The sequence below is a fragment of the Phoenix dactylifera genome, chromosome 1 (genome assembly GCF_009389715.1).
Source record: "Phoenix dactylifera cultivar Barhee BC4 chromosome 1, palm_55x_up_171113_PBpolish2nd_filt_p, whole genome shotgun sequence".
In the NCBI taxonomy this organism is placed as follows: Eukaryota; Viridiplantae; Streptophyta; class Magnoliopsida; order Arecales; family Arecaceae; genus Phoenix; species Phoenix dactylifera.
In genome coordinates, this window is record NC_052392.1 from 30145997 (window position 1) to 30434354 (window position 288358).

The 288358-nt window shown below is 38.6% G+C and overlaps 14 protein-coding genes and 6 long non-coding RNA genes across 30 annotated transcripts; 12 read left to right on the top strand and 8 right to left on the bottom strand.

Annotated features, from left to right (window-relative positions):
• Positions 1–2213: 2213 nt before the first annotated feature.
• Positions 2214–47807, top strand: LOC103719542. 3 transcript variants are annotated; one of them, XM_008808834.3, is made up of 6 exons: positions 2214–2356; positions 24194–25573; positions 42510–42630; positions 45171–45230; positions 45326–46198; positions 46280–47807. In XM_008808834.3, the coding sequence occupies exons 2-6, from the start codon at positions 24255–24257 to the stop codon at positions 47249–47251; spliced, it is 3345 nt and encodes a 1114-aa protein (XP_008807056.2). In that variant the 5' UTR covers positions 2214–2356; positions 24194–24254; the 3' UTR covers positions 47252–47807. The 3 variants fall into 3 exon arrangements, with proteins under 3 accessions (XP_008807056.2, XP_008807055.2, XP_008807057.2); XM_008808833.3 differs by having other exon boundaries at positions 2216–2351; XM_008808835.3 differs by having other exon boundaries at positions 2217–2351; positions 46292–47807.
• Positions 47808–50145: 2338 nt separating this feature from the next.
• On the top strand, positions 50146–82539 carry LOC103719541 (cis-3-alkyl-4-alkyloxetan-2-one decarboxylase). Of its 5 annotated transcripts, none has more exons than XR_003387985.2 (13): positions 50155–50568; positions 53926–54001; positions 59305–59390; positions 63747–63840; positions 63913–63989; positions 65330–65457; positions 66514–66585; positions 74330–74400; positions 79678–79753; positions 80408–80551; positions 80685–80768; positions 81963–82064; positions 82166–82539. XR_003387985.2 is itself a non-coding variant. In XM_008808832.4 (12 exons), exons 1-11 carry the CDS (start codon positions 50263–50265, stop codon positions 80734–80736), a joined length of 1182 nt encoding a protein of 393 aa, XP_008807054.2. In that variant the 5' UTR covers positions 50155–50262; the 3' UTR covers positions 80737–80768; positions 81963–82523. The 5 variants fall into 5 exon arrangements, 3 of the variants coding, with proteins under 3 accessions (XP_026665211.1, XP_026665210.2, XP_008807054.2); XR_605999.4 differs by having other exon boundaries at positions 82183–82539; XM_008808832.4 differs by having other exon boundaries at positions 81963–82523.
• On the bottom strand, positions 54816–57779 carry LOC120112379. The gene is made up of 2 exons (XR_005513875.1): positions 57388–57779; positions 54816–57073 (listed from the first exon to the last, which is right to left on the bottom strand). It is a non-coding gene; the product is annotated as an uncharacterized LOC120112379 (long non-coding RNA).
• LOC113463560 lies at positions 59397–61892 on the top strand. Its single transcript, XR_003387987.2, has 2 exons — positions 59397–60431; positions 60591–61892. It is a non-coding gene; the product is annotated as an uncharacterized LOC113463560 (long non-coding RNA).
• Positions 82540–83711: 1172 nt separating the features above from the next.
• On the bottom strand, positions 83712–96571 carry LOC103719540 (probable inactive ATP-dependent zinc metalloprotease FTSHI 2, chloroplastic). Of its 2 annotated transcripts, none has more exons than XM_008808829.4 (12): positions 94986–96571; positions 91329–91501; positions 90723–90824; positions 90462–90626; positions 89777–89917; positions 88193–88351; positions 87536–87621; positions 87282–87360; positions 85160–85282; positions 85025–85081; positions 84696–84936; positions 83712–84174 (listed from the first exon to the last, which is right to left on the bottom strand). In XM_008808829.4, exons 1-11 carry the CDS (start codon positions 96307–96309, stop codon positions 84721–84723), a joined length of 2625 nt encoding a protein of 874 aa, XP_008807051.1. In that variant the 5' UTR covers positions 96310–96571; the 3' UTR covers positions 83712–84174; positions 84696–84720. The 2 variants fall into 2 exon arrangements, with proteins under 2 accessions (XP_008807051.1, XP_008807052.1); XM_008808830.4 differs by having other exon boundaries at positions 83712–84219.
• A 3204-nt stretch (positions 96572–99775) lies between these two features.
• LOC103719539 (vesicle-associated membrane protein 711-like) lies at positions 99776–107640 on the top strand. Its single transcript, XM_008808828.4, has 4 exons — positions 99776–100180; positions 102888–103078; positions 106129–106292; positions 107317–107640. The coding sequence occupies exons 1-4, from the start codon at positions 99964–99966 to the stop codon at positions 107408–107410; spliced, it is 666 nt and encodes a 221-aa protein (XP_008807050.1). The 5' UTR covers positions 99776–99963; the 3' UTR covers positions 107411–107640.
• Positions 107641–108496: 856 nt separating this feature from the next.
• Positions 108497–108889, top strand: LOC103719538 (14 kDa proline-rich protein DC2.15-like). The gene has a single exon (XM_008808827.3). The coding sequence runs from the start codon at positions 108497–108499 to the stop codon at positions 108887–108889; it is 393 nt and encodes a 130-aa protein (XP_008807049.1).
• Positions 108890–111063: 2174 nt separating this feature from the next.
• LOC103719547 (36.4 kDa proline-rich protein-like) lies at positions 111064–112803 on the bottom strand. The gene is made up of 2 exons (XM_039131563.1): positions 111756–112803; positions 111064–111307 (listed from the first exon to the last, which is right to left on the bottom strand). The coding sequence occupies exon 1, from the start codon at positions 112731–112733 to the stop codon at positions 111762–111764; it is 972 nt and encodes a 323-aa protein (XP_038987491.1). The 5' UTR covers positions 112734–112803; the 3' UTR covers positions 111064–111307; positions 111756–111761.
• Positions 112804–117891: 5088 nt separating this feature from the next.
• Positions 117892–128173, bottom strand: LOC103719537 (CCR4-NOT transcription complex subunit 10). The gene is made up of 6 exons (XM_008808826.3): positions 127598–128173; positions 125039–125125; positions 123828–124010; positions 123628–123714; positions 123470–123541; positions 117892–120259 (listed from the first exon to the last, which is right to left on the bottom strand). The coding sequence occupies exons 1-6, from the start codon at positions 127793–127795 to the stop codon at positions 118334–118336; spliced, it is 2553 nt and encodes an 850-aa protein (XP_008807048.1). The 5' UTR covers positions 127796–128173; the 3' UTR covers positions 117892–118333.
• A 6049-nt stretch (positions 128174–134222) lies between these two features.
• Positions 134223–141909, top strand: LOC103719546. The gene is made up of 10 exons (XM_039131569.1): positions 134223–134445; positions 134568–134635; positions 134722–134783; positions 134874–135023; positions 136855–137031; positions 138101–138316; positions 138415–140201; positions 140339–140404; positions 140522–140591; positions 140771–141909. Exons 1-10 carry the CDS (start codon positions 134252–134254, stop codon positions 141467–141469), a joined length of 3489 nt encoding a protein of 1162 aa, XP_038987497.1. The 5' UTR covers positions 134223–134251; the 3' UTR covers positions 141470–141909.
• A 2113-nt stretch (positions 141910–144022) lies between these two features.
• Positions 144023–145258, top strand: LOC103719536 (ESCRT-related protein CHMP1B). The gene has a single exon (XM_008808825.4). It carries the CDS (start codon positions 144271–144273, stop codon positions 144880–144882), a length of 612 nt encoding a protein of 203 aa, XP_008807047.1. The 5' UTR covers positions 144023–144270; the 3' UTR covers positions 144883–145258.
• Positions 145259–159588: 14330 nt separating this feature from the next.
• Positions 159589–164178, top strand: LOC103719535 (probable galactinol--sucrose galactosyltransferase 6). 2 transcript variants are annotated; one of them, XM_008808824.4, is made up of 8 exons: positions 159598–159933; positions 160024–160078; positions 160824–161080; positions 161297–162379; positions 162503–162712; positions 162839–162973; positions 163115–163424; positions 163530–164178. In XM_008808824.4, exons 1-8 carry the CDS (start codon positions 159755–159757, stop codon positions 163908–163910), a joined length of 2610 nt encoding a protein of 869 aa, XP_008807046.2. In that variant the 5' UTR covers positions 159598–159754; the 3' UTR covers positions 163911–164178. The 2 variants fall into 2 exon arrangements, with proteins under 2 accessions (XP_017701305.1, XP_008807046.2); XM_017845816.3 differs by lacking the exon at positions 160024–160078 and having other exon boundaries at positions 159589–159933; positions 163530–163910.
• Positions 164179–178291: 14113 nt separating this feature from the next.
• On the top strand, positions 178292–179435 carry LOC103719534. The gene is made up of 2 exons (XR_605998.3): positions 178292–178897; positions 179052–179435. It is a non-coding gene; the product is annotated as an uncharacterized LOC103719534 (long non-coding RNA).
• Positions 179436–184917: 5482 nt separating this feature from the next.
• Positions 184918–187819, bottom strand: LOC103719533. Its single transcript, XR_005513886.1, has 2 exons — positions 187328–187819; positions 184918–186870 (listed from the first exon to the last, which is right to left on the bottom strand). It is a non-coding gene; the product is annotated as an uncharacterized LOC103719533 (long non-coding RNA).
• Positions 187820–194006: 6187 nt separating this feature from the next.
• Positions 194007–195131, top strand: LOC103719532. Its single transcript, XR_605996.2, has 2 exons — positions 194007–194281; positions 194379–195131. It is a non-coding gene; the product is annotated as an uncharacterized LOC103719532 (long non-coding RNA).
• Positions 195132–200692: 5561 nt separating this feature from the next.
• On the top strand, positions 200693–210750 carry LOC103719531. Of its 2 annotated transcripts, XR_005513887.1 has the most exons (5): positions 200693–200788; positions 203474–203599; positions 207510–207705; positions 209663–209717; positions 210090–210750. It is a non-coding gene; the product is annotated as an uncharacterized LOC103719531 (long non-coding RNA). The 2 variants fall into 2 exon arrangements; XR_605995.3 differs by lacking the exon at positions 209663–209717.
• Positions 210751–221652: 10902 nt separating this feature from the next.
• Positions 221653–222584, top strand: LOC103719528 (calmodulin-like protein 7). Its single transcript, XM_008808821.3, has one exon. The coding sequence runs from the start codon at positions 221765–221767 to the stop codon at positions 222458–222460; it is 696 nt and encodes a 231-aa protein (XP_008807043.1). The 5' UTR covers positions 221653–221764; the 3' UTR covers positions 222461–222584.
• A 2005-nt stretch (positions 222585–224589) lies between these two features.
• LOC103719527 (chaperone protein DnaJ) lies at positions 224590–244568 on the bottom strand. Its single transcript, XM_008808820.4, has 11 exons — positions 244149–244568; positions 241885–241953; positions 239450–239542; positions 239159–239280; positions 237279–237474; positions 236569–236744; positions 235420–235549; positions 234344–234504; positions 233561–233652; positions 233135–233231; positions 224590–225108 (listed from the first exon to the last, which is right to left on the bottom strand). Exons 1-11 carry the CDS (start codon positions 244461–244463, stop codon positions 225063–225065), a joined length of 1497 nt encoding a protein of 498 aa, XP_008807042.2. The 5' UTR covers positions 244464–244568; the 3' UTR covers positions 224590–225062.
• Positions 244569–252311: 7743 nt separating this feature from the next.
• LOC103699153 (putative disease resistance protein RGA3) lies at positions 252312–255974 on the bottom strand. The gene is made up of 2 exons (XM_039131609.1): positions 252626–255974; positions 252312–252508 (listed from the first exon to the last, which is right to left on the bottom strand). The coding sequence occupies exon 1, from the start codon at positions 255835–255837 to the stop codon at positions 252655–252657; it is 3183 nt and encodes a 1060-aa protein (XP_038987537.1). The 5' UTR covers positions 255838–255974; the 3' UTR covers positions 252312–252508; positions 252626–252654.
• Positions 255975–264867: 8893 nt separating this feature from the next.
• Positions 264868–277176, bottom strand: LOC113461997 (putative disease resistance protein RGA3). Of its 2 annotated transcripts, none has more exons than XM_039131604.1 (5): positions 276753–277176; positions 274156–274325; positions 273541–273744; positions 265179–268504; positions 264868–265061 (listed from the first exon to the last, which is right to left on the bottom strand). In XM_039131604.1, exon 4 carries the CDS (start codon positions 268416–268418, stop codon positions 265194–265196), a length of 3225 nt encoding a protein of 1074 aa, XP_038987532.1. In that variant the 5' UTR covers positions 268419–268504; positions 273541–273744; positions 274156–274325; positions 276753–277176; the 3' UTR covers positions 264868–265061; positions 265179–265193. The 2 variants fall into 2 exon arrangements, with proteins under 2 accessions (XP_038987532.1, XP_038987534.1); XM_039131606.1 differs by having other exon boundaries at positions 265179–268508.
• Between the last annotated feature and the right edge of the window lie 11182 nt (positions 277177–288358).

Consider the following 288358-nt stretch of genomic DNA (forward strand, 5'->3'; position numbering starts at 1 on the left):
AAGGGGGACAGGCTCATACCACGTCTACTCAAAACTGAGCATGTCAGCAACCGCTCCCAAGCCACCTTCTAGAGGAAAAGGGCAACCCTCTGGTGTAGTCCGAACCTCCACACCCAATCACAGTCTAGGCCCGACTGTAAACCCAACTGAAGAACCCGGGAAACCTCGCCGATCCCAGCACTGGCTTGACAGGTAGTGCTCCAAACTCTGACATCTGGACCTGCAGATCCCGAAAGGGGGATCGTTCGTACCCGCTCCACAAGATGCTCCCCAAACAACTGGCCCAGCCTATCACCATTCCACTCTGCCTCCCCCGGCCTGAGCAGGTCAGAGACCCGAAGTCCTGCCCCTGCCTCAACACTGATCGTCGTCGGCCATAGTCTCAGTGGAAGTGCATCCACCCATGGGTCTTCCAACACATCGATGCTCTGTCCGTCACCGATCAGCCACCTCGAATGCGCCAGAGCCATAGGCACATACCTCCCGATCTCTCGCCACATGAAAGATCTCCTCCAAGGAGCTATCACCAGCCTCTCGGGTCCCGCTCGGCCATACCTGGCAATCATGACCTGGCTCCAGTGACCATGCGGCTCCAAAACAAACTGTACCGCCCTTCGTGCCAAAAGAGCCTCGCGTCACACTGACAGTGACTGCACTCCTAGCCCACCCTCACGCAGTGGCTGACACACTCTCTCCCAGGCTAGCAGGTGTATCCCATGCCCCCATAGGAGCCCCAAAGAAAGCTCCGCATAAGCCGCTCTATCCTCTCCAACACGGACTTCGGCACCGCTGTGTGAGCCATCAGATAAATAGGCATGGAGCACAGAACTGACCTGATCAATGTCAATCTCCCCATCATAGAAAGCGACGATGCCCTCCACCCCTCTAGTCTGCTCCGCACCCTCTCCAATAAGGTAGCGCACTCTGCCACCCGTAGTCTCCTCCCTGTGATGGGGACCCCTAGGTAAACCAGGGTCCCCATCTGCTCCTGCATCCCCAAAATCATCCTGATCTCCCGTCGCACCCTCCCCTCAGTGCTGGGACTGAAGAGGATAGCAGACTTTTGTAGATTGACCCTTTGCCCGGACATGGCACAATACTCTGTCAACACTCCCTGAAGGGCTCTGGCATCCGTCGCCCCCGCTCTAGCAAGTAAGAGGCAGTCGTCTGCAAATAACAAATGAGAAATAGGTCAGGCACCCGGGGCTGGACGACAAGGCACCAGCTCCCGGTTCCCACAAGCAGCATGCAAAGAACGGGAAAGTACATCAGAGCAGATGATAAATAAGAACGGGGACAGAGGACATCCCTGGCGATGTCCTTCGCTCTCCACTACATTGGGATTAATCACCTGGTATGAGTATATTCTTGCCTATGGTGGTGCTTTAAGATCCTTGAGCAAGGCATGCTCTGAACTAAGCTTTCACACCCTATTAAGTGCAGTACTTGGAGTAAATGAGGATTTAAAGGCTGAAATCGTTTCTCTCTTAGTCTCTCGATGGATAACCAACACTGAGATGAATCAAGACACCTGTTTATCTTGTTTGAGACGGAGGGCTAGAGTTATTTGAGGTGATATGGGTGGCTGAGAAATATCAATTGATAGTAAAATGACAGTATTAACTAGCATTTAAACTTTGATTTCAATATTTAACAATTAAAAATTCATATTAAAATAGTGTTAAAAAATATTCGATATATTGCAAGGTTTGAAAAAAGCCGTTATAACAATGTTTGGTTATTTGTCTCTAAAAGAAAAAGTAATGGCCATTAAAATGGTATCGGAGGCCCTCTGTAACAACACTTTAGTTAAACAATCAAACCAAACTAATGATTGTTATTTTACATTTTCACTAATTAAAATGAGATAGTATTTTCATGCAACAATACAAACTAGTTTTTTGATTCAATAAACACCGATTAAAGCAAAACAGCTGTTCAATATTATCATTTATTTAGCCAAAAAAATGCCGTTATTTTTCCTATAATTATTAAAAAAAGGGATGTCCGATTTGTTGGCATTATTGAGGCGTTTGGTCCAAAACAGAAAGAAACAAAGAAGGAAAAGAAAAAGAAAACTTCTCTTCAGGGGTGCGCGGCTCTCATGTGGGTTGTGCGGTGCGCGTGTATACATCCTTTTTGTAATATTCTGGCGGAGTAACGTAACTCCACCCCAGCTACAGCAAGCACACGCTCCCCCTTTTTATACGTCTGGCCGCAGGCGGGTCGGGTCACTCGCTGCTCCGGCCGAAGTGGGTCGGGTCACTCGCTTCTCCGCTTTCCCTTCGATCCCATCCCGACGGATACGCCGACGAAGGCCGTGAAAACCTTAGCCAAGAGACGAACAAATAGTAAGGTCCATCCCTCCTCCGCTTTCGAATCCCGGCCTCCCATTTATTTTTTCCTTCGATGAATGCAGTCGTATTGGATTTTTAGCATCTTTGCCTTCAGTTGTTTCTCCTTTTCTGCTTATTTGGGAACGGATCGTAAGAAACAACGAGCTTGGAATTTATCTGTTGGTTAGATTTTCTTAACTATGCTTGACATGTAGTTGATTAGGAACTATCGTTGTTGATTGTTTTTTTTTCTTTTTTGAAATCTTTTCTATGTGGATACCCTAAATTCTCTATCCAGAGTTACGTAGTACCACAATTTCTATTACTTATAGCCATTGCCTTTTATGGGTTTTTGTGGGATTGTTTCTCCACCCCTAAATTTGATGTTGGAATAAAAAATTACAGTAAAAGATATTGCGTTTTTCCCATTCATAATTGTCGGCAAAACCGTATAAATCTTGATCCGGAGTTACCTGTGTCTGAAGTTTTTTAAATTAGCCCCATCACTTTTTACTGGGTTTTAGGGGATCGAATTTTTGCATCCTCAAATATGAGCGTTAAGTCGACGATCAAATTGCAAAAGATTGCAATATGGGTGAAGTCTACTATGGTATAACCATCTAATTGATATTTGAATGGCAGTCCCGCCCTCTGCTGCTTCACATAGCTAGGGTTCAGCCCTGGGCTTTTCACATTGAGAAAGACCATTGACAACTGTCAACCATGGTACTGGACATTGAGCTTGATAACTGACTCTACAAGCATGTAGATGGTTTGATGTGGCAAATGTTTTAAATAAGATTTGAAGTGATTCTTGCATTCATTGAAGTTCGACAAAAAAGATAAACAGATTTTCCATATTTCAATGTAGACAATTCTGAGAAATTGAAGTCACATTGAACTCATGTTGCTTGGCCTCCACGATGTGTAGACAAATAATGTGTTTGTTTGGACTTTGGAATAGTTGTATGCTGATTTCTTACATGGAAATAAGTCATATGATGAGTACAGAATCTGTGAGCAGCAAATACAAAATTTATTTTTCTTGAATCAAATAGAGAGGTACAAGATAGCAACTTGCCGTTCTTAAAGCACAAACAAATAAAAGAACTTATTTTTTTAAATCAAGTTGAGATGTTCAAGATAGAAACTTGCTGCGCATGGGATGCATGCTTAATAAGGGGATATGGAATCATAGAATTTTTTTCTTCTATGACAACTGGTGCCATTTTCCTGAGAAGAGCACGATGAGGTGCTTCTTTAGGCCCACGGATCATCTTCAAAATCTGTATGACCCTAGCAACCATAAAACGATCTCGTGGGTGCTGAATGAGGTTTCAAATTATGAATACTAGATTTTCATGGCAGGATGATCATGGAGGGCTTCTTATATTTGATTTTCAAGCTGCAATGACTTTTTCTCCTTGCATCAACTAGGCAAGGAGGAAGATGCACTTAATTAGAGACAAAATGAAGGATGCCAGTGCCACAGCATATAGCAAAAATTCGTTTGAAAAAATTAGGACGTTATACCCTCTATTTGTCTGGAGATGAGAAAGTATCTTTGAAGCTGATTCTTATTTGTCAACTAGAACTAGTAGCTGCACGTGCACTTCCATTAGCTGCAGAGAAAAGAGAATGATGGCTCACATGATTAGGCTAGAGATCTAAGATAAGTTTCTAGAGTATCCAGGTTCACTGATTGCATACAAATATATGAGAAACCAAGCAGGGGGGATGACTATTTTCCTGCTATTGCTAGATTCAAGTTTGGAGCCAGCACAAACAATTCCTAGGATACTACAAGGACCAACCGAAGGCTGACTGGATGATCTGACTGCATGGTGCTATAAGTGGATTGATTGGACATATCTCAAGTATGTGTCCTCAGAAGCAGGTGATGTTTGTTGAAGGAAATTCAGAATAGGCCAAGTCAGATACAAAAGTAGTTGAAGAAGTGAGAAAGGTGGCAAAAACTTTTTTACATTCATCGAGTAGCACATGCACAGAAGTAACACGTGGGATCTGATTAGCAGAAGACTAACATAGTCAAAACTCCTGTGACTTGCTAGGGATCTTATTTGCGCTGATAATTGGTGGAAGTAATGTTAGAAACTTGTATCTCCGGAACTTGTGGAAGAGCTGATTTGAACATGGGATGGAAAGAACATCGGTACCAGTTGCCCTGGCTGAAAAATTGCAATTGATCTGTTGTGAATCATCAATTATTGATGTGGTTCCATTCAATGTTTGCGATATCCACAGCCCACATCTAATCAAACCTCCCTTGGTTCTACAAAAGGAAGGTCGGATCTGATGCCTTCAACAAGACATACACCTTCCTATATTTTGACAATGCACCAAATGAAGCCAGAAGCATCACTATTAAGGTCTGCATTTAGGGATGATGAAACAGTTGCTACAGATCAGCGATTCAGGGGTTCTGAGTCCATCTAGGCTGGAGCCTGGTGACAACAACTGTGCCCAGCTCAAGGACCACATACAGTGGAAGTGACTGATTGATGTGGATTCTTGAAGAGCTATTATCATAGGCTTTCGGTTTGTATTTCTTTTTTTAGGTATGTTCAGTTTTATCACTTTTTATTTGTGTGATGATGAGATGATCAAATTATAAATTTGGAAGATTTAGAGTAGTCTATGATGTGGCAACATGAATTATTGCCTCGTAATTAGCTTAAGTAAGTTATGTGGCCCTCTTGAAGAGCCAACCAAGAAAGAAGGAAAGGAGATAAATGATGTTCCCTTTTCACTTTGGCATTTATATCACCTCATTTCCCCTTCTTTCCCCGTAACCCTACGTGTTAGCTACTTAAGGGATTCTTAAAAAACTGAAGCTCTTATTATTTTTTTGTTTAATTTGAGGCTCTGTGTGGGACTAATGTTTCAAGTTTAAATGAATTTAGGGTTTTCTCTTCTCTTCTTGAAGCTCTTATGCTTCTTCTCCATCACCCCCTTTCAAATATTTATATGTGGCTCAACTATAGCCCGTCTCTTTCACATGTACAGTTATCCTTCTATAATGTAGCTATTGTTGTTTATAAGAGAAAATCCAGATCAGACCTGTTCTGGATCTATTTCTGCACTTAAAAGTCTTTCCTGCAGCCTCAACAGTAATTGGCTACATCAGAATCTCACCATGTGTCAACTTTATAATCATGCAAGCTTGGAGATGTTCTTTATGTAGGCTGCAGTTTTTTTTTTTTAAAAAAAATTAAGATTAGGGGGGCTAATCCTCACCTTTTCCTTCCTTGTTCCCACTGCACCCCTGAAGAGCAACTCTAACTAGAATTAAACCCTCAACCTCTTGCCCAAGTGGCAAGAGGTGGTACCATGCAAGCTAAAGTGAGGGTCGTAAGATCCACGCTGAGCTTTGTTGAAAAATCCTTTATGCTGTAGTCAATTGTTGGATTTCAAGGATTATAGTAGATAAATTTCTTTGTGATATCTGAAGTTTATTCTAAATTCAATTAACCCATTTATTTCAGAAAATTTAAATTGTAATGTGGTGGCTGAGTGTCATAATTTATATTTTTTGCAAGGAACAAGTACCATGAGTGCCATTAATCATTGCGTGTTAGAATTCTATGCTTGTTTGCACTCATGCAAGCCTCATGCAAAATGGAACATTCCCTTTCATGTTGCCACTTGTAGCACTTTACACATTGTCTATGTACCATCCTGGAGTGAAGCTTATAGTGCACTCTGTTGCACTGCCTGACAAAGTGTGGCTGCAGTTTTGTCTTATAGCTTGATGTGGAAAGGTCATAATCTGCCCTTGTTGAGGACTCAGTATGAGTGTGTTGTTGCATTAGCTTCTTCATACTTGGATCTAGGCATGACTTGGGTGTGTTAACTTGATGTCCATTTACTGAAATGAATTGTACAGATGAAGCATTAGGGAGGGCTTTGGGAGTGTGGCAGACAACTCGGTTGCACATATTGCATCGATGCCCATATGGTGCATTGGTGCTCGTCATGTGAATCTTTGTTCGGGTTCTCATGTATTGTTGCACGACTATGACATGCAAGTACTAGTGTTAGTCTTAAATATTGTTTTTTGCCTGCCTAGGGCAGCATGTATAGTGGCCATGACCTGTATAAGCGATATTGAATGGTTATGAACTTATAAGTGGATTGTGGTTCCTACATGTTCAAATAACTTGAGTGGGCACTAGCATGTGAACCGAGCTGCATATGGGTTCTTTCACAATCTAGCTCATGATATGGCTGCGATTTAAATTGGGCTGAAAAAGGATTGGATATGGATTAGATATCAGTATAATCTAGATGTTTCTGTTTTTATTTAACGAATACAGATATGACTATGGATGCTAAGTGGATGTTAGAATTCATGTCCATATTTATTTAAACAGATATATATACAAATTGGATATTGACATTAGAAATAAATCAGATAGTTAGACTTTATGAACAATGAAATCAAAGATGTCACTACATAGAAGGTAAAATAAGTTTCACTTATTTCACTTTGGAGATCATGAGAGCTATATAAGACTAAATTGGATTGCAAACAGAATTGGTTATTCAGATACAGATTGGATAGTTTCTATCCATGTCCATATCCGATTTTATTTGGCAGATTGGAAACCTCTAATCACAGTCTAGTTACAAATTGTTGATGAGATAGCTTCTTGCAAGTGTTTTGGTATTTATTTGGATAATGGACAATCCAAAGTTTCAAACTATTTTAATCCCTGTTGCAAAATCAATCTATGATAGTTATGTCATCCTCCATCCTCCTATCTCCTTTTTAGAGTTAGGCCCACTAAATTTATATGTTAAAAATTGTTAAAAAAGATGGATATAATGCAAGATAACAAAATTACCATCTGAACCTGAACAAATTAGAAACCAGCATGCTGGCGGAAAGCTTAAGTGATTTTAATATGCTATCCAGAAGTATAGAATGAGTTTTAGAAGCTGTTCTCATTTATCAAGATATAAACGGTAGGACTGCATCATCTTAATGCTGAAGTATTACTTGTCATAATAGGATACACTGAAAGTGAAGGCCAACTCAGTTAAGATGTAGCTTACATGCAAAGATAGATGAATGGGTGACTAGACCGGATCAACTCAAATTATATCAGCATACAATATGAAATTTTATATGAGTTAATTGCAAGATTATCTACCAGTTTCAATACTAAAATCTCCATGGGCAAGTATGAATCACAGGTGTGGCTGTAACTTGGAATGTATGGACAATAATTTACCCCTCAATGATGGAAATTGTCTTCCTCAAATGCACATTTCGGTTCACCATGACAGGACATATAATTAATATGTTTTCTATGTAAAGGTACCATTCAGAAAGCAGACATCCGGTTTTTTAGTTAGTATGCAATCTATGTTCTAAAAGACTACCTAAGCAAATATATAGTTGGTTCAGCTCCTTTTTGATCTCTTCAACTCTAGTATCAGCTGTGTCTGGTCAGAAGAAAACTTTAACATGGAATCCTTTATACCAGCTTATATATCAGGACAATTGCTATATATGGATGCAATGAGAACGTAAAGTACCACTATATGGATAACTTTGACTGAGTAGACACTTTCTATGGAACAATCCACCTCCTTATGCATGGGATTTCATGACTGCAAAAAGAATAAAACTTGTATAAGAATATATGATCTTCTGGAAATAAATATTTCAACAACTTCTCTTGAAAGATGCCAATAAATTGATTGCAGAAAATGAGTGTTCTAGAATTTCCGAGGCACTGAAACCACCTTTAATGACTTCTATTTTTTTAATTCTCGTCATGATTCTTAAAAAAGGGGGGGGGGGGGGGGGAAAGGAAACACAGAGAATGACAGAACCTATATAAGTGATATTTGATTCTGAATACTTAAAATTTCTGCCAACACAATAGCCATCAGGCTGCAATTATGCTTTTAAAATACTTGACCATAGTTTCTTTGACTGTGTTCCCAACAAAACTTGGCCAAGAAATTCTCCATAGGTACGCAAAGCAGTGATCACGGTATAAATTGGATCTGGTGCGCATGGTAGTGGAGAGATGACAGACAAGTCCTATCTGCCAGCAATTTACGTCCCTTAATTTGCAGAACTATGAAGCCTGAAGTCCCTGAACAGCAAAGATATCTGATCTTTTCTACTTTTTTGAACTTAGAATGATTCAAGACTTTTTTTGAATAGGTTGATATTATGAATGAAACTAAAGACAATATAAACTTTTCTGGTGCAATTTTAGGGAATGCTAAACAAATACACTCTTTTAAATACATTCATGTAATTATTTGCCATCTGCCATCTAATTTTTTCTCTATGATTATTTATAGTAAAAAATATGTGGCTCACAGTGTCCAATCTCTCGAAAGGTCACATTATTAAACTCCTCATGTGTGAGGATTGTAATTTTATTCACCAAGGGCCTTTTTGGCAAAATCTTGCTGAATCCGATAAGATAGGTGGGGAGAGAGCAAGGGGGCAGAGAGGAAGGTAGGGAATAAGAGAAGGGAGAGGGATAGAGTGGGGTTTTGTGGCCCAGTCCCTGCATTCCTTCTGCAGTGATCAGGCCCTATGACTGTGCTCCAGCTTCAGCTCCCTCCCTCCCTTTCCTGGCACTCTCACCAGTGAATCCTACCAGGATCCGATAGGATTCACTTACACAGGCCCTAAAATTTGGTAAAAGAATACAAGTTAAGATCTTGTTCTGAATGCTGACTCAGAACTTCAAAATAATAAAGTAGGTAATGAACCAATGACAAGTCACTGGGTCTCAAGAGGCAAGCAATTAAACAAGCCCACTCCAGTTGATGAATGCAGACTTGCTTGAAGGAAGATCAAGATGTTCAATGTAGACATATGAGGAAGCGCTGAAAATTGTGGTATCAATTTTAAAGCAGTAGTACTTGAAAGAGTGATTATTGAAGGATATGCTGCAGATCTTTGATCACCAAACCCACAACAGGCTAGGATCTGCAGTTGTTTTGAAGATTGTGTTATCGACTTAAAGCAGCAGTACCTGAAAGAATGATTATTGAGAGACATGCTGCAGGTCTTTGATCACCAAGCGCATAGAAGGCTTGAATCTGCAATTGTTTCAGATCAGAAATTCTGGATCTGTACCTGAATTATTTTCACATTTTTTAGGATATATTGAATCTGATCTAACAACCTGCACCTCAGGCCCCTTGGTTTGAAAATAGTCAACAAAAAATGATGGATAGAAGATGGGAAAGATGAACAATGAAAGAAAAGAAATGTTAATACATTTCTTTGTCAAGTTTGAAATATCATGGTTAAGGTAAACTTCTAAAATTATGGATTCAGGGTTTCTCGAATGGGAGATATTCTCTTCATCAAAAATTTGACATCCGAACCCACCTTGTAATTGCCTCTTACTCTATTTTTTGTGTCCTGTTCTCCTCTTAGTGTATTATAGAGGCCCTTTGCTGGTTACCTTTACATATATAGGTCATTCAGACTTCAACTCCAATAATCAATATTTGATTTAAACTTAGTTTCAACGAGTTAATGATTTTAATCTAACTTTTGGACTAAATTCGCAATTAAAGAAAGTAAAAAAGAAAGGCAGTTACACCCCTCATTCTGTCAAAACACTTTCAAGCTATTATGATCCTATCAAATCTAGGTTATTTACTTTATCTAACAAATATAAAGATGCATTGTATTTAGGCTCCATAAGTGATCTATGACATCAGTGAAAGAAAAGCTTGGATTTGTAATTACAAGCCTAAAATTATTGATGTTCTTATATTGGAAGATAGGATTAGTACTCAAAATTAAAATTTAAACCTAAGGACTTATCTCATTGTAAGTTACTAATGATGCTACCAACATACGTTGTACCGGCCTGAACCGGACGGTACGAGGTGCACTGTACCGTACTATCTGGTATGAATGGCGTATCGACACTCGATATACCAAAAAAATTTCATACCGTACCGTACCGTACCATATCAATACTATGCTAGTGTGGCACCGGTATGGGGTTCGGTACCGAAATAGCGAACCTTGGACTTTACACCATAAAAGATTCATCAACTATACACATCTTATCCATAGATGATACTTTGACATGCAATCAGCTATTGATCATCGATATCTACCGATGGAGATTGAGAAAAGTTTTCTCATGATTGAATGGTTGTTTGATAATTTGCTACATCTCATTTCGTGAACCACTCAATCCAATGCTCAACAAGATTGATCAAAAGCCCCTTCAAATTAAATGAATGGGGCATAGATATGTGATCGATCAAGATTTATAAGATTTTAGTTTGCAGTTTATTCAGATTTTTATGGAAACGTTTCTATGTTGAATTGAGACTATGATTTGTGGGAATGTTCATGTTTTGAGGTTGATTTCTCAAGCCTCAACTTTGAAATTAGTCTACCAGAATTGATGGGTTGAGGAATGCATCACACCTTGAGACTTGAAGTTAGATGTTGCTCAAGCTGACTACTGTAATTAATCAAACATGTTTATGAACGTGGCAGAACATTAATCCTTTCTTTGAAAATCATAGGATTTTATAGAGCACAACTTTTTGTCATAAAACGAGAGCATAACAAAAGATGGATTATAACTCATAAAGTCTCCGCTTACAAAGTTAAGTATTGCCTTTTATACATAATACGATGCCTCTAGGATATAATCCACAAAAGATAGCTAGTGTGGTTCATTTCTACAATCACTAGATCCATTAATCAACTTCAATACATTAAGTAAGCTACACAGGACTTCTGCCAAAAGAATTCAAGTTTCATTAAAAACAAATGACCTTTAAAAATTGAATGACCACTGGAAAGTTCTACCGAAGGTTCCGTGAAATAATTCTATATTGAAATTCCAAAATCAAAGCCATTAATAATATATGATAAAAGATTCAAAGTTTATAAGTTCTGAAAATGGTTCAAATAATTCACATAAAATATTCGTTCAAAAGTTGAGGTGATGGTTGTTGAAACAATTCAATAATACCAAAATATTGAAATCAAAATCATGAGGAAGAAGACATTGTAAAATGACTAATATCTATGTAACAAAAGCTCTGATATTTTGCATAGTTTTTGCATTTTCTTAAAAATACCCGGGAGGTCATATATATCCTCTATTATAAATCTAATAAAACCATTTGCATCCTTGTTGCTTACGTAGATGAGTTTACTTATATCTTTGAGGCCAACTAATGCCAACTAGCTAGAGATGCACTTATAATCTTTTTATAGTTCTAGTGAGGTCACTCATATACCACCTAGTTACCGGTTCATATATCTCTCAAATAGGTTTTAGGTAGAGATTATATGAAAATTCATATATGCCATTAGAAAGGTTGCAATAAGAAAAACCACTTAAATAGAGATAGATTGAGAACAATATGAAATAAGAATAAAATTTTGAGTTTTTTAAAATCTAAATGAAAAAATCATTTCAAATTATAGGGTCTAAAAATCCCCAAAAATTAATACACAAGAATCCTTATACGAAAATGTAGCCAATTGTGGGGTTGAAAATTGCAGAGTAAACACTAAGTTTTGGAAAAAAAAATAATTAGTTTAAAACTTGAAGAACATTTAGAAAGGACTAAACATTGGGATCTTTTTAACAAATTATAGGTTTTAAATAGTAGTGTTCTAGGTTTTAAAATAACACCGAAGTTTGGAATTTACTTCTACTAAGAACCAAAATGAAATGTAAATTTATAAAATACATGGTAAAGTTCAAGGTTAGCCGAACAGGTATCGGGACCGATACTGGTCGGCTACCCGTTTGGTACAAGATGAAATAAAGGAGGGGGGATGCGTGAACCGGTTCCAACTGGTGCGAACCAAGCGGTTCCAACCAGTTCTGCTACGAACTGCCTAGTTCAGGGTGGTTCAGGGTAGTTCTGTAGGATTTCTTAGAAAATATGGCCAAACTATCTCAGTTCCGGTATGGGGTGAAACAGGCGGTTTGGCCCGGTTTTGCATACCATGGTGAAGTTACTTACAAAAGGAAACTATAGTTTTTTAGAAGGATTACTTTTAAATGTCTTAAACTTTAAACTGATTAATTAGGAAGCGTCATCACATATACATAATACGAATATGACATGATATAAATATGTTAATACGACAAATCTTGAAAATGTAAAATATGATATGATCAACATCAAGGAATGTGAAACCGTCCCAAACCAAACAGTTCCGTCCGTTTTGAGCCGTACTGTTGGCTTACCGGTACGGTTTTGGCTTTGAAAACGGTTTCCAGCCAGAGCTGGAGAAGAAGAGAAAGAGAGTGAGCGGAGGGAGGAGCGGCCGTCCTGTGGCCTCCACCGTCCCCCCGCGGCTCTCTGCAGGTGTCCGCAGTTGGTCCTCCCTCCTCCGATCGCTCTCTCCTTCTCTTCTCCTTCTCTGGCTAGTTTTTTCTCTCAGTACGGGCTCGACATGGCCCGTATCGACTTGTGCTGCCGGACAACCGGTACAGTGCTTGGTGCCGGCACAGTAGACTTTGATCAACATACGATAATGGATATTTTTTATTTATATATAACATTCACAAAGCATGGTAAGCCATCAAAATAACAGTAGTTCATACTTCATAAATTAACATCAATTCCACAAGTTCATCATCTGGCTATTATTCAAATCCATGGACCACTATTCACAATTCGTATATTAATATTGACATCACGACCTCCAAAATTGACTATCTACCTTTAAAAATTTTAGTGTTCGTAAAAAAGGAAAAAAAAAAGACTAAATGCTTCCCTTGTCCCTGGATTTACCCTAGAAGTATCTTGACTTCTTGAGTCTATCTAGGAGGTATTTGGAGATCTTTTTTAATTTTGAAAAATAAGATTTTTAAGAATTAGACATGTATCTGAAGTATCCTTCAAGTATTGGTGTTCGATACATATTCGATAGAGATATGACGTGATTTCAAGTGTCCATGCTTCCTAGGTGACTAGGCGTTAAAAATTAAAAAGCAAATCTTAAAATCTAACAGCGTGGAATCAAGGTTTACTGTCTTGGTACCGGACTCTGTATTGGCGCCACACTAGCATTGTGTTATACCGTCTTCTTGGTATACCGAGTGTCGATACGCTACTTACACCGAGTATCGGTACCGAACCGGTACGCATGGTATGCCCTGTACCACCCGATTCGGGCCAGTACGGCGAACCATGTATGGAACAATCATTTATAGTACGATGAAAATGAAAAGCTTCCTATCTTCTTTTTGTTCTGTAAGACCTACCTGCTTTTTCCTTTTTTATTCCCTTTGCTTACAAGCAATGCCTAATAATCATTGGTATCTAAGCATCTCATTTGCTTTTTATTCTCTTCTTCTTGTCTCCTATCAGTAAGGTCTATCCACTCTTGCTTACTAGCATTGCCTGATATTTATAGGAATCAGGTAAGTTTTCTGTGTAGGCCAGTTTTAATTCTCCAAAACTATGAAAGTTGCTTGATAGATTTGTTGGGACCTTGGACTTAGTAGGCAGGCTAATAAACATAGAGAAACGGGCTAGAACATAGACCCAAAATGCCAAGTAGATGAAATAGTGAGTAAGTGTGTTTCATTTCTCTATCGTTATAGAAAATAACACAAAGCACAACTCTTCCAAGCCAAACAATTGTCATGCCTCTATGAAGTCGTCTTTCACCTATGCTGGCGACCATCTATCTGATCAAGCTCGATCAGGAGATGATGTCCTTAGTTACAGTGGAGTCTCAGTTGACATACCTTAGATAGGGTTCTTTTTATTTCCATTTACTTAAAATATTAAATGTAAATACCAAGTTATGCGTCCATTTGGGTTCAATAAGCATGCTTAAAGATTCAAATTCCTAGAGAGTAAAAAAATTGATTTTCTAGATCTAATGCAGATTCTAGTTTTTTGTGGTTAGGTAAAATGTTGACTTTTAAATGCTATTATATCCAACACTCTACAACCCATAATTTTTGTAAGAAAAGTCAAATATTTTAGTCTCCAAAGATTTCATCGAATATGAGCCTAATTAGAAAATAGTGCTTTAACATAGTGATTCATTATCAATTTTGCACCCATTTTTCTAAGCATAGATTGGGATGTGTCAAATGGAAAAGTGAAAGCAAGGATTCAAGGTTTGGGCACTAGTAGTCATGGTGGTTGCTAGTCAGCACATATATGCACTATGACATGCCCTTGGCATGGCACAGCATGTCTGGCACCAATTGACATGCAACAACATATGTTGGCTGACATGGACTGCCTTGCCTGACCCCTAAATCATTGGGTCAAAGGTCTTAAGGACAAAAGCTTCTTATTTTTCCAATGAGGTTGTATTATCTTGTGGATGACCTTAATCTATATGCTAAACTAAACTTAAGGATAAGAAGGTTTAGACTAAAGATAGCTACATGCCTCACTCTATCAAGGCATTTTCAAACTCTGATAATTTGGTCAAACTGTCAAACTGTCAAAGTATGTTTCTTCGGTGCATTTATCACATCTGATAATTTGATTGGATTAAGGCACTTGAGAAAATTATATAAGACATGGCTAAAACAAATGCTTGAATCAAAATAAAATTATAAACCGAAGAAAGAACCATATGTGACCAAATAGCTTGTTGATGAAGCCAAGGTTGTGAAAAAGACTAGATTGGGCTAGTCGATGGACCCTTGTATAGCCTGGGCAGGTGGTAGGTGATTATGCGGCTGCTTGTCGAGGAAGAAGGCCATGAGGCTCTAAAGAGTACGTGATATGTTTATATTAGTGAATATGATTTTAACTAAACTTTTTCTTGTCATATATGAAACATCAAATCGTTTTTTCATATTAACCTAGTCCATGTATCATCAAATTTCGAAAATGCTAGCAAAACATTGATTGAACAAATTGATAACATGATTCACATTGATAGTAAGATTAACATTGCTCAATATAGACACATAATGTTATAAGTTATAATTACCATGCAAGACAAAATGGAGGATGGTACCACATACCAATGGCCAACACAAAATGAACATGGATTGTAGCCATGATTTCAGAAAGACATAGCCATACTAGTTAGCAAAACACATGCCACAAAATAGGATACAACAAAACAACACAAAATAAAACAAAAAGGTCCAAAATATATAAGTATATAATCAAAACCAAGCTTTCCAAATTGCTGGCTGCATCGCCTGCTGGCAAAAAAAAAAAGGGCCAACAAAAATTATAGTCAGATAGTCTAGCAGGCAGCTAGTATGCAGGAAAGGAAGATTAAGAAGCGGTGACTAGTAGGCAATGTTATTAGTGAACTTGCAGGAAAGGGTATCAATTGACCAAGGAAAAAAAAACAGAGGCAAAATATAGGCAAAGACCCCTGCTAATATAATAAGATAACAAACAATATATTTGATGGGCAGTCGTGCAACAGCACAAGGAGGATCTAGTAGAAAAAGACAGGGGATAAAAAAGCAAAGAATAAAAAGGGGATGGAAAGAAAGGGCACTGGGAGTTGCAGGAAGGAAAAGAATAGGATGCAGAAGAAAAAAGAAAAGAAGGGAAAACATATAATAGGCAGTTACAATTGGTGACTACCATCATTGCCTTTGCCACTTGCTGGTGATCTCCCTCTGGTAATTGCATGGGCTAGCGGCATGCTTTTCTACCTATGTTGGTGTTTGGAGTGGGGAGACAGAGCCAGTAGACAAACAAACCAACAAAGGACATGCATAGTGAGTGTAGTTAGGAAGTGGGTGGGCAGTTCTAAGTAGCTTGGACTTAGGTGGGTGGCCAATTAATGCGTCCAGGCAAGCCTTGTGTACCAATGCTAGTTACTGTACCATTATCTTACTAGTACAACTTGGTATGTTGGGTACAATATCTATAGCTCTTGTTTCAACACGGGACTAGGAGATCCTTTTCTTGCTATGGTCGGTATGGTACTGTTAGCATGCACATGTATGGAGCGGTATAGACTGGTATGGTTGCTTATGCTACATACCAATATAGCTAGTTACGGCATCTCGACATCTATAGCAATGTTGGTTTCGCATCAGAATGGAATGGTACGGTACTGGTCATATTGTTTTATCCTGTCCCTTGGATCCTCTTCGTATTTAAGTCTTGTCTCCTCTCCAAGCTAAGTGGCCAGATTTAGTCAAATCTAATAACCACCACGACAATTGGTCGTGTTCAGTCCCAAAAGAGCCCATGTTGGAATGTTCTTGGTCCATGTGGGTTATGTGATGGGTCCATTGTAATATTATTTGTATCAACTAAAGATCACACCCAAAAAGGCTAACCAAACGGTATTGTTTGGTTTCTTGGCCCTATACCCAGCACACAACTCATGCGGGACTAAACAAATGCTCGCACGGGTCCTCATATATTACCTACATAAATCCTCACATACTTTCTCCATTTAAGCCCTAGCATTGACATCAGGCTAAGAATCCAAATCTAGTCAAATATATAATTATGAACACTGTGATCGGCCTACGGTGAATTCCAAAAGTGCCCAAGCTAAAATGTCCTCTTGTCCTTATTGGCCATAGTTGGGTATGCTCTAATTTTATTTGTAATTATTCGGGACCTCTCCCATAAAGGTTTGCCTAAAGATATCATTTAAGTACCACCTACGTATCTAAGTTTTCCTCATCGCACAATCAATGTGGGATTAAAAACACGCTTGCACAGGTGCTCACATGCTCCCTCGTTGCTTGCACATGTCCTTTCAAAAACTACAATAACTACCATCTAGAATTCATGTTCCAATCATTTTTGAACCTATTTTTCCCCTCATGGAGCATGAAGAACTAATGCTTTCTAAAGTTGTATTTGTACTTGACGCTTTGAGTGATATTTTCACCTCCTTGTACACCTTTTCTTACCATTATCTTCTTTCTTCTGCCTTCTATTTTTCTTTCTACCTCCCTTTCGAGCCATCCATTTTTGAAAAACCTAGGGCCTATTTGGCATCGCTTTTATTTCTTTTTTTTAGTTTTAAAACAAAAACACAAAAACAGGGATAAAAAACACGTTTGGTGTTTTTTTTCTATTTTCTATTTTTCTAAATCATTTTTATTATTTCTAGAAAAATAAAAATAAGAAAATCTTTCAATATTCTCGAAAATAAAAAATTCATGCTGTTTTTACTATTACCAGCACCACTGGTACAACCACCACATCTATTGATCACTGCTGTTGCCTCCACGACCATTGTCATTGTTGCCGCCACACTACCACCTCCATTGTTGTTGCTGTATCAACCACCACTATTGCCTCTTGCACTGCTTTTGCTACATCACCACCATTGTTGCCACCTCCACCACATTGTTGCTACTATTGTCGTTGCCTCTACAACCACCATCATCTTTGCCACACTACCACCACCCCCACCACAAAACCAACACCACCAAATATGCACCTTCACTGCCCCTATCATTGCTGCCTTTATTGTAGCACTATTACCCCTCACCATGGTCTCCACCATCATTGCCACTGGCTCGGCTGCCATGATTTCCACTGCCGCCATGTTTATGTTTTAAAAATAATTGATGATACCAAACATATTTATGTTTTTAAAGATTTAGAAAAAAACAGGAGCAAAATTCCTATATTTTATTTTTGAAAATAGAAAAATGAAAATTATGCCAAACAAAACCCTAATTTGGAAATCCTTCAATCTTAATCCATGGTAGAAACATTTGTAGGCAATATTAATAATCAAAGAGTATTTTTTTTATACTTTCTATATGTTGTTGGACTTACCCTATAACATTATCTTAAAGTCACCAACTTTAGGTCATTGCATGAAGGAAAGGCAAAAAAAAAAAAAGAAATCGAAGGAAGCTTCAGCAATGATCCTTTGATTTCATTTTCAGGAAATAGAATTTAAATTTGGTAGAGGCACCTATAACCCACCTTTTTAAATTTTGACTTTGTTACCTTTAAAAGTGAGAACTTGCTTTATCAAAATAATTGAATAAGACTTAAACCTTAAATGAACAACCTATTCTCTAACAGCTTTGTCGACCAGGTGTCAAGCCTTACTTTATTGAAGTGACAATCAAATAGAATTGTTGAGAAAGCATGCATGATGTTTGGCTTCCAAACTTTGCTTTCATCATGATAGTTCACAAGCATAAATTACGAAGATCACATAGAAGTGCCATTGGAACAAAAATTTCTTCAGACATTTTAACTTTGTAATGCATCCTTATTATTGTAATAATCCCTTGCTTCACACAAAGGTTCTTAATAAGTAGGACTATGCTTGAGAATTGAGATACTCAAGGATTATCACATGGGATATAACAGGGAATGACATGTTAATTTGATATCAATATTTCATGGTTGCCCATCATCCCACCATACTAAGTGGATTGTTAGGGACTCTAAAAATGACTTTATAAGACAATCTTTATTCCTAGTTCCCACTATTGCTGATTTATTATTTATCATTTTGGGAGTTTTAAAGACTAAGAGAACAATCTTATACTTGGTTATCAAGGGGGATTCAGCGAAGGTGCCCGGCTGCATCCACAGTCAGATAGTGTTTGGTGTTGCCCACCCGCTTCTGCTTGCTATCTAGAGGAGTATGAGAGAGTGTGTTTCCTAGGTGGCCAGACATGTCTACTGTGAAGCGGACAGTGCTGCGGACTGGTCGCCTCCTTTGTGACAGAGCACTCTGGAGGGATTTTTTGGACCAACCTTCAGCTGTTCCGACCATGTTGTGCTTTATTTTGTTTTCTGACTTTATTGGATGTATTCATACTAGGCACGTATGACCCATCCGTCTTAAAAAAAAAAAGACTAAGAGAAAAAAAATAAAGCCAAGGGTTGAAATATTGATAGAGAGGATGTTAACAACTTTCCCTGAGAATGGTACATGCCAATCCATACTGTATTGACTCTTGGGATGGTGGTGCATATCAGTACCATACTGGCATTCAAATTTTAGTTTTTTTTGTTTTCTCTTTTGTTTTCAATTTTTTGGGGTTTTGATATGTAATATGGATATTTAGTGAATATATATATATATCAAGGTCCGCTGTACCGGTACCGGTCGGCGTACCGGTGGCCGGCCGGACCGGTACGGTACCGGTCCGGTCCGGTCCCGTACCGGCCGGTACGCGGTGGTTTCAAAAACCACAGCGCGCGGCGCTGTGGTTCTTAAAAAAAAAAATCGTACCGGTGCGAACCGGCCGGTTCGCACCGGTACGAGGCCGGTACCGGCCGGTTCGGATAAAAAACCGGGAAATACCGGTTTTTTATCCGTTCCGGTACCGGTCCACGGCCGGACCGGTACGTACCGGCCGGTACGGCATTCCATGATATATATATATATATATATATTTATGTGCAATTTGGATATTGATTGAATTGAAGTTCATCTGGTTGCCTACTATATTGATCTAATTGGCATTTGTTATCTTGTAGCATAATCAGCCATGAGAGTGAACTGCCTCTAGCATAAGGAATAAATTTTGTCCCTTGGTCCTTATAATTCTTGGTCAAAATTTATAACTATTTGGATAGATGGTTGCAAAGTCTAGGAGGTTTGTGGTTGGGAACTTCAAGAACTAATATTTGATTTATTTAGAGATTTTTGGTCAAATGTATTACAAGTTATCTATTAGGATCAACATTAATTTTCACTGGATTTCCATAGTTTTGTGGCTAAATATTTTTAGCTTGTTTCTTTTCAATATTGACTTGGATAATTCTAATTGTAGTATGATTTTATATATGGTTTATTACCTATGGTTTTATGTTTCACAATTGACTCTAGGTCAGCCCCAATGGTCCTCCACCTTCTTTTAAAACAATTGTTGTCCTGATTGTGATGGGCTTGGTACTGGCCGAGTTGCCCTTGGTATCGGCTTGTACCGGTCAATCTTGATCGAGATAGCTGGTTTGTGTTGTTCTTGTTCTTTAAAAAATTGCTATCTTGATCAAGTTGGGCTTTGTACTGATTCTATTGGCCTTGCACTATTCATTACTAATTGAGATGACAGGTACATCCTAATTTTTGCTTGTTTCGGCGACTTGACACATCCTAGTGCCATTCACATTGGAATAGTATTATTCCATGTTATTGTTCTGTTTCAATGATATTTAGATCAGTCAACAAAGCCATGCAGAATGAACACTTTGCTAGAATTAACATACCATTCAGTTTCCTTTCAAATTTGTAGAATTTGATGACCAAAATTCAGAGCATTATTGGAAACTCGATTTTGGTTTTCATGCGTTGGGGCTTTCTAAGTTTTAGTTTTACTAGATTTGACCCTAGTTTTATAATTTCATTATAAAAAAGAAAATGCAGAAAATGAAAATAATGGTGAATTATGTATAAAAGTTCCTCTTACTTTTCCATTTGCAAAATCGGGTATAATTTTTTTTTAAGTTTATTCCATATTTAGCCTCTCCTAGACCAAATTGCCCCGGCATATAACTAACAATATATTTCCCCGACATGGTGCCCAAAATAAGGTTTAGCTCTATGCAATGTGTGTGTGTGTTGGGGGTGGGGGCATCAGGGAAAGGAGTGGGGTGGTTGTTGGGAAAGATAGGGTGGGGCTCATAGTCAAGAATGGCATCCTATATGGTGGTGGGGTAGAGGGAGGTGGGGTTTTTGATGATGTGAGATACCAAGGAAGAGGGTATGGTCGGTGGTCCAAGAGTAGATGTAGTCAAAGACAAGGTAGTTGGGGGTGGTGCGCCATCCTTAGTCTTGGTGGAGGAACTGTGCATTGATTTTGGAGGACATATTGGTCTGGCCTTTGGCTCTTTATAATGGAATTAAAGAGGCAATTATGAGATCAACACTAAAAGGTAAGTATCCATGTAGAGATAATTGTGTATCAGGAACACATATTCCATACTAGTTAAGTATGCTCTAGAGCAAGGTTGGCAGAACCGTCCCGAATCGGACAGTTCCGGCCGACTCGAGCCGTACCGATGGCTCATTGGTATGGTTCCGGCAATGGAAACAAGACTTGTTATCGGAGCTGGAGGAGAAGAAAAGAGAGAGCGAGTGAAAAAGGGAGAGGGAGAGGTGGCGGAGGGCTGGGGGGGGGCAAAGGCCACGGCAACGAAACAGGGGTACCGGCTGCGGCCTCGCCTGCCGCGGCCACCCCCCCTGGCTTGACAATTGGATTTAGTGCGGCAGAAACATAAGTGCGTATATGTAGCATATACCAAATATTGAGTGTGTATTGAAGTGTCAAAACATAATCTATGAAAAATAAATCAAGTGTTGACAAATGTTTTGAGTGTATGAAATCAAATTATGTATCCCCAAGAAACAAGTCCATAGGACCAGTCTCTTGGTAGGTGAATGACGGGTGTAACAGAAAGATACACCTTGGAAAGATTATGTGCATCATTATATGCTAGGTACTTGTCTTTTATTAAAAGATGTATAACAGTGCAAATGGTATGTCCTCCAATACTCACATCACCTCATGTCTTCTTCATCCCCACCCAGCCCATGGAAACATGCACCCCCTTGTTGATATCCTCCGCCTCTTTGTTGGATGTGATTTGCACTTCACTTATCATCACCCTTGCCCTAATGGCCCCCTTCACCTCACCCTCTCCCACTGCCTTATTCACCTCTCTCTCCCATCAGTTGTGGTTGGCCTTCCCTTGAGTTATGAGAACATTGCTCCTTCAATTGGTCCCCTCCCACCAATTCAATGCCTTCACCGATGCTGTTGCCCTCCTTCGCAACCCTCTTGCTACCCTTTGTGCCCACTGCCTCGACTGCCTCATCTTTAATATCTATGCCTTGAGTGACAACCTCGCCCCCTCCTTTGGCATCGCACTCCTCATTTTTAACCCCACCTGCCTCTTGCTTGTATCTGGGATGCATTCCTCGTCTACAAGTTCCACCATGACTTCCTTGATGATAACGCCGCTCCTTTCCCTAGCAGCCTTCCACATTGGATCGAGCTAAACCGATTTTGGGCATTGTATATGTTTTGGGAACCAGATCGGGTAAATACGATGTTACTTTTATACAAAGGTAGTTTGGTTTAGGGGGAGGCTAAATGTGGACTAAATAACAAAAAAATCATACCAAATTTTCCAAAATCAAGAGCAAGTCGATTTCTTATGCAAAATTTAGAAAAGTATAAGAGAAAATACCAAAAGGCAAAATAAAGATATCACATAATTTTAAGATCTATTTTTTTTTTTTGAAATTTGGTTTCATTCTTTTGACAGTCTCAAATTGATAACCTAGAAATGAAAAATTTATATAATCTTTAAAAAACCAATAAAAATTCTAAAATTTAAATGCTTATATACATTTGATAACTACGAAAATGTTAGAGGCCTAAAAGTTTAATATCTGTAAAAGTGAAATTTACTAACAAAACCATGAACATGATAGCATGGTGTATCAAATATGGGTGTGGAACATATAATTTATAGTCTATAAAATATAAGAGTTCAATTAACTATGCTCATTTAGATGCCTGTAAATCCCTCACAAATTTGACTTCAAATCTTGTGAATTCATTGTTAGTTTTGCTCAATTTTGACCATAAAGTGGCACTTGCAGGTGCTTGCTAGGGCTTGGCATAGTATTTGTAGTTTGAATTGTGTTGTGTCATACTGATACTTGGCATGGAATTGCTTGGAAAGACAATCTTTTGTGCATATTATTCTAGACTAATAATTCTTTTGGAGAGGTTTGAATATGTTCTTAAGAAAAACACTTGATTTTGTACATTTCAATAGAAATTATACAATGTATCTGCTAAATAATTTGATATTTACCATTTTTTTTTTATTGCAACATAGGAAAACAAAGAAAAGAAAAAGTCTACAAATCATCTTAATTGATTTGGAGAAAGCTTATGATAGGGTATCATGAAAAGGTAACTTGGCGGGCTTTAAGAAGAGGATACATAAATGGTACATCGAAAGCTGGAAACAACAATAGAGATGGCTTTAACTAGAAATGATTGGTGAACGGGGATCCCTTAAGCTAACCCAATTGGTTGGGACAAGGGTGGATGACTGTGGTTATTCTAGTGTATGAAATTATCTCCTGCAAGGTTTGCTGTCTTGATACCGACCCTATACCGGTACCATGCTAGCATAATGTCAATACGGTATGGTACATATTTTTTTGGTGTACTGAATATTGGTACGCCATCCGTACCGGATACCGGTACTGAACCGGTATGGTATGATACACCCCATACCGCCTGGTTCGGGGCGTACCTTGATCTTCTGGATATGTTATCTGTTTCATGTATGGTACGCTGTACCGGCCCGAACTGGGCGGTACAGGGCGTACCATACCGTACCGGTTCGGACCGATATCCAGTATGGGTGACGTATCGACACTTGGTATACTAAAAAAATTTCATACCGTACCGACACTGTGCTAGTGTGGTACCGGTACGGGGTCCGGTACCGAGATGGCGAACATTGGTTTCATGTTTGTATATTACGCTTACTTTTATGCATTTCTCATTCTCTGAACTTGATGTCTATCCAATGCTTCTCCTGTTTCTGTTGTATTAAATTTTCTAAATGCATCAACTATCCTTCTAAATATATATCGGCTCAGTGGACTTGGTTAATCATCCTCTTAGTGCCTATGATGTTATTATAGCCTATCCCTCTTTTAGTTAGATCATAGCAATTTAATCATCTAAATTACATTTGTGATTGTTGTGAAGCTTTATGTACTTCATTCCCTGCTATGTCATTAGAATATATGCGAATTAGCAACATTACGCAGATTAGCTTTCTTGGTTTGTTCAATACATGTCAAGGGAGATATTGCTAGACTTAATGGGTTTTAATTGACATTGTTGTTTTTGCTGCAGGTTTGTGGTATAATGAATATCTTTGCTAGCTGATAACCTGAGGATCCAAGCAACCAATAAAATGTGGGATGAGAAACAAAAGAGCATGATATTTCAGGGTGAAAGCATGAATCCTGGTTTTTCTAGTCCTGAAGTGTCGTTTATAAAGAGCATAAAACCCGTACCTTCCAACAATGGTTCTCATATGCACTTTTTGGAGGAAGCCTCTAGAAAAAGAAAAGCGGTGGATTTGGATCAAGGTGGTAATGTTCATAATGGTGCTTCTCTTGGATATATCGGAAATTTCAGAGGCAATCTACATTACCTGCCACCAATAGATTCAAGTATGAAACATGTTATTGCTGCACCACCTATGGTCCATTCTCATGGGAGAACTCCGGAAATTTTTCCCAATCAAAATATGCAGTCTGCTAAACCTATCAGTGTGCAGTCTCAATTAGGAAACTGTCATTTTCACAATACAGATAGTGCATCCATGAGTTTGCCTACAAAAGGTGCACCATTTCAAGAAATTGCAAGTGATAGTTCTAAATCCTGCACTTTCTACCATCAAGAGTCTTTCCAATCATTCAGAACACCCACTGAAGAACTCCCTAAATTAAATGATTCAAAACAAGATGGAGTAGCCACCCAATCAGAATCAAGTAAGGTCCAGTCATATTATAGTCAGGTTGGCAGGTGCATGGAGAAGTCTCAAGCTTCTTTCAGATCACAAATAGGGATGTTTATGGGGCATGGAAATTATAATGTTTCAAGGAACTCGTATCAATGCTCTAACATTTCTCAGAATTTTTTAATGTTGGAGTCATCTCGATTTCAAATGGTTGAGAAAAATCTCAATGTGGATGAAGGAAGCAATGTGCCAGATTTTTCTAAATGTGGACTACTTGAAGCAAAAAAGGGTGATCACAATAAAGATTTTGTGGAAGTTTGGGGTATCTCAGTGGACACCACAAATGCCACAAAATTACCTGCAGTCATTGAAGGAGAAAAATCTTGTGGATCTTATCATAATCCTAACACCAATGTAAATTATGGAAATCATTCTTGCAATGATATTTTAGGTGGGCACTTGAATGTCATACCTGCAGAATCATCTAGTTCTGAGAAAGTATGCTTGAATTATGAAAGGTCGAAAAACAGTGCTCATGTTTCAATGGATTCAGAAAATAGGAGTTTGGAAAAAGATGACTGCACGGAAACTGAGAAGAAGGATCATTCCACAGAAGAGGGTAAAAGACCAGTCGAGCATGGGGATAAATTGGATGAACAAATCAAGTCAGGTGCTGGAAAGCTACCTCCAGCTACTGAAAAGCTCTGGGATGGGTCACTTCAGCTAAATGCCTCTATAACAGTGTCTGCAGTCGCCTTCTTTAAAAGGTTCCTTAATTTTACTTGCAAACTTGAGTTCTTCATGTCATTGTTAAACATTTTGGTATAATTTAGATCTGTGGGAAGTGCACTAAGGCAAATCAGACTAGTAGATTTATCTCCACATCAACATATTTTTTCTGTAGTATTGTGACTAGAGGAGCAAACTTCTGTAAGATATAATGAACCTGGAAATTAGAGGGCATAGACTGTGCATAGGTACATGGGCAACCACAGATCTCGTTGCAGGGGACATGAAATACAGAGGGTACGATTTGTGTGCATAGAGAAGACTGATATGGATTCACTATCTCTCAGATGTCAAATTTGTGATCTATGATCATCTAGAGTGATACCCCAGGTTTGAGCTTGTGAATGAAGTCTTCAGTTGGTTATATGCTGATAAGGCTGCATGAAGGAGGGCAAAAATCGACAAATTATCTAGGATTAAGGAAACGTAAACATGAGTTGCAGGCCTGCTTGGTTAGTTGTAGGAGATGGATTTTGTTAAAAGATTATAGCAAGGTGAGCAAGGTTCCAAGTCTGTACGTGCTCAAGAGCCTGCAGATTCTCAACAATGGTTGTGGAGTAGCCTGACCAGTGGACTGAAGCTCCTAATGTGTATGAAAGGCTTAAGAGAGGGTTTGAAATGACAAATGATAGGAGCCAATTAGAGAACATTATTATATAATGTCAATGGGTTATGAGCCTCGGCAAGAAAGTGAAAGTTTAATAGATGGGAAATTTTGTGGGGGATATTTTAAAGCAAGATTCGCCGTCTCAGTATCGGATTCTATACTAGTACTACACTAGCACTGTGTCAGTATAGTATGATACAGAATTTTTTCGACGTACCGAGTGTCGGTACGCCACTCGTATCGGATACCGATACTGAACTGGTACGGTATGGCAACATTCCGTACTATCTGGTTCGGGTCGGTACAGCGAACCATGTTTTAAAGGAAACACTAAGCTCATAAAGGATGTTGGAATTGGTAAACTCATGAGAGACCTTGGGACAGTAACTACTGAGTAACACTTAAACAAGAGATACCTGCTCATGTGCCCACTAGAGCAGAAGCAGGTTGAGGGAATTTACTGCATTCATCATGGGATATTGAGACAAGTCATGTACAGCCATAGTTGCATAAATATTCATAACTAGTGCAAAGATATGATGTTATTGATGACTGCATAAAAAGGATGAATGTGGGAATGCTCTTGGCATCCTTGCAAATAGAAAATGTTTGGCTCGCACTTGTTACTGCATAGCGGGAGTAGTTCATTAGTCATCATAAAAATGTCATGGCATTGTTTCAGTTGCATAAGTTTGCTCATTTATTTGATGACGAGTTCTTAGTAAGGACTTTGTGAGGTGGGGGGAAAGAGGATGTTTTAGGTAATATTAGATACTTCAGGTCTTCAGGATATTGTGAGATGAGTTTTCTATATCAATTTCTTGAATTTCTAGAACCATAGTAGTCAATTGCAACAAATTTGATATTCATTGGATTGGTGATGCAGAAAGTAAATGTCAGTCAAATGCAAAATTCCTTGATGAAGCACACTAATAATAAAATTTACTCATGCAAGCTAGTGCTAGGACCCGGCAATTGACATTTATATTGTGACATAAAGCGAAACTTTCATGTCACTGTTTGATGAACTGGTTAAAAATAGTTATCCAACACATCTAAATAAAGCAAAGTCTAGAGCTGTACATACTGAAACTATAATGCATAAGTCATCAAAAGTAAGGGGTGAAAGCTCATGTAGGAGGGACACGGAGATGCTTTGGTTATACAACTGCCTAAATATTCTGATCCTAAACTTCAAACTGCATGAGGGTTTATACAAATAATATTGACGGCCAAACAAAGAGAAATTGTGAGGTCCTAAATGTGGACTAAAGGTGGCAGTTTAAATAATCGCAGAGCCAAATTTGAGAATCTATTTGAGAAACAACTTAACCAGCACATATGCAAGGATTAAATTGGTCGAGATATTTTTAACAAAATGTTCGGGGGTGAACTCATGAAGCATGGGAGGTAACTAACAGAGCATTTCATGGGGTTATGAATGATGCAATGAATTGAAAGTGCACAGACAAGGTTTTGTTGGCAAAAGCAAAAAACTTAAGCAAATTAACCCCAAGATGGAGTAAGATTAGTGCAAATACAATGATTCTTTTGTGGTTTGGGAAGTGAACTTAAATATAATGTGAAGGATAGCCATTGAGTTGCACTAGTTCCTTCCCTCACTTTGATTGGACCTGGACTCTGAATATTTGAAACATGTGCAATAGAGGTAATACAAAACTCAGGCATCTTCTGCCAATCATTTTTTTTGTCTTGAGGTCTTAGTGACATAAGTCAGCATTCTTGTCAGTTTGTTCAGATTGTAAACTAATGTGAGATCAGGGGAAACTTGGATAGACACTAAATAGGGGAAGAATAACTGGAGCTGTGCCTGTTTTAATGACATAAACTATTGCAATAGGACACTTTTGATATATGGATCTAAAAGTCATTTGATCCTCCATCATATGTTTAATGCACTTGAACCACTGACTAGGGGAGTGTACTCTTGAGACTATGGTATGTTGTACCGGTTAGTACTGATCAGTATCGGGTGTACCATATCAGTATTGGTGGGTACCATTACCGGTACGCCTATCTATTGCAGCACCGGTACGGCAAACCTTGCTTGAGACTATGGAAATTGGCATCCAGGCTGGGCAAATTATGTGAGGGAAGTGGACTAGGGAAAACCTTGACAGTCTGATGTTGGAAATGATCCTACTTGTGCAACTTGGAAATCTGCCTATGTTCATGCAGGAATGAGTGAAGCCCTTCGATCAAGTCTATTATTTGTGTTTTTAAATGATGCAGGAATTTACCATGGAGATCCCAACATTTAATAACAACTAGTAAAACAACACGTGCAGATGCATCTGTTTCAAAGAGATCAAATAACTTATAAAGTAAAATTTAATTTACTTATCTACCAGAAAAAGATTCAATTATTTGTTTCGTGCATTAGTTTTATGATTAAACTGAGGTCTAATAACAAAATGGTTTGGTCCATGGGATTCGAAGTAGGGAAAATTTGGTTGCATATGGAGTCCTGTAGAGTTCTGGAGACCTAGTGCACCTTGTCAAAAATGCTTTCAGGCTTAATCATATTACCTCCAAACTAAGATGGTGATAGAAATCAAGCCGAGGAAGAAAGTTTTGGTGGATGGGGAGATGGGATCAGAGGCATGAGTGGAGAAAAATACTCATATAAAAGCTGTGAAAGGATTTGTAGTCAGATGCAGAGAGATGGAGCGACATATAGGTCCTTTGAGATGGGATTTATTTTTTGAAGTGCACTCTAAGATGGGGTTTATAGCAAAGCCTTACAATGTTGGGATCCAAGTTGAACAGAATCTGGACCTTAAGGAAAAACTGATTAAGTTATTATGAAAAAAGTGGGAAAATATAGTCATTTTATATAAGTTATTATGTTATAATAGGATTGAAGACAATGACTGATTTAAGTATGATTCTCCTATTACAAGTTAGATGCGCAGGATTTCTTCAAGTAGATTCAATGGTCCAGATTGCTTCCGGACAGAAATCCATGGGCACTTTTCTATATCATAATGGATATGTTTAAGCCACATTTCTGCTTCTTGGCCATTGTATATAACAGTCTGCAGGCTTTTGAGTACATCTTGCATCTTGTCTGAGACCTTTGGAAAATCAAACCTTACTGACCACTTGCCCTTGGCTTGGTCTGTTTTCATGTGAATGCATTTCAAGCATTCTGATTTCCATGTTTCATTGTGTACACTAATTCAACATTGTTATTCAAATACGGATAAAGCAGGCACATATTATCTGACAGGAGCTATAAAAAGCTAATTTGATGGCATGATATATGTACAGAAAGCACAGGGGTAACCTAATGGAAATATATTTGCCTTTTTCATGAATAATAAACTACTACCTGCCAAAAGACTTGAGAAACATATACTCTATTCTCAGTCTTAATTGCTAGGATTGTAATTGCAAATCTGTAAAACACTGCATAGATGGCTTACTGTGGTAGTCCAAAACCCAAACAACATCATGATAAGATCTTCAAGGTTTAGAGTACATTTTACTAAATCCAGACAATTTAGAAGTGACAATGACACACCCTTTACTTCATGGCTGCTGTGTGCCCTCTGAATTGTTACATGATTATTAGACCAGAAGAGTTGGAAAAATGTTCCCATCAGGTTGGCCTCTGATGGTTTAGTGAAGATTCACAAAGTGTCTGGGTAAATGATACGAAGGATTGTGCACACCATTTAAGGCTAAAGGTTGTCAGTCATATATCTGCTTCCCGGAATATTAGTGATGCTCCATTGAGGTCACCGAAAAAGTTCAAAAACAACGTATAAATAAGAGCAAGTAAGGAACTAGCACCCCCCCAAGTCTCCCTGAGAGAGAGAGAAATATGGAATATGGATGATGGTTTTAAAAGGAGTTTAAAGTGAAGAAGAGAGAAGAAGAAAAAAAAAAGGGTAAGTGGAGTAGGGCGCATATGATTAGGACATCATACCCAACGAAAATTCATGAATTTACCCAATTTGTCTAATCTTACTGAAAAACAGTGTATTAAATTTCTATATTTTCTGAAAAGAGTATAAAGGGTCTAATATAGTAGGACCCAAAGGCATGGTCCTCGGCCCAACAATCATCACAACATGAGAGAAACATGAACAATCATGATTAAGTTAGCAGCCCATGAAACAGCTCATCATGCCATAACGCGGAAATTCCTAAACATTAAAGAAGCACAAGTAGAAGTTCATTGATGATGCTTTAATTAACAGCAAGGTTCGCCGTCTTGGTACCGAACCCCGTACCAGTGTCACACTAGCACTGTGTCGTTATGGTATGGTATGGATTTTTTTCGATGAACCGAGTGTCGGTATGCCGCCCGTACCGGGTACCGGTACCGAACTAGTATGGTATGATATGCCCCGCACCACCCGGTTTGGGCCATATGGTGAACCATGATTGGCAGGGTCATAAGTTCTAAAGTTGTTGCCACCTATTTTCTATATTGTTTATCCAACATTTTATACTTAAAAGACAAAACTAACATCAGCTAAAACTAAAAGTGATCAGCAGGTTACAAGATAGTACCGTGTGAATGATAGAAGATAAATAATAAGAGGTAGATTTTCCAATCCACAGATAGATGAGAAAGAGAACAATTTAAGAAACCATATTATGTTTGTGATGTAAAAATCCAAAGTCATTATCGTAATAGATGTTGCAAATCCTATGGAAGCAGAAAATGGTGAAGATTGGGAAGAGTAGATATTTGATGCAGTTTATGTGTCGGTCAGTGAATGCCATATGAAATCTGCATGTGTGCTGGTTCAGGGGCTTAAGCTCAGAATAATTCTTTAACTGGTGCTTACCTGACTTTGTAGTAGGGTGGTAACAAGATTTCTGCACACCATGATGACATTGAACTAAATTCATGTCATTATGCTGTATTAGATAACCAACATTCCTAGTATAAGGCTAAGATGTGGAGCTAAATTGCAATACCGACATAGTCAGATTTAGTTCAAAATAAGGAAAGGTATAAAAATCTTCTCTTCCATAAAGGTAGCAGTAGCATTTGAAACTTGGTCCTAAAGGGAAAACATCTTGATAGTAATGGGAATCATCCATTATTAAAGGAATCCTAACTTTTGGTGCAAGGGTTGATCCTAATGGACTGATAGATTTTAACCTCACTTTCATCGAAGTCATCCATGCAAATATATATGTTTGCAACAAGAAAAAATCTTCAGGTAATTGGCCCTTTCTAAATTCTAATGTACCATCTTATACTTGTGTCAAATTTTCTCTATAGTATGTGGTGGGTCATTGGTATGGTTCTGTGTAGTGGAATAAAATAATAAACATGGGACAAGATCGCTCTTTTCAATGAATCACCATGAACATATGAAATACACGCATAATGGGAGATATATATGCATGCTAGGAGATATTGAGGTTGGGAAATCCATAATCCTTTGCGAATTACTGTCCTCAGATGCTTCAATCGACGTATCTATACAGCTTTTCTTAGCTCCAAGTCTCTAGCAACTTCAGGATAAAGGAATGCTCTGTAAGAAAAGCTTGCTTGACCAACCATCTCTCTTGTTCTTGACCCTTGGAGAAAGATGACTCTTAGGCTTGCACCTTTCTCTCTCTCTCTTGGTGGTGTGTGAATTGCTTAGGATGCTTGAACCCGTAGGATGCCTCCCCTATATAGAGGAGGAGATGTGCTGAGGTTCTATGCTAGGCACTCTGAAGTCCCCCTAGAGTCCTAACTAGACTGCCAAGAGAGGGCATACCCAGCCGAATCAATAGGGAATCGGGACGGTTCCTTTTGTCCGTTTGATGCAGTGGCTGAACCCTCTACTGACCCTTTGGTTTAATTAAAATTGGCTCAATTAACTCAGTTCAATCCTCTCATCCGGATCAATTAACCCTGCTTAATCCACTCATCTAGATCAATTAACCCTCTCTCTTGGGCTTGGTTCCCACTCATTTCGCGATAATGAGACCCCTTTATCTCGTGATTTTGAGAGACCGCCTCCCATCTCCCACTCATGATCATTGTGCTCCTCCCCTCGCGACTGCTTGGAGTGCTCAATCTGCCCCTTTCATCTGCCACTTGGCTCAATCCATTGCTCGCTCTCCCCTCCGCCCCCCCACCGGTAACATCCGCCCTCTCCCTCCCTCTCTCTCTTGCTTGGGTTAGGATTAGGGTTTCTTTTGCTCTCCCCTTTCCTCCCTCTTCCTCTCCCTCTCCCTCTCCCTCCCTCTCTCTCTCTCTTTTTCTCCTCGCCCTCCTCCCTCTTCCTCTCCCTCTTTGGTTCTCCCTGCATCGGTATATGTCTGAATAGAATGGCTCGGATGCATACCATGCCGAACCAGTCACTGGCTAATACCCTCTCCAGTATCAATTCGATGAACGTTGATACCGGCCTATATAAGGAATCCAAGCTAGATTCCAGCTTAGGAGAAAAGGGAGTGCTAGCCGTAGAGCCTTGCCCCCTCCTAGAGGGTGCATGTCTAGCGCCTCTAAGAGGCACCTTAGAATGTAGGGATATTAGCTCTAGGGGTTGCCCCCTTCTCTTCTAGACGCGCCTCTTTCAGTGGCACTATATTCAATGGGATGGCGGCCACCTTCTTTGGTTGGCTGGCCCTACTTGTATTCTATCCAAGTGGAGTAGGGTTGACCGAGGTTCGGTTTGACTTGACCCGACCTAGTCCAATCCTTTTATCTAGATTGTTTCTCTAGCCCAATCTCTTCTTTGATTAAATCCAGATCTTTCTTAATCCAATATGCGAGACAACAATTAATTGGAATTTCATTCCATTTGACTTGGAGATAGATGACACATGATATAGATGTGTTGCTAGGATACAACTCAAGTTCCTGCTCACCAAAGATTTGTCCCTTTAGGTCCACTTAGTCACATATTAACTACCTGGTCTAGCATATAGATATGGCATCTAGATCATATTACCAAACTTCTTGGTGAGTAAGATAAAACCTACTGATCTTCCTGTTCTCGTACAAGCTTGGTTCTGCAATTCAGTCTACCATCATGCTAGTGTCCCTGTATGACCATTGAGTATAGTGTGTTCAACTTGTATACAGTTTTATGACCCATTAAAACTCTACTTTGTGTTAGACATTTTTTGACAACTATTCAAGTGAATCCCTTTTGAAAGTAATTAATTACTAACATAATATTTTTGTAAAATAATTGTTTTTAGAATCTTTCAAGTTATTGCTTGGCGAATCAAATATGTATGGCACATTGTCAAAAAATCGGTACCAAGCACCGGGCACTATACTGGTTTTTTAGCAGAACGATTCGGTACGGACTATGCCAGGCCCGTACCGAGAGAGGGCACGGCACCATGGGAGAGGGAAAGAGAAAGAGAGAGCAAGCGGGGGAGGGAGGTCGGAGAAGGGTGGCGGATGTCGGTGGGGGCCGCGGGGGGGCAGCGGAGGCTGTGGCAGGCAACGCCGCTGCCCCCCCCCCCGCGCCCTCCATCGGCCTCCCGCAGCCCTCTGCTGGCATCCGCCACCTCTTCTTCTCCCCCCTTTCCCGCTTGCTCTCTCCTTCCTTCTCCTTCTCCGGCTCTAGCAAGTGTCTCGTTTTTATAGTCGGAACTGTACTGGTGAGCCATCGGTATGGCTTGGAATAGGTGGAACCATCCGGCTTGGGACGGCTCCGCCGACCTTGGTCTGACAATGTCTCTGTTCTAATATGGACACTACTATTCATGTTGGATGACCTAACCCTCACAAGCATCTAGATCTAGTAAACTACTGCACTCCCAATCAAGGACAAAGTCCATGATTGTAGGTTATCATGGTCGATACACATGCAAATTTACTAACCTTCATAGTACAGCAAGATGTCCTTTTTTTTAGGTCAAGGTACCACTTGCAAGAGGACCTTGTGTTTATTTCCTGATTCATCTAATGAACTAAAATTTCTTCCAAGTATCCAAAACGAATGATCTAGGTAGAAGGGCTACCAATCATCTCAAATTCTCCCTTACTTTACGCATACATGTGCTAACTATTCTATGAAGAATATAACATAAATGTGTAGGATAACAACTTCCATTTATATATGGATTATTCTATCACAAGGAAAGTCCATCCTTCCTCCTGGAACTTTTTGTGAACCAATGACACCCTTTAGCTAACCAAGATGAATCCATAATTTGAAATGTTAACTAATAGCCATAAAAATAATTATGTTTTTTGAAGATGGAATGACATGAGTGTTTGGTATCATAGACTATTTCTGCTATAAGCTAGGAGAATAACTAGGTGGAGTCATATCTCTCTTACTCATTGAAATTCTTTTGAAGGAACCTTTTTGAGATAACCAATTCCATGTATCTCTTTAGCATATCATTAGTACTTACTAGCACTTCAATGCCTATTTCCGGAGGTAAAAGAGTAACCGGTCATCTCGGTCTAAAGTCAAAAAACTCCCAGCAAGCTCTATAAGAGGCATATTAAGGTACGCCATACCGTACCGAATCAAGTGGTATGGGGTGTACCCAAGGATTGCCGAACCGGTACCGGGTGTCGTACTAGTCAACGATCGATCCGGCTTGGTATCGAGAGAAACCAACTGGAGCAAGAGAAGACAAAGAGAAAGAAAGAGCGAGTGGGGGCGGGAGCGTCCGCTGCCCTCCCCGGCCTCCACCGGTCCCCCGTGGCCCTCCGTAGGCGTCTGCGGCTGCTTCTTCCCCCTCCCTCCCCTGCTCGCTCTCTCTTTCTCTTCATCTTCTCCGGCTTCGGTAGCGAACCGGTTACAAAGCCGGAACCGTACTGGTAGGCCACCGGTATGGTTTGGAATGGGCGGAACCGTCCGGTTCGGAATGGGCGGAACCGTTCGGTTTGGGATGGTTCCGCATTTTTTGGATGTACCATATCGTACTGGTTCGGTACCAGTACACGATATGGAGGACATACCAACACTCGGTATTGCCGAACCGGCCTCTGTACTGGGCGTGTTCCGACATAGTGATAGGGTGGCATTGGTACAGGGCTTGCTGCCGATGTAGCATACCTTAAGGCATATACTTCCGTTTGGTAGCTCCTCTATTCATGCACAATTACAATCGTATTAATAAAAATGGGGTCTGCCTTTGCAAAAACAAGCAGCTCGCCTCATAGGATGGACTGTGGAGGGCCATGGTGGCTTAATGTATAAGCTCTCATATATGCTTAATATAAAATCTCACTTGGGGATAAATAAGCTTCAATGATTTGATCACTAGGATACCATCAAGACATATAACAGTAATACATCACACACACATAGATTATCTAGATGGACAAAACCACAGACAATCAAACAAGCAAAATTAAAACAGTAAATCTGATCTCCATATGGTGATGGTGGTGCCACAAATACAATCATAAACACATGTCCATGTAGTAATTGATCCATGCCACTGCACCACTCCGATGCATCCCGATCAAGTCCTCGCAGTCCTTCGGTGTGAGAAATACGGAAAGATAAGTACCCCACAGGTGAAAAGGTAAGTGCCTAATTCCTTCACAATTCTTACTGACCTTATATTACATCCTAACAATGATGTAGAGGGATTTAAATTCAAACACCAAATAAAAGAAAATTATATACATTTACATCACGTTCCACCATACCACATGAGCACTTACTGCTAAAATATCCACTTGCAGAGGTTGGTAAATATCTCATGCACAGAAATATGCAATTATGGCCCATCTATGATGCGAAAACCAATTGATATTGGATTTTATCGAAAAGAGATTCCAAATGAGATCAAGACCTCCCACTGAGCAGAGCAGTTTCCTATTATGATTAGTTCTTGATGAGTCCCACCAATCCAAAAAAAACAATTATCTCATATTCTCATGATACCAAACACAATAGACTTGATACTTCACATCATCTCATGATGCAAGTGAAAACCATGTAATTAATCAACTATTTCAGCAAATACCTGATTTCTATTCCTTTTTCTCAGGCCTAAATAATTAAACAATAAAGGGAAGTAAGTGACAAAGCCTATATAACTTCCAAATAAGCACATTTGCTCCTAGAATTGGTCTAGGTTGTCTTCAAGTTTCCAATCATTACAACTTTACAATGATATGAAATAGGCTCTATAAGATATGCATATTAATTTCTTTTAATCTAATACTAATCCAACCAACGATTGAGCTTTAAAATAGACTATATAATTGTCTCTAATTTTGTGACAGGTGTCAAGGTAAACTGGTCATCATATGACCTAACTAGGTTTTATTGGGTAACATATACTTGCTGAAACTTAAACCTGATGTAATGTAGTGCTAATCCTCATAAAACCTTATTCAAATCAGAGATTTAGAGATCCTAATTACAGCCATAACATTTAATTCTGAACTTGTAAAAATTTGATTGCAAAATAGTGAACATATTGGTCGCTGGTGCAATGATGGCACTTGGTGTAGTGAGTCAACCCTAGCTAAAATTATACCCCTTCCTTTTCTGTTCTAAATTCAACATGATATAAACCAAGATCAAAGGTTAATAACATCAGAAAATTTTCATATCTTAGAAGAAAACATGCAACTAAAATCTTTTGCGCAAACTGCTGTTTGCCGAGGTGAAAAGTAGGGCTGCATACATGCCATTAAGTTGGCTGAGTAGGGATGACCTAATAGGATGGATGCACACCACTAATATTCTCTTAGACATGCCTGGTTTGATGCCTAAAAGTGTCCAACCTGATAGGATCATGGGTGCTTATGTCTGGTCTTAAAAAGATTTTCATTGGAGTCCTAGTCCAACTAGGATTGCTATGAGACTTACTTTTATATGACCCTATCCTTTTCTGGATCTAGTTAGGAGTGAAAAGGGCTGCAGCTCTCAACGAAGCCTTGTACAACAGGTGTTTGGGGTTCCATAAAAACTTAGAATCCCAACCTGATTGGGATTGGAGGTGGCTGGCATTAAATTGAAAAGCTGACTTTGATTAGGACAGGTTAGCAAGGAGACATCCTTATCCTGACTATGGGAGTCCAAGTTAATGCCACAGTGTCCTGATTAGAATTATTCCTAATTTAGAATGAGTCCAAGATGACAAGGCCAGCTATAAATAAGGTACCAAACCCAAATGGAATAGGAGACTATGTCCTAGATATTAGGGGATAGAGTTGGAATAAGACTAGAACTTCCCATGTGGCTAAGTATTAGGGCTGGTCACTTGAGGCTTTGATCGAGGACGCCCAAGCGACTTGTTTCCATGCATGGGAGAGCATGTACTTAGTCATCAAAACAAAGAGAAACTGCCTCCAAACAATCTGAGATGGGGAAATGAAGGTTTCATTGGATCAGACAAGGCCTCAAGGATTGATAGGAAACCCTAGAGTTCTCTCCAAACAGAACTACAGTTTTCTCATATATGGCCTCAGGATACTTATAAATGAGTTTAGATGTGTCTCCTATCCATATAGAGGGCTTCATGGCTTCGCTACAAGCATAAGATACAAGTACAACAAACTGAAAAGCCTCAACACAAGTGATTTTGTCAGATTTAATGAAAATTCAAAATGATGAATATACATCTATCCTATTCCTAATAGGACTCATGGACATCTATCCTATTCCTAATATGGACATACCCTTCTTATTTCATCTAATTAAGAAGAAGACTCAAAAAATCAGATTTGGAATATATCTATAGTGGATACAATCATGTAAAAGTGAGGAATAAATTGATGAAACTGGATATATATGATTGATAGCAGTTAGCACCTATTCATGCAATTCAAGCCAATGAGAGGAATACCTTCAGATCTATTAAATAAGAATCAAATCTTAGCTTTTTCTTGTATATTAAAATTGAATTCATGGCCTTCCTTTGTCATCCAGTGAGATCAATGCCATGTAAACTCGACCGATTTATGATATGGTGCAATACTATGCATGTGACATTGGAGAGAGGGAGAGAAGCGGAGGAGGAGAAGGCATTGGAAGAGAGAAGGGGATATCTCAATATTCTGTAATCTCAATAATTCAATTTGTATGCTCAATTAGCATAGCAATGGGTTTATATAGACAACCCAAAACCCTTCGCATAAAAATAAAATACTAGAGTCTAATTTTAGAATTCACAAAATTCTAGTTCCAAATAAAATTTTCTAATTTTCAAATAAAATAAAATTTTTAATATCTGTATTTATGCCTAATACATGTGCACCTAGATTTCTTATTAAGGGGCGGTCCTCCAGTATGATTAATAAATTCTTGCTATAAATCAATATAAATCAAAAGTTTTGCAATCATGTTTTTTATGATAATCACCTTATGCTAGAGATGAAAAAAATTGACAAACCATATCTCATGCAATCTATGTGATGCACAATTAGAATTATCCAAAACAAACATGAATCCATACATATCTATCATAAAACATAGATATGTTGTTACAGTGGAAATCAAATCTCATCTGGAATGAAACTGTGACCCAAGGTGCGTCGTACCGGTATCGGTCGGCATACCGGTGGCTGGCCGGACCGGAATGGTACCGGTCCGGTCCGGTATGTACCGGCCGGTACGCGGTGGTTTCAAAAACCACAGCGCGAGGCGCTGTGGTTCTAAAAAAACAAAATCGTACCGGTGCGAACCGGCCGGTTCGCACCGGTATGAGGCCGGTACCAAGCGGTATCGGCCGGTACCAACCGGTACGGAGCCCCGTACCGGCCGGTTCGGCTAAAAAATCGGAAAATACCGGTTTTCTTGTGGTTCCGGTACCGGTCTAAGATCGGACCGGTACGTACCGGCCCGTACCGGCCGGTACGGCATTCCATGCTGTGGCCTAATACCACTTGTAGAACTGGTAGGCCCTCCAACATGGTTTTCTGCAGTGGAATAAAATAACAAACGTGGAATAGTATCACTATTTTCGATAAACCACCATGAATATATTGAATACATGCATAATTAGAGAGATATATACCTGCTAGCATGATTCGCTGTACCACCCCGAATCGCCTGGTTCCGAGCGTACTTAGCAATACCTAGGGGAACTGGAACGCTTCCATCTCTCAGTTCGAGACACCGCCAAGAGAGGAGTGGGAGAAGGAGAGAGGAAAAAGAAAGAGGGAGGGAGAGAGAGGCTGAGAGAGCCCCGATTCTCCAGCCGAAGCATAACAGGATAGGAGCCCCAATTTCGAAACTAAATAGGGGCTCTGGCCTCTTTTTTTGAATTTTTTAAGTGAAATCGGTAGCAAGTTAAAAATTCCAAAAAAAGAGGGCCCGAGCCCCTATTTCATTTCGAAATAGGGACTCCGCTCTTATCACACTTCGGTCGGAGGAGAGGGGGCTCAAAAGCCCTCTCTCCCTCTCTTGGCCTCTCTCTCCCCCTCCCTCTCCCTCTCTCCCTCCTTTCTTCCCTCTCCCTCTCCTTCCCTCCCTCTCCCTTTTCCTCTCTTTCTCCTTTTCTCCCTCCCTCTCTGATTTTTCTTTGTTGGTACATGCTGGAATGGCGTGGCATGATACTATACCATACCGTCGGTCTACCAGCATAGGTGCTGGTTTTGGTACTATGGATCTTGTTTGCTAGGAGACACCAAGGCCGTGAAAGCACATGACCATATGAGAATTACTGTCCTTAGTTTCTTCAGGACACATGTTTATTTTGAGCCTTACTTAACTTTGCATCTCCAACAACCACAAACCAAGGGAATGCTCTGCAAGAAAAACTTGTCTCACAAACAAGATCTTTCGTACCGACTTGTACTGCACTGTACTAATGATATTGTACTGGTACAATATCGAGATTTGGCTTAGTATATTATCTAAACCAAGCGAAAGTAATAGATGTACAAAATTGTCATTCTAAATGACATCAAAGGATAAAGAACAAGGTACCAAGTTACCAAGTTACCAACTACCAACTGTATTGTTAACTTGTAACCAATTATTTGCCTATTGCTGTATTTTTCTAAAGAAAAAGGAAATATTTATTGTTAGTTTTTATGATGAAGTACTTGATTCGAATGCACACATGTTATAGTGGCAATCAACTGACAGATATATTAAATGATTTATAATATTGGATTTCTGTAAATTAGTTAAAATTATACTTAATTATTGAAAGCATGTCCACTGTCCAAAAATAGTCTAAAGAAGGATATTAGTTAAAGCAAGGGATTTGAATAAAGTAGTATGTTAATAAGTTACATACTTTATGTTTCGGCATGTTGGGAGTGTTCATGCATAGTCTTTTAAGTTGTGGCTGAAACCAACCCATTTCAAAGTGGTTTGGTTTCAGCTTCAAGACTAAGCAGAAATTGACCTCTCGGTTTTGAGTCTTGGACAATTCACTTACTAGCTTCAGTCCAATTGCCGCAAATTTCAGTGACCAGTTTCAAATGACTGACTAAAACCTCTTATTTATTGGTGATACTTTTATAGATTATTTTACATCTTAGTTTCATGTTGAGATCAATTATTTACTTTAAGTCATTTTAGTAATTACCGTCAGTTCTGGTTTACATTTTTTTAAAGACCTTTTGGGTTATAAGCAGGAGTTCTGATTTTTTTTTTACTTTTAAAATAAAATTCTTTAGCCTTTGTATATTGCTCGTTCTAGTTACTTTTTAGACAATATTAGTCTTATCGATTACATATTTAAGCATGGTCTGCCGAATTGGACCGGACCCCATCAAATTGAACCGGTGCGGAACCAACATGGTCCAACCGGTATTTTTGAAAATGCCATGAACCGCTGCAAACTAGGCATTTGAAGCAAAACCGAGCGATTCAGACTAGTGCAAACTGCTCGGTACGTACCGGTTTGAAATGGTTTGCCTCCCTCTCTTTTCAAAAGGCTTGCATTTATGGTCTGTCGAACCAAGGTGAACTGCCCGGTTCACCCTGTACCAAATTGATAGCCAACTAGTACGGATCTCGGTACCAGTTTGGCTAACCTTGTTCTTAAGTATATATCTAGATAAAGACATCTCATGAATCTTAGAATATAAATAGATTAAAAAAGGTGTCCCATATCGGTGTGTACCATATTGTATCGAGCATACTATACCATAGTGGTACCAAACTAAGATTCAGTACAGAGGTTTTTCAAGTCTCGATATGCCGAACTGACCCTATATCGGGCATACTGGCACTTTGCCAGCATAGTACCATTATGGGATTTGGTGCCGAGAAGGCAAACCTTGTTAAAAACCAACAAACAAGACTAATTCAATAAGTTTAAACATCAAAGGAGGAAATGGAAAGGACATAAAATTGATCATTTCCACATAAAATCGATTTCATCATGAAATTAGATATGGGATATGGATGACTTGCATTGTGTTCAATATTAGACAATTGATATCCCCTAGGAGTGGTACTATTGATTCATGTCTAAAACATTTAGCTTGAAGAGCCATTTTCATAAGGTTTAACTATCCTTGTTGCAATTTTTAAGAACATATGAAGCAATTAGAAGTTTAGTTCCAAGGAATTCAAGAGAACATTTAATTTTATGATGTATGAAATTCTCAATCTCTTGGACCTTATAGAAATCTTTAAGAGCAGACAACATTAGTTTGGAAAGTTCATATGCCATTTCAGTTTGCTTTGGTTTCATTTTTAATGGCATGCTCTTTAAATACCTAGTTTCTTTATGTGGAGCTGTTAATAGAGCATACTGTCTTGATGGACATAGAGAATGACATCCAAAGAACTATGACTAGTTAATTTTACATGTATAAATCAAGATTTGCCGTACCGGTAGACCCATACCGGTGCTACACTAGCATAGTGTCGATACGGTACGATACAGGTTTTTTTGGCGTACTGAGAGTTGGTACGCCACCTGTAGGTATACATGAGGCAGCCAAATTAACCAATCCCACATCCTACTTTGAGCATGTAAAGTTTCAATTGGTAAAATGTTTATCATGCAATACTATGTGCATCTTTTGAGGCTTTTGATCAAGATTCCCTAAATCAAGGTTTGCCACATCAGTTGGAAAGGTTTCTAATATCTCTTGCCTGGTGATCCCAACGTCTAAGCATGTGGCATTTCTTTACAAATGGTGAAAGAAGTGAAGCTATATATTGTAAAATTTGTTGTCATGGCATTACTCTGACATTCTGCTCAATTTACTTAACTAAGTGAATGTTCTTTGATATCGTAGACCACATATATTTCTGCCGTTTATATATATAAAAAGGATATGAATGACAATTAGCAAAATCTTGGTGTGAGGCATAGAATTGTTCTTTCTTGTAACCTGAATAATTGAATGGTAAAAGATGCTTGCTTCTATATGGTGTAGACTTCTTATTTGTGTCTGTTTCTTTCTGCAGTGGTGAGAAGGTTCAAGACATCAACTGGTCTGACATTATAGAAATTAAAGGAAAAGTGAGGCTACATGCATTTGAAAAATTTATTCAGGAGCTTCCTCGCTCACGCAACCGCGCATTAATGGTAATATTTTTGTTTGAGTGCTCAATGATATCACTCTCAAGCATAAGCCATCTACCTTTCTTGTGACCAAAATGATATCTTGAAATTGACCTAGTTTGCATAATTTCATAGCATATATCACTAATTAACAGCTGATAAGTTAACAAGTTTGGACTAACAAAAATGATCTTCCAGCAGCAAGTAGCATTAAGTCATTAACAACTTACAATCATGTCTTTCGTATATGATGGAACATATGGATTTCTGTATAAGTTTTTTTCCTTTTTTCAACCTATAGAGACAAAAGCACGCCCAGTTTACTATGCATAAATATATCCGCCCGATGTCAGGGCTGAAAACAGATAAGATATTGCTACAAGTATTTCGGTATATCAGAATCATATTCACTTATACAGTTCAACAGATGCAGGTATTGTTGCAGATGTTGATTGGATATTAGAGTACATCCTGATTCTTTCTAAATCTAATGCATTTGGATATGGATAGGATATGCTCGTATTCATCATTTTGTAAAATATACAGCAATGCAAATTGGATATGAGCTATCTTATTTGGTTAAAACAAATATAAATGTGAATCTTTGCATTAAAAAGGAAAAGTTTATATGAATATATGGAGCGTTCATATTTTTCTTTATAAATAATACTGATGGAAGTTCGACTTTAAAATTTCTAAATTTGCTCAATCATATACATAAATGGGTCCTTTTTTTGGGTATCATAAATTGAGTTAACTGCACACTACATTCAGTGTTTTAGATACTGCCCTTATACATCAAAATACAAAGCTGATCCTGATCAGCTGGAAGAGGAGAAGTAAAAGCATGCATTTTACTATGATTATGATTACTTGATATTGTTTACTATAATACATATTTTTCTATTTTTTCTTTAATGAAAGTTTGCCCTTCATATCTGTCAATATAAGTTGTTTGGTGCATAAATAGTTCATACCATGGTATGCTGAACCGGCCCGTACTGGCCGTTTTAACATGTATCATACCAGTTCGGACCCTCACCGATACGGTTCAGTCGTGGAAAACGGTATCGGGCCTGTACCGAAAGAACCTAGCCGGAGCCGGGAAGAAGAAAAGGAGAGAACGAGCAAGGGAGGGGGAGAGAAGGAGAGGCCTCCGCCGCCCGCGGAGGACCGCATGGTGCTGGCGGAGCCCGCAGGGGGGCGGCAGAGCCCATAAAAAAAAAAGGAGTTTTTTAAGTGAAGTCGACAAGCGATGGCTGTAGTCTCGGCCTCCGCTGTGCCCCCCCAAGCCTCCACTAGCCCTCCGCAGCCCTTCGCGGGCAGCGGAGGCCTCTCCTTCTCCCAACCTCCCCCGATCACTCTTTTTTTCACCTGGTCTTCTCCGGCTGGGGCTCTTGGTATGGGCTCGATACCAAACGGTACCGAGAACAATGAACCGGTCCGGTAGGCCACCAGTACGTCTACCGGTACCGGTTCGGAATACCTTGGTTCATACCGACCAATATGAAGGACAAATTTTAAAAGAAAATGCTTTAGAAAATTAAGTGTTAGAATAAACAATGTAATAACTAATAATCATATAAATAAAACTATGAATTAACTATTATTAAGATTACCAAGTATTCATCCTTACAATTTGCTAAAATACATACTCCTGAGTGTATGCAAATATGTATACCTATATCCATTTATCCAGAGATCCACATCATATCCAGGTAATGGGTTAATATCGACATTCATATCCATTTTAGAATCTGAAAAAGAATTCTAAATAACATCTGAATTCACTATCCTGGATTCAAAAAACATTTCTGCATTGGTATAAAAATTCATATTGATTTTCATATTCAGCAAATATTGGATGCAATTATGTTGTTTCTGACCTGTTTTTATTTATAAACGGATTCCGAATATGAGATCTCATCTATATTGATCTGAAGTGGTTCATAAATTCTCTAGCAAATATGGGGAGCAATTTCAAAGGATCAATATACTTTGTTGGATGAACAGGATTTTTTTTTTTTTTTGGGGGGGGGGGGGGGGGGGGTGCTCTGAGCTGAGAATAATCATGGTTCACCATACCGGTCCAAACTGGGCAGCATGGGGCATATTGTACCTTACTGATTCGGTACCGGTATCCGGTATAGCTGGCGATACTTGGTACACCGAAAAGACTCCGTACTATACCGACACAGTATTAATGTGGCACTGGTATGGGTCCGATACCGAAACGGCGAACCTTAGCGAATATGGTTGTTATTCAAAAGCACAAGTGATCATACATAAATGGTGCAGTTTGATCATACATGCTCATTAACTATTACATTAGCAGCAAGTTGACATGCTTGAGAAGCACTATCCTGACAGGCTGACATGGGGCCTTAAGAAGTTTCCTATATTTTCTTCTTTTTCTGTACTTCTCTTGGAGTTAAGATCTTCTGATTTGTAGATTGCAGATGGTTCTAATCCATAGTAGGACTTCGTAGTGATATTTTAAATTAGCAGAACTTATGCTAATATTTATTCTGTAAAACACTGACAGTTCCAAATACTGTTTTCAGGTAATCTCCCTGTGTTGGAAGGTTGGAACCTCTAGAGCTGGGCTGACAGGCATGAAGGAGGTGCGGCTAAAAATCAAAATTAGGAAGATATGTTTTGTAACTATGTTCTTGACTTTTAAAATGCTTGTGTTTTACTTTGTCATTGGCAATTACAGGTTGCCAAGATTTACAGAGAGAGCAAGAGGGTTGGATTTGCACAGATCTGCCCTGGTTTTGATCTTTATGTCTGCCCTCGAAGTGACACCATCATCACAATACTTGCAAAATCTGGTTTCTTCAAGGGCATGGCAGCAGTTGAAGAAGACCAGGATTCATTGATTGGTTGTGTTGTATGGCGTAGAAGCCACCCATCTTTGAGCTCTGCCCCCAAAAAATTGGACAAAAAAAAGACTTCCATGCAAGAGCATCATCTTCTCTCAACAGATTCTTCCGTTGCAGAAGTGAACTCTCCACCCATATCAGAGGCTAGATCAGCAGCTGAGAATGCAACACTCATGGCAAATGAAAGCAACACAACGCAGCTAACCAACAATCTATCCAACTCTGGTAGTTTGAAAACAAAATGTGGACCAGGAACTACTTTAATCCCATATAATTCTCCTCTAATTCCAGCTCAACCACTTCATCCACAGAAGCCTGACTCAAGATCTCTGCGAAAGACTATGAGGTGCAATGAGAATTCAAAGGATTGCTTGGAACCAATGCCATCAGCTCCTTCTGGACCACAGCAATTGTTCACAGAAGTTCCGCTAAGGAATATTCGGTCTGTCAATGCCCCATGTAACCTTCACAGTTTTCATTCTGATCCCAATCCAATTCAGCCTCAAGTGGTACGGAAGTCTGATTCAAGCTCTCAGCAGGACTCCATTGCAATTTCTTTACAGGCTGGGACTTGCATCGTACCTCTTCCAGAATCAAAGAAGCCTGTGTTGGGTTCTGAACTGGCACAAATTGCTCTTCCTGGACCACCTCCATTGCCACCAGAAGTTCTACAAAGGCTTATCAGTTCCAGCAAAGCTGCATTAAAGGTTTGTAACTAATACCATCGCCATCTCATGGCATACTCGTATCTTCCAACTTGACTGCCTATTTCAGAAAAATGTCCTTAGCCCCCTTTGCAGGAACCTAATGAACCCATACCCAAGGTTGAGATTCCTTTGAGGCATGTGGCAGAACCAAAGCAAGCTGCTCCAAGTATTGACCCAAGAGTACCTGCTCTTCCTATACCACCTCCATGGCTGTCAAAAGCTCGGAATAGAGCTCCTGGAACTGATGTTGATGACGACTTACCAGAATTTGACTTCAATTCTGCATGTGGAGTACCAGAAACCTCAGCTAGCAGATATCTTCAGTCTGATCATATGCAAGATGCTCCTTTGTTCAACGACAAACAACTCCCTATCCAAATGGCCAAGAATGCAGGTGAGGCCACACTTCATGAATTGCCTAGTGTGAAGCCAAGAGGATCTATACGAATATCACCATCGTCATCATTTCCTGGTGAACCCCTTAATCCCTATCAAGGAATCACCTTGCCAGCAAAATTTGAAAGTTTTGTCTCAGAAAACAAGCCTGCAGCTCAGACCTCCGAGTTATTGATGCAACCATGCACCTTTGAAACCAATAAGGATTCAGTTAGCCCGAGTTCTAATTGCAGATTTTTAAGAAAGAATCACTGGGATGATGATGATGACATGCCTGAGTGGTGCCCATCTGATCTAGAGCACCCAAACCAACCACCACCAAGCTCGACAACCAAACTGCCTTTGCCGGTACTTAAACCAACCTCAGAGATTGCAGCGCCACAGCCCTCACTTAATGCTCCATCCCCAGCATCTCTCTGTCCACCAAAAGGTCAAGGATTTTGTCAAGGGTTTCAACTTGGAATATTGGGCCCATGCCCTGCCAGCAACAATCCTGCTGCAGCACCAGTTCAAACAAGACCAACCACCAAATTTGTTCACTCGAGACAAAGGCCTCCCTTGATTCCCAATACAGACCATTCCTTGAGGCCAGGGAATAGAAAGTTTGGTATCAAACCGCCACAATCAAATGCTGATTGGAGATCGCGAAGGCCCTGATATCAAACTTGTGGTTTTGTAAAGTTATAGATCATCATGACTCAGTAGATCACCATGTTAACCGTTGGCAGTTGGTGCAGATAAGTATCTTGTAGCTGAGCCTTTATGAATTGCAAAGCTTTGCAAGGCTGGATCCTGCTTGTAGTCTGGTTCTAAATTCACAGTTGGTTTGAAGTTGGATAGTGATGTTTTAGAAGTTTATGTCATGTTTAGAAAAACTAGTGTATCCGTCAGTCTCATCCATGTTATGTTCATATTGGTTTAGGCAATCTTGTAATGTTTGTGCCATTCTTGTAAGATGAAATGGTGTCCAGGGGTGTTGGCAAGATCATGCACTTTTGCTGCAGTGATCGTAAGGCAGTCCTATGATTGTGCAGTGCACCTATAATGGCATCCTGGATGTCAATTTTATGGACTGCTATAATCATGGGTAATTGCAATGTGCAAGTGACTCAGGATGTTGAGCATGTAAGATAGATGCTTCCTAAGCTATACTTTTCAGTGGATGCTGAATACTTTTATTCTGCATATAATCACAAATTTTTTCGCCATCTCAGACTAGAGTTATTCAACAGAGATGTTTCTTCCTTAGGCCACATTTGGTCTCAGAATTGGGAGGTGGAAATGTGCATCAATATTACTTACGTCACATGGACATTGAAACGCTGATTCCGGTAGGTATTAGATACGTATAAAAAGGATAAGCCCATTCTGAAGCATGGCTTGGTTATTATTTTTCCTAGTCTTGGATATGTGCATGAATAATAAGAAAAAGATTTTTATATATATATATATTATATGTGTTATATTAAGTATATATTGAATAAAAGCATATTCAATAATATAATATATATCTTATTATATAAATATTATTTATTATATAATTTTTTATTTTATGTTAGTATTCATTATATTCATATTCGATATTACGACGGTATTATATTCTCAATATTAAAGTTTTATATTATATATTAATTTTATAGTTTATGATATTTTATTAATAATATTATGAAAATATTGTAACATTTATATTTTTATATTTGTTATAGTAAGATTAATGTTATTAAATATTTTACATTATATGTATTAACAGTATTAACTATATAATATTATAATAAATGATTAATATGTCCTTATAAAATCAATATTAATATTACCATATCAAGAATGTTTATGCTATTCTTGGAGGGCGACTCGGCTACAGTCATCAGCTGGATCCGGGCGGGGCTGAGGGGTGAGGGCTTAGACCACCCCTTGGTTCGGGATATTGGGATGATGTGTAGGGTTGGGGTGGCCATCCAGGCCAAGCATGTATTCAGAGAAGCCAATGGGGCAACTGACTGGGTGGCTGCCTTCGCGGCTCATCATTCAGGGTACACCTTTTGGTTGGGGGAGGGAGAGTTGCCACTGGCTCTCCGTGAGCTAGTGTTTTTTGACTTTATTGGATGTATTCGTACACGTACTGTATGAGAACCCGTTTTCAGCAAAAAAAAAAAAAAAAAAAAAAAAAAAAAAAAAGAATGTTTATGCTATTCCTCATACAAACTATTGTTTTTAAATATAATATAATAATATTATTACACAGCTGTATTATATTAAAATTAGTATTGTTGTATGTTATGTTACCTGGCTTTCATTCGTTGGAGATACTTCATTCTTTGGAGGTTTTCTAAACTTACCCAAATACAGAATCAAAATCAATCACTGTTGGCGATTCCTATGAATGGATTTTCTGGGAACAGGATTGGTGATTCCTATGAGCCATTTTTTCACATGTTACTCTAGTGTGATATTTTCGATCTCCCCATACCCTTTACTGTCTATAGGTGGTCTCATCCAAAACACAAATTAGAGTCAATCTCTCTTGAGGATTACTAGGAATTGATTTCCAAGGAAAAATAAAAAACCATTCCTCATCTCTACTCTTGACAACCAAACAAGGCTTTATCACGGTTAATTTTATTGGAACGGCTTCAGATAGATTTCCTGTTTCACAGGTTAGTCTGGTATGAGATTGTGACATCCTCTCCCCTTTTTCCATCTATAACTGTGACTGTCTCCACCATTGAATGAGATAAAGGATGGTGCATGTTTGTCAATTAGAGGGTTGGATTGGGCGCTGTAGCAGCTCACTGTATCTCTTGCTTTATTGTTGATACTATCTGTTGAAAGTGGGGAAGTGCATTCACCAAATGTGGGTCTACTAAGTATTTCACCTGATTCTTGTTACTCTTAAGGTAATATATTCCGAATAAAATTATTGTTCTAGTTAAGATTTGCAATGGTGTCAGTATGGATAGATTCTAGCTGAACCACTAATTCTCTTAAATTCTGCATTTCCTAGGACACTAGGACTAGATGCCATCATTCTTTAAATTTAGCTTTCTTAGTAGCAGTATTAAAATTATTGTATAATATGTCGTCCTCAGGCAAAACTTACCCTCGGATGGAATAGAAGGGGTGAGAAATTTTAGAGGTGGTTTGATTGCCCTCCTAAGTTGAGCTTCAGGCACCATTCAGGAGTTTGCTTTTAATAGTAGAAATTGGTATATATTTACTAAATTTGATTGTAAGAAAACATATTTCATGAAAAAGGAGAGTGTTTTATTTCATAAGACTTACTTTCCAGATACCATGATAAAGTATATGTCATCTGGATATAGGCTTTATGATAAAGAAGGGATTATCACATATGAAAACGAATATCTCGGTCCATTTCTTTTTGAGGGTTAATGTCTCGGTCTGTTTCGTTACTTGGCCCCAATTAGGATATCCGAGATATCGGATAGCCTTACATCACAAGGCGGAAAAAAAAAAGAGCCAGCTTGGGTGGGTGGTGGCCCTTGCTTCTCCCAGCCGCAACTCACCACGATCCAACTGTCATTCGGTATCCACTCAAAAGCCAGCTGTCCGATCAGACTCGAAAGTAAAAACTATCCGTTGGCAACCCAGAAAACCAACGGTCCAATACCAATTCTTGGCTTCTAATATCCATCACCACCTCGAGGAACATGGCTTCCCCACTGATCTACTCCCCCTCCTCTCGCCCTTCTCCTCTCGCCTTCCCCGTCTCCACCAAGAAGAGCTCGGCGGCTTCCCTCGACGGCCCGAAGGCGTGGGGACTCCTCTGTGGGACAAGAAGAAGAGTCGCGGTGATTGTTAACGGCAGCAATGATGAGAAGAAGGGGAAGGGAGGGGAGGATGACCGGCCCTCCTTCAACCCCTTTGGCTTTGTCACCGACAATCCCTCAAGCCGTAGCGCGATCCAGCTCCCAGAATCCCCTGCCGAGGATGGCAACGTCGGCCAGATGCTCTATGTAATGTCATATTTATCCCTCGGCCCTTTTTCTGAATTTTTCCTCCTTGTCCGCCTTCTTTGCAATGCAATAAGAAAAGATTTCTGTGTTTGGAGTGATCTTATTAGTAAAATGACGAGATATAGATGCTTGAGAGTATCGCGGTTTCATCAGGACTGTTTTCTTGGAACTTATGGATAAAAAATGGAAATTAATTATTTTAAAAAATTGGATATGAGTTATTAGAAAACATTAGAATTTAAGTGGTAAATATAGAAAGGAATGTCAAGATATAAAATTCTGTAGACATGGTTAGCATATGATCACATGCAAGGAAGAACTTAATAGAAAAGTGCGGACTGCGGAGATTACTATTAAAGAAAAGGGCAGGCCAGGTGGCTGGCAATTGGTTTGATCTTTCCAGGCTCCACTTGTATGGAGATGCATGCATAAAAGGGACCCGCCCCTTTTTTTATCTTAATCTTTTGGTGTTTAAAGATTCTTACTACTCCTCTAATAATGGACTGGAGGGCCCTAAATTGGCGGCGGTCCCTGAGGAGTTTTAATAATAATCTTGAACTAAACACACTCTTGTCCAGTAACCATTCCGAGTGGGGCCCAGGACAAAGCAAAAGTTGGAGATACATATTTGATGCACTTAGTACAAGACGGCTGTCATTGATCCCAGTCAGTGGAAGGGTTCTCCATACTGCTGGGTCCTGATAGCATTTTAGGCCTAAAATTGCTTGAAGAACTTTTCAAAAAATTCTATTAGGAAGTTGCATGTGGGTTTACAACCTTGCCCATTGGTCAACAAATGCTGGGAATAATATTTGGAATATTACTTTGGAGTTTGGAAGCTTTAGGAATGAAAATTAGGATCAAATATAAAACCTTTTTCATTCTTTTGTTGAAAGAAATTGCAATAATATGAAACATGCAAAATCTCACTAATCATTTTATGACTTGTATCATTTTAAAATAATAAGATGCATTATTTAGGTTAAACTGGGATCATAGAAACATTAAAAAATATCAAAAATATCAAAAAAAATATTAAATTAGACTTAAAATCATTGAAAAAGTTCAAAAAGATTGATTACCAATTAAATCAACTTAAAAAACTCTATAAAAAAATTGGATGTGCCGGTTTATCCAAGTATATCGTATGTCGGTATGGTATGGTTCTGCACCGACCTGTCCATCGGCGGACCTTAGTTTTATGTATTTCTCGAAGTAGAACATGAAGTATATTTTTTTTGAAAACAATTTTGATTCGAGATGGTTTTCAACTATTAGCCGAACTACGTTAAGGACCCCGCCAATAGGGGTTAAATATTGGCCCTTGTTTAGTCTTGAAGGATGTACACTACAAACGGGATGGCATGCTGGCACAAGGACCCCACAAATATGTGTTAAATTTTGGCAAATGACCTCACCAATGGTTAAATGTTGGCATATTATTAATCTTGAATTACTACAAAAGAATTGCAGTGTTGTAAAAAGAATCCTACCATAGGGATAATGTGGTCATAGTTTATGGCTGACGAGATAAACTTGATATTTTGCAAAAATTGAATTCATGAACGTGAACTTGAATTTACGTGTATGAAGTTCTAATAACGCTGCATGTCTAGATTTGATATATTCCATGTACTTATTTTTATAAAAACTATTATTTATCTTATTGTCTGATTTATCTAGTTAAAGTGTTCATTGCTTACTTGGTTGTCTAGCTCATTATTTGATATTCTACTATTTTACGGATTTAGAGAACTAGTTTGGCATATGGGGTATTGCTATGAGAGAGTGATTGAAGGTAGAGTTTTGACTTCTTTATCATAGATTAGGGTGCCTTACAAGTTGATGTAAAACTTTGGATATTGTTGGATTTTTGGTTGTTTAATTTAAAATTTGAACTTTAGTTATTTAAATTTATTTCGTTGCTTGAGTTATGATATCACGATGCATCAGTTATCGCATCCTTGGCTTGTGAATTCGGGCTGGGGGTGTGATGTTCAAATGGTATCGGAGTGGAGCTAATCCATGACTTATGTGGAGTAAGACCCTGCAGCACAGGCCCATTTGGGCTGACTATACACTAATCGTGGTATTTATGATTGGTTTGTGGTACTTATAATTAGATTTAAATAGATTTGAACTTTTAGCCTAGCGAGGACGCTAGGGCTTAAACAGGGAGAGTATGTGAAGATCCATGCAGACATGTATTTAGTACCATATCAGCAATGCACTGGGTAGATCTGGATACTTATACAAGATCGAGTAATCCATATAATACCTTCCAGGTTGTTTTTTCGGGCGAGGTCTTTTGTCATAAGTATGCCAAAACATCCAAATGTTGGTACGCTACCAAACCAGTGTGTACTGCATCAGTCAAACCAGTATGGCACCCGATACTAGTTTAGCATAACTTTTTTACATCTTTTTCTTCAAACAGTGCTGCATATGAAACACAATTAGGTCTTGCTATAGACTATACGATGACAGAAATGTGATAGAGTAAAGAGCTAGATTGCAAGTTGTGTCAATGTTCAGTGTGCCCCTTGGAGATATGACGTGCTTTTAAAATGAGTGCTGAAAATGGACATTATATATGACGTGCTTTTAAAATGAGTGCTGAAAATGGACATTGTAGATGAGAACATGGAATGTTGACATTTGATTCTTGTATGGGTCAAAAAAAATTTGTAAAAAGTAAAAGGATAAAATAAATGTACAGGTGAACAGCATGAGAGACATAATACATTGCCATGTTTCAAGGCAGTTGGTTGACTACCATGAACAATGTGTTATTCTCACAGTCATAGGAACCTGTAGCTGTACATGGACTTGCAAATTTGTGACACTCAGCAGTTCATTTGTGTTCTAAGTGATCTTTACATAATTTTCTTTGAAATGTTGATGGTCTTTTGACATGTTTGGATGCATTAACCTTTTTGCTTAAGAGTGTAATGTGGAGATTATCTTGTCCCAAGGAAATAAATGGCAAACATAAGGGCAAAGGTTAGGTACATTTTGTATCTCTATACTTCATGCCAGACTTCTTTATTCTGAGTATACCTTTAAAATGTATTCAGCTAGTTTGTAAGAATAAGTCAGTAGGAGTACTCAATAAGTACACAATCCTTTTCCGTGGCTTGATAAAAAACTTCTTCTTGTTCTTCTAAGATCATTCATATTTGGCATTGCAGAGGTGTTCATATCTCAACCAGCAAAGTACTTTCTTATCCTGTGCTATCTTATATTTTGGAGTCAGTGGCATAATAATTTAGAGTTAGTTGCTGTTTCCTGCCAATTTCCTGACACTTAATGACCTAACTGTTGTTACCGTGCTATGTTGTATATTGTTGAATCTAGAGGATAGAAGACAAAGGTAAGGAGTATGGCTCTTATGTCAAATCTGGAAAATTTCGTTGGTTTGTGAGAGAAACAGGTAATTTTTCTTGTGCTGAATAACAATATTTTCATAAGTAGTAAGATGCTAGCATTTATTTTGTAAAGCAGATTGCAATAACTTGCTGTATGTATTCATTTTTTTAGTACTAGAATTTATAAAATCTTATCTCTTTCATAGTTTTCACATTTATATCCTTTTTATGGTTAGCAAGGTCATATATAGTTAAGTTCATTTGGATAAACTATGAATCATTTAAATAGGAAAAATGCACGTCGGTTAGCATATCATCCATCAAACTTTCATTGGTATTCTATAACCTAAGGAAGCTTAAACTAGTGTTTTAGGTCCTAATGGGACAAGGAGCGTGCCGCACGTCCTGACCCATTCCTATGAGAAATTGGGATTTAGGTCAGGGATGAGAACCCTTATCCCTTCGGGATCCTCCTATCCTACCTGTCCTATGCATGTCCTGCTCGGGACTCACCAGGATCACGAGTGAGATAACTGGATCTACCCTTCTTCCTACTTATCTCTTCTTGTGAGGGATCCTTATGACCTTGCAAGGTTGCAACTTGCAATAGCATCTTTGAGTTTGATTCAGCAAGAGCGGCTTTCTTCGACATGCACTAGAGGAAGAAATAGGAGAGAGGAGGATGATGAATGGTTGGCGGCTAGCATCCTCCATATGCATTGGAGGTGAAGAGAAAGGAGAGTGGGTGCTGATGCCGGTGTCAGATGCCTGGCGAGGCAGCACGAAGAGGGAGATAAGCTGTCTCTATCAGTTGAGGAATGCTCTGGCTTTGCCCTTTTTCCTTTTTTTGTTTTTAACTAGTGTGGGTATCTTAGGAGCGAATGAGGAGATTTTGGGAGGTGAAAAGTGATCTCTGCCCTCTAGCTCAAGTCGCAAGCAAAAAGGCCGAGAGGCACGCTCTATTAGTTTTTCCTTTTTTATTTTAATTAATGTGGGTCCAATCCAAAGTACTGGATTCCTTGGTGCTAAAAAAAGAAATAATGAGGTTAGGAATGCTGCACATGATGGAGTTTATTTTTTCCAAATAAAATTGGAACTAGATCCCACATGCCTCTGCCTCTATTTAGGCATCAAGAGCATTAATGCCCATCATCGCCATGCTCGGAAACCTAGAGAAAGAAAAAGAGAATGAGGGAAACAAAGGGAGAGGAAGGGAAGAAGTGCTATGTTGGAAATTCAGGGATACTAGTCGCCACTATCTTGCATACCAGCAAGCTCTTAGTCATCTCTAATCTAGAATCTAGTCATGATAAATTAGAAGCAATCATGATAATTTTTCTTTTGTTTGGCATGAAATTGTAATATGATATAGGGTAAGAATCAAGCTGCAAGATTGTAATTTTTTATTTTCTCAATAAATATTTTATTATTTATGAGATCAATTTTTTAAAAAAATAATTATCAAATAATAGAAGAAATATTATGCAAGAAAATATATAGCATGTTTAGATTATTTTGTCACACATGCTACTTAATTATTGTATATATTGGATAAATTTCAAACAAAGAACCTTCTGCAAATTTAATTTTTAGAATTTGATGATCTTTGAATTAATTTTATAGTAAGTATTTAAAAAATATATTAAATGTCGAAAAGGATGGAACAAGTAATACTTATCGTGAATTTTGTTAATTATCTAGAATGTTGAGAAGAGTTAAGGTGCATCCTCAAGTAATTCAGATACACGAATGATTATTTTCAAAATTTCAATGATTTAAATTAAAAGTTTTAAAATTAGAAAATTTATATTAAATGTTGGAAATGGTGGAGGAAGTATAGGGAACTTAAAGCCAACTTCTAGGTACATATCATGAATTCTGATAATTATCTAAAATAATAAAATAAAATTATGATTATTTATTAGATAATTGGATAAAGTTTGGATATTAATGAACATAAAGTTGAGGAAAACTAAGATACATCTCAGGTAATTTAGATGTATGAATGATTATTTTCAAAATTTCAATGATTTAAAAAATAACTTTTAATGAAAATATTTAAAAAATTAGAAAAGGATTAAAATATGTTATTGGATAGGAATGCATAAATCTTTCTGACCACATAGATCCTAATAGTAAGAAATAGAAGAACCAAAATATTTTGAGACATGTTGGAAAAATGGGGAAGTCCTCTAGCACCAGTGGAAATGCAATTATTGTTGGCAGTATAATAAAGGAGGTGGTGTCACCCGACTTAAGTAGCACCTAGCAGGTGGCTTCAGTGATGTTAAAAATGTTCCAAGGTACCTGTAGATATTCAAAAGATGACGAGGGAGCACTTGTAAAAAGAGGGGCAAAGATAAATTTCAAAGCTCGAAGGGAAGATAAATCATCAAGTATCTCAGTCATATGTTCATATATACTCGGATGACAATTATCATGATTCTGATCCAGATGACATGGTGGCAGCTTATCTACGAGAGGTTATCCTTATGATCAATGGTATCATGATGAGATATGAGGCATAGGCAGAGTTTGAGCACTCTCAATTCAATAAAAACTCTCTAGTGCAATAGGGAGATCACATTCATATGGATAGCCTGTCAGGTTAGAGAGTAGCTGGTCCATAAGGAGGGGGACATCCTCTACCAAGTCTTTTTTTAATGCATTTGGAAAGAAATCCAAGAAGAGCTCGAAAGGCCACTATCCGTAATTTGGATCCTGCTACATATTTAAATTGCAATCAAAGCAAATTAGAAGTGATGTGATGCAGAACAATATTCAAATAGGAACTCAACCCGCGGAATCCACCAGCGAGGTGTTGGAATCCACCAACAAAAACAATATGGAAGGAAAATTCTATTCATTCAACCAATTGTTAACAAGCCCTAACAGCCTTTATATAGGCAACATGATAAGAGCAAATTCCCAAAATACCCCTACAGAAGAAAAGACCCAAATACCCAACAAATAAACTCTCTTTCTCATAAGCTATCACCCAGCCAAAGTGTCACCGGGTGGGCTGCCCTCCTGCGTCTGCGACTATACACGTGCTTGATCAAAGGTCTAGGACAGTGTTCGCACCAACTCTCCTGAGGTGGGAGAAACTCGACTCCATCGAGTGGGACAGCGAGCGACTCTGATAGTGCTCCAAAAGATCTGGATCGATCTGCTGGCTCCTCACAAGTAATTCACGTGCTATCAGACTCTGGACGGTCCCTCCATCGGACTAGTAAATGCTGAATACCTCCGTCAGTAGTAGATATTATCTGTTCATCTAAAATAGTATTTATCTTCTCCTTTCGTGTGGGTTGAAAAGGAGAAGTGTGAGGGTCAAAGGCAGGCATATTTGGTGGGGCCAGAGTTGGTGTGTCAAATGGGGCATCGGGACAGGCAAAGGAGGTATATAAGCAACTAAGTCCTTAATATTAAAAGTGGGACAGCGAGCGACTCTGATAGTGCTCCAAAAGATCTGGATCGATCTGCTGGCTCCTCACAAGTAATTCACGTGCTATCAGACTCTGGACGGTCCCTCCATCGGACTAGTAAATGCTGAATACCTCCGTCAGTAGTAGATATTATCTGTTCATCTAAAATAGTATTTATCTTCTCCTTCCGTGTGGGTTGAAAAGGAGAAGTGTGAGGGTCAAAGGCAGGCATATCTGGTGGGGGCAGAGTTGGTGTGTCAAATGGGGCATCGGGACAGGCAAAGGAGGTATATAAGCAACTAAGTCCTTAATATTAAAAGTGGAACTAATGTCGTAATCAAAAGGAAGATCAATGACATATGCATTTGGGCCTACCCGTTTCAAGATTTAAAAAGGTCCTGCACTACGAGCCTGCAATTTTCTCGCGGTTCTAGATGGGAACCGTTCGGGTCTGACACGAATCATGACATAGTCGCCAACATGAAATTCTTTAGCATGTTTATGCAAATCTGCTTGTAATTTATAACGAAGATTACTTTATTCAATTTGCCTACTGATCTCTTGATGTAATGAATGGACATGATGTGCGAATGCTTCGGCCGACTCAGAGACTCTAGCATGCGGTGACATGGGAAGAAGGTGCAAAGGTTTTCGAGCTCGAAATCCATAAACAATCTCAAATGGACTCATATCAATAGACTGATTCTGTTATTTGAATATTGTTCAGAATAATAAGGAAGAAAAATTCTCTTCATTCAACCAACTATTAACAAGCCTTACCAGCCTTTATATAGGCAACATGACAAGAGCAAATCCCCAAAATACCCCTACAAAAGAAAGACCCAAATACCCAACAAATAAGCTCTCGTTCATAAGCTATTACCCAGCCAAAGTGTCACCGGATGGGCTGCCCTCCTGTGTCTGCGACTATACACGTGCCTGATCGAAGGTCTAAGACTAGTGTCCGCACCATGATCAGACTACATAAATAAGGATAAGAAAAACCAAATAGGAAGTGCAATCGCCAATTGGTTCCACTATAGCCGCTTCCCAACATTGGTTGTGATGGAACCAATTGGCGATTGCACTTCCCATCACAGTAGGATTTAAAACATTGATTGTTCATATTAGTTACTTTATCTTACACTTTTCAATTCTCTTTTATTCGTATACTTCTTTTGAATGCACTCATATTTTATTGTAACATCAAAATATCATCATCTATTGTTGCTACAATAAATTGAATTTAAGTCTTTATATTGGTGAATAAACTCTTTAATCATGATACTTGGTTGTTCTTTATGCCATAAATTTAAGTGTCAACTAGCACAATTGATATGATATGATACATCATACCATGCTAGTGCCTTTATTAGCACCACACTAAAATGACATCGACTGCATGCCAAGCTAGTGTGTGCCAAGTATTAGCATGGTATAATGCAGCGCAATACATACTATGTCGGTGCCAAGTTGGCATTGTATTGGCACGTGATACATGCTTTCTCAAAATCCATTTGCATTATCATATCCTAAGAAGATTTAATAACTAATATCTTGTATCCATTCAACTTTAGCATATTTCCAGGCAATTATAAACAGGCTAGTGTATGCCAAGCATTAGCATGGTATAATGCAGCGCAATACATACTATGCCGGTGTCAAGTTGACGTTGCATTGGCACGCAATGCTACTTAATGCTTTCTCAGAATCCAATTGCATTATCGTATTCCTAAGAAGATTTAATAATTAATATCTTGTATCCATTCAACTTTAGCATATTTCCAGACAATTTATAACATTATGTTTTTTATGTAATAAGTATCCTTTACATGTATTTATGAAATTGTGTCCATAGCAAAATCAAATGATGGCTAGATTGTTCTATCATTGTTTTTTTTCATATAATATTTGTTTAACAACAATTTTGATTTTCTTAGGATCCTCTGATAATCCGCGTGGAACAGTTGTGTTTATTCATGGGGCTCCTACTCAATCATATAGTTATCGAGTAGTTATATCTCAGGTTTGCTTGGCGGTTTTCTTGTTTATTATTGCAATATGTAGATCATACTGCAATTTTGCATTTGTTTTCTTTTTGCAAATCACTTGCTGTTCATTTTGTAGGAGAAGGTGAAGGTGTGTACCTCCCTATGAAAATAAAACATATTATGAGTTTATGACAGTATTTGTTCTGAAATATTTTTGTAAATAATAGAGAGTTGTATCTTAGTATTCGTAGTTCTTGTTGTTGCGGTTGTTTGAATGATGTCGCTTAAATTTTTTGCTTGAGTATCATTATAGTATCACCATGTAAATTTTTGAATATGTTTAGAGATTAGGATTAATATTTTTTGAGTCAAAACTTTGGTTATCTGTATTTCAAATGCATTTCCAGCTTTTGTGAAATATTAGATGTAAATTCGTTGTTAGGCTTCAAATGGAAGAAAATTATAATTCTATGTCATCATTAAAAAAAAGGCATCTGGCATCTTTTCATTTAAGTATCTAGATTCCATTACTCTTAATTTCAGTCCTTAGAAGCAAAGGTTGTTAAATTACATCAGCACCCTTTTTGCTGACTAATGTTTCCAATACCACTCTTCCAAAGTCAACAATTTGGAGGATGGATTAGAGATGAGATAGTGAGGGTGCCTTGTCATTGACAAAATAATAGATGAACTGGTAAACAGCATATTTATGCTTAATCTGTTGATGCAAAATGGATACTTCATGCAGCATCTATTTTTTAGAATGGAGGGGCTCTTTAGTGAAATACCTATATCAACTAAAATGTGCTTTAGCAAGCATTATTAATGATCATATACAAGGTTTGACATCTCAAGTCCCATATTGGTAAGGTAATGGTACGGTACTATGTGGTTTTACATCTCAATACTAGGTCCACAATCTCAATACCGGATATCATGCCGGTGCATTACTGGTAAGTATGGTACGATAAGCACCCCATATCAAGGCAGCTCCGAACCTTCTCACTTTTGATCACATTATTGCCCAAAATCGAGCGAGACAAGTTAGTACAGTATGATACACACCCTGGTTTCAGGTGATACTAGCCGATATCATGCCGGTGCATTACTGGTATAGTATGGTACGATAAGCACCCCATATCAAGGCAGCTCCGAACCTTCTCACTTTTGATCACATTATTGCCCAAAATCGAGTGGGACAAGTTAGTACAGTATGATACACACCCTGGTTTCAGGTGATACTAGCCGATATAGGGCAGTTCCACTTGGTTCCGATTGGTATGGACTTGTTAGACTCATGTATTGAATCAAACCTCAATATAGTATTGGTACCTTACCATGGTTGGTACAGTTGAGTATGCATCGATACAATAGACATTGATAAGGTCAGTATGAAATAAGGTCGGAGGAACTGGTACCGGGCACCGTACCGGTTCTCCAGCGGGACGACTCAGTACAAGCCGTGCCGGGCCTATACCGAGAGAGGGATCGTGCAGAGAGAAAAAGAGAAAGAGAGAATGAGCGGAGGAGGGAGGGTCGGAGGAGGGTGGTGGACGCCGGTGGAGTGCCGGTGGAAGCCGGCCGCGGCCGGTGGGAGCGAGGCCACGTCCGCTGCCCTTGTTTCGAACAAAATACGGTCTGGCCGCGGCCTTAAAAAATTTTGTATTTTTTAAGTAAAGTTGGCAAATCTCTTCACTTGAAAATTGCAAATTTTTCTAAGGCCGCGGCTGGACCCTATTTCGTTCAAAACAGGGTCAGCAACTGCGGCTTGGCTCCTCGCGGCCGAGACCAGCCTCCACCGGTCTCCCGCCCTTTTTCTCTTCCTCCCTCTCCTGCTAGCTCTCTCTTTTCTTCTCCTTCTCCAGCTCCGATAACGGGTTCCATTTTCGTTGCCAAAATCATACCGGTGAGACACCGGTACAGCTTGGGACGGCCGGAACCGGCTAGTTCGAGACGGTTCTGCCGACCCTGGCATGAACACGTGGTAGAGGTGCTCAGTTGGCACAACACCCATATTCGGGTCAATGCAGGCCCCATACCAAGGCATTCCAAGGTTCGAGGGCTATTTCCATACGAGATGCATACCATACCATGCCCGTATCGCACGGAATTGGTAAAGTATCAGTACAGTACCCGATACCACTTCATGGATCACTAGGTTTTCATGATTAGATCATAGTATAATATAATTTCATGCTATTAAAACTGACCATTTTGGCACCTACTTGATGATTAAGTTAGAGAGAGCACCAAAATACATAAATGTTGGTTTCTACTTACTTTTTATTAGTTGATCATGTTCAACAGTTTTGGATTTTGAATTTGAATAGTCTTTCATTGATTTTGAGCCATTAGCTCCTTTGCAAAGAGTTTAACATAAAGTGTAGTCTGACAATTTGCTCAGTAATTCAAGAACAACAGAGATGTTGAATTGAGAAATTCTGAAAAATGCTGTCATCCCTATGTGGCTATGAGCACCTTAACTATTTGCTTGTTAAATAATTGGTTGTGTCACAGCTCCCCACCCATGCCACCTCCCACAAATAGAAAAGGAAAAAATGAAAAGGATTTTAAAAAGAAGAAAGTAATCATATCCCTAGATATGACGAAAAAATTTTACTAATAAGAAACCTTCAATGCTTCAGCTTTAGGCAGCATAAATCAGTATAATTAGGAACGGTCTTGAATCTTTACCATGAGCCTTTTAATATTTATTGATGACACAAGCTGTACAAATTCCTAATGTAGCCTTTTAAAAATATAAAGTGAGATTTAAGCATGTCCATGCATTAGGCTAACATATGTATCTGTTCTCCCACATATAGAAAAGGAAAAAATGAAAAGGATTTTAAAAAGAAGAAAGTAACGATATCCCGTATAAAGTTCCTTAGATATGAAGAAAAAAATTTATTAATAAGAAACCCTCAATGCTTCAGTTTAGGCAGCATAAATCAGTAAAACTAGGAACGTTCTTGACTCTTTACCATGAGCCTTTTAATATTTTGGTAGCTGGAATTGATAACACAAGCTGTGCAAATTCCTAATATAGCCTTTTTAAAATATAAAGTGAGATTTAACCATGTCCATGCATTAGGCTAACATATGTATCTGTTTTCATCATTATACTCCAATTGTGTAAGAGACCTGAGATCTGTCCAATTATTTCCTGGCCCATACTTAATGTGCCTCAGAAGCATATCCTTAAATTGGTGCTTCTCTTGTATCAAATCATGTTTTGGGTACCACGTATCACTTTAGAGTTTATGTTAATTACTAAGTTTAAATTTAATATTTTTATTGTAGGCCATGAGCATGGTATGCTGTACTGGACGGTACCGGTCGGTATCGGACGTACCGTATCCGTACCGATGGGTACCGATATCGGTACGCCTGGCGTACCGCGTATCGTGCCGTACCGACACTCGGTACGTCTATACTAGTGCGGCACCGGTACGGGGTTCGGTACCGGTACGGCGAATTTTGGCCATGAGTGATATCCAAGGAATCCTCAACTAGTTAAGTGCACTGTGAGCCACCTCATAGATCCCCTTTCTTTTTTATATCAAATAGAAAAGAAGTAGATCCTTTCTTTTTCCTGCAAAAGCTGTTCGATAGAACTTTGCGGATGGCCCGACTGGGAGGGCCCTTGATTTAACACAGAACATACCAAAGTCTGTGTTCTACATCATGCATATAACTGGTATCTCTTGTCTTGGCTATATATTTGTGCAAATCCATCTTTGCTTAATTTTATGTCAAAGAAATTATGTGTCCTAGGTTTCGTGTTACATCACTTTAGAAACAAAGATCAACTTTTTTATATTTTATACATTTTCTATTTTGAGCATGTTAATGTAGAACATTAATGCATCCTAGATTTCGTGCTACATCAGTTTAGAAACAAAGATCAACTTATTTGTATTCAATTCATTTCCTATTTTGAGCATGTTAATGTACAAGATTTATGTGGTATTGTTTCAACATGCATTTGTCTTGGTATTTTTTTGACATGTGTCCTGGGCATAGTGCAGTCTTTTCTGCATCATGTGCATAGGTTTTATTGACGTGCATTTGTCTTGGTGTTTATTTGTACAAATCCATCTTATTTTCATTCCATGTTAAAGTTAAATAATTGAATGCCATGCTTCACTAGTTCAGAAACAATGATCTTATTTTCGTACATATACTTTTCTCACATTCAGAATGTTAACATGTACATCAGTGTCAAATATAATTTTCGCTTCACTGTGATCATGTTAGACCATGTTACGGAGATTTCAAGGAAACTTTTGTTAGACTGCTACATAGAATTTCTCTTTTTCTCTGTTGAGTAATGTATATGTGTTTGTCTCTTGCATTTCTGTTTTCCTGAGTAGTATTTTAATGATTAGATGGCAGATGCAGGCTACCATTGCTTTGCTCCTGATTGGATAGGATTTGGGTTTAGTGATAAACCCCAACCAGGATATGGATTTTTATATACAGGTTTGTAGAAACTCTTGATGGTGGTCTATCTATTTAATGCTAGTACTAATGTTACAGTATTATGTGAGACAGAAGAAGAATTCCATGCAGCATTTGACAGGCTTCTTGCCACGCTTGATATCAACTCTCCATTTTTCTTAGTGGTTCAGGTTCTTAATAACCATCTAATATTTTTTTCAAAGCTCCAACTGTTCATTTTTCTCAACCTTGCAATACTGTTCTCATAGTCTGATAGTTTAAACTAATATTATATAAATTTGCCTTGCTGGTTACTATATTACATACTAATATTAATAAGAGGTACATGCACTCGTAGGGAGAGCACCTGTGAGCATGATGCATCATAAACTCTCTCTTTCTCTCTCTTGATATATATATATATATGTGTGTGTGTGTATATGTGTTTGTGTGTGTGTATGTACATGTACATGTCTATGTACATGTCTTATGTACATGTATATGTGTATGTACATGTCTAGGTGTATGTATATGTACATATCTAGGTGTATTAATAAGAGGTACATGCACTTGTAGGGAGAGCACCTGTGAGCATGATACATCATAAACTCTCTCTTTCTCTCTCTTGATATATATATATGTGTGTGTGTGTGTGTGTGTATATGTGTTTGTGTGTGTGTATGTATACTGTTCTCATAGTCTGATAGTTTAAACTAATATTATATAAATTTGCCTTGCTGGTTACTATATTACATACTAATATTAATAAGAGGTACATGCACTCGTAGGGAGAGCACCTGTGAGCATGATGCATCATAAACTCTCTCTTTCTCTCTCTTGATATATATATATATGTGTGTGTGTGTGTATATGTGTTTGTGTGTGTGTATGTACATGTACATGTCTATGTACATGTCTTATGTACATGTATATGTGTATGTACATGTCTAGGTGTATGTATATGTACATATCTAGGTGTATTAATAAGAGGTACATGCACTTGTAGGGAGAGCACCTGTGAGCATGATACATCATAAACTCTCTCTTTCTCTCTCTTGATATATATATATATGTGTGTGTGTGTGTGTATATGTGTTTGTGTGTGTGTATGTACATGTACATGTCTATGTACATGTCTTATGTACATGTATATGTGTATGTACATGTCTTATGTACATATATGTACATATCTAGGTGTATGTAATATATGTACATGTATGTATGTATGTATGTATATATATATATGTGTGTGTGTGTGTGTGTGTGTGTATGTATATGTAACACACACACACACACACACACACACACACACACACATATATATATATAGTTTTGTGGATCCCACCTACATACTAGGTATGAAACCCATATGGCATGTCATCTGTGGATAGTGGTGGTTGATAATGTGAGCTGGTGTTGCTTAGCCTACATGTACATGATGATTTAGCATACCCTACTAACAACTGAAATTCCTAGGCAGGTTTTCAACATGTTATCTGACAACATGCCTTCTTTCTCTGTACAATTGTAGGGATTTCTTGTAGGTTCATATGGATTGACTTGGGCTTTGAAGAACTCAAACAAGATTACCAAACTGGCTGTTTTAAACAGCCCGTTGACTGTTTCTTCTCCATTACCTGGATTGTTTCAAAAACTAAGGTCAGTAATGTTGATGAAGTACAGAGGTATTTGGTTATGTTGCACTACTTGATAAGTCATGTTAATCTGAATTTCTGTTTTGTAGTTGATTAATATGTATTGTGTCGAATGTAGGTGCTTGTCTTAAGCATGGTCTACCGTACCAGTCCGTACCGGCCGGTACGGGCCGGTACGTACCGGTCCGACCTGGGACCGGTACCGGATCAGCGTAAAATCCGGTACCGGTAGTTTATTGTTGAAGAACCAGTACGGAATCGGTACGGGACCGGTTTCGTACCGGTCCGGGCCGCCACCGGTCCGCTGACCGATACCGGTACGGAGGACCTTACTCGTAAGTGTTCCTTCCATGCAATTTCTAACAATTTCTTTTGTAGACCCACACTGAACTGTTGTACTCATGGTTTGCTAAACCGGCCCATACCGGTCGGTTCAGCCCGTATCGTACCGGTCCCAGCCTTGATCGGTATGGTACGGCGGTGGAAAACGGTTCCGGCCCCGCGCGTGCTGGGAACTGCGCGGGCGCGCACTGTATTAGGCAGACCGGTTCGGCATCGGTACGAACCCGTCCGAACCGGTTCAGTAGGCCATTGGTACGCCTACCGGTATCAGTTCGGCGGACGTTGGTTGTACTAATATCCTTGTTTTAGATTAGGGGACAGATACTTAAGCTAGACCAAAGATTGTGGGAAACATTGCACTTCACTTTTTTCTTTTCCACTAGGAGTTCTTAGACTTTTTTGATTCATAAGAAATATATAAAGTGAAATTGGATATGCTTCTCAAATAAGAATCTGTATGTGGGACAAATAGCATTTTCAATTTTACTATATTTGATGAATGAGATATACTCTTATTTTTTATCATCCTGAACTGTTTCTGCTGAAATGCATGTTAGTTGAAAAGCGGCCTCCTAGCAACCATGCGTGCAATATTATTTACTTTTCCAATAATAATTAGAATTAATATGGTCTTCATTTTCTCAATTTGCCCTTATAATAGTCTGAACTTCCAGTCAACCTGACATGCTTTTTTGTGACTCATCTCTTTTCCTCTCAGGTTCCCACTTTATGGCGAATTTACATGTCAAAATGCTGTTATGGCTGAGCGTTTTATTGAAGCAGGTAGCCCGTATGTATCGTTCTAGATTTTTTTTAATAAGTTATCCATTCTTACAAGTTAAAATGTAATGCAATTTTATTATTTGTTACTACATTAGTGTACTTTGATTCAGATCTACTTCCTAATTCCAGATCAAATGTGACAACTGGGTCCACTTACATATACCAAAAATAATAACAACAACAATAATAATAATAGGTCTGGTTACCATATAACAGATGACGTATAAACTTTGTCTCTAGAATCTTCCAGCCCAACAGTTGCGGCTTGGGACAGTACACTCATGTAGTTGAATTCTTGATTATAAGGAAAAGAAATCATATTAATGTTTTATTCAATTAGTTAGTTAATGCCCATTCATGACTTGAAGACCACTTTCTTTATGATTTTTAACTTGTCATGACCTTAATGACTAGAGTTTTGGATTACTAAAGTAGAACAAATACAAATTAATAAGTTTTTAATTTTTATAGAACTAGATCAGTCTAATAGAAAATATATAGAAATGTATTGAGAATGCAGTTGAAATGCAAGCATGCCATTAGGTATGCTTGCAGTTGAAATGCAAGCATGCCATTTGGTATGTTACATATTTGCAAAATTAAGATATATTAGGACAGGGGATCTTTTGATCAATATATATGCAAGTATATGTTTAAGATATATATTGGTTGAGAACTCATATGTTCATTTATCTTCATCTACTTTGGATTTACTTAGCTTAGCTTATACGCATTCAAATTGTTAGAGGATGCAGTGCATAAATTAGATGGGTAAATAGGGATGTCATTTTAATTGTCGTGAAGAGTTATTATCTTAGCGATGATGTTTATATACACTTTTTTTGCATATATTTAGAGGGATTAGGTGTTAGCATACAATAAAAAATGTGTAGAGCAATCTAGATTTCTATATTTTTTTCTATAGAAAGTTCAGATATAAAGGATGTCACCAATTATCTAAAATGAAGATCTTTATACTCCAATTAAAGGGTCTGGACTTTATTTTTCTAATTGAGATTTATTATTGACATTTGGAGCTGCACAAACTGCAATAAATCTAGATGTTTTAGAAATTTAACTTTTTTATCTTTACTACATATATTGTATCAAAGAATCACAGAGCAAACTACTCTTAAGTGATATGATAAACATGAAAAGCTTCATTAATGTACTGACAAATGTTAAACAATTATGTATAGAGAAAATATGTTTATTTTTTGAGACAAAAGAAATTTATTACTCTCCTATCATAGTACATATGATAAACTTGAAAAGCTACATTAATGTACTTACTAATGTTAAACAATTATGTACTAGAGAAAATATGTTTCTTTTATGAGGGAAGAAATTTATTACTCCTATCATAGTACGTATGCATCTCTCTGGGAAAAATAAAAGATATATACTTAGAATTTGTAAATTTTTAATAAACTTGTTCCTTAAGGAACGATATTGAATCAAGGGTTTAAATCTTGGTACTAAGTACTAACCACCATGGTGGTGTGGTGCTAGCTCAATACAGTATTGGGATGCTCCCATCCTGACTCTTGGAATGGTCTGGTCGAGTCACCCATGGTTTGACTAACATATAATAGTTACCAATAAAAAGTGAAACATCACTTGTCACTTATTAATCATATGATGTGTAATAGATGATGAGTTAAAGTAAAATAACATCCAACTCACTTCTAATCACAAGTGGAGTGTTTGTAAGTCTCATATTTATCCGAATCATGTTCAGACACAATCAAGGCCTTGGATATGGTCCTAGATATGTTGCCATTTGTGAAACTATGACTAATATTGTCCCAAATAACCCTCCTGATAAACTTTACCATGACTCCAAAATGTAGCTCCCATAGGAAGGGCAAAACTATGCAAGAGATTACCCCTTAGGATATGATGATTTGGGGATACTTTAGTGATCAAAATGTTCTACCTAGGACAATGCACCTATTTGAGAATCTTCTCAAAATCTCAAACCTGAGCATCCACTTCTAAAGTATTTTCTTACTAAAAGCATTTCTAAAATATCGACTTCCCTACAAGGACATCCGCACCCTTACATGCTCTCGATTATAGCAGTTAAGTGGTATGCATGTGGATCATATGTTGAATAGTTGAAGGATCATCTCATCTCTGAGTTGATGTTCTATGTATCAGGCTCTGGCATATAGTGATGATGCCGATCAGACCCAGAGCCACGTAGATTACTACAACTTTGGTTGGGCTCAACCCGAACCAGCTCATTCAATTCAAGTAGGGTTGCAAGGAGGTTTTGTAAACATCAGTTGGGCTTGGACTCAATCCAAACTTGAACCAAACTCAACCCGAACCTAACCCTACCTAACCCAACTTAATTTGACCAGGTTCAATATATAAATAAATAGATAATAAATAATTCATATTCATGTTTCATATACATTACTAACATATTTATATAATTATCTTTAATCTCGTTGGATAGATAAAATGTAAGTGTGCCATTGAAATTTATTAATGATCGAGGTTTCAATTTAACACATATCCAACAAAAATGTTTGAATTTAGCCATCTCATAAGCCAGTATGTCGTGTCTTGCAATAACTCTATACCTCTCATATTTGACAACTTTTTTCATATCTCGTTCTTAATCTAACTTCGTGGTCATGATCTTGCTTGGCATGGGTGAAACCTGTCTTAGGGGTGAATGGATGAGCCCCTCTAGACCATTGAAGCCTCCACTTTGGCCACCTTAATCACCATGACCACCCTGATCACTAGACCTGTCATCAGTCAAGTTATCATTATCATTGTCACTAGCATCACAAGACCCCGATTACTAGACCTGTCATCAGTCAAGTTATCATTATCATTGTCGCTAGCATCACAAGATGATCTGTGCAAGCCAGTGATGATTTGTGCTACAAGCACTATCCTTGTCCTAGACCTATTCATTATCTGCAGCATCCACCAAATTGACTGGCTTCTTTTCCTTTGATCTTAATGTCCTTCCACCCCCACCTCTGACTCCCTTTAGAGGCTCAACTTACCTCCACTTACTAACATGCCCTTGCTTCCTAGCTAGTCCTAATGCCCTAGTTGGTCCTTCTAGCTTATGGGGTATCATAATGACTCAAATATAAGTGCTTCTCTGCCACTTGTCGTGGAGGATCTCCTAGCTCATCCAACACTAGCATGTCTCGAGCTTCTTGATCTTCAACCTACTAAGCGTAGGATCCTCCATGTCCTGGACAAAGTCATCCTCCAAAGGTTCATCTTACTTCTTCTTAATCCCCTATCTAATATACTTGAGTTTGAGCCTCATCTTGTGGTAAGCAAAGACCATATCATGCATCTTTTTTCATGGCAAAGTAATTTCATTGTTTGGTTTGGATTAGCACAAATATACTCCAGCTCTACTCATATCTAAAGGATGAGATGGTCTATAAGAGGACTGGAATGGCAATCTTTCTCAAATGTGTAGACATGCCCCCCACTAGACCCACCACTCCCCTATAATCAAATAATGTGGAGCCATTTAAGGCCCAAGTCCTCAACCATACATGCAAGCTTAAATAGTGAAACACTGAAACTACTTTGGCAATAATACTCATACTTCCTTCTCTCCAAAACTTCAGATCTCTCCCGAAAAGCTTTCCCCTAGCTAATAAAGGCTTGATGCTAGTGGTGTTCTAATTTCCATGTAATGCACATTTACACCATTAATCCTAGATATCTACTCTTTTATTACCTTGCTTATAGCTTGCGCAATGAACTCCCCTATAATCAAATAATGTGTAGTCATTTAAGGCCCAAGTCCTCAACCATACATGCAAGCTTAAATAGTGAAACACTGAAACTACTTTGGCAATAATACTCATACTTCCTTCTCTCCAAAACTTCAGATCTCTCCCGAAAAGCTTTCCCCTAGCTAATAAAGGCTTGATGCTAGTGGTGTTCTAATTTCCATGTAATGCACATCTACACCATTAATCCTAGATATCTACTCTTTTATTACCTTGCTTATAGCTTGCGCAATGAACTCCCCTCTAATCAAATAATGTGTGCCATTTAAGGCCCAAGTCCTCAACCATACATGCAAACTTAAATAGTGACACTAAAACTACTTTGGCAATAATTCTCATACTCCCTGCTCTCCAAAACTCCAGATCTCTCCCGAAAAGCTTTCCCCCACATAGCTAATAAAGGTTTGATGCTAGTGGTGTTCTAATTTCCATGTAATGCACATCTACACCATTAATCCTAGATATCTACTCTTTTATGACCTTGCTTATAGCTTGCGCAATGAAGTCATTGTCCACATCTCATCCTATGCAACATCCTTCTTGCAACTTGAAGCTACTCATCTAAGGGTTCAAATGGTAGGCTATACGGAAAATATAAGAACAAGATTGAAAAACAGCATCTACTATTATTCAACAAGGTTCAACAAATTAGTATTGGTGGCCCATACTAGTATGGTATTGGTTATACTATGCTGTACTTGAACGTATTGAAACAAGGAGATGGAGGAGAGGGAGGAAGTGAGAGAGGGAGAGGGAAACAGTGGTGTGGAGTGGAGAGAAAGAGGTGTGGAGTGGAGAGAAAAAAGGTGAGGGAGGGGAGAGAGAGAAAGAGAGAGAGGAAAGGTAAAGGTGGAGCCACCATGGCACCATTGACGTTGGTGGAAAAGGAGACTCGGTGAGAGAGGGAGAGAGAGAGAGAGAGAGAGGGAGTGAGGGGTGAAACAGTGGATCTAGGAGGTGGTGAGGCTTGTCTCGACCACTGATTAAGCGGTTGGGTCCAGCAAGGGAGCCGAGTTCTCAACAAAAGGAGAGGGAGAAGGGAGGGAGGAGAGAGAGGGAGCGTCAATGGTTGGCGTACTTGAATGATTGTTGGTCGGTGAGGCAGCGATGGTGAGACGAGCATAAGCGAACGAACCCTAAACCACTCTATATCAAATCTATAGACTGAATCTTGCTGGTAACCGATTGGTACGGTTCGACATGCCTCCAAACCGACTGGTTCGGTATAGTTCGGCAAACCATGATTCAACCAAAAATGAGTGAGGGTTTGTAATTTTAGCAAGTTTTACTTACTAGATGTAGGCCACCACCCATTTGAATGACCAATCTATCCTTAACAATCTAGAACTTTATAGCCTTTCTCTATCCTAATTTCTTATTGATCTTCCTCTTTGGCCACATGTATCTTGGCATATACATCGTCCATCTAAGGGTACTTTTCACTATCCACTACACTCAACACCATGTATAAAGAATCCACTTTAACCATCTTATTACATGTCTCCCGAAGTGCAACTTAAGATAGATCATTAAAGGATATCGAAGACATAGCTAATAAAGGCTTGATGCTAGTGGTGTTCTAATTTCCATGTAATGCACATCTCCACCATTAATCCTAGACTCTTTTATTACCTTGCTTATAGCTTGCGCAATGAAGTCTTTGTCCACATCCCATCCTATGCAACATCCTTCTTGCAACCTAAGCCAAAAGGGGTATTGCTCCATCGAAAATATCTGACTCCTCTTCGAAAAAGAGTGAAATACCAAGCTCTCCTCCACTTACAATATAACAAAAGGAGAGAGAGGGATTCGAACCCTCGATAGAGAAACATTCAACGTCGCCTTCATTTCTATAGAGACCATTAGTTCAGAGATCTTCCTTTCCTCCCATGCCGAGCTACCTGGGCTTCTGGCCGTTTTCTTTTTCGTAGCGCGTTAGTTTTGAAGCTGCGCCCCTCAGAGCTGATGGTCTGGCGGCATCGGCAGAGGGATCTGTGGCATCTGAGACGGCTGCGAGGATAAGAACTCAGGAAGCAGGGACGAGGATAAGAACGTATTCTGGGACGAGACACAGGAAGTTCAGACAATGGAAGGAGAACCTCACTGGCTCCTCAATTCTTATCTCAGGTTCTATTTTGCGACGGGTCAACTTCACTCGGTTGGGCATTTATTCACTGATCTGAAATGAAACTGAGCACTTGTTTTTTTATTGATTCCTGGGGCTAGGCGTTCGCAGAATCAGTCTATCCGAACCGAAGACGCAGCCGCCTACCTATCCGCTACTCTCATTGATTCTCTCATAAGGTGATCAGACAGGCAAGTTACTCCTCATCTAAGGGTTCAAATGGTAGACTATACGAAAAATATAACAAGATTGAAAAACGGCATCTACTATTATTCAACAAGGTTCGACAAATCAGTATCGTGGCCCATATTGGTATGGTATTGGTTGTAGTTTTGTACTATGTTGTACCTGAACATATTGAAACAAGGAGATGGAGAAGGAGAGGGAGGAAGTGAGAGAGTGGGAGGGAGAGGGAGAGGGGGGGAGAGAGAGAGAGAGGGAGAGGGAGGGAGGCATACCTTTAGTTAAATGTAGTTTTCTATATTTTTAAGGTAATATTTAATTACTTTATCAAAAATCAATTTTTTTTTGAAAAAATGCATTACCTATCTTAGCAAATAGCATTTAATATCTGATAAAATTCCTATATTTTGTTAGAAAAAATTTTTTCAAATATTGTTCATAAATATATAATGTCAAAAGTAATTTTCAAAAATAAGAATAACATTAAAAATAAATTCAAATGAGGGCTTTTGTAGGTTGGCTGCATACGCATATTGAATAAAAAGATTGATATGAATATTTGTTCTCAACATTAATATTAAATTTATGATAATGTGAATCCAAGCATGCCGAAATCTAGACCAATTAGTATGTGCTTTATAGCATATGCATATTAAAAGTGCAAATATTATACCATATACCATACTTTTCTGCAAGAAAATAATATATTTAATATTTTTAAATTTATTTTTATAGAAACTAAACTTAAAAAGTATAGAGACCAAGTCAAAAATTACATTACATAAGGGTTGTAGATGAGCCCCTATTCAACAATATATATGAAAATCAAGATGATAAAATTTACTTACAAGATTATATTTGGATTAAGCTAAAGTGGTGTTTCGATGTTCGAGCTAGAAATGCTATTTTCTTCAATTTTAATCCTAGAGAAGTATCTTAGGTCATGAGTTTCGTGTTATTTTGTACAACATGAAATCAATCGAAAAATGATTTTTAGTCATTTTCTTTGATTTTTCCCTTGATTAAGGTTTGGATTTTTGCAAAATTTATTAAAAAATAGTTTAGGAGTGGCCTAGCTAGAAACAAGTTTCTAGCCTCCAAAACATAATTATCCAACAATAAAAGTTTCTGATCCATGAATGAAGCTTTAAGAAATTCCACAATGCCTTTCCACTCTCATACCTTAAAATGGTGGCAAGTCAAAAAAAAAAGGATCTATTTAAGAAGTCCCACTTTATATCAAGTAATAATAAGTGGTTAAAGCTCTATCCACCCAGTTGAGTGCAATCTGAGCAGTTTGGGCCTGTTCGCCAAAGCCCCATAGTGTATGGAGCCCAGTGTATCAGCTCCTAGCCCATATGGGTGGCCCTAAATTCTTCGGTGGGTGATTCTTTATCTGATCTAGCCCGACCAATTACTAGTCATGACATAACTAAATTATCAAAGTTAATAGATATCTAGAAAATAATGTTAGCCATGATATCTTCTTCAGCATTAGGCTATGTGATTCGCATCTTACTCTTCTATGTTAAAATTACATGAAATGCTCATCCAAAGTTGTGAATATTTTGATTTAGTTCTAATGATGTTTGTCAAATTTGAATCACAATTTACTTTACGGCCTTTTCTTATTATAAGAAAATTCTTCTTGGCAGATATGTTTTGAAGTTAGAGAAGGCTGATGTATATCGATTGCCATACCTAGAAAGTGGTGGACCTGGATTTGGTTTGTTTTCTAGTCTGACATTTTTTTACACCATAAGCATGTCAAATTTTTAGACTACTGTTAACATTTGTGAGTGTTCTAGTTCCCCTATCATAATCAAGTGAATCTCAACATGGAAAAGGATACTAAGGGAGAGACAGAATCTACAAAAATCATGAGTGAAGTCATTTTCATCTTATTTCTTATAGTTTACTAATGAACACTTAGAGGTTATTCGGACACCGGCATAGGCCCTTCATGCGTAAGTTTCCCATTAGAGGTCTAATGAAAATTAAAGAGGATCCAAAATGTTGGGATGGAGTCCAGCCTCTTGTGGGACCGCCTTCCTAATTTCATGTTGACCCAAAACCCCTCACCTCTCTTTCCTAGCATTGGTAATCTATATGGATGAAGTTTGATCCAAAAGTCGCGGCCCAGCGACTACAAGAGGTAAGTTAACTTAAGTGACATATGTAACTAACTCATGTCGTCAATTATTAACATACTATAACACATCTCTTTTTCATAGACGAAAATATTTAGGGATGGTACAGACAGTTTTAGAGTCTCGGCAGTCGTCATAAGTAACAAAACTATGAATCCAGGTATGTTAGATATCAATGATAATTATTACTTGACGTTTTATAGTTACTAAAATGATACTATCTTATATGTAACTTTCTTCAATGCTTTTGCAACTGAATGGTAGATTTGTTTTGGTCTATCGGCAATCTTAAACGGCCAGCTATCTGGATCCTCTTCCAATTGATCTCCTCGAGTGGCTGTGAGCATACCTTCTCCCCTTTCACTCTCATTCACAGTAAGCAGAGTAATCGTCTGATATAGAAGCGCTCAACGACCTCGTATATGTCTACTACAATTTGAGGTGAGGCCGAAATGCATTCAAGAGAAAGTAGAGACATGGATCCAATCCACAATGTTTTTGTTTAGGATGAGGATGATCCCATGATTGGATGGCTTATGGGCTAGCAGTAGGAGCCGAAGCTCGACGAGCCAGGATCGTCTCTACAATCGATCAGTTTCATAGTTAGTGAGACTAGAGTAGATGCAGAACAGTGGACAAGTCGCAATATTCCACGCATGCTTCTAGCTGATCAGCCATAGCCACAGAGGACAGTGGAGAACTGATCATCATATGACTCCATATTCAAGACAATGGATCCAATCCACAATGTTTTTGTTTAGGATGAGGATGATCCCATGATTGGATGGCTTATGGGCTAGCAGCAGGAGCCGAAGCTCGACGAGCCAGGATCGTCTCTACAATCGATCAGTTTCATAGTTAGTGAGACTAGAGTAGATGCAGAACAGTGGACAAGTCGCAATATTCCACGCATGCTTCTAGCTGATCAGCCATAGCCACAGAGGACAGTGGAGAACTGATCATCATATGACTCCATATTCAAGACATCCTCCTAGAGATATGACCAAGAGTTGCTTAGATAAGACCACCACCATACTACACGGTTGACTTAATTTGGAGGGCGGCATCAAATCCTTCCAGCATAGCCAGGCAAAGAGGAGCACTAAGAAAAAGTAGGCAACTGCTCAGCGCAACCAAAAAGAAAAAAGAAAGACTGTTGCAGCCAAGGTACGCGGTACCGACTGTACCGACGTACCGATGGGCATCGGTACCAGTACGGTACCGAACCAAACCGAGCTGAACCGGTACTGTACCGATGAGGCTAAAAGCCAAAAAAAAATTGGAGCCGGTACGGACTGGTCGGTTCGGGCCAGTACCGGTTCGGCACGGACCGGTACCGAGTCGGTACCGAGTCGGTACGGGCCGGTACGGTTCGGTACCGAAATATGTAGCTGTACCGTACCGGTAGGATCCAGTACCGGTATGTACCGGCCTGTACCGACCGGTACGGCAGACCATGGTTGCAGCCCTAATAGGAAGAGTGGAGGAGTCAGTTCACTCAGACTCAGAGACCAGAAAAAGCAGAGGTTGATTATGGATCTGGTGGCCAAGGAGGAAGTGAAGGATATAAGACTACTGTTTATGAAACAATCGCAAGGTGGTCTTCAATTCACTGGTGAGTTTCAGTTTATACATGCCACATAGGGTAGGAACCATAGTATATTAATTGGTAGAGCCTACGTGGATACGATTGCATAGAGGGAACAGAATCTTCGAGATCATTTAAGATGACAGTGCAGCTACAAATGATCTCGCACATAAAGTAGGATCCATAAACATATCAGGTTCTAAGTCGTATGCTCAATCCTATTGCCCGCAGTTACAGAAAGCCTATGACCCATATGGATATGGTGCGTCAAAGACATCGTCTTCTAGTGGTCATTATCCTACACAATTCGGAATATCTTACGAGTTAGATTCTACTACCGACATATTCAGATGGGTCCCTCCATAACCGTATTATTAGCTAGAGGATACCTCCTAAAGTCCGAGACTGAGATGAGCGCGTATCTTATGGGATGAGCGTACAAAATTACAATACCGCTTGATTAGAGGGGTGGCTGATATGCCTCCTAATTATGCTAATAATTTCGATATCTACGAAAGAGATCACCTCTCGACGAGATTTTAGATATCGGTATGTATATTGTATTATATCTAATTAATCATATCATTGTACGTTTTGTATTTCATTAATTGATTTTAGGATATTTTATGTTGTTTTCTCTAGCATGCAAAGCCAGGATCGCTAGCTTTTTTCTTTATATTTTGGTTTCAGCATGATGCTCATGCAAAAAACTAGAGGTAGCAAACCTAATGACACAGATTTGCCAGGTTTTTGCCTCTCCAAGATAACATTTTTTCAGAGCAATGCCACGGTAATGCAGAAAAATCACTTGAAAACATCAAGAAGCATCATTTAAGATGTATTGGATGATAAATATATCAAAAGTCATCAAGAAACATCAAATTAGATTTAAAATCATTCAAAAAATAAAAAAAAAATGATTACTTTTCATTAAATCTTTAAAAAATAAAAAAATGGCATTCCAATTCCAAACCAGACCGCCATACCGTACCGTGTGTCGGTACAATACTGAACCGGTACCATGCCGAACCGGTAGTCGACCGATACAGATCACAATATCAGTTCAGCTAACCTTGCATCTACTTGATTCATCCTTGCTCATCCAAATTCGCATATGCACTTCATAAAAAACATCTGATTACCACATCATTCTGGCACCTCAATTGATATTTGTTTGGAGTCTTTGGACTAAGTAGACTGGTTCAACTTTCCAAGGGAACTTTATTGATCAGCTTAAGGACACCAAAGACTATGCACAATTGTTATTTCTGCATAATTTAGTGTTAATTGACATGCAATATCCATCCAACATTGCAACAAATTGTACATATCCTATAATCCTAACACTATAAAATACCATATATCCCAACCATTGAACTCATATAATAACTCGGATCAAATTTCTTCCGTAGAGATTAAACCATGCTAAACTGATATAGGAAAGGATCTTGACATTGTTGGACTCTTAGAAACTCAAAGGGAGAATCTTCCTTAAGTAGGAATTTCCATGCTTATATCTATAATTAAGAGTTGAATGTCCTCTAAAATCCAAACTAAATTGACCTGTTGGTCATAGCAAAACTTAAGCTTGTCTAGGTTAAGAATGTCTTATTCCAAATAAACCTTAAACAATTTCATGAGGAATGCATATGAGCACCCGATCCATATTTTTAAGAAAATACTATATCCAAAATCTTTAGTAGTAGTCTCATGCATTTGCACATGCATTATAAGTTATAACTAGTAATAAGTAATGATCTTATTATTTTAAAGACATCTATAGCATTCAGTTTGTACGTGCCTTTACTGGTACATCATTTAGAAACAGACTGACTTATGAAGTAGAATATCTTGACTTCACATTGAAAAGTAGGGAATTTTCTTGATGCTTGGAGGGGATATCCGCCCAATCTGCCCTATACGACCCCACCCTCACCTGGGCTGGAGCTTAGGCCCCTAGGCAGACCGAGCCACTGCTGGCTGAAACAGGGACTTGCATATTGATGAAGACAAAGCGAGGGCCAATGCTCTATGGAATTGAACCCCCTCCTCTTGCCAATTGTACCATCCAAACCATGATACAATGTAGTGACGCTGTCTGTTCATGATTTTCCTAGTACACAACATGCATTCTAAGATATACTGGGATTAACTTAAAAAGAAAATCAGGGTTACTTCTGTTTTGAGTATAGTGACATGTAGGTATGTCATGGCATATATGTAACTAACATCTTAAGTCATATTAACTAAACAATGTTGACATTGACAATAGTGGTCCTAACATTTCACTTTCTAAGTTTGACTCACTGATATGCTCAAAACAAGCATTATGTTAGATCAACGCATGTTGTGCCGGTATCGGGCCCCATATCGGTTGCCCGACGGCGTGGGTTATGGCCCAGCGTCATGCCCGGCCGACCCAGTACCGACACAGTAGAGGCGGAGGAGAGGGAGGGAGAGCGAAAAAGAGAGAGAGAGAGAAAGCGGGGGAGGGAGGGAGAGAGAGAAAGGAAGAGAGAGGCTGGCTAGCCGGTGGAAGTCAGGGAGCCTCCGGTCCGCCGCGGTGCGGCTCGGGACACCCCAAACTGGTCGGTTCAGGACGGTTCCGCCGACTATGTGTTAGATACATATAAAAGCAAAAAAGAAATTCAATGTAACTAGAGAGGTTTGTGAGTAAGTCCATCCAAATAAAACAATCAACTTCCAGAACTTTCTCCACCCATCAATCAGCCAATGCTGTGAGCTGTACCAGACATATTGCTATGAATTTGCTATAAATATGGGTTGATACATGCTGATTTGAGCTAGTGCTGGTATGCACCCCCTCTATCATGTCGGAAAACATGGTGCATCATATGTATCATAAGCTGAATTGTTTATGTAATGGTAATTCATACGCCTATCATTGTGACACGCTCAGGACGTAAGCTCTTTTATAGTTTACATGTGGTTTTATTGCTGCATGAGAAATGCATTTGCACCAACATTAGCTCAAGTTTCATCAGAAGTATGATAGCTTGTCTTTTGTCAACGGGTTGATTAGTCAAGTTGTTAACTGCATAATCTGTAGATATAAGCATTGCTCTTTTAAAATTAAAACTTGCAAATGTCATAATAATCAAGTTCCCTGACTGTATTTTGTATTCATATTCTAAATTCTTCCCATGGAGGCAAAAATACATACCCAGCAGAAAATTTCTCAACTTCCATATTTATCTACTATTTTGTTTTTCTAATTTAATTATTGTCTTCTTGATGCCTTTAGCATTGCTCGAAGCAGCAAGGAAAGCAAACTTTAAAGATATTTTAAGTCGAATAGCAGGTGGATTTTCATCTACAAGGTCAAATTCAACAGTTTACTTTTCCTTGCATAGTCTGGATTATTATATCTGAAATTCAGTATGATATCTAAAATGTTTACAGTTACAAATGGTGTAATTGATATGCTGTTGGTACAGTACTTGCTATGCCATAAAAGCTAAAACCGACATACATGACAAGCATATTGCTTGTTGTTAAGTATTCTTTTTTTTTTTAAGAAATTATTTTTGAGTATAAATGTTAAATAGCCAATTTTATACATGTTTTCTATGTTGTCATTTTACATATCATATATTTTTCTCTATAACTGACTTGTCTATATCAATTTTGACTGAAATCTTGACCTTGTTGAACATGCCTTGGGATCATTGGGTTCTTGATTTTTGGAGTGAAAATTTGTCTCACCCTCTTTCAGCTCTTGACCTTGTCGAACTTGCCTTGTAATTGTTTCCCTTTTAATTTCTTGAAATTGTTGGGATTTCATTGCTGGTCGGTCTTAGGGGGACTGCTGGCTCATGTGCATGCCAAGATCTAGATTACTCAGCATAAAATTCAAAACCTTGATTTGGTGTTAGTAAAATCATTTAGTTCAATTATAAAGTAGTGTAGAGCTGTTAATCTATTGAAACGTTATTATTGTGCATTTAAATGGATTATCAAATTTTGAACAACAGTTGGGATGAACCAATATTGCTTGCATGGGGAATAGCAGATAAGTATTTGCCTCTGTCTGAAGCTGAAGAGTTTCAGAAGAGAAACCCTGGTGTTGTCAAACTTAAGCCAATAGAAGGAGCTGGTCATATGCCACAAGAGGACTGGTAACTACAATTCATCACAAGTCTATCGAACTTCTTGAGGATATAATACCTACACAATATGATTTTTGTTAAAATTTATTCCGCTTAATATTTGATTTCCTTTCTTACATGGTCAACAAATAATGTGGATCAGGCCAGAGAAGATAGTTGAAGCTCTAAGAACATTTTTCTGGACAAAATATTGAAGGGCTTAAACTCTGATTTTGTGGCTGATCTGGTAATATTTTAAACTCAGAAGCATATTTGCAGTTATAAAAATGAGTTTACGATGTTGTTATGGAAGAACTTTTTGATAAGTCATTGCATTAGTTTGGTTCCTGTTTGTCATTATTCAAATATTGGTTTCTGTTTTTCATTATTCAAATATAAGCAGCACCGTCTACTCTAAGAAGTTTCACCTTGCAAGGGATTTCTGCAAGGAATAAATTATCTATGTATTTCAACTGGTTTCGAGCTGCCTTGAAATTGTCATGAGCCATGGAGAAAATGAGGAAGGGTCAAACCTAAGTTTATCCCCTTTTGTTTTCATTTTAAGTAGAAATTGTCATCTCCTGGTTGACATCTTAAAGTACCAACTGCCATTAACAATTATTCCACAAGCAGCTGCAGTGAGAGGAAAAAAAAAACAAAAGCATTAATGGGATAGGACATGCCCCTCTCCCTTAGGACACGCCCATGCCCAGCGTTGACGCCGCCTACCCTCTCTCTCCTCTCTATTCTTCTAGTTCTTGCTCTTCTCCCAGAGTTGACGCATTAATGGGATTAATGCGTGCTTTGTTACATCCAATGTCATAAAGAGAGGGCTTGTGCTTCAAAAGATTAAATTGCTTATCAGAAGAAAAAAAATGACCGTGAAAGGATTGTTACTTAGTTGTTTGCACTACCTGGCAAAGCCCTTCGAGATCACAATAATGTGAGGGATGGGAGCATGCATCTGCTATAGAAAACTGTTTAAGCAAACCAAATTATAGTGTCTGGAGCTTGATAAAGAGAGCTAGCATCATTGAGGAGTTAGAAGTATAGAAAAATAAATTGAATATGTTCTATTACAAACCGGTGCATGAATAAATGTAATCAATTACTTTCCATGGTCCAAGTAACAAAAATTTATCCTACGGTAATAACCATTAACATATCAATGATAAACATTTAGCCTAAAATGATAAACACCTAGTTTGCTGGAATAAACACTAAACTTTAGCTTTTAGGAGAAGAAACGTACACAAACAACTTTTCCTAAGAGAAAATAATGTTGTACCAACAGATAGGAGTAGATCAATTACTTTGTGTTTTGCAGCATGTTCCATTTATTAATGGTTGATGGATTATTTTCTAAATATTAGTTTTTATAGAGGTAATTTTGCTGTGAAAATCTCTTATCTGTGTGAATGCAACATTTTTGTTGCTACAGGAGCTGGTCTTATGGATGGATTACAGTGCAAAACAACAGAAATTAGATAATTGAGCTAGCAACTTCAACTTTACGAACTAAAAAAATTGACCACATTTAATGGTAATGGTTCCAAGTTAACTTAATGTAGTTGAATATAAGTTCCTTATTTATGGGTTGAATTATGTTGCAATTTATTTTTTGTGTTCATTGGTACTAATTAGATGGAATTACACTATAGATGGATACAGAAAGTGTATACGTTGATAACTATCTTCAGCACACCAACCAGTATTTATAGATAGAGGAAGCAATGTGGCCAGTTATGTATCGCTCGACAAAACTCTTTATGTCCGATGATCAGATAGATAGGCCAAGTATTATGCTATGTGATGTCTTTCAAACCTCTATATGCAAGTATTATGCTAATTCTTTGTGCTATCGAGCTTGGCAAAATCTTCAAATTTCATTGTTATACATTTGTGCAAGTTGATGATTTGGAACACACTGTCATTGAGGATTCTTCCAATGAACAATAATATGATGATGAGGTTGAAGGATTACCAGAGTACTAGACCAAAAGCTTTTAATAGTTATATGATGAAATGCATGTAATTTTGTTGGATGTTATCTACATTGGCAATTGACACACAGTAATTCTAAGGTTTGTTGTAATGCTATCTTTTGAGAAGGGGCCAATGCATGGTGTTTTTTTTTCTTAAGTTGCAAATTCTTTGTTTGCAACTAAAACTGGAATAAACAGCCTGATTTTTAGAGAATGTCTTCTCAGTTTCTTGCTATAAAGTAATATGATAGTGTGGTATGCAGCTCCAGTTTGACTTCATGATTGTCCCTCTTGGGTAAGCGCCTAGGATGTAGCAGGGCAAATCAACATTTATCCTAAGTAATAAATACTAACAGAATATCCATTTAACCTGAAAAGACAAGGAGAAAGTTTGAATAAAATTAATACAACCTGCTCAGGAATAAACATTAACAAGCTGAGAGTAAACATTAACGGTCTAAGGGATAAGCAAACAATTCAAGAATTCCTCTCTACATTTAATCTTATTTAATCTTATTTTCTATACTTTATACAGTGATCTTAAAATAGTTCTACAGTTGCTTTATTGAAGTATAAAATTTTACCCGTTTTCAAATTTCTTTTCCAGTATTTTATACAGTGACGGTCTGATTCTACAATCACTATAAAAAAAAAATTCAAATTAAGATCTTAAGTGCCAACCTCTCTGACTAGCATGGCACGTGCTTTCAGATACAACATGGATACAATACAAGGACTCAGTAAACACATGAGAATGTATCATGTATCAATCGACGCATCATGCATCTACATGGGGACGTACTGTACTGCACCAACCAGCATTCAAAATACCAATATGAAATTCATTACCAAGAATACTATCTTTTAAAGAATACTTCTACAGTGATGGCCACATGAACCGTGGACACAGCCCTGGAACGTGAGATCATAGCGTAGTTAAACACGGACTTCTTCCCTTCAATAACACCGACCACATGCTAATGATTTCATATCCATGCGTAGTTCCTTGACCGGTAGAATCTGTTGTGCAGGGTAAAAAATTTTCAAGGGGCAGCACATTTAGCACGTTAGACAAAAGGAACACAGAGAGGCCCCACGCAGGCAGGAACTGGGAATCCTACAGCTGGATGTAATCCACTAGTAGTGCTTTACACCAGCCACAGATACTCAGAGCTGTGCTCCTAAAGAAGAGAGAAAAGTCAATAGAAGTCTCATGATCAGGGTGTTGGGAGAGCACTTTTGCATTCAAATCTCTGAAAAATTGAAGTTATACACCCGCTTATCCTAACAGGGCATAAATTATTATCTACATAAAAGATTCTTACAAAGTGAATCTTGTGTGAACAGATCTCTGAGAAACTGGACCTAGTAAACCTCTCAGGACAACCTCTTAATCAACCAAACTCAATGGTTGCAGTTGTATTGGTAATTTGGGAGATTATCACAAAAAAAAAAAAAAAAAAGCTGAGAAATGGCCTGAGAGAACAGGAATGGCCGCATCGGAAGAGCCATCACCTTCCATGACCACACAAGTGGTTAGCAGTAAGAAAATTTGATAATGGGAGAATAATCAGAACCAGATTCTAGACAGGTATTGAGTGCAGCATTTGGCAAATAAGAACACGTCCAAATAAATGGGAAGCCATCCTGGGCTATGGAAGCCAGCGTCTGTGAAAAAAGAAAACATCATGGGGTGTTATTTAGTCTGCTGACCTGCATGCCCATTAGATAATCCAATATCAATCCAAGTAAAAGATGCTGTTAGTCAAAAGCAATTAATTAAATAATCCACAAAAGGTCACAGAAAATCATAACATGCGAGCTGAGGTGAATAATATGTGATATTAACAGACAACGTGCTCAATAAAAGAAAACAATTGATTATTATAATGCAAAAATGTCATAAACTAGGAACTAGCAGATCACTTGATAATCTTCAATATCTTTTTAGCTGAGAAACTCAATAAAAGTCAGGCCCTGAAAATGATAGATATTGGCTTCTTGAGATAATTGTATTATCTGACATGGTTTATGTGATTAGCACTTATAATTTAAACATCAACATCAAGTAAAACTAAGGACATGCGATTACTTCAAAAATGACAATCGAGAAACTACTAATGTATAGGAAGGAGCATAATTCAAAAGACAGCAAATTATCTGGCAAGTTCCAAAGCAACATGCCATACCTAAGGTAAGTTCTCTTGGCATCTCTCACAGACGGCTTCCATGGGTTGATTCCTTTCGCGCCATCATCATTTGTTGAAACTGCAGGCGTTTGCTATTCCTAATATCAACAATATTGCGTGGCATAGGCTCCAGATGTCCATGTTCCTTAACCAGGTTAAAAAACTCCTGCTTGGTGAGACTTTTCTTATCAACTAGTCGATTGACCACAGAATCCATAAGGAGGCGATTACGTCGCAGAATCTGCAAAATATGAATTACAATTGCATATGTTAGGCCATCTAATTAACCTTTTTCCAAAAGAAATTAGATGTTTAATGAACACAGGTACCTCTTTTGCAAGTTCATAGCAGTTGTTTAGAACATGCAATGCCTCCAGATCAATTTCCTGATGACAGAAATATTATCATACATGATAAGCTGAGAGGAACAATTGCGGCACAAAACATAAGTTCATGAAGCATACATTGATACGATCTGCGACCCAGAAGTCAGATAGCCCATAATATTTTTCAGAAAGACCACCAAGAACAAAACTCCGTGCAGCTGACCTAGCATTGTCTGCTGTTTCTGCCCAAATCGTACTCAGCTGTTCCATATCATAAAATTTCCATTTGTGTTACATTAGTCCCCAGATAATTAGAACAATAAACCATAAAACACCAGAAGTTTGAACCTTTAAAGGCATTGTCCAGTAAGCCATAATAAGCAGGAAACAACTTTGTTAGGTGAACAGAAACATGCCCAAAACAATGATAGGCGACCACTAATATTCAAAAATCAGAAGAGCAAGGTCATGATTGTATGAGGCTGAAGATATGTGAATATCTTTGCAACTAGAAGCCTTTTATCTTGTGGGCAAGTGGAAACATGAAATGAACAATATATGAAGAGCCAAATAGAAAGAAGCCACAGTAGTTTCTTATATCTTGGCTTATATAGATGTCATTTGCCTTGAACAGGACCTATGGTCAGAGTTGGTCGTTAGTTTGTTGCCAACAAGATAAAGATTCATTCTGCCCAGCAAAACATTGTCTCATGGAGCTCTAAGTTACAGATATTATATCAAAAATCACCTTCATATTAGAAGTGTTTTCTCAAAGTAACTTTTCTCACAAATATTGTGTGGACTACCATAAATGAGTTGTGGTTATGCATATTCACATAAGCGTCCATGATGAATGATCAAGTTCCTGACATACAGAAGTGCTTTCATTGAAGTGAAAGCCTTCTCATCTCATGAGGGTCCCTCTCGTAAGATCAAATTAAAGCAACACAAATCATATGACTGGCTTCCCTAATGACCATTATAAGAATCTAAAATCCCAAGAAAATTTCTAGCAGAAATTATATCAGACCAAGCAAAAGAGGAGGAAATTTGGTTTGAGACAAATAGCTGCCTACAAGCATCCAATCACTGATCCAATTAATGCTATGTAATCTGGTATCTTAGGACCCAACAACAGGAAGAAAAAAAAATCAATAGTAAAATTGATATCCATACATGGATACAAACAACAAAACACATGCACAATATGTGGATAAAAAATCATGCAAACATGTCCTCAAAAGAGAAAATGCAGATGAAAATGCCAGCATAAGATTGAAGGCAAACAATTGAACAATTGACATGAGCTCAACTATCCACGCAGGGTCATGTATTTAGAGAAGGGAATGCCATCGCAAAAACAGTCACTAATTGTGCAGGAGTAATAAGTCTAGTTCTTCTTAGGACTGATCTCCACTGTCAGGCATGCGTGTCATTTCAGACATGGACATCTCAGGGACAAATGTTTTAGTGACCAGTCCTTGGTCTTCATGTTCAATCAAAAATCAATAATAGTCACAAGTCATAACAAACTTTCCCAATTATTGGCAGCCATTTGATCAATCACCCACGCATGCAAACAAAAAAAAAAGTACACAGAAGTATATATTTATGGTATCATAAAACGATCATGACCACCACAATCTACAATAACTAATAAGGCCTCTTCCAACATTCTCTGTTTGCATACATGAGCAAGGTTCCCAGTATATGTTTCAGTACCATACTGGTACCTAACTGTTACAGTGTCTATACAGTCTGATTCTTGGTATTGATACTTCGTATAGAAGGCATACAGAGTATTAGTTCGCTACTGATACAAGTTGATATGCCCGGTATGGATATGGCCCAGTGCTGCAAAGCATGTGCATGTGTCCTTCAGAATACATCCTTGTTAAAAGCCATATTATACATACATCAAGTATTTTCAAATCCTTTCTTGTAAATTGCAAGATATTCAAATCCGCTCTGTTTTTAGCTGTTATGTCGCAAACGAAGATCCATCCCTAGCCCCTATCACTAGTAACACTCACATCTTTGTTGAATGCCATAGAATCTGAACCATTTCGCCATTTTATCCTCAAGGAGTGCATTTCTTCTAACTTTTACAATGTACAGATAAATAACACCAACAACAACCGTACAAACAAGAAGCATAAAAGGTCACACATTGATGCCCAGTTCTTAGTCAGTAGAGAAGAGAAGGGTTCAAATATCAAAACTGATAGAAAGAAACCCCAATATTTTAAATGTTTCATACCTGATTTTCACCATACCAAATTTCATCAGCAGCACGAGGTGCTATTTGAACAGTGATGTGATCAAGAAGGGACTGTCGGCTGTAAAAATCAAAAGAAAGTCTAACAATCAAAACTTTCTTAGAAAATAATACTACCTAGAGGAACTAACAAGGGGAAGAGCCGCTATTATTAAACCTAATTTTGAAGTCACATTTCACTACTGGAGAATTGAAGTTAATGCAAAGTGCTTAATCCGGAAAAGGGCATAAAATACCTAAGCATTCCTTCTTTAAATTTCATGTGATCCATCTTCACTCGCACATAGCCTAGTTCTCTGCCAGCTCGAGGTGCAATGGTAACCTGGTAGAAGCAAACAAGACACTAGCATATCATCAAAATTATTTATGTGCTGACTTATTAAGAAGAATCTCAAGAGCAGCAAAATTGTAGTTGATCAAATGATTGCGCACAAATTCATGCAGACACAGGAACCGATCAAGCAACTTGTCTTCAAGACAGGCCAAAGTGTCATGCCTTAAATCCTTTTATAGCAAGCAATGTTGTTGCACCGATTGTTATCTGTTGTTTCTTTTGAAAATCACTGAATAAATATTTCTACTCTACAGGTGGTGAAAATGTAATAACAGCAAAATGATATGCCATTTTCTATTCATAAGCCTGAAAGATCTTCAATGATCAAGGAAAAATCTCATTGCATGATCATGGATACTCCTAGCACAGCAAGGAGAAAATTAGTTTGCACGAAAGAAAACTGAGCAAGGAATAAATTAAAATATCAGGCAGATATTCTAATATTCTTCAATTCAAGAAAATTCATAGCCCCAAAGACAGATGCAATGAACAAATGTAAGCAGAATATGGATTGTGTTTGAAGAAAATTAAGCAAGAAATAGGGAACTTTAGGAAATACAAACTCAATATTTTTAATATCAGGAAAGTTCACAGCCACAACAGCCATAGCTGCTTCATTAAGGGCCAGTCGTTTCCACATCTCCGGACTTCGATCCTTTTTATCAAGAAATCCTCTTTCTTCTATTTGTGCAGCTTGTAATAAGTCGTCAGTTGTTATCTGCACTAATGCAAGTAATTCTCATTAGATTGATGGCTAGCAATTAGAGTAAAAACTTGAACTCTAGAAACATGGGAAAGCAAAATTTATGCCAAGATATTACCATCAAGTTACATAATGGACATAACATGCAGATTACGTTAGTCCATCCCTTAACAAAATAAAGACCAGAGAACAGACAACACACCAGCAAGGCATCTAAGCAAGTGAAACTCTCGAAATATTGTACTCAAGAACCCACTACATGCATGCACACTGCACACCTCCTTCCCCTCCATTTAAGATACACCTATAGAATAGTAACGAAATCTGTGTACATATATGTATGCTGACCCCAGATACTTGGGATAAAACTTGATGGCTATAGTTCTGGTGTATATGCAAGAATTCAAACACTATACTACTTATACCAATACTTATGAAAAAACTGGTCATAAAGCAAGAGCTATATGTTACATAAGAGTCAGGATCTTCACAAGCTCTCATAAGAAAATCATGAGAAATATGTGGAATATGCTTTAGTGTGTCTATGCACACAGGCATGTGATTCGATGTGTATCCGTGCATATATTATGCTCTAGAACACCAGTAGAATAATATGGCTTAATATAACAAATGGTGGTAAAAGGGTACTCTGAGATTTATCTAAACATATAAAAGGGTTCTTCTTCTGTGATCGTTGTGCCCCCACTGCAACTTCAAAACAAATGCTTTATGATAATGTTATATAAATTAAATGCTTGAAAAGAAAATATGAACCTAACACACAGGAAGAACACTGCATGTATGAATTCCATGTGAGATTAACCTAGGGTAATTAGGAACAGAAATAAGTTCATTATCAGACACAGAATTTGCAACTAAACAAGTAAAAAAGTTGTACAGGCCTCGGCATACACATACAAATAAAGATCCGAGAGATTCCTAGGAAAAAAGGGGTCAGATTTGTGTTATAGAATCTAGAAATAGAAGAGGAAATTGTCCCCATATAGTTGGTATAAGGCTTGTTACTCATGCCGGCTTGAAATGACTAAATTGAATGTAAACTTCAAATGCCAGTGCCTATAATTTTTTGGCTTACACTCTAATCTTGCTACTCAGAGAAAAGGTTCGTATAAGATGCCGGCTATATAGTTATGATTGTCTGGTCAAATATTTATATATATATTTGAAAAATCACAGAATAATAGAGAGGGTCAGAATCGGAAGTAGATAATAAAAATTCAAAATTTATGTTATTATATACATTTTTTATTTACCATATTTGATCACACTGAAATTAGACATGCACATCTGAATCTCGGTCAGAAAGCAGGCATTTTTGTATGAAGAAAAGAAGGATATGCCGTTTTTTCATATTACAAGAATCAAGACTAAGCAAAGAAATTCCGAAGTACTGCCAGAAGTTAACAAGAGGTGACATACCTCAGACCTTCCATCACGCATCATATTAATTGCAGCAATTTCAACTATGTTGGCCAACTCAGCACCAACCATCCCCTCAGTCATACTAGCTACAGCCACATAATCAACATCATCAGCCATTGGTTTCTTACGAGCATGGACCTGTTAACAGCAGCTGGTAAAGGATTGTCACACATATTTGCAGAACATCTGCCTATATCAAGTATTAGAAATTTAGAAGGAAAACTAAATGATGGATCTTCTTTCTGGTGTGTGCTTATGTGGTTAATATAACTCAACCTTTTTAACATGCAATCGACAGTTTAAAGTACAGAATTCTTCCTGTGAACTTCTAAAAATTTTGGCTAGATGGATATGTAAAATGATGACCGTTAGATGCCATGACCAAGCTTTATGCAATGGGAGTAACTGAACAAATTTTAAAGCATGATGTCTGAAGATGGGACATCCAATACAGCAGACAAGATATATGTAAAAGTTTTATCCAGTGGTCTTTTCATTTTTTGGCTATAATGAAATCATAATTTGCTGTAACCAGTCTGACTGATTTAATGCTCAATTCACCTAAGAAGTAAAACCCTTATGAGAAAAAGGCCAGCAGAAAAACAGAAATGCAACTATAGGATACTACAGTTATGGGAAAGAAAAACTGCATTAACATAATAAACCAATGGAGGAGCAATACCTTCAGAATCTCAACACGGCCAATGAGGCTAGGTTTTGGGATGTAAATTTTCCTATCAAACCGCCCAGGCCTCACAAGTGCCGGATCAAGAATATCTGGTCTATTGGTTGCAGCAATGGTGATTACATCACCTCTTCCTTCAAACCCATCCAAGCACACAAGGAGCTTCAGCGAATCCGAGGATGTTAATATAATTAGATACTTTCAAGAACAATAAGTATCATTAAATAGCTCATATCTAATTCATATTGATTTTCTTACCTGATTGAGAGTAGCATCTCGTTCTTGTCCACCAGAACCTTTAATTAGACCACGTTCTCTTCCAACAGCATCCAGCTCATCAATGAACACAACAGAAGGAGCCTAGCATATGACAAGAGGTAATATTTACATAATCTTCTGAATATCAATCTATGAATAAGGAGAACATTATGGCCCCACAAATTAATCTGATCAACAAGGAAATGAAAAGCATATTATGTTCAAAGTTCAAACAGCTCTTTTCTTGTTAAAAAGAAACCTACTTGCATAGCTTAAGCAAATTGTTACCATTGAGCTCTTGCTCAGATGGATATCACCTTTGCCACTTGGGCAAGGGGGTAGGGATTTGATTCCAGTTGGAGTCAGCCCTCAAGGGATGGAGTGGCTATAGGGTAGAAAGGTGGGGATTAGCCTAATCTTTTTGAAAAAAAAATCAATTTATTAATATGAAGATGCTGACAGCACTAAAGCTTTTAAAACAAAATTATTCATATAACATCAAGCAGACTATTAATGTACAAACAAAGAAAAATAAGAATTTAAAAAAAAATTGTAAGAAACAAATTAAAAAAGACAGAAAAACTGGAGCAACTTGACAGGTCTCACATTCTCTTTTGCTTCTTGATAGAGTGCACGGACACGAGATGCTCCAACACCCACATATATTTCTACAAATTGTGACGCAGAAATTGAGAAAAAGTTCACACCAGCCTCGCCAGCAACAGCCTTTGCTAATAACGTCTTACCCACTCCAGGAGGCCCACACAGTAGTATGCCACCTGAACGGCAATCATTTAGTGCCAGGTAAATTGATATGATAAGTTGCACAACAAACGTTCAATAAATACAACTAAAGCATATGAAAACAAAATAGAAGCCTTAAGGATACTTGAGGCAGAAGAAAACTAATTAATCATGCTTAGTGAACAACTGAATGAACTCTATACTAGCAAGTAGGCATGTGCAATGCATGTTTAAGGGAATATAGAAGAAAGAGCAAGTGATAGAGTCCAATCAGTTTAGGAGTCGAAACAAAGAATCTATTTGGGAGTCAAATGAAGAAAGATAAAGAGTCCAATATGTTTTGGAGTTTCATGACAGGAGTTTCATTCGATTGGAAAAGGAGAGAGAGCACATGTGGTAGTAAACATGAGCAAGAAAGTTAGTGGGGTAATTAACATATTTTTTAAGATTAAATAGAAGGGATATTCTTGGAATATACAATGACAGACTGAATCAAGAGAGAATGGTCCATGATTTCAAGACTATCATTTTTATATAAATAGTACAGATTAGTCAAACTTTTCTTCAAGCATTTGACTTTATGGAATTACATGTTGGTAGAACATAGAAGATAGAGTAGCTCTGGAATATTGTGATGCAATTACCATGCACCATCAAACACTAATTGCCCCTCTTCTATGCACTTTTCCTTGTTTACCAATATAATGCAAGTTATCATCTAAGAATGGAAGAAGACACCCAGGTCTACCCAACATCAATGTGGCATAAGAGATATATTCGATGAGATTGCAACTATCCATCAAATATACATGCCACCTGAGTCTACCACATGCACCGGACATGATGGGATCGCAACTATCACATAAATGCTCTTTGAGATTGCACATGTAGCCTTTAATTGGTTGATCAGATTAGATCCATCCATCAAATACCCTTTCACGTTGAATCAATCACATGAAAATTCCAAATACATCACATAAGTAAAGAATATACATAGAACTGATACAGTTCATCAGTTTGCATATGGGATCATTGCCATCAATCTAATACTCTCTTTGAATAATTTGCATGCATCTAACATGTCAAGGACTACATAAAAAAGAATTGTAGCCAATAGAAAAATAACTTGTTTGCAGACAAGAGCCTTATTTTGAGATGGAGAGGTATCAAAAGAAAATAAAGTTGACTTGAAAATCTTATGGACTTACATGTAAGCAGATTGCCAATATGAGAACTGGACTCGAACAGATTTATAAGCGAGAAGCAGAAAATGATAGTTAGAGAAATCTTTATAGCAGAAACGGGAAATGGACAAAGTCCAGTACGAAATGCATCAAATTTCTTGTAAGCCTATAAGAAACCAATAGGAAACTAGTCTACTATAGTGTGCCCCTGGACCAGTCTGTTACTCTGTCCCTGAACAGCGATTGACAAATTAACTTTTTATTTTGAAATCCTTTCTCTTGCTTGAAATATGTATGTAATGGGTGTTTATACAAGCCCACCAAAAATAGAAACATATGCGTGACTCTTCTTTCTTTCCTCTTTTTCATATAGCATTTGGTCGTGGAGTGGTGCCTCTAGCAATGATGGGCCCACATCAGCATCTCCCTCCCTCCTTCCCTCCTATATAATAGAAGCCAAATGAAGTCAACCGAGTAAAGAGATTCAACTCAGGCCATCGGCTTCACATTAAATTCCACTCACAAACTAAAGCAATTCCCTAAGCATGTTTCCCAAACTCCAAGTTGACAAGGAAATTTTTTTCACCATAGTTATGCTTGTAACTCACATGTATCTAAGTTCACAGGTTAATGAAGGGAAGGATATGAGTCCAATCTGGAAAGACCTCACTAAAGATCATCTAGATAGGAAGCTGTGACAAAAAATGCCTGATGCGTATCTAATAGTTAGTTCAACATAACAGCTAAACCATTTGACCACTTGGTCTGGTAAATCCACCTGAAACTCATGCATATAGATGGCTAGATATTTGATGGCAAGCAATGACACAAACTCAAATACGCATATTATGTCTAACATATATGAAACTATCTAATAGGACTCTCCCACAAACCAGGTAGGTTTCCATATATGCCCCAATCTCATAATGACCTATGTTTGATTTGCATCATCAAACGAGGAGATAAAGCCAGCAAAAATAAGCTTATGGGAACTTTCCAAGACATGATGCAACAAAAGAAAGTAGCATACAAAGAAAGAGATGATAATCTTAGCTACCTTCACAGTGATGCTGGTAAGACTTAATTACATTAACTGCATCTAAGTATGAACTTGGAAGATGTGGAAGATGACAAGTCCACCAAGAAAACAATTATCAGTTTTTACAACAAAATTTCTGCAATGGAAAAGGAAGTACTCCAAATTTTTGGATTTGTTGAATATTGCCTCGAGGAAGACAACTTACAAATGTTGATTGAAGTCTTTGAAGTTGAGCTATTTCAAACCTTTTACAAAGGATATACAACCCACCACTGTGGAGTGCTCCTACACCTGCTCTGATTCTAAGAGAACAAAGCGCTGAACTGAAATTTCCAGCTCAAGAATGATAATTTTGTCAGTAGTTCTGTTAAGTTTATACCTATGTCTACAAAGAATTCTAACTCTGTGAAACAGACCAAGATGCTGAGGGGTGTCCCAACTCTGTGAAACAGACCAAGATGCTGAGGGGTGTCCCAATCTCCAGAAGCATCAAATCAGGGAAAAATGCAGTTGCTTTACAGTCAAGACATAGATAAGAGGCTCAGTTATTCTTCTGAACCTCTTAAAGATTAGACATTTAGCCCACTTATTAAAGCATATCTCTCTTGGGCCTCAAGTGGTCCTTAGCATAGTTAAAAGAAATTCAATAGTCTTAAGTCTTGTAAACAGCCAGGTGCATGGAGCAATTATTTAGGAAGGATTAATTCAATTGATTCTCTAGCAGCCTCGCTCACTAGCATAGTGCAGTACGATATCTTTTTGGAGCCCAATCCAGTTTGCTTAACTTATAGAAGTTCAAAAAAAGAGCAGTCCGGAAAAAAGAATTGTAAGTGACAACAAAGTTTGGCTTATAAACAAAGAAGAAGAATTCAAGCATATTAAGAGCCAATAATTGATCAGTACATATGTAAGTGCATGTCGAAATATTGTTCTCCTGGTTTGATGCAACTTATATCTAAAGTCAACAGCATATAATACCATGTTTACAAGTTATTGTTCTAAGGAAAGAGCATGGACAACACATCAAGCTTCATGAATAGGCAATAACTAGTGACGAGAGAGTTAAAGTCTAGCACATCATGTACATCATATTTATCAAACATTTCGAAGCAGTTACAGAGAGAAGAGATGCAAATATAACAAGAATCACAAGTCCGGCAATCAAAAAGTGTTTATTTCCTAATATATTTATTTTTTAATATAGTTTTATTACTCATAACTAGTAAGAAGGTACCATGGTAAAATAAATACTTGGAGAATATATATCATCAAGTCAGATGACTGCAAAATCCTAACCTGGTATCCTCACTCCTCGCCTCCGGTACATTTCTCCCAGTGTGAAAAACTTAACGATCTCCTCAAGCTCAAGACGTATGTTCCCAAGACCAGCAACATCACTGAACTTTACATCTACACCACCCCTTTCCATGTATTGAGGCAGCCGCTTGCTATTTGCACGTCGTACTCGAGCACCGGACTGCATAAACTTCATTGCCATCTTAAGGTAAGGATTCTGCTCTCCTTTCTCCTCACTCTCATCCTCACCACTACCCTCAAGTCCCACCAAATCCCTCTCCAACTCCCTCATCTTCTTCCGCTCCTCTGCCTCGGCCTTCTCTATCTTGAGCCTGTCTTCATAATCTTTCTGCTGCTTCCTGTAGCTAAGCACGACGGTCCTATAAAAAATAAAGAATATCAAAGCCCCAATAGCAGTTGCGACATTCTTGTCCCTCGCCATGTCAGCCCACACAAGCGCCATGTGCTGGTAGTTCTTTCTCGCCTGCCGAAGGGACTCCTCGTGCTTGGCCTTCCTCACCTCCAATCTCCTCTTCCTCTCATCAGCCTTCTTCTGAGCTCTGAGAGCCTTCTCCATCTCCTCCCTCTCCTGCCTCACCGTCGCCAGCTCCATCTTCCTCCTCTCCGCCAGCTCCTTCCAAGCCTTCTCAAGCTCTAAAGCCCGCTTCGACTTCGGCTTCGGTTTCAAGAACAACATTGGAAACTTCGCCAACCACCCCAAGTAGGGGCTCGGAACCTCTGGCTTCCTAATCGGCGGAGTATACGCATTAATACAAACAGAATTCAACTGCAACCTATCCCACGATTCCCAAAACTTATCATCCCTCTCGATGGTCGGAAGCACCGTCCTCAAAACCCTAGAATCTTCAAGAATGACCAATACCGGATCTGGTCGCTGCTTCAAATTGACAGAAGGCAATTTTACGATGTGCTTGAGCTTTCCCTCTTCCTTCAGATTCAAGATTTCGGTGTACGGGATCCGATCGCCGACGGTCGGAAGTCCACGAGACCAAGACTTGAGCTCTTCGGGGGAGAGAGCCTCTGTGCTTTTCTTCGCCGGCCGCTTCTTCTCCGCTACCTTGGCTTGGGCCGGGGATTGTGGGAGCGAAGAGGAGATCACGGTTAGGGTTACGGAGAGCTGGAGCAATCCAATGCGAGATTTCTTGGTTTCTTTCTCATCGGATTCTTCAGGACCGATCGAGTTGCAAGAAATCAAAGATTTGGGGGAATTTGATCTTTTCTTGGAGCAAAAACGGATTCTTGGTGGGGTTCGGCGAAGAGAAATGTGAGAGAAAAGGAGAGAACTCGACGCGGCGAGCTCCATGGGACCGGATGGAAGGAGAGGAGGCGGGAGCGGGGGATTAGAGCACCTCTGGGAGCGGGGATTGGAGCGGCGAAGGGGTGGGATGGAGCTCGGCTTCAGGGCTAGCCATGGGAATCGCGAGGGAGGAACGGGCGTGTCATTGGGAGAGAGATGGATTAGGGTTTAAGAAGTGATGCTCTGAGAGCGAACGGGACGTCATATAGGATAGAGCTCTCGCTGCGATGGTGAGAAGGGGGCAGGGAGCGGGCTTTGCTTCCGGGACGGGTTGAGAAAAGCGATAGATTATAACTTATATTTACTGGCTTTGCTCTATCCGTCACATAGAAAATTTTTATTTTATTTTATTTATTTATTTTTTTCGTTAAAAACGGCTACTAATTTCATATAACCCTAATGTGGGTACAACCTGCCAAATCGCAGGAAAGTAAAAGATACAAAGAGGGGTGAATGTCTGAGACAGATGTCCAAAAAAAATCCTCGAAATGCCGAGCAACAAAGGAGGCGGCCCAGTCTGCAGCCCTGTTCGTCTTCCAAAACACATGTCCAATCTGAATCTCACCCATCAACCGCGCCATCATACGGATCTCCCGAATAAGGGGATGACCATCTCCAAACCGGTCCGCCCCTCGGAGCTAGTCGATAACCACAAAAGAATCTCCCTCAAAGCATACCTGCTCCATACCAAGTACGTGCCACGCAGAGGATATATCCTCCCACGCTGCGTGCAACTCTGCCCTGGCCACTGTGAGACCTGGCGTGCGCTGTAACATAGAAATTCATATGATAAATTATTTCCACAGCCATCTGCGTAACTGTCCAAATGAAGGATAGAACAAGCACGTAGTTGTAACCAATCTTTAAAGATTCTAACTTTGGATTATTTATTGGAGCCACAAACTATATGAGAAGCAAATAGGATGCATATGCGAACTTACAAACATCATATCAACACTAGGAAATTTCACATTTGCAACAAAGTAAAAACTTTTATATATTGCATGATCGATGTATTGATTTCAATAAGCTTTTCTCCTGGTGGATAGAGAACTAAGACACTCTTTACCTTTCTTTTCATCAGTTTATCCCTCACAATTGAAAGCATTGTAAAGACTTGGACAACTGGTTGCTCAAAATAAAGATCCCAAATTGCACGAATAGTACAAAAATATCTCAAACGGAATCCGACTAATTCAGGCATTGTGGACATTTCCTCATTTTCATTTTATTCTTAAGTTTCCTATTTATCAAAAAAAAAATCATTTTTGACTCACTTTTTATCAACATATATGAATCGTTTTGGTTGTGATGGAATGCATATTCTATTTACTGGTCATATGAAAATTCAGTCAACTTCATATATATAATGTATTTCATACATATGGATGGAAATGAGACGGAGGAACGAATAGCATTTTTGAATTTGCGATACGTAAAAATGACTATGCATTGATAAAACATTTCTGAAAAAAAAAATTTATCACTTTCACTTTTGGAGTCTTGTATATAATGTAAAAATTGATCCAATTTCTACTTATTATTATGATATTATAATCATATTAAGTACCAACAAATAAATAGATATAGAATGAAATATGCTCTTTAGGAATAAAATAAAGATAGAATAATCAAGAGCTATATCGATTTTTTTTAAGCACACTTTTAATGTTCAAAAAAGAATTCGTAGATTTTTTTGATAGTAGAATTTATAGATAGAATACATTGAATTGTATAATAGTAATTCAAGTAATATTTATTAAGAAATGCCAATATATTTGTCCGCGTATTACATGTTCTATCGTAATTTTACTTGTGACAATAGAAGTCAAGTCGCACTATCATATTCCTTTTTTTATTCAAAAAAAATTGATGAAAAGTTTAAGCACAATAATTCTCAATAAGGATATATATATATATATATATATATATATATATATATATATATATATATATATATATATATATATATATATATATATATAAGAGAAAGACTCAATTCGGTATCTATGTAACAATTTCTATTTTGGGGCTTATGTTTACGGGGATGTTGTGCAAAATATACTTCTAAAAATTATCCCATAGATCCTATATCATATATTATTGTTATAACTAAAATTGAAAAGGATTGGTTATCGAAAATAATTGATGCAAATTAGTAGTAAATCAATTTAATTTTGTTATACCACCAAGGCAACACTTTGAGATGCAAATTTAAGAACAAGTCAATGGTTCTAGTTTGCCTTGAATTTTATGGTCACCGCTAGGCATCTATTTTTTCTCTTGCCAATAGGAGGTTTAAATAGTGTCTTTGAGTTGCAATCAATTGAAGGGAATAATCTAAATTAGATCCAATAAAATATCGGAACTAATTTTTGAAAGAGGATAAGTAAAATGGAATTCAATATCAAAATAAAAATAGTAATAGAATATGATTGGATAAAAATGTTACCCATTTTAGATCATATTTGGTGGCATGGTCAAGTGGTAAGGCGTGGACTACAAATCCTTTATCTCCCGTTCAAATCCATGTGTCACCTTGTGGGAACAATCCAAGCTACAAAAATCTTTCGCCAATACATTGATTTGCGATCCAATCTCACTTTTGAGTTAGGTTCTATAATGTACTCCTACATTGTAGAATGGGCCATTGTATGATATAGTTATTAGATCCTCCCTTGCGTAGAGAGATATCTTCCATATAAACGTTGTAATTCATCTCCTGAGCTAGGGTCGGAATTGGACTCGGATCGGCCTGAGGCCCATCGAGCTAAGCTGATTTCAAGTTGGGCTACGAGCTAAGTCTAAAAAATTTTAGATCGAATTTAGGCTTAAATATAGAGCTCAGATATTTTTCGGGCCGACTTGGATATATCATTGGCTTGACCCAAGCCCAGCATGAGCTCGAGCCCAGACAAGGTCCCAAACGGAGCTCAAACTCAGGCCCTAAAATAGATTCTGAATTTAGATACTTATTTACGAGCTGCCTAAAAAATAAAAATGCTATTTCTAATTATGCTATAAATTTGCTTTCCTGGTAAATATATTTATGATCATCAAATGATTGCTAATATAAAGCTATAATATTTCATCAAGAAAAAAAGTAAAGCTACAGCATGAAGATTAAAAGATTAAGCTTCAAGCAGATTCGAGCCAGGCTAATTTTTAACCTAAATGGATAATTTGAGCTATCTCAATCAGGTTCGGATGAGGCTCTGAGTCAGAATTTTTTAAAAATTTTTAGGTCTAAGCTCAGCATTAAGTCTGGAAAATAAAGAAAAAAAATAGGCCAGACTTAGGTAAAGAAGCGGTAAGCCTAGTCCATTCTGTTTTCAGCCCTTAAGCTCCCAACATGGATGGATTCTTCTCGAAGCTGGTACCTTGAGGCCTTCCACGCTGGCAGTTTGTTGGCCCCATCTTTCTAACCAATAAAATGTTGCCATGTGTTAATTAATGTGCCATATCCGGCTGTCCCTGCTTCTCCGTTTCCTGTCGGCCTCTCGCCCAGCCATGGCGACGCCCCCTTCCGTTTCCTCTCCCCTTTTGCCGCTCTCATCTCCTTCTCTCCTTTCCCTTTTTCTTCTTCCGTTGAGACTTCAGAGAAATATAAGAAGCGAATAGGGCGAAGACCAAGGCGCGGAAGGCGAGAGAGAAAGAGCGATGGCGATCCTGTACGCTTTGGTGGCCCGGGGCTCCGTGGTGCTGGCGGAGTTTAGCGCGACGCCGACGAACGCCAGCGCGATCGCCCGCCAGATCCTCGAGAAGATTCCCGGCACCAATGACAGCCACGTCTCCTACTCCCAGGACCGGTACGTCTTTCATGTCAAGTGCACCGATGGGATCACCACCCTCTGCATGGCCGACGACACCGCCGGAAGTGAGTATTCCTTCTCTCTCCCTCTCCTGCCTCTTCGATTCGTTTAACTATTTGATTCTTGACGTGCATTGGATTGGAAGTCGGCCCCTTTCTGGTGGGCGGTCAAGTTTATGTGATGGGATCGCATCGTTTATGTCCCCTTTGAGTCGAAATTTGAGGATTTGGTGCTTCCATTGCTTGGATTTGGCTATAGTTGCGAGAAAGTCGATAACTTGGGGCAGGCTTTTATGACTCTTAGGGATATCTCAGTTGATGAAGAAGATTTCTTGAAAACCTAGAGAAACATGTGTAGTTGCTATGATCTATTGATTATTCTAATCAAGATTATTGATGTTGTCTTCTGAGTCTTGGTTCCTATTCCAATTTTGGGCTGCCTAGCGTACATGATCTGGAATTGATAAAGTATGAGATTGAGTTCCATTGAACTTTTTTTGTTAATAGAAAGTTCTTCGTAATTTAGGTATAAATGATGCCAAGGTACCTAAAAAATCTGTTATAAGTTGTTTCTGTTATTCTAATTATTAAAGATTGTTTAGAGCCTGCTGCTGCCTAGGAAATTATTGGAGCAAGCTTTGCTTCTTCCCAACAACGAAGACCTGCTTTACAGATTCTACTTTGCCTGCTGTCATCAATTTGTGTATTATGCTTTGCCACGTCCTTCAAAAATAGTTGTCTTCTTCCATCCTGCAATGTTCTAGCTACTTGTCTTATTCTTTCTGCCAATTGATAGTTGAATAATTAATAGTTGCTAAATTTTTCTGTTCATCTGCATTATTTTGAGTTGATTGATGATATTGTAACTCAATATAACGCAACTTACACTTCAAAAAAAATTGTGCAGCAAAATTTCTTTGCATGTAGAAAGATTTGCATATTGGTATTAGACTCTAGTGCCTGCATTTAGTGGTTCTTAGACTTCTTTTATGATGGTAGTTTGAAATGCCTATCCTAATCATGGTTTGCCATACCAGTGCATGCTGACCTGCAATTGGTGGACCATACTGTACTGGAACTGAACCTTGACTCGATACGGGGGCATTCCAAGTCTTAGTACACCTGAAATAAGTGCCGGAGTATCGATATTATGCTAACATGGTACCGGTTCGGGGTCCGATACCGAGGCGGTGAATTTTGATCTTAATTATCATGGCCGCAAATGTGGTTTAAATGTATTCTGTTCATTGATTTGTGCAGGAATGACATGAAACTAATAAATGTCAACTTTATGCTATATTTGTGTGTGTAGAGATAGTGAGAGAGAGAGAGAGTTAACTGAGTCTTAATTTTACGTAGTATATTAGTTTTCTTTATGAAGAGAGGCATACCTGTGCAATACTTAAAACAAGCCACCTACTGATGTCCTTCCAGTCAAGTAAAGTATCCCTTTGGTTCAGAAAGATACCTTTTAGACTGTCCAAGCAAAGTAATATGAAACAAACATGAGGCACTTTTTAGCTAACGTATGAAATCTTGTCTCTAGTGTAGATAGTGCATTGAGCTATCTTTAACAAGTTATGTAAGTTCAAACTCGATTCAAGGAAATGAAAGAGTATAGTGGTGGAGTTTTTGCCCATACACTGCAATGAGAAATGCAACCATATATAGCCAAGTTTTCTTTTTAATGAAAAAATTGCAATGTAGATTATTAATGTCACTCTGTCTCAAAAATTGTCTAGTATGAGTTGAAGAAATGTCATGAACTTTGGGGGTTTGAGTTGCTCTTTGCTCATAGAGGTCATGAAAGGATTGTGTATCACAGGTCAAGCTGATGCCACCCTAGCACCGGCATGTTAAGCAATTGTACTGTGACCTCAAAGGATTGTGTATCACATGTCAAGGTGATGCCACCCTAGCACTGGCATGTTAAGCAATTGTACTGTGCCAGTGCCTGCTGAGAGCAGGCACTGGCACTGGCACTGCTGCTTGCCTAGCACTGGGGTGCAGCTGTACCATGCCAATGCTGAGTGCTAGTAGGGCGATGGCATAGTTTTACAGTGTCACAGGGACCATGCAGACTCAGAATATGGTATCTAGTATTTAATTCTTTCATTTAGTTTTCATTTGGAATGTTGCTGATTGGAGACTCCTAGCAAATTCTTTTGCATTCATTTATTTGTGCTTCTATGTACTCTTTTTTGAAATTTAATATATATTGTGAGATTACACACACATACTCCTTATTTTGTTCTTTTTTAGACATTTTAAATTTGAGAACTTTGGTGAACTTCGTTCAGGTAATTCTGCTTTTTATTCTTCCAATTACTTCCATAAATTACTTTTAATAATATTCTTGAGACCACTATGATTAGCCTTAATAGAATGTGTATGCAGTATACCGGGTACATTAGAGTTTAGAAGATTCCTTTATGTCATCATCTTTCAAAGTTGCTACTTCTCTAGGATGACAAATAATAAGTGCCGTATTTTAAGTTTATCATGGAAACAATGAGTTTTTCTCTTGAGGATTCGATGGCATTGATATTGTAAAGTTCTGTATCTCACTTGTATGAATAATGCTAAGGTGATAATATATATGCTCTTTATGCTTTCAATATACTCATCATTTACATATTGATTTGGAGAAGAAAAAAGTTAGCGTTCTGCAATAGCATCTCATATCTTAGATTCCTGTTCACAGACCTTTTATGTTCTAGTCCTTTTCTGTCAAGACAGATGACATTTTAAATTCATTGAATTACTTGTGCAGGAAGAATTCCTTTTTCATTTCTTGAGGATATTCATGGAAGATTTGTGAAGACATATGGTCGTGCTTGTCACACAGCTCTTGCTTATGCAATGAATGATGAATTTTCAAGGGTCTTGAGCCAACAGATGGAGTATTATTCCAATGACCCTAATGCAGATAGGATAAACCGCATCAGAGGTGAAATGAGTCAGGTAGAATTCAAATGCTTCGACATTTTAATAATTATTATTACTAATAAATGGGCATGCGCATTGCATGTGGAAGTAAAAAATTAATTTGCTTAAATATTTCTTTTTTTAAGGGAGATATATGTTAAATATCTCGTTATTTTATTAGGAAGATATAAAAATAGTTCATATTTAAACTTAACAACATTGAAGCAAAAAATCAGATCAATGATATATCCTGACTTGGAACCAATGAACTAATACCATAACCAAATGATTTGCATGATCTTTTAAATAACTTTACAAAATAAAGAATTAAAGGAAGTGTTTGAATATCAAAATTATGGAATCAATATGAGAAAGAACTGGGTTACATTGCCGCCACTCCATCTTATATAACTTTATATAATTTTTTAAAGCAAAACAAAACAAAAAGAAATAAATAAATAAATATACATTAAATTGTATATAGAATAGGGAAAAGGAAAGAAAAGAAATTGTACAAACCTGTTTGTGCCTAGGACAATGTTTCTTTAGAATTTGCTACTTCTTGTAGGTCTCTGCAAAAGGATTTTCATCCTTCAAAGAAATGTAAAAAATAAAATAAAAATATCTAAATATGAAATGTTTAAAGTCAAAGAAAAGATAATTAATAGGTTTGGTAGTGTTGCTCGATCTATTGTTTCTGTTAGCAGCATACGAAAAAATAAATAATAAATTAAGCAAAACCAAGATAATACGTAAATTAGCAGGGTAAGAAAAAATAAATAACAAATTGTCTGAAGAGAGGATGTATGAAGACTAGAGTGGAGACGGGTTGAAAGAAAGGGAAACCTTTGTTAGAGAGAGAGAGGGGGGGGGGTGCGTAGGAGATTAGTCGTAGAGACAGAGAGAGGCCATATAAGATTAGTACATGGGTGGTTGGGTTTTAAGAGAAAATAAGGAGGCAACTGGCAGACATAGAGAAGGGGAGATTGGGAAAGTTGCGAATAGAAAATACGAGGAGGCAAAGAAATTTGATATCCCAAATCCTGTTACTTATGAATTCTAGTCATAAGATTTTATTTCCAAAACTATCCATATCATTGTCATATAATATAGGTTTAAATATCTTGTTATCAATTCAATCTAAGGGTAAATTCTATAGACCTAAGGACCCCTCTCACTCTTCCTTATTTTAGTATAATTTTTCTTTTTATGTATGTCATGTCTATGCAACTTAGACAAGAGATATGTATGAGCTAAAATATGTTGTCTAAGCTAATAGATGTCTTTGCTTGATCATTGCTTCTTTTTTTTTTGTTTGCTAAAAGCTCGATCATTGCTTAAAAAATCATTATATTTGTCAGAAACATTAATTTAATGCACTAAGAGTGCACAAACCTGCAAGTACATATGTACGCATACAATCATGCATGTGCATACACATAGACAGACACGCATACACAGAGAGAGAGAGAGAGATGTCCAGCAAGATTAATAGTGTGGAATCAGTGGCCAAAAAAGTTGATTCATGGTGTTGCTTAGTCAAAAACCTGTTTGTATTTTTTTTTCTTCTCTTTTTGGTTGTTTGAAGCTTCAGTTGTAAAGATGTTTAGGATTTTAGCATTCTACAATAGATCAGGTAATATCTTTGCATGCAACTGTGAATTGAAAGAAAGATCAGATTGGGTAGTTGATATCAATTTGTAGCCTTTGCATGATGGTAGGACATCACTTGACATCATAAGGTACATATTGGTAAAGAATAGAAATGTTGCAATATTTCCTTTTTTTTCTGAATAAAGTGTTGCAATATTTAATGAATATTTTGCAATAATACTACCCATACATATGTTGCAATATTTTCATCTGAAAAAATATTACGCTTTATTGTAAGGGACTATGCCCCACTGGCTCGATTCTCTTTGATAGCTGTCTGTTAGCATAGTATTTGTTATGCACTACAATCCTAGATGTCAGTACTACTCTATAGTCTATGTTTTTTGCATGTTGACCCAACCAACTATGCCAAGTGTTAATGGCTATTGACACAAAAATTTTCTGTGGTGCCGACTCACTCAAATTTATATAAATAGGGACTTCAGTTGTGCCAGATAGCTAAATATCTACTCCAAGTTGGGTTTCTTTTTTTCCAAATTTCTTTGCAAGCCCAAAAAAACTGATTTTTAGCAACTATTTTTCTATTATTTTGCACAGGAATGGAAAAAAAGGAAGATGATAAACAAAAGATAAGTATAGGAGTAGTAGCGGCAGCTTTTCTATTCAAAGGAATCTAGTGTCATGTTTTTTATCATGGACATGATGATATCTCGTTGTTAAGTTCCTATTTTTTGGTGTCTGACCAATCAGGAATTTTAGAAGTTTTCTGAAGTTTTACCAAGTGTCTGCAAGTTCTGTAGGGGAACTTAACACCTAGTCATTCGTTCGACTACCATATCGCATTTAGTCCTGTACATCGTTAGCATTTCACGTTTAGTCCCTATACCAGTCTTTCTACCATGAATACACGTCACCTTCCCTTTTCTTGAGGAGCCTCGTCGTATCTTGAGTTTGACTATACTAAATGAGTTGGCGTATTTGAGTCTTTCCATAGGATAATAAAAGAATACTGCTCAAATGATCGGAACCCACCAATGAAGTGTTCTACCCTTTCAAATAAGTTTTACAATTTAGGTGCCTTTTGAACAAGCTTTACCTGTTAGATGTAATCTGTGCACAGAAACAAAGAATTAAGAAAAGCAAATGTGAACAGTATCATCAGAAGAAAGTTGCTGAATTGGCTTATCCACATCCAAAAACTCAGAGCCTTCATCTCCCTGTTTTGTTAGTTCCTCATGAAAACCAAGGGGTTTATATCAATTTGGAACTCTATGCTTAGACCGATATTCTGTTTCACAAGCATTTTGCATGGAGCATTTCTTGCACCTGTTTATTTTTTAACCCATATTCTATCATTCATCTTTTTTCTGATGTAAAATTGGGGCATCATATCTCAATACTTTGGATATTATAAGCTTTTGCCAACTTGGATGGTCTTTGTTGATAATTTTCATTTTTGATGACCGTCCCAGGTGCGCAATGTCATGATAGAGAATATCGACAAAGTACTTGAAAGAGGGGATCGGTTGGAATTGCTGGTTGATAAAACTACGAATATGCAAGGAAACACAATTCGCTTCCGAAAACAATCTCGCCGTTTCAGGAACACTGTATGGTGGCGGAATGTTAAGCTCACGTATGCAGTTACTCAACCTAAATTATTAATTCAGATTTCAGACCTCTATAGTTTTGATGCACTTAATTAACTATAAGTTTTTTTCTTTTCTTTTTCTTTACGTTGGATGAGACATGATAGTTATGACTAGCAAATTTAGAGATCTCATGTACATAAGAGAGTCAGCATCTTGACAGAAAAAGGGGGCTTGCTCATGATACTTTTCCTAACCAGTGACGAAGGAAACTAGAAGCATGGACATGTGAATTTGAGGGCCACAGTACTATTGCGTACATACCACTTGGACCAGCATGATACATGTACCATATTATACTGCAAGGACAGTCGGCGCTGATTGACAATATAAGATACAGAAAACCACAAGAATTCAAATTTTTCTTCTCTTTTTTTTCGCCGGCGCGGGGGGGGGGGGGGGGGGGGGTGGTTGTTGGCGGCTGGTAGGAAGCCAATTTTTTGAGCAATCATATGATCGGGAACCAAAAAAATCCATAACCATACTAAAAATCAAATATGCCTACTCTTCTACCAATTTATCGATACAAATTAAAATGAATCTAATGTCACATTAGATTGATGAAAACAATTTTTCTTACTTACAATTGACATCTTTTGTAGCCTTGCTTGGGCAAATACATTTCTATGGACAAATAAAATATCTTATAATAGTCTGCTGTAATAATTTTGAAAGACCCCAGTTAGATTGCTGATATAGAATGTTGATGCAAAGTCTCATGAACGACAAATTTTAGCTTTTACTCCTTTGTTCCTGTCTTCTTTGTTTCAGTCCTGTTACATCTATTAATTTCGTTACCAACAGCAATTGGTAGTTTTGCTTCCTTGCTTTAATTATATTTGTAGTTTTGTTATCAACAAAATCTTACTTCTCTAATCATTTACATTTTTCATCAAGCTTGTTTGTGCCTTTTCTAAGCATTTATTGGTTCTTTTTTATGGTTTTACTGAAATTTTAGTTTTGGGCTTGGAGTAAGAGCACATACTAATTTGGATAATATCTATCTTGCAGGGTTGCATTGATTCTCCTCCTCTTAGTCATAATTTATGTTGTACTTGCATTTGTGTGCCATGGTATCACTCTGCCGTCTTGTATCCAGTCATGATTGATCCTGGTAGTTATTATGTTTCTTCTGTGGTTGGCGGCCATTTATTTCCTAATGTGAATGAACTTGCACTTTATTGGTCTGGGCTCTTTGGCTGTGTTAGGAGTGTCAGTTACATGTTTGTTGTGCCTCTAATGTGGAGACTTGTGATCAAGGTGTAATCTTGTTTCTATAAAATCTCATATCTAATTTTATAGCATTGTTGAATAAAAGGAACTCTTGTTGAAGCATTTCTTGCATGCACAAAATCATCAAAGTGCAAGAATATGAGAATTCAGATGCTGAAATGCGAAGGCAACTCTGATGATTAACTGCAGGAGAAATAATCAGAGAAGTTCTATTAAATTTCCAGTACTTGCTGGTATTCTAGCCAGATCAGGAATTGGCTTGGTTTAGCTCAGCATAGAGTGGAAACAAGAATTTCCACTGTCAGTGTGACACAATGTTTGATAGATTTTGAGAAGTAAAGCTGTTGGCAGGTCCATGTCAAAAGTTATCATATGCCACAAGGAGGAAACATGGCAAAACTACACTTGCCAGCCAAGACTAGTGTATTCTCCTCACCTATAGCTAGCATTCAGTCAATTAAATCATCCTTACATCAGATGGGAACCATTGCATCTTGAGGCCAGGTTTCCTGCTTGTCAACTGAGAGACATGAAATAGCATAGATCCCAAACATGATACATTCATATAGATGGAAAAGAACTAGTAATTCCTGCATCATGTAAATTCTAGATCCCAAGAAAAAAGATATCTACTGTGGCCACAACAATGCTAAGAAACAGTGCATGTGCATGACTGCAGCAAATGGAACAGGACAACAGGCTAAAGATGAAACAACTACAGGTAAGAGAGCTGGCATTTAGCCACCCTGACCCTACATAACCCAATCATCCTCTCATCAGTGCCTTTCAAGGGCATTCCATCATCAGAAAAGCACAAATCCAGGACACTTCACTTCCCTGCTATTTTCTGCAACCGAGTTACCTTTTTACCAAACGAAGGAAGATGGTATTCACCTGTGACCACACTTTATCAAAGGGCATACAACCAGGCCCCTCATGCAGCTGCTGAGGGAAAACCATGGATAGCAAGACAATTGCAGCCCTCTGCCTCCTCCTCTTCTCCAACCTGTGCTGTGCTTCCATCCCATGGCCTGAGGAACCAAAGCCCAGAATCTACCACAAATTCCCCCGGAAGACGCCTCCGGCAAACCCGTTTTGCCCACGCGACACGGTCAAGCTTGGTGTCTGCTGGGACTTGCTCGGAAATACGGAAAGGTTGCTCATAGGTCAGCCACTTGGGAGCAAGTGTTGTGCTCTTATTGAAGGCCTAACTGATGTTGAAGCTGCTGCTTGCCTTTGCACTACAATTAAGGAGAATCTGTTAGGTGTCAATATCAAGTGGTCTGTGGCTCTCAGCTTGTTAGTTAGCCCCTGCAAGAAGGAGATCCCAGATGGCTTCAAGTGTGTTTAGGGACTGATGATTTGGACTACCAATCTCTCGTTACTTGCATTGCCTCTGTTTTTTCTTGTCTCGACTGTGACTAGATTGTTTTTCATATGCTAAGCTCAATGTTGTCCCTGTAATAGTTGTCATCACTGGTTTTGCCAGCCTAAGAATTTAAGTTCAAGAAAATCCGCTTGTTTCAATGTTATTTTATGTTTCAGACAACTCAGGTATTGTTATCTGCGTCTAGATGGTCACTGTCGTTGCATGCATTGCCTCCTCATGCAGCTGCACAGAGAGAGAGAGAGAGAGAGAGAGAGAGAGAGATTAATTCACCTCAAAAACACTTTCTTTGATGATCTTTTGAAGTTGCATACCTAGAAAACAAGGACAGTGACTGAGACATGTCTTTTGGCAAGCCAAAATTTTTCTCTTGGGGATAAAATAAAGTTGATTGAAATCATGAACTTAAAACTATAGAGAAAATCAGTGGCGTTTTCCCCTCCCTTTTTCTCGAAAAAAGAATAATAGTAAAACTATAGAGGAAATTGATGTTGCTATCAAGCTTTCTCAAGCGGTAGAGGAAATTTAGGCTTCAATCTGATGCCAAAGAACATGCATGCAATAAACATTATGTTAGTTGAGCCATTAGCAGTCGATATTTCGAACTTATGTACATTAATCAACACCTATGAGTGAAGCATGCATAGTCAATATTATAATACTTGTGCGGAATCCTGCTACAATTATGGAATTGGGACCCTTAAGTTTGTGTTTATTCATCCAAGCTGCTGATTTTTCTCCCGTATCCTTGTCATTTACCTAGACACACTCAGACTTTGCTCTTCATAGAACTTGCGAATCCTAATCTTGATACAGGGAGAGCATTTGATAAAATTAAACCTCTTTCTTTTCTTTTTTCCAATGACTACCTTTTAGCTGCATTCCAAATTTTCAATGAAATTAGATAGACAAGAAAGTTGCATGATTCGTAGCATATCAAGATGGCCCAAGCATCCATCATATTTTTCTGTGGAGTAATTTACTTGCTTTTCACAAAAGTGACTGTTTGTTGGGGTAGGGATATTAATTAGTTTCTTAGTCAATATGAAATGTAGATTCTTTATTTAAACCTAGTTGGTATTCTACTGGCAAAATTGCCTAGCGATGCGAATATCTCGATTGAATTTGACTTATCAATTAACATTTAAGCCCATATTTTCCATGGAAAACAAGATCAACCAACCCTCCAATAAACTCCCTAAGAACATTCCACATGTCCACTCTCAGGAATCACTACTTACTATATTGAGATGGAAACCATCAAAAGAAAACTTTATTAATGTATGGACTATATATGAAGCATGTCTTTTGCTACGGCCTTTTTTACGTGTACTCTAATTAATATTGCTTATATATATATATATATATATATAGTGCCGGTGCATTAACTGCTCATGGTTATCATCCAAAAATATTCTCTTATTTTTAGGAAAAAGCAGCCGCCCAAGTGCCTAAGGGAATTGTTTGAGGCAATAAAAAAGAGGAGGATGCAATTATAAACACCCACCAATCAAGCTTAGAGAACAAGAACACAGAAGCTAGCCGCTCCTTATCTACCTTGCTGTCCATATTTCCAACATCCAGTTTCAGTCTCCTATGGAAGACTTCCATCTCCTGTTGTTTTAGCATTCATATTGAAATTTTATTTCAAACCTTTTTTTTTTTTTTTGCCAAATAAGATGCATGTTTCTGCTTTACTCTCAAGCCAGGTACGTAGGAGGGCGTTGATTAAGTTCACTTAAAAATAGTCATAATGATCAGTCATAAAGTTTACAATTGTAAACATCCTATGATACTATAACCCTTTTCTGGATCATATGATATCACAGTTTAAATGAACCATTCCATGGAAGACATCTGATTAAAAGAACGATGGCCTTATCGCAGCTTAAATTCCCTCCGACTTCTTTATAGTCAGCACTTGCATGGTAGTATCTTCATGGCCGTTATGTTGTTACATTTTTTCCTCATCCTCACAAGGTGAGTATCAAGAGATTATCTACAATATGACTTCATTTATCCAGTATAATAAACGTACCAAGGTGACAAGAACGCATGCAAGAAAGAGTACACCAATTATTGGCTTTTCTTTCGAATCATTCAGCTGTGGTTGGTTTTAAGATAAACCTCTAAGAAAATAAAAGAAAGCTACGGGAGCTGTTTATTTGTTGGGACACAGAAATACACCAGAAAAGAAAATAAGAGAAGGCAAAAAGTCCATTCCAATAATTAAAGACACCACCATGAACAATTGCACCAAAACAATACAAATGTACAACGAAAGAAAAACAAAAGAAGAGATCTACTCAGGCATCCTCTCATGTCTCCTCAAATCTACCAGTTTGAACCCCTTTTGGTTCTCATTAAGATGACTCCAGGCGGCTGCAAATACAAAAAATATACAGTGAGTTTCAGTCTTAATGCTAAAGTTAAGCATTATACCAAAATTCGAGGGGGGAAGATACCATTATGCATTTACCAAAGCACTAAGACTGAAAGCTACTTGCTGTAGGTTAGAAAAATTCTTAGATTTAGACCTCAAAAACTTCGCTGTTATGAAAAAAGTATGAGACTTAATTTTCAGAATGTAACAAGGTGCATGTCCCTTCTCTATCTCAAAAAATCATTGGAAGAGGCATATCTAGCTCAAAGAGAGTTATGTTCCGAAGCTAATCCAGAAATGGAAGACGTGAGGCATTTTTTTTCCTTGCCTCTCCTTGATGTGAAATCTGTTTAAGCTCCAAAGTTAGCTGTTCTTCTTGTTAAAGTATTCAGGCAAGGAAAAAGATTAGATTTAGATCTTAAAAGCTGCAGTGGTCTAGATACTTAACTACGTTTATGCAGGGCACGTGTAACCAGGAGGGGCGGCGTTTCCGCAGGTGACGAGGAGTTTGAGTGCGATAGGAAGGACGACGTTGATGTCGAGCAGCTTAGCTTTTATTGTGGTGCACAGACATGCTGCGGCCTGAACTCCGGCGAGGCCCAAAATGTCTGGGCAGCACTCCACTTCAGGGTCACCAATGTGCACTGTTGAGCCAAGGAGGTCTACACAGGCACCGAGCTTCAACGCGTCGATCGGGCAGGTCGTTGCTGAACAGGGTGTCGGGCAGCCTCGGTTTCCGGTCACCGGTGGCGTGCCGGTGATCGGAGGGAGATTTATGGGTGGTAGACTTATAGGCGGTAGAGTCATAGGCGGTCCTCCGATGATTGGAGGTAGAGTCATAGGCGGTCCCCCGATGATCGGAGGCAGACTTATAGGCGGTCCTCCGATGATTGGAGGTAGAGTCATAGGCGGTCCCCCAATGATCGGAGGCAGACTTATAGGCGGTCCTCCGATGATTGGAGGTAGAGTCATAGGCGGTCCCCCGATGATCGGAGGCAGACTTATAGGCGGTCCTCCGATGATTGGAGGTAGAGTCATAGGCGGTCCCCCGATGATTGGAGGCATAGTTATAGGAGAGATGACCGGAGGGATAGTAATTATAGGCCGTTTGCCCACCGGAGGGGTAGTGGTGGGTGGTTTGCCGGTGATAGGAGGGAAAGTTATAGGAGGCATAGTTATAGGCCGTTTACGGATGACCGGAGGGATAGTTATAGGCCGTTTGCCGATGACCGGAGGGACAGTTATAGGCCGTTTGCCGATGATGGGAGGAAGGGTGATGGGTGGTTTGCCGATGATAGGAAGGCTGATGGGTCCCTTGGGAGTCTTGGGAGAGAAATGACGGCAGGCTTCACATGCCATGGCTATGGGGGCGGAGGAGATGAACAGCATGAGAAGGAGAAGAGCTGAGAGCTTGGAGGAGTCCATGGCTATGACAACACTAGTATTGTTTAACTAGTTGGTGGCTGTGAAATGAGGGTGCTTAAGCTGTGGAAAGTATGGGATGTTTTATAGAGTGAAGTGTGAGTGGAGGAAAGGGAACCCTAGGACAGGTCATGTGGACGTGCAGCTCCTGCCAGTCTTGCTGGTTGGCTCTTTCTCTACCTGTGAAACTATGCTCGATCGTCGCCTTTCTTAACTGTTGTCTTTGTCCTACAGGCATACTACGTACGCTAGCTGGTTTAATTTGGCTCCATGATAGCTTTCCTGCCAACTCCTTAGCTATATATCTTGCTTGCTATGTGAACACAAAACTATGGTCCATTAGGAAAATGAAGGGTTTACGTTTGTAAATAATGGCTTGGATATGTTCTTACAGTACGAGTTAAAAGCGTATGGTGATGGTTTACGATGTTTTAAGTATACACATCTATAGATTTATTTTAAAATGCTTCCGAAATTTAGTACTTATGCATCAAATAAGCAATAAAAGAGTGATTTCTTAGCAACAGATTTTTTTTTTTTGGTTCTCGATCTATGGCGAAGGTTAACAAAACTATTAGAACTTTTGGTCTGCATATGTAAATCTTCAACTTTAATGACCCACCATACATGAAAACTAAGAATATATGTATGATGAAAGGGTGGATATATACTTCCATTTTTCGCAACAACTTGACCTTCTAAGATTTTTTTTTTTTTGTTTAATGGAAGACCCTCTTAATTAGTTTGTTAATTTACTTTTTGCATTAGTTTGATGCCTTTACAGAGACCCTACGCCAGGGTTATTAGGCTGTACATGCCATCACATTGTATATGGAATCTTTTATGCAAAACGTTATGGTGGGGACCTTAACACCACGTACGTCCTGTGGTTGGAAGGGGAACGGTGCAACTTTGAATCCGGTAGACAAAGGTGTGTGAGAAGTATATCCCTTTATGCCATGGATGAAACTTGGAGATACAACCTTGTGAAAATATTTGAAGTACGTGGTTGAAACTTTTCCCAGGCTCTTTTTTTTTTTTTTGGTTGTTTAGAAGTCAAAGCTTCCAATCTTAATGTTCTTGTCTTACTTCTTAGCTGATTTGAGAGGAATGAGAGTAGCCTATCCATCTAATCCGTTAGGCTAAAAGTTAAGAACATATTGGAACGACATTGAGAAGAGTCCAAACGTGCCACGCCAAATCCTTTGAAACAAAAGAAGAATTTCATGAATTTAAGGTCAATGTGGTAAAGGTCTACTTGATTAGTTTTATAGAAATTTACACTATACTGCAGCCATGTGAAATTTATAAAGTCCATGTGGTATAAATATACTTAATTAAATTCATGGGAGGATGGACTTATACTTTTATTTATATTATACTGCAGGCTGATAATTAGGTTTCCTATAACATTGGAAGTATTTGCTATTAAACTCTATCCATAGCCGGTTGAAAATTATATATTTTTTTTTCCCCATGGCGATAGGGAGATAGGGAAACCACAACATGTTTATGAATTAATATTATCAAAAGCTCTTAAGATCACATACTAATTGTCTGCCAAATTTCCGAGAAGATTGAACTGCAGACATCCGGCACCTCAATGACATTCATCTATGTATTACTTGACTGCCATGATTGAGAGATCTTTCTAATTCAGTTTGAACTGGAGAGGTTCCTGACTTGGAAGGAAAATGTCCAGATCCTGTCAAGTTCACAGATGAATTAGAGAGGTCCAGTCTCTCACATCTCAATCAGCATAGTCTATGTATTACACAATGCCACTGTTTGAGAGAGCCTAACACAATGCCAATGATTTCCTGCAGGCACCCAAAGTTTTCTTTTCCTTAAGCAATGTAATGGTAATGTGTCGTCACCATGGTTCAAAATTATATTCCTCGCAAGAGCAAACCCTCAAGAGAAGGATGCGAACCAGCTGCTGAGATAGGTTCATTGGCTACCACCGAAAGACTTTGCTAGCTAGAACCTTCAATTTTGAACAGCAAGTATCATGTTTTCTGGGCATAAGGTGATACTTATTTCTTAAGTAACAACTAGCTAATTGCTATAATTAATATATGCCACATTCAAAGAAAAAGTTATTCTTTTTAGGAGTACAAAATACCATAACACTGGCAAAAAAGAATCTCTAGTTATTCTTGGATTCTTTTTTTATTATAACTGATTTGTTCAAAAATGAATTCAGTTATTTATGAACTCAATTTTTTTCCCTTATAATAGCGTGTTAAATTTCAATATTCTTATCTCTTGTAAACTTGTTTTTAATTAAGTAGGTACTTTAAGTACTTTATTGCATACTTTATTTTTGGCAAGTTTTATGTTTTTTTTTCCTGAATTTTAAATCTTGAGCTGATTTTTTCCAAACGCCAAACCTGCGATCATCTGAATCACTGGTGTATTTTGCATGCAATGGCAGTATGGAGAGCAGACTCGTAATCACGAGTGTGCATGTTTGAAAGAGAGAGAGAGCGCTAACGATAAAAGATTCCAGCTGCGAATCCATGTGCTGTGCCCCAAATCGTACCTGGATTCATGTGAGCTACTTTTGTTCTCATTTTACGCTTTCAACTTGGATTCACGTGAATCCCTGATCTGACCGTGGTGTCATCTCCTTACTGGTGACCAATTTCAGATACATTAAAAGAACAATTAATTTAACCAGGCTTCGGAAAAATAACCTTAGCAATTATTTCATTTTGATTCTTGTGTTATCCAAGCATGAGAATAAGATATGTATATAAGATGCTTTCGTGGAGAGCACCAACTACCTTGAGTTCAAAGTGACTGAGAATTCATACAAGTGACTTGGACTGAATCCTGCTTTCATCCAATTTCGGCCAAGGCTTTATTCTGTCCTAGTTTTCTAAATAAAAAATAAGAAAAGGAAAAAAGAATAAAAAGCCCTTGTGATGGCTTCCTCTAGGCAAGATGACATCTATATGTCTTACTTAAAATGGGATACATGCTAGCCCTTATGATGACAAGTATGACATTTTGATGGAATTCATTTACCCTAAAAATATAGTAGGGAAGCACATATCAGGAATTCTCTTAATCCATAAGAGTATTATTATTGCTCATTTTTGTTGATGCAAGAGGACCGAGATCAAGATACTTAGCCGGACCAAAGGAGGAAGGAGGCAATTAAGTGTCCTTGTATGTTGGCGTGTCGATCTATTTCTCTTACCATGGGTGAGGCCTTTCTTCTATTATTGCTCTGCTTCTGGTACCAGCACCTGACCGTTACATAATTGACCTTTGAACTCCTTTAGGATGTGCCAAAGCCATCATTTTTCTCCAAGAAAAAGAAAAACTTACAAAAGTGTTAGAAAGTAAAACCAATAAAAACTAGCTTACTAGTAATAATTTAGTTACATCCTTCCAGGGAGCTGATCCAAGATGAACCGTGATGTGGTTGAAGTGCTGCCAAGGAACTAGCTGTGTGAATTGCTACAGCTAAGAGAGAGAACATTGATATGTTTTTTAGCACTTACTATTATTTGTAGAATCTTTTTGTGGGGACTTTTTGTAAGATGCAAATGTTCCCATCCTCTGCCCATATACTGATGATATTTGATCTGTTGTAAAGAGGACCAGAGTCCCTTTAATTGAGTATTCTCCTTACTGAGATTGCCAAGAATAAAACTCCAAACCAATTCAACCTCTTTTGTTGCATATTTTTACGGCTCCAAACCTATTGACAAAAGAGTGCTTGCATTCCCTCCTTTTTCTCCCCCAGGGGTCAGAACCACCAGAGCGCGGCTCGTGTATGGCTCCGTCTGCTCTAAGGGCTCGTTTGGTTCGCGGGAAGCATTTTCCTTCCTAGGAATATGATTCCTGGGAAACAAATTCCTAGGAAGAGGATGCCTAGGAAAGTATTTTTGGCATGTTTGGTTGACCATGGGAAAGTGACAAATTTCCAAGATGCTTATGTTTGGTTGGCCATCCACTTTCCAAGGAAAGTTATATATAATTCCTATTATGCCCTTAATAAAAATTAAATTTTTAATGCCTCTTTAATGCTTCTTTAATGCTGAAGGGACTTTTTGGGAAAAAGTAAAAATGGAGTGATTCCCGCCTCATGGGAAAGTAACTTTCCCATGTTTCTCATGGGAAAGACTTTCCCATGAAATGTGGGAATCACATTCCCATGGGAATATAACTTTCCCTTCTCTCTCCTTTGAAAACTCCAACCAAACAAGAGGCATCTCATTACTTTCCCGTTGACCACACTTTCCCCCCTTCTTTTCCCGCGAACCAAACGAGCCCTAAATATTTTCGACCCATGGCATTCCTCATGCTGGGTATTGGATTCATGTAATATTATGCTGCATTATCACCTCAGAAAAGGAAAAGGGTCCAAGTTGAAGCTTTTAGTTCTCTTAAAATTGATGAAGAATCTCTGAAACATGACTTCAAAGCATCATTCTAAGATCATCTTGATTTGTTATAAAAGTAGGTTTGAAGTTGCTATTCTATCTGGCAATAGAATATACAAACAAAAGTAAACGGCAAGGTCCAAGCCAGCTGGTGAGACAATCTGTTTTAGGTTGAGACAAACAGAGCTGCAGGTCAGTGGACACAGTAATCTTCCACCAGAAAGTTGTCTTCAAACCTTGGCTGGTGTTTTCCTAGAACGTTGATATCAATAATTTTTCTATCGTTTCCATTTAAAAAATAAATGTTGAAGCAACATGAAATATAGATTCCCAGTGATGATGTTTTAAGAAAAAAACAATATGAGGTTACCTTCTTCCCACCACAATGACTTTAAGCATGTCCCTGTAACATTAATTTATCTCTGGAACAAATCTAGAAAATAGGTTGACAGTCATGGTCAGAGAGCTCTCAGACTTTTTAACTGTTATAATAATGTGCCATATTCATATTACACCCTAAGGGAATAAATTGTCTGCAAGATTTTACCTCTACAGCATGTCAACTCGTAAAGCTGTCATACACTCGAGGAGAATGTAGATGAAGGAACAAGATGTTGCAGCTTCAAATGTTGCTGATGAGCAGTGATCATTGCTAAACCATGGAATTCAGCCAATGAATCTATTCTCTTTAAGGCAAGAGCAAAGGAACATGAGAACAGCACACAATATTCTACCAAAATTAACAATATCCAAAATACCTGGACGAAGAATCATCTTTCATTTCCCACAAACATACCTACCAGATCTGGAGGCCCAGTAAGGTCCACCATGACTGCGATACAAGTATGACAACCTTAACAAAGGCATCAGAACAAGATGTCAGTGGCCATAATTGCATTCCTGTAACCACAAAAATGTATTCAAGGAGTGTTGCAAGAAAGAAGAAATATTCTGCATTTTCTTTCCTGAATCAAGGAATTTTCCAAAAGCTTTTCCAAATGAACTCATCTCTCTTTGCTTGCATCTGCACAACATCTCAAACTAAAAAGGGGGACGCCTGCATGTTAAGACAATGTGCAGTGCCACCAATACCTAAAATAATCAAAAACAATTATTCTACGACCAATTGTGTGTATGGTACAAAATAACTCCAAAATTCTCCTCTAGATAAATTTCCTGAGTGTTGGAACATCACTGGTACAATCAACACGCACTGCTCAATTTTACCCCACTAGGGAAGAATCTAGCACATCTACACTGTTTCAATTTGACAAGAGCATCCTGTATTCTCCCGAGAAGGATATCAACATAAATGGCTGCAAGTGTAGCTCTAGGATTGTTAGGCAGTAGAGACAGAGCTTCCTTCAGAAACCGGCTAGCCTGCTCATGATCCCCCTGAATTATAGACATGGTGGCAAGATTTACATAAAGAGCTCCACGAGCCTCTTCAGGCTTCGGGAACACCATACCTTGGGGCTCTTCTAAAGAAGTTTTGGCATTCAAATGACCATTCACCTCCTCACCATCCCCACCTTTCTCTGTCCTCCATTTGTCTCTGTCTTCATCACTGTATGGCAACTGAACTTCATTCTTATCTGAAATATAGATCGATAAATGTTCAGCTGCTTCTTTAGGTTGGTTCAGGTGGCAAAGTGCTTCAGCAGCATAAACATGACTTAGAAAATTGTAAATTCTAGAGCAGTCTGGCAACTGCTGAAGTGCTTTCGCAGCAGCTAATGCTTTCAAAGGATTTTCAAGGCTCAACTCCACATAAGCCAAGTCTCCAAGAACAGCCTGCTTTATCAAGTTGTTTACTTTCTTGCATGTGTCCCCATATGCAGAGACAGAATTCTGCAAGGTTGAGTTCGAGCTCATGCCTCCTTTAACTTCCTTAGAATCGTCATTTGCACCGACTGTCGTAGAAGCTGATGTTGCATTAGATGACTTTGAATCTCCAGCCAATGCATTCTCGTTGCTCAAGTTCTTGCCACCTAAGGAGATTCTCTGGTTGCTATCATCTTCCTTTTTTAAGTTAGTGCTGGATTTTGTCGGTTCAGAATTGTTTAATAAATGCAGAGCATTAAGAAGACACTGCCGGGCAAATGGAAGTGACAGCCTGTACAGACCATCTGGACTGATCACACCATCTCCTGAGTCATCTAAACACCTATATTTCAGGTTTTTATCATCAATGACTAGTTGCCTCCATCTGCCTGTACCAACAACATGAACTTTAACCTCCTCACCACCTGATGATGAAGCACTGCTAGGTTGCAAAAGCCCCTTCTCTAGAGCCGAAAGGCAACATTCAGCAAACCGGAGCCATAGAAGGGGTCTGTTGAAAAAAATCAACCTTGCTTTATTGAAACAACAAGCTGCAACCAATGGTTTTCCACAAGCAAGATACTGCAGCCCACAGTTGTAAATAATAACAAGAGACTTATCCTGTGAATAGATAGAAAGCTTCAGATGCTTCTCAGAACGAAGTAACATACTGCTTTTCAGTGCCCTAGAAAAGGACATAGTTGAAATGTTGTGTTTTCCAAGTTGGTGATATATACACCCAAGATTGTTGAACATACTAAGAGCTCCTGCTTCTGTCCTGTTACTCGATGTCATCAAGAGTTTTATCGCCTTTCGATGGTTACCACGAGCATATTCTAACTGAGCCTTCAAAAGGAGTGCTGTAGATGAATCTCTGCATCGTGCAACATTCATAGCAAGCTTAACTTCACGCTTTGCAGCCTTCAGGTTCCTATTAAGAAGCAGTAGCCGAACCTTGTACAGATGCAAATTTAGCTTCAGATCAATGGCGGTCGCAGCTTGATCAGCTGATGAATTTGAACAATCACTTGAGGCAGGCCTACCAAAGTTTTGACTTCCAGTATCCAGTGTTGAATACAAGGTCTCATATTCCAGTGTGTCAACTGATAAAGTTCTTGTCAGAGCATTATCAGGAACATTTGCACTGCCACTTGAATCTGAACCAGAGGCATCTGGCGCAGTTGTATTACTTGTTACGGAAATTTTCAATCCTTGGTTAGAATGATGTTGAGCAATGCTTCCATTACCAACTTGGTTTATCATGTGCCCAGCACCAAAAGATTTTTCAAGATACTGAATTATATCCTAAAACCAGTAGAGTAGGTTATTAGGACAAAGAATCAAGCACACAAACAAGTGAAAAAGAAACCATCAAAATCATAGAATAGTTAAAACAATCCCAGAAAACTAGCATACTTGAGATCTAAAACCATGATAGCATTAAAATCAATAGCAGTCCAAAGTCCAAGCTCATGTTTGACATGAAAAAAAAAGTCTTTAAAAAAAGAAAAAAAATTGCCAAGCAAAACATTCGATAAGGGGGGCATGATCAAAAATAATGCAAGACTAAGATGTGTAAAGAATGAACTAGAAGTATTGTCATACCAAGGGCTAAGTTCCATGATGCAGAACGACCGACCAGAACACAAGCAGATTAGGTTGATCAAACTACTGTGACAAGAAAACCTTGATTAGGGGCAGGATTATGTGCAGAGATATGCTTATCTTTCAGAAATTAAACTGATAAGTCCAACAAAGAAAAAGAAAATTCTAAAACACTAAAATGATGAGAAAACATTTTGTTAGATTGGACAAAATTTACCTACTGATCTTCAAGTTATCAATAATGGTTCATCTATATTAAACAAGAATTACTTCTCTCTTTCACTTATGCCCTCTAAGAATGCAAACATGCAATATATTTAGATTCAACTCCCACAACCTTTCTCTCATTTGTTCTTAGTCCCATCCAGACCTTTCCCCCATAAGGTCATATCTATTTAAAGACCTCACCTCCACTCAGAGACCCTTCAAAATGACCCAATATCTCAATCCAGCCAATAGTCAAATTAGGAGTTCTCTAGCTAATCCTTCTCATTATAAGATTCCTAAAGATTCTAAAATTTTCTCTTAATCATGGTATGTACCATCTATGAACATGTCAAAGCAGAAAGATTGATTTGATAAGATACAGTATAAGGTGGTAAAAAGAAACCAGGAAAGGACCAAAGAAACCAGGAAAGGACCCTCCCTGTGTCAGAAACCAGCCATGGTTTAGCTGAGGTATGAGGGTTGGACCAGATCAGACTGACTTAGCCTGAGTGCAGTCCTTGACTTATGCTATCACAATCAGGCTGGGCCTAGGTCCGCCTTTAGCAAGTCTGAGCTGGGTCAGACCGAACCCAGGTCCAGAAGACAGAATAATGGGTTGGGTTACTCAGGGTTGGCCTGGTCCTAACCTGATCCATAAGCATCCCTATGCCCATGGCATGCAGCTTAAGGCATTTGAATATCCACCGCTGCTACAGAAGCTCCTTACAAATGGATTGATGACAGTGAAATGAAAGCTGATTTTAGCAAAGCCCGTAAGCAAAGATATTCCATGTATCACATTGATGGATGGAACTCGAAATCCTCACAAGGTTTTGCCTTTGACATAAACATCATTCTGGCAAGTGCATTAAATGTCTACTAGTGAGGAGGGGGAAAGATACCAACAACTGAAAGAGGGAGGGAAGCGAGAAGGAAAGGGCAGTAGACACATCTCTACTGTTGGCTTAAACTCAACTTTTACCAATAAAGTTTTAGGTGACTTTGCACATGGAATTCCATAGAGTCCATGGATGTCCACATGCTGTGGCTTATTTCAGTTTTTTCTTGCATCATAAAGTCTCTTTAGGCAATGTATTATTAGCATTCTTTTGGTTCTTAACTGAAACCCTTATATGTCCCCTTAGAAGAAAAGGAGATATTCATTTTTATAATGTGCACCCCTGATGCTACAAGGGCCTAGAAGAGCCATAGATACGATAGGTATTTAGTAGAACAAACGCTATCAAGATATCATCTTCTATTTTTATTATGGTTTTTTTCTAAATGTTTCTCTTTCTCAATGGCTTCTGCATCAACAAACCCCAACATCTCTCTCTTGTAATTATCTTAACCTTAATGTCATCTATCACTTTTACCTTTTCTGTTGCTTTCTTTAATTAAGAATACAACACAAGTTAATCAGCCCTGATCCAAGAAGCTACAGAAAAACTGTGATTTCAACTCTCTTCCTAAGACTTTCATATCTTCAAATCTGAGGCCATGCCTACCTCCTATATCAATTTTACATCAGGATTCCATCCTTTATATTTCAAACTAAGAGAAATTTTAAATTCTTACTGAATATACCAGAAAGCTAAATTTTGTTCTTTTCAGTCATCAACCCAATCAAACCCTTTAAAATTCTCGTCCAATTATCATATCCCATCAATTTGATATCAGAAGCCTCTTATCATTGATTGCCCTCTTTGGCCATAAACAAAAGTTCTATAATTATAATGGAAAATTGTAAATGAGATCATGAGTATGCCAAGAAAAACAGTAAACATCCCAAGCCCATTTTCATATCACAAAGAAGCATTAGGGACAAATGATTTTTCATGCTATATTGATACAATATCAGATAATGGCTTTAACTTATGACTCATCCTCAACATGTCCACAAATCAAGCTTCAGGCGATACAAGATATAAAGTACTTTGAACTCTTGCACTGTTTTTTGATGGTGCTTCCTGCTATATCAGTAAAATAGTCTCATATCAGAGCCAATAAAGTTAGCAAATTAAATTATTCTCTTTAACAAAAATATAAGTTCCCTTATTTATGGAATACTAGCAAACATAACATAATAATGGAATAAGTAAGACACATATTGGCAGTAAAAAGATTCCATAGACCCTGAGATGGCGAATTAGCTTTTTTTTATTTTATTAACCATCAGTCAGTCTACTACTTACATCATGGCTTCACCTCATTTGCAATGTGAACTGCTATTAGAGAAACAATCTAGTTCAACAATAATGTAGAGCACAAAGATGATAAGACCAGTAAATCCACATTAAGTTCAAAGACCAAATCCCAGGTAGCAATCTACATGGGGCTTCTGACAATGGAGGTGCAAAACTGTAAACCCGGTCCATGCATTTTTCCACAAAATGTCTCTGATGTTGAATAACAACCAGATAGCATGTAACCTATTTTAGAAGCAGCAAACTGAGAAAGGGCACATGCAGAATGCAGATGTATACAAAAATCTGGAGGTCAACAATGCAGATGCTTAGACAGTAGCGATAGATTCTCCTTTGATACTTTATATATAATCTGTAATAACTGTAATAAAAGTTTACCAAATATAATGCTTTCAAGCATATTTCTATATCTATTATGGAGCTCCACATCATAGAATTCCTAACAGATACTAAGGCAGGAAAAGAAAGCAGTGGCACCTCCAGTGTATGAACTTACTGCAGCTTTTGACGCATCTTGGCAAGCTAATGCAACATCCAATAAGAGAAAGCATACATGAACAGCTGTTGCCTGCACAGGAACAAATAAAATATCAGGAAAATAAGGAAGCAGATGCACCTAAGAATTAAAATAAAAATTGTTTAAGCAAGTAAAACCTCATTAATAGGTTCTATATTTTGATACAATGGTTCTAGAACTGATAAAGCGAGTGCATATTCATGAAGATGGTAGAGAATGACTGCCTGGAGAACATCAAAGTGAAGAAATAGCGTCAGTACCAAACCAATTTTAATTTTCCTTTAAACATGACTAGGACAAAAATTATCAGGAAAATGATCAATATACAGAAACTTACGATGTTCAGCATTATAACAGAAGTGTCACATTCATCTGGATAAATAATGTTGCTGGTATTTGGAGCAGAAACTTGTAGTAGCATAGTATTATTCACTTTAGATCCTGAGGTTGTATTGCTATCAATATTGCTTCCAACTTCCATCCGCTCTACCAAAGCATGAACAAGGTCTTCACTTCTCTTCTGTATGATTGTTAATAAATTGGTCCAAAGTTACATATTTGCAATTCAATAGAAAGGATTATTAGTAAAATTTCAAAATTCCAGGGGAAAAAGTCCAAGACAAAATGACTGTAGCAAAATTAATGTGAACGGGTCATTGAGAAACTGCATAGTTACTTGTGCTTTTCTAGAGACCAAATGACAAAATGAAAAATACACAGAAACAATATATGATGAAGATTACGCAATATAGTATAGACATATATAATAAAGGTTATGCCCCAAGTATCAACAATTCTTATATAACAAATACACAAAGACATCTCAAACTTACTAATTATGCTAACTCAGATAAACAATCAAAAAGTAGAGCAGATGACAGCAATAAATGTGTATAGAGATTAACTTGAAATTTCCTTAAATTTATGACTAACACTTAAATATGGAGCAAGCATAGAATCCTTTGCCAATGTTATCTTAGGAATAAGTAATAAGTGAACCATTGAAACATAATTAGGCATTTAACAGGTAATCCAAATCCAGCAAATTAGCAGTTATTAATATTTTTCAATAAGTGAACTAAGGAAGGCTTAAAGTCAAGATCCAGCAAATTAACAGGTGACTTTTCTGCACATCCCGGTTGGTAACAATCCATACTGACTGGTGATGGCCCCATCCTGCTTGGTGCCAGTCAGTACAAATTGGAACAGCCCCATTACAGAGGGAACTGGGGACCAACGCACATCCTAGGACTCTGTCTGCAACCTTATCTAAGATGCCCAGTACAGGCTGGGAGCAACCAAGACTCAAATTCTTGGAACAAAGTATACAATATACATTGTTCCAAGAAATCTACAACATTGGCATGAGATTTCCATATAATAACAAGGACCTCAACAACAATAGTTAGCACTTCTGCTCCATAATAATCGTAGTTAAGCATTCAGTCTGCCAATAAAACGGTTAAAAAAACACTTTACGATGAAGATAAATATTATATTGCCCAACCAACAAGCAGAATATGGAATTACTTGTCATCTTAGTCTTACCTTAATGTTATTGAGCACGTCAAGCAGCTTCGCTGGATCAGAACAACCATCATGGAAGTATTCTGCAACAGCAATGTTGTGAAGAACCTGAAAATTTCATATTCACAAGTCAAATCATAAAGAACTAAAATATTTTAAACCCCCAGTCATGTACAAAGATGATTTCCCCAGGGATTACTCAAAAAGGAATTCACTTGACCCAAGGAAAAATGAAGAACAGTTCGCAATGTTGCACATCAGATACAAGTACGAAAAATTTTTAAAGCTCTAATTTCAGATTCTATGACACTAAACAAGATCCGCATTCTTTCCATGGGAAATTTGCAGCAGCACAATAATGCACATAACATATGCATGCAGGATGTGATTTAAGTGAACAACATACCACAGAATCATAAGGCAATGAATGCACATCAAGCCAAAAGCAATCCTAAATCTAATTGATGCCTTCACGGATTACTAAAATTCAAATGATAGGAAAAAATGATAACAGGCTATATAGGCCTCTTTTCGTCACCGAACAAATCCCACCTCACCCACCAGATATTTACTTCAACATGCACCCTATATATCTTCAACTCCAAATGGTCAATGGCATGAGCAGACAACTCACGGAAAGGAGGTCAAACTCAAATCATCAACTTGGCACACAAGAAAAAGTTTCAATATTTTAAATTTCAGTGGGATGGCAGGTTGTCCCACTATCTCAAGTGTCAAGGTAAGGCACCACCTTAAGTGTCAGGATAGGACAATTAGAAATGGATTCGGACGGGATGAGATATCCATGGTCTCAAGTATCAAGACACGAGGCATCCCATTCCACGGAAAAACAAAGCCCAATCACATGATAGTTAAAAAAATCTTGAATAGATTCAACAAAATACCTTTTTATTCTTTCAAAAGAGAACTATAATCAAAACGGTAATGCATGCCGAACTTATGCTCATAGAGTAATTAGATAATGAATGTATGTCAAAGTAAAATCAATCTTACTTCTAATTGATGTCTTCACTATCCATTGAAATTCCAATAATGGAAGAAAAATGTTGGTAAATCATTGCAATGGTAAATAGGCCTCCTTTGACACCTTCCAACCCCACACTAGTCACAATAGATTGAACATACACTATGTATCTTCAAGCTTAAATGGTAAATGGCATGATAGATACTGAATAACAGCTCATAAAAAGACTTCAAATTATCTAAGGAATTCTAAGGAAGTACTTATGTACCATGACATTACTGAACCAAATTGTGATCCGAAATGGGCAAGGTTGGCAAGGGCCTCATAGTTGAAATGAAAAGGAAGCAACTTGTGTGAATCATATACCATTATATGGGATAAGGTAGTAACACAAAAGAAAACTGATCTATAAAAAGGAAGAAATAGTTGATGAATAGATCAACAGTATATTCTAAGGAAGGATCAAAATTATATGAAAGATATAAGCTGATTATTGGAGGTATTGACAAAGAAGAGTGGGAAAAAATAGACATACTGGATAAAGATATGAAAAAAGGGTAAAATTAAAAGTTAATAGACATTAATTATAGTATGCACAAAACTGATACTAGAGAGGTGATGATCAAAATTATTTGTAAGTATGCATGGAAAAAAAAGGATGGATTATATACCAAACAAAAGGGTTGCTTAATATCGATGAAAGACAAGGCGTTTTTAATGAACGGGTACTTAGCTGGTGAGTTTAAAGCTGTCTGTACTAGACATAAGTAGAAAGTATAGAATGATCATTGTGAAGAATTACAAATCTACACTCCAACTATGGATTTCCATGATCTATTGGTGAAGACCAATTCAAAATGAACCAATTATATCATACCCAAACAATTCAGGTGCATGGGATGGATGCAAATGATAACTACTTGGGTGAAGTAAAGCAACAATTCCATTGCATTAAAGATAAAAAAGTGTCATATAATGCATCCTTAATCTCTAATTGTGATCATTGACCTAGCTTTCTTCCTTTATTAGAAAGTTTCTAAAAAAAATCCAGTCACCGAACTTAAGTGAAAGGACTTACATCTTCGATAGAGCTAAATTTTTAGTTTTGTTTCCTAGCTTACTCTGCCAGGTTTAGTATTTTCAGGAAATTTTTTAGTCGTACACAACATAATAGAAAAAAATAAAAACTGAGAAACAACTCATTCCTTTAAAATCGATCACGAAGGCCTGCAAAAAATCTCCAAATACTAAAGTATGTGATTGCTTATAAATTAACAAGTGCATCCAAACAAAGGTGAATGAACAACCGACCAACAATTCCAGTCACATAAAGCAAGAGTAAATGTACATGGAAACCATGAGCACGACCTTATAAAGGATGTGGGATCAAAAAAATCAAATTTTGGATAAAAATTCATCAATATAAGTCAAAAAAATACTCGACAACAGAATGAATCAGATGGCTTGGGTGCAAACTACCAGACCAAGATCCAAACTGATCAACTGTGAAAGAAATAACAGAAACAAGAACTGTTCAAATAAGTCGTCAACGAGAGACAAGACCCGAGGGGAAAAAATCGAAACATAGCGGACACCTTCAGATCATCGCCTTTCTTCTGCAAAAGTTGATTCAAGACATCGATACACTCGGAGAAGCGCCGGCCCTGGAACAGGACGGCGGCCTCCTTGGCCAGGCCCTCCGCGTCAGAAAGCGGTCCCTCCTCGTTCGCAGGCCCATCCTTGCCCCCCGCTGCCGGCGAGACCGACGACGCCGACGGCTCCCGCGCATCCATTCTCACAGATCGAGCAGCCCCAACCGGATCCGGAGGCCAGAGCAGCGGCAGCGATAGAGGGAGAAGAAGGAGACCACACCAAGCGTAGGCTCGCACGCCAGCGATTGGAGAGAGGAAGTTAGATTCGAATCGGGGCACGATTAGGGTGGGGAGGGAGCGAGGGTTTCTCGAAACATGATAGGGTTTTAGGGGGAGAGATGGTTACTTTGGGGGCTTTTAGGGTTTGAGACCGCCATGAAGGTGCCCGAGGTATTTGGTTTGGTTGAGAGAAAGAGAGGGGGGTGGGGGAAGAAGAAGAAGGAGATTTGTTTTGATCACTGGATGTTAAGAGGCAGTCGAGCGGCGGATAAATGGAAGGACGGAAAATTAAAAAGCAGCTTTGACATGGACAAGTTCCCTTCAACGAAGTGTGGGTAGCACTAGATTTATATGAAATGAGTAGCCGTTTTACCAAAAAAAAAGTGTGGGTAGCACAGGACACGTGCAATGCACGTGTGTGAAAAGAATTTAGGGAAGTTTATTATTAATTAAATTCGTTTTTAAGATTATAATGAAATATAATTTGTTTGATATAATTTTAAAATTTAAGTTCCAATGATAAAATAGATGCAAAAATTAATTAAAGAAAATATTTAGTTGGACATCATGGTTAGATCCATTAGAAGATGTAATTCTTTTCTCCTAGCTAGCACCTATATGATTTGGATGAATAAATAGGGATATTTTAAATTTTACTATCAGTTAAAAAAAAAAAGGGTATAAGCTACAGTGGATATATATTTGAAATCTAATTTCTATTATTCCAAAAATTTTATATCTAATACTTTTTTATTTTTAAGATATATTTCTATTATTGTCAATTTAATCCATCTACTGAGCATAAAGTTTCTTGAATTATTGAATTTTTCCAAGAAAAATTTGGGTGATAAAATAGATGCGAAAATTGATTTAAGAAGATACTTTGTTGGGTGTCATAGTTACATATGCTAGAAGAGGCAATTATTTTTTAGTAGCTAGAACCTCTATGATTTGGTTGAATAAATAAAATTATTTGGAATTCTAAACCTATAAACGAAAAACACACTATAAGCTACATCGGAAATGAATATGAAATCTCATTATCACTATTCTTTTTTTTTTTGCAGTATTTCATTTCTCCTTTAAGATATTTTAGCATGTGCTTATGTTATTATTAATTAAATCCAGGAGCATACAATTTCTTGAGTTATTGATTTTTTCAAAAGTTTCATCCATCAATAATTTTTTATAACATTACATGTAAAATATACTTTATTTATTCTATCCAAAAAGAATATCCTCCAGATGATTTCTTTTAAACTTCTTTGCTTGTCCTTTATGAGAAAAGTGAACAAACGCACATCAAAATGATAATATTTTTTATTGACTTCATTTGAAATCACTAACAAGATATTCTAATTGAAAAAGTGTTAAAGACATGTAAGTTGTTAGGAGAGAGATATACATATAAAGGAGACGCTTGCAGTTGTATTGTGCCGAAGTTATATATATATATATATACAATAGACATTAGTAGGGATCAAAAAGGTTTAATTTTTTAAATATTTACAAAATTTATGTCATATGCTTTTATATAAATTGTTTGATATGGAAATTAGCATGTTCTTTATAAATTAAAAATGTGATATGTAAAATTATTTTGAACAATCATGATTGTTATCTTTTTTTGAAGTTGCATATAAGTATAGGTATTATACTTCCATACACTTCTTTTTTAAAGTTCATAAATCCTTTGATCCCTCGGTCTTTATTTTATTCCCTGATTTAACTAGATTTTATAAAATTGATGCATTAACATAGACTATTGATTAGTTGAAGAATGCATGTAAAGCTTCAAGTTAGTGTTTCGCTACTTGATCTAGATGCAAAATAAACATAATGTATATCAATAAATTGATGGATTGATCTCTAACATAACCAAAGGTTGATGAAGATGATGGCTGCTAAACCATATAGTTTATCTATATATGATTCAATAAGTCAAATTTGTCTTCATTGTTCCATGCAAGAAAATAGTTTGAGATACGTAATCTTGATCCAAGTATCTTAAATTAATACAAAATAAAGTCACGTGATTTCTCCTAAGTCAATATTTCTTTATATGTCTACATTTTGCCATGAGATATCTTAGCACTATTTGGAGCAACATAACTTACACCTATGCGACACATGCATGGAGAAAAATATATTAGCGAATATGGTGAAAGATTAAGTTGGAATAATGATATACTAAGGCACTGTGCCAATTTAGTCCTTTCTTGCTCCCCTTTTCAATTTTCTTTACTGCTACCTCACCCTTAGTGTCCTAAATTGTGAGGTGCCCTTTTTTCGTGGCTAGGGTATTAAGTTTCTTCAATATCTTTGTTCTACTAATAGAATTCTAGATAGGTTGGGAAAAATACTTGTTGTTTATCAGCTCAATGGATCATATTTGTAGCTAAAAGGAGAGTAACCATTTTGAACAATGGCTATTAATTATTTGACCGTAAGGATTGCCATGCTACTCTATTGATATACAGCACATGACATCTCAATGGGGGAGAATTAAGATTTCTTATGTGTATCAAGAGAGTAACAGTTTGGTAGTTGGTACCCTAGCTTTCCAACATTTGGAGTCACTCTGCAATGGTCTTATTTATGGTGTCAGGATTTTACCACTGATTTAGTTTCCATAGCCTATATTTATGGATTAGGTTATATTTTTTTAAAGAAAATATAATTAATTTTAAGGTTATTTAGAAAATCATGAATTAGAGAACCTATTCATTAGGAAAAGATCAATGCAATGTTTTTGGTTCGTATTTGTTAAACAATTTTACCCAACTGTATAAATATGTAAAAATGTATAGGATAAACTATATGAAAATTTCTTGTTAATGCCACTTTTATGTACTGGCATTGTCTCTTTCCACCGCCCTCCTTCTCTTGAACCTCAGCCATAGACAACACAATTCTATTGACCCTACCATGTTCTTAGCCATATGCAATGCCACATTTGCCTATGCCAAGATCCCCAACTCCTCCTCTCCTTCACCACCACCTAGTGATCACTTACCTTCGAGCACATTTGCATCCTCTTCTAGTGCTACCCTTATTTCTTCCCAACCACCTACCTCGCCTATTTTATGGTGGCAGAGGCCTGAATTTGCAATTGCTCTCCTGCTAATAGCATCCATATCATCTTCAAGGACTACCTCCTTCATTACAAGAGTGCTCCCATTAACTAGGCCAACCTTTCTATCAACAACAACATCTACATCGATGATTATATCATGTTGGCTAGCCAACATAAGAATAGAAGAGCTCGTCTAGGACCTTGCTGCTACCACACCATGGATTGCTAGATTCATAGTGATAAAGAGGGATGGGGTTTACAAGGTGGCATAGTTTGTTGAGAAGGTAAGCTGGAGTAGATGCATGTAGTATCTTTAGGTGATGCTCAATAAGATAGAGGGGTGTCTGTCAGATGCCGAAAGAGGATAGCGAATGACTGTGCTTCCACCAGAGTGCTCAGTAACAAAAGTGGACACCCATTCTGCAGCTCTATTTGCCTTTTTATAGATATGAGCTACGACAAATGATATACAATTCTTGGCAGTTTACAAATGTCCAACAATAGGCATTGTTCAGTAATAGATCTTGAGTGACCACTATAGTTGAGTCGTCATCAAAGAGAATATGATTAGTCTTCAAGGAATTAATAGCATATCACATTTCCTCCCATGAAGCTTATAACTCTACCCCCAAAATGGATGGGTCAAAAAGTTGTCTCCCACCTGCCGCAATAATCTAAGAGTCCGGGCCCCTGATTATAAAACTCGCTCCTCTGCTGGCTCTATCATTAACACTACTATCAAAGTTAACTCTTATAAAACTAGGGGGTGGGGGCTCCTAAGTAATATATACCATCTTGATAAGTTATGAGATCATGAAGGAGTCCTCAGTGTCCCAACCTATCACCAGCTCTTCACTCTGAATTATTTTGGTAGTTTGCATTATTGCATTATCCAATATAAATCTAGATGAAGAAGATATTTTTTTTTCAAAAATTCGTGCATTCCTTGTATGCCAGATATGACAATTGACAAACAATACATGCAAAATAGATATATTCTTTCCTGCTTTCCAATTTATGAGCATATGATTTTAGATACTATAGAAAGGCTCCAAGTGGAGATGGTGATGCCAATAATACGATTAAAATATTAGATAATCGGCATACCTGCAATGCCTTTGGGCATTGAAAGAGAGCATAAGTCACTGATTCCTCTATGTTTGAGCAAAGATCATAATTGGAGGTAATATTCAACCCTCTTTCCATCAACATTTTCACAACATGGAATGTGGTCCCATGCCAACTTCTATAAAAATAAAGACACTTGAGGGTGAACTCCCAGCTTCCCTACCCAAGCACTGTCCTTTCTATCATAGGAAACCTTCTTAAATAATTTAGAATAAATCACACCAAAAATTCTGAACTATTTGGAGGTTTTTCATTTTCTCTTGAACTTAATTTAGTACAATCGGATCATCAAACTTTCAACTTTTTACAATTAGAACCTTGGTTGTGAATTCCATTTGGCTGTTATGACGGAGTGGTCACGTGCTGCCATGTAGCTTGCTAAAAGTTGAAAATCTGTCCTCTTCTTGGTTGACGTAGAAAAAAGCCTTAAAGTCCTTCTCCCCTCTTCCAGCTAAGATTTCACTTCCCAATTCTATCCCTTCGTCCTGTCCGGTTACTAAAGATTGGCGATGGCCACGAAGCGAGCAGCAAGAGTGAGAGAGAGAGAGAGAGGAGAGTTGGAAGAGAAATAAAGGTTGTTTTCGGTACATTTAAATAGGTGTATAAAAAGGTTCATATTGCGGGTTTGGAGGAATGGAAAAAAATAAATCTCGTTTTTCTTATCGAAAAAAAGAGTGAAAATCCTTACTCTAGGAACATTACTTTCCATGTGTGGCTTCCGATGAATGTTTTCTAAAGAGCTTTGTTAAGTACAAGTACGTATCATAAGCTTTCAATTGCATCCACTTACTTAATGAGCTATTAGGTGCTGTGGTACTACAGATATCATGTCGTTCCATGCTATTCTCCCGGCATTCCATGTCGCCCCTGAGACCTCTGCTTATTAGTTTGGTGGTTGTGTGGTATTTAACAGAATTCAACATGCTGCCATACCTCCGTACCTAGCCTTTGTCTTTGCCCTTTGACTTTTGGCTTCGGCTTTTAGACTAAAGTGATTAAAACATACCTTGCCTTGCTGACACTCATAATAGTCTAACCTAGACCATCGCTAAGCCCACAAGCTAGCCCTTTATTATATCACTGTCTTTATCGGTCAGTGAGATGGAAAAACACAAACAATGGAAAAGTTTAAAATTTTTATAGCATTCTTGATCTCTACAAACCAAAATCTTTCTTTCTTTCTCGCGCAAAATACAAACAATGGAATCAAGAAATGAATAATCAGAAAAAACAAAGATGGAGAAATATGACAATATGCATATTACTTAGTTAATTATGAAAGCTAGTTTTTTTTTTGACTTGACAATCTGCATTACAATATTCAAAGCATAGAAAGCAGTAACTCATTACAAACACTTCAAAATTTCAACCAAAGGCTATCAGTAAATTTAATGCTAAGCATCAAGCTACTTCCAATTGTAATACATAAGATGAAGAACCTCAAAAAGTAAATCCATGAAAATCTCACCCCTTAATCTGTATCAATCCAACTTCTTGAGCTTCTTGAGGGATAAAGTAAAAGAAAAGAAATGAAAGAACTTGTAGTTAATGTGCATTATTCGTCTAAATCAAAATCATTCAATCTTTTTCTCTCAAATCATAACTGTGACATCAAGAAACCAAGAAACAAAAGAACTAAGATAGTTAAAGAAATAAAAAATGGTTTGATCTAATCACTTGAACAATGTCGTCATTATCAATAAACAATCTTTTCTTATGTAATCAATCTCTTTCTTTCTCAGTTTTCTTTCAGTTGTTAATTGATCATCACTCATCGCCGAACGAAAACACCACCACCCTCTTGGCTATTGTTGGTCCCCAGTCACCGAAAGGAAGCGATGAGATTTGAGTATGAATAAAAATCGAAACCCTAATCAAAGAGGGATGAAAATAGTTGACAAATACTTATGAATATCAGCTGCTCCATTAGCAAGTCAGGTAACAACTTTGGTCCAAAATTCACATTTAGGATCCAAATTGGACAAATTTAAAAATTTAATAATTTAATAGTACTTAATTAAAGTTTTCCCGCCCAGTTTAGGATTTTTGGCTTGATTAATTCAATAATCTACAAAGCATCTTAAATAATTTATGCTCGAGGATGAACTCAGCGACGTATTAAAACCCTTCCCGCCTTCCCAAATTCCCTCGCTCCTCTCCTTCCCCTCGCTCTAATGGCGGAAGCCCTCCTCAGGCGAGAGATCGAAGAGATCAAAACCCTAGCCGATCGATCCATGGCTTACGCCGCCCTCCTCCACCTCCAGCACTGCTCCGCCGACGATCCCTCCTCAATGGAAGCCCTCTCCCTCTGCTCCCCTTCTCTCATCCCTCTCCTCCTCTCCGACATTCACCGCCAAGACGAAGAGATGTAATAAGTCCCTCCCAGTCTCAGGCAACAGGGACAAGTTCCCTCTTTTCTTGATTATTATGGCCAAATCCTTCTATCTCACCATCAAAATTGTTTTCTTTTTTTCGGGTATAATGAATCAGTGCCTCCCAGGCTTTGAAGTGCCTCGGATTCATGCTGTATCATCCGTCATTGGTTCCTACTTTTTCAGGTTTGAGCTCCCGTCTTATTTTTTATTAATGGTGTAAAAATTTCTCGAGAGATTTAAATTTATGCTTTTAATTTTGGGAATTATAGAGGGAGTTGCTCGTGTGGTTCTGGAGTCACTGGTAAAGCTAATAAAGACCACTCGGATGAAGGTTGAATGATTTGGTTTGTCTGCGATCATAGGTCTTGCATGCATTTTATGGAAAAACTACGGAACTCTTTTGGACTTCTTTGTCTTGCAGGCTGTTTGCAACTTGGGGGCCTGGTGCATCTCCGTTCAGCAATTAGGTGCTGCCTTTGTGGAGTTCAGCATAGACTCGTTACTGAGTGCTGTTGTCCATGCCCTTGACAATTCATTTGGTTCTTTGTCCACCACATTTGAGGCAATGCAGGTTCTACCCTCCTTTCTCCATTTCTTCTTCTTCTTTTTAAATTGGTCATTTCTTTAAGTTCAAGCAGTTGGCTTGAATGGTAGTTGGTTTACTCTTCCCGGATGGGTAAAGCAAAACATGAAGTATGTATGTTTTCGTTGTTACTATGGGCATTGAACTTCTGTATAAAGAGAAAAAGCCAAAACATTACACATATAACATGTATAAGTACATAATATATTGAATGCGGAAATGTATTACATCATATGCAAAAATCACGTACATAGTTGGACATGAAGTGTGAAAAGAAACATATAGTAGCCATGTGATTTTGACTGTACATCAAAGTTTATTGACTGAGTAGTACTTCTAACTTGTGGGATTTAGCTATAATCAACTCATGTTACAACATGTGGATCAAACTTGGTTATATAATTATTATCATGACCGTCAATTGTTTGGATGCCATCAATTTTGCATGTTGAATCTGATCATAAAAATGGTTGAGGACTTGAGGCAATGAGGTATACAAGATTCAAGCAAAGCTCATCAAATAAACATGAACTGCAACTTTAAACATATTAGTTGGCCTTTTAATTATGCATCGAGATATTTATATTGTCAAATGAAAGGCTTATTCATGGTACTTGGTTTTGCAAGAAAATTTTTGATTAGCTTGCCTCTAGTGTAATGGGAAGCTTAGCCACTTATATAGAGGGATGTATCTTTTTGCATTATTAAGTAAAATCACCAATAACATCACCCTTTAATATTGGTCAACTAAAATGAATAAACGAACTTATGAATGAGGAAAGAAGCAATGTAGAATAATCACCCAAGCTTGATGAATCGATTATATTCAACCTGCATGACAACTTTGTGAGTCAACCAGTTCCACAAGGAAGAGTTAAAAGCAAACATATTAAAATGCTATAACCCATGATATATTTCTAGAAACACAAAATTTATGAGCATTTTGCTCTTTAATTCATAAGGTCCAACTACTTTTTTTAATGCAACTGCATTGTATTTATGTCCTCTTTCTCTTGCGGTATAATTTTCTATTATAATATTCTTTGTTGTTATTAACAAAATTCTGAGTGTTGGACTCCATTAGTTATAATATGAGACAGTGTGGACATTACCACTGTGAAAAGGGATTTGTGGTTGACGGGATTCACAGAAGTAGGTAAGAGACCAAAGGAGACCTATATGCAGGAATTAGATATGTTTTGATAAGTTTACTCCAATCGTCATTTTGATGAGTTTGGCATTGAATGGAAATGATCATGTATAACCTATATGTCTCACTTTGAAGTTCACAAGGCCTGTCACTGTGTCTATGCTTATCAGGACATCTTCATAATCATCTACATAATCGTACCTATTGGAGCATCATCATATATTTGTATTTAATCATGACATCAAATTGAAAAGGAGTTAGTTAAATTACAAACATATATGAGTCCCTTACATTTCATCTTTCCTTGACTTTTAGCTCCATTTTCTTAAGCGATATGTGATTGTATAGTTGCCTCTTAGGCTTTGTTTTTGTAATCAAGTCTATGATGTATGATATCACAAATTTGATTCTACTACCATACAGTTTTTATAGCTCAACCCATAAAATTTGGTTTGTCAGAATGACAGGTGATCCTTGGTTAGAATTTTGTATTCTTGGAACTTTGTTTATTATTTGCAAAAAGTTTCACTGCACGTTCTACATTTAGAAGTACTCACTAAAAGTAAAAAATTCTAGACAAGTACATAGTAAAAGTAAAATTCTTAATAAGTATTCAATGCAAGTAGAAAATTCTATATCTTTCTTATTGATTTTGTAAAATCATTGAAGGCTGTGATGAAACTGGCTACTCAGCTTGGTGGACATATGAGAGACATGACCAACATTTGGGTTCCACCAGTATATAGAAGACTTATTAGCACTGATAAGAGGGAGAGGAATATGGCAGAGAGATGCCTCTTGAAGACTAAATCTATCATATGCCCCCCTCCACTGCTTCTTTCTAAGGTATGCTTGATGATCTGCTACTATTTTGTAGCATTTTTGGAAAAAATTGAAAAATGTTTTCTCATCTAGTATATATGCTATCTTCCATCCATATCAAGTTATGGGCTAGATTAGTTGATCTGCAAGGTTCCTAGATAATATAAACTCTCGACATCAATTTTGACATTTATATAGTGGAGCACAACATCTTATTTTGATGTTACAATATTGTGCATTTAATTTGAAAAGCTATTTTTTTAATTGATTGTCGTAGTTCTTTAAGTTTTATGGCACAACATCTTATTTCGATGTTAAAATATTGTGCATTTATTTGATATCTGAATGTTCTCTTTTTAATATGTAATTCAAGATTTTTAGGTGTGCTTAATATCCAGTAGAAATTGTTGCTATTTGACATCAAGCTTGGTTGTATTTCCGTACGAAATATATTTTTGGCCTAAGACATGGATGTCATACACCCAATGATGTATGTCCCAAATTTTGAATTAAGAGATCTTTAGAGTACTATATTACTACCTGATGCTTTAATGTATCCGATATAATCTTTTTGTGTCTTTATCTTATTTTGGTTTTTAACAATGAAATGTAACATAAGAGATTGTTTTAGTTCAGACAATATTTTTTTGATATGTATCTCGGGCCTCTCGGCCTGAGTTAACTAAACAAGAATAATGTTTCTCAGTTGAAATAAATAACAGAGCAGTATAATATTGAGCTCAAGTATGTCTGTGCTGAGTGCTGACCAACTTGAACCTTAAAGCATTAGACTTGCCGGGCTTTCCGCTCAAAGTTTTCCCCTTCAGAAACTGTTCACCACATACTCAAATGTATTTGAAGAAGAAAAAAAGTAAAAACATGCATCCTTGTTGTGGCACACTTTCTTGTACTACATCGAATGAGAAAATATCATTTGTCCTTATTGTCTTGCATCTGCAACATTCCTAATTCCTAATTTATTTCAACTTTCTTGACCCTGCAGTATTACTAACATCTATTACTGTTTTTTTCTTCAGAGTATGCATAATTTTAAATTGAATGTTTTCAGTTTATTTTCACTGTGATTGATCAGGCAGTTATATTAGACCTTAAGCAAAAATTGATTCCAAGTATGATGGATGGCATCCATGATCATCGGCGGAAGGTTCACATGATCCAAGCATGGGGATGGTATATCCGCTTGCTTGGTTCTGATGCACTGAGTGATAGACATCTGGTCAATAAAATGTTGAAAATCCCTGAGCAAACATTTAGTGATCCTGATCCACAAATCCAGATTGCATCATTGGTAAGCCAGTGAAACTTGCACCTCATGTCTCAAGGAACAATTGGCTTTTATCTGCCAAATGAATAGCTTTTCTTAATGGTGAAATCTTGGGTGGACAGGTTGCCTGGGAATGTTTGGTTGATGCACTCCTTCCACTTCAAACAATTGATCTTTTGATGAAGACACCTCAAGATGTGATTCAACGAACTGGACCTACACCATCTACTGCTTCCTGGAGACTCTGTGATGATAAAATTAACTGTTTATTAAAAAGAATTAAAGTCATGATGATGCCCTTACGAGGAATCATATCAAGTAAATGTGACATATCTGTTCATTCATGTTGCCTGAGCACATGGCACTATCTTCTCCATAAAATCGATCTTGTAATTAACCATCCTTCAGTTATACAAGCCACCCTTTGGCCAATTCTTAAAGCAGTATTTTCCAGGGGACCTGATCACCAAAGCATTGGTTTATGGACCTCATGTGTTGATCTGCTTGATGAGTTTGTCTTGTCAAAAGTAAAAGTTGGAGAAATGGCCATGACTGCGGAGGAGCATTCAGATAATCTGGTAAATAAATGTACTCTAGCCGGATCATCCATAAACTGTAAAACCTCATGGAAGGACTTTCCAGTTAAATGGTTACTTTGGGATATTTGTAACTTAGACCTCCTCCTAGAGATGATTGGCACAATTGTCAGTCCAAAACTAATGGAGACTGTGACATCTGAAAATAGAATTCCGGCTTTCAATGCTGCCTTAAAGATCTTCAGATCAGTATTGCAGGGTGTTCAACTTGAACTTAAGAGGCTGTCCGCTCAGTATGATTGGATCCAAATCTGTCTTAAAACTATTTTTAAGTTCACAAAGGAGGTGTGTGAAAATATAAATTTAGAAGAAAATGCTAACCAATTGTTATGGACAGGTCTGGAGTTTGTAAAGGTTATCAGGGAAGAGCTAGAAACTTCTATCCTGGCATCCCCACTTTATCGGGTCAGTTTAGATCTCAAGTACATCCATGATTTGCAATGCTCTGAAACTATTGATTATCCAAATGTATCAAGTCTTGGAGTGGGATCTCTTGCTTACATGGATATGATTTCTCCAATTGATTACACAACCATATTGTATCTCTCTGTGATTGCTCAGTTGGTCCTAGAAAAGTCAGATATGGATGGTATTATACTTGCAATGGAACACTCAAATATTTTATTCTGTACAGTAAATCCCCTAATCAATTTGCACGCCATTGTCTTCTTTCTGTACATGCACCTAGGAAAGCCTGTGCATGGTAGGTTATCATGGTTGCCAGTATGGAAATTCATTGCAAAGGGCCTGAAGGAGCATGTTGATGGGGTTAATGATCTTTCTCACTTGACAACTGATGGTGCCATTGCTACTTATGATGCAGTTCATTGGTTCTTGTCTTACCCCTTTCTCATTCTTCTCTTTCCTGAGAAGGTTTTCACCTCTGGAAGTAATGGTAAACCCTCAGAGAAATGGCTGATTTCTTTAGAGAGTGAACTTGAGTTGGAACCTGTGATTGAAGCATGGAAGTCACTTTTTGATTCTTACAGTCACGCCTCTCAGATTTTGACTTGTTCCATGAACAATTTTACAGAAGGTCTATGTGAACTTTTGGCAAGAGTGCACGATGAGAACATCGGTATATTGCAGGACAGTATTGAGTCCTTGAAGTCAAAACCTCAGAAAAGTGTTACCGTTTCTGTATATGGTGAAGTAGTCATACATATGTTGAATCATATCCAGGTTTTGGATGTTGCAATTTCAGAGTCAAAAGTATCCAACAAAGGCTCTGATAATATTTCGCCAAAAAACAAAGGCTCTGATAATTGTAGGCAATGCAGCTCCATCAAGAATAGCTTGGGGCTTGCTGCCAGGTAGTCGTTGAGATAGTTTTGGTTGGATGTGACTGCAAACACATTTTTTTTACTTTTTTTTTTTTGAAACTTCACCTATTATGGTGCACCCTGCTCTCTTGAGGAGCTCAGCTGATGCATCTTTTCGTCACCTGCAGATTTTTGGGCTTATCGCTAACATTTATGAAAAAAAATTCACTAGTGGAGCACGAAGTTATTAGTAGGTAATTCTTCATGTGAATTCTTTCTCAATATGGATTTCTGTATTTGTTATTGGGCATGTGATTTCTGTATTATCTTTTAGTTGGTTATCTGTTTCTCTTAATGTGGATGATTTGCAGGGTTTTCACAACCATGGCTAGTTTTGTAGGTCATCTTGTGTTGAAGCAAGATATTCTTTCATTCTTGGAGGTTTGTAGCATAAATTTTCTCCAGAATTCTTTTGCAAAGTACATATCAATAATAAGTGATAACATGTGAGGCAGTACTCACATGTTTTTGCTGTAATAATGATGCATATGTTCAAACTCCGTAATCACATAAAAGCACATGTTTGAAAGAGATATCACATTGTTTGTGTTTGCCTGCAGATAACCTCTGAACCATTGGCTCAATGGCCGTCTTTTTGTGCTCTCATATGTGGCAAGATGCACCAAGGAAACACTATTTGTCAACTTCAGCGCTTCTGGGCGCAGACTCTAGCTTGCTTGCAGAGAAGTCAACCATCAATTGTTTTTGATTCATTATTCCTTAAAGACCAAGTATCTCTCCTCCAGACAGCTCTTGATCACCCACACCCGCCTATTTCAGGCTGTAGCATTGCATTTTGGAATGCCACATATGGTCAGAAAGGATACATGGAATACCCTCGTTGTTTGCTCCCAGTGTTAAACAAATTGTCAAGAAGTGGAAGAATAAATCTTCCAAAGAACAGCCCGGTTATTTTTGCTAAAAATGGCTGTCCGCTTAAAGAACCTAGAGATGCATCACAGAGATACGGAGAGCTCATGCTGCAGAAGAGGAACCCTGAACTAGATAACACAGAGGATCCGGAGAATGATAATGGATACATTGACATTGTAACTAAGGGTTTAAGAATAAAAAGGCTGAAAATGTCTAAGCACCAAAAGAAGCCAGGAGGACATCAAGAAAGAGTTCAGGGTATTCATGTTCCTGGCCCTGAGGTGGATGTGGGTTTTTGTCAGATGTCTAAGCATCCACAGGGAAAAAAAGAGCTTAGAAAGCCAGAGCACATCTTAGAAATGCTTAAAAGGGCAAGCTTCCTGTGAAAGGGCATTCCATTATGCTCAGATCAAATTCAGTGGTTCACCGTCCTCGGCTTTCAAAAAACACCCCATATGCCTGCAGGCCTCCAAAGCAGTGGGTTGTTGGATGCTTTTCTTTCAAGCTGAAGACACATGATGCAGGTGATTGCAAGGAATATTTATTCTCAATGTTTTTGTAGGAAAGATTAAGTGAGGATCTTATGAGAAGCATTCTTTCAGAAAATTTTGCAGCAATATTTATAACACTTATGGTACAAAAGAATATTAGTCTGAATCTCTGAATTACACACATTGATAGGGATTGTGTTATTTTTGCAGTATAGTTAAATTTATGTTGATCTGCTGCCGTGAATAGTCTTTTTTTTTTCCAAAGAGAGAGTTCGTAAGTTTTAAAAGAATGCACTTGCAAATGGCGATACTTTTAGTTGTATAGTTAACATTGATAATATTACCCCTAGTGTAGTGATGATTTAGTGAATATATCATAATACTTACATGATAGACAAATGAATTGTATTTTATATATCTTTTAAGTTTTTAAACTTCTATTTCAAAATATACTGCATCAGAGTTAGTGACTCATTAAACAGCAAAACATGAAGCTGTATTCCTAAGTGATCTTGAATTTGGAAGTACTTGATTATCTGCTCATTCTTCCCCCGTCTTTTTTATGCAGTGATTAGTGGGCAATTTGGAAATTGATAGCCTTTCTATGGGTGGGTGACCAAGTCAGGAAAGAAAAGAATATCTTTTACTATGTTCTGTATACTATAACTGCAGCAGTTGTAACCAGCAGAACAACTGGTAGATGAGATTTGCCTGAAATTCAAGCAGGAAGGTGAAGATGAATGACTATCTCAAAGTCTGTCTGAAACCATTTTATGAGGGAAGAGAAAGCTGTTTTCCATGTGAAAATCTAATCCAAATATAAAGTCCTTCATCCAGCATCCAAGGAGTACTAGCCTCCAATACTGATACAGGAATTTTTATCTATCAGATGTGAGAAGGCATTGTACCAAATGCAACACAGACTTCCTACAGGATTTATAAAGCCCTAAAAACTTCATGTTATGTCTTCAGACCGAGGTCCTAAATTAAAAGGTGAATTGAAGTGGTGCATTTATTAAACATTATCCTTAAAGGGTGAGAGGAATGTAGTGAGTTGCCTGGCCTTGAGGCATATGCCAAGCATGTGATTAGACGAGACGACTCTTGTTAAAGACATGATTATAAGCCATGATGAATGCAAAGTCACTGCATTATATTTTGATTAGTTCTAGTGAATGGACACCCACGGTCGAAGTGTGATGATGCACAAGCGTGAGACGCCAAGCAGGAAGAACAAGGCCTACTTTCTATCCATGGTTGAACTCTGTCTTTGATGTATGGAGATAGAGGTTGGGCGTGGGTGTCATGCATTTCACGAGCAGCAATGTTCACGTACACAAGAAGTTGTATAGGTTACAAAAATACCAGGGAAATCCAACATGGGTTAGAAAGTAAGACAAAGCCAACCACCATGGTCCAAGGCTGGTTCAAATTTCAAGCCTATTCAGGACTCATTTGGTTTTCCGAGAAGGAAGAAGAAAAGTAGGGTTAATAAAAAATAGAAAAATACCTCATATTTAATTGGAGTTTTTAAAGAAGCAAGATGTGAAATTAGCTTTTTCATAGAAATAAGCATATTTCAGCATTCATTTGGTTCTCTAGAAAAGAAATGAGAAAAGTAGAGTCAATAGAAAAATAAAAAAATATTTCATATTTGGTTGAAATTTGTAAAGAAGAGAGATAAAAAAAGTAGTTTTTCCATATAAATAAAATTTATATATTTTATGGAAAAAAAAATCTATATAGGATATGGAGTAGTTCAACTTCCACCGGATAGAAATTGGTAAATTTTTTTTCCAAAAATATACTTCAACTTTTAGATGGAACGTGACGAAATATTTTTTTATTAAGAGTATAATAAATATTTTACATATATATATATATACATACATACATACATATATATATATACATACATACATATATATATATATATATACATACATACATATATATATATATATATACATACATACATATATATATATATACATACATACATACATATATATATACATACATACATACATATATATCTATATACATACATACATACATATATATACATACATACATACATACATACATATATATACATACATACATACATACATATATATATATACATACATACATACATATATATATATATATATATATATATATATATATATATATATATATATATATATATATATATATATATATATATATATATATATATATATATATATATGCTCATCTAAATACCAATTATTCTAAAATATACTTTTTTTTTATAATTAATCAAATATATAAAACTATTTTTCTCCAATAAGAGAAAATTTCTTCGTGTGAACCAAATATTGATGTCCAATAACCGTTTGGGCCCAGCTTAATTAAGTCGGACGCGGCCGCGGACGCGGACGCGGACTCGGTCTCCCGAAAGCCAAGATGGCGTGGGATGCGCGGTAGAAATATCTACAGGTCTATTCCTTCGTCCCGTCTCCTTTCCTTTATCCGCTTCTTCTAATTCGGTCCTTCTCGCCTTTCTTCGAGCATTAACCCTAACCCTCGCCCTTCACGTCGACCTCCCTCGCTCGATCGCTCGCCGGAACGCTAACCCTAGGGATCAATCTCTCCTTTCTTCGGTCCGTCGATCTCTCTCTCTTTTGCCGAAAACCCTAACCCTAGGTGCGGATCGGGTCGAGTGATCGATGGGGAGCTCGGGGAAGTTGATGAACCAGATCATGGAGCTCAAATTCACGTCAAAGAGTCTCCAGCGGCAGGCGCGCAAGTGCGAGAAGGAAGAGAAGGCGGAGAAGCTTAAAGTGAAGAAGGCGATCGAGAAGGGCAACATGGACGGCGCCCGCATCTACGCCGAGAACTCCATCCGCAAGCGCAACGAGCAGATGAACTACCTCCGCCTCGCCTCCCGTCTCGACGCCGTCGTCGCCCGACTCGACACACAGGCCAAGATGCAGACCATCGGCAAGTCCATGGCCTCCATCGTCAAGGCGCTCGACTCCTCGCTCGCCACCGGCAACCTCCAGAAGATGTCCGAGACCATGGACCAGTTCGAGCGCCAGTTCGTCAACATGGAGGTCCAGGCCGAGTTCATGGAGGGCTCCATGGCCGGATCCACCTCCCTCTCCACCCCCGAGGGCGAGGTCAACAGCCTCATGCAGCAGGTCGCTGACGACTACGGCCTCGAAGTCTCCGTCGGCCTCCCCCAGGCCGCCGCCCACGCCATCCCTGCCAAGGAGAAGGAGAAGGTTGACGAGGACGACCTCTCCCGCCGCCTCGCCGAGCTTAAGGCCAGGGGCTAGCTGTTTGGCTAGCTTCATTGGATTGATTTTAGTAGGGTAAGATCTCTCTTCTTCTTCTTTATGAAAAGGAGAAAAAGAGAATCTTTTGACATGTCATATAATTATATGGGTGCTTGTGTTGCCTTCTCCTTGGTATGCATGCTTTGGATGCTCTCCATTGTTAAAGCTTTGAATTTTAGGCATGGATGTGGAACGAGGGACCAAATGCCTGTATAAATCTTAGCTATTATATGGACTTGATACGGATCTGTGGTGTTAGTATTTATATTTCTCCCCACTTCCATGCTTTCCTTCTAGACTTTGTTATGTGCATAGTTATTGCCGATTTCAATGTTTGAGAACATCAAGCTCAAGTTTGTGGCAGGAAATTATTATACATGAGCGGGTATTTTCTTTCTTTTTTTTGTTAATAAATTTATGGGTTGGTCCAGTATATTTATCTCTTGAACTGGTTTAGACTGCAGGAGAAAGCATTGATTTCAACTTGCATATAATGTGGTTGCAAAGGAGAAGTCAATTTTAAATCTTTTTAGTCAATTAGTCCCAATGAGATCTTTGCTTTGGAATATTGCTTTTACAATTAGAGTAACCAGTTAATTGTTGTTCTTCCATTTACTTTCTTGGCAAAAGGAGATATTTTTTGAAAGGAATCACTTTGATATGTAATTTTGCGAAAGCCTTGGTCAGTTATCATTCTCAATAAGCGTTTATAATCTGCCTTTTATGATTCTATTAGAATTTCACATTTCCTTTGAACATTCTTGCATGACCTCTCTTTATTGCCTGAGTGTATTAGAACAATAGTGTTAGATATCAAGGTTCAATGAAAGAGTATATCAATGTTATGCCTTTGATTGTATTAGAACAATAATGTGTTCATCTTGAGTTTGTAGCTGTTGTTTGCTGGATTGATACTAGCTCCAAGGAATAGGAAAAGCTTGCATAATTTTTAAAAAATTCAACCTTATATTACATTTTCCCCCATCTCTTAGAGTAAAACCTATTCTTGCACTTCTGCTATATTTTACCTTTTATAAATTCTTCTCGAGCAATTTGAACTTAACGGAAATTTGGTGTCTGGGTTTAACATTAAGTTCTTGAACTACATGAGGTTCTAAACTCTCCACATGTTCTCTTATGCACTTTTCTAGGATATGGCAATATAACCAACATTCTGCAGACATCAAAGCTGTATAGCTCATGTTTAAAGGAAATTTTTTGAATGGATAATCTCAACTCTAGAAAAAGATTAATAAAAAACTTTGAGCCATCATTTGGCTTACGTGGGGCTTCCCTTAATTACATTATCCTAGATTAATCTTTTTTACTTACTATTGAGCATTTTTTCCTTCTAAGTCTTCAATAAGATACATCCTTTCCAGCTTTTGCCTCATCTCTCTTCCTTGATCACCTGACCTCATGTTGCCTTTATCCTTTCTGTCCTTACCCATATGTCTTTACCTTGATCTTGTGTCTGTTTACCTTTATCCCGAATTCTCTTATTCCTGACTGCCATTATTAGGGCTGTTAACGAGCCGAGCCGAGCCCGAGCCTCCTCGGGCTCGGCTCGGCTCGTCCCACAAAATTTTAGGCTCGGGCTCGGTACCGAGCCTTGTATCGAGCTCGGGCTCGGGCTCTGTAGGCACAACAAAGGCTTGGGCCCGGGCTCGTAAAGCCCGTTTGCCCGAACCCGAGCCGCTCGGGCCGAGCGTGAGCCCGAGCTCCGGGATGGCGACCAGGGGATGGGGATGGGCGGGCGGGGGAGAGAAGGAAAAAAAGAAAGAAATAAAGAAGAAGGGAAGAATGAAGGGAAAGAAAAAAAAAGGAGAAGTGGACTCACCTCGTCGCGTGCGGCGGCCACCGGCTTTGGCCGCGAGCACCGCCGGCACGGCGTCGGCCGCAGACACGGCCGAAGACGCCATTACATCCTAACATGGCTAGGCTGAGGGGTGCAGGAGATGGGAGAGTGCAGTGGGGCGGTGACGTCTTTTAATGGGTGTTTGATTGCTTTTTCCTGCGGCGAGTAACAGTGGGCCAGTGGCAGATATTTTGCTTGAGGTTGAGGGAAGAGGGGGGAGCGCTGGAGTTTCCCATCGCTACACCAATATCGAAGCACTGGTCCTGTACGGCAACTGGGTCACTGGGTGTGAGCTTTTAAAAGCTAGCAAGTGCGGGTGGGCCCGTTGGGGGGAGGGAAGAGGGAAAAAAAAGGCCAGGGAACGTCGTTCGATGCCTAGATCAACGCCGTGTTCGCGGCCATGTCCGCCCTCAAGTACAACGACGTTAAAGTCGTGGTCTCTGACACGGGGTGGCCGTCGACGGGGGATGCGAACGAGACAGGGGCAGGGGCGGCATGCGGCGTGTGCTGTCAGGGAACGCTGGAATGCCACGGCGGCCGCAGGCGGACTTGGATGTCTGCCTGTTCGCCCTCTTCAACGAGGACCAGAAGCCGGAGCCCACCTCGGAGAGGAACCATGGCGGCATGTTCTCTTCTACCCGGAAAAACAAATCCAAAGCCGTGCGGAACTGGCTCGGCCTGCTCCGTGCTTGATACCAGGCAGGGAAGTCGCGAGCCCAAACAGGCTCGTGAGCTACTCGGGCTCGAGCTCGGGCTTAAACGAGCTTCATGTTAGGCTCGGGCTCGGGCTCGTTTGACTAACGGGCCGAGCTCGAGCCGAGCTTTTACCGGGCCGAGCCCGAGCCGAGCCCGAGCAGCTCGGCTCGTTAACAGGCCTAGCCATTATGCAACTTCTATCCACCTTTCCATAGTTGAATTGATGGTTGAAGAACTAGAGGTTACATGGGATTCTCCATCCAAATTCTCAGGAAGAGTGGCTGTACTGTTTAGATTTGAAGCAGATACGGGTAGCATTTAAATACTAAAGTTTCTTCGATTTGGGGTTAGGAGGCATGTTTTGAAGTAGAAACACCTGATTCAGGCTTGCAAGTACGTGCTTTGAAATTGATTTCGATCATAAGTTGCATCAAAGTTGGTAGTTATATGTATGAGAAGTGAATTAAAAATTTGTAGCTTGGCAAAATGAAAGCAATAGACTAGTTTAAAGGGTAATCTTTTGTGAATCATGAATATTTCTTTTTAAGTGGAGAATTTTATGTGGATTCTGTAAATTTTATGAGTATCCCTTTTTATCACCCTTTTTTCCAATGTTGAAGTTAAAGTTAATTTCATAAACATAGATGTCGTTGTGCCATTACTTGAAAGAAGGACAAACTTTCCTTGATGAACATCTGCTTAACATTATGAAAACGATCTGTGGAAATTGAAGGTAGCAGTTGATGCCTGTTCCCAAAATTAGTTGATGCAAGGTCTAACGGTTGAAGATTGCAGTGAATGATGCATCAAGAGGAAATGATATTGGAGGAATGGGAGCAAAAGGCTGGTTATAAGGAAAAGGAAGTAGTGATTCAAAGGTTAGTGTCTGTTCCTGCATGATGCATGTCATATTTACAGGCTGGAAAAGATATTGGTGACTGTTGTAACAATTAGACAAATTTGACAAAAAGAAATATACGTAAAGGATATGGGAAAATATGCAGAGCAAGGGGTGAGGCAGCAATGTATCATGTGAATGAGAGGGTTATATCAGTGTTATTCTTGAAGGTAGAGAAGCATGAGATGTTAAAATTTTATTCCTAGGCTTAATAGTATTTGCCATTTTTTAGATTGAAGAGAGGATATAAGCGACCTTTCTTTGCTAGATTAATGGAATAATGATATGGTGGTTATGCTGTTATTATGGTATGATGTCCATTGTTTCGCAATTTGAATGATCATTGCCACTTTTTGCTTAACCTTGTTGTTAGCATTTATTCCAAGGTAGTGGTTGCTAAATTTGCTTGATTAGTGATGGGATGAACTTCCATGGATATGGAATTGTAAATATCAGAGGGCTTGGTTTTCCTGAACCCGTGCAGTACTTGCAAAATATAGCACTTATGATTTTGAGAATGTGAGAAGAAAAATTGAAGTTTTTGGTCAAGAGATGGAGTTTTTTAGTCTTGAAGTGAATCTGCCCGTATACTACAATTAAGTGATGAATCACTCTCTCATTATCTGATTCACCGGAAGTTTTTGGAGTCTTACAAATGGAATGACAATTTGGGTTTAAATTCTTAACTGCTTGATTTACTCTCAATTGGAGTACAACTGTTTGGCAGTTTTGGAATGAAGGGAAAAACAAAGGGGCAGTCAAAAATTGTTTTGTATGGTAGTGGTTGCTTAAAGGTGATTAGAATTGAAGGATGAGATTTCAGCTTGAGCCTATTGGAATCTGTTCTCATATATTCGTTTATCTAGATATTAATAGGTGGATTTATCACGAAATACTTTGACCTTGTGGCTTATTGATTTGGAATGATTTTATGTCATAACATAATGCTTGACCTTGCCAACATGGAATTTGGCATAGATGTTCTTTTGAGGACTTCCCCTAATTTATTTTTGTATTGTTTATAATGAAATGGCCACTTGAGTTTTACACTTAACGGTGTTATCAATCCTTCGTTTCATTGCTCTTGCCTTCTTGTTCTCCTGGATAGACAAGCATGTTAAGCTATGTCATTCCTATAATACCTTGCTACCATCTCCTGAAGCTCTCCCAACTTTTTCCTGGGTATTCCACTGCATCATCATGAAAGCTTCTACCGTATGTGATTTAAGTGTCTGATAAGCTGTTTAAGATGCCTAAGTATTCTTTAATTCACCAAGAAATTTCTTTTCGGCCAGCGATTCAGATAACTGGTTCAGCTGCATCTACTTGAATTTATATTTAGTCTCGTGTTTTTAGATTGTCAACTAAGGAGTGCACTTTAGGTCCTCCATGCGAAGTGGAAACCGGGGTTCCACTTTGGGACCTCCTGCCATGGTCTTTTAGCTTGGGAAGCAGCTTGTTGACAGATTTTGCATGCACCGCTTTAGTCATATTGCTATTTCCAAATCTCGAAGTCCGGGCTTATTGCAGGCAGGCCTCAAGAGGACTAAGAGCCTAAACATCATGAATGGTCTCCTTTTTTATTTTTGGTTGGATGGAAGATGACTATTGTAGTAGTAGTTATCTTTAAATAGAGATGGGCACTGGGCCGGGCCGCCCACGGCCCGGCACGGCACGGCACGAAGCGGGTCGTGCCTGGCACGGCCCGCAAGCTACAGTGCCGGGCCGTGCCTGGCACGGCCCCTTTGATAGGGCCGTGCGGGGCTAGAGGGTCCTGGCCAGCGGGCCGTGCCAGGCACGGCCCGCTTCGGGCCTGGGCCGGCACGGCCCGGTCTAGGCCCGCGGGCCAAGCACGGCACGGCCCGCGGGCCAGCACGGCACGGCCCATAAGGGCCTGGGCCGGGCTGGCACGCGAGCCTGGCACGGTCCGGGCCTGGGCCCGGCTCGGCCCGATAAAAATTAATGCTTCATAAATTTTTTTAATAAATTAATAAATATTGAACACTAAGAAATCTTGATTTATGAATATAAAGCCACCTTAATGGTGGGGGGTTTGGCATAGACCCCTACCAGTTTATTAATTTAAATCAAAATGGTACATGAAGGGAGGTTTGGACCTTGGTCTGACCTCTAGAATACAATAAGAAACTAAGAAAGGGCCGAGGTTTGGACCTTGGTCTGACCTCCAGAATACAATAAAAATGTACAATTATAAAAAATTAAGAAATCTTACTAATCATCAGTGATTCAGTGAATCAGTATTCACTCTTCAGTCTTCAGTCTTCAGTCTTCAGTAGTGTTTGTATCATCATCATCAGAGGATGTTGTATTATGTCCACCTTTATCTTGAAGTCTTGCCTCAGCATCCAGCCAATCCTTGAAGCAGAGAAGCATCTCCACCGTTTCGCCCGTCATCCTACTTCTCTTTTCGTCAAGAACACGCCGACCTGCACTAAAAGCGGATTCCGATGCTACCGTGGACATCGGCACAGCTAAAATATCGCGTGCAATTGCAGACATAACAGGATATTGATTTCTAACACTCTTCCACCAAGATAATACATCTAGATTCTCTATTTGATTTTCATCATATGCAGAATGAAGATCATTTCGTAAATAAAATTCTAGTTCACTACTTAAAGATGAAGAAAATGAAGAGGAACTTGAAGCATGTGTGTGTCTTCTCTGTGCAATGAATGAAAAAATAGATGACGAACGAGAATTACTAGAAGGAGGAATAGAGGTTTGTATTTGTGTTCTAGATCCACGAATTTTTTCATCATATATAGCATAAATATCATAAAGAAGTTGTCTTACCTCATCTTTAGCAGATTCAGCATCTTGATTCATATTTTCAGAGTATGCATCAAGTAAAATTAGCACGCCATTTAATTTAACTCTAGGATCAAATACAGCAGCTAAGTTATGCATAGGACATATCCTGTCCCAATACTCATTCCATTTAGATTCCATTAATTCAATAATAGGCATTAAAACATCATCATATCTATGTTCTGCAAATTTTTGACTAATTATATATGCTTGTTGTAAAAATGAACATGAAGTAGGGTAATAAATACCAGAAAGAACATTGGTAGCATTATAAAAACTAAGCAAAAAATCTTCCAAAATTTTTCCTTTATTCCAATCAGTTTCAGTCAATGTAAATCCTAATCCACGATCATTAATATATGCACTTAATAAATTTTTATATGGGTATGCATCATGTATCATGCTATATGTGGAGTTCCAACGAGTAATTACATCAAGTTTAAATTTTTTAAAACGTTTACCATGATTTATGCATAATTCCTTAAATTCTTGAAGTCTTGATCTAGAAGCATGAATAAAAGAAACTGCATTTCTAATTTTTGAAATCACATCTTGAATCATGCCCATGCCAGCTTGAACAGAAAGATTTAAGATATGACATGCACATCTAATATGCAGTAAATTTCCATCTAATATGGGATGCAATGAGTCTTTTAATAATACAACAGCAGAATTATTATTAGATGCATTATCAAAAGTAATAGACATAATTTTTTCATTAATATTATATGAACATGCAGTTTGATAAATTATATTTGAAATTTGTTGCCCAGAATGTGGAAAATCAAAAGCACGAAAAGCAAGAATACGTTTATTTAATTGCCAATCATTATCAATATAATGAGCAGTAATGGCAATAAAACAATTACTACCTACAGATGCTGACCAAATATCAGAAGTTAATGAAATTTTTACATTTAAAGTAGAAAGTGTTTCAATTAAATTTTGTTTCATTGCTAAAAAATTGGTCATAGCTACTCTTCTAAATGTACGCCTACTAGTTCTTTTGTAAGCAGGTTGTAGGTTTAATTGAACATATTCTTCAAAATTAAAAGATTCACATAAACTAAAAGGTAATTCATCCTTAACTATCCATTTTACAAGTGCTTTTCTTTGATTTTCATGATTATATGCAAAATTACCTACAAGTAATCCCCCTTGTATATTAAGGCTACTTTGAGTTTGAGCATGAGAATCATGCATCCTATGACTCTCTTGATGTCTTTTTAAATGCCCTGTTCCCCCACTACTACTACAACTATAAAGTTTGGCACATTTTTTACATCTAGCTTTCCAGACTCCCTCAACCATAACTCTATCAAATTCATTCCATACAGTACTAGTCCTCTTACGAGAAGAGGTTTGACCTTCACTCGGTTCACCAGTTCTAGAGGAACTAGGAACAGGGGGTTGGGGATTAGTTTCTTCTCCCTCAGAAACAGGAATGCCAAACTGACTTTCCTCAAAAGATGACATATCTATGATTAATTCAAAAAATAAAAACTAACCGCAAGGAGGAATTGAGTAGAGGGTCGGAGGGCAGAGGCAGAGCCGAGATTCCGAGCTTCCTCTTGTGCTCTCAACAGAAGCGACCTTCTCTTCTCAACAGGAACCTCCTCTTGTGTAGCACTTGAACAAACTAAAAATTAAATTGCTAGAAGAGCACTTTAGAAGAGAGAAATAATAGCAGTAGAGAAGGAGAGAATGAGAGATTTGGTGTGGTGAGAATGGGGGAGGAATGGGCTATTTATAGAAGCCTAAATTTTTTTCCCCAAAATACCCCTCAATTTAGCCGTTATTGGACTGTTGGGAGGGGTAAAAGCGTCTTTTTCCCGAAAATAGCCGTTGGAAACGGCTATTTTCCTCCCCCTCTCCAGACGGGCCGTGCCAGGCACGGCCCGTCTGGAGCCGTTACGGGCCGTGCCGGCACGGCCCGTTCGGAGCCGTTGCGGGCCGCCCGTTTGCGCCCGTTACGGGCCGTGCCTGGCACGGCCCGTGTCGTGCCGTGCCCGGCCCGGCCCACCAATAGAGGGGCCTGGGGCCGGGCCGGGCTGCAGTTCCGTGCTGGACGGGCCGTGCCAGGCACGGCCCGTTTAGTCTTTGGGCCCGGGGGGCCTGGGCCGGGCCGGCCCGGCACGGCCCGTTGCCCAACTCTATCTTTAAATTAGCTTGCCAGATGCAAAGAAAGAACTGTTCCTCGTAAGTGAGAGGTTTGCCTTTTATCTTTGCACGAGCGTTATCATCGATTCTCTTGCTCAACATCCATGTCAGGCCTCATGTTTATTTTGAGTGTCTTTAGAAATTCTGAAATCTACTTAAATGCGACTTGTTACTTTGCTTTGCTGTTTATTTTATTTAAAACGTGTAGGTCTTTCACAGGCCAGTACTATAAAATAGACACAATGAAATGGATGATTTGCTGCTTTTTAAGCCATACTCGTTCATTTGGCACAACTTCATGCTGGCGAGGAATTGAGGGTATGTTTGGTTGTCATATGGTTTATTTAATGACAACTAATTGATTAATGGAATGGTATGTGCTATGGTGAATTAAATCTTTGTCAGGTTTTGCATTAGTAAGAAGCATATGCATATATCTCAGATTCACCAGTAAATCTAGTTTGAGATTCAAATGATCTGTGGAATGATGACCAATTAATTTATAGAACCACCCAGTCCCAATAAAGGTGCATTAGCAGCTCTGTTTCTAGACAAAAATTCATGAATACCTTTTATGTCCCGAAACCAAATTCAATACCATTGATACTGGATCTGATTTTACGCTACATTAGTCTGCATGATTCAGTACAAATACCAAAGTATTTACAAACAAGGATCGCCCCCTGAGTGGAGTTTGGGAATTGGCCAGACTCTCATTTTGATAATTTTTCACTATAATTTGTGTCTTCGAACTCCTATATTGCAATTTGTAATGCCTTTTCTCATCTAAAAGGGTTAGTTGGAAGTTGTTATTTGGCTTTTTTTGGTCTTAATTTACTTAGTGCATAATTGATATGAAACTAAATATGTGCCTATGTAGGTAGGGATTAAAATAGATTGTATATGGATCGGATATCAATATATTTATATTTAGTTTCATTAATAAATTGATAAATATAGATGCGGATATGGATATTAATTAAGATTACAAATAGATCCAGCTGACATGTTTAAACTCAACAAGTTTAAATTTGACCTGCTCCTTTCTTGAAGACTCGTGGAGCTAGGTTGGGTTCAAATATTTCAGGCCGTTTCTCATTCCACATTTCAGGTCGGATTTAAATTTTGTAGACTCTCACCCAAGTCGATCCAACCCAATCCAAACACCATATAGTCTGTTTTAGGGCTTCCTATTGGTTATCTAATCTTATCCAACCAGAATTGACCCAAGGAAGCATTCCAAGTTATTTCTTCTTGTAGTCTATTAAGAGAAAAGCACATGCTATTCTTCTACATTAAGAAAGGCTAACTATTGAAGTTATTAATTTTCCAAAGCAGATTGCAATTCTAGATAAATATTAATTTATGGAGTTTTGACTATATTAGCAAATAATTTTCTGGCACTCAAAGTTCAATTTGGTTTAGCAGTAAGATTAAATTTTCATAAAATCTTGTTAATAAACAAACGTAGACCTGGACTAGATTGGACCAAACCACGACCTATTGACCTTGACCTAATCGCAATGACTCCTTGTGTTTGGAATATTTTTCATGGACTGGAACCTACTTGACCTGCTCATCTCCTGGAATGGGTCCGGATCCAGTGTCAAGGCATGAATATGAAATTAGGCCACGTCGAGGTTATGCATGCCCTAATTCGATTGACATGGTTGTAGCCTTGATATTAATTAGGTGTAAAAAAAATGTATCCATATTTATTTTAAACATATTATATATATAATATCAGATATGAAAAATAAAGATACAAATATAGATGTAAGTTAGATAGTTAAACTTTGTAACTATAAAATCAAATATATCATTGAATAAAGGATAGATTGAGTAATACATAAATGTGCTCATTTATTTTCTCTAAAAAAATCATGAGAGCCATACAAAATTAAATAGAATTATAAATAGAACGAAATATTCAGATACGAATCGGATAATTAGCCGTCTTTATCTATATCTATTTTTGCTTGACAAATATAGATCTATATATGAATATTAGTTGATGCTTGAATTTGTATTCATATCCGGTTAGATTTGGATATGAGTAGTGGATCTAGATCGATAATAATCGTTCTGTTTAAGTTGTAGTATTGTCATTAGGCTAAGAGTTTAAATCTAATCAAATCCAATCACATATAGCATATTTAGCCTACGTCAATTTTAAAAATGCTTGTGTTGCAACGTTCTTTAGTTTATATGAGGCATATGCCAGGTTCACTTTGAATATCATTTATAATAACCCAATAGGTTATCTAAAATGATTAAATTAGATAGAAGGTATTATTTGAATTTTTTGGCTCTGCATAAGTATCTAAGATCTTCGTAACTTATAATCAATAATCCCATGCCCTCCTTATGAGCTCTCATATTTGGGTTCCTATAGCTTCATATTTCATCAGTTACTGTCGAACACACAACGCTAGCTTGCGGGTGAGACTGCGATTGATGATTAATTGGCAAAACTTCTACTGCCAGTGAGGCTGATGTATTTCTGAACTGGCGTTGCATGTTAGGATCGATCTCCACATTTTTTTTTAAGGGTTGTTACTAAAGTGGTCGCTGCACTCTCTGTGTAGCTGCTCATCGACCTTCCAAATGGCCAGGCTTAGGGCCTTTGAGAGGATGAAGAAGGTCGCTAGAGAGTTGATAATTACTAGGCACAGGTGGTATGGGAAGATTCTTGGAGGCTATAGGCTATTGTGTTAGGTGGCTTTGGATCTGTTGATGAACACCTCAATTGACGTGCCTTTGGCTCTGGCATCTCTCTCCAATTGGCCACTCTGGTATAAGGTAAACAAGCTTTCAAAACTATGCCTTCAAGGTTCAAACTTCGAAGGCACCCTCTTTACTTGGCACTACTTAGAGATTGTTCTCGTTAATCTGTAGATATTAGTGGACATGGCATATGCTCTGTTAATTCTTTCCGTTAGTTTGGACTGCCCAAAAGAACATGCATGTTGATGCACTATTTGAATTAATTTATCTTCTGAACTCTCCATCATGATTAATTTGATAGGTTTCATATTGACAAAGAAGTTTTTACATGGTAGCTGATATTCAGCAGTGAGTGTTAATCATGTCCAGTTAGAGAATTATCTAGGTGTTTGGCACGAATGATGAATAACTAGCATAAGTTAATCATGTGCTATGTGTTGATAAATGAATATTGCATCGAATGGGATTCTCTGTGGTGCGACGTTCGCACACCACGTGTAGTACTATTGTTGATAGTTGCCATGTCATTCATTTCGGAGACAAATGGCTCTCCTTCATTTCAGCAACGTCCCATGTATTGTACTGAAAAGTGTTTGGATATATTTCTAAGATAAATGAGAGCCCTTCGTCTTCGAGATGGATTATATGGTGGCTATCCATGGTGGTATAAGACTATTTGTGGTGCAAAAGTCGCACCGTAGAGGATTTGGATGCATATCGCATATCTATATAGGAGTGTGATTCCAGGTTCTTGTTACAATTAACAAGACCCACTAGATAGTTTACAAAGAGATCTATGGTTGCACAAAATCAGACTAAATCAATGTTTGGTCTAATTTTCTGCTATCTTGAGACCACGATATAGGGCAATTCTTAAGAGTGAAAATTAGAAACCTTATCTGGAAGTCCTGTTAGATGATACTAGCTATAAACTTGGGAGCGAGCTTCATGCTACCACATTTAACTGATGTCGATTAAGCATATATTGTCTCATGATTGTTGCCACTGTTTCTATCATGCTCGACCTGTTGGCTCGAGCTGAGCACATAACAGACTGCTGCACATCCCTAAGATTAACTCTACAGAACATGTAAGGCCTGCCTTTTGATTTGTATACATATCACTCCAAACTTAGGCAGTGGTAGAGATAAATAAACTAATGCATTTATTCAAAAGAATACTTCACAATCACTAATAATAAAAAATATATAAAATTATTTCAAGAACACTAATTAGATGTTTTCTAAACTCTAAGCTTCTCATTGCTCGATCCTAAGCCCTATCTACTTGGCTACATCTATAAATAAAATTGGAAGAGAGGGAGTGAGCTTTATGGCTCTGTAAGTTACCAAAACCTCCAGCTAGATCAAGTATTTTATGTAGGAAATATAAATTTTAGTTGCATGACTTTTCGTGAACAAAAATATGCCAATGAACATATCAAGTTTATCAACATAGATTTGACGATATATGTAATGTATTTGGCCAAACTTAATTTTCAATTCAACCATGGATGGACCATCCACTCTCACTCTCCTAGTTTTTATGACTATGGCTATAATCGGCCCGTAGCAAGCTTCGAAAAAGACTAGATACTGATTACAACATGTCGTCCGCCGGTCATGCATTAGTGATCGCCCTACTAGAGGTCCAAAAAAAAAACTAACTTCGAAATCACATAGAGAGACATGCTTTCATCAGCATGTGCTAGCGATCGGTCCTAATTGGTTAGGCCTAAAAGAAAACTAGCTCTTGACTATAATACACCATCAGCTAGTATGTGCCACTGATCGTCCTAATGACGGCATGGAAGGAAACTAGATCCTAAGCCTGTGTGATCATCTTCGGATCAGGGAGTAGTAAAATCAACACATATAAGTACATTTAGTAAAATCAACACATAACATATATAATATCGGTACATTTAGTAAAATCAACACATAACATATATAATATCAGTACATTTATCGATGCAATAACATACAGTTCATACCCAAGCAGATTCAAAACATATATGAATCTTTTTTTTTAAAAAAAAATAAAACTAGATTTTATTTATGCCAATCTAGAGGAAATATAGTTGTGTGAATCTTAAAATAAAATATATCCAATAATGCAGCCTATAAAATAGGTTATGTATGATTGGCCATATATATCACCATTCAATCAGTAGTATTGTTGCGTTTTTCTGGAAATATGTATTACCATATCAGAAGGAAGGTGAGTCCTTTGAAAATAAAAAGTGAAGGGGAAGGTAGATGGACTACCCAAGGTCATAGAAAGCAGGCATATGTTTTTTGTCACAAAAATATCTCTACAAAGCAAACGCTTCATGGGCTTCATGCTTTCCGCATGCCTCCTGCCAAGTGGGAATTGACCTTTTCCACTGTCTTCTTATCCACCGCATGCGTGTATGCCCATCTGGATCCACCGTCCAAGTTGGTCGCCTCCTTTACGTGATGTACTTGCTTCCCGAGCGAACAGGACCAATTAGGAACGCAATCTCTCGCTTAATTTAACCCAATTCCCTATTTCCTGTTTTAACATCTGGCATTTTTCCTATAGTCATAAGCTACCTTTTGCCTAAAGTGGATTAGAAATTTTCAAACTATAAAAAACATATTAAAAATATTTAAAAAAATTTAAATATAATTTATGATATATAAATGATGATATGATATATGGATAATGACGTGGAACTCAATGATTATATTATGGCATATGCTATATCCCATATCCCACGTCACAATTCATATGCTTACAGTCGTACAAGCAAAAAAAAAAAAAACCATGTAACCGTTTATTGTAGTGGCTTATGCTATGTAGTTGACTAGTTAATCATCAGTTACGGAGATTTTTGATTAAAAAAAAAAGTCAAAATTGGGAGAAAAAATAAGATTAAAATAGTGATAAAATAACAAAGTCAAATTCGAGTTTTTTAAAATTTAAAAATTTATTAAAAAATTAATCTAAATTTGAAGGAATAAAAGTATAATTTAAATAAGGGATTTATATTCATTGGGTTCGGAAGCATGTTTTGCACGAAAGTGGATGACTGTTTCCGAGATGGTTGACGTGCCGACAAAACATGCATTGGTCTTGCACTGCAAGCGTCCTTCTTCTTTATTTATTTATTTATTTTTTATTTTTTATGGTATATTAATAGAAGGAGGAAAAAGGGTAGAACTCAACCCGAGCCCCCTTCCATCAGGGAATGCTTGATGCGGGTTGTAAGTTTTTCTTAGTACTGATGAAAGAAAATTTAGAAAAGTATATTCATACATAGCCATCCGGGCATGCAGCATACGGTCTTTTGATTTAATCGATATTCACACATTTTGAATATGGACAAGTTGGATAGAGTTCAAGCTCCCTTGCACCACCGCAAGCATCCTTGACCCAATGAATCAGCTCCTGGAGAAAGACCGTTTATCCAGTTTCACGTCAACTATTTTGTTGACTAACGTGGATCCAGCTCGATGTCCCACGATCCATTCCCCACGGTGGAACGAAGCCTCTCGGTTCCGTGTCTCCGCCGCTCTCTGGCCCCGACCACGACGTGGATCCGACGTGTAGTTCTCGCGCGATCGGATCTCCCGTCCTCGTCCCCCATTCCTCATTACTTCCCTCCGCCCACCGGCTCTTCGATCGATCCGGAGGGAGGAGAAGAAGCGAGCTCAAGGCGCCATTTATACCGCACCATGGGGAGTGCCTGTACATGCCGTGGGTTCAGTTGGCTCCTTCTTTCGCCTTCTCCCATTCCCATAAATAACCCTCCCCTTCGCTCATTCCTCCCACCATCTTCGTTTCTTGCTTTCTCGTCTTCTCCACCACGTTCTCTTGCTCTCCTTCCCATAAACACAAAGAGTTCTCTTTTCCGGTATTCATTCTTTCATTCATTGATCTCTCTTCGCTGATCGTTCTTCTTCCTCTTTATTTGTTTTAATTTGTTGTGTTTCTTCTCGTTTAGTTTCCGGTCATCTTCTCCGATTCGCTGCAGCTCTTCCACTCTCTCAAGCAGCAAGGTAGATATTTGTATTTTCTATCCGCTGTTCTCTCTGTTTCTCCCTTTTTCTCAAGAATGACCGTTCTTCTGTTTTTATTTTTTTTCCCTCCAGTTTTTTCTTCAAGATAGGATTTTTGTGACGTTTTCAACGTCAAAGAATGGATCATTCTCATGCTTTGCCCTTCGAATTTGGTTTTTCCTTACATTTTCCTAATTAAAGCTTCGATTGATTCTCAGTTCTCCCGTAAAGGATGACGTTCTTCTGTTTTTATTTTTTTTTCCCTTCCAGTTTTTTCCTTATTGCGTTTTTGTCTTCAAGATCGGATTTTTATGACGTTTTCAACGTCAAAGAATGGATCATTCTCATGTTTTCCCCATCGAATTTGGTTTTTTCCTTACATTTTCCTAATTAAAGCTTCGATTGATTCTCAGTTCTCCCGTAAAGATTTTTTTTTTTTTTTTTGTAATTTAATCTCGTTTTCTTCCTTATTGATTAGATTTTTCTTACAATTTTTTTTTTGTCTGTGAAGCTCTGACACCTTCTCAAGCAAGGAAGATATTAGAAACGCTCCAGTTTCCGATTATTCAACTCCCATTTTCTTTTTCTCTCCTTTTCTATTCGTTTCCTTGTATTTTCTCTTAAAAATTAGTTCTGTTTTCTTCTTGTCTTTCGTTTCAAGGTTGGTTTTTGATTCTTTTTTTCCATTAAAACTTGGATCTTGCTCATGGTTTTCTTACGGTTTTAATCTTTGGATACGCTGTAGGGATCCGGCTTGGAATCATCAGTCGTAGAGAAGGCTCGAAAGAAAGAAGAAGGGAAGGAAGGCGAGATGACGATCACTCCGTCGGTTCGGATCTCCGATGGAAAGCTGGTCGTCAGGGGCCACGCGATCCTCTCCGGCGTTCCCGACGCCGTCATCTCCAGCCCCGCAGCCAGCTCCGGCCCTGTCGACGGCGTCTTCCTCGGCGCCCAGTTCGCCGAGCCCAGCTGCCGCCATGTCCTCCCTCTTGGAACCCTAAGGTAAACAATGGGGAGATTTTTCATCTGTCCTTTTTCAATGTTTTTCTCTTCAAATTTGTTAATTTTCTCTGATTCCGATCGATTCACCAAGGTTACAATCGAACTCAATTACGTTAAAAGATAAAAAAAGAAGAAGAAGAAGACATTTTCTCTTGCTTTCCGAGTGTTTTCCTCTTCGTTTTGGTTTAACATTCTTGGATTGTGATCAAATTCCAGGGATGTTCGATTCATGGCGAGCTTTAGGTTCAAGCTATGGTGGATGGCTCAAACAATGGGAGACCGAGGGAGGGACATCCCCCATGAGACCCAATTCCTCCTCGTTGAATCCATGGATGGCGAGGAGACCGTGTACACTGTCCTCCTTCCCCTCATCGAGGGCCCCTTCCGTGCCTGCCTCCAAGGCAATCCCCGTGACGAACTGGAACTCTGCCTAGAGAGCGGCGACGCCGATACCCGGTCAGCCTCCTTCTCCCACTCCCTCTTCGTCGGCAGCGCCGTCGCCGACCCCTTCGCTGCCATCTCCGGCGCCGTTGCTGCCGTCAAGCACCACCTCAAGACCTTCCTCCAGCGGCCTGAGAAGAAGCTCCCGGGCATTGTGGACTACTTTGGGTGGTGTACATGGGATGCATTCTACCAGGAGGTCACCCAGGAGGGTGTCGAGGCTGGCCTTCGCAGCCTCACTGCCGGTGGCGCTCCCCCGAAGTTCGTCATCATCGACGACGGATGGCAGTCGGTCGGCTCCGACCAGCCTCAAGGCGAATACGAGAAGCCTAATTCTTTACTTCGGCTGACCGGCATTAAGGCGAACAACAAGTTCCAGAGCAAGGAGGATCCAGCAGCAGGGATCAACACAATTGTTCAGACGGCGAAGAGCAAGTATGGGCTCAAGTATGTCTATGTGTGGCACGCCATTACTGGGTACTGGGGAGGGGTGCAGCCCGGGGTGGAAGCGATGGAGGAGTATGGATCAAAGATGCAGTATCCAAAGATACCACCTGGAGTGGTGGAGAATGAGCCCTGGATGATGACGGATGCGATCACCTTGCAGGGGCTTGGGCTCGTGAACCCGAGGAGAGTGTACAAGTTCTACAATGAGCTGCACAGCTACTTGGCTGCAGATGGGGTGGATGGTGTAAAGGTGGATGTGCAATGCATCCTGGAGACCCTTGGAGCCGGCCTCGGTGGGAGAGTGGAGCTCACACGGCAGTACCACCGGGCCCTCGATGCATCGGTTGCCAAGAATTTCCCTGATAATGGCTGCATTGCCTGCATGAGTCATAATACTGATGCTCTCTACTGGTTAGTGTTCATAGCCATTTCTGAATTCTGTGTTTCTTTTTGAAGTCGGATTGCTTGTCGACAGGTTTTTCATTGAAGTTGGCTGTGGATGTGCTTTTAATCTCTTCGATGGTGAAAATGCAGCTCGAAGCAGACAGCAGTGGTGAGGGCATCGGATGATTTCTACCCAAGGGACCCTGTTTCGCATACCATCCACATTGCCTCGGTGGCTTATAACAGTGTCTTCCTCGGTGAGTTCATGCTCCCTGATTGGGACATGTTCCATTCTCTCCACCCTGCGGCTGAATACCATGCCTCTGCTCGGGCGATCAGTGGTGGACCGATCTATGTCAGGTGGGAAATGGAACTTGATCTTTTAGGTTTATAAGCTTTGAGCTGAATCTTGAACATAAAGAAATTTCGTATTCGAGCTAAAAATCTTCTTGTTTATTTAATATGTTCTCATTTCGGATCATACAGTGATGCTCCTGGAAAGCACAACTTTGAGTTGTTGAGGAAATTGGTCTTGCCCGATGGCTCCATTCTTCGTGCTCGGCTCCCTGGTCGTCCTACACGAGATTGCCTCTTCTCAGACCCAGCTCGTGATGGTGTTAGGTATTCAGATTTCTCTTCCTATAAACTTGGTTTCAATTACCAAACTTTTTATCTTAGCTTTCCTTGTAGAATTGGCCTTTTTCTTATTTGATCTTGGTTGAATGTGTTTCTGAATTGAAATTATTTGCTTTATTTGTGTAGCTTGCTCAAGATATGGAACATGAACAAATTCAATGGTGTCCTTGGCGTGTACAACTGCCAAGGTGCAGCATGGAGCTCGACAGAGAAGAAGAACATGTTCCACCATACCAGATCAGATGCTTTATCTTGTGCAGCGAAAGGAAGCGACGTTCACCTAATCGCAGAGGCTGCAACTGACCATGATTGGCATGGTGATTGTGTTGTCTACCGCCACAGAGATGGCCAATTGGTGGTCCTTCCTCACAATGCAGCAATGCCCGTCTCCTTGAAGGTTTTAGAACATGATATCTTCACCATCTCCCCCATTAAGGTTCGTCCAATTTTCCCTCCCATTTGTAGTTGTCCTTCTGAAAATGGAGTTAGTCTATCATATTTTTTAGGACAAAACTCTTCTCACTCCTCTACTGTAATGCAGGATTTGGCGCCTGGATTTAGATTTGCACCACTGGGCCTGGTGGACATGTTCAATGCTGGAGGAGCAGTTGATGGCCTCACATACCACATTTTGGGTGGTGCCAACATTTTAGAGCTGGATTCTAGTTTTGCAGGGGAGATGAATGGAGCCTTTATGCGCTCGCTGGAGAAAAGAAGTGGCGATGCTGTGGCCTTGATTTGCATGGAAGTCAAGGGATGTGGGAGATTAGGAACTTACAGTTCAGTTAAGCCGAGGAGATGTATGTTGGGCTCAGCTGATGCTGAGTTCTCATATGAGCCTTCATCTGGGTTTCTTACTCTTCAATTAGAAAACATGCCAGAGGGCAACAAGAGAGTTCACAAAGTAGCGATTGAATTGTAGTCAGAGTCAGATACTACATTACATTCTTTTGTTTGGGAGAGCATGCACATTTTATCAGATTCATCAGGTTAATTGGATTGTTTGGGCAAGATAGATTGATTGATTATTGCTAATGAGAGATTCTGAGATTGCATTGATATCTTCCGATTACAATAAAATCATTGCATCGAATCATTTTCTGTTCTTTATAAATTAGCATACTTCTGAAGAATTGTATTAACTCCAAATGAAATGGTGAAGAAAAAATTCTTCTTCTTTTGTGGACTGAGGAACGTGCCACTGCCTTTTGTCAATGATATTCTCTTATGAACTGAAGTTAATTTCCAGCCCTACAGAGTTTTGTAGACTGGTTTGAAACATGATGTTGTCTGTAACTCTGTTCTTTGGAGGGCTCTAGGGTGATTTAGAGGGAATGGGTTCCCAAAACATTGTTCAGAGAATATACTGATGATTCGTGCCTCTTTTCAGTGAAAAATATAACGAGCTCCGATGGATGATAGGAAGAAGATATGATCAACAAATCTGCACTCAGGAAGATACCTAAGACCATGAAGATTAAGCTGCCACCATGGGCAGGTTTATATCAGTTGGCTTGGTTTTTTGATTTAAGAGTTCCTTCAATGGTCTCATCAGTGTTGGGGCAGATGAGTGGTGTGTTTTGCATTTCTCCTTGAAGGTGAGTGTAATGTGTTTCAGATTTAAATTTAATCACTAGAATTCAACTAAAGATGAATATGAAATATAGATAACCGATCTATTTTCACTCCTATGTTTATATATGATTGCGGAAATATAGAGGAAGGCATGCTTATTGCCTAAAAAACTATTTAGCTTATGTGATTTGTTACTCGAAGAGGGTTAGTTTATGTGTGCATAGGATAGCCCACACTAATTTTGGAGAGAAAAAAAAAATTGTAAAATTATCTGAAATTTAAAAACCATATATCTCAAGTACAATATGCGTTATTATGTTATTTACAACTTAATCTTTTGTTTCTGTATGTCCATTTTCTTGCTATCACCTATTGCCTTTTGTATATTTTCTCCATTTTATCTGCTGAGCACCATGGCCTTCACTTAATAATCATTATTTTTGTTTTCCTATGCTCTTTTCCGTCTGCTGCTTCTTTAATCTCAATTAAACTAATCTTTTAATCAAATTAATGAATTTCTAGCATGGTTTTATCATCTTTTTCCAAATTTTCAATGTTCCTTTTAGATGAAGTCTTATACTGATTATTATATTTAGGAATAAAAATATATCATTCTTGATTCACCATAACATTTCTTTCATGTGAATAATGTTATAAATCTCATACTAATGTTTGTATTATAAATGCTTTTTACGCGGTATATTAATTTATAATGTTAGAAACTTATAATTTACCTAAGTTCCGAAAAAGTCATAACCCATTTGTCAGATGCAGTTTTACTTTTATTTTTTTCAATGAAATTTATTTTTAATTTTAAACACCAAGCTTTCATGCTGACAGAATGAATGTGACTTAACAAATGATCCACTGGAGCCCATACTTGATCCAACCCACTCGCTCTACGAAGCGTAATCTCATGAAGTTGGGTCAAAGATGGGGCCATGGACTAAAAGATTTTGGTGCTTCCTTGGTCGCCGTGGACTGAGTTATTTAGATCATGCAAGTTTGCTTTTAATGTACTAAATCAAGCTTCTTGCGCCCAAGAGAGCTAGCTCACTCTGTTCCAAACTGCTCTTATATGCTACACCAACAGCGAGTCGATGGACATTTATTGATTGCTCAATATGATCCTCCTTCGCCTTCATCGATTCGAAATCTAAATGTCCAAGGAACATGTAGGTTCACAAAGTATAGATTTTTTGCTCTTATTACTTATTTCACTACATGTACCAGAATAGACTAACCTTGCACATTAGTGCATGTCATACATGATTTACTACCCTGACTAGTTTGTGGAAGATTGTGGGTTTTAATACCTTGTTGGATATACATGACTAGGAGTAATTTCTGTAACATCGTGCAAATGTGGAGGAAGGCATTCTTCTTTAGAGCAAAACGAAGGCATTCTTGCTCGGTATTCAACCCATATCATTACATACGAAGCAAAGCCTACACTAGGGCTTGCCCGGTATCATTTTTTTTCCTTCTTGTTTATTTCTAAAAATCAAATCATAGAAACAAAGATAAAAAAATATATTTCATGCTATTGTGTTTATTTTTTATTTTTAAAATTTATTTTTATTAATTTTAGAAAAAAATAAAAGTAAGAAATTCTTACTTTTAATATTTTCAAATAAAAAAATCATTGTTTTTTTAGCACAACTTCCACCAAGCTCATTACCTCAGCAACCAATACAATTATTGTCTCCCCCGCCACCGCTGCCACCAATGCCTACCACCTTCAATATCATCTTCATTAGCTACATTCGTCATCATCGCTGTCTCTGCCATCATCATTGCCACTATCACTGTACCATCACTTTCATCATCACCACCTCCACCATATAGTAGGTATGTTGCCACCACCATCATTGCCACTATCTCTACATCATCATCAATGTCGCCGTTACCTCCACTGTATAGTTGACAACCTTATCATCGCCTCCTCCGTTATATAACCAAGGCTCCTCTACCAACACTATTGCCGCCTGCGTTGCCTCTTTTGCTACTACCAAATAATTTTAAAAATAATTAACTATCCAAACATATTTATATTTTTAAAAATAAAAAAAAGGAAATATAATTTTTATTTTTCTATTTATGAAAATAGAAAAATAAAAGTTATGCCAAATGGCACCTAAATTATCAAAAAATATGTACGGAAAAAAGAGGGAAGAACGAGCCTCCTTTTCTTCATTCAATAAATTTGGATTGGGCAAATGCCCAACTCTTTCTCCCGCAGGAAAAAAAAGTAGGAGAGAGAGAGAGAGAGAGAGAGAGAGAGAGAGAGAGAGAGAGAGAGAGAGAGAGAGAGAAGAATTAACCTGAGATATAGTTATCCATGAGGCGTGAGTATTAGAGCTTTCCTAGAGACAATTCTAGTGCAGATTCTGGGCCTTGCAAGATGCAGCCCCTCAAAATATTTGTTAGCTGTAGCTTGTGCACAATCCGGTCTGCTTCATACGTCCTCATCAATAAACCAAACGCTTACTTGAGTTATGACTTGACACCCCCCCTCCCCTCCTTGTGTCGTTAAGCAACCCAACAAAACTAGCACCTTGATGCAATAGTGTGAAATGTATCTATCCGGGATTTTTCGGGTGGTGAGGAGAAAAGTATAAGGTGGCAAATGCAATGGACTCTCATGAAGCTTACCATAGTTATCATTTGCATAAGATTTTTTATACTTCACCGAGTCCATATTAAAGAGGCTGACAAGCCTATCCTTGTTGCCATTGCAGGCAGGGATCCTACTGTACTTTAAAGGACATGGTAGTTAGCCTCGAAGGCACTATAGAATCATTTGAATAGAGAAAGGTGATGAATTTGAATTTAAAACATGAAAAGACTGCATGTCTCATCCTCTACGCAAGGGAAAGAAACAGGAAAAGAGTGGAGATTAGGTCATGATTGAGCTTTGGAAGTAACTCTAATGGGAGCACGTTAGATAGCTATACTAACAAACATATATGCATCTTACTCGAGGACTCTTAAAAAAATATCTGACCTGGGCTATATTCTGGTAATTCCCTCAATATTTGGATCTAGGAAATTCTTCAGTTTATTGATGACGCTATTATTTTCTCCAAAGTTGATAAGAACTATATCTCCTCTAAAAATCATCCTCTATAGCTTTGAAGCTATGTCCAATTATCCATTAACTTTCCAAAAAGCTTTCTTTTGCCTATTGCTCTGGATGTTCCTCAATTGTTGGAGTATATGGCTTGGTTGAACTGTCCTCTCCTCTTTCCCCATCAAGTACCTTGGGCTTCCTCTCAATGCCGGTAGACTCTAAGAAAGCTGACTGGGTGTCACTCATCCACAAGATGGAGTCTAGGCTAGTTGGTTGGGAAGGAAGGTTCTTATCATTTGGGGGTAGGCTTATCTTAGTAAATGTTGTCCTCTCTGCTATGCCGCTTTTTTATATGTCTTTCTTTAAACTAACTTCATGGGTAGTCAAAAGAGTTCATAGAATTCGGAGGGCCTTTCTTTGGAAAGGGCCTGACATGGTCAATGATTTGCATTGCAAAGTTAATAGGAAAAAAGCTTGAAGGTGAGCTTGGCATTAAGACTTGGAGGACTTTGACACTACTTTAGTAGCTAAATACGGTTGGAGATATCTAAAGGATGATCAGGTCCCCCTGGAAAAGACTATTATCTTGTTTCTATTTCGAGAGGTGTAAACTTGTTGATTGCTGGAAGCCTAAGAGGAAATGCTCTGCTATCTTTAATGTCATACTCTTCTCTTTGCAGTCCTTTTGGAATAGATCTTCTTTTGGAATCAAATGGGACTTGCTCTTATTGTTTGGGAAAAGTCCCTCTGAAGGTTAGATGTTTCTTCTGGATGGTATTTCTTGACAAACTAAATGCTAAGAGAGACATTTTATGAAGAATGGGCAAGTCCCTTGGTAGCTATCCCTGTTGCTCTGATCCTTTAGAAACAGACACTCATCTCTTCCTATCTTATCACTTTGTCTCTGAAATGTGGAGCATTCTTTGCTTGCACCTAAATGTCCAAATGGTGATCTAAAGGACCTCTGTACCAAATTGATACCAGCTTGTTTCTCAAGGGACACTCATAATTCTGCTATGCTCATGCTAATTGTTGCTTTTCTTTGGTGCTGCTGGAAGGAGCGAAACAATCGAATCTTGCTGAATTGAAGTTCCTTACCTTCATCCACTATCTTCTCTGCTCTCAGCTTTGTTAACAGCTGGTCTATTCTCCTTGATCCTAAATTCCTTCTCGCTTTTAGCAAGCTGTGGGATTGTATTAGGAAGCCTCGAGGACCAGGTGTTTTCTCTTGAGACGAGCATGGATGATGCCTTCTTTTTGTTATTGTTGGTGTCTTGTGTTTTTTGTTTTGTTTTTTTTTTTTTTTGATGTAAAGGGAGGCAAAAAGATGTTGGTGTCTTGTGTGACTCTCTGAATGAGATGAAGCTCTGCTACTCTGCTCTTCTTTTGGTGCAGTTCTTACAGAAGCAGACTATGATGGAACCACAAGCATTGGGATGATCCCAGGATCTTTTGTGCTATTTGAGCCACCTTGTCAGGCTCTACTGAGTCTCTGTTGTTCTTTTTTTACTTCTTAGCGTGCTACTGTCTTTTTTGTTTTCTTGACTTTCACTGAGTCTTCCCCTTTCTTCTTTCTTTTGTATATTCCCTCTTCAATCATTCTAGATGTACATAAAACTTTTCTTCTTCCTTAATAATTGTTCCTGTTGTGGGGGTTCTCCAATTTAGTCCCACATCGGCTGTTCAGCGGGAAGGTCTGTGCCATATAATGGGGGGCTCAATAACCCTTCCCTTAAGGAGGCGCCTTTTGTGGGGCAAAACCGTGAGGCGCCGCTAACACCGGACCCAAAGCGGACAATACCTCCTGGAGGACACTTTCTCTTCTGCTGCTCGGCCGGTGGGTGTGGGCTCTGCTGGTGTCGGGGTGCAAATCCCGCATCACCAATATTGGTAGATCCGATCTGAAAACAAGTTAACCAGGCGCATTGCGCTCGATCATCATAAGTCACATTTGAGTTCTAGGATTGATGGCCAGCTCCAATTATATGATGGGCAAGTGGTCCTACTTATATTTTGTTCCACGTTGAGGCGAGGAACATGCCAGTTTTTAATTGAATGGTTTGTCTACTAAAGCTTCAACATCCATGTCGCAGTACACGACAAATGTGGTTATCTTTCATTGTTCTTTCTATGGAGAGAATAGCGCGCGCTAGGAGAGAGAATAAGTGTGCTGTCATTTATTATATTGTATAGATAATGTTCTGGTTAGTGGTTTTCCTAGTTGGAAATCAGAATTACCAAAGGATGGGATGGCTTTGTCTTCTCTCCCATGCCCCTTTCTGCTGTCATGTTGCATATGTGCACTTATTTAATCCATGGAGGTTAGAATTCTAACCAATTAAGAACTAAATGAAAGAAGCCAGTCAAAAAAAAAAAAAGAGTTAAAGAGTTAAAAAAAAGAAATAGCCCAGTATATTTTCTTTTAAGATGTATTTGGTTCTCGTCGGGAATAGAGGTTGGGATTATATCTCGAGAGATTGAGATATTCCTATTTTTCTTCTGAAATTGAAATCGGAATGGGACTCCTCCTAACTAGACAGCTGGAATGAGAGCCACTTATTTTCATTCCTATTCCAATTTCAGAGCTCAACTGCCCCAACCAAATATGCCATTAGATAATTTAATTTAGAGTTAACTAAAGGCCAAAGTGCTGCAGGTTGAGACTATACAACATGGTCATGCAATCAAACTATCATGTGAATTTGGAAAATTAAACAGGGATGCTAAAGATTAATATCTTAACTATCTCCATGGGATATCAATTTAGCAAGATAGAAATAGAAGAGTACAATGTACTGAAATAATACTGCCTCATGTAAAGTAATTTAGTTAAAACAATATTACACATTAATCAATTTTGATTTTTCAGAATAAATTGTTTTTGATATTTTCTACTGATATATCCGAATATGCTTGCTTACACTAACTGAGATAATAAGATCATATTATGTATATAAAAGTTCTTAACAATTTAGCAATCAGTATTCAGCTGAAATCTCAACTTATGGAAATTATTCAGCCACAGCAGCATCCACATTCATGCATGACCATACTGCATGATATGAGGTACAGAGTTTGAAGGGAGATGCTTGGAAGAAGCAAATAATGCATGGCTTTAAAGATATCTGATAAGAAACCTAAAATACCTGCACTTTGAGAACAAGCAGCACCATCAAAACTAATTATGGGGGCCTCCATTGGACAGAATGACAAGGAGAGGGGACATGACGACCCAAGACACCCCAATGCCTGGTATTAACCGTAGTAACATCAGACATATTGGCACAGTTGAACTCCAAAGCAAAGTCGAAAGGCCTTGTCAGAGACTTGAAGCAGCAAGTATGTGTTTGCCTTGAAAAATTCTCATTCCTTGTGCTCCAAATGATTCACCTGACATAAAGTAAAGCAGCTAAAAGTACCATCAGAAATATTACTGGTAATAAGCTGCAACAAATCATCAAAAGAGGATGGTAGCATTGGACTATAAGTCGATATAGCAGTGAACTCCCATACAGACCTTGCAAAGTATCCTGCAGGAGATGATTAACACCTTCACCTAAGTTAAGAGATAGATCACCTAAAATATGTGGAGAATAAAGCGACCTCCGGCTAGCAATTATGTCATTACAAGGAATGAGCTTTCAGCTTAGTTTCCACCAAAACAAAAAAAAAAACAAAAGAAAAAAAAGAAAGTGCACCCTTGGAGCAACATTGCATTTCCAAGTCCATGTGAACCCTGCTGGAGATATTAGAGAAAAGAGTTCTTTTGCAACTTGTAACAAGTGATTATAAACAGATTTAGAGGAATCTTTTTGGAAAAATTAGTCCCCCTAACAAGATGATCAGCTGTTAGAATGATAGGAATAGGCATGGGTAGTATTGGACTTGGCAATCTTTTTGAGGAAATATACATAGCATCAATTTCCTGTACATCCCAACTTCCATGATGAGTGGAATGATGAGAAAAATATGAGATTAGTATTGTCATGAGCCAAAACCTCATCCAAAAAGATTAGCCAGAATATATTATTTATATTTTTTGGTCCTATATAAGTATCCAAGATCTACTAAGTATAATGCCGATATGGGACTGAATATATGCCTGCACAGATTCTTACAAGTATCAACTTCGAATATGTACATAGGAACAAGCTGGATCCAATAACCCATCTAGACCATCAATATAGGCAGTCTGATGACAAGTAGAGAGCCGGATGACTAAGCATCATTTCGGAGTCTAACGTCCACGCCGAGAGCCTTAAAATTTTTGGATAGCACGTACCACTCTGGTCCATAAGCTTTGGAAATTAACCATGAACGCATAATGCCTACTACTCACTCTAGGAAGACTGCTACACCATCTCTCTAAGCTAAACACAAAACATCCCAGGCTACCAAGTGAAGCTGTTTTTGATCCTTGAATTGCTCCATACAGAAGCATGAATTAATCTCTTGATGCTATCAATTACCTTGCAAGGGACTAAATAGTCTCCCATCAGAAAAATGGAGTTTACATTAGAACATATTTAGCTGAAGCAATTCTCTCGGTGATTTTTAACCCCTACAGAGAGGTCTGGATAGGATCAAGGAGTGAGAAGCTATATCATAAAGCCGAATCATACACTAAACTTTCGGAGGGTTTAACCTATGCATACAATATCTGATTGACATCCTTTACTTTTTTCTGAGATAGGGTTATTTTTTTTCAAGATTTAGATCACGGAACTACCTTATAAAAATGCAGCGTATTGAGTGACCAGGACCAAATTTTTCATTATTTGGGCCTCGAAATTGCCTAATCAAAAACAAAAATTCCTTTTTCAGGAAAGTTTGATCGGGTATATCTTTTAATTCAAAAAGAATGAGATAACGCAACTAAAAACAAAATTAATGTATAAGTTGAGATGTATATTTATAAAATTTTAGCTTTTTATAATTATTTTTACTAGTTTTGTCTATTTTGGAAAAGCTATATTTTTTTTAAAATAAAAAAGGAATCTTGACATTAATTGTGCGAGGACAGATCTTAATAGAGGCTTTGTAACTCTGTTTTAGGAGTATATTAATAAAAGAAAAAGAGATCTAGAAATTATTTTTATCAATTTTATATTTTTAAACTTTTTAAAATATTTGAGTCGAGTTGGTTGAAGAAATTTCTTTCTTTCTGTAAGATTGGATCATCCAGCTAATGATAATGCCTCCCATTTCCACCTATCAAGTTTTTTTTTTCTGAATTATGGTAATTAATGGCGACCAATCAGCTAAGCAGAGCCTATTGACCAATAATGGATTCGCAAGATAACTCCACACATTGTTAATATTGATGAAGGAGTATAATTTGAGTACATGACTAATACAAATATACTAGTTTAGAATTCTTCGAACAGTTTGACTCTGAATTACCTGAATAAAGAGTGAGTGGGAGCCCTTTTGCTGAAACAAAAGAGTTGAGTCTGAAAGCACATTTAGGTTGGCTGCAGCCTGCAGAGAAGCAAAATTAGAGTAAGTGCGCTTGGTAATCAGGTTTAGGTATGGAATTTGTAAGATATTCCGAATAGAGTGCGGCATCTTACAAAGAAGTCCTTGTTACTTTGGTTAAAGACAAAAACGACATACTTTTCAGAAGAAAAAAAAATCATGATTCTAGCAGGATATTTTTTATAAATATATTCTTTAAATTACCATGTGGTAATTTTTTATTTGTCACGTCACCTTTCCATTATGAACACTTGTTACCAAAACTATCATCTTCCCTATTCATTTAGCCCAACTAGAAGAGAGTAATAGTGGAGTCTTATGATAGTTAAATTTAGAGAAAGAGAGAGAGAGAGAGAGGAGAAGATTCACACATGATGGCTATGGAAAGATTTAGAATAGCATAAGGGGGCTAAGAACGAATCAGTTGCAAGTTACTAAATTATGCAAATGATAAGAGGCCACAAAATAAGGGTTAGATTTATGCTAGAAGACAAGTTCGAGTCTAACCACGCTATGACTCCAAGAAATCCTCTCCTCTCCTTCATTGAAATGGTTAATGAGTTCTCTAGCTTGGGAATATCAGTTCTGCAAATAACATGGTCAGTAATTATGAATAAGAAAGATGTATGCCAATGGAAATGTCAAAAAGAAAATAATGATCAATGATGAATCAGCATATCATCAATAATCTTTGCTTGCAGATGAAGTCAATTCCATGGATCACAAAAGAGTATCTATCAGCCTTGCTGGGATCAAATAAAGTTGCGCTATATTTTAAGATTTTATAGACACTTACAATGTTAAGAGCTTATTGCCACAAAAGTAGTTACAAGTTGCATTTTTTGAAAAAGAAACAAAAGTAATTCCAAATCATGACCAACATATAAGATACGCACTGATTGGGGAATCAAATACATCAAATTATCTTTGGGTTAAAACTCAAAGCTAAAACCAATTGGTTATGAATATTGTCTTGGTGTTAGTTTACTAACTTTGAACGGCAAGCATTTCTTTCTTTCTGTCTTTCTAAGTAGAAGAGGTCTATAGATAGGGGTGGCAATCAAGTTGGGTTGGGTCAGATTATGGTCGAGCTGGATACAGGTTGGGTCAAAAATTCATCAACCTAAATCCGACATGTTCATTAAACTATCAAAATTTCAAATCTAAATCCAAAACCTGACCCGATCCATATAACCCATTTATTAAATAGGTTAAACAGGTTAGACGGTTTTAAACAGGTTAAACAGATTAAGTGGATTGGGTTAAATAGGTTTAAACAGGTTAAACGAGTCGGGTCATAACCTGACCCAATTATTAAACAGGTTAAAACAAGTTAAATAAGTCAAAGTTTTAAATTTGAACCCAGCTCACTTAATAAACAGGTTTAGATAGGTCGGCAAATTTATAACCTAAACATATTTATGCCAAACCTAAATTTATTTAAAGCAAATCGTTCGCAGATCAGGTTGACGGATCGAATCATAAATTACCATCCCTATCTATAGATAATGCATGTATTATACTATTATACAACAAGAGGTGGCCCCGACCTCAAATTACTCCTAACCATCAAATCCTCATAAAAGCAGCACGAAACCTAGTTTATTTGGCCAAAAAGCCAAAAGCTTTATCGATTTGGATTGCTTGTACCTTCATATAGAAGTAAGATGCCAACCGAATAAATTAGTATAATATACTAGTGATTTGTATTTGATTTATGTTTAATCTTCTCTTCACATTAACTTTGGCCGAAGTTTCTCCTTTGCATTTCATGGACTTCTTTGACAAAAATCTGCTAGCAGCTTAGACAATCAATACTTGTCCCTGCTAACAACTTCTAGCAAAGTGGTCAAGTAAGGATACATCTGCTGCATAATTTAGTTGTATTGTTTATTGAGAGAAAGGGAGACCCATCTTTACTCTAATTACCTAGGCTCACTACCTAAAGTTCCAGTTGCTAAGCGGTGGGATATGACCAAATTTATAAATTATCATGACTAATATATAACATAGAATGTTTATTGATGTAACTATGTTAGTATTTGAGTCTCCAAACAGAGTCATAGCTGAGTATTTTTATAATTTTATGCCACATCCCTCAGACCATAGCTTAAACTAAGGCCTTAAGTCATTGCGCAATCACATTGCTGGCCCCACAAGCAGAAGCCTGAGACGCATTTCTAGATTACTTTTCTTGGACTAGCAAGCTCTCGCTATGGCACGCCATGCCACGACACAGCACAAACCTCCTAAGCTGAAAGCAGACATGTAGTTGTTGGCAAATCAAATTCACGTAACCCCAAAATTTTTGCAGTGGTTGTTGGTAAATCAAATCGACAAAGCAAGCCATAAGTGTCAGGCAGTGGTTGGAAGGCCTAAAATGTCTCCCATAACCCCCTTTAATTATTAAGCAAGGAAAGGTGTCATGGGATGCTGGTTAATTATATAAAAAAATGTCAAGAACTTCATCAACAAGCTTGAGTTGCACCAATCTTCTATGTCATGTTGGCATTGAGTAACTTTTCAAGAGAGTAGTTGTAGCATTACTCAACTTAAATTCATAGTGAACAATCCGAACAAATAAAGCTTAAGCCAACAAGATTTGAGAAGCCTTATGTTATGGGCTCTATTTATGATGGAACTCTACAAAATCATTATATGTTATTTCTATTTTTCATCCAACTTGAATAAGTAAAATTCAAACATAGGGTTAGCAAAGTGTAATCCGATCCATCAACCTGACTTGTGTTCGATTTATAATAAGCAGTTTGAGTTTGGGCTTAACAGATTCAGATCATAAATGAATTGACCTATTTAAACTGTTTAATAATCGGATTAGGTTCAAGTTCCGACCTCTTGACCTATTTAATCTATTTAATAATCAGATCGAATTAGGTTAAGTAGGTCACATGTTTATTAAACAGGTTAACAAGTTAATAAATCATGTAGGTCATATAGGTTAAGCTAGTTACTTATTTATTAAATAGGGTCGGATGACTTGTTTATTGAACATGGCAGGTTCAAATTTTAATTTGTGACTTGTTTAATAGGCAGATTAGATTCAAGTTTGAAATTTTCTAATCCAACCCGTATTTGATCCGACCGACATAATTACCACCCCTAAATAAATAACGATCATCAAACAATGATACTAATTTTTAATTATTATCTATTATTTTCTGTTATACTAGGTATTGGTAGCTGTAACAAAACAGTCATATTTTACTCTCATGTGGGGCAAAATTGTGTGAATAACCGTTACTATTTTTGTTATAATAGTAAATAAATATTTTTCCGACCAAAAAAAAATGGAAGGTAACACCATCGCCATAACGGCCGTTAACCAGCACCAAGCCCGGGACTCGGGTCGGGTGCTCCGCGCGCGCCGAACCAAGCCGGTGTCTGCCACTTCCGCCCGACAACTCCTCTCTCTCTTTCTACTTCTTTCTTCTCTCCTCTCTCTGTGTAAAAAGGAGCGTGGGCCCCTGGGCCCATTCTCACATGCCCCCATGTGTTGGCCCACGACGGCGGCTCTATCATGAGCTGGGAGGTGACCAGATCCACTTAAATCTTTATTTATTCTTACTAATTATAGTTTATTACTTAATCAATGGAACAAGTGAGCGTTTCTAATGAATTATTTATTAATTAAGTAATGGAAAAGGTTAATTGTGTGTCAGAGTGATGTCTCCCTGGCGGCCCACCATCACCGTCTGATCCGGCTGCCGCGTTGGAGGTATCAACACCCTTCAATCCATGAGCTTCTTCCTTGTGTATACGTGTGTGTTTGAGTTCCCAAGGAATCTGACAGCGTCCCACTTCCGCCGTGCACGGATTTCCGAGGTGGAGGAGGTGGAGAGAGAAAGAGGGTCAGGAGACTTCCGACGGACCGCTCTGACTCGATATTTGTGCGTGAGACGGAATGCATCTTGGTTGCCAAGCAGACATGCTAAATTCCTTCGCCATGCTAGCCTTTGTGTGCATTGAAGGGACATTTTAGGATGGATTGAAATAGAAATCAAAATAAACATATTATTCAATATATTTAATTTATGGCTGAAATCGAAATCGAAATTAAAATAAATTTGAATAGGAGAATCTGAACATTCATTCATTTCCATTTCAATCTAAAGCCTAAATCATTCGAATCAAACTTGCCCTAAATGTTTTAGATTTCTATTTAGTCATGTAGTTAATTCGTTCTTTTTTTTTCTAATGGTCGAGCAAGATCCAAGTATACATTGATTTAGACTACATAATCGGCGTTGGATGTGCGGTCATTTTGTACTTATGTCTAACTATTTAACATATTGGATTGGATCAAGTCGTTTTTCACGTTATCTCTAATCAGCGTCCATATCTAATTGACTTAGATTTGAGTCTAATTAGAATCGAAGTTGATTCAGATTTGACCTAAGTCAATATTAGCTGCATAATTTACACCTAAATCTCTTACATTCCTTTGATGGCTAGACTTGAAGAGGGCTATAATCAAGTTTTGTTCGAATAGCTTTCTTTTAGAAGATAAATATATTCTTTTGATTGGATTCATGTCTAATAGTCCTAGAATTAAACTTGATTGGGTTAGTGATCTTTATGCCAGTGCAAGACTAGGACTCCACTTGCATGCTTGTACTTTAAGTTTGGATCAAATCCGAATAGGGGTGGATGAAGTTGGATCTGGGTGCGCTTGGTTGCATGAGATTTTGTAATGTCATAGTTAATATTTTGGTAGGACAAAAAGTGCTCTGCTGTAACTGTTATGTAAATGTCAAGGACTCACATGAGGACATGGTGGATTTGTTTCAGCCACTGCGAGAACCAACAAACCACACATTTTTTTTGAACTTTATAATGCCCATGAAAAGGTTTATAATGTTGGCATTTTATTACTGAACTCTTTATTGATGCCCCAAAAGCCTTCCTCGCCTTCCCAAAGCTGTAACTTTTTTTTTTTTGGAGAGAGAGAGAGAGTTCTATGTGTGTCGTGTTGCCTTCTATTTTTTATGGGAGTAAAGGGATGGTGAGTTCGGTTCAGGCCTAAATTCTTCTCGGGATTGGGTCCTTAGTTTTTACCCAATCCCACGAACCCCTTCCTTTTTCTCTCCTCATCTATAAATTGACCTACTATCCTCTTCACTTCCTCTAAGCCCACAAAACCATAGCCTTAGGTCATGACTCCCCAACTTCCTCCTCTTCTAATCTTCTCCCTCTCCTCCCCTCCCCCCCCTCCCTCTCTCTCTAGATGGCCCTCTTTGTAGTCTTCCACAGCTTTCTTGAACTGCATCCATCCTTGTAAGGTAGGGGCTTCGAATTGCAGTTCAATAAAGCTGTGGGAAATTACAGAGAGAGACCAAAGAAGCTGAATTATATATTATTCTGAAGTTATGAAGTTTATCACTTCCACTGATCTCTTTAGAGGTAGTCTGTAACATGCTTACCCCCCTCTCCCTCGACCCTTTTCCTTCAGATTCATGGTAGGGAGAATTCAAAGCAGTTGCAGCAATGAAATAATTATCAGATCTCGTTTCATCTTTTGTGCCACCAGTCCTTGGGTGGGGTATGCGTGCAGTTGTGGATGTTTTGTCTTGCTAGATGGATGGGAGCATCACTTTCATCATGAAAGAAAAGATGCCCTCATGATGAAACTTCAAATCAAATCTTTTTTCCTTGTTCCAAATTCTAATTATGCTTCTTATTTCTCATGCTTCTTGTGCAGTTGATGGGAATTTATTCATGGATTTCTCTTTTGGTAGAGTTTGTCTTCCATCAGTACTAGCGAGGTAAAGAAAAAAATCCAAGAATAGCCATACAATCACGTACTTGCAGCCTTGCACTGATCTCTTCTTTCTTTTTCTTTTTATCTTCTTTGTTTTGTGTGTGTGTGTGTGTAAAAAAAGAGTACTCACTGACATGGTTTCCTGTCGTTTTACACAGTTATAATGCTCGGACTATCCGATGGTTTTAACCATATGATGAAAGCTATCAAAGAGCAGTCTTGTGGAATATGGCACATCCATCTCTCTCTCAACAATGAAGCCAGATGAATCATTTCTCCACTCCCTTGTTTCTGATTCAGGAGAAGTACCTATTGGCATCCCCAAGCACAAAGAAAAAAAAAAAGCTCTACAGTTGTGTTTTGTAACCAATGTATTGAAGTCAAAATTTTGTGAAGTCTAAATGCTACAATGTGTAACATGACCTAAAGGTATTCAAAATTTCACAAGGTTGAGCCCCATGTATTGAGACATTGTTTGGTGACTCAAAGTGTATGGAAGGTAGCTAAACAAGTTGAAATTACACAATGGTTAAGTTGAAGTACTATGCAGATTGATGATTGTTTTGGTTCAGAATGGGCTTTTGACAACAAAATGATCATCATGTAAAATGCACAGAATCTTTAAAGTGGCCAGCTCTCCCTTTGTATCATATCCTATTACAAACCCTTAAAAGAAAGGTTGGTTACTTATGGTATTGAACTAAGAAAAGCAGAAAGCTTTCCAGGATCTATTGCCATGGCCACTATTGGAGAATCCTTTCACTCAAAGAACTACCGACAAACAGTGGGTCATTTTGAGATCTGCTTTCTTAGTATGTAGATGTTCATTTTAGCTTGAACTAATACACTTTGAAGAGCCATTAATCATGAGAATGGCACCTTGTTTCTTCCCCTAAAAAAAAAGTCCCTAACCAACTAATTAAGTACTTCCCAAGAAAAAAGAAAAAAACAAGCTAGGTACTTTGCATGCAATCGGTAAGGTTATGTTATTCATCAAGAGATACCGATCCCTATTGTATCGATATCACAATCTTTATAGAGAAGCAATATATAATGGAATGGAAAGTTATCTTGGAATTATATATGTAGAACTCGTAGCAGGCAAACAAACAAACATATGCATTTTCCTTTTCAATGTATCACCAGTAAAGGAAAAGGCAAGGAGAGAGGATAGTAATGCACACTTGACTTTGTTTCATGAGAAAGATGGTTTTAAGGAGCTAGTAAAATAGTGGATCATAGATCTACACAAAAAAACAACTACTACAACTTACAAAAGTAACTTAACAACCAATTTTTATCCAGTTCTCTTCTAAAACATGTATTACTTTAGGAAGACAAATTTAGTACTCAAGCACTAAATTAGTTTTTTGTAGAGGAAGTTTCCTAATTTGAGTCTTGAACAACTGAATTAATGAGCCATGCTTTGTTAAAAGAGGACTTAAGAAAAAAGGCAAAAAATGAAAGCACAAGCTTTGCAATTATGGTTCTCCTTCTCAAACTAATAATTCTCTTTCTATTGTTGAGAGACCTTCTTTGCTCTGCCTCTTGGCATGTTTTTACCACATCTTCTTGATACTTGAAGTTGTGCTAATCCAAGCTTTATTCTCATCCAATCCGGTCCAACCCATTGACATCAGTAAGAAATGCAAGACTTGGCATGGCATAACTAGTTGTATTATTAAAAGGTTCCTCAAAGAAACATTGATTCCTAGAGAATGGACTCTTGGTTGTCATGGGTTCCTCCATGTGCTATAGAAATGACAAGCATATGCTCTGTGGTTTGATAAAAGAATACATGGTCGGTGACAATGATTTTAGGAATCTTGTATTAGGATCCATCATAAATATACAAGCAGCAAAATGCGTTGTTTTTCTTTTTGCTCCAAACAAAAAAAAAATACTTTACCATAGAGGTTGAGCGCATTAAACAAATTGACTAAACATTTTAGATGAAGAGAATATACCGACTTTTAAATGAAGAAATTCACAACAAGAATTGGGGCTAAAGCATTCAAATCGCGTTAATAATTTTTGTGATGCATCAACTTCATTTACTACAACATGTATCGAAATCTCCATCAAAATTGAAGCATCTATGTATTTAAAATGTTTTGAGTAAAACTTGTTGCTCTTAACGAGGTACGTAAATACTGAAATAAGTGGATCAAATATTGACCATAAAGATTGTTCGGATAGCTCTATAGGTCTGGCTTGGACCGAGCTACCCAGCCTGAAAAAGGGCTGGATGTGCACGAGAACACCACTCAAATAGGCGTGGATTCACCACTAGAGAGAGGGCCAAGCATGTAACCACCATGCCCCTTGTCCCTCTCCTCCATGCATGGATTTGCCATGTATTTTTTACACTTGGGTGCCGGCAAAGACTTAAATAGTTTAGTGAACTCAGTGGGGAGTCACAAACTCCTACTTTGTGGACCATAGGTTGAACCTAGTAGAAGGACTAGCATTACTGTAGCCACCCAACATGTCGACCTCCACCTCAGCCTTCATCAAGCATCCTTGAAACCTATCATTAATGACCTTTGCCATGCTATCCATAACTTAATTGTACTCTTGCTTCATCATCTGCCTATTGAAAGACCTAGATCTGACCCACCCAAGCTGCCAGACTGAGTTACTTGGCCAGTCATGTCCATTTACTCTCTCATATTTTTCCACCATTGGCTGTAATCATCCATAATTTTTTTGGTTATTTATTTCAGTTTAGCATAAATGAAATCAGCCAAAACGATGCTGAGTGGGGTGTCTACGCTTTAGTTCCTAAATTGAGGTGTAGAATGGTAACACTGTAGCTGAATTGGTGGCCAGTAGAGGTAAGTATCTTCATGCATAAACACTTATATAAATATGTATGTATTTTATGTACAACTTTCTAGCATCATGTATCAATGATTTTGTTTTGCATGAGATGTGATTAGCATATTCTGAGGTTGCATAGGGTTCCAATAAATGTTGTCTGATAAGGATACTAGATTTATCTCACCTCTGGAAGAGCATGGGGACTAAATTAAATTCTAGTGTATCTTTTCACGTGCAAACTAATGAACAATCAAAAAGAACTATTCAAATCTTGGACGATATGTTGAGGTCCTGGGTCTTAGACTTGGAAAGCTCTACGGATAGTCACTTGTCTTTGGTGAAGTTTGCCTACTACTAAGCTAGCATTCAAATGGCTTTTGTGGTGTTGTATTGTAGATAGTGCAGGTTCCTCATTTGCTGGGATGATGTTGCTGATAGATAATTGTTGGATCCTGAGTTATTGCAACAAACTACAGAAAAGGTTTAGCTAATCAGGGAGGGCTTTATACAGTACAAAACATGCAAAAAAGCTACACGATAATAGGAGGGTACTAGAAGAAGAGGATGAGCATGGAGTTTGAACTCTAATTCCCTAACTGAGATAAATTCCTAGCCTTGTACTCTTTTATTTAGGTGTATGTAGCTTGGATTAGAGTTAAATTACAAAAGAACTTGGGCAAGAGTTAGTTTTGAAGATAAAAAATTTTGAGATTAGAAAATTTGATAAATAATGCTTAATTTAGTTTGTTCTACTTTGTGGGGTCGCTGATTATAAGTGAGTTGGTTCTCTATTCTTATGAAGATAATTAGTTTTTATAATTATGCTAATTATTAAAATTAATTTAATTGGATATTTTAGGTGTACTTTTGAACTGGTTTGAAATCTTGATTAAGTTTTGCTGCTTGGTAGAGGTAAGAATCCCCTCTTATACTTGTATAGATGTATAATTTTTTATATGTGCATATCATCATAATATAGATGAACTTGATTTTGCATGGAATATAACAATATTGTGGACTTTAATATTATGCGCATGATGGGTATATTCAACTAACAAAATTAAGATTTTAATATTGTTAGCTCATACCATTTATTTGCCTTTCTTTTCACAGGCACAAGATGCTTAGTACTCGATTATGGTTTAGGGTTACTAGTGAGAAATGGAATAATTAGAGCATACCTAATATGAATTAAATGTTTGAATTCACGTTGAACAACTTCTATTATCTATTAATGCTAGAATTATCTTACCTTGTTCCGAGATGATGATTATATTTTATATTCTTTATGGTGTTGTAAGATGTTGTTCGGATTTGTTAGCCTTGAATATTCCTTGGGATGAACCTTCTGAAATATGCAGCCGTATCACGTGCTAGCTCAAGTAGTGGGTTGGGGCGTGACAAAATTAAACTTTATATCAAAAGAAGCATCATGATATGTTTGGCTCTGGTGAAGCCTCCTAATAAATTGAGAGGGGGAGAAATCTGTGTTATCCCTTCTTACACAGAGGTGGAGCCTATAATTTTTAGGTTGGACTTTTGCTAACTTGATATAATGGCATATGCAAGAATTCAGTCATCTTAATCATTTACTTGAAATCCTTTTGAAGCGCACCTAGTGGATAAAGGAAATTCTTGGTGGCCTCATTTTCCTAAGTGGAGATCTATTTAAACTAGGAAGCAGAAGGAAAAAGGTTTGCTATTAGATTTGTTGAGCCTTGTCTGCTAATTAGTGCACATAACCATCATCTAAAGGCATTGTTGGGAAGGTATATATTTGAGCATCACCTACGCGAGACACCTTTGTGTTACACTGACTTGATCTCCATCATATGTTTGAAATTTTCTAAGATAACTAACCAAGAAGAACATTGAATGAGTGTGTGTGTGTGTGTGTGTGGGGGGGGGGGGGGGGGGGGGGTGAAGAAGGAAATTGTAGTCCTATTTCTGGAGATGTCAAATAGCTCGGCTGGATTTTTCTCTGAGAAGTTTTTTTTTAGGGAAAAAAAAATCCTCGACCTACTATATTGTGCTTGCTCTACATATAGTTGTGGTTTAGCCTCTAGAAATTTATTTATATTGGTTATTATAGAAAAGAAAGAGATTATTTCGCTATATTTGAGTTTTATTTAAATGTGAAGATTCAGAATTCAGCTTTGTCTTTCGACTACATAGCAGTTGCACATTTTTATTGCTTTAAATAAATTGATGGGCTGAACAATTGAATGCCCCAAAGATTTATTTGGATTCCTTGTTGGGGACAATATTGATTAATCACACATTGGGTAATCATAATATTATTTAAAACATTAAATTTAAAATATTTTATTACACATAGTAATTCCTTAGAGTGTTAGCCTTTCGCTTCTATGTCTCACCTGTAATATTTGAAAATGGGCTTGGCGTCGCCTCAACTTAAACCGAGACTTTAATGGAGGAATTCTGATGGACCTAGATTTGGCCCAACCCTTGGTGGCCTAACAAGATGAGTTTGGTATTACTATTGCCTTCTTGTGAGAAGGTTATACACTCATAAATATCTTGTTGCATATCTTGATGAGTGGGTATTCTATCCTCCTATCTACATTTTAATGCATGGAACTCTCATTTTGACACCAATATTCCTTTCCAATGCTAAAGATAAAGTAGTTCTATATTTGTTCACCTAAAAGAAAATACTATTATTTTTGCATCTTACACCTTATGCCCCTCTTACTTATGCTTTCATTACCTTCTATAGTTTGCTTACAACCTAAAAATAAGGAAACATGAACTTTAAATGTACCAAGTGCATAGAAAATTGCAATTTTTCAAATTGGAGTTTCCTTTTACTTATGTCAAACTCCAAAATATGGTCTCCTTCACTTTAGCTTAAAGAACACCTATATGTACTACTTCATGTAAATACTTGATAATTTTGTTCACGTATGCCCTTCTTTTCGAAAAAATGCTGGCGCAAAGGAAATCTAGTTATTAAGATAATTAAATAGAATAAATATAAGTGAACACTCTAATCAAAGTCAGAGTAAGATGATTGAGAGAGAGAGAGAGAAATATATAATATAATAGGTTTCGTTATCCATATAAAATGTAATACTCTTTAATTTTCTGTGAGGTGCTCCTTTAATCTATCTCTTATCTCTTCACCAAGAACTTCACACTCTCCATCAGCTCTAAAATTAAACTATTTTTTGTTGAAAATATTTGATTTTCTTTCTAACCTAATACTCCAACAAATAAGCACTGTATCTACAATTTTCTTGATACTAGCTTTCCTCCAATCTATATATAGAAGTAAGAAAGAAGAGGGGAGAAAGTATACCTTGAGCTTATGTTGAAAATTTTCTCCATATATCTTTCACAAACTTGTACTCTATAGCTTACGCAACTGAAATGCTATCATGTTCCTCTTCTCAAGCTTCTTAACAATTGAGATTATGCTAGAGACCGTTGGTCAAGAAAAGATAAGAGCTTTTGATCATAGAGTACCGAACTTAATAACTAGTAGGGGACATGTTTAAATTGTAGAGAACTGCAATTGCAGCCTCCCATGTGCGTTACACCTAGCAATATGACAAAACCATGTGGAGGGGCCAACATCATGCATAAATAGAAAATTGTATGCTATGCTCAAATAGGATGCAAGGGCGATACTATGCACCATATATGATTCAATAATCATAACAAAAACAAGTTAAATCATTTGCAAATTGCGTCCAATTTTACAAGGATAAACCATCTATATATTATGTAGCAATCATAATAAAAATAATTTAAATCATCATTTGCAATACAAATTGCATCCAATTAATTTTACAATTTTTTGAGGAAAATATCCAATTATAATATGGTCAAGCAATATTTTTCAAGACCAATTTAACTCCCTAAAGAGTCTGCACTATATAGTTTTGTTGGTCTCTCTCTCTCTCTCTCTCTCTCTCACACAATTAAATGATCTTCTATCCTCTACTTTAAAAATGTCTAATTTATGTTAAAAAATGTTCAATTTATGTTTTTCTTCCTTGTTTTTGTTTCTTGGTAATTAAAGTGGTATATGTTAATGATTATAACATTTTTCCCCTACTTGATATTTGATTAAAAGCTAAGGAAGTTATCATCATGGTTCTGCAGTTGGCTAGCCAAGTCAATTTTCACCTTTTTTTTTGTGGCAGCACTTGGATTTGCATTGTCGATAACTCTTAAGTTCTTAGATTTCTATGCATGGTTACATGCTAAAACGAGCTACAACATGTTCTTATGGATTGTGTTCATGTATCACACCAAGCCAAACCAAATCCCTCCAACCCACTCCTCTCTCTACAACACTCGCACATGCACACACACAGGCCCAATACCTGATTTCACAGCCAATTGAATGAACCGGACCAATGTTGACTGAACCGGACCAGCTCTTATGGAACATTTAATCCTTTTCAAGATAAAAAGGCATCCTTGCATTGGTAGGTTAAAATGGCAGGAACCTCTGATTCCAAGGTTGATCCACAGCCATCTTTAACCAGTATTAACCTTGAAGCAATTAAAGAAATTTAACTCCTTCTGGACTTCCAGCACCTGTCATGAGAAAATGGAGACAAAGCTTTCTAAAAGAAAAAGGTGAAATGTATGTGAGATAAGCTGCCTTCTCTCTTTGCTTGTGAATAAAGGTGAAGTCATGAGATTTGGAATTGGCCAATCCCAAATCCCAAGCCTTCAGAACGTCGCTCTTCTTTCCTTTTCTTAATTAAAGATTGTATCCCCTTGGATGCAAGGAAGATACAAGAGTATAGTTGTGTGAAAGAAAGCTCAATTGAATTATAAGATATGCATCTCAATCTCAGCCTATTAAGAAGCTCACACGCGTAGATCCATGCTAAAACCTAGTTTGAGCATTATGAAAGAAAGTTTGTGTATGTGTGAGCGTGCGTGTAATTATTCTCTTTGAAAAACAATAGTAACATAAAAAAAGTGTAAGGCAATTTGATTGTTTAATGAAAAAAAAACAGAAGAAAAAGAAAATATCAAGTTAAAAAAATGAAGACCTGATTATGCTCAAAAAGAACATTAAAGCATTAGTTGGCTCTTAGGCTCCATTTTGTTTGCAAGCCATATCTACAATCTTCTCGTGATGAGCTTTTTAATTTCCCTGAAATGTCCCTGAAAAATTCTAGAAAAATCAATGGCAACTAGAAACAGTATAAATTGAGATCAAATTTTGTCACCAGTAGATTACTTTACAAAATTGCATGAATATGTTAAGACAATTAATGAGGCCAGAATGAGCCTATTTTGGCTTCATTAATAAAGATAAAAAATAAGAGGCTATAATTCGAAGTGGGTGCTCCAAAGTTAACAAGCCAAAAGTATTATATGAGCCCTTAGTCCACTCAAAGCATCACCCTCTGAGATCACCAAGGGTTTTCTTGCAGGGGGAAGGGGAGGGAGGGAGTGAGATCACCAAGGGTTTTCTTGCAGGGGGAGGGGGGGGGGGGGGGGGGGGGGGTGGGTGGGGGGTGAGGGGAGGGAGAGAGAGAGAGAGAGAGAGAGAGAGAGAGAGAGAGAGAGGAAAATCAACAAGGGTTACTCAAAATACAAGGAAAAATAAATAACATACCCATCAAGGTTTCCTAGCTTCCAAAGATATGAGACAGCTACTTAATTTCCTCAGATGGAACTGCTTAAGAGAGCACCGAAATGCACAGAAGTCCTGATCTGCCATCACTTCCCACAGCTTTCTTGACCCTCTTCTTGTCCTCCTCTTTCTCTCTGGTGAGGAAAGCTCAAGAGAAGTTCAAGAAAGCTGTGGAAAGGCATGACATGGACTTGGAAGGAGGCCACTCCACTACTGTCCCGCTCCTCATGTTCTCCAATCTCCATTCTTATATAAGGAGCTGGAGACTTCTAACACATGTACATCATGTGAAAGCTGTGCTAATGTCCATTTATGCTGTAAAAAAAATATGGGAGTAAAAAGATGGCATTTACCTACAATGTGACACAAAAAATCATATGAGGTCAAAAAAAATACGGTTAAACACTTAAAGAGAGGAGCAGAGGGGTGGAATGAAGCGTATAGCTCTCTCAGAACTCTCTCTTGGACCACTCCTACCCCATCATTGGCCTTCCGCTGTCGTCTACATGCTTTACAGACAAAAACGAGAGAGAGAGATAGAGAGAGGATGGGGGGTACTGCAGAAGAGATGGAGAGTAATATTATCTAAGTTTGTGGTAATTTATTTGGGGAACTGTCTCACTATGGTAATGGTCTAACCAGTACTTGTATTAGGGTGAGGCCAAGGTGAAACAATATGTCAATATATATCGTTTGCAAGCTTGACACCTACCTGAATACCCTGGGGACACTGCTCAAACTCAAACCTAATTGGACTTGTGCAAAAACTAAACCCAGTTGTCCAAGCCCTGACATCCTTGAGCCATGATGCCTTGCATGTGAAACTCTGGACATATGTCATCCTTCGCATTAGGTTATATCTGAGCGATCCATGGTTCTGTATGACTGCATGCTATCCATTCAGACTAGGCTTACTTTTCCGAAAATAATTATATTTGGCTTAGGTCAGATAGAGTCTGTCTCTTTATTGCACCTACGATTTAAACTGTGACGAGCCTGTCACAACTCACAAGAGCTTGTGAACAATAGTACTATAGGCTCTATCAAGGGTGCCAACTTTGAGTTGGTAAACTCTCTTTTTATTGTGGATAGAAGAGACTTGAATTCAAGTTCCATCCTTGCTATAATTTATATTATCATGACACTGTATCTTTGACAAATCATACTACTCGCACTCAAACAACTTCAAACTATGTAAAGTTTACTTATTACATAGTTTTGGTTGGTAACGCAGGCAGTGATCAAAAATCTACCCCAGAGAGAGAGAGAGAGACAGAGAGAGCACGGCATGTGTAGCCCACCCATTCCCACGGTCAGATGCTCGCATGTGATGACGGAAAAGGTTTGTTTATTGGAATTAAAGGGGATGGGTGAGTTTATGGTCCCCAAGCTGAGGGCTGTCCCCCTGCCAATTACATCACTTCAATTGGGAGATGGGGTTGTGCTTCTTTCCCTCCATAGGGGTAGTGCTGAGGGCAACGGGTTTCCGACCGGCCCTGATCGACCAAACTGTAGCCGGACCAAAAGTGGTGGTCCTCAATCTTGACCAATGGGGTGATGTAACAAGGGCTTCGGTACACCACCAGCTTGCCTGGATGTGCCCACAAATATCTATGGGGCTTGTCACGGCCCAATCATGAGAGATGATGGATGGCCAAGGATCGTGTACATGTTGATCTTGTACTCTGGAAAGAGCGATGCATGTACATCGCTCTGGCGTGTTAAATGGATCAGAAATAGATGCCGCATCAAGATGCCTAAATTGACACATGAGAATACGTATCTGGCTTGGTGCACGCTATATATTAATCGAATAAGAGAAGAAAGGAGACGATCTTTGTAATTCTGATTGATGTAAAGATCACTTGTTTACAATGGTATGTGCATGGTGTATATATAGGTATAACTATAATAGACTTTGAGTATGATAACAACACTAGTAATATTGCAGGTTGCTTACATTAACACACACTATGGTGGATTATGAAATACGGAATGATAGTTATGCCCTATTTGTTTTGGCAACTTTTGAAGTCATGATGCCTTTTATAACGATTCAGAATCTCATCCAAAAAAGGATAGCCAGAAGGTATCATTTAGATTTCTCAATCCTGTATAAGTATCTAAGATCTTTTCGGCAAATAACTGATGCAAGACTAGACATAGATCTGCATGAATCCTAATATAGTTCTCCTGTCTAAGCTCTGGCATTCTCACTAGGTTAAGGATCTAAATTCGATGCAGGATCTCATTCAAAAAAGATAGCTGGAAGGTATCACTTGGGTTGCTTAGTTCTTAATAAGTGCCTAAATTTTTTCGGCGAATAATTGATGTGGGACTAAACATACGTCCGCACAGATCCTCACACCTTTATTTTAAATAACTAAAATCTGTAGTCATGCGGTATGCATGGGTTGCGGACGAACAGTTCTTGAGCGAAATTTCACATATCGTGATATATTGCCTTAATTTACTATAAAGTAATGCTATATATGGCCTCTCTTTATGTACAGAAGAATGGTTCCCTTGCCCCATGGTGCTGGATCAGCCGTAGTCCAAATGCATACATGTCATGAAAATTTAGTTGTTAAATTGAGATTAGATGAAGGAAAGTGGATATTTGGGAAACATATTTAGAGATGCAAGCCTTATAAGGTTTCTCAAAGTTAACAAAATGGATGTGTTACCTTCTATAAAAGATACTTGCTACTAAGCTTCAAAATGTGCCAGTTTAACACTGTCAAAGAAATGAAAACTAGATTCGATGCAAACCTTGTCTTGTATGATTCATTTACTTAATGAATTGTTAATAGGCTTTCCATCTTTCTTACAGAAGAAGGAAGACTTATCAAACTCATGTCCTAATTAGACTATGATTTTTCAACCATATATATGTACCCCTCAAAACTGGATATGGAAGTCTAATTCCTTTCATCCTCCTCCCATCTTTCTTAACAAGAGAAAGCAGCCTCCGTTTCTCTTGCTTCTATCTTCCTCCTCTTATTCCAATAATTGCTTATGTTGATCCTTGGAGTGGACAGGTGCAGCCTCCCAGAAGATCAACTCTATTGGTTGTTGAATTTCAAAACAAGTTTAAGTTTACCGGCCCGCAAGAATTCATGCTCATGACAAAGAAAAATCCACTTTTGTGTAGCCATGATTTATTATCCCGAAGAGCATACAGTTATCTAAATATGATTAGATCGAAGAAAATTTTGGAAAGGGGGCTTGGATTGGTGTATGATTGCAACTCCATATTATAACTTATATTGTTAAGGGAGGAACCCAAATAGGGACTGCACCATTGCTCAAATTAGAAATGTTTTCATCGCTATTCAGAGACAAAAATATCTTCATTTGTTAATTTATTCCTCAATTTCTAAATTTTTGCAGGAGTATCTAAAGTTATACTATAGATCTCTGTCGTCTAGTTATTTGTAGTTGAACTGTATAGTTACAGAAAGTTCTACTAATTTACAAAAAGTTATGAACTGCTCAAAATATTTATCATGTCACTGCAAAACTAAATAATTGGAGACATTTTGCATATCAGCCCCTATGTTCTTCTCTTTTTTTTTGCATTCTAATACGCCAGAATTCTTTTAAATTTACATATCAGTGCCTGTGAATATACATTCCAATGCACAACATGTCAACCAGTTTAAATTAACAATATCTAAGACGAAAATTCCTCTTCATTCCTGTGGCGAAGCATCTCCATCTGCTTAGAAGTTGAAGCTTGATCATATATTGAGTTCGAGTAATTGTGAACATTCTTCTTTTAGATGCAAATCATCAGCAGTTTCATCTTTGCTTCCTCATGTAACGCTCATATGTAGATAGAAATGAAGAGGGCGACCGTTGGGAGTTCTTTAGAGGCAAAGAGGGATAGAAACCACAGTCTACAAGAGATTCTATGGCATGCATATGGACGTTAAACTTTAACTGAGATTGTCTCATGTATCATCCATTCACCTTATGATCCTTTTGCTCAACAATTCCATAAATTTTAAGTGACCAACAATATCTATGGAGTCCACTACTATCCAGTTCACACCACTCTTCATCACCCTGATCACTCCTCTTCACTCTAGCTAGAAGTAGATTTGCTTCAAGAAAATTCCGCGCAAAGTTCGATCCTAGCTGAGAGGATTCATGAGCTCTTCCAACCGCCGGTGGGAACAAGAGTAAGCAACCAAAAGTTTCCACACTGAATGCATCTGGTGAACAGTAAACATGCCGCTGCGAGAAGTCAATGAGGTAGCTAGGACGGGGCCGGCAAGCGGCACGTGCGAGTGGAGCCGGCCACGGCCTCTCTTGGACTGAACCAAGGTAAAGAGGGGAGAGGAGAGAGTGGGGGGTGGAAAGGCCATTCACTTGTGGCTTCTTCTAGGGTTCGGCCCCAGGGGTTGCAACGGCCAGTGCCAACGTAGCATACAGAGAGGCAAATAAGGACGTAAGGGGAGGAATAAAGTTATCCCAACCAGATGTGCTACGCGGCACCACTCAGCGTCGAAGCTGCAAGTATTGTCGACATGGCACCACATGAGCGAGGAATCCATCCAATGCCATGCTGCCACGATGGACTGGGAGCTTGTGGGTGAGGTGGTGGGGACGAGTGGGACTAGTGGTGGGGAATATGAGAGCGTGGGTGGTAGCGTCACGGGGGAGTACGGGCGTGGTGGGGTTGGTTGGGGGTTGGCTGCTTGCGTTTGGGCTCGTACTTATGGGCCCCCCAAACAGGCTGTGCTGAGAAGTGGGCGGCGCTGTTTGTTGGATCTTATCTTTTGTGCGTGCTCTGATGCTTGTGGTCTGGTACTTATTACCAGGTGGGATTAAGCATTTGGTAGTATGCATATCCTTTTTCATCTCCTAGTAGATCTTGGCAGGGGTTTGGTATCTGCAATGTGTTACAGGGTTAGGACCTTTTAGGTGAAAGACAAAGATGCCAGAAAAAAGTATTATATAAAAAGTAATTTGTTTTGTTAATGCCTATTATTATGAAGGTGTTGGATTTACATCTGACTATCGAATTAGAACGTAATAGATAGGAATGTGGTGAGCCAAGCCCAGGCTATGCGTAAAGACCTATGCAGGCATGTATTCAATTCTATATCGGTTATTTGTTGGATGGATCTTGGGTATCTCTGACTAGCTTTTTTTAATATGAGAATCTAGATTACTACAAATAGTATCAAAGCGGACTTAGCCTATAACCCACATGAACTGGAGGACACTGTAGTATGAGCCTATTTGGGTTGACCATAAGCTGATAATGGCTCTGGATTGGATTTGTGGCATTTGTGATTGGATTGGAACGGATTTGGATCCTTAGCTAGGCAAGGATATTAGGACTTAAATGGAAAAAGTGTGTGAGAACCTATGTGGGTTTGTGCTTAGTTTTATATCGATTATGCATTAGGTAAATCGTGGATACTTATACAGGACCAAGTGAACCCAAATATTACCTTCTTATTTTTTGGGGGGGATAAAGTTTTAAGTTGGTGCACAGATTGTTCATAGAGCAGGCTTGATAAGAATACTTGACTGTTGAAGATATAGTTGGCAAGTTAATCTATTAACAATTACCATAAATTAAACTCTAATATTTTTTTGAAGAAAGAAAATAATTCCAATTCAAAGTACCGACCAGGTGATTTGATAAAGCATTTTACCTTGGTAGAACCTCGCCCAAATTCAGTTAGGCTTCCAACCACATAGTTTTTTTTTTCTTTTTCTTGAAAAAATATATTATGTATGGATTTGAACATTTCTAGAATCTAATTCTACATAGAAATCTAAGCTCAATGGACATGAAAGATACATAATCCTCTTACCGTATCCATAAACCCTCCAATATAGAGGTAATTAGAATTGAATTCAAATCTTTAATAAAATCACTGAAAAAAGGGGGAACTTTGTGAACAAGCTAAACAGTCTATCTTAGTGCGTCCAAACGAATGAAAAGGTGAAACTAGTGGTGGCATTCACATAGTACTACTGGATTGATACCAAACCAAAGAAAAGCTTGAGAAGGTGAAAGAGATGAGACAAAAAGATAAATTATGAAAAAGGACATATATAGTGAATAACACAACTGTTTTACAATTACTTTTCACTCTCGTTTTTCCAAGATTATGACTGCGAATATAAGATATATGTAAGTAACATTTTTATTTTACTTGGAGAAAATTATAGCATGTTAGAAGCTATCTACTATCACTTCACTCCAGAAGATTCCAGCCATATACTTCTCTTACAATGGTAAAAAAAAAAGAATTAAAAAATAAAGGCTATAAAGGAGAGAGAAATTATACCCTACACCGTATGCCCCATGCATGCAACCAATCATAACTGGTTATTTCTGTAGCGATACATTAAAATGTATGCTTGATGGATAGGGCCCACAGAAATTAATAGCTTTGATTGGTTGCATGCTCAACCGGTGCATACAGTATAGTGTATAATTTCTGACAAAGGAGGGCTATAAGGATGAGACATTGCCAACGTTAATAGCCGTGACGAGTGCATGCACAGCCTTCTCCTGCTTGCCTGGAAAAGCTTAACCGTGTCCAGAGAAAGAAGACACGCGGAGAAGGGTCCACTAATTTTCACCGAAGGTACTACCACATGGGGATTATAATTAAACCCCCTCCTTTTCGGCCACTATTTAGCCATGCCACAATACGAGATCCCGGATCCGGTTACCTCCCTCTTCTCCCACCCTCTATAATGCCTTCCTCTTCTTATCTTCTGTTTCTTCTTCTCTTTCATCCATGCATGGGAGCAAGAAGCTGCAGCACGAGCCTCTTCATCCCTTTCCACAGCTTTCTTGAACTTTTTTCTCTGCCAAGGTGGCTTAATTGAGAAAGAAAGTTCAGGAATGCTGTGGGAATGCATGGAGAGGCTGGAAGAATTTGGGCACCAACCCAAATGGTAAAGGATTCTTTGTTATGTGCTTAGCCCTTTGTTATTTTGTTTTCCCTTTCTTACAGTGGAACTCTGGAAGATGATTACCTCTTTATTTTTATAGCATGCAGGTAAGCTTCCTTAGGTGTGCTGCATGGTTGGGATATGGCTAAGTTGTCTCTAATTCAAAAGTATGTTGCATAGAAGAGTCACTCAGACAGTTTGCAGCTTTTTAATTAATTGGTCCATTTATGACATGTTATATATGTGTTGTGGTTCAAAAGAGCTAACAGAGAAGCCCGATGATGGCTAAATGAATTTTTAAATTTTTCATATACGATATCATTATTATTCTAGATTTCATTGGATTCTGTATGTCTTGGCAACAGGAAGTGTTCAAGGTGAATTTGAGTAAGAACTATGCTGACATGACGCTGGCATGAGATGTCATGATTTTTTTTGTTTGTTTGTTTGGTAGAATGGGAGGCCATAGCCTAAAAATCTAGGGAAAAAAAGGTACATTGTAATCTATCAGCTTGTTACAAAAGAGATAAATGGGGATGAGCTGTTTGGAAGGAAGATAGTCCAGATTAACTCCACTGCCATATAAATGGGTTTGCTTTCCTATATGTGCGTGTGATGCCTGGAAGAATTCCACCTCTGCTTTCATGCTCATTATTTTCTGAAGAAGTGGATTAGAATCATGCACAAATGAATTCGGATTTCGTCCATCAAATTACCGTTCCTGGATGTCATGATTTGAAATTACACAAATAATTTAACTATAATCTTGTGCAGAAGACTATTTTTCAAGATAATTTCTTGGAATTTAATTTGGGAACCTAGATCATGTTAATCTATCTATCTATTTATTTGGCTCTACACATAGATTTACCAAAATTAAAATTTGTGATGTTAAAATAATGCCAAACATGTGATAGTCGCTTCCATATTGTATAGCACTCGCTTCATGTGAAAGCACCCGCATCATTTGATGCTATAATGTGATCTACTTTTTTCTACAATGTGATCTATTTTTTTTATTTTTTTATCGTCAAGGATCCTAGATGTTGTGAGACTTGTCTTACTTTAATCATGGAATTTCCATGCAATTTTTCTCTATAGAACATACCGATCCTATAGCAATAATTTACTAAATGCTGCAACTTATAGAGATTCGCAGGATGCAGTGGTGTTCCTTTTAAATAGTTCAATTTGGGTTGTGTTCAACTTGAAATCAACCAGTCCAACCTACTTATTTGGTTTGGTGGGATTAGATTGATCTATAACACAATCCACTCTAACACAATTTGACTAAATCCAATAAATAAATAAGCTAATATTAATACCAACATTTCATTTAAAAGATCTATATATTTCATTTAGCTATATATATAGTTCTATTTACTTGCACAAGTAAACTCAAGTAAAATTCACGAACCATCCTAATCTAATAAATTTTCCCAGTCCCATATTACCTACACAATTTGACCCCAGCCAGCTCGCTCAACTCAACCTAATATAACCTAGCACCACTAAAATTCAACTTAACTGCAATCAGATTGGAGAAACTCCAAATCAAAGATCAGTCGAGTTTGATTAGCATTAAACATTGAGTAAGATGAGGGTTAACTCTCAACCTAACCCAAACTATGTTGAGTTGAAATCTTTATTTTTCTATATCATTTGGTTCCTCCGAGATGGCATTTGGTTATGTTTGATATCAATTTTATTATAATTGAAGTTGCATAACCCTCAAAAATGAAATATTTCGAGTTGCAAGTATTCTATTTGGTGAACTCAGATATGCTTTCACATAGAACATATAAAAGCTTGTCCACTTTTTTTGTTGTTTGTTGCAAATAGTGGTGCAGCTACCCCTTTGTTAAGGTGGTGAAGAGATTGATGGTCATATTTAAGATAACCAAATCATAAGTCCTTATCTTAGAAACATATTTGAAGACACTAAAAAGCAGTCAATGCCAAAACAAACACATGCACATTTTTTAGAATTCATTTATCAAGTATGATAAATTAATCTAATCTCGATATGCTCATGAACTCTTAAGTAGACCAAATATGGTTTTAAGCTAGTTACCATTCTAATACCCACCAAATTATAGTCCATTTGGAACCCTCATTTTACAGAATCATTATTGATGGGCTGGAATACTTGAATTTTAGAGGATCAATAATTGCAAATACAAAATTGGCTGCAAGCCATGTTTTGTTTATACATGCATAGCCTAAAACTTGTTCATTCCTGGATAGTCAAATAAAGTTTTACTTCCACCCGCTCTAGCAAAAAACAAAAAAAAGGTTTTACTGTGCCTAATGATCACTCAAACATAGCATTAGACTTTCTGAAAAATCATTATAATGTACGATGGCGCGGTACGAAATGAAGCTGGGAAAGGATATGAAATAACTTGATGGTTTACTACATACTTTTATATGCACCACTTGAAAATTACTAGCAAAATAGATGTGTCATGCACAAGGCAGACCCTCTAATCTATGTTTATATAAGGAATGGAACATATAGTGCACATTTGCTGACTATTCCAATGCAAATTAAATTTCATGATAATATTGCAAATCTATCTAGAATTAGATGGCAGCCAAAGATTTTTTGTCATATAAGAGATCACTTGTACAAGTATTTTCCAACTAAACTACCTAACTTACTATCAAATAACCTTTGATTACGAATCAAAGAATTCGCAAAAGTAAAGAAGTTTCCTTCATTGAACTATACATGGAGATTATGTTCCCATGGAGCATCTAATACTCCATGCATTTACCACTTCGCTTCCGTGTTCCACTAGTCATGAAAGAGTTTTTACTCTCAAGTTTCTTAAAAAAGCTTAGCCAACAAAAGTTGATAATAGCAACCATATAATTGGTATTTTAGGACCTAACTATGAGCTTCACAACTAAACTCATAAAGTAAATTCTTAGAGTTTCTTTTGAATTTTATATTTTAAAAGGAATATAATCCCCAATCATCACATGAATGAAAGGGAGCATTCAACCATGCTTGTTCAGAGGTTTCTTGCACTATTGCTATCTGTCCAGTATTAACACCTCAAATAAAGTATTAAAAATTAATCCCTATTAAGAAATTTCTCCATCTTATACACCATAATGTAATTCAGTAATGCATAGAAAAGATGACAATAGTTAGTGCAAGAAACACAACTAAAACTGCAAATAAGGAAAAAGTAAGTACTGAAACAAAAATACATGAAAATTAACAAATTCACAGTCCTCTTTGGATAGCAATCATAATAAAAAAAATACTCTAATATTTTCACAACTAGTGGTGAGATAGTAGACTATTATTTAATCCCCATAAAGAATGAGTATAATGCATTGGTAAGCATTATTGTATAAAGTCTCTTGACTCTCATTTTGTTTTTTGAAATATTATGCTTGCATGAAACATCAATTCCTTTTTGTTTCCCTAACAAAGATTTAACGCCGCAAATGGCAATATACCTTGTGTTTCATGCTTGGAAAATGCATATAAAGAAAAATGACCCTACTTTGTTGATAAGAAGGCTGCACTTATTTCTCTTGCTGCTCTATATGTATGTACATTTAATCGGTCATATGACCTTTTGAGAAAGGTATCGTCTCAATTTCCACTTCAATTACTACATTCCAAACAATGTAGTGTCAAACGTTTTGTGCCTTTTATCTATCCCGCTTGGAGATCTATACCATTAGTCATGCCTTGCATGGTAAAGGGAGAATGGGGAGGTTTTCTTTTATTCTTTGTTTGCTGAAAAGAATGCAAAGCCAGGATCAGGGACCATCGTGGTAGGATGATAGCAGTAGGAGGTAGGCGGACGCCAGGACTTACAGTGGTCGGAGCAGAGCTACGGGCTGCTTGGGAGGGCATATCTTATGTGTGGCAGGTACTGGGGGTGGAGCGGGTCTACCTCGAGAGAGACTCATCAGTGGTTATTGACTGGCTCCGAGAGGCGGATCGGTTTGGGGATGGTCATCCTCTCATCCGGGAGACCCGTAGGATGATCCAGTTGATGGGTGATTGTCAGATTGGATACGTGTTTAGGGAGGCGAACAGGTCAGCTGACTGGGTCGCCTCCTTTGTTGCCCGGCATTCTGGAGATTTTCTCTGGACGGAGGCATCAGACGTCCCTCATCCTTTGTATCTTTTACTTTCTCGTGATATGACTGGTTGTACTCACGTTAGATTTATATGAAATGAGTAGCCGCTTTACCAAAAAAAAAAAGAAGAAAAGAAGAAGAAGAAGAAGAAGAAGAAGAAGGAGGAGGAGGAAAGAAAGAAAGAAAGAAAGAAAGAATGCAAAGCCATTGAAATAATTCTATGCACAAGCAAAAGTGGGCTAAGGATGAATTGACTAATGAATATTTGGTGCAAAATTGGTCTAACAACACAATGTTTACTCTTCTATGTTATGTTCACTAACTCTTGTATGGTGTCATACTAGAGGATGAGCAAACAAAAAAAGATACATATTGGTTACATAATTGTTTTGCTTGGAAAATTTCATGATACACTAAGCCCTGTCATTATTATGAAATAATCATTTAACAATCCTTAATAAGTCTAACTCCAATGTGCTGATTAGCCATTTTTAGCTGCTCAACCAATAAATTTACCTTGGAATTCATTGCTCCATTTAAGAAAGTTTTCTTTACATCCAATAACAAGCTACAACATGATGCAAGTCAATCAACATCGCATATTTGCGTTAACATCGATGATTTAAGAAATATTTTTGTACAGAATAGTTGTAAAAATCATTTGACCTCGTACTAGAACTTGCATAATTGGATATTTGATGTATTGTTTAAACAAATCCGTATATATCTAACATTCTAATCATCTTAGAAGTTCTTTCACAAAAATCAAATTATGTAGGCAAGTCAAAATTTTATATGATAATCCTTACTATTTATGAGCATCTTGATAAACCTATACTATGAATATATACTCCTATTATTGTGGCCCAAGTAAAGTGCAATTCACAGTACACCCTACTCAAAGGCTAAAATATCCTGGTTACCAAATATCATTGCTTCAACATGTATATATAAAATTGTTGTAAATTCAATCCTTGCTTGTAAAAGTGACCTTCTACATGCAAGAATATAAAGGACGTAGTCTAGAATGAAGACTAAATACCTACTTTGCTGAATTATAATTCTTGAAAAGAATCGGATTCACATACAGAATTTATATTCCTATTTATGTAATAATATCCTTAAGCAATGTAACCTTCTTCACTTTTGTGGCCATGACATGAACTATCAGAGTATTTTAAGTGCCTCATGATTCATATAATTTAATTTAGTCAAAAATCCAACAATGTTAGTTACTTCTACTTTGTATCAGTAACAAAAGGTTCTTAAAAATAAATATTTACCAACAATGATCTATAAGTGCTATAAATCTTCTAGTTATTTTCTTATGGATCTAGTAACTTATTTCTGTCTAATTAGGGTTTTTCTTATAAATATGGTTGGCATTAAGAATGATACTTGCTTGTTTAACTTTAAAATAGATTCGGAGGATCTTTAGACTCAATGTCGACCACTTTCACCACTATGAGTGAGGTTGGATAGATGTCCAGGAGCAAGATTTGCCACATCGAGAAGATGAGTTACAGGTCAAACTTTCGAAAGTAATAACTTGATTGTGCGATGTCTGAGATGATTTTTTTTTAATTGGGTAATTTTTGAGATCTACGACGTGATGTCATGCCCTTAGAGGTCGGCGCTCCTAGCGATCGAGCCCAAATTTAATCATTTGGGGTCTAAAACGGGCCAACCAAACTGATTTTTTTCCGTATAAGTTTTTGATTGAGTGTATCTCTCCATCTGAGAAAAATCACGCAAAATGACAGAAGGCATAGTTGATCGAAAATTTTAATTTTTTCAAGTATTTCAACTAGCGATGTCTACTTTAGAAAAGAAAGACCTATTAGAAGTAGGAAGAGGAATCTAATCTAATTGTGCAAGTACGGACATAAATATTATAAGTGATTCTTCATCCACCGATGCAGAAAATGCTCCAGTTTTCCATTCTCATATGAGGGGGGAAAGTTTATGGGCACCCTCACACGAGAGCCAAAAAGAAGGCTTTCATTAAGATAATTCGCCCTAGTGACTGTGTACCTCGTTTTTTTAGAACATCAATGAAATAAAACGAGACTTAAGCTCTACTTTAGCAATTCTTCTTGAGATTCTAGTTTAGCGCCCTGAGAAAATCTTCCATATTAACATTTCTAATTAATAATTAATTCTTTGTAGCTTTTAAATCTTTAATGCTTTATCTAATATGCGCTTTAATAGGCATTTTCTCTAGTAAAACATCTTGTTCAATTTAAAGGACTTTATAAATATTATTAAACTAATATAAATCAAATATATGACAAAGTATATTAGGAGATGCAAAGCGCCGAGAGAGGAGATCCCGGCCGCGATGGCACTTTTCCACCGCATCTCGGCATGGATTGGAGCGCTCGTCCCAAGAGATGGGTACCTCTTTCGCTCCGCCTCCTCCTCCTCCCTCTCTTTGGATCTCTGGTTTTATATTCGGCTATGATGCTGTTGCCACGGCTCGTTGTCTTATTGGTTCTTGATGTTTTCTTCTTTCAAGATTCGATCTTGAAATGTTAATGGGTGCTATTGGATTGTGTTCCCGTACATTATGTTGTTGGCACTGTGATTATGGCCGCTTTCTGCTGCAGTTCCGGTTCTGCTTGTTTTCTAATTGATTCTTGATGTTTTTTTTCCCCTCAAGATTCGATCTTGATTCTTGAATAATTGATGTGGTTCGATAAGTCTTGTCTTTGCGATATTCGTCTATGATGTTGTTGGCTCCGTGATTCTGCCTGTTTTGTGTCTGTATATCATTTTCTACGGGTTTTTTTTATTGATTCGTAGTGCTTTCCTTTCTCAAAATTCGATCTTGGATCGTTAATATTATGCAACAGGTTTTTGCTTCTGTGCATAATGCTGTTGGCACTTTGATTCTTGATTCTGGCCTCTCTGTGTTACCGTATCATATATATGGGCTTTTCTGGTTGATTCTTGAATTCTTTTCTTCAAATTTTTGATCTTGAATTGTTCATATCATTGCTTTAGGGTTTTGTTCTGGGATTTTACGTGCTTCTTCTATATGCTTGAGCATGCTTGGACCAATTAAAAGGAAAATGTTTGTTGATGAAGCATTTGAACTTGTAAATTTTCTTGATTAAGATTATTGTCGTAAGATAATTGCTTGTCCGCTTGACTGGTTTAGTTGACAGTGAGATAGCCAAGTTGAGTCTGATATTAATATAGATATGGCCAATTTTACCTAAAGAAAAATTCTGCAAATTATTTGTCTTCTTTTTATTGTTATTGTAATCCTTAATATCAAGCTTATATACTAGTTATCTGTAATTGTTTTATTTCAGTTTTTGATAATCATTGTTTTTCGGGAAATGATGAGTTTGATCTCCTTCACGATCATGAAGTTGCAATGATCTCTGTAAATGGATCGGGTTATCTGTTCAAGCCTTTTTTTGTGAGTTTGGTGATACCATCAATTCTACCTGCAGTTATGTGTGAAGAATGTCGCCACTTCGTTATTATTAGTCATCCAGTTTAAAGGATGAAATGTAAAGAAGAATATTCAAGAAGCATTGTAATTTATAAATTTCTTTCATCCCGATATTTTGCTCTTTTTTTCCTGGTTTTTATTATGTGTGTGTGTTGGGGGGGGGGGGGGGGGGTTGGTAAGGTGCTGTGATTTTTAAGAGCATGATTTGTACAATGATTGTAGTCATTTTAGAATATGCCTGATGGTAATTGGACTATTCAAAAAGCTCGTAATTATCTTAAACTAACATTAAGTACATGAAATGTACGTGACCTTGCATGTAAAAGATGCATGATAGAGATGGTTGAGATGGTCCAGATTTCAGAATGGGAATGGTAATTCTAGAATGGGCACTCAGAACAGGGCAGAAAAGGAAAAGGCAGAGCAGAGTCACAGAAAAAGGTGAGAAATGGAAATTTGAGAATCATAGAGATTGCAAAAAATGTTGTTTTGTAGTTGAGCTTGCGTTGTGAAGTTTCAACCCCAAAGTTCGCATCAGAATAGTAGACAGAGATTGGATTAATGTACTCAAACCACAAATTAATGTTCATCATTTAAGAGCACTAATGACCATTGTAGCATCTCTCCAATATACCCCACTTTGATCTCAATGACCATGGAGGACATGAGGCAACTGCAAGAGGAGCAGAGGATATGTCAGTGCCACAGCTTGCTAAAGTATTGGAATTTGTAGCTGCACACACTCCTTCTGTTTTTGGAGGTTCACCTCGTGAACCTCATTTCTCTGCCTCTTTTGAGCCCTTCCTTTCTTCTTTCTTCACTTGAGAGCAAATTAGGACATGATAGGGCCCATAAGGTTTTACAGCCTGCTCTTTTGCCCTCATGGCTTGTGCCTAAACCTGATCTGTTCTCTAGATTGCAGCTAGACCCAACTGCTTGCTCCCAGTTATTGTTTAGCCAGGAGACGGGGGAAAAAGGAATGATTGTTGACCCACCTGGATTTGGCCTGTGTTGCTTGCTTATTAGGTTACATGGGCTCAGGCAGGATGTTCATCGGGTACAGAGTGAGCTGCCTACAGATAGCCGTTTGGGTGTTTGGGCTCAAAGATCGTTAGCCAAGGGACCACATTGGCCTGGATATTCTGAGAATCAATTTTTGGATAAATGAAAAGAACAAAAGCTATCGTTATTGTGTTACTCTTATATCTTCTAGACATTATTTAAGTCCCTCTCCATGTTTCTCATACAGGTTTGAAAGCTTAATCTTAGTTTCATTGCCATTTACATTGTCTCATCTTAAGGTAGGATATTTTCTCCAATGAGTAAGAAAAGGGGCTATATCATCAATTCTAATCCATAAGCATATCTTAAAATAGTGGTTCAAATTATATTTTAATGCAATCAATGTGATTTACAATTATATATGAACATCTTAGTAAGTTATTTCTTTTAAAGGTAATATATGCTGCAGATTTAATTGTTTATGTCTGTTATTTGACATTATTCTAATTTTAAACCTTTAAGCTGTCCAATTGCATGTTCATTTACTAGAATACATGATCTGATTTTAGCTATTAGTTTAGCACATCTCATCTTATCTGTATTTCTAAATGCAGGAAGGTAAAAAACACTGTATGGCCACATGATAATTGACCGGCGGGAGTTACCATCTTATGATTCCTTCTTGGTTTGCTAAATCTGAACCAGAATGATCCAGCAACAGCTTTCTGGATCCTATAACTGTAAGGTTCTTTATTTGCCTTCTAGATTCGGTGAACTATAACCTTTGGCACAAGTGTGAAAAAGGAATCTTCATTAATAACTTTCTCACATTTTTACGTGCAGCTATAGTCATATTAGCATTTAATCAAGTAATTGAAGGAAAATACACATTTTTCTTACTTCTCCTAGAAGATAAAAATATTTCATGCATAGAAAAGGAAAATTGAATTATATATCAAGGGAAAATACGAGAATATTTTCATTTAAAGGATTCAAAAATAAGCTTTGCTTTAGTACAATCAATGATGCTGGAAAATATATGGGGGACAAACTTCTGAGGATTTTAAGAAGAGCCTAGAGCTAATCTTAATATTTGCTGTTTCTCTTTTGAAAAAGATGGTGTTCACTTGGAGTGTGATGAAGAAGGTAGTAAAACCTATGGTACTTGAAACTTTTTTGGGGTACAATGTGAAACCATGGTTTGCTTGGCATATTGAGACCTACTATGGAAGGAATAAAGAATTTTGGATGTTGCTGGAATCTGTCAAAGCAATGAAGTTCTGAGGTTAAAAACTTAAATTTGAGGGAAATTTAGGTACTTCAGGAAGATCAAAAGTTGGATCCTTCTAGTATATTTTGCATCCTAGCAGTAAAATTTAGCTCTATAACTATATATGTTATTTTTTGACTTGTATTTCAGAAGCATAATGCATCTCACAGACTTCTAATGTATTCTGCTAAACAAGGTCATCTACTTATCAAGCTCTAGTTAATCAAATCATTAAGTAAATCCATGTTAATCTTGAGCAATCATCTATAAAAGCAACTAAATAATGATATTCATGATAAGAGACGACTAGGACCCTAGACTGCTGAACAAAATAGTATAAAAGGACTTGAAACTCAATTTACAATTCTAGACTTAAGAGGAACTCAATGATGTTCCCTTAGTTGACAAGACTCACAATCTAATATTACACGACTCAAGGAAGTAATTTCTTCAACGTTGCTAGTGATAGATGCTAAGACAACAATGTCGTTGTAAAGGTGATAGAGATGAATGCAATTCAGCTGGATCCATGCCATCATCAAGATAACATAGACTTTTGGAGATCTTGGAACACATAATTGGTAGGATAAAATGTTATTAAGCAATTCAAAGCTTTAGTAAGTTTACTAAGAAATAACAAACTAAAGGGAAGTTTTGGAATATAGAAGGATGAGGAGTGGTAGATCATAGACTAGCTACACAAGTTCAAGTGCGATCAATAGAGTAACACATGGAGAAGTAGAAGAGGGCTAGAGTAACACATAGAGAACTTCTTATATGATCTGATACCCCAAAAAAATGAGCCAAGAAGAGTGAGAAACAAGACAAGCTGTAGCTGTATCACTAAGCTAGAGTAGCGTGGATGTAGATGACTGCTAGCGAGATTGTGACTGAGCAAGTAGGAACTTAGCATACTTTAGCTTGGAAATAGACACCATTTCATCATTGTTTAAAGGAGAATCACCGTTATCATCAAAATAGGAGGCATGATTGGCAGAACTAGTGGGTTTCCATGAAGATCCAAGTAATAATCAATAGTATGTCCATTCAAGCTACAAAGTACACACTTACAGGAGCCATGACCACGATCACAATTTTTCGAATCACGACCACCTCTATTGCCACCCTACCATCTCTACTACCACCACCTTGTTCACCTCCTCCACCAATAGTGCAATTAGAAATAAGAGCAGATTGCTCTTAAATTGGACGAACTATAGAATCTAAAATGCAATCTCTTTGCAAATGAGCAAACACTTCTTCAAAAGAAGGGCTCCTTGTTGGCTAAAATTTGAGACCTAATAGAAACAAGTTCAGGTTTCAGGTATGAAGAAACTAGGGCTACATCCAACTCTTCTATTAGACTTCCATCTCCCATATTTATAGTTGTTCTTGGCTAAGTTAACCCGGGGTAAGACATGATTTCCTACCCCTTGGTACTCTAAATTTGGGTTCCCAATCCTCCCACCCTATATTGGCCCTCTTGTCACAATCCTGGTGCTCCCTTCTCCACTCGGCACTCTTCTTTGTCATCTAATCTGACCTCAGCTTCGTCCAACCCTTCTTTTGTCTCAATATCCCCACCCCCACTGACCTATCTTACTAGTTTCTCTTAGACCTTGCCCTCTAATGAAACCCTACCCGTCCCTTTGGCATTGCTCCCCAACATCAACTTACTGCCCTTGCCCCTATCCTTTTTCCTTGGCAACTCCCTCCATGGCCATCTAGCTCTTTGATACCCTCCTCCGTCACTAGCCTCTAGGCCCCCACATTTTAGCTGCTCGTGAGTTGTCATTTCGGGCACCCTCATCGGCAAGATCTATGGCATTGGTAGGTCACCCGCTAGTTGAGGCCCTCAACCCAGCCCGCCGCACCTCCTTAAGAAGTGGGTGCATGATTGTGTCATCCTCAACCGAAGGCTTCTCACGATGGCATACTGCAGCAAGGTGGTGTATGACCTGGACTTAGTAGCGAAGGTGCCATAGGGGTCCATGCCAACGGCACTCGACCTTAGTTGGAGGGGGGTCAATAGGTACTCTAATGATGGTTTTAGAAGTTAAAAATAGTCGAGAGAGATAAGGGGTGATCTCTTTTAAGATGGAGGGGGGATTATTTCATCACAAACTATAAAGAAAATGACCATCCACTCATCCATTAGAGTTAAGCTAACCTCATGGCTATTTTGCGAATAAATAAGACATTCTGGGTCGATTTGAATAAGGGTAGGTTAAATATACAATATTGACAAATTTTGGGTATGATATGCAAAAAAATCTTAATACCGACATATTTTTCAACAAGCAAGACTGTCTTTGGTGTCTTTATTTGAGCAAGTTCCTCTTATTTTTCACCTGCATTACGTGTACTAAATATTAATTTACATAATGAAAACTAAATATTAATATAATATTATCAAACACCTCTCAAACTATTAGATATTTTTGTGATATGATTATGGAATTCTGTAGACTAAAACTTAATTTTAAATTACCAACCATTTGGCAAAAAGAGAAAATGTTAGTAGTAAAGGACAAATATAGCAACCAATCATTACCGCTATGAAGATAGAGAGAGATTTTGTTAAACACCATGTGTGTGTCTCGGAGTTCCCACCCACCTTGCAAATATCATGGCATCCTAGGAAACTTAATGGTCTGTAATTAATATTCAAGACTGCCTCCTCCCCGCTCTCATTCCTGGTAGTCTCTCCATTCCTCTTCATTTCTCTCGTCTCTTTCTCTCTACCCAAAATTTCTAGGGTTTCACCATGGCAGGAACTCCTCCTTGTTAAACCCTATACCCTAAGAAATAAGAGAGAGAGAGAGAGGAGTGATGGATCTCCAACTCCTTCTCTAATCCTTCTTCCTCCCTTCGGTCCTCGCCCATTGCTTGCACTATATTGTTTTCAGCATTTTAAGATGTGAATAAACACATTTTGGAAGGCAATGCTCCTTTGGTAGCATCTTCACTTCCAGATAAATCCAGTTCAGATGCTTTGTTGCTGATCGTTCATCAGTTGCATATAAGCCTCATTTTGTAAAATTAGATTTCTTAGAGATAATACGCATGAAATATCTGATCGAGGAAAGCCAAGGCAAGGAAGTTGTTTTACTGCCTGTTATTAATGCATTTTTTGGAATACTTATTTGGAAAGTGAGATTCAAATAGTTTTTGTTGAATCTTCACCTCAAGCAGTTGGATCGAGTTGCTTCATGGTAGCTATCTTGAATTTCTTGATAGAAAACTTTATATTTGTATTTGTTACTAAACTTTTGTTGTATTTAACAATCTAGGTTTTGTGTCCTAGTAGCTTGACCTTTTGAGTTCTAAATTGAGTACCCGTTGGTTATTAACTTATAATTTTATGTATGTTCTTTCAGAGAATTCTTCAAAATAAAACAAAGATGGGCATGCAAAATCAGCAAGAAGAAGCTTCTTAATGAACGTAATATTCTTCACCATCAACTTGAAGAATGCAGTATTAACTTTCTTATATGAGAAGAACATAAGAACATAAGTTCACAATTAGTCCATCACTGTCCATGCTTTATGTCTCCCGACAACCTTGGACAGCAGGTTTTGCCTCCTCCTTGCAGAGATAATTTTCTTCATTATCCATTATTATCTGATCAAGTATTTGGTTTTAACTTCTACATTTGTTAACGAACCAGTAAAAATGATTTTGTGTTCTTGTGTTCCTTTTGCAAGAGTCATTTTCATACTCTTGATTTCTGTTCGTACTAGTCATGTTCTTTTAGTATTGTGTGAAATAAATATAATAAACAAAGAGCATGGTAATAATGTTCTCTACAGATCATCGGGTTTTTACTTTGGTTGATTGGCTCATATCTTGGTTTCGAAATATTTTGCAAATAACAAGAATTTTGGGACAATGTCTGATGCTATATTGCAACAGATTTTAAACGAAATCATATGGCTCAGTAAGGAAAGATTTATAGCACAGAGCAAAAGGCATTCCTTCGTAATTTCATGAGTGATAGATCATGAGGAAGAATGGCCGTATTACCAAAATAATTTTGCTTTGACTGATGAATCATGTGTCAATCATTTTGAGTTTTAGTTTTATCTCAGAAAATAATCCCTGGAGCTTCAGCTAGTAGGGGACATGAAGTTGGGTATGCAAGAATGAGATAGACCACTGAAGAGTCAATGATTACAACATATTTGACTAAAGTTCTTGAAGTTTAGAAGACAGGCTAAGAAGCATGCTACTGGAATCCGGGGTTAGATGCAGTTTTGCTAGTCCTGTGACTTTCCATAAATAGCAGGACAAGTTGAACTTTTCATGAGATTTATATTATGTATGAAGTCCATTTTTTTCCAATCTAAGGGCCAATTTCCAGAAGCAGCTAGCAGAAAGACACCAATAACATGACGTATGTGGACATGCTTATGCAGTCAAAGGAGCGCATAATATTTGAGTGCCTTTTCTCCATTTCCTAGCTTGCATAATTAATTGGATGGCTATTGTACCCCAGATGTGGGAGGTGCTTCCTTGTTGAACTGTTCCCAGTAAAGGAGTCCTATCACCCATGGAACCAGCAAGAATTTTAAAATTTATTGGGATCATATGAGTTGTAGAGAATTTATGGTCTCCCTCCTATTGATGCTCATATTCATGGCTCCATGATGTCATTTACAGATTTGAGTCAACACATGGCACTATGAGAGGTATTTAATTGCATCTGTCTGTGCATGTATTTGATGGAGGTTGGGTTTTGCAGGACAAGCTGGGTGAGAAGCTATTGTGCCTAAAAATCATGTATTTGACATATCATCGTAAATAACTGATCACTTGAATAGTAGAACAACAAATAGAGAAACTGAAACATTGCATCTGATGAATCTCATATGCCATTAATAACTCTTCAACATAGATGAGAATTACCAGAGGACTCACATGCAATTTACTGAAAATTACTGGTATATGGAAGTATGGAACAAAATGTAAAGGTGATGTTTGGTTATTTGAGCCCTACTGAAGTCTGAGTAAAATGACTAATGTAATAGCAACAGTTTCCAGAAATGGCTGCATATACATTTAATAGCCACTCATACGACTGTTTGTGTCTAATCATTTTGGATGCTTTTAAATAGTCAATAAGCCATTTACTGCACTAAATCGCGTGATTGATGATCTAGCACTAGATTTTGAAACTTCATGTGTGAGAAGATAATAAACTTAATTACTAATCTAATATTAAATGAAATTAAGTACCTAAACCTGATACTTTAGATTGTATTTCTTACTTGAGTGTTTGCATTTCTAAATCCACTCATATTTGTCTTCCATCCTGTTACTCATGTAGTTAACGGTCATGACATGCCATGTTTATTAAAATTAACTTTCTGGTAAACAAATCATTACTTCTATTTTATTAGCTGCAATTGACTTCAAAAACATTTAGTGTTATCCTAGAAACTGTTTAACCAATTTGACAACCATTTGCTGCACAAGCATAATTCTTTATCTGGTCTGACATGCAATAACCATGTTGCATTCATATTTTAGGTGCAACACTATCACGATAAGGCAAGTTTACATTGGGACATGCAATGTTGGTTAGGTCGGTAATGCTTTTAGCATTTTCAGCACTACGAGATCTCATCTTCTCCTCCTCCTCTCTCTCTCTTTTATACATCCAAAGCTGCATGATGACAAAATTGTTTTTACATATATAATTTGCAGCGGAGTAACAAGGTCACTTACTTCCAAGTTTTGAAAATTTTCAATTCTGAATTTATTAGAAACAAACTCATTTTGGCCAAAATGGATTACTTGAGCTGAAACAGCCTGAGTTTTGACTATTTTGCAATTTTGGGTAGTTGGCTGAAACTGACCGGTTTGGTCAAATTTTGATGGTTTTAGTCACACCTAACATATGTAAGTTACAAAGCAAGTATAGTTTTGAGAATGACAAACCAAACTTTCTGTGTAGGCACGACTCATGGCACAGGATATTAGCATACAGAAAATGCCAGAGAAGCAACTCGTCTGAAAATCTCAATTTGATCAGCATCGATCATGGTGACATAATGGATGACGACATGCAAAAAAATTATGCCAGATAATATCATAGACAATGTTTAAAGACTGAGGAAGCACATAAGTCAGTCATCCGACTTGTTCTCAGAAACTGTTAGTGAACCAGGGGAAGATGGAGATGCCATTCATTCCCTACGGTAAAGCTATTCCAAACAGGTTCTCTCAAAGTTGAGGCTGTGGAAAATTTCCTTGATTTTGACAGTCAAGGAAGATGTCATTTGCATGGGAAACTATAGCAGACAGGTTCCTTGAAAGATGCCTTGGGGCTGAAGCATTTTCAAGATGCGACAGCCAAATCGCTGAAAGTTATCTGCGTTTTAAATGGCAAGTTAACTGCACTTGTATATCTGGGCTACCCTCCTTTCTAAAGAATATTGCTCCCTTGAGACTTTGTTTCATAATTTATCAATAGAATAAAAAATATTTTATAGGAAACTGCTTTTATCATGGACTCATAGCTTAAAAGCTTATGTTAGGAGGAATAGCCCAGACTAATAAACTCATGTGGCATTCTTTTTATCAGTCAGTGTAGGACTATGATAACCTCCTTCACTCAATCTCGTGACAAGTCGGCTCATCCTTGAGGGAGGGAGGCCTACCTATGGCTCGGATTCCATCCTTCTTGACCCTAGTATACCTCAGTGAGGCGCTCACATTACCCAAAAGAGATGGCGATGCATTATGGGTCTAGCTTCGAAATCACTTGTTACAAATTCGCAGCCCTAAAGCTTAGGACCGACTTAGGGTAATAAACTCATGTGGTGCCTCAGAACAGGATTATGGCACTTTGCTCTCTTAGAAGTTATTTATGTAACCCTTCCAGGGGGTTGAGATGCAGATAGGTCAGGCATAAATTGTGCAAGGTTTTTTCTAGTCTAACAAGCTTTTAGATCTACATTTAAAACCCCCCATGAAACGACTGTCAAACTAGGGTGACCATCGCAAGTCTCCCCAACTTCCTCAGGACGCGTCCATCGCAAGTGTAGAATAATTGTAACAAAACATTAAAATAAACTGGAAATAAACCACTCAAAAAATGAAAGTATACCCAATTTAATAAATGATACAAATTTTTAATATGATCATACATGGATGCATGGCTCTCACACCATATTTGTGCGGTTGCTTTTTGTGGTCTTCGAACCTACAACCTCATGGATAAATAACGCATTGCACCGCAGGAAGTAGAGCAACTAAAAGACCCTCTCAAAATTGAAACGAAACAAAGATTGGCAATGGCAGCTGGTGCCTGGAATTGTGGGATTGTTATCCTACGCTCCTCCTCCTCCTCCTCTCTACGTCGTTGCTATACTCCGATGAAGCCCTCAGTCCTCCTCGACCCTAAAACCCGAAACACCTCTTTCACCTCCGCCTCCTGTACCCAGAGGAAGACGAGGCCAGGGAGGGTTTGCTGCTCTGCACGCCCCGATGGACGCCAAGAAGCCGAAGAAGGAATCGAAGCCATCGACGATGCGCTCCTCTCTTCAGTCAGATTTCTTCTTCTCTCATCCTTTCTCGCAGTTATTTTGTTTATTAGGGGTTAAAAAGAGACCACCTTTTAGAACTTTGGATTTATCAATGGGGGAAAATAGGCAGGATTTTTCTCTGGGCGTTCATAAAATTTGTCAATTTTATCGACAAAAAAGAATAAATTTACGTTTTTTTTTCGTCGAATTTAAATTATATCCACGGCTTTTATCGAGAGAAGCCCATACGGAGAGAGAGAGAGAGAGTAAATTGCACTTGTTCGTGTTAGTCGTCTTTTTTTCCTTCACTTTAACTGGACTTAGGGTTTATGGCAGGCCCCCCCGTCTTGCGTAGTATTGTATTTAGTAAGCAGCCTCAAGTTTAGCAAAGGGCCCGCACTAGGTTTGGAGTAGAATTAGAGTTGTAATTTCTTATAATTGCTCCTTGTGATGCTCAAGAACCATAGCAATTAGGTTCGTTCCAATTAGTTCTTCGATTTCTTCACATTTTGCAGTTACCCATTCCCTTCTCGCTTGTCGAGACATTGAGGAAGATTGAAGAAAGCAGTGAGAGCAGGTGTGAATTATCTTAAATGCTGATTGGCCTTGCTTGGACCAGTAAAACTCACTCAACTAGAAGGATCATTTAGAAAGCTTCTCGGCCAAAAGGAGAGTGTCACTGCTTGAAAACTGGATGATGAACTTTTGGTCTTTATTGTACATGCAAAAATGCAACATAGTATTCTGCACTAGATGAGTTAGTTTATTCCGTGAGCCACATTCCATAATGATGTCAATGTTGGGCCAGAGATATTTGGGGAATCAAACCAATTAGTATGCATACTTAGTCTGGTGCCTCTAAACATGATAACAGTGGATTGCTGCAGTCTTTGTGCTTGAAGCAGGAAACAAAGGTAGTTTAGGGCCAGTTGGTATTTCCTTTGTTTTCGAATATCCAAGAAGAAATTGAAGCAGACTGAACAGCATGTACAATGAAACTCTTTTACTTTTTTCTAAATTGTTTGTGAAATCTTCAAAGCATTTGCAAGTAAAGATTTATTGATTTCAAATATATATATATATATATATATATATATATATATATATCAAGGAATAGCAGGAGTTTCCTGCAAATGTATCTTCCATATCAATCTTTATGTGGTATTTCACTAATTTGTAGAGAACAAAAACACAAAAACAGCAATGATGCCAAACAGGCCCTTAAGTTATGGATTAATGTTCTTTTGATACCTTTGGCAATAAAGATTTTCTAAAAAATATTTATTTCCCTTTTTTCTTCTTGTTTCTTGACAAACCTCATTTACAATCATTGTCAGTTGTTGGACAATTTACAGTGTCTTTTGATTGTTTGATTTCCTTCTAAAATTCATAGGTCATTGGATTTTGGTTTTCTGGCTATTCTCTTTCATGATTATAGAGCCTTATCAGAATCATTTCAGATATTCAAATGTCACTCGAGAGGAAATCTCGGACGCATCTATATATGAAGGTTGGACTGTTAAATCATAAGACCTTGAGTGGAAGATTAAGAAACCATATTCATTGGCATGCATCAAACTGAATTATATATTGGTGAACCAAGCAGATTAGGTTGTCAGGTTTGACTTTGGCCATTCATATAAGCGAGGCCTTGAGCTGGGCATGGATCAGAAATAGCACAGGAGCTTTAATGTGGCTCTTTATATAATATTCATGTTGTTTTATGTAACAGTATTTAATATTATATATCCAACATCTTCCCTGTCTCTGCTTCATTACATGAACACTCATGGTGGGTGAATATCTCCACGTGGTGAACTTCTCCAATTTCCTCTGACATGCACAGCAGGTGCTCAGATCTTATAGACATAACCTTGATGAGAGTTATGAAACCATCCTAGCCTAATGCAATATAAGTAGACATAAGATCTCTACTTTCTTTCCCCCAAGTAGAGATCTTATGTTCTTGTATTTGTTATATGTTTCTTGCTTTCCTTGGGCAACTAAATGGCATATTCTATTTACTCAAAAAGCATTTAGTGAAGCTGCCATCACTAAAAGCCACATATCTTTAGATTTGTTGTATCTTTAGAAGTAGTTAAGCCCCAGAAGACCTTGCTTGTAAGGCAGCTGGTGCTTATCTCGGCAGCAGAAATCTCATTGTCTCATTCCCTCATGCGCTATAACTTGTCTATTATTTTGTGACTAATTAATTCGGGGTATTTATGCTATGAGCTAGCTGTCCTCATTTTGATGCCTCTTTTTCTACACGGTTGATCATGGGATTGAAGGCAAAGATGAGAATAAACTGACTATAAAGAAAATAGGATTACAGTTGTTATTATATGATCAAGGGTTCAGAAATGATGATGAGACATGGACAAGAGGCAGATACGACATTGAACTGACCAAACAAAAGGGAAATACCTTGACCATCGCTACTTCTATTTTCTAAGGAAAAAATTGAAAGGAAAAAACAAGTGAATCATGGTTATCCAGGGTCAGTGTATGTGAAGTCGTTTCTAAATTCTAATTGAATGCTTGAGGAAAAAAAATACAAAGATACTAGGTTCCATTCATGTTGGCATCTTTCCACTCTCAAGATGAAAACCCACTCTATCATGGTTATCCTGGGCCAGTGGATGTAAAGTTTTAATGTTGCAAAGACCTAAGGCAATCATCTGTATAATGTAATGTTATCCTTTCTTGGATGATAATTGGTAAATCAAGATGCATCATGAATATAAAAGAAGAGTCACTTGGCCTATGAAGGAGACCATAGATGTGTCTTTGTTTTGAAAATATGTTCTTTTTGAATTTTTTGATTGTTTTCTTTATCTCGCAATCCACCATGGATTCATAGTAGAACTTAATTTTTTACATGCTTCTGTGCTTGCACAAAACAGGATGATTTCGGTTACTTGTGGAAATTGGCAGCTGGGTCTGTTGGCAGCGGTGCAGCCATTAAATATGGAAGCATTCTTTTCCCTGAGATAACAAGGCCGAACATAGTACAAGCTCTGCTAATGGTTTCACTACCAGTACTGGTGGCTGTTCTGATCTTAATCAAGGAGAGTAGAACGGAGAGCCAAAGGGAGGATTTACTCTAGCATTAATGTGGAATCCATCCTCTGGTAAAATCTGCATGACTTTTGATATCTATGCTTCCAAGTTTTAACAGATTTCTGTTCATTGTTCATAATTTTATATATGTGAACTTTTTTTGCTTTTGAAAAGGTGACTGGGATTAAATATTGATGTGATGTTATCAGTGTAATGCATGATTGACTCTGTTTATGTAAAACTCTGGGTTTTTTTTCTTTTCTCCTTATTTAATTTTTGGTCATGTCTTTCAGTTTTGGTGGACTGACAGCGCTATAAAGTTCGAGAAGATGATAGAGCTGGAGTAAGTTTATTTCGGTTAGTTGATGCCTTTCATTTTCATATTTCTTCCTCCTTAGATGTAGGTGTTACAGAGAAAGTCCTGTAGAAACTGATGGTTCAAGTATGATACTACTAGAGGATAAAGAAATGTTTATCATGTAATTTATATCTTGGTGCTTTGGGGATATCAATTTCAGTCCAGTTTCAGTTTTAGGTACCTGGGAAGGCATGAGGAGATTGAAGCATGGAAGTACTTTTTGTTTAATCCCTGGAATTCAGTTGTGTGGCTCTTCTTAGTTGCTATTCTTTTGGCTATGTAAAACAAGGTCCTGTTGTCTTGTATGTCATCTTTTTTCCTTTTCCTCATCTATTCTTCCTGCATAATGATATCTTTTCTTTGATGCTTCGCATCATGGGTAATGGAGCAATTCGTGGTGCTCAATTGCCCGGTTCGATTGAACTGCACCTGACTATTGCCACAACTTTATACATAGAAATCTCAAACAATGTATTTTTTTTCTAATCCATTCACCAGTATTTTAGATTAAACTGTAGATGTGCTTGTTTTAGGCTGATCAGAAGCTTAAAGTCTTAAATTCTAGAGAATAATAAGTTACACATCTTAAAGTTACCAACTATTTCGGCATAACAGGTGCGAATAGGCATATCCAAAGAACATATATGCAGATTGTTTCCATGGTGATCTGCCCTGCTATGGTTCATGCACTCTTTTCACATGCAAATATTGTGCCCAAATCCAACTAAAGATTCCCCTCTTTTTCCACATGAGCTCGCGCCAAGATTCCGCTGAAGTTATATAGTGTGCCATAAGCCTGCGTGAAGAAGAAGCAAGCAATTGGGATTCCCATCTTTTTCACACGCAGAGATCATGCCAAAGTTCAGCTGAAGCCATGTATGCCCCAGAAGCCTTGGTTTTCACTCCTCGGCTCGCTTAGGTACAGCTCACGTTCTTTTCCGTCAAGCACAAGCCTTATTATTTGTCTCGATCAGGGGCTTGGGGCAAGACAAACCCAAAGAAAGTAGGGGAATTGACTTTCCCATCCCTCTAAAGACTCCACTGTAACAAAAAGTCCTTGTTAATTAAATCTAAAACAACCGGTCCAGAAATTTTCCAAACTGTAATTCCCGGTCCCTGAGCCCCTTTTATTTTGAAATAAGATACCGAAAATGCCCCTTCCCTCATGATCTCCCATCCTTCCGAAGAAGAAGAATTTCAGAGACTTTCCAAACTGTAATCTCCCAGCCGCGGCTGCTGCCGACCGCGGCCTGCCCCCTCCCACGGCCGCCGCCGGCCCGGCTCGCCTCCTCCCGAGCCCCCTCCCGCGGCCGCGCCGCCGGGAATGCCTCCGCCCCTGCCCCTATGGTGGGAAGGTGCCGAAGAAGAGGAAGAAGGGCGCCGTCCCGCGTCCTGCGGCTGTCGCCGGCCACGACCCGCCCTCCTCCAGCGTCCGCCGTGGCCCAGCCCCTTTCCGGCGCCGCCGGCCTCGCGGGAAGAGAAGAAAGAAGAAGAAGGGAAGAAGAGAAGAAAAAAAGAAAAAGAAAAGAAAAAAGTTTGAACTGGGGTCGACTCCTGCTCTGCTGGGGACGACTCGTGAGAATCTTGGGTCGACTCGCTCACTTCTACAACAATTTTCTAAGAACACTTAACTGTGTGCACAGTCCTGTTAACTGTGTTCGCAGACAACTTAACTGTGTGCCGCCAGCTCGCGGAAGGAGAAAAAAGAAGAAAGAAGAAGAAGGGAAGAAGAGAAGAAAAAAAAGAAAAAAAAAGAAGAAAAAAAGGAAAAAATAAAAATAAAGTTAAATAAGCTTGGAACAATTAAATAAGTTTGGAACACACTTAATCTAACATGACACACGGTTAAATAAGCTTGGAACATATTTAAATCATCCCGGAACACACTTATTCTACCCCAGAACACAGTTATTTCGACTGTGCACACAGTTAAGTGTTATTAGAAAATTATTGTAGACTTATGCTGAGCTGGGGTCGAGCTGGGGTCGACCCCTAAAGAGCTGGGGTCGACCCCTGAAGTGCTGGGGTCGACCCCTAAAGAGCTGGAGTCGACCCCTGAAATCAGGCAAAAAAACAGCTCTCTGGAAAGCCTGAGAGAGTCGACTCCAGGTGAGCAGGGGTCGACCCCAGGTCTATGAACACAGTTAAGTTGTCTGTGAACACAGTTAACTTGTCTAGGAACACAGTTAACTTGTCTAGGAACACAATTAAGTTGTCTGTGAACACAGTTAAGTTGTCTAGGAACACAGTTAAGTTGTTTGGGAACACAGTTAACTTGTCTGGGAACACAGTTAAGTTGTCTAGGAACACAGTTAATTTGTCTAGGAACACAGTTAACTTGTCTAGGAACACAGTTAAATTGTTTAGGAACACAGTTAACTTGTCTAGGAACACAGTTAACTTGTCTAGGAACACAGTTGTCTAGGAACACAGTTAAGTTGTCTGTGAACACAGTTAAGTTGTTTAGGAACACAGTTATCTAAGAATACAGTTAAGTTGTTTGGGAACACAGTTAACTTGTCTAGGAACACAATTAATTTGTCTAGGAACACAGTTGTCTAGGAACACAGTTAAGTTGTTTGGGAACACAGTTAACTTGTCTGGGAACACAGTTAAATTGTCTAGGAACACAGTTAACTTGTCTGGGAACACAGTTAACTTGTCTAGGAACACAGTTAAATTGTTTGGGAACACAATTAACTTGTCTAGGAACACAGTTGTCTAGGAACACAGTTAAGTTGTTTGTGAACACAGTTAAGTTGTTTAGGAACACAGTTATCTAAGAATACAGTTAAGTTGTTTGGGAACACAGTTAACTTGTCTAGGAACACAATTAATTTGTCTAGGAACACAGTTATCTAGGAACACAGTTAACTTGTCTGGAAATACAGTTAAGTTGTCTAGAAACACAGTTAACTTGTCTGGGAACACAGTTAAGTTGTCTAGGAACACAGTTAACTTGTCTAGGAACACAGTTGTTTAGGAACACAGTTAAATTGTTTGGGAACACAGTTAACTTGTCTAGGAACACAGTTGTCTAGGAACACAATTAAGTTGTCTGTGAACACAGTTAAGTTGTTTAGGAACACAGTTATCTAAGAATACAGTTAAGTTGTTTGGGAACACAGTTAACTTGTCTAGGAACACAGTTAATTTGTCTAGGAACACAGTTAAGTTGTTTGGGAACACAGTTAACTTGTCTGGGAACACAGTTAAGTTGTCTAGGAACACAGTTAAGTTGTCTGTGAACACAGTTAAGTTGTTTAGGAACACAGTTATCTAAGAATACAGTTAAGTTGTTTGGGAACACAGTTAACTTGTCTAGGAACACAGTTAATTTGTCTAGGAACACAGTTGTCTAGGAACACAGTTAAGTTGTTTGGGAACACAGTTAACTTGTCTAGGAACACAGTTAAGTTGTCTAAGAACACAGTTAACTTGTCTGGGAACACAGTTAAGTTGTCTAGGAACACAGTTAACTTGTCTGGGAACACAGTTAAGTTGTCTAGGAACACAGTTAACTTGTCAGGAACACAGTTGTTTAGGAACACAGTTAAATTGTTTGGGAACACAGTTAACTTGTCTAGGAACACAGTTGTCTAGGAACACAGTTAAGTTGTCTGTGAACACAGTTAAGTTGTTTAGGAACACAGTTATCTAAGAATACAGTTAAGTTGTTTGGGAACACAGTTAACTTGTCTAGGAACACAGTTAATTTGTCTAGGAACACAGTTAAGTTGTTTGGGAACACAGTTAACTTGTCTGGGAACACAGTTAAGTTGTCTAGGAACACAGTTAAGTTGTCTGTGAACACAGTTAAGTTGTTTAGGAACACAGTTATCTAAGAATACAGTTAAGTTGTTTGGAAACACAGTTAACTTGTCTAGGAACACAGTTAATTTGTCTAGGAACACAGTTGTCTAGGAACACAGTTAAGTTGTTTGGGAACACAGTTAACTTATCTGGGAACACAGTTAAGTTGTCTAGGAACACAGTTAACTTGTCTGGGAACACAGTTAAGTTGTCTAGGAACACAGTTAACTTGTCTAGGAACACAGTTGTTTAGGAACACAGTTAAATTGTTTGGGAACACAGTTAACTTGTCTAGGAACACAGTTGTCTAGGAACACAGTTAAGTTGTCTGTGAACACAGTTAAGTTGTTTAGGAACATAGTTATTTAAGAATACAGTTAAGTTGTTTGGGAACACAGTTAACTTGTCTAGGAACACAGTTAATTTGTCTAGGAACACAGTTGTCTAGGAACACATTTAAGTTGTTTGGGAACACAGTTAACTTGTCTGGGAACACAGTTAAGTTGTCTAGGAACACAGTTAAGTTGTCTGTGAACACAGCTAAGTTGTTTAGGAACATAGTTATCTAAGAATACAGTTAAGTTGTTTGGGAACACAGTTAACTTGTCTAGGAACACAGTTAATTTGTCTAGGAACACAGTTGTTTGGGAACACAGTTAAGTTGTTTGGGAACACAGTTAACTTGTCTGGGAACACAGTTAAGTTGTCTAGGAACACAGTTAACTTGTCTGGGAACACAGTTAAGTTGTCTCGGAACACAGTTAACTTGTCTAGGAACACAGTTGTTTAGGAACACAGTTAAATTGTTTGGGAACACAGTTAACTTGTCTAGGAACACAGTTGTCTAGGTACATAGTTAAGTTATCTAGAAACACAGTTAACTTGTGAACACAGTTAACTTGTCTAGGAAAGCCTGAGAGTCGACTCCAGGTGAGCAGGGGTCGACTCGTGCTGTTAAGGGGTCGACTCCAGATGAGCAGAGGTCGACTCCATGTCTGTGAACACAGTTAAGTTGTCTGGGAACACAGTTAACTTGTCTAGGAACACAGTTAACTTTATTTTTATTTTTATTTTATTTTATTTCTTCTTTTTCTTTCTTTTTTTTTCTTTTTTTTTTTCTTCTCTTCTTCCCTTCTCCTTCTTTCTTCTTCCTTCTCCTCTCGCGAGGCCGGCAGCTACGGAAGGGGATCGGACGGTGGCGGCCGCAGGATGGGGCCACCGGGGGGGCAGCGACTCCTCTTCTTTGGCACCTCCCCACCGTGGGGGCGGAGGTATTTCCGGCGGCGCGGAAGGGGGCAGCGGGTGCGGGAGGGGGCGGGCTGTGGCCGGCGGCAGGCGCGGGAGGGGGTGGGCCGTGGCCGGCGGCTGCCTTTTTCTTCTCCTTCTTCGGTGGGAATGGGAGAGGCGGGGGCATTTTTGTCCCATAAAGCAATGTTGAAATATATATGGACCGGTTGTTAAACAACCGGTCAACAGGGATTTAATGTTAAAGTTCGGTCAATAAATGGACCGCTGAGCAAGTTCCCCAAGAAAGTATAGATTGGCTTCCAGCTCAACCTCAACCGGCATCTTGCTAATTAGATTTTTTTGTCGTGGCATCCTGTCCCTATTGTCCTTGCCAACTGCTTTATCTCTAGCAACAAAGATGATCCGAGGGGCAAAGAAGAAACCGAGACCAATTGATTCCTGAGTATAAGAAAGAGCGAGTAAAGAGCAGAAACAACTTATTTCAAATCCCATTGGATGATTTAGACGTTTTTGACTTGATTGATCAATGAAATTGCCTAAAGGATTAATGGAATTCTACTGCAGAACCATGTTTAAGTTAAAAGCAATGCAGCATGGTCCAGGAGAATAATATTACAAGAGAGAAATAACAAGGTAGTTGATAATGGTTTGCACATATATTAGGTAATATTATTAAATACTAATTTTAAGATGGATGTGGTACGTGAGCAGTTGCATATGCTAATGTGATATGTCCTTGGAATTGGACGTATTCTCCGCTTGGTGGAAGTAAACCAGTTGTAATCTACTGCCGGGAGTCTAGAGGATCTAGAATTTAGATCATGCGTGGGTTATACGCGTTTGTTGGACGATCACAAATTCTCAACGTGGATTTCCTGCTGACTTTTGTGCCAGATTTTTCCGACCATCAAGAAAGTACGATATTTTCCGACCGTTGAAATTTTTTCCACACAATAAACAGTTAGCAACCGTTTCTTGGTGCAAGGCCGTTACCATGATTTTGAAACCGTCGGAACATATGATATCTTTTTTTTTTTCTATCTTTCTTTTTAACGTGAGAAACATATGATATCGGAAACTACAGTTGCGGCCAAAGGTGGACATCTAAGAGCCTCCGCCGTTTCAATTTGTTCCAACTCATTTCTTGGTCAACTCCGTTACCAATTCAAAATCAAATTTAGTTGTACGATTTCGTGCGTCAGAGGAGTGTCAGCTTAATTATGAAGGCTTATAACCCAATCCTCCATGCTATATCGGCTTTCTAGAAAGAAAAAAAAAAGGAGTCATTATTCTATTCCATGGTCCAAGGACATGGAGCTTGGGGAAGCCTTTGGAGGCCTTAGGAATAGAATAGATGACGTGTAGGCCGCCATCAATGGGAGAAACGGTATTATAGTGTTCACGCGGTTTTGTGGGACCAGCAGTCTCTCCGTATCACGCGTACACTGCCCTTTCTCCGAGTAACTCTCCTCCCACGTCGCTTTAAAGAGCCTCCACCGCTCTCCCTCATCTCTTCTATTCTTTTATGAGACCCTTCTTTCCCTTCTTCATCATCTCCCCAAGGAGCTAATAACCTCTCTCCTCTCCTCCCCCTCTTGTCCTGTTCTTCTAAAATTAACCATGACTGCCCTCATCTTGTTTGCCATCCTCTTCACTTGCGGCCTTATCAACTCCTACTTCTTTTTCCACCCTTCAAAGGTCTTGGAATGGCTTTGTTCGATTCTTCATATAGCTTCTTCCACTCCAAAGCCAAAAGAGAGAGCTCCGAAGGAGGAGGACAGGGAAGTGGTGGTTAACAAGGTAATATTCGACAAGCCCGACCTTGAGACGATATTTGCCACCTTCGATAAGGATGGCGACGGCTTCATCACTGCGAAGGAGCTCGAGGAGTCGCTCAAGAAGTTGGGGCTGTTCAGCACGAGAAATGAGATCACGAGCATGATGGAGAGGGTCGACACCAATGGAGACGGTCTTGTAGACATCGAGGAGTTTAGAGAGCTCTATGATTCGATAGGAAGAGGCCGAGGACTGGGGCGAGGAGGAGAGGATGGTGATGAGAGAGGAGAGAGAAGTGGAGAAGTGGAGGAGGAAGAAGAAGAGATGGAGTTGAGGCAGGCCTTCGATGTGTTTGACGAGAACGGGGACGGGCTGATAACGGTGGAGGAGTTGGGATTGGTGCTGGCTTCTTTGGGGTTGAAGCGAGGGGCGACAGTGGAGGACTGCAGGGATATGATAAGGAAGGTGGATTTGGATGGGGATGGCATGGTGAACTTTGAAGAGTTCAAGAAGATGATGAAGTGTGGAAAGGTCTTTTGATGATGCAAGTGTATCACCTACCTCTGCAATATTGAGGAGATCATCTGTAGTTAGTGGACAGGGTAGTCTCTCTTCTTTGCCAATGGTGTCTATACCTTCAAAGAAACTTATTCTAACTCTTTTTTAGTTTTTTTTTTCTTCCTTTTTTGGGGTTGGGGTTGGGGTGGGGGTGGGGGTGGGGGTGGGGGTGCTTGGTATTACAATGTAAATCAAGTTTACCGTTTACCTTCTTCGGATATATACAGTTTTTAACCCTATCATATGTTTCTTGTCTTTGAAAGGTTTTCTGTTAGATGTTTCATTTGCTCGAAATTACCTGCTTAGCTTGCAAGATGCAATGGATATATAACATTGTCTATCTGGGAATCATATTCTATTTTGGCCAACTTGTTTAGCTGGGACAAGACTTGATGGTTATGGTATAAAGTGCTTATTTTGTGGGCTCATGATTTGTGCTTATGAAGGTAAGGATGTAGGGATACATGTAAAATCTTATCTGATTCCTACTTAATCTTGTGTTCTGTCAAGTATAATTGAAACTCTTAAGGCTTAGCTACATCATAAGCTCCAATTAGTCCAAGCCCATAAACAAAGTGTCCATTCCCATGTTTCAGATGTGAAGTAATTAGGATGTGTCAATCAAAGTTTGGAACCCACCATGAAACCCAAACTTAACACATTAGACCTAACATGAATGAATTGAGGATTCACCTAAGGAATCTAACCTAATCCAACCTATCAAGTCAATGGGTCAGACCTGGTCTAAAGTCTAGATCTAAACCACTATGGGACTGCTTTAAGTCAAGATGGACTTAACAGCTGGACTAGTTTCAGTTTCCTAGCATCCCTGCTTGGCAGACAGCCTAATCAATTAAAAGCCAGACATAGGACAATATCAAACTCTAATGGACCATATAGCCGACCTGCATGTAGGCTAGTTGGGGATTCTTTTTCTTTTTTCTCTTTAACAGATGGATAATTAACCACCACATGATACACTATGTACATGATAAATATATAATTTTCAAGGATATCCGAATCTGGTTGGTTAAGTTCGAGGATGTTTTGTTTGACTTTTGTGCATTAATTTCTTGATAAACTAAGGTGAGACAAGGAGATGTGCTCTCTCTCTCTCTCTCTCTCTCTCTCTCTCTCTCTCTCTCTGCGTGTGTGTGTGTGTGTGTGTGTGTGTGTGTGTGTGATCAGTGGATCAAAGCATTTGTTAAGTAATTATTTATATCACATTGGCAAAGATGATGGCAGGAAATGGCCGTAGTTTGCGTGTCAGCTGATGTATAAAAATGAAGGACAAGTAGACATGTTAGTGGTCCTACTACTGGAAGGTGTCAATGAGAAGGCATTGCACAGAAGCAGCTAAGATAAGACAGGAATTTGATTTATAGTTTGTTACATTGGCAGTCATGGATCTCAAGAAACAACTCCAGGTCCTTAAGTCTTCTTGACCTAGCCTCGTGGATGGAGACAAAAGAATGGCCTGCAGCATCCAAGGCTGAGAATATTAAGGGGTGCCACAAAGTAAAACAGAAAGCATTCCGTCTCGCATAATTTGCTTGCCTGCTTTTCCTTTTGCTTTAAAGAAGTATTGATGCCCCCTTCGATGTCGGAAGGATATATGGAATTCTATTCTTTGAACGAACCCACAGCCCATGCATAAAGCTTACATAGAGAAAATATGCACCATCTAGAAGTATCAATTCAGATTTCTTCATTGTAAGCCAAGATTAGCAGCAATCGAGAAGAAATGTATCATTACATGTGCAAAATTTATCATGACCCTTGAAGAGAAATCTATTTTTCTTTTTTAAAAAGTTTTTCTCCTCTTTTTTTTTTGCCTTTAAAGTGTCTAGTTTTAATTCTTTATGTAAGCTTAGCACCACTTTTCAAACACACTTCATCATCACTGATTGTCAATTTGAGCACCATAGTTTTCTGTACTGGGGTATAAGGGTGAAAATCATCTATGATTTGGAGATGATTATCATTATCATCGTGGCGTAAAATCCACTATATCCTGATTCTTGTTGAATACCCTGAAAATATTCTCCATTCAGTTTCAGCTATTCTAATGGTTATGCAATTCAAACTTAACATGTTATCCTTCTGAGATTAAATAACTGGAATGTTGAGTTTATCATATATTGCCCATCAAACAAGTGAACAAACATTGGTGCTTCAGTCACCGGATTACTCAGACTCTGAAGATACAAGCCTGCAAAATCTGCAAAGAACAATGGGCGGCGCTGATGGAAAATAACACACGGTGCCCTGAACTATTTTAGCTTGTCCTCACAGGACGATAAGAATACAAAAAACATTACACTTGTGCAAAGAATTGCAGTTGCTAATTGTTAACTCTACAGAAAGGGAAAATAAATAAAAGTTAAAAGAATGTCACAAGAAGTCTCTCATCCATCATTTCTTGAATATTATCCTCCCATGTGTTGGCTTGTTGCAGCAACGGCCGTGACAACTTCGGGCAATTTCCAGAAAAAAAGAATAGGAGAACACGGACCATGGACTCATCTACATACCGGACGGAGATGGCATCATCATCTAAAATCTGTAAGAAACTGCATTTGAACTAAAGGTTGTCTTTCAGCCACTTTAGTGCTCCATTAGCAACTGACCTGCAAGTTTCGAGTTCACATAAGATCTGGCACTGGGCTTAAACCATATTGTGAATATGACTAGGTGAAATGAGTTTGAAATATGTAAAAAATAAAAAAAGAAATGAAATAATACTGCTTTTCCACGAAGGGATAAATAGCAAAAGCAGATATATAGAGCCAACTCGGCATCAAATAAGTGTACAGTTGTTTATGATATTAAGCACGGTTATCCACAAGTAACTTGCTATTGTTCAGCAACCCCTCAGACCAAGATTGTTTTTCTGTATATTATATGCTTTAGTAGATATGTAAATTTCCTCTTCACCTATAAAGTCCAACTGGCTGTAAGAGATATCCTGACCGATAACTGCTGGCAAAAGATCACTTTATTGCAAAAATGGGCGGTCCATTGTGTGTATTGTTCATTTAGTTACATGCAGCATGTTGGGATGCTTATATTAACAAGCATTAGGCATTACTCTGTGAATCACTATAAAATGTATTGCTGACAAAACAATGATTCATAGAGTAATGCCCAAGCCTTAGTTGTGTTAAGCATAAATGACAGCCCACAAGATCAAATCACCTTCAAATCAAAGTACAGCAGACTAAGACAAAACAATGCATACAGTAATGTCTAGTTCCTAACGGTATTGAGCATAAATGGCAGCTGACAAATCAAATCACCTCAAAATCGAAGTATGGCTGACCAAAGAATGATCCAGGCCAAATTAAAATCTGGGCCTTGGTTCCGTCTGGATGCTGGAAACACATACTTAGGAAACCGGAATCCAGAAGACAACTATCTAGGAACTGGCCCGAACTCTGATTAAATTCACAAATATTTTTTCTGTTTGAACATCAACGCTTATATAACTGTTGTATATTGTAATGCAACCTCCCATGCAAGATTCCACTTTGGTCCTACCATTGCCTTGAAAATATACACCAGTAAATTCTCTCTTTCCCTGTCTCTCTCTCTCAGCATGTGCACCAAGTGGAATAGCATTTATTACTTAAACAGAAAATGAAAATCTTTAATCAGAGGGAATGACAGCTATCCATTAAAGATAGCTTCCTATTAAGTGCATTTACCATGCCTGATGCTATTATCTGTACATATTGCATGTACCCAAGCATGCGTACATGTACATATGTGCTTATGAATGTATTGCTGAAGATCATAAAGTCATATGTCCGCCCCCCTTACAGCTAATAGTAAAGCATCCATTCTAAGAAGGGGTAGCCAATTGGAATTAACAAATGAGATTTCAGAATGGAGATTTCAATTCCATATGGATATCCCAACATCCTGAAGTAGACAATTTAGGAATAATGAGAGATGCAGATGTAATGGGCCTGCCTGAGACCTGATGTTAAACCAAACCGGTTAAGACTTGATTCAGCCCCTCCGGCCCCCTTAATGAAAATATGGTCTGCTTGGTTATAAATCTATATGCCACTTTTATTTAAGGCCAGACTTGGATCTTCCAATATCTAACCCAACCCTAATTGATATATAGACCATGATGGATTAGGAAACTCCCTGACCCAACCGACCTAACAGCCCCATCCTAATATATAAATTATCTATATAAGCAATCATTAAATACATACATACATAGTTAACTAGTCAAGGCAGTAAATGCCAACCCTCTTCTGACTCTCAGTGAAAAGGAACTTCAAAGCCTCCCAGCCGAATATGTTGGTTCCCTTGTCTTCCCTATTGCGATAGTGTCTCTAGATCAAGGAAGTGGCAAAGGTGATCCACTCCAAGAGGAGAGTAGGAGATTGTAGGACCGGCACGCATCCTAGAGATTGCCAGTTGGTAGGACTCCCAATGGTTCAAGGAGGGGGGGGGGGGGGGGACCATGGAGAGCTCGGTGAAGAACCCTAGCACCAGAAAGGAGAGCTAAGAAATAACGAATAAAGGGAAGAAAGGAACTTTTTAAAATGGGGACAAGGGTAATTTCGCCCCTAACTTACAATCAAGGTTAGCTGAATCATGCCGAACCAGCCGATTTGAGAGGTGCCAAACCGGACCAGTTAGTTACCGGCACAGTTCAACCGGTCGGTTCAGGATATAAAGGCTTTCCCACATTCGAAGCCCTAATCCCCTCGCTTGGTTCTCTTCAAAGCCCTAGTCCCCGAATCCATCCATCCCTGTCGAGTCAATGACGACGACGATGACAAGGTCCCCAGCCAGGTGAGTCTCTCTCTCTCCCTCTCTCTCCCTCGATCACCATCATTAGATCTGGAGCTTTCAAAGCTCCCTCATGACAAATTGAAGTGGTTTGGTCTCTCTCTCTCTCCCCCTCTCTTAGTCCCCATTGCTAGATCCGAAGCTCCCGAAACTTTCTTGCAATGGACTGAAGTGGTTCAGCCTCTCTCCCCCTCTCCCTCCTTCCTCTCCCTCTCTTTCTTCCTCCCACCCTCCCTCTCCCTATTTCCATATGCTCTGGCACGATACAGTATACATCCGTATTATACCGAACCAATCGCTTGCTGGTACGAGCTCCAGTATCAATTCGGCGATCCTTGCTTATAAAAGTCCTACCAAATATTAAAAAAAAAAACAACCGTCCACATCCGTTAGAGTAAGCCTAACCCAAAAGTGCTTGCCCTGAAAAAAGGTTGATATTTTCTAGATTGATTTGTAAATAGTCATAAGAGAAACTTTTCTATATAATATCGACAAATATTTGGTGTGACTTGCAAAAAACCCTTCTTCGTTTCCTAAGTGATTTTTTTTCTCAATCAGTGGTATGAGCTAAAATTCCTAAATGCAAAATTGTCTGGCGGCTTTCCTAAAATAGCTAGTTATCATGCAATATATTTTTTTGGGTGCTACAAAAAGGATTGGTAGACTAACTAATTTTTGTTGGTACCTAGAGAATTCTTGACCTCAAAAATATTCCAACCTTGAAATCAACCCCAAGACAACCCCAAAAAGATGGGGATGAACTCGAATCTAGAAAAATCCAACTTTAATGCATTTTCTCTATTTGGATCTTAGATATAGAAGTGTAATCAATGTGACATAGTTTATACGTGGGTTGGGTTAGATCTAGAAATTACATCCAAATTTAAGTAGGGTTGGATTTGGATCAAGCAACCATAATCCAATCTTGACTTAGTTGCAGCCCTAAATATAAAACATAGATAAATTTTCACAATATATAAAATTATGCTTGACTTTAGATTGAACCTTATTTATATGAAGCAGGCATGCATGCTAGAGCCAATATGGAAGTACATACAAGGAGCCACATCTATTTATTAGAAAATAAGGAAAAGAAAAATTGAATAAGGAAACTCTTTGGAAGTGGGTGCTAGGATGACTTTCCAAAGATTTTGAAGCACGTACACCACCCTATGTAGAAGTTTCTTGTTACGAAATATTTTTTATTGCATTATTAGAAAAAATATGCTATCTTTGAGTTTAGGCACTCTAAAAAGTTAAGATCATGTTTTTACGGAAAAAAAGTTCATTTACATTGTGCTATGATCATACACTTTGATCACCAAATAATCATAATAATGCACCATATTCTAAAATAAGGACAACTAACAACCTAGTCTTCTTTTTTTATTTCCGTAAGTTTAAAAAAACAATGACTTTCTTATTTTGAAAGTGACGTATGCGGCCTCATATGTGGATGCAATTCCCTAAGCAAACCTCATTCGTCATATGTGGCAACTAGGCTGTATGATCTGACTAGGCAGCTCATTTAGCATTATAAGCCCACATATGTGGCCCTGATTAGCATTATGCATCTGTACATGCAGCAAGTTTAGCTTTATATGCATATGCAGCTCACTATTATGCAAGCCTATGTGCGCAGCACAAATTCAGTTAATTGGTGGCTAGATGCAGGTTATGGCTAGGAAAAATATAAGTGTTATTACAAATATTAATTTGTCAATAACGTTATATTATTGCTATTAGGTATAAAGTACTGAGTAATAAGTAGTAATTGTTAGTTGTTGTTGGTGTTGTTACTAATTGTTATTATTGTTCTATTATGTATTATGTTTATTTGATAATAATTTATAAAAAACCAACTACTTAAGCACCCAAATATGTCTGCATATTGTTTATGCCCCTTGGCCACCCACATACCTGGCCTCTTTTTAAAACATGGGAACTTAGGTGGACAATATATATGCTTGCATTCAATCAAGATATAAATTTTGGTACCAAGTGACTACACAGACAAATGAAATTTCCCACCCTGCATTTTGCCATCCTCCATGTCTAAGAGTAGGCGAAACTTAAGACGGCTGCTGTGTTGGTGCATGAGTTTAAACTAAGATAGATTTACTTGTTGTCATTCTATGTTTAATGGCACATGATTTCTTCCAACAATCATCTTGGCTAAGCATTCGTAATAAATTCATAAAAGGCTCAACATCAAGCTTAAAGCCAATTGTAGAAAGTTGTTAGCTAGGATGTATCATACTTTGATCATAAATCTAACCTGATTTAGAAGAAAGTATGCTTGATAGTTAAGTATGGTAATACCCGAATCATATTATGCCAATTGACACTCACAAGACTATTGGACATCTATATCAAATTTGGATGTCAAGATAGTGTAGGCTACTCCCTATTTCTCAGTCCAGAGTCACCACCTAAGTTTTGGAGTTAGGGTATCATCACAAAACTATAGCGTGGGATAAGGCAATGGGCAAGGTCCATGTTAATGGCAAGGAAGGGCCATAAAGGCACACCCCACCACCCCTGCCAGGTGAAGAACCTAAAGGTAGATTGGATACTTTAGGGGTTCTACTTCTAACCTATTCTAAGATTAGGGTTTTAATCTCAAAAACAAAGAAGAAAATGCAAAGAAGAAAAAGAAAAAGAGGGGGAGAAAAGGAAAGGAGATTAGGAAGCCACCAATGTTGCATCTCGTCTTTGTTGCTTCCTCTACTTATCCCCTTAGTATCTGAGCTTTACTCAGAGAGGCCTCCAACTAAGATAAAAATGATAGGTCTTTCTTCTTGATTGGATGCTTGGATCAGGTCGTAGGTGCTTTGAGGTGGCTTGTTAGGGTTTGGAGGTAGAAAAAAGGGCTTGGTGCAGAAGACTAGCTAGGGCTTTGCTAGACTCTATTTGGCATGACCTCTCCTAGGGTTGCCATTTTCTCCTCTTTTTTACCAAGGGAGAAGAGGGGTATTTATAGAGGAAGCAGAGGGAAACCAAGGGCTAGAGTTGGGGGTTCTAAGCCCTTCTTGAGATCTAAGGGCTTGGGATCAGTTGCTAGGTGGTGTATTCCAATTAGCTAAAGAAGAGGCTCAAGCATGGTGATTTGGCAAGGGATGAAGGGTTGAGATTTAGTGAAGAGGTGTTTCTTGCATTTCTTCTTCAATAGATGGCTAGGATGAAGAAAGGGGTTCTCGAGGATTAGGATTGAAGCTCTAAAGGCTACTTAGATCCATTGGTGGAGATGAGTGACATGGAGGGCTCTTATTGGCTGAGAGAGAGAGAGAGAGAGGATTAATGTTGTGTAGAGCTAGGATGCAAGGAGGTTATGTTTTCTTTAGTTGTGTTTCTCTGGATGGTGGAGATGAAAAGATAGGGACAAAGGGCTAGATTGACAGGCTTCCTGATATAAGGGCTAAGAAGATGGTGAAATGGATGAAAGAGACTGACTAGTTTAGGTTGGAGAGGATTAGTGCAATGAGTGGTCGAGATTTTCTAGAGATGTGTCTCCTACAACCAGGAGGGATGGCTAGGATTAAAGGGTGGTGAAGGGTCATTGCATATCATCAATTTAAGTTCGGGGATGGAGGTTGTTGGGAAGAAAATCTCCCTTTGTCTTTATTTAGAAAGGCTTTGGAAGTATAGAAGTAAGGGTGTGGAGGTTGTTCAGAAGAAAATCTCCCTTCGTCTTTATTTGGCAAGGCTCTGGGAGTATAGAAGGAAAAGTGTGTACTAAAAACTTGACAAAAAGGAAAAGAATGAGAGATCAAGTTAGTTACAAGACAACAAGGACGGAGATGATGTGAACGATAAAGAGGGTGCCACTTGTCAGGTCGTCGGCAAGTGGTCCCAGAAGAGGATAAGGTTTCCCTAAATAGTGGGTGGAAATAGAGAGTTGTTCTTCATCTCAAGAAAGGGCTTTGATTTTAGGGTACACCTATACTAGAAAGAAGAGGCACAATGTTGTTAAAAGCGGTTGCCTAGGCACTTTATTTAGTCGGACTGCATAGGCCACGCCAGTTTGAACCTTACCTCTTTATGAATTTCTTTTCCAATCTTTTTTACCAATTTAAACCTCATATGAAACACATGGGAAGACAGTGAAGGCTACCACAACCTAGTATATCCAGTAGGCTGGTACACAGCTGCTGATAGGTCAACTACCAATGGCAAGCAACAAGAGGCAACTACACCTCTCTTGATCCCACCATTCTTCTACTTTTTCCCCTAAATTTTTCCTTTTCTATTTGCTAGTCTCTAGTATGCTTGCCTCTTCCTGCTTCTTGTTAGGTGGTTGCAAACTGGATGTGTTCTGTAACTTGCAGGGCAACAATTATAATATTAATGTCCTTACGGATTTTGATCTTTAGACTTTTTATATGTGAAAAATAGGTTCATGATCCCAAATAGCATGAAAATAAAATATATATGAAGTATGAATACTAAAAGCTTAGAAAGCTTTCCCCCCTTGGCGGTTGTTTAGGTGCCTAGGTGCCCGCATAGGCCATAGAAAGGGTCCACCGGTTCGCCTCACCTAGGCAATTTGACAACCTTGAGTGCGAGAATATCAAGGAGAGAATGTCACAACAAGATTGTTAGGTTGGGTAGGGTTCCTAATTAGGCAACTAGGGCTTAGGTTCGAGCCATTCTAGGGCTTAGGATGGGATTAGTCCACAGTTCTAGGTCAGGCCGATCTAGGGTTAGGTTCAGGTTGGTCCGAGTTTTATGCTCGGATCCATACAGGATTTTGGTTCCAATTAATCTAGTGTTTTGGATGGATCCAACATGGAGGAATCTTATTCTCCCTCTGACAGCTAGGCGATGTCTACGGATAGATATGAACATTTTTTTTACACAATTAAAACGAATAAACAAAAATAATAATCTAATTCTACACTCCCAAAATCCTTTTCCCCTTTCACTTTTGAACCATTTTCCTCAATAATCCATCGCAACTTTCTCAATTCCAATAGAGCCCCTTGCCCACCAATATTGTAACCATCTAATGATGAATGAATTAGACATCTTAACAAAAACCAACTCAAAACTTTGTCATCCCATCAAAACTCCATCCTTGCCTCCTTCCATCCACTAAGCAATCACTTACTTGTGGCAAAATCCCACAGCTGAAAAAAAAGCTAATTATCATCTATAAGTCCTTTACTCACCAAAGTGTATGATGAACCTCACTCTCACATTTCCCATTATCACCGGCATGATTTGGACCCCAGCTAGCTGAAGTATGTTTTTCCAAAAGCTAACTTTTGTCAAAATATCTAAACATTTTGGGTGTTCAAAGTCAAGTGATGTATTAAAAGCACAAAGGCTACATGTAACTCATCTTTTAACACCATTCATACAATATAATCTTTCCAATAATATTTAGGATAACATAATCATATCTTGCAGCAATCGTTTCCTCCTACTCTATCCAAATGACTCATAATTCAGCCAAAGAATCAATCTAGTTAATGTTTAAAGTTTGACAAAACAAGAGACTCTTTCATAAACTTCAGCTTTGTCTCCCATCACATTGCACCAAAATGTCCTATTTTGCTGCATCTTAAGACTATCCACAGGTTATAGCACACATTGGATCAGTTCCTTTTTTTAAGACAAGAGTAGTACACCATGACATTTCAACACAACAACAATAACAAAAATGAAATATATTGGCTGCAGAAGTACAAGGCATACAGATAAACAGGGTATCTAGAATCTCCTAAAACATCATAACATCTTGGACATTGATACTTGCCTAGTTATCACTCATCAGCATAAGAAGCCACTAATATCCTTCAAGGAGCACAGATTATGAGATTATACATGAGTACTTACCCTGCAAAATCTTTTAGTTTCTGCCAAAAGTCATTTTGCCCACCAGATTGATCCCAATCTTCTGCCTCCACACTTTGTTGGCTATCCGTTCTTTTTACTGCAACAAAAAATAGATGGTTTTATACTTCTCTAGGACTATAATCTTAAAGTTTATTAAGTACAATATGTGTTAACACAACTAAAATGAGCACTTAATACTTCACTTTGAACTGAATAAAGTACTGAGAAAATCAACTTTTATAAGGAGATTCTCTCTCTTTTCATTAGTGCGCGTGCAACATAGATTTGACATCACATGTTCTCCAATCAACCTTCTATAAAACTTATGTCTCCAGTTTAATATCCCAGTACCATTAGCGGTACCAATTGGGTGCCAGTCAGTATGGTACTGGTACGTATCTATAATTTGCAGTGCTTTCAACTTACTCTGCGATTTGGTTTTAGCACTGGGACGTGTACGGCTGAGAGAAGTATCACTCAAAGATGCAAGTTCTTCAAGCAACTCACGCTCCCGTCCACTGCAAGAGAATACAGAGTCAAGAGATGGCCTAATGCCAATATTACAAATAATGATCACAATATGTATTCCTATAAGTTCAACAAGAAGACTGGCTAAGATAATTGAGAGCTGAAATCAACATTGGTTAACAAACATTACAAATAAACTTGAATAATAAGAAATCGCTAACCCAGATGGTAGGACAATTAGCTGAGAGAGAGATAGCATTGATAAACTGATAAGTCGTAGCATAGGCGAAATTCTATGCATTATAAAACAACCGTTTTTGCAATCTGCCGGGAGCCAGCTTTCTAATATTAACAAGCTTAGGTTATTAAGAACCATGTTCAAAAAGAGGTCTATATAGAAAATGCGACTTTCTCTTCTTCAGGAGAATTTGTTTCTTAATGCTTCATAAAGAACCAGCAAGCAAAGAAACAGAAGAAGTTTTTGTCCACAAGCCGCTTTGGTCAGTTTAAGGGCCAATGATGTCAGGCAAAATTGGTCAGCCAGTTCTTTGCCAATCTAGTGGTGTGTTTTGGATGAACTCCAAGTCCTTTTTGTCTGAAACAATCTAATTTAGACAAGATTAATGTTACAACGAAGAAGTAGGCAAACAAAGCAAATCAGGTATTGCACATTTGATTCCCTTTTCACTTTTAAGATGGCTGAAACTAGCTCATATATTGGAAAAAGTTTATAATGATCACCTGATATGATTTGGTATAGTGACCTTAATAGCAAACAAATGGTCACCACGTATCGATGGCTTGTTTAACTTAGGGACACCTCGTTTAGCTAGAACAACCATGTCACCAGGTTGAGTACCAGGAGGTATTTGAAGTTCAGTAATTCCATCAACTGTTTTCACCTGCTTAATGCAAGCTTTTACAAGGAAAAAGATCAATACAGCTGCATCATTAATGGTGAAATGATGTAAAAACATGAACAGGATATAGATCATTCAAAACGCAATAAATCTGCATTCTTTCTAATGTACTAGGCCACTAGCAGGTAGAAAGAAATGATAAGCAAATGATCATATAGACAAAAACTACAAATATACAAGGGAAAAAAAAAGAGGCATGTCAACAAACTAAGGTGAAGTTATTTGAATTCCCTATTATCCACGCATCTAAAATGACTCGAAGGAATCAGAATATAATTCTATCTATAACAATGGGATAGTTAAACTTGATATATCCATGTCAGATACCTAAATCCTGAACACTGACATCAAATTCTGCATTAATACCTCATTTTTTAGTCATAAGTTTCCTTATTAAGTTCACTGTTCATGAAGATTTAACATGGTCACAAAATACATAATAAATTTAAAATGTATTGCCATTTATTAAAAAAGGTTATTTGTGAAACAAATATACACATCCTCTATACTGTGAGAGGACCAAATGGAAATATTAATAGCTTTAGGGTGATCTCAGCATTAGGCTACTCTTGACAAGCTGGACATAGCTCCCTAGATTGTTAGTGATGTAAATAAGAAACTGTTTCTCCAGTGAACAAGTTGATCCAGATGCAATTATGATGAGGTCAGGAGATTTATTTTTGCTTTGTCTCCTTACTGACAACACGCAATGCATGGCCAGTTACCGTTTGAAGAACCATGGAACAGATGGGACTTACTAGTTATTAAGATCCGTTTTCATTCTTCATAGTTTTCACCAAGGTGGTTGGTTTGATGATAATCATATATCTTTAAGGCAATATGTGGCAGTTGCATAGTTCAATAAAGAAGTCAAAACATGGCAAGTTTAGATTTCACCTTAACAGTAGCCCCCAAAATGGCTTCAATATAATTTATTGAGACAGTTGAACGTAAATTGATGCCGTCCCTTTGTATTTCTGGCACCTCTTCCACATCAAGTAATACATAAAGATCTCCAGGAGGACCCCTGGTACCCAAAAAATAAACAAATAAATAAATAAAATGCACACCAGGATAAGCTTAATATGTATATTTTTCTACATATACTAATTTAAGATGTGATAGAAAACTAGGCTGACGAGAAATCCTCTACTTGTTTTCTTAGAAGAAAGAAAGAAATGAGAATTTCTTTCCCTTCCAGTTGATTTAAGGCAACACCACTCCTTTCTTCTTTTTTTATGCCAATGCCACCTCACCCCTCACAAATCATGTCTCTCACTCTCTTCCCACTCTCTTTTTCCTCTCCCTTGGTAACCCCAGCTTTTAATTTTGCCCAAACTTATAAATCTACATCCCCCCCCCCCAAGGGGGTGCCGCCTCTCCTTTCCTTTTGGTTATCCAAAACCCCGTTAATTACCAAGCCTCTAACCCCATGTCTCTCTCTCCCTGCTTCCCTTCTTAGACCACCCTGTCCTCAAGAGATGATCCCTATCTTTTCTTCTTCCTCTGTGATCTCTAGTTCTTCCCTGCAGCACTCAGCATCTACAAGTGGATTTCTCACTAGTATCTATGCTTGCTGAAGGGATAGTAGAGAAAGAATAAGTCAAAAAATAACTTGCTCATCTGAAAAAGAATTTGCCAAGCCCGCAAAAGCATTGGAGTTCACTCAATAGGGAATCATTGGTGAAGAAGGATTTGTAAAGCTTGCGATAACACTTAAATAAGCATGGTCCACTTATGGGGTTTCCAAAGCACACAAAAAATATGATTGCTCATATAATTTACAATGTCAAAATTCACAAGTTCACATGATAGCACATAGCATACTTCATTTAAAATCAAAATTGCTCAATTGTACTGCCTTCATAATCTCAATATTTTAATATATACTATAGAAATATTAGAAACAATGGAAAAATTCTTTACCCATATTTGATGGGAAAAGGCTAGAAGGAGGATAATGTGAAAACCATATAATCTATGAAAAACAGTAAGAATATTGTATTAATATATAAGCTAGCAACTTTAGAACATTTTTTGACATACCCTTTGGGTCCGGCATCACCTTCACCACGTACACGAAGAGTACTACCTTTGCTAACTCCAGGAGGTATTTTCACTTTAATATCTTTTCCAACACGTATACGCCCTTCCCCAGCACACTTTCGGCAATACTCAGAAATGATTTCACCCTCTCCACCACAGGTGGGACAAATGGAAACCTGTATATAAATAAAATTTGAAATTTATTAGAAAAACTATTTAACTTATGGTGAGATTTAATGAAGTTAGCACTTCCAAATTATCATAAGCATCACTTTCCATGTTGTGATTGTTTCACCGAGGCAGAGAATAGAGAAAAAAAAGCATATTAAAATAGTGATCAAGCAAGTTAACTTTTAAACCAAGTAACAAATACAGAAAAATATTTAATCATCCTCAAAATTTTTCATCATTTTTTCTTGCGCTTATACTGACTTCTTGGCAAAAAAATTACTCTTTTAAGAATATTTTGCGATTGCTGAAAGTTTTTGTCATATTCTTCACAGATTATATGGGGACTTTTCTTTTTGTCTCCTATCCATTGAGATTCTTCAATGTTTAATATATTTCTCAGCTCCTTCGCCTCTCAATCTCCAACATATCCCAAATTACTCCTGATTTTTAATGAATTACATTTTTTTCCTTTGGTGAAATAATCTCACATCTTGATTGCTGTTAATTCAGTTGGAAAGATAGATATATTTCCCACTCACCTGGGAAAATAATCCAAAAGGTGTTTGCTCAGTTCGCATGACTTGACCTCGTCCACCGCAAGTTGAGCATATTCTCATCTTGGAGCCAATCTTTGATCCAGTGCCAGCACAGACATCACAAGTCTCCAAATGAGACAACACAATATCCTTTTCTGTGCCAAAAATAGCCTCTGAAAACTTCAAAACTACGTCATATCTGGCGATACAATTTGGAGTTAGCTAAGTAATCTTCATGAAAAACGTAAACAAAGAGGAGCTGCTGAATGGTATCACATCAAAAGACAATTAAGTAGGCCATATGCAAGACTGGGTAGACAACAATCAGTAATCCACACTACATGACATACATCCATATACTTAACTGGGAAGCAGAACATATGATTGTTTAGGAATCAGTAACACATATTAAACAAATTGTAGTAGGACTACCATGTCAGGCTTTCTTTCCCGTCAATCTTCACAAAAGTTAAAACAAGCAACTTGGCAGTGAAGCGCCAGTCATGGATATATAGCGATCAAGTCTACCGATATATCACCTTAAATTACTATCGGAAGGATCAAGAAAATGCAATAACATTCCACAACTGCTACCTTGAGAGTTTCTAGCAGCAGAACTGGCTGAAATCCACAATGACAAATAGTTGAAATTCATCATTGTGGACATTTTCTTCTTGTTACCGGTAGATGCTAAAGCCTGTCAATGCCAGTAAGAAGCTCCAATAAAGTAGGAAAAAATCATGTAGATAGACATACCCTGACTGTTAACAGACTTAGGTAAAGGGGACGCATGTCCAATTGGTCAACAGCTCTCCTCGCTGTGCCCAATTTATTAGACAAGTTATGCCCTTTGGCATATATCCATGGAAAAAGAGACTGTAAAATTGCTTCAGATCTTAAGTTGGCTTGAGACTTCAACTCTCAAAGTTAATGGTAGTGATAACAATACCAAATATTGGTGAACTAGGACTTGTTCTAGCTGTTACACCCTTATGCCTAGCACCCAGAGGTTCTAGGTTCGAATCTTGGATGCTAGAACTCAAAGTATTTACACATAGGTAACTAAAAATGCAGGTGAGTGGGTCTCCCTCTTTTTCTCAATAAAATAAAATATTGCATAGGTCACAACTAATGCAAAATTTTCAGTTTAGAGAATTGTAGAAAATTTTATAAAAAGGGGCAGAAGGAAATGAAAGATGTTGAAATTGTGATGCCCTATACATGAAGCTTGCAGTATATCTCACTGAAAAGAGTCTTAGAATACAGGTAGCATAAATAAGCAGTAAAATTCTCCTATTGGAAAAGGAATTTTAAAATTTGAGCACGTAAAAGAAATATGTTCAATAAATTAATCAATCTATCAAGTAACATGATATTAAATATATATGTATGCATGTATGTATGTATGTATGTATGGGTGACTAGGCTCCAGTCAACTAAATCTGAAATGAGATCCAGTCAACTAAAATTGGAAGACGGGGGAACAGCACCAATGATCCAAGACGCCAGATATGATCTACTACCTCCATACTGCTTATCGACCGAAAATCATGTATCTTGGAAACCCCTAGCAACACGTATCAAGTGGTCACAAATGAGCATAGTGTCATATTATTTAAACTGTCCATTTTGATGTGCAGGGGGACCTCCAATATATATGATTTTGGTCTATAGGCAGTTTATTGGTAGTAGATTATATTCAATAATTCAGATAATTGGTGCATGCATGCATGTACATATGTATAGCTAGAAAGTGCATCTTTTATAACTTGGGCATCATAAATGTGATATGTGCATGTTCAAAGATTATCGTTGCCTATTTCTCAAATCAGACTGAAATAAGAAAGCAATTTTTTCCAGACACTTGGAGGTATTTATGTCACCTTATATCTTCACCCTTGACAGCAGCACCGCGTCTGCGTGTTCTAAATGTACTCTGGTCCATGCCAGAGAAACCACCCATGCTCGCACCAAAGAAAGTCTCAAATAGGTCAAAAGGATTAGTCTGCAAAAAAAATAGAAGAAAATCTACTTGAAAAAGACATGCATCTTATTGCTGGTATATTTAAGAACATTTCCAAATGCAACCAACAGGACACAATCTCTACATGAAGTCATTAACGCATCTACTTAGCCATTCAATAAGACGTGCACATAAAATCTTAGCTTATTACCGTATATGCTCCAGCTGAACCTCCAACCGAACTCTTAACTCCAGCTTCACCATACTGATCATATAATGCCCTCTTTTTATCATCTGACAGCACCTGACAGTGAAGAGATTCAGTAATAGAGAATACTGGTTTATCAAAAGAAAGGTTTTTCAAAAAAAACTAGCACAGGAAAGCTATGATAAATATCAGACTCAAGAGACTAAAGATAAAAAAAAAAATACAAATTCAATGTAGCTAACAAAGAGAGAGTCTGTAAAGTCCTGTAAACCTATATCCGGGCCCCTCAGGGGTTTTACAATTCTTACAAGAGGTTGTGCAAGTAAGATAGCCTTAATGTTTGTAAATTTTAACATATTACCCACAACTTTTATGTGCTATACAAATAGAACTACATAAGTGTCAAAATAGTTATGCTCAATGTCGTGGGTACAGCTAAAGTTTCAATTATGGTGGACCCATAACAAAAGCCAGCTTCTCAGACACTGGTTTGACTAGGGAGCAATTCAAGAAATCAGAGTTATATAAATATAGAACATGGAAGAATATGGAAAGTCAAAAAGGAGAAAAATACTAAAAAGATTAAGATTGTAAGGTAATAAATGTATCTATATAACGATCACATAAAATCAAAATGCATATGAGGGGTAGCAACAGGTAGAAACAACCAGTATATATTAAAGTGACTGTATTATGAATATAAATTCATCATATACAGAATATTTGTGAATGGTTTCAAGGATTCAAGTATTGGTGTGTATAGGTCATAAAGTACCATACCAGTAAGGTACTGTACCGGTATACCCTCAGTACCATACCATACCAAATTACCAACACATCATTTGCACCTTGCTTTTGCTTTGTTGGCACCAACACACAAACAAAATGTGCCAATAGAGTACCAAACCATATTTGAAAGACACCAGTATGGGCATCAGTATCACCGCTTCAATTTCTTAGGGAATTCTATGATTATTCAGGTTATACGCGGAGCATAATTTAGGCAATGAAATATTTGTATACGATTGAAGACATTCCAATAATTTAGATATCAGTTTGCTACATATAGGCCTTTTAGTATATCTCCTTTATCAGGTACCAGCGAAGACAGGACATAACTGTATAGAGAAATCCAAAGCTCGGTGAATATGATGATTACATGCAAGGTTTCTTATGTGATCACATACAAGGTCCTCATGATGGAGCTCTCTTGCACATAATGGATTCAATCATGAATTTAATGCTCACTCATGCTTTCAAAATTTTATGTAACCTCATGGCAGTGCTGTTTTAGTGAGCATCGCAGTCTTATTCTGCTCAGATCTTCATGATGCATATCCCTATGGTTTTGCCATATTATGATAATAACCTTAAACATAACCACCAAACCTTGTCCCCACTTTGATTACGAACAAATCTTTTTTCATGAGCACACTGCACTTATTCAGAATACAAACAATTATGTAGGCAACTTGCAGATAAATGGACCTCATATATAGATCCTAACATGAAATATTAGATCAAAGGTAAGTCCACCATCTGTAAAGCACAAAGTGATGGAAACCAATGGAAATGTGATAGCCATGTCTGATGCAGGCGTAGTATGACATAGAACAAGAAAAAGGGGTACTATTGTAAGGAAAGATTTGCAAAAGTTTGTTTTGATTTTTGATGAAGGATGGCACTTGTAAGTAGGAGCAATGGTAGAAAATAACATGCAAAACCAGTTATAAATAGTTGGGCCTTGTGACTACAGATATAGTCAGGGGACTTCAGAATAACAAAATTTGTGGCTTAGGAAGTTTCATGCAAGCAACCAATAAGGAGCAAATTTTTGGTCACAGATGATGCTACAAGAAGTTTATGCTTCACATTTCCTATGTATGACTCAGATTTTCAGGATATCTATCAAAGAACTAAAGCAGAATTTGTAAGGTATTACTCTATCTATATCACATGCACTTATGCAGATTCTAGGTCTACCTTGCAAGCCTCCAAGGATACCATTAATTGTACCTTGCGTATATGTGCATTTGCTTGGGTCTTCACAAAGAGTGGCTCATATCATGTAGACAATGGGTCTCTAGTAATCTTAGTGTGATTAAGTAGTAATACTGAAGAACAACCATGTATGCAAACTGCATATTGAATGATGAAAATTAAGTAAAGATGGCAATTGACATGGAGCCTTGCTCAGTTCAGTATACCAAGGATTTGTTTTGCTATATGTTCTGGGTGTCTAAATCTGTGAACAGCTTTTAAGATAAGCTTGCACTGCATAGCGCTGATCATCACAGTATTAGGAGATCTGTAGAATGTGGAACACTAAGCAAATGAAAGAACATAAAAATCAGCTTTTAGGTAGAACAAGCAAAATCTTAGTTTAGATACAAGAGCAAACAACTATAACAGGAAACAACCCTCAAAAAATTGCATACCTCATATGCAGTGCTTATCTCCTTGAACTTTTCTGTTGCTCCAGGTTGTTTATTGACATCAGGGTGATACTTGATAGATAAAACATAAAGTCAGCATATTGCTGCAGATGCAACATAAAAGAATGTGCATATTTAATGTCGTTAAATAAGTAGGGCTTTAAAGCTAGACATGTTCTAGAAACTTCATATTGACTACTTCATAGAGCAGGCAGCACAAGGTTTGGACTCAGTTAGCCCAAGTATGACCGAACAGTAATTAAGCACATAATTATTTAAAAGTCAAATTCCATAAAAATGAGGCATGAATTGCCAATATTGTTGAATGCAATAGTGAACCACCATGATTGCCTCCTATCTAGTTTGTATCCCTTATCATAGTGGCTTTCATTAAAACATCCATTACTTCTCAACTTGAATCCACGACAACATTACTTACACAAGATTTCCCTAATTCTTAAAAGACATGATCAAGTCATCCCCATCAATGGTCTACTTTTCTTTGTAATAGAGCCACATTTTAGAACTATAACAACATCCAGACACTAATGTTGATTTAAATTTTTGCCTCAGTTTCTTGTTATTCTCGCAAATTTGGATATGGATAAAGATCTTAAATCCACAAGTTCAGATTCTAATAGAACTTTACGTGCTGATATACTAATTGAAACAAGAAAAAGAACAAAAATCTTCCTACAATTACCTTAATATCCATATATCCTATTTTCACATGTGCATGACACCATCTTTATTGCTCAAACAACCCGAAAGTATAACCACTTTCAACACTTCAACAAGATTTTCTGTGGTCTCACTGATATAGTATGATCACATGCCAAGAATAGTAAGCTACTCCATCCACCACACTAACTCTACTTGGTACGTTCTTCATCAATTCACATATGAAGTTAAATTTATACCTAGGGCCTGTTACGCATGATTGATTTAAGAGGAGGGGCTATTAGATGGATAAGAGAAGGGGTTATTAGATGGATGGTTGTGATACCACCAGCAATGAATTGTACATAATTTAGGTCCTTTTATTATGTTTGTTTTGTTTAATTTAACTGAGTTAATGAATACAAACCCACTTTTGCTTAACATACTTCTTTTGATCTCATTTAAAAACATTAACTTGAGAGAGAATTACAGGAATGTCTTTACTGGATGAGGGTGTGTACTTGTAAAGGCTTTACAGTATAAAGGCACATCAGGTACAATTTCTAGTGGGAGCTTACACAAGCCTCGCAGCCTTAAGCAATCTTCCATCCATGCTGAGGCATCTGTGTCATACCCTGTAGCTAATAGCAAAGATGTCCCAGAAATAAAATTACAACTTCAATCTAACATTCTAAACTAGTAAAAGAAAGTATACATTGGACATTCATTGCTGATTAAGTTTTACCACTTAAGTCTTTATTGCACTTGTCAGCACCCCTTTATTGTCTCTGGTATATGAGCAATTGGGTATTCATCCAAGTTTTCCAGCAGTGCATGTCAACAAAGATAACATTGGGTATATTTATTAAAAATGGCAACAGCTCCTAAGCAATATAAGTTAGATCTTGGATGTTTCTCTTTTTGTGATTGATCTCTAAAATGATGATGCCATAAAGATTTAATACAACAGCTTCATAATTTTCTTCTTCCCTTCTAACCTTTTTCATACTTCTCCCATAACAAGAAGACCTGTATTCACTTACCTGAAAAGGGACATGCAGTGCACCTTTGCCAGCAGTTTTACATTGGTTGAGATCTTTGATGTCAAGATTAAAGTCATTTCCAATAACAAGATGGCATCTGCCAGAGATGCAATTAATAATTTGAAGGAATACACCTAAAGGTTGGGTAGACTTCTGTCTGTCATGTTGTGCCTTTTTTGAGGCACAGTGAATACAAGGCATTCTAAGGTAAGTCTAATGATCTAAACATTGTCAAAATTGTGTTTGTCCTAACTAATGCAAGACATTGTACCAGAGCACGATTTCTTTATGGACTACATCTGTTTGTTTTTATAGTTTTGCCCCTTCTAGGTTGTTGTATTTCTCGTTTTGATCTTAGTAGGCAGAAACAACTGATCTAGTACAATCTGAGCAAAATTTAATTTTCATTTCATGCCTTCTCTATGACCAACCAATTAAATGCTACCAAAATCTCTGAAATATTACGAACTAACGCCGACCAAGTTTCAATATAATTTCTTGATTGGAGACGGAAGAAAAAGAAATCAAAGCCAAGAAAGGTTCGAGAACACCGGCAACGAGTACCTGGCGAGCTAATCTTCGGTAGGCGGCCTTGATCTCCTTGTTGTTAGCGGACCGGGGAACTCCGAGAGTCGAGTAGTAGTCCGCCGACGCCGTGATAACGTTCGCGAATCCACCAACGCCGCCAGCCGAGCAGTCTCCGTTTCTCCTCGGGCTCTTCCTCTTCTTGGAGTGGCGGAGCGAGAGGGACGGGTCGGCAGGGAGGCGGTGGTCGAGGAAGGAAGGGCGGAGGTAGCGGCAGCGGGAGAGATCGGGACCGAATCCCCCGAGCGATGGCTTGGAGGGGGCGAAGGAGAGATCGGAGAGGGAGAGCGCCATGGTTGGACGCGGGGGAGGGGATGGGAATGGAAAGGTGTTTGCTTTTATGGACCAGAAAAGAAGCGAGAGCGTACCTGAGGAAGGACTGGAAGGGTCAGAAATAGCATTCGCTCGAGCGTCAAGTGGAGGATATTTATGTCCGGATCATGGTATACAAGAAGAAAGAAGTTTTATTAACGGACTAATGCTGGGTGCGTGCAGATTTATCTATTTTTATGGTATATTAAAAGAGAATTTTGTAAAAAAAATAGCAGATCATATACAATTTTTTGATGATAGGTCAAAATTGTCCTGGGCCTTTCCACCGCATCCCATTAATTTGCAACATCGATCCATGTTGTGCAAGTTCTAATTGAATTTTGCATAAAAAGATGGGAATAGTTAATTTAGAATATAATTAATATAATAGAAAACTTAAATAAACCTTATATTTTGTATATGTAATAAATCAGGTATTTATGCTACATTCATATCGATGACTCCAATCAGTATATCGACCAAAAATAGGTCTCAGAAGGTCATCTAATATAGACCGAATAATGATAGATCTTCAAAAGAGACTTCTTTTATAGGTCGAATAAAAAATTCTAGAAGGATGTTATCTTTCGATCAAGTACTAAGGTGTAGAACAATAACTCGATTAACAGGCAAAAGTACTCAACTTGTAACTGAAGTATACTCTACTAGCAGGCTAAATAGTACTCGAGCAACTGGTTAAAGTTGTATTTGGTCATTAAGTTTTACTCAGCCAGCAGGCCAATACAAATGGCTAATCTATCAAGTACTATTAAAAGAATGCCAACCTTAGATCGAGTAGTAGGGATGTAAACCGAGTACTGGGGTGTGGATTAAGGGGAGAGAGACATATCAACCTACAATAGGACTTTTAGTATAATAGAACCCGAATAAGGTGGTTAGCTAGCAATTACCACTACCTGGAATGTAGGAGTGGTAGCATTGCCAAAAATGTACGAGTAGTGTAAGGAACGTAATTGCCATGCATAGTAATAGTGCCCCATATTGCACAACATAGGTTGGACAAGTGTCAAAGCTAAGTATTAACACCTATCCCACCAATCAATAGGAGATACTTATAAATGTTTTTTAGTTTATCTTTTAGTTATCTTTATCATTAATATCTTAGTTCATAGTTCTTAGTTCATAACCCTTATATCTTTAGCCACCACTTCCTTTCAGGAGGCAATGATACCCACTATTAAAAAACCTCAAAAATTAGGGTAGCAAGATCCACTATCATTTATCCTTTTCAATGAGATACCGATGGCATGTCCATGCACATATCTAGTTAAGCGTCGACCTATTTCATATCCATTTCGCTATGCAAAAAGAAAGAGAGGAAACACCAGGTATATGCAGGTTTGGCTGTTCAAGTCAAGTTCATGTCAGTTGGGTATAAAAACCTCAAATTTAAATTCAACCTGGAAGATCGAGGAGTATGACTTTGATTCCATACCCAACCCATTCATCATTGGATTTGGGTTGAGTACTAAGTTTGGAGGTTGGAGTAATAGCTTTTTTGCACCATGATTAGGAAGAAAAATTAGTAACATAGCCGAGGTCCATCTTCAAGAAGGTATTTGGTCACCAAAGAAATATACACACTCAGATCCTCTTATATAGAAACCATGTAATCATGGCAATCACATGGCAATTCTCCCTTCTCTTCCTATGATGACCCTTTGTTCTCTTTATTTCCTATCACATTGCATATTGGGACATTGGTAATGGCCAAAACATTGTATTTATTTACGTTAGGATCTTCAAATTGCATCTTGTGGGGCTATGCACTTTCAACTCCCGTCTTGATATGGCCCTCCAAGTGGCTTGAAGACCTAACTATTTAATTCAGCTGGTTCTTTGATATATCAACTTGTGATGAAATCTTGAAACAAAATTGCCCAACTTGTGATGATACCTTGAGGTATACTCTCTCAAGCTAATGAATCTCATTCAGGTTGAGTTTACATTGACAAGATTCACTTATAATCTATTTCAGGGTTGCATATTAATTTAGACCTCTATGTAACACATAGGTCTTACTTTGTACTCAAGTCTAAATCCAACCCTATCCGGAGTTAATTTATACTTATTTCATGTTTTGTGTTTTCATTTTTTTATTTTTAAATGTACTTAATTCATCCACTAATTTGGTTGCTTTTTAGTCATCACTTGGAATTGTCACAATCATTTTATTACACTTTTGACCATTTTCATTTTTAACATATCTCAACTTTATAACATAATATTGACTTTTACTTGAAAATAGAATTTTAACTTATTTATTGAGAGCCTTAATTTATGTTTCCAAATTTCATTTTTTTAACTACTAGAATAGTTAATATTATTATCTTATTTTCTTCTTTATATAATAATATTTCATATGCTAATAATTCATTCTTAATTTTTGTTCCATCTAAATTTTATTTTTTAAAATAGTACACTAAGTGTTTTTTTTTCTCCTTTGCACCGCAGTGGGAGTTATATTAGCGTATATTTGTTTGCCCAACCTTATTAGAAGTAGTTTACACATGCCTCACATGGGACATAAAGAAGTGAAACTGTACTGCCTGAAATGGAATTAAGTTACGTTTTATTAAAAAACTAGTTCCGGCAAGTCATTTGCCGATACTAGGCCATCTATGTGGTTGGCAATGAAGTGCAAAATAATAGACATTTAGGTACATGTTCTCGATACTTTCAACGAATAAAATTAACTAATCCCCGCGGGCCGTGGGCGGGGAGTAGTTCAATTTTACGGCTGCCGTCCAGTAGCAAAATGACAAACAATTTAGTGCACGTTCAGGGATCTTTGAGTAATTTTGTCCGCAACTACAAGTGACCTAGTTCCAGCAATCCGCATGCCGATACTAGATATTTTTTCCTCCATACCAGGAGAGTCACTGAACTTCAATAGAATAGAGAATACAATGAGGACCTTTTAGCTAATATTATCCCAACAGGTTCATTTTACACTCTGAAAGTTAGTTAACAAAAGCTCCCTCAACAGTGTTCTTATTAAGATGAGATTCACCTTATTAAATATTTTCATATGGACTTAAAAGAGTCTAAAACCCTAGTCCCCTTACTCTCTCTTCCCTATTTTCTCCCTTTCCTCTCCACCACCACCTCAACCAGTATTCCACCGCTACGCCGTCGGCCGACATCCGCTATCACTTGATCACTGTCTTTACCACCGCCGCAGCCACCAACCACCCTTGGACCCCCACCATTTGAGGCACACCCTTCCTCCTCACATTGCCTTCACCGCTTTCTTGTTCACATTTAAATTCACTTCCTTTTCACCCCCCCCAATCCAGCAAAGAGCGGCGAGGATATTCAAACCCTATCAAGCAACCAATTACATCACCAGTGGCATCTCCTTCTCCGTCCAAAGATTGGAGATCCAGACCTTCATCACCGTCAACATTGGAAAAGCATGGCAAATCTATGATGTAAGCTTACTATCTTGTAAAGTTTGTTCTTTTTCGGTTGTTTGTCGAGTTCTCTTGAATGCAAGAAAACTTATTAAAGAAAATTGTACTCAAAGTATAATAAGCTTGGCCTTGCAAGCTGAATTTTCAGAACTTGTAGTAACGGCCGCCCACTATCATTTGTTTGCAAGTTGGTTTAATTGATATGCCTGATATATTTTTTTTAATAGAAGCCTACTTAAGATTTACAATTGAAAAACTAAAATTTATTTCCTATGAGTCTGTACTTCTTCTGATGTGCAGTGTATTTGATTTTAGGATGCATTTGGTCTGCAACTGAAATCAGAATCAGAATCGGCATAGATTAAAATTAGAATTGGAATGGCCATATTTTCCAATGTGTTTGGTTCATCGCTATAATCGGAATCGAAATCAAAATTGCAATAGCCAATTTCTATTGTTGCTTTTGGTTCATTTAAAGGCAAAAATCTGAATTAACCTTGTTGTGGTTCATATTTGGCCCGAGGGTGACCACGCCGGAAGAGTCGAGGGATCTGCCGGAGTATGGAGGAAGAAGATGAGAGCCACCTCCCGCGATCGGCGGTGTACCTGCACAAAGTTTCACCGGTGCTTCCGGTGAGGGCCCTCCGACGATCAAATTAGAGTGGTACTTAGTTTGTCCAGCCAAAAAAAGTCCCTTAAGTATTACCTAATGGGGCTATTTATAGTCCCTGTGGAGATACCCAGGTGGCGGCGGTATGGCTCGTTCTCATCATAAGAGGGGATGGCTCTAAGCCAAATGGCGCGCAGCTAGAGCTTGCTAGTGGCACGCGGTGCAGTCCATTCTTGGCAACGGTAAGGAATTGACAGTCGTAGCAGGGTATGGTTGGGGTAGCATGGCGCTATCTTTGACTGTCGTGGGCCAGCAAGCAAAGCATGATGTGGTAGTATCGCAATATACGGCCACGTAGGAGGGCGTGGGCACGCATATGGGTGCGGGCGTTGGCAAAGCCGAACTTGTCGAGAGGTCGCATCATGCATTTGGTGAGGTCGGCTTAACGGATGCTGAGGCTAGCCTAGCATCCCGGGTCCGAGGTGTGCTCGGTAGAGCACCCCGAGCTCAAGGATCGGGGTATATTATTGGAGAGGGCGCCCCGAGCTCGGTCGGGGCGCGTCGGCGAATAAGGAAGGCCCCCTGAGCTTGGTCGGAGCAGGTCGGCGAACGTAGAAGGCGCCCCGAGCTTGGTCGAGGCGAGTCGGCAAATGTGGATGGCGCCGCGAGCTTGGTCGGGGCGAGTCGGCGACCGTAGAAGGCGCCTTGAACTTGATCGGGATGGGTCGACGAATATCCTTGAGGTCGAAGGAGCTTTCGGCAGAATCCAAGGTCGGGCTGGTTCTGGGCCGATCCGAGGTTCCGTCTGTTTGGCGTTGGTGTCTATTGGGCCGAAATTGGGTGGCTTTTTTGTTGTGGGTAGGACGATCTATTTCGCCCCCCATCAAACCTAAATTTTCAATTTTACCTTGAGCAAAAGATCTTCAAATTTATTTATTTTTTTCATCTATTTGAGCTTTTGGTTCTTTTTGCGACCCATGTCATGAATTTAGGTTGTAATAACCAAGGAAGCATTAGAGAGTTTCCCACATCCATTGCACTGTCTATCAAATTATGCACCTTTAAGAATATATACTTTTCCTAGTAAAGATAAATCAGTGCTTCATGTCATTTTGCTAACAAGTATCAGATCAGGTTACTGTACAAGATTATAGAGATACCTGACACTTTCAAAGCCTGCTGGGAGTGACAAAGACATTGTTATGGCCAACTTATCAGATTGTTCAGCTTTTATTTTTGCTTTAAACTTTTCGTCAAGCACATCTCATGGTTACTTTGAATACAAAATTATTATATCTCGGAGCCTTTAGACAGTAATAAGGATTACCTACTAGCAATTGATGAAAACCTGAAAAAAAAATATTGCTAATTAACTACATTATGGATTGAATCTACGTAAACCAACATTTTTTAGTATATCCAAGACACTTAATTAAGAGTCAGCATAAAATCTTCCGTTAAAACCTCAAATCCTATTAGTTCCATGTGCTAATATTCATGTCATAATTGCCAGTGAAACCCATTATGTTGGTTGTGAGGTCCCGTGCGGGCGTGTGTCTAGTCCCACATCGGTTATTCGCTGGGTAAATCTTGGGTACTTATACAGGATCAAGGAATCTAAAGAATAACTTCCGAGCCATTTTGGGTGAGGTCTTGGATTGTTACAAATGGTATCAGAGCGGACCCGACCCATAACCTATGTGGACTAGGGGACGCTGCAGCACGGATCCATCGGGGCTGACTATAGGCCAATCGTGGTGTTTGTGATTAGATTTGAATAGATTTGAACCCTTAGCCTGATAAGGACGTTAGAGCATGAACGGGGAGAGTATGTGAGGACCCATGCGGACGTGTGTTTAGTCCCATATCGGTTACTCGCTGGGTAGATCTTGGGTACTTATACAGGATCGAGGAAACCAAATAATACATTCCGGCTAGCCATTTTGGGTAAGATCCTGAGTTGTTACATTGGTGCTATTCCTTTCCAGCTTATAAGTATAACTAAGTTTGCGTTGCTTCTTTTGCACCTTAAGAATTCCCACATGAGGTAACCCTAAGCCCAATAAAACCCCATCATGGGAAGCAAAATCTTAGCGAACAACTCGACCACGGTTGCTGCAGTTTGTCATCAAGATGCGTCAAGTGGAGGGCATCTGCAATTCTAGGCCTTAATGTTTCCATGCCCAACCAAATAGAAGATTTCTCTCACTTGCTGCAGCCTGCAGCTAGGTTCCACTAACAACCAGTTGCCGCTATCCAAATAGATCATGAAAGTAAATCTTGGATAAAAAACTAAATTTACCTTTTTTTGAATAAAAGAGAGAATCCATATCTTGAATAAAAGTAATAGGAGTGCATGATTCTACTTGGCATGGTTTGGAAGCTGTATGCGTGTGCAATGCATTAGCTGACAATTACATTCTCCTAAAACAATGGTTGTTCAACTTCTACATTATTTTTTCTACCAAAAAAATTCTATGTAATTTTTGTATTACACACACGAGGAGCATAGCAAGGTTTTCCATATGATGGGTAGCTTCTTTTATATAAAATGTTTGTGCTGGAGTCTTTAGATCTTCGGGAGCTTTTTTTCATCCTGTGCTACTAAACGACTTGTTTCATCCTGTCTGGTACGCAGCTCCAAGACATCCATCTGATCACATCCTGACCCAACCAAAAAAAGCCACGGCAGCATCGTCAGTGGGGCCCATCAATAGAGTAAGAGAGATGCTCAACTAGCACCAACCCGACCGTCTAGTACCATCACTGGTGGGTTGGGGCTGTGCAGGCAGGATGGGATTTTTAGAAAATTAATTAATTATATAGATATATTTAAAAACCACTTGTTTGGTTGGAATTTTCGAAAAAAAAAATAGAAAACTAGCATTTCTATGGAAATAAGATTCTCATATTTCATGAAAATAAAAAAATTCATGTAAAACATGAGAAAACTACTTTTTCACAGATTGGAAATTGAGATTTTTTTTCCTCCAAAACAATCCTTCAGCCATCAAAATTCATGAACAAGGTTTTCCCTTTTATTAAGAGTATAAAAGATATTTCACGCAACTTTTCTTAAAAAGTAGATGCTTAGCCAAACATAAGCCATTCGAAAATATACCACTTTTTCATGATGAACTAAATATGCCAAAATTATTTTTTCAGATATCATATTCCGAGAAATCAGTTTTTTAGAAAAAATATTTCGGTAAAAAAAAAATTCTACCCGCGAACCAAACAAGTCCTAAATTATATATTAATAATACTTTAAACTATATTATATTAATATAAAAATAGTACTATAATATTATACTATTATAATATTATACTAAAATAATAATACCACGTTGATAAAGTATAAATTTCTAGAGTCTATTTCAGGAGTCTGGTTGTGCATCGGTTCCTACGATCAAAGGACCAACACCCCAAGCATGAGTTTCTAGATATGGTCTCGCAACGGTTTCCCAATAGCAACCCGTCAGGCATATTGAGCTCCCACCTAGAGAGTTGTTAGCCTAGCCAAAGATCAGGTACATGAAATTAAAAAATATTCTGTTCGTATGCCATCGAGGAGGACACTCGACTGTTTGAAGCTTCTCGCTTGCTGGAACAGTCATAGGTTCTAATAGAGCTGGCCAATCTTTAATCGCAAAAGTATCATAAAAGAAGTACCGAGATCAAACAATAGAAGTTTATCTCCAAGATCGATCGAGAAGGATCCTTTTAAAACCAAAAAAAAAAGATTGATATAGAAGGAAAATTAAGTAGAAAAGATGGAGAGGGTGAGTGAAATCATGATTTATTGCATATGAATTCTTAAGGTTACATTCAGGATAATGATATAATACCATCAAAACACTAGGAAACAGAAATTACAGAGCAGAAATCCAAGTCCAATAAAAAGTTTACATGAGGAAAAAAAAAAAGGGAAAAACACTGAGCACGTCCATCCCAACTGCTAAATCCGCACGAAATTGTATCTGGGAGTAGCGAAAATTAATATACATGAGATTAACGGCATCTATATATGGCAGCTAGTCTAATGGTGACAAACAAAATAATAAGAAAAATGTAAACGTAATGGAAGTAGAAATCACCTTGCTCAAGAGAGGTCACTTGCAAACTCTCATGGTTGCACGTTGGTTTGAAAGGTGGAAGGGGGTCCCTTGGTATACCGTATCCATGAGGGACCATCTACGTCTTCGATCCAGACCTCAGGGATGCACTGAATAACATCGTTAAGGAAGCTCTCCAACAGTGTTGAGCTGCATTTCAGATCAAATACTCTGAGATTCTGCACCCCAGTCGGAGCATTTTGATGCTGCCCGAGTAGGTCCAATAGCCACTGTGGAAGGCTCTCCGTTTGTTGCTCTGGTATCTCTGAGGTCCCCTGTACTGCAGAAGGATGTTCCAGGTCCAGGAATTGCAACTTATCAAGATTCTCCACGTGCTGTAACCTCGGACAATTCACTATTCCCAAAGATTTCAGCGAGGGAAAGTTGGATACTCTTTCCAACCTCAAGTTTCTCTCGATGTGGAGCACATCAGTTAAGGAGGGGAGGTTCTTGATTTCTCTTAGGTTGAGGGCGCCCATAATTATCAATTTCTGCAAGTTGGTGGCATGACCCAGACCTTCCGGAAGAGTTATTAGCTCGGGACAGTCCTTTAGCTCCAGGCCCTTGAGATGCGGCAGCAGCTTAGAGGCTCCTCTTATTTCATCGCCAACCTCTTCCACCACGCCTAATGACCATTCTTTCCAGTTGCGCATGTGTGAGAGTAGCAGGAATTCAAGCCTAGGAAATGCAATTACTGCTGAGGAGCGGCGACCAAGAAGCTCGGGTCCGATCGTTACGATTGCGTCTGCTCCTGAAATCCGAAGGTATTTTAGCTGGGGCAATAGGCCTAGCGGAGGAAGTTGGGGACATGATTTACAATCATGAAGTTGCAAGAATGCCAGGTGAGGAAAGGAGGCACACAATGATGAGGATGACATCAACCAGCCAGGAAACCCATTACCAAAGAAGTTGTAGAAATAAAGCTCTTCTAGGCTGGATGGAGGAGAGAGGTCGTTGCATATCTTGTTCGCATTTTGGATTGCGTCCTCTCCACATCGTGGCTGATTGTTCTCAGCTTCGGGTGGCTGCCAGTGCAAATACAATCTTCTAAGGAAGCAGGTGTTTGCAAGCGCTGAAGCTCCTGCTCGTGACCTCTCTAACCTATCTATCCACAGCACTCTCAGCTGGGACAGAGATTGCAGCTCCTCCAACTTGCACCCCTGGTCTTGCTCGCCTCGATCATCACCGACCACAAATCCTCGAAGATCGTTGAGATGTCTCAGTTTGCCTATTCCTCTTGGGAGATAGCTCAACGGAGTTTCATAGAGGCGAAGGCATCTTAGAGTGCACAAACTTGTGATGGCCTTGGGAAGCATGTGCAAGGATTTACAGCCCGAAAGACTCAAGGTCTGCAGATTTTGAAGCCGTCTTATAGAATCTGGTAATATTTTGACATTCGTTCGATCAAGATCCAAGTGCCTTAGATGTAACAAGTCTCCAATAGAGTCAGGAAGGCTCTCCAGTCCAGTATCGTTCAAGTTCAAAACTCGTAGCTGCCTGAGTCTTTCAAATTCATGCTCAATTATCTTTGTTTTGGGACTGCTCCAGACAATTAGAGTCCTCAAGCAATTCTGCTTCTTCACTGCATTAGGGATTTCTACCCTCTCTCCGACATTTGAAATTGACAAGCGACGAAGCTTGGTCAAGGGGTTCGTGGTGCACGTTTTTCCATCACCAACAAAAGCACTCTCATCTCCTATCAAAAACTGAGCAAGAGAACGTAGTAGATCGTGCATTGTACACCAACTCTGATTTGTGTTTGTAGGATCTGGATGTAAAAGATTCCTGCAAATCAACTCTTTATAGTAATCTTCGGCTAAATCTTCTAACAATATATCTCCTTGTGATTTTACAAAACCTTCGGCCAACCAGTACCGAACAAGATCATCACGATGCATCCAATGGTCCTCAGGATATAACGAGCAAGAAAGGAAGCATTGTTTAAGATCAGGCGGTAAATCTTCATAGCTTAAAAATAAGGCTCCTGGGAGTTCTGTTTGAAGTCGGCTCATAGACCATGCATCACTTCTGAGAACATTATTCCATGCTATGTTGCTTCTCTCCTTCGACCTTAATACTCCTACAATGGTCTTGATTGCAAGAGGAAGACCACCACATTTGTCCACAATTTCCATCCCAATTTCTTTTAAATTAATGATCTCTTTCTTCTCGTCATCTCTAAAGACTTTCTTGCAGAACAATTCCCAGCCTTCATCACTACCCATTTGGTCAACATGGTGGACACGTGCTCTCATATTCTTAGCCACATTTATGTCTCTAGTGGTGATCACAATCCTACCACTAGCCGTTGCATTTTCCAAAGGATATCTGAGCAGATCCTCCCATACTTTTGCTTCCCATATATCATCTAATACAACAATGAACCTTCTTGAAAGGACAGAGGAAAGAATGGGTATGAGTTCAGCCTTCGTCTCAGCCTGCCCATAGTTTCCACCTGCGCTCCTAATTATCTCCTGCAGCAACTTTGTTTCTGAAAAATTCTTGGAAACACACACCCATACTCGTATAAGAAAGTTTTCTTTTATTATTTCATCATTGTATATATTAGAAGCAAGAGTAGTTTTGCCGATTCCACCCATCCCAACAATCCCCAAAATCCAGAATTTTTGTTGTTCTTTGACTAACGACTCCACAAGACTCTGGGTAGCCTCTTCAATTTGTGTCCCTACAATATCAGAATTGGCCTCAATGGGAAAAGTCTGACGCGGATTCACTCCGCTCTCTTGGAGATCTTGGTTAGGGTTTTCTAGTTTAGGCAATATTGATCTATCCTCTGCAATCTCTTTCAGCCTCTTATTAAGATCTCTAATTTTGTCACCAATTTCATAGCGGAACTTCATACAACCGAAGCAAGAAAATAAAGGGAAGGGATGGCATACCGCAGAAACGGGATGATGGCTTTCCAATAATTTGCCGCCTTCGATGACACAAAGGTCGATGATATCATCCGCATCATACATGATATCTTTCAACTCCCTCACCCAATTTCTGACGCTTGGGTCTTCATGCCTCTTCCGCTCTGCTTGCTCAAGAAAACCTCTCATCCTTTCCAGTCTTCTCTGAAGCTTCTGGAGCTCATCCTTCACTCGGAGCATGATTGACACCTCACCCTCTACGAAATCTGCGAGTTTCTTCATGTATCTTTCCACGAAAGCGGGTAAGATCATTGCCATCTTTTGAGAAGGGAATAGAATTGGAAACTGTGTGGCACCACGGATCCTTGAAAGCCTATGTATAAACAAGGTGAACGGAATCGCCACAGAAAAAGAAAATAGAGACGCTTGTACGAAGAAGGAAAGGGGATTTAAAGCAAAACTTCTTTATTGATAAATACTTCTTCCACCATTGCTTATTAAAAAAAGAAGGAAAAGGACAACTCTACAGCACCAGATTCCCCTTGTCGGCTGTATTGATTTTATTTAATTAGTTATCATCACGCCATAGCACCACCATTTGTTAATCAGCTGTTATCATCAACTACTTTGTATTATAACAGCTATCATGGCATCCATTATTTCATAACCAGTAATTTCATAACAGCTATCCGTTATTTCTGTTATAATAGAAAATAATATTTTTTTTTATAAATAAATAAATATTAAATTAATTACAGTAGCGATATATTTTACTGAGAGGTCTCTCTGCTGCACATCCCAACTTAATCCAAGAGAAAGCTCGCAAGCGGAAGAGAAGATTTCTAGTTTTTATTTGAATGCGTCGAGATGTCAGTGTTACTAAATCATTTGTTTCATCCCATCTCGTACGCAGCTCCTCCTCAAGACATCCACGTGATGACATCCTGACACGGCCAAAAAAGCCACGGCAGCATCGTCAGTGGGGCCCATCAATAGTGCATCGTATGGCTTCCTCTTTCGTCACTCGTGCAATGCATGTGCTGATCTTGACTCAAATTTGTGTACCAGCTTATCTTGGAGGTCCGCAGAATATGTAGCAACGGCCGCCCACTATCATTTGTTTGCAAGTTGGTTTAATTGATATGCCTAAAATATTTTTTTAATAGGAGCCTACTTAAGATTTGTAGTTGAAAAACTAAAATTTATTCCCTATGAGTATGTTCTTCTTCTGATGTGCAGTGTATTTGATTTTAGGATGCATTTGGTCTACGATTGATATCGAAATCAAAATCGGAATCAGCATAGATTGAAATTAGAACTAGAATTGCCGTATTTTCCAATACACTCGGTACACGATTGGAATCAGAATCAGAATTGCAATAGCCAATTTCTATTGTTGCTTTTGATTGATTTAAAGGAAAAAAATCTGAATCAACCCCAAATTTCAATTTTACCTTGAATGAAAAATCTTCAATATTTTTTTTTTCTTCTTCATCTATTCAAAATTCAATTTTTTTCATCTATTTGAGCCTTTGGTTCTTTTTGCGATCCATGTCATGAATTTAGGTTGTAATAACCAAGGCAGCATCAGAGAGTTTCTCACATCCATTGCATTGTCTATCAAATTACGCACATTTAAGAATATATACTTTTCCTGGTAAAGAAAAATCAGTGCTTCTTATCATTTTGCTAACAAGTATCAGATCAGGTTACTGTACAATATTATAGAGATACCTTACACTTTGAAAGCCAGTTATCAGATTGTTCAGCTTTTGTTATTGGTTTTAACTTTTCGTCAAGCATATCTCATGGTTACTTTGAATACAAAATTGTTATTATCTCAGAGCCTTTAGACAGCAATAAGGATTACCTACTAGCAACTGATGAAAACCTGAAAAAAAATAATATCGCTAATTAACTACACTATGGAGTGAATCTACGTAAACCAACATTTTTGAGTGTATCCAAGACACTTAATTAAGAGTCAGCATAAAATCTTCCCTTAAAACCTCAAATCCTATTATTTCCATTTGTTAATATTCATGTCACAATTGCCAGCGAAACACATTATGTTGGTCCTATTCCTTTCCAGCTTATAAGTATCACTAAGTTTCTGTTGCTTCTTTTGCACCTTAAGAATTCCTACATGAGGTAACCCTAAGCCCAATAAAACCCCATCACCAGAAGTAAAATCTCAGCGAACAACTCGACCTCGGTTGCTGCAATTTGTCATCAAGATGCATCAAGTGGAGGGCATCTGCAACTCCAGCTACACAGGCCTCAATGTTTCCATGCCCAACCAAATAGAAGATTTCTCTCACTTGCTGCAGCTAGGTTTCAGTAACAACTAGTTGCCGCTATCCAAATAGATCCTAAAAGTAAATCCCAAGCTAAATTTACTTTTTTTTGAATAAAAGAGAATACATATCTCCAATAAAAGTAATAGGAGTGCATGATTCTACTTGGCATGGTTTGGAAGCTCTATGCGTGTGCAATGCATTAGCTATCAATATTATTCTCCTAAAACCATAGTTGTTCAACTTCTACATTATTTTTTCTACAAAAAAAATTCTATGTAATGTTTGTATTACGCACATGAGGAGCATAGCAAGGTTTTCCATTTGATGGGTAGTTTCTTTTATATAAAATGTTTGTGCTGGGGTCTTTACATCTTGGGGAGCTTTTTTTCATCCTGTACTACCAAACGACTTGTTTCATCCGGTCTGGTACGCAGCTCCAAGACATCCATCTGATCACATCCTGACCCAACAAAAAAGGCCACGGCAGCATCGTCAGTGGGGCCCATCAATAGAGTACAAGAGATGCTCGACTAGCACCAACCCGACCGTCTAGTACCATCACAGGTGGGTTGGGGCTATGCAAGCAGGATGGGATTTTTAGAAAATTAATTAATTGTATAGATATATTTAAAAAATAAATATTTATGATGAGGTGAGATTTGTATTTTTTTTTTTAAGAGTTCAAATTGGATTTCAGAAGATTTGGATATTCTCATTCTTTTTTAGAATCGAAATACAAATGAGACTTCCGAACCAAACCAATGGAATATCTAACTATCTCGAGCAAACGTGTTCCTAAAATTTTCATTATAAGAAAAATATTGTCTCTAGAATGCTCTAAAAATCACTATAGGAAAAGGGGCAATGCCGACATATACATGCCGATGCTAGGTAGAAGTGTCGGTAATTTTGGCTCCAACGCCAAAATTTGTCGACGTTTCTAACTAGCGTCGGCAAGGATGAAACTATGACGATACTTATTAGTGTCGTCCAAAACAAATTGTAAAATGACGCTTAGAAGCGTCGTTGGAGGCCAAAGAGAGAAAGGAGCAAACGTCGCTTAAACGCGTCGTCAGAATCCTACTCACTAAACCTCCTACTTAACACTAACTTTTCCCTTAAACCCCCTGAGCACTAATATAAAATGACGCTTATAAGCGTCGTCAGAAGCCAAAGGCTTAAGGCTTGGGTCAAACGATGCTTAAAAGCATCGTCGGAGGCCAAGTCCCCCTATAAAACGCCCAGACTAAGGCGATGGTAACCCTAGCGGGTCAGAGAGAGAGAGGGGGGAGAGAGGAGGAGGGAGTGCGTACCATCGACGGCCCCATGCTCTGAAGAACATCGGAGGGATCGGTGTGGGGGAGCAGATCCGCCATCCAGACCAGGTCTGCCGCTCCGAAGAACCCTGCTTGGCATATATCTCCACCGCTTTTCGGACCAGATCCGCCACCGTGTTCTCCGGCGACATCACCACGAGCACCAACCCCACTCTCCATTAATCTCCTGCCGTTGAGGGAGCTTCAGGTGGTTTTCCAGTAGCTGCATTGGTATTGCCCCATCGGAGGCCCCCTATGCCAGGCTATGGAAGGAGGCGAATCGCTGCATGGCCGCGAGGCCTCGGGACCTCATGGTGGCTCCAGGATGGTGCAAAAGCGGCCACCGCCGACACGAGAGCGAGAAAAGGAAATAGAATCGAAGGCGAAGGTTGGAGTTGAGGTTAGGGTTGAAGTTAGGATATGCTTCTTGTGCTATTTCTATTATAATTTGTAATTTGTAAATATGCTTCCTGTGTTATTTCTATTGTAAAAGATAATTTGAGAAAATAAAAAGAAACATCATATAAATTGGGCCTCTGTTGTAATATGCTTCATATTGTCATTTGTAAAAGAAACATCATGTAAATTGGGCATTTGTTATTCTTCTTGTATTATTCTTTTTCTATTTTTTTTTTTAACATTCTGGGTTATATATCTTGTGCTATTAGAAGAAAAAGAATCAAAAGGAATTAGTAATAGAGAAAAAAAATCAGAAATTGGACATTTTTTCTTTAAATTAAATTTGTTAAATTTATTTTCAGTAGAGGTTAGAATGTTTGTTAATCTCTCTCTCCAGCTGGATCTAGACTTTTTTTTTGGCACCCAAAAAAATTAATTGAGCTTTTTAAATAATTTTTTAAAAAATAAATAACTCTAACGATGCTTTAAAATGTCGTTAAAATAAGTATTGCCGACGCTTAAAAGCATCGGCAAAGCTTTCGTTATTACCGATGCTTTTAAAAAGCATCGGTAAATAAAATTTTCATGCTAATATTGCCGACGCTTTTGTGACGCTTTAGAAAGTGTCGGCAATAAAAATACCGTCTCTTATAGGCATCGGTATATGCATTAAAAATTGTTGGGATTTTTTTTTTTTTTTTTTTGGTAATGAATGGCTTTAAAAGAGAAAAGTTGGCATTTTGGGTCTAACCAAACCATGGATTTCGAGCCTTCTTGAGTATTTTTTTTTATAAATATAAGAGGACCCACAATATTATAAAAAAATACTAAAGATGCTCATCGTACTAAATAAATCATTTTTGTAAATTTTAACGGCAGAGTGGTTGCTTAGCTCCTAGTCTGAAAAATAAACTAAAATAAAGTTTTTTAACCACTGTATAGGATGAAAGGTTATGTTTGTCATTATATCCATCCCACCACTAAAACCACATATTTTTTATTTTTTTTTGCTAAGACGGATGGATCATAACTGACGAGTACATATATACCCAATAAAATCAAAAAACAAAATACCTCGAAGTGCCAAGGACAACTCCCCATCTCTAGTTCATAGGGTACTACTAGAGTGACTAGCAATATAAGTGGCCTCTCAATCCGTAGCCCAATTAGCTTCATGGAAAACATGCTTGGCCTGGAAGGTCCATCCGTCCCTCACCATTGCACAGATTTCTCGGAGCAAAGGGTGAACACAACCATTACCCCTTGGGCCTCTCTGGATCCAACTGATGACCGTGGCCAAGTTCCCCTCTAGGACAATGGAGCTGGCTCGTAAAACACACCGAGTGTCACACCCTTGAAAAAGTCGGAATGGAGTAACCAAATTTTTCTTGAGTTCTCCCTCTTTTCGGTGTGCGGCACCAAGTCTTGGCCTTGCCCAAGCCCTTGGTCAGCCTCCTTGTGCAATCCGGGGTAGGATCGACCCCCTAAGCACACCTTGGTTTGGCTCTAGAACAGCCACCAAGTCCCCCACTTCTCAAAGTCTTGCCTAAGTCCTTTACCTTAGACAACTCCCCCAAGACTAGGTAGATAACTAGGTTAGAAGGCCCCTCGCTGATTTTACTCACTTCAGCCCTTCTAAACCCTGTGGACAACTCCTTTTGCCCCAGCCAAGACCCCTTTGGCCGTGGGAAACCTTCACCTTGCTTCTTTCTTTGGACCCCCACACAAGACCTCTCATCTCACCTCTTTTCAGCCTCTTTTGGCTACACTTAGGACCTTCCCAAATGCCCCAAACTCCTCAGCCCAAGATGCCCCCAAAAAGGCTCCTTGTGGACTCCAAACGCATGGCTAGGCTACCTTTCTTTCCCATGAACACACAACATATTGCACACGAGGATAAGGGGAAAGGGTCATGTATTTCTCACACAAATACATCCAATTTGCCCTCACAAGCCGAGGGACATAGCCAACATACTTCCCAAGTATATGACTCCTTTAAGACCCTAAAAACCCCTCCCGTCCAAGAGCCGCTCTTGGCCGGCGGGATACATTTGCCTTCTTCCCAAGAACCAAATGCCCTCCCTAAGAAAGCAATCCCGAGCCCTTCACCTAAGCCTTTCACAAGGATGGCACAACCTCTTGTGCCTTCTTTCCCATCCCGAAGACCTCCCCCATATGAGGTCCTTTTACATGGAAAGACTCACCTCAGCACCAATCTCATTCGGCCCCTCCAATGGCCTTCACTTGTTGGTGATGACCCGGCGAAATCCTCCTCCAAGGCTTGGCTACATGGATGGCTCCTTAGACGGCTAGCCCACCCCAAATGATCCTCAAAATCCCTTCGGCTCCATGGACTAGCCTTCCCTTGCTTTCTCCCCCAAAGTGAGCCTCTCACTTTGCTGTGTGGCTAGACAATAATTATCTGTGTGCTCTCTTTTCTGCATGCCCATAAATCAGCCTTATATAGGCCTCCAAGGGGAAGGGCTCAACTCCTCCTATTGGTCCATTTGGGAAGCACATGGATTGTGTGCTTCCTTGGCGGTTACCCCTTCTAACAGCCTTGGGCAGCAAACCTCCTGCCCAAGTGTGTTTTCTCCTGCTCCAAAAGTGTCCAGGTTCAGCCCCCCTTCAGCTGTGATCTCCCCTTGGCCGCCATGGGGAGGTGCCAACTGCTGGCTACCCTGTGATCCACGTGCATGGGCAGCAGCCAATGGCAGCGCCTGGGCAGAAACCGCCTTCTGCCCAGCTTCCAGCCCACTGCCCGCCTGAAGCCTGCTGGGGGAACAGCCCATGTGCGGCTGTCTGCCCAGCCGCCCAGGGCCGCCCGGCGCCCTGGTCCCCGGCCGTGCGCGCGCCTGCGCGCGGCCAGCGCCATGCGTCTGACTGGGCGGCGCGCTCCTGCGCCCGTGGCCTCTTGCGCGCGCGCGCGCCCTGCGCACGCGCCTGCCTCTGCTGCATAGGGCCACTGCCGTTTGCACTGCAACCTGCGCACTGTGCAGTGCGCACAAGGCCTGGCCACGGCCAAGTGCCCGGCACGCCTCTTGCGCGCCCGTGGCCATCCTGCGTGCGTACACCGCGCACGCCCCGATGTCTGGCCCGGCTGTGCGCCTCCTACGCCCAGCCCGTGCACAGGCCAGCGCCGGCCTTTGGCCACTCGCGTGTGCTCCGCTGCACACATCCTCGCTCTGCCCAGCCGTGCGCCCAGTGCCACGGCCTGCGCATGGCAGAGCCCGCGCACGCCCCGCGCGCACCGTAGCTAGGGGTGTGACACCGAGAGTGACGAAAGTCCGCCCAAGCGGCCCTCAGCTCTACACCCGAAACCGAAATGTCGAAGAGTTGACTGCCTCCGGCGGCCACGACTCTGGCAGACAGGTCCCAAATAACAAACCCCACTAAAACCACACTATGGAAAAGAAAAAACTTAGAAGCAAATCTAATAGGTCCAATGATGGTCGTACATTGAAATGTTGTACTTTTATAGTATATGAAATTCTATAATTGCAAATATACCCTTTATTCTTAAATTATTTATAAAAATAAATTTGAGGATGAGATCAAATATGGATCACATACTAGTGGGACTAAACATATGTTAATATGAACCCCACCTATTTGTTAGATAAGCCAAAAATCCATAACAGAATCCAACCTACTTATTAAATAGGCAACATATGATGGCCTTCCTAACCTACTCTATAAATAAATCAAATCAGGTTAAATGTGTTTTAAATGAATTTTAAATGGGTCAGATTGAAATTGTATTGACTTGAGGCAACTATTAAATGGATCAATACTTAAATGGTCCCAGACTCTAAATCTACAACTAGCCTTTTTAATAAATGGGTCAAGTCACACTAACCCATTTACAGTTTTTTTACGAAATTTGAACCAGGTTAATTTAAGATGGTTGCAAGTCGGGTTGATGGGCAAAATCATGGATTGTCACCTTGGAATATCATGCACTTGTATTCTTGTCATAGAACACTTTGGCAATCTATTTGATCAACTAGGCAATTTAGGTAGCTTAGAAGGTGTCATTTTAGCACAAAACAGAGATTCCAAGCAAGAGCCCCGCTGTGAGCATCAATTTCTTCTATCATACTAAGTCCTCCTTTGGAATTGTTTTAGAAGGGAAGGGAAGCCTGAAAAGTGCTTCTAGCCTATATATGTGTATTTGATAAAAAATCTGATCTCCCTAGAAGTTAAAAAATCTCTACTTGGCAAAAGCTCTAATTTAGAGCTTCTTTCTTAAGGCACTTTCTGAAGCCTATCGAAAAGCTATTCATATGACCAAAATATCCACGAACTTTATAGTTATTCTATTATTCATTATAATATTTGGATCAAAATATAATAGGTAAGGACACGTTGGGTCCATGAAAAAAGAGAAAAAATATGGTCAACGGAAAAACAAAGAAAAGCCACTTGTTTGGTTAGAGTTTTCGAAGGAAAAAAGGTAGAAAACTAGTATTTCTATAGAAATAAGATTCTCATATTTTATGAAAATAAAGAAACCCATGAGAAAACTATTGTTCCACCGGTTGGGAATTAAGATTTTTTTTTCCTCCAAAATTATCCTTAAGCCATCAAAATTCATGAATAAAGCCTTTCCTTTTAATAAGGGTATAAAAATATTTCACGCAACTTTCCTCTAAAAAATTAGATACTCAACCAAACATTAGCCACTTTAAAATATACTACTTTTTCATGATGAACTAAATATGCCAAAGTCATTTTTTCAGATATCATATTTCGAGAAATCAGTGTCTTAGAAAAAAATATTTCGGTAAGAAAAAAATTCTATCCCCGAACCAAACAAGTCCTAAATTATAGATTAACAATACTTTAAACTATATTATATTAATATAAAAATAGTACTATATACTAAAATAATAATACCACATTCATAAAGTATAAATTTCTAGAGCCTATTTCAGGAGTCTGGTTGCGCATCGGTTCCTACGATCAAAGGACCACCACCCCAAGCATGAGTTTCTAGATATGGTCTCGCAACGGTTTCCCAATAGCAACCCGTCAGGCATATTGAGCCCCCACCTAGAGAGTTGTTAGCCTAACCAAAGATCAGGTACATGAAATTAAAAAATATTCAGTTCTTATGCCATCGAGGAGGTGACTCGACTGTTTGAAGCTTCTCGCTTGCTGGAACAGTCATAGGTTTTTATAGATCTGGCCAATCTTGAACGCAAAAGTATCATAAAAGAAGTATCGAGATTAAACAATAGAAGTTTATCTCCAAGATCGATCGAGAAGGATCCTTTTAAAACAAAAAAAAAATGATATAGAAGGAAAAATAAATAGAAAAGATGGAGAGGGTGAATGAAATCATGATTTATTGCATACGAATTCTTAAGGTTACATTCAGGATAATGATATAATACCATCAAAACACAAGGAAACAGAAATTACAGAGTAGATATCCAAGTCCAATACAAAGTTTACATGACGAAAAAAAGGTAAAAACACTGAGCAAGTCCATCCCAACTGCTAAATCCGCACGAAATTGTAACTGGGAATAGAGAAAATTAATATATATGAGATTAACGACATCTATATATGGCAGCTGGTCTAATGGTGATAAACAAATTAATGAGGGAAATGTAAACGTAATGGAAGTAGAAATCACCTTGCTCAAGAGAGCTCACGTGCAAACTCTTGTGGTTGCACGTTGGTTGGTACACCGTATCCGAAAGGGACCATCTATGTCTTCGATCCAGACCTCAGGGATCCACTGAATGATGGGCCGATTTGGTGCATCCTTACGAAAGCTCTCAAATAATGGTGAGCTGCATCTCAGTATAAATTTTCTGAGGTTCTGCATTGCAATTGGAGCATTTTGATGCTGCCCGAGTAGGTCCAATAACCACAGTGGGAGGTGCTCTATTTGTTCATCAAAATTATTGGAAACGTCTGTGAGGCACTCCAGCGAGGCTATCTCTGAGGTCCCCTGTACTGTAGAAGGATGTTCCAGGCCCAGGAATTGCAGCATATCAAAATTCTCCACGTGCTGTAACCTCGAACAATTCACTATTTGCAAAGATTTCAGCAAGGGAAAGTTGGATACTCTTTCCAACCTCAGGTTTCTCCCAATGTAGAGTTCCTCAGTTAAGAAGGGAAGGTTCTTGATTTCTCTCAGGTTGTGGGCGCCCACAATTCTCAATTTCTGCAAGTTGGTGGCATGGCCCAGACCTTTCGGAAGAGCTATTAACTCGGGACAGTCCTTTAGCTGTAGGGACTTGAGATGCGGCAACAGCTTAGAGGCTCCTCTTATTTCATCGCCAACCTCTTCCACCACGCCAAACGACCATTCTTTCCAATTGGGCATGTGCCAGATTTGCAGGTATTCAAGCCTAGGAAATGCAGTTATTGCTGAGGCACAGTGACCAAGAAGCTCGGGTCCGACTGTTACGATTGCGTCTGCTCCTGAAATCCGAAGGAATTTTAGTTGGGGCAATAGGCCCAGCGGAGGAAGTTGGGGAGATGATTTACAAGCAACAAGGTGCAAGAATGCCAGGTGAGGAAAGGAGGCACCCAATAAGGATGACATTAACCAGCCGGGAAACCCACTACCAAAGAAGTTGTAGAACTTAAGCACTTCTAGGCTGGATAGAGGAGAAAGGTCGTTGCATATCTTGTTCACATTTTGGATTGCGTCCTCTCCACATCGTGGCTGATTGTTCTCAGCTTCGGGTGGCTGCCAGTGCAAATACAATCTTCTAAGGAAGCAGGTGTTTGCAAGCACTGAAGCTCCTGCTCGTGACCTTTCTAACCTATCTATCCGCAGCGCTCTCAGCTGGGATAGAGATTGTAGCTCCTCCAAATCGCACCCCTGGTTTTGCTCGCCACCATCATCACCGACCACAAATCCTCGAAGATTGTTGAGATGTGTCAGTTTGCCTATTCCTCTTGGGAGATGGCTCAACGGAGTTCCACCGAGGCGAAGGCATCTTAGTTTGCACAAATTTGTGATGGCCTTGGGAAGCATGTGCAAGAATTGACAGCCTGAGAGACTCAATGTCTGCAGATTTTGAAGGCGTCCGATAGACTCTGGTAACTTTTTGACATTCGTTCGATCAAGATCCAAGTGCCTTAAATGTAACAGGTTTCCAATAGAGTCAGGAAGGCTCTCCAGTTCAATATCGTTCAAGTTCAAAACTCGTAGCTGCCTGAGTCTTCCAAATTCATGCTCAATTATCTTTGTTTTGGGACTACTCCAGACAATTAGAGTCCTCAAGCAATTCTGCTTCTTCACTGCATCAGGGATTTCTAGCCTCTCTCCGATATTTGAAATTGACAAGCGACGAAGCTTGGTCAAGGGGTTCGTGGTGCACGTTTTTCCATCACCAACAACAGCACTCTCATCTCCTATCAAAAACTGAGCAAGAGAACGTAGCAGATCGTGCATTGTGCACCAACTCTGATCTGTGTTTGTAGGAACTGGATGTAAAAGATTCCTGCAAATCAACTCTTTATAGTAATCTTCTGCTAAATCTTCTAACAATACATCTCCTTGTGATTTTACAAAACCTTCGGCCAACCAGTATCGAACAAGATCATTACGACTCATCCGACGGTCCTCAGGATATAACGAGCAAAAAAGGAAACATTGTTTAAGATCAGATGATAAATCTTCATAGCTTAAAAATAAGGCTCCTGGAAGTTCTGTCTGAAGTCGGCTCATAGACCATGCATCACTTCTGAGAACGTTATTCCATGCTATGCTGGTTCTCTCCTTCGACCTTAAAACTCCTGCAATGGTCTTGATTGCAAGAGGAAGACCATCACATTTGTCAACAATTTTCATGCCAATTTTTTTTAAATTAATGATCTCTTCCTTCTCGTCATCTCTAAAGACTTTCTTGCAGAACAATATCCAGCCTTCATCACTACCCATTTTGTCAACATAGTGGACCCGTGCTCTCATATTCTTAGCCACATTTATGTCTCGAGTGGTGATCACAATCCTACCACCAGCCGTTGCACTTTCAAAAGGATATCTGAGTAGATCCTCCCATACATTTGCTCTCCATATATCATCTAATACAACAATGAACCTTCTTGAAAGAACAGAGGAAAGAAAGGGTATGAGTTCAGCCTTCGTCTCAGCCTGCCCATAGTTTCCACCTGCGCTCCTAATTATCTCTTGCAGCAACCTTGTCTCTGAAAAAATCTTGGAAACACACACCCATACTCGTATAGGAAAGTTTTCTTTTATTCTTTCATCATTGTATATATTAGAAGCGAGAGTAGTTTTGCCGATTCCACCCATCCCAACAATCCCCAAAATCCAGATTTTTTGTTTTTCTTCTTTGACCACCGACTCTACAAGACTCTGGGTAGCCTCTTCAATTTGTGTCCCTACGATATCAGAATTGGACTCAATTGGAAAAGTCTGACGAGGATTCACTCCGCTCTCTTGGACATATTGGTTAGGGTTTCCTAGATTAGGAAATATTGATCTATAATCTGTAATCTCTTCCAGCCTCTTATTAAGATCTCTAATTTTGTCACCAATTTCATAGCAGAACTTCATACAACCGAAGCAAGAAAATAAAGGGAAGGGATGGCGTACCGCAGAAATGGACTGGCGGCTTTCCAATAATTTGCTGCCTTCGATGATACAAAGGTCGATGATATCATCCGCATCATACATGATATCTTTCAACTCCCTCACCCAATTACTGATGTTTGGGTCTATATGCCTCTTCCGCTCTGCATGTTCAAGAAAACCTCCGATCCTTTCCAGTCTTCTCTGAAGCTTCTGGAGCTCATCCTTCACGTTGAGAATGATTGATGCCTCACCTTCTACAAAATCTGCAAGTTTGTTCATGTATCTTTTCACGAAAGCATCTAAGATCATTGCCATCTTTTGAGAAGGGAAGCTCTCGATACTCTTGAGAGAATTGGAAACTGTGAGGCACCGTGGATCCTTCCAATGAAGATTCAAAGACCCTGTCTTTCAAAGTAACATGAGCAAGGTCAACGGAATCGCCACAGAAAAGAGAAAAGGAAAAGGACTTGAAGGACAACTTGTTGATTAATAAATACTTCTTCCACCATTACATTTTAAAAAAAGAAGAGGACAACTCTATAGCACCAAATTTTCCTAGCCGGTTGTATTGGTTTTATTTAATTAGTTAATGTCGCGCTATAGCACCGCCATTTTGTTAATCTGCTGTTATCATCGACTATTTTGTATTATAACAGCTATCATGACATCCATTTTTTCATAACCAGTAATTTAACTCATAATTCAATTAGGCAAATATTGGTCGATATTTCTGTTATAATAGAAAATAATATCTTTGTAAATAAATAAACAAAAACTAAATTAATTACAGGACCAATATATTTTTACTGAGAGGTCTCTCTGCTGCACATCCTAACATAATCTAAGGGAAAACCTCACAAGCAGAAGAACAGCCCTAAACTGACTGTTGCTAGATCTTTTGCTGGAACATATTCTCCTTAGCTCATCGTGCTAGGGACTAAACGGAACCGTGTTAATTGATCATAAAGTAAGTTTGTTCCATTCGAATGAGTCACTCCATAAGATAATGACTGGATATTCATGATTGGAGAACGGTTCAAATCTCAACTTAAATAAATTAAGCTAGTGGAGAGAAGCAGGCAACGATGTAAACTGGCCACCAACCATGAAGCTAATATAACTTATAGCAATAGTTTCTAATTTTGTTGGATTATTAAGTTTATTATTTTGGTGGAAGGTTAGAGGAGATAAGAAACAATAATGTTGCATCTTTGCTCATATTCAAATCAGATTACTACAAAATTTGATGTATGTAACCTTTCCCGAGGATTGACATATTGATTCAATATCTATAGTGCATCAAATAATAGAGATATTAGCTTGCATTTGGTTAACAGCTACTAATATGGAAAATTTATCCAATGAGTTGTTAGCTATCACGTCCCAAACCCGTTATTAGACTTGATACGTGACAAGGCCGTACGTTCCATCAAACATAACTCTATTAGATATACAAGACCTACCAGATGAATAAAATTATTCAAACTCATCATTTCCAAAATAAATAATTATGATATTATTGAATAATAAGAACAGTCAAAATACTTTTTTTTGGTCCGAAAGTATCAAATATATTTATTGTTTCTTCCACCACTCTCTAGCAAACCCCAAATCTCAGCACTAAGTATCATATGGCTTTGAAAAGAAAAACAAGAGATAGCATAAGCTAACACCACAGTAAGAATCTCTAGATATACACCTCCACAAATAATTAAAGATATACAGTAACAAATAATCAATACCAAAGTATTTATAATTATCATGAAATCACATACCAACAATCCAACACAATTCAAATAAGCAGGAAAATACCCATATGCATCATATATCAAAATTACTGTTCTATGATATTTCATGTAATATCAAATTAACCGTTTTATTTAACAATGATTTCAAATAACTTATTTATCGTGTCAGCACGATCCAGGTAGAATAATGGTTATCTTTCGACTTTGGGATAACCTCCGTCATGTTTTTCGCCCATGATGGGGCAATTAGTAATGTTATATTTTTCGCCATAACAACACAATCGATAATGCTACATTTCTGGATTGTCATAGGGCAACCGATAATAATGCAATTAGCCTAGAATCCATATTCACCAAACAGGTTCACATGCATATCCAATATTTTATTTTTAGCTTTAGACTAACCATGGCAACATTTTCTATCCGTGACGAGGCAATCAATAGCACCACGTTCCGGCCCATGGTAAGGCTATCCACTCATGCTTTAGCTCGTGACTAGCAATTCATAAAAATATGGCTAATCTAAAGCTTTTACCTACCCGTTTATTTTAAGAATTCATATTAATTATATTAAATTATATACATCGTTGGACTAACTTATCGTCCATGATAGGGTAATCGATAGTGTCACGTTTCACGCCCATGATAGAGCAATCAATAATGCCACATTTTCAATCTATAGTAGGAAAACCAATAATAGCATGACTAGTCTAAAGCACCCCACCCAATCATTTAGTTATGCAAGTCTCATTTTATTAATTAAATACATTAAATTGTTCATATTATATAATTCAAAATATTGCTAATTTTTATGTGTAATTTCAAATTTATTTATTTCTATAACATACATGTGCACGTTGGAATCACATATACATATATCAGAAATAATATACAAAGTAAGCATGTAAAGGAGATTCTCACCACTACCGGTGATAAAACCCAAGCAAGGTGCCTACTAGTCCATGTATGCCCCTAACATATTCAAATCAATTTGATATTAATATTTAACATAAATGGAGAAACTAATTTTCCTCATCAAAATCCACAAAATTGATCGTAATCTCCAGGTTTTTCCTAAATTAACACCTAAACTAAATGGCCTTTTACCATAATTAAAAGATTTGGTTGTGGAACCCATGCTAGATCGCTCCTTGTTCAGATGATTGCACCCCTACATAAATTAAATCACTAGATTATAGAGGAAATGAAATGTGATAGAGGGAGAAGGGATAAGACTAGCCAAGTGATGGTGCTTGACATCCCAAATCCGTTCAGATCAGAGTGGCAACCCACTAAACTAGGGACAGAAGTTCGATTTGAGCAAGGAAAGGATATTCAAGACTGTTAATATATCTATTGAGGCAAGAAGAGGATTGATTGGTACAAGAGCCATCATAGATGCTCAACTGGTGGCGACATCAAGGGGATGAAATCGAAAAGGAATGGAAAGATACATCAAACAACAAGGTAGCACAATAGAGGCATGGGGCAATTTAGAGGCGAAGATAAACGGGGCTGAATTCATTTCTGATACAACTTCAATGCTATATGATCTACAAGAGGAGGAGAGGGAGGAAGTATATGCTATATGATCTACAAGAGGAGGAGAGGGAGGAAGTATTGCAGGGTGATAGCGAGAAGCAAGCAAAAGCTTTTGGGTTAATCAAGAAGTAGGCATAAAGATGAGGGTGTGCAAGAAGATGAGGCCTTAAGCTCGACTTCTCCTTGTCTAATAAATTGTTCTTCTTCTATGCAATTCCCATCGTATAAATAAAATAATGAGGAAAACCATGATAAAGAAGCAAAGAAAGTTTGAGTTAGAGAAATTACTAAAGAAAGAGCATTGAAGAGAGTTAGGAGGAGGAGGAAGAAAGAAGAGGCATATGGTTGAAATAGTGTGAGGAAAAAGAAAGAGAGGAAGAGAGAGAAAAAGAGGTGCAGTGGAGCTTACCCAAAAGAATAAGAGAGCCGAGATGGGGGTCCTGGTGCTTTGATATTCAAAGGAATAAAGAAAGAGAGGATTGAAAGAGAGTGCAAAGGGGTGGGAGAGAGATAGAGAGCATGAAGGCAGTCTATATGGAAAGAAAAAGAAAATGAGAGGGATCGAGATTGTATCTTTTGTGCGAAAGAAGGATTCACCTTCCTTCGTGTGTATCCACTATTGGATCACCCATGGCACGGATCCCGAAGAGCTCCATACTCCATCATTCATTGCTTGCATAAATCTTGAAGCAACCAGTGGATAATCCAACGGTGGATTCATGAGAAGGTGGGGAAGTTCAAGTTGCAATTGGAGTCTTTTCCCTCTGCTTACTCATCCTTTTTGAGGCTGACCTCGATTGGATCAGTTTGGGTCCTCACATTTTCTCCTCCTTATTATCCAACAAGGTAATGGAGTTGAGCAGACGTTTCATCGACTCAAATAATACTGGCAAACTTTCTATTCCATACTTCACATTTTTATCTATAGCCTCTCAATTTCTGAACCAACCATTAGCCCTTTGAAGATAGGTCTAGCACCAGTCATGAATTAGAGCATCAAAACCTACAGTCTTGGTTCACATTGTTCAATCAAAAGATATATTCAAGCCTTACAATTCCATCATTAGATAGGCATATGAATTGTTAGCATGATTTTAGGGAATAGGACAAGTAGATGCTCCTTTTCTTGTTTAACCTACATAAAATATGCTTAGGTCTTTTATAAGCGCAAATTAAATTGGCATGGTGAGTTTTAGTTTTTCATTATGTAGAAGCTGAATAATTGTTTCCTTTTCCTTTCTTTTCTTTTCTTCTTTTTTTTTTTGCAGTGTGCTAAGTTGACATTAGTGCTTGCCGGTAATTTTTTTTAATTATTTTTATATTTGCATAATTAATGTTCTTTTCTCTTCTGTTGGTTCTTCATGTGGAAATCTTAAATGTAATCCTTTTATGCTTATTGAATGTTCATCTTCTCTGTCAACATATCTGTACTACTTCTATGAAATTTCTCCTTATCCATATAAACAGTGCTGATGAAATATATTTTTTGTTATTCCTATGACTTTCAACTTCTAGCAATAGGATAAAAAGATAGATTTTCATTCATAATATAGAAGAAAGTACATTTATAATATTAGAAAGCACTTTTTTCTCCAAAGTTAAAAGCTCCACCAAGGTTTGGAAACTAGGTTGTGCTTTAACTTTTTAGCTGGGTCTCATAAGTTGTAGAATCAGTGACTTTGGCTCTAGTTATGATAGTCATGGTCAATAAATAATAAAAAGAACTTGAAAAATACATAACAAAAACCATCATATATTATTTTATATTATATTTTATTGTTCGGGACACTTAGCTTACTATTTATTTACTGGTCTTGGGCCAATTTTAACCCATCACCGCCCCAAACCGGAAAAAAATCTCATAATTTCATAGTGTAATGCTGTGTGCATGTGCCTTTGATGATAGCTTAATAGATGACAATTCTATTAAATTTGAGCTCATTTAGAGTTCAGACCCTTTAATCCACTATTCCCCCTATTCTCTTCTTCCCCTCTAAAAATTCTCGCAAAAACTGCAAAAAATCTCTTATATCTAGAGAAGCTGTACCTTTATGAAGAACTTTTGGAAATGGACATGCATATTTTTTTAACATGCAAATTTTAAATCTAATTTTGAGAAATTGAATTTTGAAGGTTAGAGTCATCACCTTTGAGGAAGGACCCTTCTTTAAGCTTAAACTGTCAGGCCCATTGGTAGCCAAGAAGGTCCATTGCAATTGTGGAACATCAGCACCAAGAAAAAACTTTATGAATTCACAGGCTGGAATTCATCTGTTTGTTGCTGTGTTGCATCGCCTGCATGGGATGTAGTTGCAGTTGGCTGTTCTGATGGAACGATTCACATACACAACCTGCGTTATGATGAAGATTTAATTTCATTCACCCATTCTACAAGTGGTGCCGTGACTGCTTTATCATTCAAACTGGTAATTTTTTCAGCTGAAATATTGTTTAAAGGACAAGTTAGAGTTAATGAGGCACCATATTTTTCTAGAATTATCTTTAATTATATAATAATTGTTTTAAATCCCTTTAAAATATGAATCAACATGTGATTATTTCATCTATATTTAAACCATTTCGTTTTCATCGTATAATTTCTTGTGTTGTTTTCATACATATGAAGAGCTACACTTAGCTTATATCTAATGTTAATAAAGCAAATGCTTTGGTTGTGTTATTGCACTAGAATTCATCTCGATCACCTCTCCTTCAGTTTGGGAATTTATAAATATGTGTATTTCGTATAAAGCAAGCGCTACCTTGTTTCTTTGTCTTACTAAAATGCTGTTAGGGGAAGAATCATAGCAGAGGCAGCATGGTTGATTGTGACTGTCCTATCAACATGGCTGGACTTTGGCGTGAGGCGTTTCTCGCTGTTATAATTCCACCATCTTTGTTCATGGACCCGTCTGTCTTATCTTTCTATGTTCTGTAAAGCAAACAAAGAGAAGTATATCAACCATAAGTTGGAGCGTGTGTGCATTAATTCATGTAAATAAAAAAGTTCAACACAAGTCTAATTGTGAACATTTCACTGATCCATAGATTATGTCCGTCCATCATATGGCTTCCTCTTACGTCACTCGTGCATTGCATGTGCTGATCTTGAGTCATACTTGTGTACCAGCATATCATTTCAATTAATTGGTTCCTACTTTGAGAGATGTGCTTGTCAATTAAATTTATCAAGTTTAAATCTGGAATTTTGGGTTAGACATCTCATATAACGACAGGAGTAGATGAATTTAAATAAGTAGGACTTGAAAGCTAGACATGTTCTAGAAACTTCATATTGACTCCTTCATAGAGCAGGCAGCACCGGGTTTGGACTCAGTTAGCCCAAGTATGACCGAACAGTAATTAAGCACATAACAAATTTAAAAGTCAAGTTCCATTAACAAAAAAAAAAAAAAGAGGCATGATTTGCCAATATTGTTGAATGCATTAGTGAACCACTATGATTGCCTCCTATCTAGTTTCTATCCTTTATCATAGTGGCTTTCATTAAAACATCCATTACTATTACTTACACAAGATTTCCCCAATTCTTAAAAGACAAGACCAAGTCATCCCCATCAATGGTCTACTTATCTTTGTAATAGAGCCACATTTTAGAACTATACAAACATCCAGATACAAATGCTGAATTAAATTTTTTGCTTCAGTGTCTTGTTATTCTTGCAAATTTCGATATGGATAAGAATCTTAAATCCGCAAGTTCAGATTCTAATAAAATTTTACATGCTGATATACTAATTGGAACAAGAAAAATAAAAAAATATCTTCCTACAATTACCATAATATCCATATATCCTATTCTCACAAGTGCATGACACCATCATTATTGCTCAAACAACCCGAAAGCATAACCACTTTCAACACTTCAACAAGATTTTCTGTGGTCTCACTGACATAGTATGATCACACGCCAAGAATAGTAAGCTACTCCATCCACCACACTAACTCTACTTGGTACATTCTTCATCAATTCACATATGAAGTTAAATTTATACCTAGGGCCTGTTAGGCATGATTGATTTAAGAGGAGGGGCTAGATGGATAAGAGGAAGGGCTATTAGATGGATTGTTGTGATACCACCAGCAATGAATTGTACATAATTTAGGTCCTTTTATTATGTTTGTTTTGTTTAATTTAACTGAGTTAATGAATACAAACCCACTTTTGCTTAACATACTTCTTTTGATCTCATTTAAAAATATTAACTTGAGAGAGAATTACAGGAATGTGTTTACTGGATGAGGGTGTGTACTTGTAAAGGCTTTACAGTATAAAGGCACATCAAGTACAATTTCTAGTGGGAGCTTACCCAAGCCTCGCAACCTTAAGCAATATTCCATTCATGCTGAGGTATCTGTGTCATACCCTGTAGCTAATAGCAAAGATGTCCCAGAAATAAAATTACAACTTCAATCTAACATTCTAAACTAGTAAAAGAAAGTTTACACTGGACATTTATTGCTGATTAAGTTTTACCACTTAAGTCTATATTGCACTTGTCAGTACCCCTTTATTGTCTCTGGTATATGAGCCATTGGGTATTCATCCAAGTTTTCCAGCAGTACATTGCAACAAAGATAACATTGGGTATATTTATTAAAAATGACAACAGCTCCTAAGCAATATAAATTATATCTTGGATGTTTCTCTTTTTGTGATTGATCTCTAAAATGATGATGCCGTAAAGATTTAATACAGCAGCTTCATAATTTTCTTCTTCCCTTCTATCCTTTTTCATACTTCTCCCAAAACAAGAAGACCTTTATTCACTTACCTGAAAAGGGACCTGCAGTGCGCCTTTGCCAGCAGTTTTACTTTGGTTGAGATCTTTGATGTCAAGATCAAAGTTTTTCCAATACCAAGATGGCATCTGCCAGAGATGCAATTAATAATTTGAAGGAATACACCTAAAGGTTGGGTAGACTTCTGTCTGTCATGTTGTGCCTTTTTGGAGCAAAGTGATTACAAGGCATTCTAAGGTAAGCCTAATGATCTAAACATTGTCAAAATTGTGTTTTTTTATGACTAATGCACGACATTGTACCAGAGCACGATTTCTCTATGGACTTTATCTGTTTGTTTTTATAGTTTTGCCCCTTCTAGGTTGTTGTGTTTCTCGTTTTGATCTTAATAGGCAGAAACAACTGATCTAGTACAATCTGAGCAAAATTTAATTTTCATTTCATGCCTTCTCTATGACCAACCAATTAAAAGCTACCAAAAACTCTGAAATATTACGAACTAACGCCGACCAAGTTTCAATATAATTTCTTGATTGGAGGCGGAAGAAAAAGAAATCAAAGCCAAGAAAGGTTCGAGAACACCGACAATGAGTACCTGGCGAGCTAATATTCGGTAGGCGGCCTTGATCTCCTTGTTGTTAGCGGACCGGGGAACTCCGAGAGTCGAGTAGTAGTCCGCCGACGCCGTGATAACGTTCGCGAACCAACAAACGCCGCCAGCCGAGCAGTCCCCGTTTCTCCTCGGGCTCTTCCTCTTCTTGAAGTGGCGGAGCGAGAGGGAAGGGTCGGCGGGGAGGCGGTGGTCGAGGGAGGAGGGGCGGAGGTGGCGGCAGCGGGAGAGATCGGGGCCGAATCCCCCGAGCGATGGCTTGGAGGGGCCGAAGGAGAGATCGGAGAGGGAGAGCGCCATGGTTGGACGCGGGGGAGGGGATGGGAACGGAAAGGTGTTTGCTTTTATGGACCAGAAAAGAAGCGAGAGCGTACCTGAGGAAGGACTGGAAGGGTCAGAAATAACATTCGCTCGAGCGTCAAGGGGAGGATATTTATGTCCGGATCATGATATACAAGAAGAAAGAGGTTTTATTAACGGACTAATGCTGGGTGCTTGCAGATTTATCTATTTTTCTGGTAATACATATAGGCTGCTAAATATTAAAAGAGAATTTTGTAAAAAAATTATAATTATTTTTCTCACTTACAGATTCTATATTGTTTTTCTATGTTTGCAGATCCTGTACAAATTTTTGATGGTAGGTCAAAATTGCCCTGGGCCTTTCCACCGCATCCCATCAATTTGCAGCATTTATCCATGTCGTGCAAGCTCTAAATGAATTTTGCATAAGAAGATGTGAATAGTTAATTTAGAATATAATTTGAATAATAGAAAACTTAAATGAACCTAATATTTTATATATGTAATAAATCAGTATTTATGCTACATTTGTATCGATGACTCCGATTAGTATTTCGACCAAAAATAGGTCTCAGGAAGTCATTTAATGTAGATTGAATAATGGTAGATCTTCAAAAGAGATTTCTTTTATAGGTCAAATAAGAGGTTCTAAGAGAATGTCATCTTTCGATCAAGTACAAAGGTGTAGAATAATAACTCGATTAATAGTCAGAAGTATCTAGCTTGTAGGCTGAAGTTGTACTCTACTTGCAGGCCAAGTAATGCTCGAGCAGCTAACTGAAGTTGTATTTAATCAATAGGTCATACTCAGCCACTAGGCCTAAACAAATGGCCAACCTCCCAAGTACTACTAAAAGGATGCCAATCTTGGACCGAGTATCAGGGATGCTGAAACACCAAAGGTGCATGTCAAAATATCAAAAGTACAGACTGATGCATCAGGGTGCAAACCGGGCATGGGGTGTCGATTAAGAAGGAAGAGATATATCAACCTACAATGGGACTTTTAGTGTAATAGAACCCGCATAAGGTGATTAGTAAGCAATTACCACTACCTAGAATGTAGGAGTGGTAGCATTGCCAAAAATGTATGTGTAATGTAAGGGAGGTAACTACCATGCATAGTAATAGTGCCTCACAATGCACAACGTAAGCGAGACCAGTGTCAATGCTAAGTATTGACACCTATCCCAACAATTAATAGGAGGCATTTATAAATATATTTCTTATTTTATGTTTTAGTTATCTTTATCACTAACATCTTAGTTCATAGTTCTTAGTTTATAGCCCTTATATCTTTAGTCACCACTTCCTTCCATGAGACAATGATACCCACTAATAAATGACCTCAAAGGTTAATGTAGCAGGATACACCGTCATTTATCCTTTTGAATCAGATACCGGTGGCATGTCCATGCACATATCTAGTTTGGTTGTCGACCTATTTCTTATCCGTTTTGCTATGCCAGAAGAAGGAGAGGAAACAACAGATATATGCAGGTTTGGGTGTTCGGGTCAAGTTCATGTCAGTTGGGTATAAAAATCTCAAATCTAAATTCAACATGAAAGATCAAGGAGTATGACTTTGATTCCATACCCAACCCATTCATCATTGGGTTTGGGTCGAGTACTGAGTTTGGAGGTTGGAGTAATAGCTTTTTTGGACCATGAATAGGGAGAAAAATTAGTAACATAGACGAGGTCCATCCTTAAGAAGGCATTTGGTCGCCAAAGAAACATACGCACTCAGATGGTCTTATATTAGAGAGATATTGGGAAAAATATCTTAAAGTTATTCATTTCATGTAAGCACGTGGCAATTCTCTCCCATCTCTTCCTATGATGGATATAGAAACCAACAACCCTTTGTTCGCTTTATTTCCTATCACATTGCATATTGGGACATTGGTAATGGTCAAAACATTGTATTTCTTTACTTTAGGGTCATCAAATTGCATCTTGTGGGGCTATGCACTTTCAACTCCCGTCTTGATATGGCCTTCCAAGTGGCTTGAAGACCTAACTATTTAATTCAGTTGGTTCTTTGATATATCAACTTGTGATGATATCTTGAAACAAAATTGCCCAACTTGTGATGATACCTTGAGGTATACTCTCTCAAGCTAATGAATCTCATTTGGGTTGAGTTCACATTGACAAGATTCACATATAATCTATTTCCAAATTTTATTTTTTTAACTCCTAGAATAGTTAATATTATTATCTTATTTTTTTATTTAATAATATTCCATATGCTAATAATTCATTCTTAATTTTTGTTCTATCTAAATTTTATTTTTTTAAAACAGTACACTAAGTGTTTTTTTTCTCCTTTGCACTGCAGTGGGAGTTTATTAGCGTATTTGTTTGCTCAACCTTATTAGAAGTACTTTACACATGCCTCGCCTGGGACATAAAGAAGCCAGAGTGTACTGCTTGAAATGGAATTAAGGAGTCCCTGCAATTCGATTGCTGGGGCTAGTTCAGTTTTATTAAAAAACTAATTCCGTCAAGGTATATGCCGATACTAGTCTATCTTTGTGGCTGGCAATTAAGTGCAAAATAATCGACATTTAGGTACCTGTTCTCAATACTTTCAGCAAATAAAATTAACTAATCCCCGCGGCGGCGGGCCGGGAGTAGTTGAATATTACGGCTGCCGTCCAGTAGCAAAATGACAAACGGTTTAGTGCACATTCAGGGACCTTTGAGTAATTTTGTCCAGGTGACCTAGTTCCAGAATTCCGCATGCCGATACTAGGGGCTCGTTTGGTTCGCGGGAAAAGAAGGGAGGAAAATGTGGTCAACGGAAAAGTAATGAGATGCATCTTGTTTGGTTGGAGTTTTCAAAGGAGAGAGAAGGAAAAGTTGTATTCCCATGGGAATGTGATTCCCACATTTCATGGGAAAGTCTTTTCCATAAGAAACATGGGAAAGTTACTTTCCCATGAGGCGGGAATCACTCCATTTTTACTTTTTCCCAAAAGGTCCCTTCAGCATTAAAGAAGCATTAAAGAGGCATTAAAAACCTAATTTTTATTAAGGGCATAATAGAAATTATATATAACTTTCCTAGGAAAGTGGATGGCCAACCAAACATAAGCACCTTGGAAATTTGTCACTTTCCCATGGTCAACCAAACATGCCAAAAGTACTTTCCTAGGCATCCTCTTCCTAGGAATTTGTTTCCCAGGAATCATATTCCTAGGAAGAAAAATGCTTCCCGCGAACCAAACGAGCCCTAGATATTTTTTTTTTCCATACCAGGAGAGTCGCTGAACTTAAATAGAATAGAGAATACAATGAGGACCTTTTAGCTAATTTTATCCCAACAGGTTCATTTTACACTGTGAAAGTTAGTTAACAAAAGCTCCCTCAACAGTGTTCTTATTAAGTTGAGATTCACCTTATTAAATATTTTCATATGGACTTAAAAGAGTCTAAAACTCTAGTCCCCTTATTCTGTCTTCTCTATTTTTTCCTTTTTCTCTCCACCACCACCTCAACCAGTATTCCACCGCACCGCCTTCGGCCGACATCCGCTATCACTTGATCACTGTCTCTACCACCACCGCAGCCACCACCAACCCTTGGACCCCCACCATTTGAGGCACACCCTCCCTCCTCGCATTGCCTTCACCGCTTTCTTGTTCACATTTAAATTCACTTCCTTTTCATCCCCCCAATCCAGCAAAGAGCGACGAGGATATTCAAACCCTATCAAGCAATCAGTTACATCACCCGTGGCGTCCCCTTATTCGTCCAAAGATTGGAGATCAAGACCTTCATCACCGTCAACTTTGGAAAAGCATGGCAAATCTATGAGGTAAGCTTTCTATCATGTAAAGTGTGTTCTTTTTGGGTTGTTTGTCGAGTTCTCTTAAATATGAGAAAAGTTATTAAAGAGAAATGCACTCAAAGTATAATAAGTTTGGCCCTGAAGCTTTGCAAGCTGAATTTTCAGAATTTATAGTAACGGCAGCCCACTATCATTTGTTTGCAAGTTGGTTTAATTGATATACCTGATATATTCTTTTAATAGGAGCCTACTTAAGATTTACAGTTGAAAAACTAAAATTTATTCTCTATGAGTTTGTTCTTCTTCTGGTGTGCAGTATATTTGATTTTAGGATGCATTTGGTCTACGACTAAAATCAGAATTAGAATCAGAATCGGCATAGATTGAAATTAGAATTGGAGTGGCCATAGTTTTCAATGCATTTGGTTCATAATTAGAATCAGAATCAGAATTGTAATCGCCAATTTCTATTGTTGCTTTTGGTTCTTTTTGCGAACCATGTCATGAATTTTAGGTTGCAATGACCAAGGCAGCATTAGAGAGTTTCTCACATCCATTGCATTGTCTATCAAATTACGCACAATTAACAATATATACTTTTCTGGGTAAAGAAAACTCGGTGCTTCATGCCATTTTGCTAACAAGTATCAGATCAGGTTATTGTACAATAATATAGAGATACCTTACAATTTGAAAACCTGAAAGAAAAAAAAATTTCGCGAACCATACGAGTCCTAAATTATACATTAACAATACTTTAAACTATATTATATTAATATAAAATAGTACTATAATATAATACTATTATAATATTATACTAAAATAATAATACCTCGTTCATAAAGTATAAATTTCTAGAGTCTATTTCAGGAGTCTGGTTGTGCATCGGTTCCTACGATCAAAGGACGAACACCCCAAGCATGAGTTTCTAGACATGGTCTCACAACGGTTTCCCAATAGCAACCCGTCAGGCATATTGAGCCCCCAGTCCCCCACCTAGAGAGTTGTTAGCCTAGCCAAAGATCAGGTTCATGAATTTAAAAAATATTCAGTTCTTATGCCATCTAGGAGGTGATTTGACTGTTTGAAGCTTCTCGCTTGCTGGAACAGTCGTACGCTCTTACAGATGTGGCCAATCTTTTATCGCAAAAGTAACATAAAAGAAGTACCGAGATTAAACAATAGAAGTTTATCTCCAAGATCGATCGAGAAGGGTCCTCTTAAAACAAAAAAAAAGATTGATATAGAAGGAAAATTAAATAGAAAATGTTGCTGGAAATTGGACCCGGGGGCCGCCGTGAAGCCGTGGAAGGAGGAGCTCCGCTGCTGCAGGAGGCGGACGGCGGTGCGCCGGCTGGCTGTGTCCTCCGCCGCGGGGGGTGTGCAAGTCCTGCAAGAAAAACCGGTGGCCGGGCTCCCCGGCGCCGGCCCTCCGATGCCTAAGTCAGAGGGGGCAAGTATGTGGAGAGAGCAGGGGAGAGAGTATGTGGAGAAGACAAAGAGAATCTTGTGTTCAATTGTGTCTGTGCTGTTTTCTTCCTTTTTCCTCCGGTCTAGGAGGGTTCTCTCCAGCTCCGGGTTTTTTCTCTTGTTTTTGGTCCCCCCTCCCTTTTTCCCCCAGGTTTCCTTTTATAGGAGGATTTTTGTTACCTGGGAGGTGACAGGAGGTTTGTCCTGTTTTGTAATAATTGGGCACGATTTGGCCCATTAATGGCGTAATGGAGAACGGGACCGGATCAGACCGGAATCAGGGAGTTGTCACGGTCGATCGGACCTGTTGGAGTGGTTGAACCGCCGGCCGTAGCGGGCCTGGGGTCTGTGGATGGTAAGTGCATTTATTACCGAATGAACCGGCGGTCAGGTAGAGCCATGCGCTCTGATGGTTCAGTGATCCGGAGATCGTCTTAGGCCGTGTTCATTAAATGACTGAGTGCATCGGAGACTTGAGAGAGTCTCGTGCATTAATGGCAGGTCGTGCCGAATACCTGCGAAGATCTTATGCCTTGATGGCTTGGAGATAGTGGCAGGTCGCAAGCCGTAGGAGTTGTCAGTCCCTTGGACTTTAGGCGGAGGTTGAACATTTGGTTAAGGCATCGGCTCGGCAAGAGTGCCGAGCCGAGCTGGTCGCCCAGTGGGGCGCCCTGTGGCGGGGTTGCTTCAAGTACTCCTGGTCGGCGCCCTTTAGGCGAGCACCTTCTAGCAGAGCGCCTTGGCGCTGTTTTTGGTCGGCACTTTCTAACCGAGCAGCTTTGGGTGGGGCACCTCTTGGCGCACGCTCTGGTCGACGCCCTCTAGTCGAGCGTCTTCCTGGTCGGCATCCTTTGGCCGAGCAGCTTTCCGGTCGGCGCTCTTCGGCCGAGCAGCTTTCCGGTCGGCGCTCTTCGGCCGAGCGCCTCTATGGATATATGACTTAGGGTTTTTCCCCTAACACTACCCCCCGACTTCCGAGCTCCAGTTGGCTATCAGCTGGAGCGCGGGAAGTAGCTTTAATTGGGTCATCACGAATTTCGAAAATTTTGATTTACTGTGCGTTTTGAATTATCGAACGCTTCGAGGTGCCTTTAATAGGCGGCGTCTCTTCTTTCCCGAAGAGCTTCATTATTGGGACACCTTTTGCGAAGCGTCCTCGCGTCGTGGGCTCATGATGGGGCCGCACGATCTTCGACTGCGGATGCCTTTCCGCACGATCCGATGGGGCGCTTCGACATTCGAAGCGCTAGCCCTAATTAAATGCGTCGTTCTGTCTTTTAGGCCGACACGTGTTATCATCTAACCAGGACGCAGCGCTTTCTTCGCTGATCCGGGCCGTTGGGGAGGTCTATATAAACTCTCCCCCGGCCCCCTGTCCTCTTTCTATTGCCTTCTGCTTCCAGCTTCCTATTCTCCCAGCCTTCGTCAGACCGAAGTCCCTTTTCTCCGGCATCTTTCCCAGGTCCCCCTTCTTTTTGATTTCCCTCTCTTGTAATGGGTTCTTTGGCTAGCGAAGTAGTATCCACCATGAGTGTCCTGGAGGTCGAGATGACCGAAGAGTGGTTTTTCCCTCTTCACGGGTTCCATTTGGAACCCGCCAGGCGAAGGGATCGGGTAACCGATCCTCCGGTAGGCCGGATCGGAGTGCACTTGGAGTCACTCTGGGCCGGCCTCCGATTTCCTCTTCACAGCTTTGTGAATGAGTTGCTGGCGGTATGCCAGTTGGTCCCGGCGCAACTCACTCCAAACGCTTGGAGGGCAGTGATGGGTTTCCTATCACTGTGTTTACTACAGGGGATTCCTACCTCTGTCAACGTCTTCCGGCGACTTTTTATTTTTAAGTCGAACCCGGGAGACGGGGAGTGGCTTTACATCGCCCTCCGGGTGGGTCGTCCACTTTTTCATGGTGCCCCCTCATCCATTCATGGTTGGAAGGAGAAATTCTTCTTCCTGGGTTCCGAACGGTCCTGGGGGTTTGACCCCAGGTGGAGGCCGGCCCAACTTAAATCCATCAACAGGCTCCCCCAGCTTTCTCCGCGTGAGCAGGAGATCTTCGATACCATCCGCAGCCTTGGGGACGGGATTTTGCTGAACGGCCTCATTAGCGAGGACGCCCTGGTGAACGTGGGCTTGAGCTCGGCACGTCCTCAGGGTAAGGATAGTTACAGCAACTTCTTATTTCCTTATTGTTCTAATGTTCTAATTTTGCTCATCTTTGCAGACATCGCAAAAATGGTGACCAAGAGCGAAGTCCTTTACGCCCGCTTCCAAAAGAGGGCGGCCGAACTCTCAGGAGAACCGACCGAGCCGAGGAAGAAAGCAAAGACCTCAGCGAAGACCTCGACGACCACAACCGTTGAGGCGCGCGCTTCTCGCCCCGTGCGTCCTGAGGCTGGTCGGGGAGAGGGCGTGGGCTCTGGCGGAGCCACGATGGCACCTCCGTGTCCGGTGCCGATTTCGCAAGTCCCTGGTCGGCGGGAAGCTCCAAATTCCGACCAGGGAGGGAGGACCTCAACAGATCTGGCGCTCGCGCGCCCCACCTCTACTACGCAGCGGTCCGGTCAGCCGTCTACTCGACCCCAATTCCCCAGCTCTGAGCCGGGGAATAGCCAAGAAGCAACGGGGTCGGCCGCACCCAGGCCAGCTGAGGCCAGTCTGGCGGGTTCTTCGGGTCCTCAGGAGCGGGTGCCTTACGCTCCTGGATGGGCTGTTTTCGAGGGCGACTCGGCCCTCGATAATGTACAAGTGGCGCGCGAAGTTCTTCGGGTCGCGCTGCTCCCGGCCGACCAGGCCAAAATTCGGTCCATGAACTACGGCGAGTTCATGGACTCCGCTATTTGCTCTTCCATCCGAGTAAGTCAGCTTTTATCTCTGTGCAAATTTATGTTTCGGCTTAAAACTGTTTCTTACATGTCCCTCTTGCAGCGCCTCCACGAGACCGAGACGATGATTCACATCATCCAGGACTATCGGGACCGGGCCCGAAGGCATCAAAGGGGGCGCGAGGAGGCCGAAACAAAGTTCCTCGCGTCTGAGGCCGAGCAGAAAGTGCTTCAAGCGAAGCTAGGGGCGGCCGAAGACGAGGTTCGGACTCTGGTCGCCGAACTTGAAGAGGAGAAGGGCGCGCACTCTTTGGCTAGGTCCGAAGTGCGTGCCGCGGAGGCCCGCCGGACGGAGGCCGAATCGTCGCTCGCTATACGCGAGCAGGAGGTGGGGGAGGCTCGAATAAAGGTCCGAGATCTCGAGATCCGTCTACTTGACGTGCAATCTCTGCTTGCGGATCGCGAAAGAGAAATAAAGATTTTGGAGCGGAAGGCCGCCTACCATGAGGCTCGGGAGAAGGAGGCCCGGGAGCAGGCCCAGGACGCCGTCAAGCTCTTCCGTGAATCGAAAGAGTTTCGCAACTTGATGGAAGAGGAAGGCGTCAATGGTCTCATCCAGGGCTTCAAGGACTTCCGCAATCAGTTGCGGCGACTTCTCCCAGATTTCGACCTTAGCCTGCTTCAACCAGGCGCTGGGGTCAAAAACCCAGAAGCGGAGGCGGAGGTAGAGGTTCCAACCTCTGGCGGGACCGACCAGGAGGGTCAAGCTGAAGAAGGCGAGATCGTTCTCGAGGTCACCGAGGCAGCTCCTAAAGCCACCGTGGGGGCCTCGGCCGCAGAAGAGCCAGCTGTTCCTGAAGTCGCCGGGCCTGAGCCCCTTGTGTAGTTTTCCCTTTTTCCTATCTTCTTTTTCCTTTTTGTAAGCCGGAGCGGCCTCTATACTTTGTTAAGGCCGGGTCCGAGCTCTTGTACTAGGCCTCCGGGCTTTTTGAAATGAATATTCATGTGTGGAAACTTGTCTATTGTAGCTTAGGTTTCTCTGCTCGGATCTATTTTAGGTTCCGAGGATATGGGCTCTAGGGCCTGAGCTTAAGTTTTGGCTTGCCGAGCTCCATTGCTCGGTTCTCCGACCAATGGTATAGCAACGCATAGATAATGTAAAAAACATTAAATAAATGGGTACCTTGTACCGTATGCGTCCATGCGCCGAGGCGACTGAGGACGCTTCTCTGCTCGGACTCCGTTCTTCGAGGACGTCGGCAGAGAAATCTAGAAGCAGAATAGATAATGTAAAAAACATTAAATAAATGGGTACCTTGTACCGTATGCGTCCATGCGCCGAGGCGACTGAGGACGCTTCTCTGCTCGGACTCCGTTCTTCGAGGACGTCGGCAGAGAAATCCAGAAGCAGAATAGATAATGTAAAAAACATTAAATAAATGGGTACCTTGTACCGTATGCGTTCATGCGCCGAGGCGACTGAGGACGCTTCTCTGCTCGGACTCCATTCTTCGAGAACGTCGGCAGGGAAATCCAGAAGCAGAATAGGTACCTTGTACCGTATGCGTCCTTGCGCCGAGACGACTAAGGACGCTTCTCTGCTCGGACTCCGTTCTTCGAGGACGTCGGCAGAGAAATCCAGAAGCAGAATAGATAATGTAAAAAACATTAAATAAATGGGTACCTTGTACCGTATGCGTCCATGCGCCGAGGCGACTGAGGACGCTTCTCTGCTCGGACTCCGTTCTTCGAGGACGTCGGCAGAGAAATCCAGAAGCAGAATAGATAATGTAAAAAATATTAAATAAATGGGTACCTTGTACCGTATGCGTTCATGCGCCGAGGCGACTGAGGACGCTTCTCTGCTCGGACTCCGTTCTTCGAGAACGTCGGCAGGGAAATCCAGAAGCAGAATAGGTACCTTGTACCGTATGCGTCCTTGCGCCGAGGCGACTGAGGACGCTTCTCTGCTCGGACTCCGTTCTTCGAGGACGTCGGCAGGGAAATCCAGAAGCAGAATAGGTACCTTGTACCGTATGCGTCCTTGCACCGAGGCGACTGAGGACGCTTCTCTGCTCGGACTCCGTTCTTCGAGGACGTCGGCAGAGAAATCCAGAAGCAGAATAGATAATGTAAAAAACATTAAATAAATGGGTACCTTGTACCGTATGCGTCCATGCGCCGAGGCGACTGAGGACGCTTCTCTGCTTGGACTCCGTTCTTTGAGGACGTCGGCAGAGAAATCCAAAAATGGAATAGCGGGCCGAGCTCGTTGGCTGAAGCCGGTAAAGAGTGAGCCGAGCTCGCTTGGCCAATAAAGACAACATTCCAACGTATCGGGGCATCCCGGCCGAGGTCGGGGTGGGAGCACGAGCCGAGCTCGTCCGGTCAGAGGACCGCTACCCAATAGTCGATGGAGCACGAGCCGAGCTCGTCCGGTCAGAGAGGACCGCTACTCAATAATCGATGGAGCACGAGCCGAGCTCGTCCGGTCAGAGGACCGCTACTCAATAGTCGATGGAGCACGAGCCGAGCTCGTCCGGTCAGAGAGGACCGCTACTCAATAGTCGATGGAGCACGAGCCGAGCTCGTCCGGTCAGAGAGGACCGCTACTCAATAGTCGATGGAGCACGAGCCGAGCTCGTCCGGTCAGAGAGGACCGCTACTCAATAATCGATGGAGCACGAGCCGAGCTCGTCCGTGGAGAGCGCACCATAAACTCATAGACATCTTCAGGGAGTCCACGCAGGCACTCCATCATCCCGAGGTATCAGGGCATCCCAACCGTGGTTAGGAAAGAATAAACCTGATGCCATGAGATAATCAAGAAAATTGGTGAGCTCGGAATAAGTTCGCAATCCATCAGTTTACCGTGAAATGAAATTTATAGAGTGAAATTCATAAGATGAAATTTAATGGTTGAATGATGAGGGACCCCTTAGGGTTCTACTGGTGGTACACACGGAGATTTTCAGAGCTCCAGCTCCGCGGAATGGGAGTCCCATCTAGAGACTCCAATTGATAAGCTCCGGGCCGGCGAATGCGCGTGACTCGGTATGGTCCTTCCCAATTCGGGGCCAGCTTCCCTCGCTCAGTTGGTCGGGAGGTTTCAGCTCTTCTTAGGACAAGGTCCCCTGGTCTGAAAGATTTGACTTTGACCCTGGCGTTGTAGTACTGAGCTGTCTTTTGTTGGTACC

Bases quoted from the DNA above. Each gene is read 5' to 3' on its own strand.
- LOC103719542 (XM_008808834.3), top strand. From the start codon at position 24,255: ATGTGGGATGAGAAACAAAAGAGCATGATATTTCAGGGTGAAAGCATG. The intron at 45,231-45,325 runs GTGCGGCTAAAA...TGGCAATTACAG, and splicing joins GGCTGACAGGCATGAAGGAG to GTTGCCAAGATTTACAGAGA. The intron at 46,199-46,279 runs GTTTGTAACTAA...AAATGTCCTTAG, and splicing joins CCAGCAAAGCTGCATTAAAG to CCCCCTTTGCAGGAACCTAA.
- LOC103719541 (XM_008808832.4), top strand. From the start codon at position 50,263: ATGGCTTCCCCACTGATCTACTCCCCCTCCTCTCGCCCTTCTCCTCTC. The intron at 50,569-53,925 runs GTAATGTCATAT...TGTTGAATCTAG, and splicing joins ACGTCGGCCAGATGCTCTAT to AGGATAGAAGACAAAGGTAA. The intron at 80,552-80,684 runs GTAACTACAATT...AATGTGGATCAG, and splicing joins CATATGCCACAAGAGGACTG to GCCAGAGAAGATAGTTGAAG.
- LOC103719540 (XM_008808829.4), bottom strand. From the start codon at position 96,309: ATGGAGCTCGCCGCGTCGAGTTCTCTCCTTTTCTCTCACATTTCTCTT. The intron at 91,502-94,985 runs GTTAGGATTTTG...ATTGCCGTTCAG, and splicing joins GCGAGGAGTGAGGATACCAG to GTGGCATACTACTGTGTGGG. The intron at 89,918-90,461 runs GTATTGCTCCTC...TGCTGTTAACAG, and splicing joins GCCGTGTTGAGATTCTGAAG to GTCCATGCTCGTAAGAAACC.
- LOC103719539 (XM_008808828.4), top strand. From the start codon at position 99,964: ATGGCGATCCTGTACGCTTTGGTGGCCCGGGGCTCCGTGGTGCTGGCG. The intron at 100,181-102,887 runs GTGAGTATTCCT...TTACTTGTGCAG, and splicing joins GGCCGACGACACCGCCGGAA to GAAGAATTCCTTTTTCATTT. The intron at 103,079-106,128 runs GTAGAATTCAAA...TGACCGTCCCAG, and splicing joins TCAGAGGTGAAATGAGTCAG to GTGCGCAATGTCATGATAGA.
- LOC103719538 (XM_008808827.3), top strand. From the start codon at position 108,497: ATGGATAGCAAGACAATTGCAGCCCTCTGCCTCCTCCTCTTCTCCAAC.
- LOC103719547 (XM_039131563.1), bottom strand. From the start codon at position 112,733: ATGGACTCCTCCAAGCTCTCAGCTCTTCTCCTTCTCATGCTGTTCATC.
- LOC103719537 (XM_008808826.3), bottom strand. From the start codon at position 127,795: ATGGATGCGCGGGAGCCGTCGGCGTCGTCGGTCTCGCCGGCAGCGGGG. The intron at 125,126-127,597 runs GTGTCCGCTATG...TGAAATTTTCAG, and splicing joins AGAAAGGCGATGATCTGAAG to GTTCTTCACAACATTGCTGT. The intron at 120,260-123,469 runs GTAAGTTCATAC...TACTGGTTTTAG, and splicing joins AAGATGCGTCAAAAGCTGCA to GATATAATTCAGTATCTTGA.
- LOC103719546 (XM_039131569.1), top strand. From the start codon at position 134,252: ATGGCGGAAGCCCTCCTCAGGCGAGAGATCGAAGAGATCAAAACCCTA. The intron at 134,446-134,567 runs GTAATAAGTCCC...ATAATGAATCAG, and splicing joins CACCGCCAAGACGAAGAGAT to TGCCTCCCAGGCTTTGAAGT. The intron at 140,202-140,338 runs GTAGTCGTTGAG...CGTCACCTGCAG, and splicing joins AGCTTGGGGCTTGCTGCCAG to ATTTTTGGGCTTATCGCTAA.
- LOC103719536 (XM_008808825.4), top strand. From the start codon at position 144,271: ATGGGGAGCTCGGGGAAGTTGATGAACCAGATCATGGAGCTCAAATTC.
- LOC103719535 (XM_008808824.4), top strand. From the start codon at position 159,755: ATGGGGAGTGCCTGTACATGCCGTGGGTTCAGTTGGCTCCTTCTTTCG. The intron at 159,934-160,023 runs GTATTCATTCTT...CTTCTCGTTTAG, and splicing joins ACAAAGAGTTCTCTTTTCCG to TTTCCGGTCATCTTCTCCGA. The intron at 162,713-162,838 runs GTGGGAAATGGA...CGGATCATACAG, and splicing joins GGTGGACCGATCTATGTCAG to TGATGCTCCTGGAAAGCACA.
- LOC103719528 (XM_008808821.3), top strand. From the start codon at position 221,765: ATGACTGCCCTCATCTTGTTTGCCATCCTCTTCACTTGCGGCCTTATC.
- LOC103719527 (XM_008808820.4), bottom strand. From the start codon at position 244,463: ATGGCGCTCTCCCTCTCCGATCTCTCCTTCGCCCCCTCCAAGCCATCG. The intron at 235,550-236,568 runs GTATGTCAAAAA...TTTGGGTACCAG, and splicing joins GGTGATGCCGGACCCAAAGG to GGGTCCTCCTGGAGATCTTT. The intron at 233,653-234,343 runs GTGATCATTATA...ATTCTCTTGCAG, and splicing joins ACTATACCAAATCATATCAG to TGGACGGGAGCGTGAGTTGC.
- LOC103699153 (XM_039131609.1), bottom strand. From the start codon at position 255,837: ATGGCAATGATCTTACCCGCTTTCGTGGAAAGATACATGAAGAAACTC.
- LOC113461997 (XM_039131604.1), bottom strand. From the start codon at position 268,418: ATGGCAATGATCTTAGATGCTTTCGTGAAAAGATACATGAACAAACTT.